The following is a 288,358-nucleotide window of genomic DNA, read 5'->3' on the forward strand; positions in this document are numbered from 1 at the left end:
CTTAGTGCTATGGTCTAGTTTTACATCGGTCAAAGGTTGGACTCGATGATCTCAGAGGTCTTTTCCATTCTAGGCCCAGCGCTGAGCGTCGCGAGGGCCCGCCTCTCAGGCCGTGGGAGCGGGGCAGGCCGGGTGCTGTAGGCGCCATACCGTCGCCTCCCATGGTGGCAGGGGCGGTGCCATCTCTCCCCGCCTCCGGCCGGGGCCGCCCGCATCCCGCCCTCCGTCCCTCCCCCTGGGCCGGCCGAAAGGGCGTCGCCGCCGCCGCCATCGCCATGGCCGGTTGTTGTCAGTGCCTGGGTTATGGCGACGGCGGTAATGAATTCTCCGGGTGGCCGAGGGAAGAAGAAGGGCTCAGCCGGCTCCAGTTTTGCGCCTCCGACCGCCCGCCTCTCCCTCCTCGCCGCCCGGGCCGGCGCCCCCCGTCGCCGGCGGGGGCGGGGGCGGCCGGCGTCCCCGCACAAGCGGTACTACTTCTCGTACCCGCTCTTCGCCGCCTTCGCCCTGCTCCGCTTCGTCGCGTTCCAGCTCGGGCTGCTCTCGCCTGGCTCTGCGAGCGCCTCTCCCGCGGCGCCCTCATGGCCGCCAAGGGCAGCAGGGCCGGGGCCGGCGACGCGCCCGAGCCCGGCGGGGCGCCCGAGACGGTGCGGGCGTGCCACAAGCGGGCCTTCGAGTGCATCTCCATGGCGCTGCGCATCGACGAGACAGGTGAGCGGCCGCCCCGGGGTGCGGGAGGGCGGGCAGGGCCTTCCCGCTCTGTGCCGTGGAACCGCTTTCAGCTAAGAACAAGCAAAACCCGCTCATGAGAGAAATGCGGGCTGTGGTGGTATGTGCGAGCCGTGCTGTGCCCGCATGCGGTGGCGGTGCTTTGGTCCCCAGCCGGGTCCGGCCCTGCCGCAGCCCGCAGGTGCGCGTTGGATCACAAAGCTGCAGCTCGGGCTCGTTCCCCACGCAGTATAAGTGCTTGTATTTCTCCCCAATAACTTAAGAGCTTTTGCTGCGGAAGTCTGGGTGAGGCGATTAAAAATTGCGGGCGGTTGTGTGGCTGTAACTAGGCTTTACCAAGCCAGCCGGACAACAAAAGCACCAAGGACAATAATAAGGGTGCATCCTTTAATGCACTGCCTGACAAATGAGTGCTGAAGCCAGACTTCAGGTTACTTGGTCCTCAGAATGCCCATTTGGAGTGGTCTGACTTTTAAGGAAATAAATACTTGTATTTTGGCAGTTTCTTGAAAAATGTTTTTCTTAAACTGTTTGACATACATTTTCTTAAAAACCCTAAAAACCGACCACTGTGTGATGAGGAGACATTAAGGAGGATGTTTAGGGTTCAGTTAAATAAAATACAGGAATAAGGATTTTTTTTTTTTTTTTTTGGTAGAGCATTAAAAAAACCCAACCAACCAAAACACTTGATACTGCATTTAATTTAATCATTTGTTCTAAATGCAGCAGCATGATTCTGTCAACATGCTAAAGGTAGGCCTTGGTGGCATGCTGTGCTGGTTTTTAAAATTCTCTGGAAAAGTCAGAATGCTGTATTCTAACCTTTCAGTTGAGCCTTAATGAAACTTCTATCCTAGAGGAGGAGATTAAAAATATAAGAGTAGGCCATCAATAGAAGCTGCATGCTGAGAGCACCATAAAAGCGTGGGATGTGTCCTCCTTTGCGTTGACAATTTGGGAGTGGCAGTGGTAAGCTCTAGGAGAGAAAAAAACCTGCACCATGTGCAGCAAGGTTAGTTCAGCACAGATGTACAGCAAGAGAGCACTGAGGGTCATAGGAGCAAAGCATGAAAGGAGGTGAGGTAGCTGACAGCTTTGGTATTGCTGATGATTGCTCTGTGAGGAGTAGCAGTCTTACTTTATCAGGCACCTGTTCCACTGTTGTGACCTTTAACTCTTGGTGGTTTGGAGGGTGAGCCCTTAAATACCGATTTTAATCATGGGCTTGCTGTGTAGATGCCTTTAGGGTGATTATACGTGAATTAGCTGTGCAGGTCAGACATTTAGTAAGGTGATCTTTGCTTCTAGTATGAGCAGTTGCACAACTGTTACAGCCCTGTAACTGCAATGTACATTCCACTGAGAAAGAACTCCCTTTCCTTTAATACATAGATTTGTTATTTGCTTATCTGATTTTACCAGAATACTTCTCTTTGAAAATTTTCTGGTCTGTAAACAGGCTTCTTACAGCTTCAAAGAGAAAACTGTATGTTAGACATAGTGCGTGAAATGGGTGGAATTTCTGAATTGTCTAATAGCCTATTAGTTATGTGGCATTTTTGCTGTTGTGGAAGCTATCCATACTTCAGTAATTTTGATAGCACTTCTGGTAGCTTTTTATGCTTCTAAATTATCAGAGCAATTACTCTTGTTTTGGTACTTTCTCAATTAAGCTTAATATCTTTTCCTAGAACTAAGAAGGCACATGTGGTGTGTTGACCCCTGCAAGCAGTTAAGCATCTACACAGCTGCTTGTTTATTCCTCTCAGTGGGACAAGGGAGAGCATAGGAGGAGCAAAAGTGAGGAAAAAATAAAGTGGGAAATCTTTCCAAGCAATGATTGCCTTGGAAGATAGCCCCCATCCAGTTATTCATCTACCCAGGTTTATATTGATGAGCATTGTATTGTGTGATGCAAAATATTGCATTGGCTAGTTTGGGTCAGTTGTCCTGCTAGTGTCCTCTCCCAACATACTGTGCACCCTCAGCCTACTCACTGGGGATCTAGATGGGAAAAAGGAAACCTTGAGGTTGTGCTGTTCAGCAATACCCAAAACATTTCTGTGTTATCAACTGTTTTAGTCACAAATCCAAAACACAGTGCCCTTGGGGCTGTTTGAAGAAAATGAGCTCCATTCTGCCAGAGCCAATATAGCAGATCAGCAACTTCCAAAGAACGTGACGTTTATTGTATTTTTAATGTCATAATCACTGAGAACTAATCAACCATTCTGTGTGGAGTTGGAGCACAACCGTTGCAAACAGGTGTCATATAGTGCTTTTAAAACATTCTCCAGTTAAAAGCTGGAAGTGAAATTTTAATGATGACCTTGGTGTGTTTACAGCTGCCCCTAAGAATAACAAAGCAATTCAGGCAATAGCTGAGGTGGCTGGGATGATCTCAAACCAGATTTTTATTTAGTTGTAATCAGTATTAGATTTACTATTTACACTGCAGTTGAAACTGTTTCTGTGGGTGGTGGGGAGAAGAAGCTTAAAAAGTCTTAAAGAGAGGATTGAAGTCACTCACCTTGGATGATTTAATTTATCTGGCTTTGTCCTTAACAGTCAGGGTATATGAGGCTGGTGAAGAAAGGGCAGTAATAAAATGACTCCCAAGGTGTGTGGTGTTCATGACTATAGGCAGGTGCACTGTGGTTTGTGTTGGTAAGAAGAGCAAAGCATGAAATTACCTGCGCAGGGGAGCTTGACAAATGTTATTATTAAGAGATTTTTTAATCTGAAGAGGAGCAAGAGAAAAGTCTGAAGAGGATTGTAGAAATGTTTTGAAATATTTTTACTGACACTGAAATTTGCTAAAAAATAGGTTTGGGACTGAAGTTCTCAAAAGATTTGAGTGTAGAAGCACACAGTCACTTGTAACTGGCACTTAGGAATAGTTTTGTGAAACATTATGTCATCTGAAACTAAGGTAATGATATCTGAAGTTTCATTGTAGGCATTTTTTGGTTTTTTCTGCCACTAGCTGCTTGTTAATGCTGACCAGGTTTTAAGTTCTAATACCTAATCTGTTGTATTCCTCTGTGGAAATGCATGCTTAGTGTAATATAACTAGGTTGCAAAAGTATTTTTCCATATGCAGGCAAATATATTTTTAATGCAGAGTATTTATAGAAAGGGAGCAATATGAAATAGATATTTATAGGTCTTCAGTGGTTTACTTGCAGTTATAGTGGCACATACCTTAGGTCAAGCATGTTCATGGCTGTTTGCTGTAATATCCTTTCGGGACGTGGTTGGTACAGAGGTGTGCTCTAACTCTACTTGCATTGTGCTTCATGTGGAAGTTGACACACACCTGTAATACAGCAGTTTCATAATAGCACAAACAAAGAAATACCCCCATGACAGAGGAGCTGCACTGTACAAAAGTTAACCAGAGAAGTGTCTCTCATCTCTCTAGTGTAAAGTCTTAGACTTCTTGAGTTTCTGCTTCCAGTGTTATTTTGGTATTGGCTATCACTGGAGGATTAAGAGGCGCATTTCTAGTTCATGTTCCAGAAGTAAAAACTGTTAATTTCATCACTTCTGTTGTGAGTGAATATGTGTAGGTGAGCTTTTCTATCTCTTTTTCTCTTTTTTTTTTTTTTTTTTTTGGGTGGGGATGATTTATTTCTCTAAGGCAGATGTAGAATTATTCTCAAAACAGGCAAAAGTGATTTGAGGCTGGTGTAGTACCTGTTTTTAAGAGAAAAGCTTATTTGATACTTAAGTAGATATAAAGTTGACAGTGTCCCTTTAAGACTTTCTTTAAATCACAGGATTTTGTTCAAATATCTCTTCCTCCCTCTTACTTGTTTTATGCAGCATTATATAGAACCATTCCTAAACTTTAATTTGTTCAAGAAAATAATGGGCTCACTTCCTTTTTAAGCAGGACAAAAGGAACAAGCTGTTGAATGGTATAAGAAAGGAATTGAAGAACTGGAAAAAGGAATAGCTGTCTTAGTAATTGGTCAAGGTAAGCCAGTTTTGAGTTTTGTGGAACTGATTTTGGTTTATGGCTTCTTTGAAGTGAGAAATCAGTATTACTAAGTATGGTAGGGGCTAGGAACAGTCTGGTGTATGAGTTAATTCATAAGGGTCTTTCTTATTCCTGTTTTAGCTGTAGGTGAACACTGGTCCATTTCTCTTTTCCACCTTAATATTCTGGTCTATATCACATGCAAATATTGCTCTAAATATTTTCAGACTCTGCAAAATCATAAGGAGTTCATGAACACTGTTAAGTCAAACACGTGATTTCTTATATAATGGGAATGCCAAAATACTGAGTTCTGATTTGATTTGCTGAAGTTGACAGTTCATGTTCTCACTTATGCAGAATTTTATATTCCCTTCAGTATAACATGAAAAAAAACACCCCAATTTGGAATGGCCTGACGTTGTGTTTCTGAATAACTTAGGCCAAAATAACTGAGCATTTCCAACAAAGGAAGAAAGCCATCTCTCTATGTGGAAACATTTTAACCTGTAGTGTAGAAGCAGGTATGTACTATAGAAATACAGGTGTAGTGAAGGACTTGCTGAGAATTTCTGTCCTCAAAATAATATTGTAGTTGTAATAATAACAACCTAAATCACCTGCCCCAACCCCAGATCTGTAAGTGCTTTTGCAGACTTGTATTTTGTTCCTCAGCTGTGTTTAGAAGTATATGGTGATCTTACTTAGGGGGCAATACCAGTAGCATTTGATAGAACCTTGCACAATTAAAAAAAAAAAACCTTGACTTGAACAGATAATATTTCTTAGGAAGTGGTGGTGTTAATTTCTAATTCTGTGTGTTTTAAAATGTAAAGGGACACGGTCAACTGAATTTAGATCTGTTAATTTTGCCAAAGTGAATTCTTTCAAATTGTACTTGCCTCTCAGTCACTTTTCAAGCTTTTTAAAAACCTTTTTTTATTTGACTTCTGTTCAGAAAAATGCAGAGACAAGGGGCATATTAGGTCAGCATGAAATGTTAGACAATATGCAAAGCAGTGTTTGGGTTCCCATCACTCTATAAGCACTATTGTAAAGCAGATAGTGTCAACTAACTTTAAATTCTTGATTAAATAGGAAGCTTTAGTATTTTTCTTGTTAGTTTCGTAATGAAGTTCCATAGGGGAGGGGATAAATAAGGGGTGGGAGGAGGAGGGAAGGCTGGGTATCAGTATTTTAGCACTTAAAGTTAATTTATGGAATTATGTTTTAACATGGATTTTTCTTTGTAAGGTGATCAGTGTGAACGGGCTCGACGTCTCCAATCTAAAATGATGACAAATTTGGCAATGGCCAAGGATCGGTTGCAGCTTTTAGGTACCAGTTACAATTCATGACTTTGGAAAGTTTGTAATTATTTGCACGACTTCATTTAATGCATTCTTTTAAAATATTACTTTGATTTTTAAAGGGAAGGAGTCATTATCTTTGTAGGGTTTCTTTAGTTTGATTTTTAGTTGAGAGTAAGTGCTGTTGATGGATTTTGAAAATGGAATTTCATGACCCACTTTCAGGTATAAAGTAACTGAGAAGTCTTTATATCATAGCACACTTGACTCATAAAGTGAGGAGGTCTTGATTAACTCCTGATGGAGTTTGTTCAGCATTTTTCTGTTAGAACTGTAGTGAAATGATGATATATTGCTGATCATGAGTGCCAAGTGTGCTGGCTGTAACTACTTCATGTTCCATTGATTTTGCTGTCACGTACATTAACAATTTTCCTTAGTATTGGTAAATAATAATGATGATGATAATAATTCTTTAGCATCATGTAGACCATAAGGTTGTGAAATTCTAATTTTCTTGCTTTTTTTTTTTTTTTTTCTAGTAGTGTTCTATTAAGGTCACTTTTTTTCAGAAGCATAGTGTTGTATAGCTTTAGCATTATTAAAATTAAGTGTTGTATACAGGCTCTTAACAGCGTAAAGATCCTCCCATCAAAAAACAGACCCACGGCTCTGTGTAGTGCATCCTCTAAATTTAAAACTTTGAAAATGCTTTCAGTTCAGTCAGTAAAATTAAAATAAATATATATTCTTTAATTGCTCTTTAAGGGTAAACTAACAAATGTACTTGATTTTAACTTGCATATCCCAGCTTTAATCTAACGCTCTCTTGTGTGGAGTTTTACTAACTCATTCTTCTAGGAGCATATAGAGAAGACAGGAAAACTTGGGCTCTTTTCTCCTCTTACACTTTGTGGTTCTGTGGTCCTAACTGGTGATTGGCAGGGAAGTTGTGACAACCACAAGAAAGTGAGCTCCTTTTGTTTCCCTTGCGTTCCTAATGTCTGTAGTACTTTTTGAAAAAAATTGAAGGGGGCAGGAAGTGAAAGAGGCATCTGTCTTCTATGCTTTGTTATGGGTGTTTCTCGGTACAGCTTTAGTATATGGAGAAAAGGTATTTTCCATTCACTAGGGTTAAAGGCTGACTTCTAGAGCTAATACAAACTAGGGAGCAATGGAGTGGAAGTGATTACATGCTAACAATTTTTGAGAAGGTATGGCTTGTTGCAGACATCCTAGTTGCAAGTAACTAGAATTTCTTTCTAGAAAAAATTTGCTGTTACCTCAAAGCTTGAAGTAACAGTGTTTGTATTTTGTGGGTAGTGCTTCATCCTTGCTTGTATTACTGTAGTAGCACTTGCAATGTTGATAAGTTGCTTATTTGCTGTGATGTGATTGAAAAGAAACAAAGGGAAAATTTCACAAAAAAACCCTAAAGTTGAAGTATACTTATCCTTATCTCTACTACCAGAATGTGTGATCACTTTGTTTGCTTCAGAGTGCAGATTGAAACATAAACAGATAGAATAGTGTTTGTTATGTAAGATGTAAAATAATATTTTATTTTTAAATTACCAGTTTCGTACTTTGTTTTGCCTAGGTTCTTGTTAGTTTTTACTGAGGGTGTGCTTCATACAATGTACCTAAAAGTGAAATTTGGATAAAAAGGAGCAAATGAAGTCGTGCCCTTTAGGAAGACAAAAGATGTGTTTTGGAGAGATATTTCAATGGCTTTAAATCACTGCAAGTTTGATCATTAGGGTTCTATTTGAGTAGTATTTTTATGCCATCTAACCAACTTTGAAGTATTGACAGCATTTTTTTTTTATTTTCTGTAATTTTACCTGGCTTTTGTAGAAATTTAAGGTAATCTAGAGTTGAATTCCATGTGCCATTCTAAACACACTTTTAGCCTGTTACTTATAGTAACAGATATTTGGAAGTTTTTAAGGGATGTAAAGATCCTTTTGTAGTTGAATTAAGCATGAGGCTCTTGAAGCTATTACAGTTTAATGAAGTGGTGTTTCCTATGAATTGAACTCTTAAGAGTGTTGTCTGCTAGCTCTGTGGAACTTCTCCATTTCTTAAGGCAGAATAGGCAAGTGCTTTATTGCATTAACTGAAAGGATAAAACAAATTTAAACTAGACAATAATACCAAGTATTTCATCTTGCTTGCTAGACAGAGATGTGATTGCAGGCTGCCTAACTCAAATACCATCCAGTCAGGCAGGTTACATTGGTAGTACATAGAAAACATAAATTAAATCAGTCTGATTACAACTGTCCTTTGAAAGTGCTCAGTATTTTGTTGTTGTTTTTTCTTTTTTTTTTTTTTGAAGTGTTGGTACATCAGTGTAAGTTTGTTTCATGACCCCACCAATGGGGGTGTTTGACACCACTGATGAGAGTGTGATGTCTGATCACACCCATGTGTTACCACTGTGTCATCACACCACTGATGCCTTTTAATGTTGGAACAGGATGGAGCTACCCACCTTCAATGATGGGTTTTCTGTTTTGAGCCCTGTTTTCCTCTTGCGTGTAAATTATGCTTAAAGCTGTACTGTGACACAGTCTGGAAGCTGAAGTGATTGCTGGTGTGTTTCAGGTCACCTCAAGGGGTCTTGATCACTTTGGCAGTCCGTTGACAATACTGGGTTGTGCTGGCTGTCAGGGGACTTGAAAGTTCTTCCATTTGATTTGGTGGCAGCCCCCCATTTTTGACATGGTTTAGGGTGTGTTAGTTGTATGGTTAAACCTTGCTTTGATGGTCTTCACAGACCTGGTCTCTCCTGGATGACTGAGCACCCATGTTAGAGTCATTAAATTTGATGTATTTAGAATGACAGGAGGGTATTTGTTTTCTGCAGTCTATACACAGAACTTGGCAGCTTGTTGTTCCTAAAGATAGATGGCTGCAATGGCCAGTGCAACACTCTTCAGTTCTAATGCTATTTATGTGTTTTACCTATCTGTGTTCTCTCATTTCAGTGAGCCTTTCTGTAGGGGGACAGATTTCTTTCATGACAAGTGTCTTCCTGTGTATTATGTGTAGCTCCAGTATTTTGATTGAAGGGTGTATGTGGCACATAATTCAGGTATCGTTCATCACTCTCCTCTTTGGAGGGTATTAATATTCCTCTATTCTGCACGTATAGATACGGTTTTCAATGGACACCTTTTGGAATATTTCACTTTCTTGGAGGAGATGGTACTTTTTGCTTCAGGCTTATGTTACAGGGTAACATGTTTTTAGTAGAAATTGGAGAACTCAAGCTTTCCTGTTGCTTCAATAAGACAGTGGTTGCAGTGCTGTTTGTTTTGTAGGTTTACGTCAGCGTTGTATCACCAAGGTGAAATAATGAATGAGAATCTGTAAACTTTTTGTCAGTGTCTGGAAAAATAGGGAGAAAGCATTTCAATGAGAGGTGATGGTATCCTATAATTCCCTGGAATAATATTTAAAAGTTCAATTTCTTTTTGATATTCCAGAGGATCCTACAGCTATACTGTCTCTAAAGAAGTGATATGTTTGCTTCTGGAAATTTTATGTGCAATACTAATATGACATGTTCATAGGTAATGTGATGAGAGGACTCTGTGAATTGAAACTGGACAACAATTGGATTACATTTTTTCTTTTTTCTTTGGTTGGAGTTCTGTAGTTCCTGAATATGTGGAACTAGCTAAGCATTGATAATTGTAGTAGAACCCCAGTGTCAAATTGTAGCATTGAAGCAAAGGGCTTTTCCTGAATTCCTACACAAACCAATTCATGTTGTTATGGTCACTCACTAGAAAGTCTTTTTTGTTAAGCTCAGAAATGTTCTCCAAAACTCAGCTGATTGTCTAATATCGTAAAAGTCTATTAATATTCATTTTGTTTCCTAAGCTTCTGTGTGTTCTTTCCATTTGGGTTGCATGCATGGGCAGGGAGTAGACCGTTCTGCTGCCTCCTTTGGTAAGGCTGCGTCCACTGAAGTAGTGCACTCTCTGCAGTCAGTCACCGTTCTAGAGAGGAAAGCTTATGAGGGTAACTTCTTGGAAGCTGTAGAGCTTGTGGTTGTTTGTAGGCTGTTCTTGTGTGACATTTTTTTTGTTTTACTCTACCTGACTTTTCAAAGCTTTCAGTTTAGAATGAAGTAAACCTTGTATACACATACTAATCTTGAACTTTAGCTTTTCATATTTGCCTGTAACTACCAAGTTTTCATTCTAAACCACATCTTGTTCAACCTAAATGTTATTAAGCCATCACTTTAACTATGAGGTGTTAGGATACTATTCAGGAAAGCTAAGCCATGAGTGATCAGGAGCAGGAACAAGAAAGGAACGAAGCAGAAAGACTAGAGAAAGATCTGTAACAGGTAAAGAAGCCTAAGGAAGGCAGTGCTCGTGCGTGTTGGTTGTACCATCTGCAGGCTCTGAATGGCAGTTCTTCCTCCAGTCAGGGTATTTATGATCTTAATTGTGTACATTTTCAGTAGAATTCGTCTGCTTTTGAAATATGTGCTTTCATATTACCAGAGGACATCTCTTCTCTACTTGGCATCTCTTTTCCTGCTGCTTCTTGGTACTGTTATCTCTTGCGGGGCAAGCAGAAGAAAAAAAAATCGGGGAGGGAATGAGAGAACTTGGCAGTGTATGCCTTGCATCCTTATAGACTGTGGTTTGTTTTTAAAACAAGAGGGGTGTGTGTGAAATAAAGGTGGGAGAGGCAATAAAGGGCCCCAGAAGTACAGCCTAGAGGTTTTTAACTGCAGTGTTAAAGCAGGAGTGGTATCTGGGCTGCAGAGAACAAGTAGCTCTTAATTCTTTTTTTGTGTTTGCAGCCTTACACCTCTTTGACTTATGGTTTGTCTGTTTTCATTACTTCTCAGAGTTAATTTCTTCCTCCTTAATCTTTAGATTTATAAATATGGTATTCAGGTGTTTCTGAAGTTAATCTTCCTAAAGAACACAGTTTGCATGACAACTTTATTGACTTAATTTCAAGGCAATTAAATATCTATATAGAGATCTTAAAAGACATCATTGTAATAGATATATATGGTGTTCTGCTTTAAGCTTGAAGGTTTCTGTAAAGTGTTAACTGGCTGTTCCTACTTAAGTGAAACATTCATGCAGAGAAGTGAGGACTCCTTGCAGCTGGTCAAAAGTAACACCTTGAGGAGGACTTTCAGAAATGGGTTATCAACATAAATATTTAGTAAATTAAATTGAGTTAATCCTGAACATTGTTTTTGAGAAATAACTGCAATCACTAGACTGGAAAGATTGTTGTAATAAACTCAGCCATAGATGGTGAGTTTTAAAGCTGTTTTCACTCATGCTCATACTAACAGAATTTTCTTACACATTTGTTGAATGTGTAAAATAGATAGAAATATTCCTTTTATCTTTAACTATAACAAAGTCAAACTTGACATTTCTGTGTTCAACATACATAAATTTTCTTGGTTCATTTTTGGTTTTTGTTTGTTTATTTTGTCCTTTTTCCTCCCTCCCCCTCTGTCTACTATGTAGAGAAGCTGCAGGCAGTTTTGCAAATGTCCAAGCCGCAAATGGAGGTCTATAATGACAGTACTAACCTGGCATGCCGCAATGGACATCTCCAGTCAGGTGGGTTTGGTTTTACCAGCGCCTATTGAAGGGATGTCTCTCACTTTCTGGTGTATTACAAGGCAAAATAATGCAATGTTATATTCTGGCCCCACCAGCTTTAAAATAGAATTATTTATATTTCTGTTTTTAAAGACTTTGTGTAAAATTCATTCCATCCTTTCCATGGCTCTGACAACACTGTTTTATTTTGTAGTATTCAGTTTTCTCTTATGATGACTGTCCTGCAATTCAAGTCTATTTATTAAGGCAACATTTTAGAAAATATTTCTCATGTTATAGTCTTCAAGGAATTACATTAAAGCTGTTTTAGAAAGTGTCAAAGTCAATGTCAGATATATAGGTTATATGTTGTGCCTATATTAATTAGCTCTTCCTTTATGATATTGTGAATGTGCATTTGCATTAAGCAACTTTAAATTTCAGGGGGTTTTTACATCAAGAAAGTCATATGCAATTGAAATGATGGGGGAATGACAGCAGCTCTTGCATTTTGTCAAAGAACATTGTTTTAATCCTTTCCCAGAAGACTGAACCAAACTTACTAAAATAGCAGAAGTAAACTTTTTTGTCCATACACAAGGTGTAAAGTTATGGCGAGGTTTGTGAATTGTCTTTGGGGAATGTTTTAAGCCAGCAGTAAGCTGTTGTCACAAGAGTGATCTCAAATGATAATTTGTACAGTAGACTACAATGAAGTTAAATAAAACACAGAGCTAACAAGCGCTGGAATTCATAGAGCTTGTCTACTGGGTAAGAACAGTATTCAGTTTTTAAATTAAGTAAACTGAAACAGTGTAAACTACATGCTTTTCTTCTGTTTGTTTTTTGGGGTTTTTTAAGATCCATTTCTAGTTTTGAAGTCATCTTACTGTTTGGTTTTATTCTTTCTGAAGTATAACAAGTTGAAGTAGTGGAACTGTTTCATGTTAGGTACCTTTACATTACTGATTTTTGTTTTAACTGTGTTTGTCAAAAAAGTGTAGTTATGTAGATTGACCTTGAGAACACTCTGTCTTAAATGAGTCAGTACAACTCCTGGTTTTTTATCAGACTGGCTAGACACACTGTGAACAAATACATACATATACACACAAAAGTTGACAACATGTTCTATTTAATATGAACAGCTTTTTCTTTACACTCTTTTCTAAATATTTGCTTGTACTTTGTCTCGATGTATCTCAGAATAGAATACTGCAGAAGGTTAGACTGAACTTTCAGTCTTAAAAATTGTAATATACTTAAATCTCTTATTAACAAAGCATAGAAGATCCACTGGCATCTACTGGAAAGGGAGAAATGTTTTGCCAGCTCTGTGGCAGGTGTTTGTATTCACAGAAGTTGTTGTAGCAGAAGGTGGTCGCTATTGGTAAACTTGTGCAACATGGTATTAGCCCATTTACGTGTTTGGAGTCATACTCGGGTGATTTAGAGAAGATGATCCACTTCAGCCAGACTGTGGAGGAAACAGCTGCAAAGGGCTGTGCCCTTCTGGGAATGCATTTTTCTGAGAGTGTTCCCGCTTTCTGAAAAGGAGTGTGGGATAAGAAAGAATGTTCATTTACCAGACTCAGTGGAATCTGAGGAGAGACAGAAGGACTGAAGAGCATGTCACTAAAAAAATCAGGTACCAGGTGTCTACTGATTACTTTGAACAAGACTTCAAGAGGCTTGTTCCATTTCTACTTGCATTTCCATCTGCCAAAGGTAAACTTGAGATTTATAGTTTGTGGAAGTCAGAGGATTACCCAAAATACTGAATGATTGCAGCTGTGGGATGCCTGATACAGTACAATGAAAGGCTATTAACAAGCATCTGAATTTCTTAAATGGCTGGTGCCTATGCTCTTGTGCTTACTTTCTCTGTCTCTCTATTTGGGGTGTGGGGCAACGGCATATTTTTTGTAAGAACATACTAGTAATACACTTTTTCTTAAAAGCAGTGTAAAAAGGTGGTTTTGCTTCAATCTGCTGATCATCTTGCTGTTGTTCTTCTTTTATACATGTAAAATAGTATTTTCATATGGACAGCTCTAATAATTTAAAAATACAAAGTAGATGACCAAAATCGTAGAAAACTACAAAATCAGTTTGCAGGCTACTTCAGATAAGAGAACTGCTGTTACTGAGAAGGGAGAGGTACTTCAGAGGTATTGAGCCACAGGGCTCTGGCATAAGCTTGGTTTTCTATATGTGGAAAGTATTACCTGCACTGTTGCCTGATCAGGTTGGGCTTTTTAAAAGTTCAGGATTTTATGAAGTATGAGTCATAGTCATTCTTACTTTTAATAGGAACAAAGTGTATTTTTGCCCATCATTTGGTATAAAATTACATTGTTTTCTTTGATTTGCTTTAAAGGCCAGAGTCTTTACAGATGTTTTTGCTTCATAATTTTGTATAAGATTCTGTTCTCACAGCTATATTGCACATTTTTTATATTTCCAAAGTGTTACTGATTTGAGATTCTTCGTTCTCTCAAAATGCTATTTGTGTCAGCCTTCCTGACCAATTTACTTGATTCTAACACAAATTACTACCTATCCCTGTCTTCAACATTTGTGGTTTCCAAACTTACATGAATAGCTAGAGATTTTTCTTGAAAGTTTATCTTCCAGATTTATGCTGAGGTTTTTCAAGACCTCGTTGCAGTGGTATCACCTGCCCTTCAGTTGCAGGGGGCTGTGCAGTAACTTGTCTAAAGAGTAATAACAAGTAGCCTTGACCCAAACCTTTATTTTGAAATAATGTTAATTTAATATTCATCATTCTTCTTCTCATAGCAGTCTTAAATTAGATGTAAAACAATTTACCTGTAGTTTTTCCCCTCAGATGTACTTGCTTTCCTTTGCACTGTGGACTGTTGTTTTTTGTTTTTGAACAAGCTAGGGAAGGAGATTATGCCAGTCTTGCCAAAGGCAGAGTTTGAATTTTATGAACTCATTTACTAGTCATACAATATTTAGAGTATTACAGTAATTCTGGTGTACCATTTTATGTGTAAATCTCAGCATGATGGATGGCCAGAGAAAGCATTAAATTTCTCTTAATTACCTTGACATGAATACTGGGCAGTTAGCTAGTATTTTCTCTCAGTTTTCACAGGCAGGGAGTTGCTGGCCTGTCTTTAATAGTAGACATATATTGGCAATGTTTGTCATGCTGCAAAAGTTCTACTGTTAATACTGATGTTTTCCAAGGAGTTCCCCTAGTAGAAGAACAAGTAGCAGTAAGATTGTTTTTAACAGCATAATTTGACAAAAGCAGATCTTTGACTGATGTGTCTCTGTCAGTTCAGAAAGGAGAACAGCTGTAATTCCTGGCCTGTGTAACTGTGCTACCATTTAAAACATGCAGCGGGTCCTTCTTAGTTGCTGGAGCTTTCTGTAAAGTAAGCTTCTATTACTTGAATCTACTTATTTAAAAAATCTGAATTGAATTTTTGAAGAATTGCAATTTTGGGGGCTATTATGAATGCTGATCCCAAATAATGATCAGTCTTGCAATTGCTGCAAGTTTTAAGCAGCAATTTAAAGTTTTTTGGTTTTGTTGGTTTTTTTTAAATGCAACTACATACATAAAGTTACAGATAATTCTAGACAGGTAGATTTTTTTTTTTTTCCCCAACTTGGTGTCCACAGACCACATACAATAACTTGTTTTAGTCCCTTTATATTATTTATCAGTAGGCATATGTAGGGAATTTCTGAGGAATATTCACTCATGATTTTTAAGATGTCACAACTAAAGGCTGGAAATTGTTCTGAAATACTGGAATCGCTGCTATTACTTTGAATTAAAATGTTCTTTGGGATGCTTAAGAAGTTAGAGGCTAGTAGAAGCTTGTTTATTTACATGTGTTTTAATCTGGTTTAAATGCAGAAAAGAAAATATAATGGGTTTGCTTCTTAGAAATATAAAGGATGTTGTTATATTAAATAAATGAGCTACAGCTGCATATTTTTAAGATTGTTTTTGCATTTCCAGGTATTTAGTATAATCAAGCTTCTCTTAGATTTGTTCAAACATATTTGTACTTTATCTTTAAAACCAGTTTAATATAGTAAGTGTATATATTATATAATAACTTGTGACATTTCTCTCTTTAAGGGAGTCTGAAATTGAGTGCCTCTGTCTGAAACTTATCACAATTTAACCAACAGAAAACCCCAAACAAAATTTTACTACTTGCTTGTTTGTAATTTGTGTTGTGTGTGTGTTTGGGTGGCAGATTGAAATTGCAGGGATGCTTTCAGGACCAGACAGCTATTGTGTCTGTGTAATCCAGTGGTGTTAGCCTGGAGCTATAAAGTAAATTATTTTGTCCAGAATTAGAGAGTAAAATCAAACTGATTAAGCATCTATTACTATCCTATAAGTATATTTGAAGCAGACAATTGAACTTGTTCAGTGTTTCAAATACACTTGAAAAAATTCCGTGGTGTCTCTTTGTGATTAGAGCATATTTTAGGCACTTCCTTATTGCTTTAAACAGAACAGTGAAACATTTGGCAAAAGGCTGCTGGAGATATTGTGAGGGTTTTGAGGTCACTTGCTATGTATTTCCAGTCTTTCAGTAGGTGACAAATAAAAATGGGTAAAAAATGTGTTTGGGGGGTTTTGCATTTGTTACAGCAAAATACATATCTTGCATAATAGAGCTGTCTGACAAGTGATGTTCACTTAAACACCTTGTGCTTTAGAAATAGGTTAACTTCAGATAAACTGTAATTCTGAACAGTTTGTTAACATTTTTATTTGTTACTTCAATGAAAATTTGTATATAAAGTGAAATTTCCCTCTGGAATTAACACTCAACAAACAGCTATGTTCAGGAGCTGTTCATCAGTGCTTCTTTATGTGCTGCCCATCAGGACTGACAACAAAATGTGTAAACTTACTGGTCTTGAATCCTGGAGGCGCCGTTAGAGTAAATCGTAGTTTGTATTAAAACCTTGTTTCTTTTCCCTTCTTTCCCTGCTTCTGTTTCCAGCTTCCTGAAATACTCCTTACCTGTGCAATTTTATGACCCTCAAAATTGCAATATCTGTGTGTTGTTCTCAATGTGTGGGGGTAGTTCTGGTAGAGTGAGATAATTGAGCAGCATGTTAGGGTGAAGGACATGGAGAAAAACTAATTTAGGTTTTTGAAGCCTTCCCATGTTGACTTCAAGCCAGCTGTGCAAATGAGGTTGAGGTGGGCTAAAAAAACCCCACCCAAACTGAGTGCCACCTTTTGATTAAATTGGACCAGTCAAAGTGCTGAGTAGCTAGATGTTTTAATAGATTCATATACTGCTTTTTGAACTTGAAAGTTACTAACTCTGCCTAATTTTAAAGAGTTTTTGATGTCTAAATTCCTGTGCAGGAATGACTAAGTAACTGTATCCAGCTCTGGAACTGTGTGTGATTTAGTCAGTAGCCAGTTTTGGTGGTTTTTCTTGTTTTGTTTTTTCGTTTGTTCGTTTGTTTTTAACAAGAAACATTACAGGTAAATGTACTTAATTATATTCTTCAAATTGCCTTGTTTTTTGCATATTGATACATCAGCATTGTTTATTGTGACCACTGCAGAGTTTCTGTAACTCTAAAAAGGGCTGGATTTGTGGCTGAAGAAAGGCTTTAGAAGCTTTTTCACTGGGTTGTTAAGGATACCTGCAGGCTGTGTAGAGATTTGCTCCTGTTAGAATGTTTAAAGAGGCTGAGAGCGTAGTAACTATTAATTAATCCTTCCATGATACTGTTTGACTCAAGTATCCTTTGAATTTTTTAAACACAACATTTAGAATTACAAGGCTTTTTACTAAAAGTATTTTTCATTGAACTGCAATGTTCTAAGTTAAAAATTCTTCATAGAGTCACTAATTTCCTTAAAAATCAGAGCTCTTTGGCCTGTTCCTTAAGATTAGCAGGTCAAATTGAGTAGCAAGTTTCTACAATCCTAGTGAAGACACTTGTAGTGAAATCTATCTTGAGTTTCCTTACCTCTGATGCCCTTATTTCTCTTACCTAATAAAAAACCACCTTAATCCTTTTGAAAAGATATAGAATAAGACAGTATTTACAGTTTCTGTCACAGATGACGGTACTGTACTAGACAGTTTCCAGTAGTGTATTCCCACCACAAAAAATACTGTGATCTAAAGCTATGCTCTAATCATTAACCAGCCTGATCAACCTGCTTACTTGCTGTATCACATTCGTATCTCTTAATCTCTGATTTGATGTTTTACACTTGGCCATTTCTGTGCCAAGGAAGTTTATTTTATCATGTATGTCATACAGAGAGCGTAGACATCAAGTGCTATTTTGTTTACTCTGGATCAAAATGGCTTTTTGTAGTTTGATGACCTGTGGCAAATATTTCAAGTTTGTGTGTCACCTAATTTGAGACTTTCCTGCTTCATCATAGAGGTGAATAAGTAGTGTGAGTGGAATGTCTGGTGATGTTTCAATGTATTTTAAGACTTAATTTTTAATGTAGGAAGGTAAACTGCTTCAGAGCTGTCCATTCAGAATTTACTTACCTCTTGAGATTCCTAAAGTGAAAGCAAGTTGAAAGAAAAAGCATCTGACAGTCACTTGCAGGTATAACTATTGTAATTTTTCCAGATTAAAATGCCTTGGTGAAGCTTCTGTGTGGAAGGTGCTAGATAATGTTAGCTAGCATCCAATTGACTAGCCTGCTAATGTCACTTAGAGAATGAACACTGAATCTAAAGGCTTGAAATTTGGGGGTTATTATGATGATTGTTTTCAAGAGTTCTTGGGAAAGAAGGCAGCAGAACACAAGCCAGAAGACTTTGCTTCATAAGGAATAGATAGTGTTCTTCCCTTGATAACAGGACTGTTATGTCTGGCTTTTCTAAGATGGCTTACTAGGGTTCATTTTGAGAGCTCCTAAAAATTAGAATTTTAACTGTAGGTGGAAGCAGCAGTCAGTATCCCCTTAAAAACACTAAACCTCTTTAGAAATGTACGTTATTCTGCTCTAATACTGTATTATATGTTTCAACAATTCTATCTTGTAGTTGCAGTTGATGGTAAAAGTATGACTGCTGCCACTGTTCTTATGCCACTGGTTTTCTTTATAGAAAGTGGAGCAGTTCCAAAAAAGAAGGACCCCTTAACACACACAAGTAATTCCCTTCCTCGTTCAAAGACTGTTGCAAAAACCGGATCCACAGGCCTTTCAGGTCACCACAGAACGCCCAGCTACAGTGGGATATCATCATCTTCTGTGTCTAGACCAGCATCTAATCCTACACCTTCAACTCACAAGGTATGGTGAGGATAAATGTGGAAGTATACACTTGAAAAGTCAGTGTAAATTCCAGAACAAGCTTTGGATTTAATGCCTTAATTGCAGTGGTGTAGCAGCAGAAAGTTTTTTGAAAAAACTGAAACTCCCAAGTTTTTGGCCAAATCTCTTGAGCTAGGCTGCAGAGTGGATTTTAGAAATTGGAGGGCATCAGGTGGGTGCATGGGCAAATGAATTTTTAGTATAATCCCAGTAATAAATAGTACTTGTTTTTAAAATTGCCTGGGAAACGGAGTGAAAGTTATCTAGATGAAAAATAAATGTTACTTGCAGTATGTAAAAGATGGAGGGGAAAAAACCTCTTACTCCAGAACTAGAAGATTTTTTCCCCCACATGTTCTTCACTTCAAAGCATGAATGCACGCACAGGTTGTATTGCAACCACATTGAAAAGCAAATTATGGTTAGGCTGTGACTGAAACACAGAAGTCAGTCCTATACCATGAATACAGAAAAATACAGCATTTTTGTTGACCCATCTTTTCCCCTACCATCCTTATTCACAGTAAAGTAGAATGAAGAGCAGAATGGAGTGAACATGAATTCATGAATTATATCAGCAACATTGTAGCTGATATAATATGAAGGCTTTTAAGTGGCCTGTTACAAAGTATGACAGCAGTAGGAATTCTTGCTTATAGGTGTTCAGAACCTGAGATGGTTTGTGATGCTTATTTCCAGAGTATGCTGGGGGAAAATATTATAGTTAAATAAATTAATTATCAAACAAAAAAACCCCAAACCAAAGACCCTTCACCACTGGAGCCTAAGATATTCTACTTGTGCCTGACTAATGATAGTATGATTTGTGGCAAAATACAGCATTAGAATATTGGGTATTAACATGCTGTTTTACTGAGCAGATGAAATGTAGATTTTATTTTGTTCAACACTATACTTATAAAGTATTAATCTGGGGGTTTTGGTTTTTTTTTTCTTCCCCCCTCTCCAGGCTGCTCCTAAAAATAGCAGAACAAATAAACCTTCTACTCCTACCACTGCTCCTCGAAAAAAGAAAGACACAAAGATATTTAGAAATGTGGACAGTAATCTTGCTAATCTTATCTTAAATGAAGTTGTTGACAGGTAAGTATGAAGAAAAGTAGGCTTTTCAGTCCAGTAAATCAGTTTTTCATTCAGTACAATCTTGGTCCACTTGGAATGAAATTAGTGCTTCTACTTTGTTGTGGGTTTTTTTGAGGATCGTTTTGGATGGGGGTTTTTTTATTGTTACTTTGGCAAAAGGATGAAAATTCAAATCAGAAATGCTTGTGTTTTAAAATACTTAACAACATAAGTTGTAGCTTTTCTCAAAAGGGTTCTGTATAAATAGTCAAATGCATGAAATTAGTCAGCTGCAGCTGAAAAAGAGTATCTCATTGTTAGACTAATTAGTATTCCATTTCTTTGTTAGTGGGCCAGCTGTCAAATTTGATGATATCGCAGGGCAGGAACTGGCTAAACAAGCTTTGCAAGAAATTGTTATCCTTCCCTCTCTTAGACCTGAGGTAAGCAACTGGGTATTGTTGTCAATCTGTGACAGGATCAAAGAAATGTACTGTGCCTCACACATGAAGTGATGATTCTTGAATCCTGTTTTTACTGATTATGATTGCTAAGTGTAGCTGTGTGGTGATAGCCGACTTGGAAAAAGAGAATACAGGATTTATGTGTTAAAATACTACCGTGAAATTCTTGTCTTCTGGTTAATCAATGTTGCAGAAAGTGACTGGAGCAAGAGCTTTAAAAAAAAAAGAAACCCCCCAAAACCCCAGTCCTCAAACCAAATCAGCAAACCACAAACCCCTAAAAAAACCAAACAAAACCAAAACCACAGCAGCCCCACAATCCCATAAAAAAAAACAAACAGCAAAAGCAAACAAACAAAATTTCTCACTGTTTGTCAGGCTGACTATTCCAGATAGCTATAGCTGTGTGTCCAGCCCTATATGGCCATGTAAAGGACAAAGCCCAGAACTGGAAGAGTGAAATGGAAGAGCTTTGTATAGGTAAATTAGGTTGTGACACTATCTGATTGGAAAAATGTTACTGTTATTTTGGTCATCCTCTCTGTGAGGATGTTGGTTAAACACTCTGAATAGTTTATTCACAGATGGAGAGGACGCAAAGAAGTGGGGTGAACAAGCAAATACACTGAGGTATACGACATTTGAGGGCAGATTTCCTCTTTACTTGACTGTATGGAAATTGATCGTTAAGGCTTTTATTTATCAAAGATGGTACCTCAGCTACTGTGACTGCCTAGATTCAGGCCTAGTCTGTATACTACTGGAATTTTCTGAGCTACTTGTAAGAAAAAGTTAAATTGGTCATTTTCTAAAGCTGAACCTACTAAAAGTTGCAGTGCTTTTGAGGAAATAGCATGCAATGATTTCCTGCAGTGCACTCATGAGATTCCCACCTGGAGTACTGTGTCCAGTTCTGGGGTCTCCAGCACAGGAAGGGCGTGGACTTGCTGGAGCAAGTCCAGAGGAGGAACACCTAGATGATGAGAAGGCTGGAGCACCTCTCCTATAAGGAAAAGCTAAGAGAATCAGGGTTGTTAAGCTTGGGGGGGAAGAGAGGGCTCCAGGCTTGACCCTATTACATTATTTCAGTACCTGAAGGAGACCTACAGGAAAACTGGTGAGGAACTGTTTACATGGGCAAGTAGTGACAGGACAAGGGAAAATAGCTTCAAACTGAGAGTAGGTTTAGATTTGGATATTAGGAAGAAGTTATTCACTGTGAGGATGGTGAGGCACTAGAACAGGTTGCCCGGAGAAGTTGTAGATGCCCCATCCTGGAGTTGTCCAAAGCCAGATTGGAAGCTGCTTTGAGCAGTAGTGGAAAATGCCCCTGCCAGTGGCAGGGAAGTTGGAAGTAGATGATCTTCAAAGTCCATTCCAACCCAGCCCAATCTATAATTCTGTGATTATTGAAGAAAAATTACTGTTTGAACTTTGTTTGCTTGTGGGTCTCATTTGTCACATGGACAGGTGACTGGAGTTGCTCTGTGGTTTTCCTCTTAATGCAGCTACTGGTTTTGAAGCAGTATAGGGAAGAAACCTTCTAAACCTGGCATAGCATCACAGAAATATGAGGTGTAAGGAAAACAAAGCTGTAGCAACAAATGTGTGTGCTCAGATGTTGTTAGGCAGAAGGAAGATGTCATTATAGCATCTCTGTTACTACAGTGCAGTAGTATGTCAGGAGTGTTGTTCGTGATACTAACACAAGGAGCTGGGTTGGAGCTTGGAGTAGCTGGGACTCTTTTCTGGTAACGTGGTATCTTCAGTAAGGTTGTCTCATGTTACTGTAGCTAGCAATGGGCCTGACCTTGGTGTGGGTTGAGATGTAATAAGGACAGAGAATCCATGAATTTTTAACCTTTCCTTGGAAGTAGAGAGGGTTGGTTTTATTCCTTGTAAATGAACACACTAGATGTGGCAACTATAGGGGGATACTTAGTAAATTAACACTAGTTCAGTTTTAATCTTAATGAGTTTTGAACTCAAATTCATATTTAACAAGCCAATTAGTGGTATTTTTGTAGGAGAGCAAAAGTTGATGTACCTAAACAGGAAACACTGCAACTGTTTCAGTGGTCAGATGCTAATGAAATGGTAGCAGTTAGTTCAGACCATGTTTAGTATAATTAGTCTGTTAACAAAAACTTGAAAAGCTTAGTGTGTCTTAGTGATAAATGGCAATTGCAGGTGAACTGTAGGTGATGATCAAGGTGAGGAAGAGTTATAGATTTGATCTGGGCTGTGTGAAAATGGTGGAACTCCCCAAGAATTATTTCGGACAAAAGAAGTCAGACAAAAAAAATGCACATGGTGGTATGCAGCATGGAAAGCAGAAACACTGGAGTGTTCACTTAATGAATAGCCGGGTAACTACTTCTAGTGATTAGAGTCAAGACAAACAAAATGTTGTGGATGATGAAATAATAGAGTAAACATGTGTTGGTCGGTCATGACAGAAATAGAACACTGATAATGGATCTATTTGTTGTCATGGATATTGTGGAAAGAAATGCCTGCTGACAGTGCTGTTTACACATGGGATGTATATGAGATACCCTCCTATTGCTTTTGCTTGTTTATTGGAATTACTGGAAGCTGGAAGGGAGGGGTGAGTGTGAGACCAAAAGAGAAACTCTGGAACTTTTGAGGGAAAGTGCTAGAGAAAACAGGCAAGAGTAATAACTAAAAGTTATGTGTTCTGTGAGAATTTGTAGACTTGATGTGATGCTACATATGGTGGGGGCAATTTTATAGAGAAGGAAAGATGAATCTAGTGCAAAGTGAGAGAGAGGAGATGACTATCAGTAGCATAGAGAGAGTAGGTGGTTGTTAAGTAATATTTTAAATCATTTCGTTGGAAGCTTGTCTTCTCAGGTTTCATTTAATAAGGAAAGATGAAGGAGTTCTTCCATATGGAGTTAGTAGGAACACTACTTAGCTCTCCTACTATACACCTGCATTACTCCCTTTTTAACTGGAATTGATGCTTTAAACTCGATAGGCTAGTCTGTCTTGTGGAAAGTGTTTTAAACTGCTTTCACAGTGCATCCACGTGCAGAACAGTTACAAAGTAATTTAGCTGCTGTGTGGGAAACAATAGTGGTGTGCATTAGGTCAAGTTAGTAAGGGAGTGTAGTTCTCTCAAAGCCTGTACTGTTGTGGTACTGCTACTGTAAGTGCTAGCCAGTCAGCCCTTCCTCAGTCTTAAACCATTCTCTTGCAGAGGTGAAGCAGCATTTTATTCAAGTCTTTGAAGATAACTTATGATGATGGCCTTTTCAGTTATTTACAGGTCTGAGAGCTCCTGCTCGTGGTTTACTGCTGTTCGGCCCGCCAGGAAATGGGAAGACAATGTTGGTGAGAAAATTACTTCATGCTTGAGTTGATGGGCTTAAAATGTAACCACAAGGGGTGGCTTTCAGTTTGGGGCTTGGAGTAGTAAACTGTACATTCTTACAGAATATGTATTATGGTGTCATTTTATATATAAAAATGCAAAATTGCTCTTAACCCTGGGTTTTATGGAGGGTATTGCTAAACTGTTCTCTCTTTAGTTATTTTCACTATGACAAGTAATATTTCAAAAGTTAAACCAGCAAGTCCAGGTTTCATTTTCAGAGAGACCAAAAGGAAGTGGGTTAATTGTTTTGTACAGCAGTGATTAATCAGAAATTATCTGCTCTCCACTGAAACATACTAGAAGTACATTTTGGAAAGGGGGAGCTAGCACAGTAGCAAAAAAGGGGATTGTCTCACTTGCACACGGCTGTGCAAAGAGCGTAAGGGCTGTGGAACTGCTTGGCTGCAGGTTGTTTTCTCAGCCTGTGCTAGGTCCAGGGAGCTGGAGCAACACGACTGCCCATCAGCCAGGGATCGAGTGTCCTGGTGCAGCTGAGCCAGGCACATCGTCCTGCATCACATGGTGTGGCTGCAGCTGCACACTCTCTGCTAACACTGAAGCTGGATCAGCTCTGAAGTGCAGGAGTGTGAATGTTGAGCAGCTCATGTAGGCTCATCTGTTATGTTTGACATACTGGAACATAATTCCTAATCACTAAAATTAGACTCTATAACCAGGGAATCACCATTTCTTGAGTATGGTGAAACTGTTAAAGAAGAGGGGCAGTCTGAATGAGCATTCCAGCTGATTATTTTTCCTAGCTTTCCTCTGAAAACAGCTTTTGCATAGATAAAGGAAGGGAAAAACCACCATAATTCCAACTGATACCTTAAATTACCACCCTAAATTAGTTAAAACTGGCTTAGATGTCTATTCAGGATGAATTGAAAGGAAATGGAGACCTTTATTCTTCAGAAGGCAAGTTGTGGTTGGCTATGGAGCTAATGGGAGTAGAGAAGTCTATGGGAGTCTGAAAATTTCTCTTTTGGTTTGACTGCATATCCATTCTCATTTGTAAATGGCCTGGACAGAAGTTTTCTGTACCATTTACAAGGTGCTCCCTTTGAACAAATAGGGGTTTTCAAAATCAGCAATCAGGACATGAGTGTTCACTACAGATGCAGAGAACTATCTTCAATACAATGTTTTAAAAAGTACTTTTGCTTTTCCCCCTCTATTAGGCCAAAGCAGTTGCTGCAGAATCAAATGCTACTTTCTTTAACATCAGCGCAGCGAGCCTGACTTCAAAATATGTAAGTAATGGCTGTAAATTGTATTGATTTGAAAGCACCCATGCTGTAATTGGGGCTTAAGAAAGCCAGAGACTTCTGATGAGTCCTTGGCGAACTGTTAGCCTATAGTGAACATAGTTTTTAAAAAGTGACTTGTGAAGTAAAGAAATTTTGTTTTGCGCCTGTGATCAATCAATGTCAAAGGTTTTTGCAGCTCAGCGATGACACTGACAGTAATGCAGATGAGTGGTTGTGGGGTTTTTCATCTTTAAAAAGTGAATGAGTTGGGTCCCAGCTCTCTTTCACTGTGGTAATTTAGGCACCAAAATCTCTTGACAATTAACTCAGTTGTGATTATAATAGAAGTTGTAATGTTTCTTTTAAGATGTAAACAATAGCACTGTATGTACTGAACCAGTGATAATCTGAATATGTATAAATGGACTGAGTGTGGTTGATTACCAGCTAGGTTTTCTGTAGGTCCTTCTGTTAGTTGTCTTGTAAAAATTTTTAACCCACTCCAAAACCAGTTTATTGTTATTTTAGGTGGGTGAAGGGGAGAAACTGGTGCGTGCTCTATTTGCAGTAGCCAGAGAACTTCAGCCTTCTATAATTTTTATTGGTAAGACTGTAAATGTTAACTTTTATTTATTTTCTTAAATAATTTTGCTTACTAGAGATTAGTAAGTAATTAACTATTGGAATAGTTGGGTAAACTTCTTTTGGGTAATTCTGCAGATATGACCTGCTGGCCAATCAGTAGTTCATATAAAGCATGTTAAATTACTGTTACGTTATTTAATTGGTGGTAATAGTGGGAAGAGGTGCTCTCAAAAAGAAAAATACTGTACTGCCTTTACAGAGTAAGTCCATTAAACATCAAATATGCAAATGGGTTTGCTTGTCCTGAGTAGCAGTTTTCATCAGAAAGATTTATATATATATATTTTTTTTTCCCTCTCATCTGTGCTTGGCATTACCTCTTCAAAAGCCAACACATAACACAAGTTTTTAAACTTTCCTAAGATCTGTCTGGCTCCTAAGGAATAAAGATCTGGTCTTTCTTAATGGAGCCCTCTATTAGCAAAGGAACTTGGGCAAATACAAAGACTATGATGTGGTATGCTTAATTAAGATGTATTTCTTTGTTTTTTAGATGAAGTTGATAGCCTTTTATGTGAAAGACGAGAAGGTGAACATGACGCTAGCAGGCGTCTAAAAACAGAATTTTTAATAGAATTCGATGGTGTAAGTATTTAGTCTTGGTATTGCTTAATTTAGCTAAATTGCTAATATAGTGGGTGCCAGTACAACCTATAGGTGAATTACAAAGGATTTGGCTGCTGGGGCTTAGCTCAGCCTCCCTCCCACCTCACTGTCATCAGCAAACAGCTTTTTTTGGTTGTTCTGAATTTTCTACCTGCTTACTGTAATATTCTGGAAAATGCAGTCTGGACTGAAAGGTAGCAATCTGGAGATGAGCTGTAATAATGTGTTAGAAGATTATGGACAGAGAAGAAAGGATAACAGATGGCAATAGTAAAGGAGCTGTGAGGACAAATGTTCTTACAGGGCAAGAGGGACATTTGAGGGTCAGGGAGAGTTGAATCCATGTTTGCAATTGCATGATTTGATGAATCACTTCTCTTTATTCTAGCAAAGTAAAACAAGATTAAATGGCTTTTAAGTAGTTTTTGGTTTCAAAGGAATATGTCACAAGCATGCACTGTCAGGGGGTGAGACTTGAGGGATGAGGATTTCAAACAGACTAGTTCAGATGATATATATATGTACACACATATCTCATGTATACACAACTCTGACACATCAGAAAGATTAATTTCTGTGTTAGTACAACTTCCATTGAACTATAACTTTTTTCTTGGCATCATAAGCTAGAGAAGGCAGAATACAGTAAGAAGTATTTAATGGCATGAATGCAATACCTGGGAAGAGGAACTGGGTTTCATAGTGGAGCATGCGCACAAATGAGTATCAGGATATTTTTCTGTCACAGCACTGTTCTTGTATTGAATAATTTTAGTTTATGTTCCATTAGCACAGTGGAATATTGCTACAGTGGTGAAGCAACAGTAGTGAGGTACAGGAGGAGCAGATAACAATATGGAGAGACAGCAAGGTTGGGAGAAACTCCAAAATGGATGAATTAGGACAAATAATGCAATGTGACAGTGATATGCAGAAATTGTTACACACACATGCAGAGTTTTCCCTTAAAATAAAAGGGAAAAATAAGCATAATGCAAGGTTTGCTGACTTAATATTTAAGGTGTAACTATGTCATACAATATTTTTGGGGAACCTTTTGAACATGGTAAGGTAGCAGTGAACTTAAATCTGTGAAGAATTGGACAATAAGTGAATAATAATGTCTCTGATAGCCCAGTGTTTTCTCTGAAGTTTGGAAGGTCTAAGTCTCCATATTCTTGGGTATAAAATCAACTGAGTGAATTGGGAAGGAAATTGCTGTGTCTTTCTGCTATTATGATTATTTTGTAGCATATTTTGATTACTGGATTCCTGTGAGGCCTGTGTTAGATGGATCTCTGATCTGATTTTGTGGTTCTGGTTATATTTTAGTTTAAAGTTTTGTTTCTCACCCTGTAGGCTTCAAAACAATGTTTGGTGTTAAAACCCCAAAAAGTCTCTGGCTTTTTCAATATAATTATCTCCTGATGACTAAACTTACGAGTGCCTTTTATAGTTTTATAGTCTCAGTTTTCTCCAGCAAGACTTTTTTTTTCTTAACCTTTTCCTACTTTGACTTTACATTTATCTGAGGAATATTTTGAATCTACCTTAATGAGGAGGAAAAAAGCATTTATAGTGAGATCCCATCAGTGGGCTGAATACATGGCAAGTCTCTAACTGGTTTTGTTGTGTTTCTACTTAATGTAGACTGTGTAAACTGAAAGCTGTCTTGCCTTCCTACATTATATAGGTGCAGTCTTCTGGAGAGGACAGAATACTTGTGATGGGGGCAACAAATAGGCCTCAGGAGCTTGATGATGCTGTTCTCAGGTATCAAAATGTCTCTTTTTCTGAATATATAGTAAGATGATATTCACTAAGAACAGGTTTTGCTTAGTATCTTGGTGAAGCTTTGTAATAAATAAAAGCTGTTCAGCAAGGTTAAATTATTTAACCTCCCTAAGAGGGGCTTTACTCTTCTCTTTTGGGATGTGTCTGCACAACCACGATGGTCTTGGAATTGTCTGAAACAGCAGTACCTGTTGAGATCAAGTCGGTGTTTTTTAAATTTCTTGCATCTGTTGCTTTTTTGTTATTTGGATCTTAATGGCAGAATAAAGGAGAAAATTTAAACAGTATTCCAGATTGACCAAAAATCCAGTATTTCTTCGCTGTGAATATTGGACTTTTGACGTCCTATGCAACTGCAGATCTTGCTGTAGATTTGCCTTAGGACTTTTTTGCTAGAAGTATTCATACTTTATTCTCATTTCATTCTTGATTGAGGAAAATAGATATGTCAGCACTGCCTGAAGAAATTACTCCCAAAGACTTTTTTGTGTAAAAATTAAGAGATGCCTCATTTTGTTGCTGGTAGTCAGTGGTGTTTCTACCTTTAGGGTGTTTCCCCTCTGGGACAAGTCTTGTAACTTGAGATAAGAGTAAGGTGACACCAGTGGATTGTACATATTGTTTGGTTGGTTGTTGGTGTTTTTTTCAAAATCTGTAGTTCTGCTTCCTAGAATTTGATGATGGAAGTGAAATTTTGTCACTTAACCATACCAAATGTTAGATTTGTATGTGCTAAATAGTTATAGAACAGTGTGAACAATGTATGTATGTTTGGGTTTTTTCCAGACGATTCACCAAACGGGTATATGTGTCTTTACCAAACGAGGAAGTAAGTGCTGTTTTCCACTCATATTTTTAAGACACTTACATTCTTAACTTGCCCTCGTGGGTGATTACAGTTCTGTGAAATAACTTCTGGCCCAGCTTGACCATATACGCTGTGCATTAGTTCTGGGAACTATTTTAAGTTTTTGCCTTTTTTTTCCACTCATGCTAGTAGCAAATCTGATGGTAGCTACTCAGTATGTCTTGACTAGTGAGGTGTCGCTTACGTACTAGCAGACATGGGCAAGTCTGAAGTAGGACTTGCAGGAGCATGTTTGTTTAGCTGAAGGACAGTGTTTTATTGCAAAAGATAAAAGTAATTTTCTTAATGTTTTCCAGTTCAACAGGAGATCAGGATTTTTCATGAGGATTCTAATGGCTTCTTCTTGATACTAGTAATTAGGCCCTTGGTCTTGTTGTTATCCAATTCCTATCTCTGCTTCTGAAGAGATGATATTGTACAGTCTATTTGCACAAGCACTATAGGCAAGTTTAAACTGGTGAAGCACAAAAGCCAAACTGACAAAAGCGTAGTTCTGTTCTTGCAACACAATTTTAAGTGTTCCATGAAAATGAGTTTTACATCTGATAATTTTATCTTTTTCAGACAAGATTGATTTTGCTAAAAAATCTTCTAAGCAAGCAAGGAAGTCCATTAACCCAAAAAGAGTTGGCTCAACTAGCTAGGTAAGTATTTTGTAGCTATACTAAATAAATATATTCCTCTACTGCATTCATTCAGCCTGTTTAATTCATTCAAAATGTAACTAACGTAAATCATCCGACAGTGACAACATGAATTGCATGCATTTGGGGAAGATGGTTTCCTGTCAGGCTGTATGAAAGTGTTTTTATATGTGCATATATATATATATATATATGTGTGTGTGTGTAGGATACACCCAGTCAGGTTTCTGTTGAAACATGCTCATCAGCTCTTTCCTTTGAGGAGGACAGAGGGGGGGGGAGGCTTCTTTCCACCCATCCCTCAAGCAGTCCAGCTCTCCTCCCTGATCCAAAAAGGTAGCACCAGTTTTGCACTTGGTGTTCATTTCAAATAAAAAGCAAGTTCTCTTTGCTGGTGCCTCACTAGGCTTGTTGAATGTATTACCAACATAGCAGACAAGCACTGGATAATTTTAGATTCTTTTCACTTTCATATTTGATTGGGAAAATGTGGGTTAATTTTTCCCTCCTGTTATGAAACGGAGTTGTTTTATGTTTTTCATCATTAAGATTGAGACAGTACTGCTGTTAGTCACCTAAATCTAATAATGGGTGTGAAGGAAGTTAGACTAAAAAGCAGGTAGGGCAGGAAGGAGTGAAAACAGAGCATGAGATAACAAAGATATGCAGGTAGATGTACTTCAGTCTGTTTCTCTTTGTGGTAGTACACCAGACATTAGTAGAGTCTTGGATGTAGCATTTGTCAGCCTCTTAGTAATATTGCAGAAGCTGATGTGTAATCCAGCTGAATATATTCTCTCTGTACTTGAAGGCTGTTAGCTCAGGCCACTTTTAGGCTGCAGTAATAGCTAACTGGAGGAAAAACACAGTCAGTGTCTTGTATTCTAGACTGCAAATATAAGAACCAAATTACAAATGCAACTTGAGTACACCTATTTTAAAGGGTTTAGAGAAAATGTAAAAGTTGAGCATCCTGCCTGCTTTGTTTTCCGTTTTTCTTTGTTTTGAAAGAGAGAAGTATTTAACCTCCATTATGATTTTGTGTTCCTTTGCTCCTCTGCAACTTTTTCTGTAAAATATGACAGACTTCATGATCTCCAGAAGACTAAGCTCTTGTTACTGCAGCTAGCCACTGCTCTGCAAGGGTGGGGTTTTTGTTTTTAAATTTTCCTACTGTACTACTTATTTTTTCTTATGTTGGCATTTTGTATTGGTGGCTTCCTGGTTCAGTGGAGGCCTTTATTCTTCAAAGTATTTAATTGGTTCACTTGGATATTAAGTCTAATTCTGGAAAAGCTCCCACAGAGACTGGCTTCTTGGTTTGATTTTTTTTTTTTTTCTTTTTACTCCCTCTCTTGTAGTTCTGAGGATTTGGATGATTTGCCAGGTTTATTAAAATAACAAACAAACCCTAGTGGATAGCAGAATTTACCTTCCTTTCAGTTCCCTTTGTATCATATTAAACCCGTGGTACTGGGTTCTCTCATTGTACTGATCAGATTGAATGAGTACAGGACAGTTGAGGTTTTGGTGTTACAGTAATCTGATAAATGCCCATCAACTGCTGGTACAGAATTCTCGTAACAGTAAATGTGCTTGAGATCAGTTTTCATCTACAAATTCTAGTTGCTACCTTTTTTTTTTTTCTAGAATGTTATTTAGGACTTGAATATCTGTACTTCAAATTTAATCGTGAAAAATCACTTGCAGTGAAATGCAGATCACTTAGAGTGAACTTCTGATTTATTAAACTTGCAAAATAACATTGAAGTAATACTTCTGATTAAGTAACATTTTGATTATCTGCAATTAAATTGGTGTGGTTTGAAGCAGGTTTTTGGTTTTTTCCCTTCCTCCTTGACCCCACTTTTTCCTTTGACAAAGAATGACAGATGGATACTCTGGAAGTGACCTAACTGCATTAGCGAAGGATGCAGCCCTAGGCCCCATTCGAGGTAAGCTGCAGAGATTTTTATTCAGGTTTTGACATTAGAGATACATTTTCTTACATCTTTCTAATCCTCAAACCTCTGAAATGAAACTTTTTACATTGGATTTTAGTCTGTTCTTCATAATAGCATCTTTGTAAGATTTACTTACACAAAACCCTTCAGTATCTCACCATGTGAAACAGAAAATTTTTGTGTTGTAGGAGAAAAGCAGTGTGAAGTGTTTCTCAGTGATTTGTGGGGTTTTTAACTAGTGTATCTTTCTGAGGCTGGTGTCAGTTCTGTTGTAGCTAAATTATTACTTGAATAGCAATTGCTGATTGCATTACTTGTTTTTATAAAGTGGTCAAATCTCTTTCAAGTCTAAAGGAAGGAAAACTGAAAAAGAAGCAATTTTGTGGGGTTTTTCTAGATACAGTTTGAATGGTATGGCTTTTTATATTTTTAACTCCTAATGTTGAAGTGTGATTCAGATGAGAACTGTGAATGAAATAGAGTTTTACTTATATTTGTTCTCTCTCTGACATTTTCAACTTGGAAAAAACCACTGTTGTAATGTGAATATTTTTTTCCAATACCTCCTCTCTTTGTTCTGTTTAACTAGCTAGTTATGTGTCCAGTAGCCACATCTGAAGGAACTGGTCTTGTTTAGTGGAGATTAGTACTGGGATTTTTGTGTAGAAAAGATTGTGAGGACTTGGTATTAGTTTTCTGTTTGTAGACATACTTGTTGAATTTGTAAAGCACGTCTTTCACAATCCTGTGTAATAACTGGGAAACAGAACTGCGTTAAATGGCTCTCATAAGAGACATCATGTCTCCTAAGAATTTGAATATATTTATTTAGAGTGGTGGAATTAGTAGTGTATGCATTTAGGTATGGAGGCTTTACTTTGCTGACAACTCACTTCACACGCAAGTCCATCTCAAGAAGAGACCGTGTAACATTGTGCAACATACTTCTTTTACTTGCTCCTGCTGTATTCCATATAAAACAATATATTTTTGAAAAAAAAGTTGTATATCATCCTTGCCAACCCTACCTAGTTTCTTTGCTTCTTTTTCTTGTACTCTCGTAGCAAAATGTTTACTGTTACATGTTGATACCATAAGAGCAAGTAAAAAAAAAGAAAAAAAAAAAAGGTGAATGATACAAGAATGTTTAGATCCCATGACTGTGGCATAGGACAAGAAGCACTTTGATACACCCTGTCTGATTTTATTTCTGTGTTCTTGGCTGACTGTACTTTCTGTTTCCTGAAATTCAGTAGGGAGGTTGTGGATACCGGAAGTAATATGGGGGAAGGTAGCTCTGTTGGCTTGTGTGCTGTTTTCCATACTTTGGGAAGAAGGAGTAATTCTGCTACCACTTTGTACTGTGTGTGCAGTAACTGAGTGTGGGAGCAGCCTGGTTGAGGAGCTGATAAATGGGGAAGAAGGAGGCAAAAACATCGTGTACCTTTCTATACAGGAGACTGTGTTGAGGCAGAAAGGTATAATTTTTAGCTGCAGGGGTTTTTTTCTTCCAGAATAGAAGTACTTTTAACATGTTTTAGTTGTCAGAAGTGATGAAAATTTTCTTAGGAAACTCACTGATCTGTCTTTACTTTTACAGAATTAAAACCAGAACAAGTGAAGAACATGTCTGCCAGTGAGGTAAGCTGTTCTAGCAGCTGTATTTTCCCCTTTGAATAGAATGCATGCTCACTAGAAACTTTTTAAGGTCCCTTTTTTATGTGTAGTATCATACAAAATAGGATAATTTTGGGGGGTATTATCCTTTTTAATCACTGCTTCATTAAGGAAAATTCTTTAGAAATAGAGATTGAAAAGATCTGTCCTCAGATGTCTGAGGTTTGTGGGTGGTTTGAAAGTTGGCTTTCAGGCTTCAGAGCACTTCATTTTCTGTTAGTCAGTCTGTTGTTCTTCGTTTCAGCTGACTGTCCTATCTTTTCCTTCACACTGAACTGCAATATTTGTTACCTATCTGAGGATGTCAGAGGCCTGGCTTTTATTTTCTCACGGTGTTACTTCCAAAGAACATTCCCAGGAGTATTACGTGAAATTACTTCTACCCCCTCCACCCCATCTTTACCTAAAACAGATTTGTGCATGTATATGTATAATACTTACATTCATTCATGTGGACCATCATAAAGAAAAAAATTAAGCTCCTCACCACAAACTGCAGCTGTAAACATCAAAAAGAAAAGGAAGTGATTGGTCCTGTGTACAAAAGTTTCTGTTCAGGTGTGTGTGCAAACCAGGGTTACACAGGGGAAGATGAAGCAAAACTTAATTTGACTTAATTTGTCAGTTGCTTTTTGTGTTTAGCCTGAGGTCGTGGCTAAGGCTATGATAAGCTGGAAGGATTTTTTGCAGAAGGATAACAGCATCTGTGGTCATTTGTTGTGATGTCCTCATATGCACCACCTACTGAAACAGGAAGTAATGACACGGTCTCACGAGCTATTAAATAACAAGGCAGACATTACTATTAGCAAGTGTTAGTATATTAAAAATGGTAAATACTGGTGGTCTTAAATTACAAGACTCTTGCATCAGGTCATACACCCCAGTTTGGAAGGGACCTTGAAAGATCACCTGGTCCATCCTTTTGTGGGAAAGGGAACTTAGATGAGATTATTTAGCACCCTGCCCAGTCATATCTTCAAAACCTTCAGCAATGGAGACTACCCCATCCTTGAGGGGGTTGTTGCAGTGAATGACTGTGCTCACTGTAAAATAATTTCATCCTTACATCAAGATGCACTCATAGAATGCGTTTTGTTAAAAGTGAATACTCAAGTACTTCTTGAATAAATCAAAGTACATAAACCACTTGTGACCCTGATGTCTTTCGTTTTCTGTTTAGATGAGAAATATCAAACTATCAGATTTCACAGAATCTTTGAAGAAGATAAAGCGCAGTTTGAGCCCTCAGACCCTGGAAGCGTACATTCGCTGGAACAAGGACTTTGGAGACACCACAGTGTGAGACACTACTGGAAGTGAAACAGTGCTGCCTGGGCAGCAGTTGGTGCAGACGACTGGGAAGCAGCCAGAGTTTACAGGACTTTACAGATATTTAAGTATCTGCATTAAAACTTGAGATTAAGAGAAAATTATACAATGTGAAATGTGTTCATCAAAGCCTCCTTGCCATTTAGTGAGGATTTATACACTGTAAGTAAGAGCACAATAGGACTTGACATAAGATTCCTAGCAATCTGATTCTGGTTTGAACATTAATATATGTGTATTGTTTCAGCTACAAGGCTCTGATGATATTTGATCATTGGAAGACCTTTCCCTATGTTGTGTGTGTGTTTTTTTGTTTTTAATTTTGCCATGACATTGATGAACAATGAACTTGGAACAATGATGTTCAATTGGAGGTTTGTAAACTTCAGTTCATTTTTTTGACTTTTTTATCCTTAATGTGCCAAATAAAACAATTTCCCTGTGCAGAATGGAAGAACAGCATTGGGGAATTACGATTATTAAAATGCTAAAAGCAGCTGGTCTGTTATTATTTGTCTTTTTGTTTTGTTGTAATGTGACTGAAATGTTCACAGGACAGGTTTAAAGAAGACCTTTGATAGCAGAACAGCAAAAAACCCCAACTTTATGAAACCAATCCAAACTGCCTTTTAAAAGAAAAATTGCTAAATAAAAGAATAGACTGAGATATTCATTTACTGGCAGTATTTTCTCTTAATGCATTTTGTAACGCTTCCATTGGTAGAATGTTAGCTCATGCTTACAGTGTACAACTTGAGCTCAGATGATGTTTGAGAGAGTAAGTGATGCTAATTGTCAAGTTTCAGAAATGACGTGTTTCTACTCTGTATCTTGGTCTGTTTATGATAATTGAAAGTAAGATTTCCATTGTGATAATTTTTTTAATCTTCACATGTAAGCATTCAAATACGAGGCTACATGTTTAATACATGCCACACATTAATGTTTTTATAGCTTTCATATGTTTTGGTTTATATATTAAAGTATGAAACACTCAACTGATCTGCTTTTTTAAGAAGAAACTGCATCTTTGTACAAATACTTGTTTTTATTATATAAATGACAAGCTATTAAAAAAACCAAAATCTTAAATGATAGCCTTTAAATACCATAATAAAGGAAAGCATTTTTGCCTTTACTTCTAAAGGCCCAACATCTTGTTTACAAATTCTATATGGATTAAACACAGATGTTTGCAAGGCAGAACACTAGTTCCTTGTTAAAGCAGGTTTGTGGGTTGTTGGGTTTTTTTTTTTTTGGTTGGTTTGGATTTTTTTTTTACAACTCTCCCAACTTAGTGATACTGCAAAAATGTATATTGTTTACTGTTGTTTTAATGAAAATGAGTTGTAAGTGTTGCTTGCTTTTGGTCTTAACAGAGAATTTGTTTTTAGTTTTTCATTTAACTTATTTTTTGGAACTACTTAACTGAAAGTTGACTATAAATAATATATTATGTGTATATATGAAAAAAACCAACCCTAGCTGATAGATGGAGCTGTAGGTATAGTACTCTGAGAGGACTGTGCTCACTGTGTGGTGTTGAGTACTAAATAGCAGAAACTCTGTCAAACCTTTGAGATGCACATATGCAATATGTTTGGGATTCTTCTTTTTTTTTTTTTTTTTTTCAACTAGAGATGCTTTTAACTGATCTTAAGATTAAAAGCAATCAAATAAGAGAAGATTGTGTTCCACTAGTATGCCTTTTGAAATAGTCTAACCAAACCACTTCTAGCCTTCTAAGGGTAGGACTCTCTCAAATGTATGTCTTATGTAAATGAAACATGTGACTTTGGTTCCCCTGATTCACTTTTCTGGAGAAATGCTAAAGGATTTCAGATTCTTAAATCTCATGTCTTGCTTTGCCTTAGTTCTGCCTTCAGTAGACCATCTCTCTTGTTGGAGATTCCTGGCTGACTTGATCCATATTTGTAATATTCTTCATAGTGCTAAGCATGACTATTACTGTTGTATTAGCATCTGCCAAGTAGCTACAGCTGAGAAAGGGTCTTGGTTTTATTCATAAAGCTTTGGTAAACTTTCCTCGAGATCCTTGGCAAATGAGAACTTTGACGATAATGCTTCTGGTTTTGAGTGTTCCTAAATGATTGTTATAAAACTCTTTGGTTTTGTCCACTTAATTTTAAGGAATATACTAGTTACTTATTTCAAATACATAGTCATTGGCATGGAGATAGGTACCTGAAATGTTGAGATAGAAGTCCCCATCTGCTACAGTAGCCCCCGTATGCATCACAAAGAGTCAGAATCACCAGCTGCTACACAGAAAGAAAAGGGACCAGCCCTTTCCCTTGTTTGTACAACCAGTTCAGGTCAAGAGAGTCTGTGATTGGTACAGCTGTCTTTTGGTCTTCTGTTATGCCTGATTGTTTTCTGCTTAATGGATGAACGACAGCCCTATAAATTAGTGCTGGAACACAGTAAAAAGAAGAAAATTTTGTTCTGCAACATAATTTTGCCCCACAGCTGCTGGATTATTAGCCCATGGCCAGGTGCTGTTCAGTTCATAGATCTCCTTTAAATGTCTTATGCTATTTTCTGAATAGTGTCTTTTATGAATAATTCTGTTCCCTTTAAGGCATTCTCTTGCATCTTCTCATTTTACATGTACTAAGTCCCAGTCCCAGTGATTCCATCTCTGTGCTGGATTAACTGTGTACAAGAGCAGATCTGGGGAAAAACAACCACAACAGTGGAAAAAAACCACCAAACCCTCCCCTCCTCCTGCTCAAAAAACTCCCAACAACCTCAAATTACCTGTATTTCCCAAGTCTATAGTACTTATATAGAACTTTACAACTATATTTTCCATAAAATCAAGTTATGTTCTAATACAATGTTTTGAATCAAGATAAACAGGACAGTGCTTTTAACCTTTGCAAAGACTGCCATTTCATTAGCTCTCTGAACTGGTTTTTTCCTTTCTTTTTCTTTTTTTCTTTTCTTCCCCCCCTCCCCCCTTTTTTATGTGAATCTGCTCACCACTAGTGAATGGGTGACTTGACCCACTTTTTTGACATGATTAGTAAGCAGCTTGTCTGGCTCTCTGCAAGTGTGTTTTGCTGGTTTTCAAGTGTAGAAGTTACTGGAGGGAGAAAATAAAACCAACCCAAACCCCTTGTGTTTTTCTAACAACCTTTTTCATATATCTTTCTGTTTTTATTAAGCAGGTTCTTCCTTTTTATTAAGCAGGAGCCACACTTTTTGTCTTTCAACATACTGGATGAACAATGTCTTTGCAGGCAGCAGGCTCTTACTTCTGGTGGTGTAACAGGAGGGTGGTATAACAGGAGGTAGATTGCTCTTTCTCCTTAAAATGAGGATTTGTTACGTGTTATGATGTTCCCTTTACTAATGTTGACTTTTCTGTAGACTACAGCAAACCTGTGCAGGTTCTCTGCATATGCTAAGACAACACCAACACAGAATATAAAAGATAAGCCTTAAACTAGGGTATTTATGCACAAGTAAGTTTCTCTGTCCTGTTAATTTCTTAGACTTTACAGAGTTTAGTGTATTAGAAATAGGCATTGTGCCCCTGAGATGTCTTACTGACTCAAAGCCAGTCGCTAATAGAGTTCTGTTGAATATGGCCCTGCAACTTTATGTAGATAACAAATGTGATAATAACACTTTAAAATTAGTAAGAATGGGATCTCTAAACTGAGAAGGAATGTTGTCACTGCACTAATTAGAGGCTATTGCTGGTTTTACTGTTACATTCTCTCAAATGTTTTTAAAATGACAGTTTTTATACATATTACTCAATTAACCTTACCTTCTGGTGTAGAATAAATAGTATTTTTTTCTATTCTAAACAACTGGGTTTTAGCACTGCTTGGCAGTGCTGTGAAGTCCCTCTTGTGAAATTTAAGTACTTTGTACTGGGAATACTGAAGTGAGATATGCTGGCAAATTGAACTGAGACATCTGTTCTGCAACTGGAAAGCAGTGTTCTCCTTAGGGTTTCCTTAATCACCTATGGTGAGACTTCGTGCCCTAGATTTTCATAGTGCTTTCCTAGCCAAGACATGGATAATGCATAGTTGTGCCTAGGACGTGCTTCTCTAGCTTTTCCAGCGCTTTCGTGATGCTTCTGCATGTGGCAGCTTTGGGAGGTGGCCAGTGCTACTGTATCTGATGAGATTTTCATTCCTTCTCTCTGGCAGCCTCAAGCTTTTGTGATGCTTTAAGTTGTTGGGGTTTCTACCAAAAATCGAAATGAAGAGTAGCAAGCAGGTAGTGAATGCAACTAGTTATTTCAGCCCTTGTGCTAATTAGAGGCAGTTTTACATTAGTTTCTCTTGAGCTGCTATTTAGTGTTGAATATTTTACTGACCTGTGTGAATTTTCATGCTTAGGATGATCTGCAGACATCCTAAGAGATGACCAATTTATGAGCTATTTTCTTTTAGAATTTTTTAATTGAATTATAATTTTCAGTATTTTTTCTTTTAGTTAGGGTAATTATAATGCCACAGGATGAGGAAGTTAAGCTGTCACTTCCTGCAAATACAAAATCATCTTGTAAAATATGGGGAAATGTGTATTCTGTTTTTCCTGCTTCTTGTGTAAATTGTTAACTGTCTTAGAGTGGAAACTTCTTACCTTGTCAATAACTACCTCCTGAGTTCAGCAATAATTGGCAAGGTACACACTCCTTCAGTGGATTCAATATACTGGCTCAACTCTGCAGATTCTTCAGAGTCTGATGTTTTGATGTGAAAATGCTTGACATTACTTCTGGAAACTATGGTGATGAACTTTGTTTTGCTGTAAGACTTTCCTTGCCTTCATAAGATAAACTTCTTAAAATCCTTTCTTCAGAGAAGTGGCTTTGAGGATAAAAGGTCAGCGTTCTTTGTAGTTGGTTAACACAGGCCTATTTGTCAAAGATGTGGGGGTGTGGCCTCTCAGTTCCGCAGGGTTTTCTCCCATTAGAAGTGGGGAAGAAAGTACTTTATCTAATAGTCGCACACCTGTCAAAGGGACTGGAAGTACAGAAACTGTTTTTGCCACATGATTCAAATTTTTAGTCATTTGAAGGGCTAGTCAGTATTTTTCAGAAATCTATTAAAGTAATGAAAACCAAAGGTGGAGACAAAACACCATACCCCACCCCCATAAAATATATTGGGCAACTCCAGTCTGGGATGGGATTAATTTTTGTATTTTGTTGTTTTGAAGCACTTTTGTTTCATTGTTCTTTTAAGAATGTTTTCTGAAATGTTAAACACCATTTTACTAATAAGCAATGTAAAAAAGCATGACAAGCAGTCACATAGCTTTAGCTCACAATAAAATGTTTTGTTTGTCCTGTTCTTACTGTTTTCTTGTCTGTTTATCAGATAAAATGTCCAAAACGAAAAGCCTTTTCATTAAACTTGAAGCCTATTAAATTGCTGCTGGTTTAAAAAAAATTTAAAAACATCAGGTGTTGTATACCAGATGATGGAACAATAAATATGTAAATAAATCAGTTTCTAAAGAACATAACTCAAGTTCTTAAAACTAATGTAAACAGAAGTGCTACTTCCTAAATAAATGTGCTTAAACTGAAAGTGTGTGCTTATCCTAGTCTTGCTAGATCATGGTGAAAACCAGGAGGTTTCACTTAACTAGTTCTGGTGGTCATGGTGAAGTCCTGAAAAATTTGGAGCCAATTTCCTTGGCTTCAAAATGGCACCTTTTCTTTTGCTTGGGGGAGAGTGCTGCTGTTAATTCTGAGTTAACAATCTAAATTCTTTACTTATCTCCATCTCCTTACCATTTGTAATTTCTTTGTCTTGAGGCTGCATCTGTACTGCTTACAACTACTGGGGTGTTCTGTTCCTACAGTTGCATCCTGAAGATAAGATTAATCAAACTTTTTTTTTAAAGGATCATTTTAATATTACATATCTGGCAGCACTAGGGGTCTCTCAAAAAGGAGCCATGACCACTGCCTTCCACACATCATCATATCAATCACTGCTAAAACCAACCAGATAAAAATCAATACAGCAATGAGGAGAAAACCCCAAGATTTTGGACTGAAGCATATGTGCTATTCCTGCTTCTGTCAAGGAGTGATTCCTTAGGATAGAAATACATCATTGTTGTCTGCCAAGGTCTCTCTCTTTGGCTGAAATACTACTGCTTGGAGGTAGATTTTGAACCACTAAAATAATTTCTGTTGGTAATTCTGTGTATAGGTTACAGACATTCAAATATTTTATTCTTGCAGAGGGGGATAATCAAATAAATTAAAATTAGTGAAGAAGGAAGAGCATGAAAAAAATATCCCACCATTCGCTATTTTGAAATCTACAGCTATTTTGGTTTTGGCAGCATATCCTGAAGTGTCTTGGACTCATTAAATTCTTCCCATTCCAGCCAAGGGGGGAGACAAGACTGCATGCCTAGTGTTATATGCAGGCATATCTCAGATGGAAATCTATTTATTTCTGTATTTTAGTGCTCTAATATAGCCAGAGAAAAGTGAGAAAAAAGTAAAGTTGGTTTGTTTGTTTGTGGGGGATTTTGTTTGGATTTTTGTTGGGTTTTTTTGTTTGTTTCCAATCCTGCCATCTTTCTGCAAATTTCCAAATATGGCGTGAACTTGTGAAATCCAGCGTGTTTCCTACAAGGGTTCAAATGGCTCTGGAAAAGACAGTTACGCAACTTTCTCTAAGTAATTTTTTATTCAGTGTGTCATGATAAAACAGAAAATACGTGTAGTAGTGAAGGCAAAAAAATATAGTTTAACTAAAATCCATCTCTCAACACTTATGGGATTATTCCAGGTGCTGTGTTGTAGCTATATTAAAAAAAACCACCTTTTTTTTCAGAATATCATCCTACAAACAACCTATTGAGCAAAGTGTGTTGTTTTTACCACATAGTTTTGAAAATTCCACTTTCTTGGCAAGTATATGCTGTAAGAACAATATGTTCTGTTGAAGTCTGTAACTTCTGTTACTTTCAAATCTCATTTTAGCAATTTCTAAAAGGCCTCAAATTTGCCTCAGTTGTAAGACATCCTTGAAGACTGTTAGTTTTGTTATGTGCAGAATGCTAGTACCAGCTGTGCTATTGTAGAATCTGTCTTCTGTGAAGACACTTTTACAAGTGCAGTTACTAATAACTAACTATTGGCCTCTTCTGGGAAGAAATACCCTGTGACATCAAATAATCAAAAAGCCTGATACTATGTCAATAATGAAGTAACCAAACAACTTTGTGGAGCAAATTATACAGTGATTCACCTGAGGTCTGATTTCCTAGTTAAATTTGAATGGAGGCAGCAGCTGCAGTTTGCATTCTCTTGCCTGTCATCCAGATTCTATAAAGTGCAGATCTATTTTCTGCAAATAGTTTCCAAAACTTCTTCCATACACTGGAAAAAAATTTACTGATTACAGCCAAGAGCTTAGAATGAGGCCTGAGACATTAAATATATCTATGGAATAAAATTACCTGATCAGTCTGCTAGATATTCTTAATTAATGATACTGTGTCCTCTAAGGACCAGATACACAAAAAATCTGGAAAATAAAAATTGTTTTATCTTTTTTTATCAATAATAAAATCACATGCTCTGCAAATGTACAGGAACAGGAGACAATACACACTTAAAACTTATCTGTGAAGCACACTTAACTGGGAAGCAGATTAAAGACTGGCTTGTTCCTGGTTTAATTTGATGTACAGGCCTCTCTCTCACAGTCAGGTAAGTGTTTTGGTATGTTTTACAGAACAGGCGAGATGCAAATAACATTTTTAACCAGTTTAACTATGGGTACTGGAGAACTGAATAGACTCTTAAAAGAACAAAGATAAGACAGTGTTACAGAAGGTTGCTTCAAGTATCTTTCTATGCACAATAATCTGTCTTAATAACATATCTCACTTCAATTTTGATTCCTCTTTTCCACTTACTTTGCAAATAATAATAAGTAATAAATAAGCTGTCTTGTGACTAAATCTTTTGGTACATTCAATCCCATGCAGGTGCTTTGCAACACAATTTTTCTTAAGAGAGAGCTGTCCGAGCTTCCAAGATGACTTCTGTTCTGTACTTCGTTGTACTTTCCACGCAGGTGGTCCTGCCGTACACATTCCTTCTGACAGGAACTTCTGGGCACAGTGAAGCGATCTGCTGGCCACCCACACCAGGGGATTGCTGTCACCCCGCAGCCCTCGTGTCCCGGTGTTCCAGAGCCTCAGTAGCAGTAATCTCTAGCAGAATCCTCTCTCCAAGTTTGCTTTGGATAGCAGCAGACTCTGGGATGAGGTTAGACTGCGTGCAGATCCCTCCTCTGGACTGTAATGCTTCCAATGCTTATCATATTCGGAGCAACGGGAGCAGCTCTAAGAATCTCAGCACACAACAAAGTGATTAATTTTCAACATAAACCCTGTAGTTTGGAGAGCTGCTGTCCTTTGAGGGTTTTGCTAAAGAAATGCCTTTTGAAGGCTGTGTCCTGAGTGCCCTTAATGCCGAGCACCGCGGCAGGGCGAGGGCTGGCGGTGGGGACGCCAGCGCGAACTCCGGTGCATTCCTGTACGGAGGAATGCTCGTACTGGAAGCAAACCCATCCTTGTAGAATTGCTGTAGTGGAGCATCGTGACAGACTATAACAGGCCTAGGACTACGACAGTCCTAAGCTGTGCCATGGGAGGTTTAGGTTGAATAGTAGGAAGAATTTTTTCACAGAAGGGGTAGTTAGACATTGGAATGGGCTGCCCGGGGGGGTGGTGGAGTCACCATCCCTGGAGGTTTTTAAGGAAAGACTGGACGTGGCACTCAGTGCTATGTTCTAGTTGACATGGTGGTGTTTGGTCATAGGTTGGATTCTGATACTGTGATGGTGACCACCCGTCGGAGCTCTTTCCTTGGATTCTCGCAGGCAGCGAGCAGACAAACGGCGCGGTGGGGCGGCAGACAAGACCCTCCCGTCCTAAAGCGGGCCGCCAGCTCAGCGTGCCGCCGGCTGGGGGGGAACGAAGGGCGGGCGGGCTGTGCCGCACATCCCGCGGGAACGGCACGGAGCCGCAGCCAGCTCCCGGCGGGCGCCGCTTCCGCCACGTGTCCCGCCGGGCCCGCTCGTTGCCGCGGCGACAGGAACCTCTCCCGCCCCTTCCGGCCTCGCATGGCGCCGTCTCTTCCGCTGCGGGGAGTAATATGGTGAGTGGCCCTTGCTGGGGGCAAGCAGGGAAGGAGGAAGGGAAGTCGTACGTGGAATACGGGGTGAGGAGGCTGCTGGAAGTGCCCGTTCCCCGGCCGGGGCAGCGGCGCCGCGGGGCATCCGGGCTGGTGCGGCCCTTAGCGGGCCCGGGGGAGCGCGGGGCGCCGCTGCCCGTGCGCTGTTTCCTCCTCCGAGCTTTCCGCCCTCCCCTGGAGCGCGGTCACCGGGGGCTGTCGGGGCCGCGGGCGGCCGGCACCGCGGGCAGGGCCCGGGTGGGAGCCGGGGCCGTGGGGGGCTCCTGTGCTGGAGGTGCGTCTCGAACGAGGTCGTCGGGCTGCCGTCTGAGCCTCGAAGTTCTCTTTCAGCGGCACATCAGGGAGCTGGGACTCGCCTCAGGACAAACAGGTTATAGTGCCCTTGCTCCCCGGTGTCGGGGCTGTCACTCTGAGGCTCGCTTCCCAAAGATCTTTTGGGAGCGACCGCCATGTGTGCGTGTTCATCTGGGCGGCGAAATGTTCCCTTTTCATGCTGAGCCCCGCTAAAGTGACATCGGTATCGATAACAGGTGCTGTCACCTGTTGGCGCAGACAGCGCCGCTCGCTGCAGAAACGCGTCTTGTACAGCGCTTTTAGCTCCTCCACACGGGGACCCTCCGGGGCTGAGGTGTGGGGCAGCCGCCGTGCCCAGCACTGAGCTCTCGGCAGAACTGTAGGATCTAGGGACGCTTTAATGGCAAGGTGCAACACGTGCTGAGTTGGAGCTTGCTTCCAGGGGTGGGCTGTGGCCTGCGTGAGTTTGCACGAGGTCCCCTGTGGCACGGAATACATAGCTCTGATGCACGGCATCCTTTGTAAACAAGGAGGTGTGGCACGGTGCGGCTGGGCGATGGACACCGTGCCAGCAGTGTGGGAAAGCGGTGCGTGTACAGGCGACACGGAGGGCTACGAAGATACGAAGAGTCTGGAGGAGAAGACGTATGAGAAGCGGCTGAGGGCACCTGGTCTGTTCAGCCTGGAGGAGAGGAGACTGAGGGCAGACCTCATTGCAGTCACAACTTCCTTGTGAGGGGAAGAGGAGGGGCAGGCACTGATCTCTGCTCTCTGGTTACCAGTGACAGGACCAGAGAGAATGGCCTGAAGTGGTGCCAGGGGAGGTTTAGGGCGGATATTAGGAACAGGTTCTTCACCCAGAGGGTGGTTGGGCACTGGAACAGGCTCCCCAGGGAAACAGTCACAGCACCAGCCTGACAGAGCTCAAGAAGCACTTGGACAATGTTCTCAGGTACATGGTGTGACTCTTGGGCTGTCCTGTGCAGGGCTGGGAGTTGGACTTCTATGGTCTTTGTGGGTCCTTTCCAACTCAGGACAGTCTATATTTCTTTGTGATTCTGTAACACAGCAGCTTTCATAAGCTGGCAGTCCACTGCCTGTTAGAAAAGCTTTCCAAGGTGTTCTGGCATCCTGCATGTGTCTGTTGAGGATTAAAACAATCATGTAATGATTAGCTAGTAAAGAAGAGAGTAAATGCCAATGTTTTGTCCCAGAAGAGTGAAACTTGGGATCTGTAGTAGTGCTTAAATTTTAATTCATGGCACACTTGTATTTCTCAGATAATATGAAATGCAGCTGTGTTGACAAAATGTCTGAAAGTTAATTGAATTTATTTTGGTGAAGAGCCCATTAGTACGTCTTTTTGCCTTCTGCTGGCAGCTAAGGTGTGATAGCTTAAAATCAAGCCTTACTTAATCCAGCCCCCAAATGCTGCAGATGACAGACCATCATTACAAGTTCACAAGTTACTGTTGCAAATCAGAAGGGCTTTTCATGTGGAAAGTTTACTTCTTTGTGGGGAGAGCAGGAGGGAGGACGACCAGCTAGAAGCTTGGACCCTCTGGGGAAGGGGAGCCAGGTGGCATGGTGGATGAATTTCTCTGGTAGTCTGCTCCCTGTCACGCTTCCAGGAGCACCATGCCCCTCTCTCCCATCTCCACACCAGGACAGAGCTCATCTGCAGGTCTCTGTAAGGTAGGGGAGGGAGCACCTGCACTGACCACAGCTACTGGGTGCATTTAGGTTAAGTCAGAGCCAACATTGTTGGTATGTCTTGTTTTGTTACTGGCCCTGTGGCCACCACATCGCCAGCATTGTTTTTACTTCTGTGGTGGGCTCTCCTTTATAATCTGTGAACAATATTTTCCTGTTTAAGGAATCCATTGCCTTTGGGTGGGAAGTGTGCTTTGATAAACAAATATATTTGTGTTTTCAAACTGTCTGGAGTAGTTTCATCTAAATAAAAGTTAAAACCCACTCTTTAAATGATACTTTAGTATCTTTTCCAGTAAACCTGAGTTCTGGATTATGTTTAAATGAAGCTTGATTCTAAGTAATTTGTCATTTTCTAATATAATAACCATGTGAAATGGTTACCAAAATACTGAGTTTAAAGTTTATGTGGTATTTCTAATTAACAAAAAATTCACCTGCGTCTTTGATATAATTATGAAAATAGTTCATAGATGAAGATTTCCTTTATGCTAATTTAAATTATGGTTTAAGTAAAGTTTTTAATTAAACTATTTTTTTTTTAAGGGGACAATACACCTGTTCCGCAAATCACAGAGATCATTGGTTGGAAAGTTAACACATGAATTTAGGTTGGTTGCAGCAGACAGAAGGGTAAGTATTGCTTAAAAAAAAATCATCATCATAATAAAAATACATTAACTGGGATAAGTTAAAATACAGTATTAAGTATATTGTGAAAATTTTTCTTTGGATTTTTCTAGCTGTGCTTAAAATAAAAATCTATCTCTGCAGCTATATTCCTTCCTGTGTATTGTTCCTGTCAATTAGTGTTCTCCAGAATTATACTTGTAAATGATGGGTTCAGTAGAACTGTAAACTGAGTATTTGCAGATGTTTTTGGGACCAAAGTTTCAGCACAAAAAAGGAACCCACTAATACAAGGTTGCACAAGTTGGTCTTCAGAAGTCAGGTGCTGTGTGCTGTAATAAAATGCAAATATTATAGATGGGTGGGGTTTTTTTTAGACCAAAAAGGTATTTTAAGCATGGTGGCATTCATAAATGAGTTCTAAAATAATCTGTAAAGTTTAAAATAGAATAAGGGCTTGTTGTTCTGAAATGAGTGGTGAATTTTTGGGAGGGAGGAGAAGCAAGATCTGTTTGCATGACCAAATACTGCAATATTGTTTTTTAAGACCAGATTGATATATTTTTGTCTTGTAAATTTTGGAAGGTGTAAAGAACATATTTATTCTCATCAACAGTCCTGGAAGATTTTACTGTTTGGTGCTATAAATTTAATATGTATTGGCCTCCTGCTCATGTGGTGCAGCTCTACAAACAGCATAGGTAGGTGGCTCTCATGTACTGAAACTACAACAAACTACCGTGTGTTTCTTAGCTTGTGAAGTTCCAGCTGACTGAAAAAGCCAAGTCCAGCACTTAATGGAGCTAGAGGTTAGGTTCAGAAAGTGCTTCCTTTTGCTTTGCCACAGTCAGCTTAGAAGCATTTTTCACAGACAAGTTTGGATGGGTGAAAGTCCTTCAAAGTTTGCACAGTTTTTCAGTCCTGCTGGTCATTTGCTTTCTGCAGTAGCTTCTTAATCTTTAAGACTGAAAACCAGTAGACTTTTGAGTTACTAGTCCTCAAACCTGTTCCTTGTATAAGTGGAACCAGTGACTGATACAGAGACCCTCACTTGGAGTTGAATGAGGATGTTTGTAGCGTGGCAAAAGGCTTAAGACTTCTTTGATTCCAAGGAATACTCAGCAGTAGCCAAAACCCTGGAGTGGTACAACACCTGTGTAGTTGCCACGGCAAAGCACAGCACTGTGAGGGCTGCTGTGGGGAAATGAACTACAGATCAGCCAGACCCAATGCAGTTTTGTATGCCTTCTGCTTTTGGATAGGGGCTTTGATGTGCTTCCCATCATCTGTACTGAGAATAGAATGCTTTTTTAGTTTTTAATTTTTTATGCAGGTTTTCTTGCAGTTTCAGGATAGGTTAGAGATGCAAAAAAAATTCTGTTCAACCTACTTTCCACTGCTATAATGCACATGAGAGATCTCTAGCTTTGGTAAGTGATGTGTCTCTGAAAGATCTCCTGACTTTTAAGTACTTAAATTCCTAGTCGCAGCTTAGTCACAAATGTGATACCTTTTGTATCTGGGCTTTATTACATGCTTTAGTTGAACTAGGATTGCCTTAATCAACCTGCTTATGATGTTAAATACATTGGTGTCTTTAGAATATTCACAGAGACTTGTTCTATCAGCAGAGGCAGTTTGTGTAGGTAGAAGACTGAAAAGAGCTGCACAAAAGGGGCTTAGAATACAAGTGAGTTTTGCATTAAAAAATTAAATATTAAGTTTTAATATTTACTTTTCTTTACAGCTTTAACTGCTTACACATATTTGACAATCTTTGATCTTTTCAGGTGAGTTTTTTTCCCATTTTGTCTTACTGTTTATTTTGTCGGTATATTTCTATGCATTTAAAATTTACTTACAGGTTCAAAGACCTGTAACTTAAATCATCAGGATAGAAACAGTAACTGGTTTAAATATAGTTTAAACGAATATAAAATTGCACACAATAAATAGATGGTAAAACCCACCATAGCTATATTGAGAATGACCAGTAACTGATCAGTTCAGTCATGGATTTCTCTGTGCAGATGCGTGACAACATAAAACAATATAGCATAAAACTGTTGTCTGGTTGTTCTCTCAGAACATTTTCCTAATGCCATAGTCACTGATTGTGAAGTAACCCTCAGTTTTAATATCAGGAAACCAGAAGCATGTAATTCTATTTCGTAAGCTGGATACCAAGCACTCTGCACATAAGCTCATTAGATATTTTCAGTATTTTTCTTGTTTCCTAACAAAATTATATTGAAACAACTTTTAGTATGATAGTTCTGAATGCTTTTGGTAATATTGATAATACAGACATGAAATATATTCAGTTCTTATCTCAGATACAGAATGGTTGCACTGGTTGGGAGGTAAAATGCATATATTTTAAAAATATTAGCCTACATTATTTTCCTTGCTATCTCACTATCTTATAAAAGGTATGGATCAGCTTTCTGAGTTATAATATGTCCACTACGTACCATAACTTACCTGACTTACAGTAAAACATTTATAAATAACATCAGCAAACATGCAGAAACAAAAATGACTTTTTGGTATAGGCACAAAAAAGAATTGATCTGTGACTATTAGAATTGTGATTTGACTTTAATGAATCTCATATTTCTCTTAGAATTTTGTATCTACTGAGTTTTTGTTGTCTTGACTCAAAATACCTTTTTCACCTTGGGGAAATTGAGGAAAGTGTTGATGTGGTATTTCCTATTTGTATAGATTTTTTTTTTTCTTTTTCAGTTTTAGGAGAAGGTAGAACACCCCTGGCACTCATATTGTAGGTTAATTAGGGGTTAGACTAGAAGATTATTCTAACTCACAGCAATCTCTTTCAAGAGTTTTGATTTGCTGTAAGGGAGAACAATGCTCAGTAATTCTGCTGCAAAAATCAGTTTCTGCTTCCTTTCTTTTTGTCATTTTCCAGGTGGTATATAATAGTCTTACTGAGTATATGAATTTACTGTTTTGTATATGAACAGTATTACTTCCTTTGCTTTTACTTTTATTCTACACAGCTGACGATCAAGTTGTTAGGATGTGATTGTTCATCAGTTGTAGGGATGATTTCTTGATCCAGTGTGATTTAACATTGTTAATTACAAAAGGAGTGCATGAAAGCACAGATGGCACCGAATCCATGTGGATTCCAATAGAAAAAATTGTTCAAAGGGTTCAATAGAGGAAAAATAGGCAAAGAAAACTATACTCATCCTTGAAACATTCTGACTACTACCATGGAGATTCCAAAATACTTGGAATTCTAGATGTTCAATATGAGAGAAAAATTTGGACAGAAGATAGCAAGAGAGACCTGTGGCTGTCAGTGAATGGCCAGCTAGATAAGAGCCTGTGTAGGTGAACACAGCCAAAGAAAGTAAATCTGTTTTGGCCATATATGTAGAGAAATTACACTGTGTGAAAGAAAGGCAATACTTGGGCCTGAGACTTATTCTAGAATCCTAAATCTAGTTCATGGTATATCTCTAAAGGAACACTTTAATGGAGAGATTTCTTTGCTTTTTCTTTCACTCTTCTGTCTTACTTATCAGCTTCCTTCTCATTTAAATGGCCTTTCTCAGGTTACAGCATTTCTAGGCAAGTTCAAAAAGCACATGAGTATTTAGAACATCACTGTGACAGTGATGGAGTTTGAGTTCAGCATAAGACGTGGTTGTATTCGTTTGTTTGAGTTCTGGTGGCTCAAGTGTGTATTTGTAGATCATGCAGTTGGTAAAGGGTGCAGTTATTTATCATAGTCTAATTCTCCCCCTCTTTTCAGTTTGGTAACATGTCTAATAAGCTACTGGGTAATGATGAAGAAACCCAGCCCAGTCTATTCATTTGGGTAAGTACTAATAACAAGATGTAGTGTTTGATAATACAATATTTCATTGCCTGGATCCCTGAACAGCCATCAGTAATAATCTCTATGTGAAAGAGCCTAAAAATGAGGAGGGCGAAGACATATTGTAAAGAACAGTTACAGAGGAGGGGGTGGACAGGAAGAAGAACTAAGAAATGCTTAATTTTAAGGTGTCTCTGATGAATGGAATGTTAAAAGAAACTGAAAATAATGCCTATTCCATAAAACTTCCAGTTTCTTCCCATCTGTCTGCTGTTGAAGGAACTGGAAAGAGTAGGTGTATTCTGCTGGTTCTTGCACAGAAAAGATTCTTTTTGATGCGTTGTTCAATGTTCAGTGTTTCTAAACTTAATTCTCAAATTTCAGGTTTGAAAGGTTTGAAGTTCTAGCTGTATTTGCATCTACAGTTCTGGCACAGCTTGGTGCTCTTTTTATACTGAAAGAAAGGTAGGGTTATATACGGTTTTCTTTAATTTTTTAACATATGAGGATATCATCTAGATCAACCAAAAGCACATGCATTCTACAAGTGCTGTATGTAGAGAGATACTTTAGAAAAAACTTAAGATTTAAAAAAAAAAGTATTGCTAAACCTTACTGCTTGCTTGCGTTTATTACACTACATGTTGGCTTTAGATGTAAAGATGGGAATTGATAAGTGTACTTAAAAAGCTCTCTAGGAAAAGATTTAATGGTTTGAAGAATATTTTTTCCAAAAAGTTGGGTAATTAATGCATTTCCTTATGCATCTTGATTTTTTTTTTCTTCTCTTATTTTTGGAAGTCAAAGCAGCTTCATAATATATCAAGGATCTGAATGTTTAAAGCATCAACTTCTTCACTCCCTCAAAATTTGCTCAAGTATTAATTTGCCATACCATCTATGCGTGAAGCATTTGTATTTTGAGAGGTTAGCCTAAAACATTATTTTAGTTTTTAAAGATGAAGAGGCTTTTGTTAACTAACATCTGGAATTTAAAACTGGGGCAGTGTATCTTCCCTCTTTCTATTCAATGGCTCTATTTTCTGTATAAAGGGCTATGTTAACAACTTAGCAACTTCATACTATAAGGTCAGTGTGTTGAACTGACAGTACACTGGAATGAATGAACCTCTGTCAAAATCTCCAAGTTTTCCAACATCAGTCTTAGGAAATTCCACAAACTTAGCAGGTTTTTCTGTTACAGCTGAAGCTCATTTGTTAACTCACTGGTGGGTGAAAAAAGATCTATATCTCCACCACAGTATGCAATGTCTACTTTATTTGACCTTGCTTAGTGTGAGGCTGTAAGTCAGGAATTTCAGACTTAGTTTGTTGTGTTTGCCAACACTGGTGGTGGTGCCAGAAGCAATATTTTTTTTCATGTTCATTTACAAGCATATTTTTATCATGTAGGCAGTATTCATGGTAGCTAGCGCATATGTGGCACAGTTTGGAAATATTTGGGATATCTAAATTACATCTCCTTCGATTCAGTGTTAAATGCTTTCATTGCTTATAAAAGTTGTTGTTTTCTTAAGCAATCCATTTTTTTGCAGCACTGTATCTATCAGTTTTTGTTTATGAATGGCAGCTAATTCTACAGAGCTGTAAAAATAATCTTCAGGTATCAAGGCTTTACTGTATGAATATAACTCAAATGTTCAATTATTTTTGTAGTGCGGAGCGGTTTCTGGAACAGCCTGAGATACACACGTAAGAAATGATTTTGGCATGTAAAATGTGTTCTTGTCCTTTTGTGTTTCTAGTTCTTAATCTAACATATATTAGTTATGCAAGTACTTCCAGTACCAAATTGCTTTTGGTGCCTTGGCATTTGTTTCAAATGATGTGCAAGCTATACTGCAAACAGTTCTTTTCAAGGTACAATTGAAATTTAATGCTCATGCTCTCTCAAATAGTGATTTAACTATATATTGCTGCTTTTCCTAGATCAGTTCCTTTTGTTTCTTGCGGCCTCTAGGAAGGCCTGGTGTGTGGGGGGGAAGGATGCTGTGGTCATAAGCAAACTGAAAGTGTTGCAGAGATGGTGAAGACTATAAAGAACATGGGGAAGGGAAGAGAAGGTTTTATGGGGCAGAAGAATGGGACCTGGAATGTATGTGGAAGTAGTTGTAGAAGAAGGCTGGGGGTGTATGGCATAATTCCATAGAAAGCTAAGCTTCTTAGCTGTGCTGCTGAAGGGACAATGTATTTATATTTTCAAAGGACAGGTACATATGTGTGTGCATATGTGCAATCAGTTAAGAGCTGTTACTCAACATTATGAGCATTATGTGATAACAATAATGTACGAAGTTCAGTGATCTTGTATAACCCTTACAATGATAATACACTGTTGGTTATTAAGTATTACACAAGTTTATCCTGCTTGTTTTCAGCCTCAGTGAATGAAACCAAGCAAAGTATTTTGATACTGTTATTGGTAGTTACAGTTACTTGATTACATGTTCTGTGATGATAGGAAATTAAGACACCTTTTTTCCCCTCCCTAGGGGACGACTGCTGGTTGGTACTTTCGTGGCTCTCTTTTTCAACTTATTTACAATGCTTTCCATTAAGAATAAGCCTTTTGCTTATGTCTCTGAAGGTATGTGATAAATTAGACTATAACAAGAATTGAGAAAAAGATGTTAACGTTCCTATTTTTATCAACGTATAACTTGTCTGGTAATTTTCTTAATAAGAGTGGGTAACAATAACAATAGTGGGTATATATTACTGTTACCTCTGTTAATGTAACTTTGTGCAGTAGAATTGCCATCTGATTTTCAACTCCAGTTTGCTTATAAGGCTCTGAGTAGTATGTAGTCATTAATATGATAAATCAAGTACCATTTTAATGCTGCAGTATCTTTTATTTTCAATCTTTTGAATTCAACCAGTGAAGATCATGTGACAGATACCAGAACTTTCAAGACATTTTATGGATGTATTAATGGATTAAAAATAAGTTAATGCAATAGTTCTTTTTAAAAGCTCTTTTGCCTTTTTCATTGTGAAGTAGGTTTGCAGTCATTCCCGCAATAGTAAATTGTCCTGTTATAATTGTCCTGTAAATTGTCCATAGTTATAAATATATATTATCCATTATATAAAAGATAATGGTTATAACCTCCAATTATATTTGTCTTTAATCAGATTATTATGAGAGTGGATGTTGTACTTGCTGCCTGGAAAAGACAGACTTTGGGCTTTTTTCAAGTGCCAGGGTATCTGTTGAGATATATTTACTCACAGTGTATTTATTGGATTCTTCCCTTAAAATAAAACTTATGTTGACTTTAAAATGTAGTAACTTTAAAATGGTACTTAAAATTGTGGTAACTTTATTACCTTCCTTTTTTTGCAGCTGCCAGCACAAGTTGGCTTCAGGAGCATGTTGCAGATCTTAGTAGAAGGTAAAGCTTTAAATTGTTTTTCAGAATCATTAGCTTCTGGAAGGCAATGTTGGTTTTGTGTGTATAATAACAATTTGGAGGGGTATTGAGGCATAAACTTGTATTAGAACTTTTAGAATAGCTGTACCTACTGTAGGTCTCCTGTATGAACTCCGGAGCAAACACTGTCTCCCATAGTTCCCAGATACAACAATCTAACAGAAATATGTCTTCCTGGGTATCTTTTCTTTTGAGTGTATGTGTTAAATGGATTATGTGTAATTCTCTTTGGATGAGAACAGGAAAACCAGCATTATCCTGTACATACTTGAACTGCATTTTGCAACATGCATTACTGAGTGATATATTTTGTAATAATTTATGTTTATTACATATGTTTATCTGTGGGCTGGACAAATGTTTCAGATGGTTGAGTTTAAATGTCATATATGAAACAGGTTACTCACTGAACCATAGCTATGGAAATTCCTCACCGGTCCAGCAGGAAACTGGAAAGTCTGTGTCTTTCAGGGCTATGAGCAGTGTTGCTCGTTCATCTTGTCTGCTAACTGTCTTGCTTGTATTGGATATCTGAATACAAGATAACACTGTTTGCAAATAGTTTTGTCAGGTGTCAGGAAAGTTTATTTTAATCCATACATGTTCTTCCAAGTATCTGTCAATATCGAAAGAAGAACCAAGTTCTTCTTCTTAAACCAAGTTGTAAAACATGTTAAGTATGCTTCAAAGCCCATCTGTTTCTGTGTCTTGTGATCTTTTTACAGCTAAGGAAAGCAGAGAATGCTGACTTGATAATAGAAGAATTGATTTTGTGTGGGTATAAGATGTTACATCATCAGAACCAAAATCTGCAAAATATTTTTGGAAGACTAATAATTAGGTTGCCCAAGTTTTAGTGTAAAGAAAAAAAAAAGGTGCATACCAATCACAGACAGTAGCACAGTTTTCCTTTTGTCAGTGTGGAAACACAGTGTTATGGGCAAGGACACTGATGGATAACTTGAGGAGGTCCCAAATCAAGAGTACTATAATTTCTACTGGGTTTCGAGATAATCTGTATACAGTGTATATAATACAAAAAAAAAAAAAAAAGAATTAGTATGGATACAGCTATTTCAGATGTGTTATGTGAAGCAGTGCTGATTAAAAAATACCTGCACCTGTATATAATTATGTTGATTAAAATTCTTACAGGAGCAGGCCAGCACATGATGTCTAAACATAGGTTGGCTTTAACCATAGCAACAAAACATTTCGTGTTGTCTTTGCCTTTCAGTTTTCCAGGACATGACATGCACTTGTATTCACTGGGAAGCACACAAACTCCTCTTGACAGGAGATAGCTATAAATAAATAATTTTCCCAGCATTCCCTCATGCATTTTTTTGGTCTCCTCTTATGTAGCTGGTCTTCTTCCTCCTTTCAGACTTCATGAATTAATTAGCTTTGGCTTTGGGACACTTTTGCACACCAAGGTGGCAGATGGATTGAAGACTGGTGATATGCAAATCCCTCACTACATATATCTATGTAATACCAACATTGAACCCATAAAGTACTTGTGTTGCATACAGCTGATACAGCTGTATTGTAGACCTGTGTTACCTGAAAAAAATACTTGAGTAATTTTTGCTGACAGCAGCCTTTGAGCAGAATTAGTGGGGCCTTTACAGTACTCATCCTATGCTATGGCAGCAGCATATGTTAGAAGTCAAATGGTAATTGTGGTTGTAGTTTTGGTGTTTCGAAGTAATGATGAAGAGCTGGCTGACAGCTGTTTTTTCTGTTTTGTTGCAGTATTTGTGGAATCATCCCAGGATTGAGTAGCATCTTTCTGCCACGGATGAACCCTTTTGTCTTGATTGATATTGCTGGAGCTCTGGCTCTTTGCATTACATATATGCTCATCGAAATCAAGTATGTATAGTTGTTGTTTTAAAACAGTAACTCTTTTTGTATCCAGTCTATCTCAAAATACATTTTTTACATGAAAGGAATGATCTCATCTAGAGCTGCATGTTGTATGAATAGCTTTGCAACTCTACAAATGCATCTGTCTGTTCTCCAAGATGAATGAGTTCAAATGAGATTAGTTTGTGTAAAATTCTGTAAGTGTATATAATTTAAAAGAATGAAAAAAGAATCAAAAGTTCTTCTGCCTTTCAAATATGTAAATAACCAGTGTTTCTTTAAAATTGCTCTTTCTCCCTAGCAATTATTTTGCTGTGGACACAGCCTCTGCTATAGCAATTGCTTTGATGACATTTGGTACCATGTATCCCATGAGTGTCTACAGTGGGAAAGTACTACTCCAGGTAAGGCAGCGTCACACATCAACAGATTTTGTGTTTTCGGTTTTGTTAAACGTCCTCATTAAAAAAAGAATCCCTTAAGATCTGTTTTAAGCTTGCAAATAGGAAGTGTTCCAATGGGAATTTGTGATGTGCTAGAAGAATGTTAAGGGTAGTGCAAATATGCATCACAAAGTCGTAAGAATTTAATGAAAGTGCCATTGGTCTCCTGTGTGGGTAGACCAGACTTAAAGGCTCTCTTACTTAAACAGGGCCAGTTAATCTTTATTATATCTTTTGTCTTTTCTTTTCCTCTTCTTTTTGAAGACAACCCCACCTCATGTGATTGGCCAGTTAGATAAACTTCTTAGGGAGGTAAGTCAATGTATAATACATAGCATACAGTGTGCACAGCTAATAAGCATTTAGGAATGTGAAGAATTTTCTGAGTAGTCGAAGAAGTTCGTTTAAATTATTTTTAAATTTTTTTTTTTTTTATCTGCATGTAGAAAATAGGAATCTTGCTTTCCAAGATGAATAGCATCATTTAGGTATCTGGAACAAATCTGTTTAAGTAGTGCAGGTTGTTTTTATTTAAATTTGAGCTACCATTGAAGTGGTTTACAAATGTGAGTTGAAGGAGGAAAAGGAGTACACGCAGCTGTTGAATTACAGCATATCAAGTTGAGAACATACTCCAATATGGCTGCAAGAGTTACTTGAAATAAGTTCCTTAAACCTTTTTTGATGGATTTGGATGTTTAAGGGTAGCAAAAGTGCAGTAGATAAGCATTAGTGACATTAACACATACCATCTGTTCTGTGTATGGAGCTTTTATTTCACTACTGAAAATTATTTGTTATTCAGTTATGTATAAAAGTACATTTCTAAAGAGATTTGAAACTTCTGATTTATTTTCATACTTGTGTGAAATGTTTATGTAAAATTAGGTTTCAACTTTGGATGGAGTGTTGGAAGTTCGAAATGAACATTTCTGGACATTAGGTTTTGGCACTTTGGTAAGTTATGTCTTTATTTTTCTAACCTTTAAAAAAAAGTTGTCAGATACTACTTTAATTTTTAAAATTTAAATAATGTAAGATATTTCTTCTGAAATATTAATTATAAAAAATTTTGATGGAGTCAGTACTCAGTTCTTGTGCTTTATTGCAAAACTTCTCTTCCCCTGTCCTTTAAATTTTTAAAGCTTTGTTACTGGTTAATGTTACTAATGTATACTGCAGTTCTGGCTTAAAGAATGCATTTTTGCAACTGTAGGATTTCTCTTGTGTTTTGGGAATGAAGGGAATCAAAAACAATAGAAAAGATGTTTTTCAAAATGGTGTGTTAGTGAAAATTGTCTAGGAAGAGAGAAGAAAACTGTAACCCTTAATGCACCAAAGGTCTACAGTAGACAGTAGAATCATATGTTTTCAGCATTGCTAGGGGAGAAGGTAGAACAAAATATCTAAAGTTATGTACCAATAATTCTGTAAGCTGAAAGAAATGAAGGGGTGTTTTTTGTGATACAGAATGATCACCCAGAACTTGGTTACTCCTACGTTGATGTAGGTATGTTGTGACAGCTGGAAAACGAAGACTCTTAGAATATTTCTTTACTGATTTCTTCCAGTATGCTACCCTTCCTGAAACAACGAAGAAGGCAGTAGTTCTCATTTTCTGATGTAAAAATAGCTTTCAGTTTACTCTTCTGCCGCTTATGCCTAAATTTGGCGTATGAGGTCTGTCTGCGCCTTGTTCTTCTTTTGAGCCATTTTCCCCCCCAGCTGTTGCCTTTCCTCCCATCACATGTTGTATTGTATAGTTTGGTTCTAAGACTCACTTTTCCTGAATGATGATCTTGATATGTTCATAAGAGAGCAACACATTAGGAAAGATCAAAATGTGTCCTGTAATAATGTTCTTAATTTAGTCAGTAGTCTCCACTGCAAAAGGTCGTTGTATAATTCTCTGCAGAATAACTTACCTCTTCTTAAATGCATATGGGGAATCTTGACTGGAGTAACAATTAACAGCCAACTTGTTTTTATCACTTCCTAGGCTGGATCAGTCCATGTCCGAATTCGGAGAGATGCGAATGAACAAATGGTACTTGCCCATGTCACTAACAGATTATACACATTGGTCTCTACCTTGACTGTTCAGATTTTCAAAGATGACTGGATCAGACCTACCTTATCATCTGTGCCTATTGCAAACAATATTCTGAACCTTTCGGATCATCACATTATTCCAATGCCATCTTTGAAAGCTGCTGATAATTTGAACCCTGTTACATCCACTCCAGCTAAGCCCAGCAGCCCACCACCAGAATTTTCTTTTAACACACCAGGCAAAAATGTGAGTCCAGTCATCCTTTTAAACACTCAGACAAAGCCCTATGGATTGGGCTTTAATCATGGATCTGCACCCTACAGCAGTGTACTCAATCAAGGACTTGGAATACCAGGAATGGGAGCAGCTCAAGGATTCAGAACTGGTTTTGCAAATGTCCCAAGCAGATATGGAACAAACGCTCGTGGTCAGCCCCGACCATAATAAACACCATTATTTATTGTACTTAAGGGTATTGACTTAATTCTTTTATTACCCAATTTTTACAAACATTTGGAATGTCAAATCATTCTAAATGGCTGGGAACAAGTGCATTGTTCATATTCATGAAGTGGTTAAATAGCAGTTTTTTCTTCGCATCAGCAGTAGCCTGTGTAATGCCACACATATTTTCCAGACTTAAAATACTTTACAAGTAGTTTTTATAGGGTATCTATTTCTACTCATCTTTTTTATCTCCTTTTCTTTGTTTATCCAAGAATGTATTGAGATGCAGCACAACTCCATTAGAGAATAAAATTGTGACCAGCTTACATTTTTTTTCTAATGAGAATTAGTTACTGAGTGCTGAAGAGCTGAGAGAATAGGAAATGGCAGAAATACAAGTCCCAATTTTCAGAGATGTTTGATTGCTGTATTAAACCATGTTTGGGCCAAATCACAGTTAGTTTTTGGTTGCAAAAATCCATCAGTTTTCATGTTGTGGCCATTGTGAAGACAATCCGGCCTTTCAGATTGTGATTAATTTTGTGATACCATGTTTTTACATTTTTATTGACTCTTTTATAGAAATTCAGATGGTTCAGCAACCATTTCTAGTTGTAACTATTCCATACTCATCTCTGATATTTCTTACTTTTTGGTTTAACTGCAGAATTATTTAGCAATATACTGGGAAATAAAATACTTAAAACTTAAGATTTTACAAGCACCTCTTTTTTACAGTTAACCCTATTTAGGATACAGAACAGATGGCTATTGTTTCTGAAGCCAGTATTTCATTTTTGACTATGGAGAGTATTCTATGATTTGATTGTGACTTTGTATTTTCCTCTTTGTATTTTTTCTGTAGTTCCAGGGGGAAAAGTAATTTATTTGTATTCCTGGTTTATATCCAGAGTACAGGTCAGTGATCGCTGACAGTTCATGGTCACTGCTGGAGTGCTTAACCTTTGGCGCACACTTGGAATGAGACCACTTAACTTGTCTCTGCTTTTGCATTACTGTTCTGCTGTACACTGAGGTGTCCGTATTTCTCCAGGGCCTTTCTCAGAGAGCTCTTCTCTCTCATTGCTGTCTTTTCTTCCTCTGCTCTGCTAACAGGGAAAGGCCTTTTAGAAATACTTCAGTTTTTTTTCTGTTCCCCTGTGCAGTATCTATGTTACAATTGCTCCTCTGCTCATTCTTCTGCATCTCTTGGCCGTCTAGGAATGGGTTGCCCATTCCTGTGGTTTCACTTGCAACTCAGGGTGCTGTATATTGGCTTCCACCTTGTTCATCTGTGTGCTAAGTCAGTGTCTCCATTTCTGCGAGGTGGTTACAAGGAGCTGTAGTATCTCAGGGATTCCAAGGATACTATGTTACCTGAAGAGAATGGCTTTGATAAAGAGATCTTTCTCATGTAGATCTGAGTGGAGAAAACAGCCTTCCTTTGAATTTTAAAGATCTGTGGCCTCTTCACTGGCTGAGGATTTCTTTTTCTGCATAAGGACACTGCATTCCTCTTTTTTTTTCTTTTTTTTTTCCCCTCTCCATGACCTGTGTTTCTTGAGCCAGTGCTTGGAGGAGGTAGTCATTCTTGCAAAAGCAAGGTGACATTCTGCATGTATCTTGTGGGGATGTTTTAGGCTGAGGGTAGTGTCCAGACTGCCACTGGGACACTGTCCATGTAAGCTACAAGTAGGGAATCTAGTTCTGTACTTCATTTGCAGCGAGAGTGAAAATTTCACTGCTCTGTAAGAAAACGTAATGACCTGGGAAACTTTCATTTAAAGATTAGAATGAAGAGACAACAATTGGCTCTGTTTCTATGAGGTCAGTATTAACTCAGTAATCACCTCTGGTTCATTATCCTGTCTTTCTGTGAGTGTGTTACATGTGCCATTGCTGCATGGAAATTCACTGAAGTACAGAACACTTGAACAGATTCTCTGTATCTCTTGGGTGCTGAACTAGACTGCACTTTCTACAGCATCTGCAACACCTTAGAGCCAGCAGAATGTTTACAATATACTACTCTTGTGTGGCCTGTTTAAGAATTGTTCCTTACTCCAGTTTCATAATCAAACACATGCCCTTTTTCTGATACTTTCAATACATTGTATTATATTGAATGCATGCTTACTTGTTTTCAGTAGAAAATTAAATCTCCATTTTATTAAAAAATGAAGCTGATCTTTGATTTGAAATGAGAAGGGAGGGTGAGAATCCCAGAATTCTGAGTGCAATATAATCACTTTAACAAAAATATTTTTTGAGTGATTGTTTACAATATATATCATATGTGCAGATGATAAATATTCTTTTAGATATTAGAACAGCTTTTTAGCTGCTTTATTGTTATGAATATATTAAGAATATTTGTTTAATCAGCACAGAGTAAAATGTCTCCTTTTATATGAGGAAAATAAAATCAGTGTAATTCTTAAATGACAAGGAGAAAGTGGTAATTTGTGTACAAGATTTTATAGTTATCTTTCTATATGTATTGTTTAAGGGATGCTCTGGGGTGATACTTCAGTCTCAATGAGCAGGTATGTCAAACTTCAGAACTGTTTTGCTGGGTCTACTACCAGTGTAGACTGGGTCCTTGGAATAATTCTACAGAAAGTGTTTTTTATACATTTTGTCTTTTCTAACTGTGTTTTGCTATTAAGTGGTCACAGTCTAAATGTTTATTTGATATGTAGTGAATAAGAATTGCTAATTTATATAATCTTCATTCCTAATGCTAGGAATGCTGTCCCAGCTAGAGAAGAAAGAGCACTGGGACTCACTGTCATCTCTGTCTGCCAGAGGATTTGGCATTGTTACTCCCTTGAGCTGTTCCAGCTGTGATTGCACAGGATCACAATCACTTGTAGGTAAATGCATCCAGCTTTAGAGAGTTTGAGGGGCACGTACCATTATTTGGCTTCATATTCTTTCAAGGAGAAACTGCCTTGTTCTGATACAGAAGGAGCCAGAGCACCTGTTACAGGAGAAATAACTACCATAATACAGGGTTTTTATCAGCTTTACATGTTAAGTGATGGCTCTTGAGTTGTGTTTTGCACTCCCTTTACCCAGGTGGTAACCACAGACACCTTTGGCACACAAAGCCAGTGACAGCCTTTTGTGGGTGGTAAATTGATTTTTGTTCCCTTCCCCTTGACTGAGATGTGACAAGTCCATCTCAAGGAGAGAACCTGGGCAGCAATTCTGCTGATTAGACTAGCTGAAGTCCTCTATTGATTCCTAAGCCTTGCTGCCACCATCCAACAGGGAAGGAGAAACTATCTGGGCATAGGTTCTTCAACATAAAGCCTCTCTCTGAATTCTGAAGTGATTATCTGTCATGTACTTGTCCAGATCCTATGGATCTGGATATTTATTCATATTCAGTGTTGGAACTGAGAGTAGAAGAGATACCAGTCCTGGTGTCTTCACTTATATTTTTTGTTTTCTGAGTATTTTGTCATATAGCTTTGACTTTGTCCTACCTGCTTGTTCTCTTCTGCCTTAGAAGCAATGAGAACCCACCTTGTACCATGTCTGCTTTACTGATTACTTCTTGTGCTTTTGAGAGCTTAGATTCTTGGATTCACATGGTTACTGGCTTGATGTAAGTTTTCCTTCCAGCAATTATTTTTTAAATGAATGATGGATCATATAAATTGTTAAGATGATGACCCTTCCCTCTTTAAGTAAACCTTTCCAGGGCTTGCATCCAGTTAGGAGATGGCCATCTTTTCCTGCACCAAAAAAACCCCCAAACCCAAAACCCAAGGGGGAAGAAAAAAGAAGGCAAGCCTTTTCGTGTTTTCTTCACATTTTGAGAAATACTGACTCATATTACAGCAACCTGTATCTCATTTCTTTGGTTTGAGTAAACATAACTCAAGAGCTGCATGCTCAGACAGTAAAAAGTTAGTGACAAAATTGACATGATTCGGTGTACTACATGGTTAAATCATGGTTTCACCTAAGTCTTAATAGAGACTTTTAAAAAACCAGGCTTTTCCCAGTTATAACAACCCTCTCATCCAGCATTTCGCAGTGAAGCATGTTTTAAGTTAACTTTCAAATTCTCAAAGACGCAGAGTAGCAGTCCACACTGCAAATGTGCGCTGCATTTTTCAGAGGTCCTGCAAAGTATGAAGTACCACAAGAGTTCACCAAAACAAACCAGTCACACGAATTCATGTTTAATACTTCTATATTTAGCCATTCTGTTACCTTTCTTTGCCACTTAGGAGGCTGCTCAAAGTATTCAAACTTCAGAAGATTTAATGTAGTTGTTTAGAGTATTTTCTCATGGGCTGAAGTAGAGGAGAATATGATTGCAAAGAGTTCAAGAAGCTTTGATATATTTACACTGATGTACAGTAATACCTGAAAATAAAGACATCTGTCTAATTTTTTAGAATTTTCATTGTATTCTATTTCAGAAGTTGCAGGTAAGACAAATGTTTCTCACCAATGTTGAAGCGGTAGGAAAACACAAAAGGCTTTTGTTTCATTTTGAGCTACCAAAATCAGATTGAATTGAATTTTCAGGCTATCCTGTAACAGTAAAGTTTTACAAATTTTCATTGCTGTAAATACGTATTTCTGTTACAACTTCATAATGTGGATGTTAATATTGTCTTATGCTCCAAAATGTTTGCTTTAGGAAAATGGTAAAATACAGGCCAAATCTGACACGCCTACAACCCCATAGCTTACCTCCTTTTTAAATCTCTTTGCTCAGGGTAGAACTTTGTAGGGAAGAAGGGTGGAGCAGTAAAATACTGACTTCTTTTTCTCTCAGTTAATCTTCTACCAGCTCGATATTTTTATTTTTTTCTTAAAATGTTCTCCTTTTCTCACCAGTGGAAACCATAATTCTGTCAGTAGCTTTTGAATACTGTTCTTCTGGCTTTCATTGATCTCATTCCAGGCTTTCTTTTTGCCAGTGTTACACTAACTCTATTGAATAATTCCAGTAAGGAATGTAAAAGCACAGGGTTGTTAAACTGGTATCTTTTTGGTGCCTAAACTGTTGTCTTGCTTTTAATAACATTTTATTTTTGATAGCACTTTGCCTTTAAAATTGTATTTAGATAAACTATAGTTTCTAAAGTGAACACTTTCCTTGTATGATTATTTCTGTTGTAGTCTGTATTGAAAACAGCAGGTGGGTGGTGTTTCGGAGGTTTTTTTGGGTCAAATTGCGAATGATTCTCACGTGACTGAATGGTGTGCACTGGGGTACTGCTCCCACACACCACCTGATCTTCTGTTTGTGTCTCCTGTGTTGCAGTCAGAGCCCAAGGAAACCCCCACATACCTTCCTGTTGGCATCACCCCCCACCACCCTCCTCCATCAAGAAGTACCCAACAAATGACAGGGACAAAACTGTATTTGGATTATTGCTCTGTTTTCTGGTGGTCAGCATGAGAAGAACCCTTGCAGCCGTCTTTGTAGGGGAAGGAGAGGGATCAGAGAGGATTAAAAATCACATCTATGTGTCAGCAGCTCTAGCAACTCACATCAGCATGAGGTGGTTTATTTCAACCCAAAGCAGAAGTCTGCTATAGTGTGATTTTTGCCTCTTTTGATAACATGGTGTAAATTTCCATAGCTGAACACTGCAGAGGTTGGTCACACCTTGTAAAAACTGTATCATACAATTAAATCATGAGGCATTCCCTCCTGGGATCATAATATGGGACAAAAACCAATTATAACAATCTGGAAAAATTCTGGGGCTTTTTTTATTCAGAGATAAGACATGGAAAGATCAAATTCTTTCCAGGCTGAACTAGTTCTTATTTAATGGTATCTCTTTTGGCTACATGGACCATTGGGCCAGGGACAGCTGAATCAATAGTCAGTCTAGCAAGAACTATCATATTTTTCTTCACCTTGGTACTCTCCAATGCAATTAAATAGCAAATGTGAAGGTGGGCAAACAGTGTTGTGAATGGAGTACAATTTGTTGATGCTTTGTCTGTCACAGGTTGAGATATTCCAGTACAAACACTTGAAGGATTTTGTTGAGATTGTCGACAGTGGCTTTGTCAAGGTTTTCTTCTGTGTCCTCCATGGTATGCCATACTGCAGGAAAAGGGGATGGAATCAGATGCAGGACTGGAACCCCTATAAAAAGGAAAGTGAAATTTGGAGAAGAAATATTGGAGAAGTTCTGTTAAGCCAGCTGATACTGCACCATTTAGCAATAGAGTCAGGTAACTACTCAGTAAGCTTGCTTTATAGGGTGTGTCACTGCAGCTTCCTTTTACCTTCTTTTATTTTGATGCTTGTGGCTGCATTCCATCATTAAAGAGTGTGTTGTGTAACATTGCCACCTTCCTTTCCTTTGAATACTTTTCCCTCTATTATTTTTTTTTTCCTAAGTAATCTGTAGCTACTTGTTGGGGGTTTTTTTTTGAGATTCTTTGCATTGTGTGTTTAGGAGCTAGAGAAGGACAGAGAAATCACTGCAGCTTCTTGAACTGAAAACTGATTACCATGTTTTTATGAAAGTGTTAAGATTAAACATTTTTGAAGCATTTTTTTTCTTCTCTACATAAATGGTAAAATATGGTGTCTTATTTTTACTCTGTAAAATACTGCCAGTGTTACCCTGAGATAGAGGAACTTCCACTTGAAAGGACTGTATCACTGTGTATATATATGTGTGTATATATATATACACATCAAGCCACCTATATGTATTGCAACTTTTAGATAAAAGAGGAATTAAATCAGTCTTCTGCTTTCTGATTGCTTTTGGGGAGGAGCATTGGTTTTTTTCTCAGCTGCTTTCCTGTTTTACTGCTTTTTGTTTCTCATTTTTCAGCTGCATACCACTAAGGAATCAATTTTTTTCATTAGGTGTTATGTGATTAGAAAAGGTTTTGAAGTGTAATCACTGTTTTCCCCTATCAGCTTCTCCTGTGTTGCATTTTTGTATCCCATGACTTAGGATGGTTGTATTGGATTTGTTGGACCTGGGCCCTACCTTGGTGTGAAAAATGAAAGATTTGTGGAGTTGAAAGGCCCTTGAGCAGGACGCAGTAAGCAGAGCTCAGTGAAGAGGGACCTTGCTTAGAAGTGGAGAGGTGCAGCTGCCCTTGTGTCGCTTCCAGAGCTGTGCACATTCTGCATTACTCAGTAGTTAACAGACCATAAGCAGTGGTAAAATTAGGGGCTGGATATAAAGATACCTCCCTCCTTTCCTAGGGAAACACCCTCTTCATTGAACTAGTGGTGCATTCCTTTCTGGTTCACCCTTCTCTAGCAATATGACTCTTGTGGTCCTTGCTGTACTGTAGAAAACTTCAATCAGAAGAGTTCACTAATCTACCCTTATTTGGCCCACCTTAGTTTTGAAGGTGCTCTGCTGAGTGGAGCAGGGTCACTTAATTTTGTAGGACACTACTACAGACAGATATTTCCATTCTCTCTGTACCATTGAAGCTCCAGCAAAATGATGATAGGTATGTTTTATTGCAGCTTTTGTTCAAGTATGCTTTTTAAAGCTGTAAAGTTGGATTTGGAAGCCTCAAGCTGGGGCAAATAAGCTTGAAAAACAGGAGCATATGCACTTGCTCATTCACTAAATAATGCATTTCTTACTGAATATATACTTCAAAATATAAGAATCTCTGGTACCTCTCAATAAAAATGGAACGTGATCATCTTCAACCAAGCCTCGATGTAGAGTACTCTGGAAATACTGACTTTCAACAGGGTGGTTCTTCAGCAGATTCATGTTGTGTAGCTCTTGCTCTGTAATGCACAATGAAAGGGATTATTACAATTTTTGGACAATGAGGCATGTTAGCAGGTTTGAATTATTTTTCCTCTCACATGGAAGCTTTTTCCATCAAAGAAGAAAAAGGCAGTGGTGACTAGACAGTCACTGTTGTATTTGTTTAATACTTGGAAGACCTCAAGATTGGTGCTATTACCATCATTTTACGGAAGCTAGAGCTACAAGAGAAGTGAAGCAGTTGCCAAGAGTCACAGAGTGACAATTAGTAATAGAATCTCTTTTGTTGCTTCCAAATGTCTGAGAGTCTTCCTCAGTTGTTTTATTAATTAAATATCAAAATCTTCATACAGGTTTAAGATGAACCGAATTTCACATTTACATTTTCAAATATTATTACTGTAAATCAGAAAGTTAATCTAAAAATCTGATTTACAGGACTTAATACATGCAGAAACTACTAGGTTTTGAAATTCATTCAAAGCCCATATCCTTCTGCTTACCAATTGCCTGAAGCCTCTGAAACCATCGAATTGTGTTTGGAAAATAATTGGGGAAGACTGGGTTTGGTGCCCCAATTAAATCCAGTAGTACAAACAGGTCCTACAGAAGAAAGGATCTTTAGTACAGAGCGCTTTCCTACAACACCAGCAGCAGCAATGAAACCTCTTGGTTTCCTGTGTAGGTCATGAGCAGCTCTTTGCTTGCTCTGGCCAAAGATCTGGCTTTTCTACCATGATGCCTGAGAAGAATTCACTAGCAGAACCTGATTCCAATCTGATACATTTTTTGCTGTCTTTCCAAGGAGGGAAAAGACAGGCTATTTCCCTGTTCTTCAAGCTGAAGCAGGCTGCATAGCTTAGTTTGCCATTTGTGTGTTATATCTCTTTAAGAGAAAAACTACGGTAGGTGGGGAGAAAGAAGAGGAAATGGCTTCTTCCCCTGAGAACAACGAAGTCTGTCAAGGGAAAGACATTTTATGAGTCACAAGAAGCAGTGACAGAACAGAAGTGCCTCAGCAGTAAACAGGGAAAGTAGAAGGGAACAGACAACCAGAATGTTAGCAGGAATCAAAGGAAAACAGACGTTGCTGTAGCTTAGTACTGAGCTAGGCGAAATCTGTTCATAGGCCAATACTGTTTGTGCTCTTTCCTTGTCACATTGAATTATCTTTTCTTGAAGAAGGTGGGTATCCTAGTTTATATTCTAGTAAATTTGTGTAATTTGATTTTTCTATGACTCCTCCTCATACTTGCATGCAGCAGGTGTAATCACCTGAAAAGCTCTTGCAAATTCTCTGTTGTATTTCATAATGTTTCCAGAAGCCTCCCTCTTCCTTTAACTTGAGTGGGGTCATGGTTTCTTGGGAATTTGGCCAGTTACCTACTAAGTAAATACTTTAAAAAATGCCATTTACTATTGTTCATTAAGGAGGTGAAAGCCACTTACTATGCCCTGCAGCTGGTTTGTGGTTGTTGAACCAGGTGGATGTGGAGTAGATACCATTTTCTGAGCTAAGTGTTGAGATCCATAGAGGGAATCGGAAGGGGACCACCGGACAAAGGCCTCTTCACCATCAAAAAAAATGAGCTGAAGTGAAAGGTCTGGTCTTGATGCTGAGCTGGTCTGTTGGAGAAAGTTAAAAGTAAAGTAACTGATTCTGGCCAGAACATTAAATAAAGGGCAAATACTGTAGTCATATAAGTAACATGAATAGGGGTGTATTTTCAAGGTTCCCTATGCAAACCTTCCTTTGGCTGTTATTACAGTGTAATAGTGGTAGTGATCAGTCAAGGTAATTGTTATTTATCTAACACAATGACACATTCTCCAGTCTTGTATCATTTTGGTTCTGGATAAAAGTTTCATTTCTGACTTTGGAAGACATGAGCTGAGTGTTGAGACAGGTCTGCAAAACAGGTAGCAGCAACATTATCTCAAATAATGAGGAGACATGTCAGTAACAACACCTGATGGGAGTGCTAATATTATTATTTGATTGCACCACAAGGATTAATATAATTGCTACAGCTGTGCATCAGTGGAGGTGAATTACATGTTTGTCAAGTTGATGGTTCTTTGAGACCTTTTTTTTCATTCAGGGGAACTTGCAATCACTGAGGCAACTTTACCCTAAACCAAAGCAAAGAGAGTGGGTAGATATGTCTTTCCATTTCAACAACCAAAAATGTAACAGCACTAAAACCTGAGAGTATATCACAAGAAAGACATCTGTATGAAATTTCTTCCCAGTGTAGAAGGAGTCTGCTATCTGAAGCCTTGTTTGAACTGTCAGCATTTCCTAATAATCTACAGCATGGCGCATCCCAGTCTGGTTCCACTAAATGAACAGTTTTGGGAACTGTGGTCTTGACAGTTGCTATAAATATTTCAACCCTTCTATGAATTAACACTACTTCAAGTAAAATTGCACGATGTGGTTAAAAAGGTGGGGTTGCTGGCAGCAGTCATGTCCTGTATGGGCTACAACTCCCAAGCAGCTGGAGCTGATCCAACATAAACAGTAGTGAAAAGCTTCTATAAAATGTCGCTCACGCAGGCAAGATGGTATTGATTGTGCTCACAGTGGGGTATCGATTTCTCTAATGGCAGTGGTTTGCTACCCTTTGTCCTTTGCACATGACAGAGCTCTGGGAGCAGCAGTCAATTTGCATTACATTCTGGAGGAACTGTATCAATGCCATTTGAGTTTTAGAAAGTAGTATTTGTGTTATTATTGCTATTACTGCTTAACACATTTTAATAATGTAGAGAGATGTCTTTGCCCATTAATTTTAGACTTACTCTATATAATTGGACAAACATCAAGATAAAAATCACAGCTTCAAGTCAAAGTATAAATGGATTTGGCTGAAAACATAACAAACTCTGTTGTGCTACCATAAGAAAAGCAAAAATATCATAGCTAATGTATTAAGCAGATGGATCCCAAAGTATATTTTGTTAACAGACTGTACAAATGGTGGCCTGCGCAAAGTAATTAATTGCCTTTTTGTCAAGTGCTGTCATCTTAAATGATAAAACAATTTTCATTCTAAAATGATGTATTAGTAGTAAAAAATGTCAGTCTTTAAAGTCAGTGTGCAGGTTGTTTCATAAATAATCACCAGGAAAACTGATCATAAATTAAGCTTCTGAGTGAAAGCATATATATTACAGGAGTGTTTTGTTCTGTGATTAGAAATATTGGCATATTCTTAATCTTCTCATTCTTAAACATTCACATGTCAGAAGGCACCAAATCAGTTTCTGGAAACTACTGTTGACAAGTAATCTTAATACCTGAGCTGAGTATACTCCTAACACTTTACAATGTGTCTCTCACCTTTGAGAGACCTTTTCCTGTGAAAGCTCTTTAAGTGTATGAGAATTATTTTTCTGTAAAATAGTGAATACTGAACCAGTAGATGGCACTCGTGAATCCGTAATCCTACAAATTCGTAATCCTACAAGCTTTGAGAGTTTGTAGGCTCAACAGATTTTTGTGCCTAGCAATTGCAGCCCTTTGAAGCAGATTTTTGTGGCATAGGAAACACAGACTGATAACATTATACTTCTTTCATAAATAAACTATTCAAATTGGTAAAAAAAGATAAGAAACAAAACTTGAAATCCTTATGGGATGGGAGGGCCTGAGTGTGACTCTTCTGCACAACAATTAGTTCATGTGTGTCCCAAAGCAGAATACAACTGAGGGATTTCTGCAGGATTCAGAATGCAACAAAAATTTTTCAATGACACTAGATGTTACTGGATATGATAGGAACTTCTGAGTAGGGTTCTGTGCCTTTTAGATAGAAAGTAGCATTATATCTTTCCAGATCTATGAAACAGCTATTATTCGTGTATCATTTATTTTTGTATAGTCTATGTTTATATAGATAACTTTTAGATATCCCCCCTTTTTATAAGAAATTTTACTGTGATAATGTACTTTATAGAGTAGTAGATACTGATCTCTGTTTTTGGAGTCAGTGGGAGATTTACTACAGGCACAGCAATCAGAGAACCCAGCATGCAGACTATGGAAAAGAATGTGGAAATGCCCTGAGGCCTGTTGCTGTTGGAAAAGCAAATTAAAATGAAACAAAAAAACTACCTTGATTAACTGAAGCTTGTTATCCAGGGAACGTGCCAGCTCCAATATCATAGCACAAGGCACGGCTGAATCAGTTGCTCCTACAAACACTCTATCCTGCCACTGTTGTCCAAAGAATTTTGAGTCGTAGTGGCACGCAAGTACGAGATGGCGTTTTGCAGAGGGGTCCAGAGTGCTGATAATATTTGAAAAGGTTTTATATCCATATGGTGTGTATCTCTGAAATGTATCTTCTTCAATTTCCCAACCAGCCTTTAATGTTTGAAGACGGTGCTTGATATGCTGCAATTATAAAAAACAATCAGAGTAATATTTCTTGCTGCAGAAGATGTTGCAGACGAATTGTAATTAGCTAATTAATAGTGGCTCTTATTTCTGTAAGTTCATTGTATTTTAAAGGATAAACTTCATAGCAAAAAATGTAATTTCACCGTATAACTTTGCTACCTGAGCCATTGACTGACTCATTTGCTTTTTATTTCTCCCTTTTGACCCTTGTCTTTGGAGTGTGAAGGTGTTTCGAATGATTGCCAATTATTATGACACATTAAGATCTTGATCTCTGAAGTTTTCAGGCCAATGTCTTTTTGAGGTGTAACTAGAGCAGATTTAATGTTAACATCTTCAAATCTTAACTCAGATGTGGCCTTAAATGTAAAGTCAGAATTGACTGCAGAGACCTTGTTGTGGCTGTTTAGACAATTACCACACAGAGATGCCACAGCAGTATAAGGAAAAAAAAAAAAAAAGTGGTTTGATTTGGTTGGTTGGTGTGAGGTGGTTGGGCTTTTTAGCTTCTGTGAGAAATCTGCTTTTCAAGTGACATAAATTGTTTACAAGGCCATAAGAGATAGGTAGATTCCTTTAAATTAAAGAAAGAATTAAGCATTTCAGAACAGTGTTTTTAAAAAGAAATTCTGTAAGTGTAGCTCACTTAAAGATAAGAATTAAGACTATCTATAAAAGAAATCATTCAAGTTATCTTCCTACCTAAAGACAACACCTCTAACAGTCCCAGGTATACTTCGACCAGAGTTCTGGCTAACTCATACTAGAGGGACATCTCTGTTTCTCTGTTGAGCAACTTATTTTTATGGGTCCCTCGAGTGCTTCTTCAAGGCAGATTCCTCTCTCTTTAAGTAAACATTAGGAAAAGCCTCTGAGGGGAAAATAGACTTTGACAACTTGTTCTGCTCTTAGTGAAGTCAGTAAGAATATTGCCATAGATTTAGTGCTAGAACAAACTTCCATTTTGTTTGTGGACACCCTCTGGAAGCTTTTACAACACTGTATGGACTATCAGCTATCAGTAGGCAGAAAAAGGATGTCTGTCAAGGATTAAGGGGACTGTATAAACCTGGATGGAGTTCCCAGTAACCTTTTCCTTTAAAGGAGTCTGATGCTTTTTGTGTCTCAACAAAGAAGTGTCATCCATTTCAAACTCTGTTATTGCGTTTTGACAATAGGGTACTCTTCTTTTTTTCCTTTGGTGGGGGGTCTAATTTAATACACGCTGTTACCTTGTAACAGAATGATCCTATTTTGAACATGATCTGTGGTCTTCTAGCCTAGGATCAGCTGGTTTTTTGTTTTTCTTCCTTTTCCCCCTTTCATTTGGCTGCCTTCCAGGGTATCACTAGAGAAACCACAAGACTAAATCTATAGAGACATGTGCACGCACACACACACACAAAGTGTAAAAAAGCTGCATTTTCCCAGTCTACAAATTGCAGAGTGGCAAATAAATTTATTGTAGTTAGAGCTGTCTTAGAGCTGCTGAGTCACTGCCTGAAGGGTAGACGAAGGCTAGTGAGATGATGTGAATGTCTTCTAGTGAACTCAGCTGTACCATTGTCTGTCTCCCGCTCGGCTAATGTAATCCAGAACCAGCGTGGACACTGTCCTGAAGATGCCCACACTGTGAATGCAGAGCAGAGGTGCTGAGAGGGCAGCAACCCAGGTGTGTGGTAACTTCTTGTGGCTCAAAGACAATGTGTGCTGGAGCCTTTACTGCCTTGGAGCCAGCTGCAGTCTGGGTTTGTTAGTCCAGCACTAGGACACTGCTGTGCTTGGGCCAGCAGAGCTGACGTGGTTCGTGGACCAGGGCTGCACTTCGTCATGCTGACCATTTCATCTGCCTGCCCCTTTGGCCCCTGTGATCCCCTTTTGTGTTGATACACCCATCTGAAGCAACACTCCAGGGCACTGTAACAGCACAGGACAGGGCCTCTCCAGAAAATGTGGCAGGGGTATCATTTATTTCATCCCATGCATGGTCTCGGGTTTGAACCAGTGACCAAAAACCTGTTCATGTGAGGGAAAGGAGAACCACTGTGTTGTACTTTGGGTACCAAACTTGGGGCAAGCTTTTTAATTTAAAACACTTTAAAGAAAAGAACGATTTTTAAAGAAAAGATTTCTTTTTAATCATGCTATGCAGCCCTGGAAAATAATGTCAGCTAATGTGCAATCTGTGTCATGTAGGCACTATGCAGTCTAGACCTGAACAATGATAGACTTCATCCTACTGAATGAAAGGAATGTGACTGTCTCTTCAGTGGGGGTCACCAAAGGCATTACCAGAATATAAATAATAATGATAATAATATATAATAAAGATGTTCTTAGAGGTTTTGAGGAAGTGCAGTCTTACCTGTTGCACAATGTAATTTCCTGGTGATCCCGGGTATCTTTCTATCAGGATAGGGCGCAAATCATTCTCCCACATTTCAGAAACATCTGTGTTGGCCACAACTTTTTGAATGGCATCAGAACCTAAAATTCTTGGTTGGTGAGAATACTGTAGAAGGTAGAGAGAAGAAAGACCACTATAACTATTACTAGACCTTTTTGACCACAGTTTTCTTCAGAATGACAATAAAAGTGGTATATTGTGCTACTTTGATTTACTCCCAACAAAAAGTAATTTAAAAAACCCTTTTCACTCAGAAATGATTGGCTTCTCTATCTTTCATTTCCATGCAAAATATGCTAGTGTTAAAAGCATGGGAGAAAGTTTTACCTACCAGCTAGCTGTAAAACCTCAACCTATGAATGGGTTCTCTGTTTCCTAATATCTTAATTCTACATGTCATGTCTACAACCACGCCACCTTCAACTGAGGTTTCTATTGAGACAAACACCAGAAGCTTTGTTTCTAGTAGTAATAATACTTAGCTTTATGCTGTGTCTATATTTTAAGATGCAGTACTGCAAAGAAATGCCTAAGGTAACTCACTCCCAGAGGGAGCAAACCGTGTCATTGTGGCCTCTGCCCTCAGTGGCAGAGTGTGACTGCACTGAGTGCTGTGGCTCATTTGGGGCTAGCTGGGGCATTCGTCAGCTGGGTGACACGTGGGTTAACCTCAGAACCGACAGCTTGTCTCCTGTGACAACCACTAGTACGTGGGCTACCTCCCGAGTGACTTCCTTTCTGTTGCCCAAACGCAGGCCTTTGGGGCTGACACAGAATGCTTGAGACATCCTTATGTAGCTGGCAAATGCACATCTTTGATGTGCAAGAGTCCTGCAGTGCTCTGGAGTGGTAGCTGAATGCCAGGTGGGATTCCCAAGGACATCTCAAATGCCCCTTTATACACCAGGTTTGAACCTATCCAATCTCTAGCAATGGCCTTCTCAGAAACTTCCTGACCCACTACTGTTTTTATAGATTCCTATTTAAGGCACTATCATATCCATTCCTCATTTATATCACAGGGTCTTCCCTCTACTCCTGTCTTTCTCCTAACGAAGAATACTGCTCTGTTAGTTGTTCTTTGACTGGAACTGCCTTACATGACTGATCAGACTTGCTGTCTTTCAGTGTACCTTGTCTGTGTCATCCTTTCTGAGATGAGCAAAAGGAGAGAAACTGGAACATGAGCACACCGTAGTTTATCCTGTAGGACAACGGTATTTTTTATTATTTTTCTTTCTTCAAACTGTTTAACTGTTTAACTTGCTTTTGGGCTGCTCCTGCACCAAACTGACATTTTCATAAATATCTGTAGACTAACCCTATCATTGTATGTGTTTACAAAACATAATTCATTCTCCTTTTCTAGTCCTGTGTGTCATTTCACATGTCTTTGAAATAACACCTAAAACCCATTACTTGGCCAGAATGTGAACTGACCTCGAGAGTCAGATGTCTTATTACCTGTTATCTTATTACCCTACTTGATGAATATTGTTTAAAAAATGGGGGTTGCCTCACTTTTTGACTTCTTTTCTACTTTGTTTGTGTTTGTACAAGCAACTACGAGCACAAGCATTTTCTAGATGTCACTGTAAACATTTACTTCTACCCTTCTCTTGTTTCCTAGCTGTTTATCTCCATGTGAACCTTTCCTCTAAATTCTCCTTAAGTTTACTAGTGAAATTAAGCAGAGGGGTGACACAAAGACACTGAATCTTATTGTGCCAATTTTAATACAGTGTTTAAAACTGAATTTTAAGACTGTAAGGGCACCAAAATTTAGGATGGGCAGTTTACATTTTTAATGCTAGCAAATTTAGATATAAATTAAAGACAAATTGCATTTCATCTGATATAAAAATGAACTTTTGAAAGTTTGGAAACTGTACTCTGTAAGTTGCAAAACAGTCTGTTAAAATACTAGAAGATTAATATGGTGGAACTTAGACCAGTGTAGAAGAGACACAGACAAGAGAAAATGTTGTCAGGGAGCTGTTTGGTTTAGGGGGAGCAGGCTGTAAGGGGAGAGAGGAAAGCTAAAGCCATGTACTTCAGAAGAGTGTAGGAGGACAATTTAATTAAGGAAGTTCAGAAAATATGTCTGCAGTTGAACAAGTGAAGAACATGCCTGGTAATTGGGGTCATCGAATCACTTTGCAAAGAAACATTATTAAAGTAAAAATGAATGAAAATACTTCAAAGGAGAGGAATCAATTTCCACTTCTATTAACAGAGATATCTTCAAATTTGGGAAGTGAGAGGAATTACAAAAGTGGTTATGAAATAAAAGAGAAGCAAAATAAGTTTTGTAAGTGACTCACACTTGACAGTGTTGGTCAATCCCTATTTTGCCACAACAGGGAGGCACGACAATGCATTCATGACAGGGTTGTCACTAAGCCTGTTGTACTAAGCTGTATAAAACTCAAGACTCCAAGTTCTACAAGTAGCCCAGGCTTACCTGTAGGACTTTGAATTTCTGGCTCACACATCCCTCCAGGGAGAAAGAACAAAAGTTGTTGAAGGACAAGAATTTGATGAGAAAGAGGAAGTTGTTCTTGCTTAGTGTGTGCACAGGCGGAGGCGCTCAGATGCGATGGTTCTGTGGTTGGATGGCACTACTGACAGCACTGGCCAGGAGATTGACTGGTCAGAATGGAACAAACTAAGGAGTGAAGTGCTGGGGCTCAAGGGGGCCAAAAGAAGGAGCACTGGGGCTATATGGTTGTTCACTGACCAGTGTGACTAAAGATTTAGCCCCACGTGTTCTTATGCATATACTGTATATGTACACATACATGTATTGTGTGTGATACAGATGTATCATGTTACAGATGTATAGTCTATACATGAGCTGTATATATATTATATACTGATCTCTACACACATATATATGTATGTATTGTAAGATACAATTAATAGAACTGACTGACAGAGTATCTCATTAAAAAACAAACAAGCCAACATTTCCTTGAATGGGGGGTGAATAAAATGAAGGGGAAAGGGAATGACTAAGGGGAAGCATGTGGAAAGGTGTGAGAGAAGCTTCATTTTACCAGTTTGTCCTGGACTCTGATCTATTGGTGAAGAGAATGGGGCACTGGATTAGTGGAATTCAGTTGCTTCTTGTTGAACTTTGAGTTCAGCTCTTCTACAAACACTTGGTAAGGGCCCTAGAAGTATATTTTCTGTTTGGAAATTCCTGAAATGTTTAGTTGAATGTGATTTGCAGTTTTATGCTCTCCTATGTTTCAAATGGTTTAGTTCTTTATGAAGAAAACTATGTTAATGTTTCATAATGAACCACTAAGAGCTGCTACATAGAGAAATCTGTGGTTTAGGGCTTACCGCTCCTGAATTAAATCTTTTCTTGAGGATCCTCTTTTCAGTAGTTCATGCACCACTTTAAATTATACACAATATAGTATGGGTCTACAACATATTAGAGCATTATATCCTTTCAAAACAGTTCTGTATCGGCTATCAGCACCGTGCCTACTTATTTTTCCTAGATACATGTGCATGCTGCTGGAAGAGCTATTTGTCTTCTCAAACTGAGTCACTGTCCTCTGACTCACCATAATCACAATGGAAGTTGGAGTACAGTCGAATGTTATAAGGAATATAATTTCAGATTTTGATCCGTTTTGTCCTGTTTGGATTTCCCCTTAAATTCACTAACTGCCCCTGACAAAGTTTATCCTCTTGCTGCCCGGTTCCAGGCGGTGCGAGACGACAAACATGTGAAGATTTGTTCTCTGCAGCCACCAAGCTCGGGCTAAGAGGGAAGCCATGCCACCCACCCTCACCTGCGGGACCGCGCCAAAGGTGATCCCAGCCGGAATTCGCGTTGGCGGCCAGGGCAGGAGGGATGAGGCTGTCCCCCCGCCCAGCCGCTGCCCCCTGCCCGCCGGGAAGGCGCTGCACCGCGCACCAAGGGAGAGGCAAGAAGCGCCTGGGGAAGGCAATCGCGACCCACCTTCTCCAGGGTCCACTGTGCTCCGGCGTCCCTCCCGAGCGCCGGGGGCAGGCAGGCGGCGAAGCACAGCGCCCCGAGCATTCGGGCAGCGACCCCCGCCATCCCCTCCCTCCGCCTCGCCGAGTGCCGGGGATGCAAGGAGAGAGCCGGGGCTGTGCCGGCGGAGGTGGAGGCGGAGGAGGGACGGACGGAGGCACGGAGGGAGAGAGGGAGGGAGGAGGCTGCCGCAGGAGCGGCGCTGGCTGCTGGAGCCGCAGCGCTGCCAGTCTCTGTGGCAGCCGCGTTCCCCCCGAGCTGAGCTCGTCCCCGGCAGCACGTCAGCAGTGCCAAGGGCTGCCTGCCGCCCCCCGGCCCCCTCCCCTCTCCCTCCTCCCCCGGCCGCCGGGCCGCGACGGCGGCGCAGGCACTCGTGATTCCCGCCGTGGGAAAAGCCGGAGCTGCGGCTTTCCCCTGAAAGCTGGTTTTGTGTTCCGAGGGGCAGCTCCGGGATGGGCTGCGGCTCGGGGCCCCGCGTGATCCGTCCGCGTTCGGACACCGGTGGGAGCTCCGGGCGCTGGGATCAGGGAGGGCTCTGCGGCGGGGCCCGGGCTCCCTGCTGGGAAGCGGCCGGGAGCAGCGCTCGTGGCTGATGGAAGCTCGGAACGGGTATTCCTGAAGGATGTGACGGCAAAGACCTACAGAATTGCAAAGTGGCTTAGTTTATTATTTTATACATTCTTCTTATGATCCTTTTTAGGCCTAAAACAACAATACTTTCTAAAATGAAAATCCACTCTCCAGGCGTTTTAAATTCTGTAATTATACTATCAACTAACAATGAAGCTGAGGTGGTGAGACGGTGTTTTGCAGTACACCAATTTAAATTATTAAACCAAAGAGACAAGTTTCTGAGCTCCTGATCTATTCTTTAGGTCATTTGACATCAGCGTTCTTGCTCTAGGATGTTGTAGAAAACATCTCACTATTCTGCATCACACATACTTCATCTAAAGTCTCCGATTTTTATATATTTCTTAAAGTTCAGGCTTAATGCCAAATTAAAAGAAAAAAAAAGAAGAAAGGAAGAAGGGAAGCAGCAGTAGTAATCATTTTGCAGCTTATCAGCCTTGTACTGGAAAGCCACATCCTAGTAACTATAGCTTTGCAAGTATTCAAAGTGTCCGCAAGGGTGATGTGAGAGAAACAGAGCAATTTGTGATTTGCAGATTGTTGACCCAGATTTCGCAGATTTCCTAGAAAAGCTGGTGGATCTGCCATCCAGCACAGAGATGGCATCTCTGGTGGTGATAGCTTTACTACAGATGCAGTGTCCTTCTAGCTGATACTGAGACATATGCGGCTGTATCCATTTTTTTTCATATATGGGAAAACAAAGAGTTAATTTAAATTGGTGCCTCTTTTTTTTCAGTCATGAAAGTCCACACACTGCTTTGTTAGGAAATTGTTCCAAACTCACAGCCAAGTCATTGGTTCATAGGGAGAAATGGGCAATCTTTTGATTACCAAGAAAAATCACTGTGGTTGACAGATTTTAGACAAAAGCCCTAGCATGTCAGAGATCAAGTAATGGGAAATTAGTCTAAATCCAGCTACTAAGATGATGGTGATCCCAGCAGAACTACACAACGGAACAAAAATCTGTTGCCCCTCCATGAGATTTCCTGTGGTTGACTATACAATCCAGATGCTGGACAGATTTTCTGGGTGATGTGTCAGGGTTCTCACACAATTTAGCAGAAAAGAAAATAAATACAATAGCTACAGGAGAAATCTGACAAGGATATAAACTTGAGTCAGGACTAGCTAACACTGCTTTTCCCTAAGGGATTGTGGTTGCTCTGATGGTTACAATTATTTGATAGATTACAAATTTGGCAAGTGTAAAGTCAGATTTAATATCACCTACATGGGAAACACACATAAAAATGTAAGTGCTGGACCAGATGTGTAGAGAGATTAAATAGGATTTTTTAAGGGCATTACTTTCAAAATTTGGAGTGGAGATGTCCCCTCCCGTAACCACCCCAGGAAGTTCTATGTCTATAAAGAAGACTGAGAGAAGAAAAAAAGAATCCATGTAACAGAAATCAGAACACTTCACAGCTGAAAACAGAAGTATGTAACTATTTTAAATATGCACACTTTAAAAAAAAAATAGTCAAAGGTGATGGACATTTTATTTATCCAGGAATTTATAAAGGAAAAATGTGTTGTTTAGTCCTGCTTCATACCACCTAATAGAAAATGTGTCAACAAATTGCTTAGTGGTCAGCTGTACTATTATATACATCTTAAATATTTGGATTATTACTCTGAAAAATCAAATAGATGTAACCAGATGTCATCTAGAGGGGGGAAAAAAAAGGGTAGTTTATTTAGTAAGGGTAGTTTAGTTAGGGAGAAAAGCCTAGGCAATCTGTGACAGTATGATATGTACATGATCCCTTCCTGTGCCCAGGAAGTGACAGTTGGTGTGACAGTGCCATCTACTGAAGTCCCGATGGACAGTCGATGGAGGCACCGCTGTCAAAACCTTTTCCTTCTGCTGGCCCTCCAACATGTCAGCATTTCAGCCAAACCATCCCTGGGAAGCTGAGGCCGTGTGCTCCGTCATTGCCTTGGCTGTGAACTGGAGAAATGCGCTGCCCAGTGCTGCGGGTTTAATGCTCGCCAGTTTTCTCCAGAAGGGGAACTGCTGCACCTTCCAGCGTTCTAAAGACAGTTTTAATGCTCGGCTCTTCTGACTGGCAGGCCCGCGGCAGGGAGAGCAGAGGAAGTGTGGTTTGATGCGGTTTGAATCCACATAATAAAAAGTCATTTCCAATGCAGAAGGTTGGATGGGGCTCAGAGCAACCCAGACTAGTGGAGGGTGTCCCTGCCCACAGCAGGGGTTGGGAACTTGATGGTCTCTAAGGTCCCTTCCAATCCAAGCCACTCTAAGATTCTATAATTTGAGCCTGAGCTATGGCTGATTTGCCAACAGCAGGAAGGCAGCAGATGCAGTCTGAGATTCCCAGAGTTCAGCAGCCTGGGCTGCTGCAGACTCAGAAATCCATAAGCAGCTCTCAGAGCCCAGAGGGAAAGGGTGGTGGGGCTGATGGTCACAGAGAAGCACAGGGGCCTGCAGGTGCCCAGTGCTCACGTGCATCTTGTGGGCTTGAGCTGCTGCTGTTCATCTCGGTTAACTCATCCACTGCTCGTCTCCGGGGGGCTTGGAACAGCCCTTATCAGGCTGTGGAAGCACCCCACTTGGTGATTCAAGTTGAAGAGACTCTGTTTCCATGTGCTGATGCTTTCACAGACAAAGCTTTAATAAGTGCAAAAGTGTGAAATTTCTTAGGTTTACCTTAAACACTTACTTAGGAAAATAACTTTATTTTGGAGCCAGTACAGTAGAATTATATATACTATATGAATGAGGCTACCCATCTAGCAGATGCAAGGATCTGTGAGATCATTCCTTAAACTAGTGGGGGGGTAAGTGAATTCCAAAACTCAATTACCTATCATTTATAATAAAAAGGTATATTTTGTTTAATAAAAAAAAGTTACAAATATGTGTTTATACCAAGGTAAATTTTCATTCCATGTTTTTTAAGTTTATACTAAACTTTTCATTGGTTTGTTGGAGGTAGATTTTGGGACAAAGTTCAGCTAAGGGCTCAAACCAAGATGATGAGGTAATTCAGAGACATACCCACATTTCAGGATTTTATCCAAACCAAACCTGAAATCCTACCTTTTTTTCAGTTCCCTTATGGGAGAGGTTGAGTTGAGAGAGTGAGAGAGAAAAGGGACAGTGAACTGAAAAAAGAAAAAAAAAAAGCAAAAGCATTTGTATATTTTGTCCATAGAGATATTGCTTCCTCTTTTTGCAGACATTTGTTGCAGATCTTGCAGATCCTAGAAGAGGGCCTTTGCTATGCAACATCAGTGTCAAAGCAGTGAAAAATAATCATGGCAGCATGTGCTTATGGAATTTCTCAGGCAAATGCACCAGTAAAGTCTCCCACGATATTGCCTTGAATATGAAAATATTCAAAACATTAGATTGGCGAACAGAAATGAAAATATTATGTATCCATTTTCAGATACGAAATATCCGAATGTTAGAGATATTATTTTCAAACTGGAAAAACTTGATGAATTTTTAGAGTTATGAAACAGTTCCAAATGTTCTTTGTTTCTATAGACCTTGTGGTCCATACAGAAAACCAGTTTCTTGTTTATAAAAGCAAATAAATACAATGAAAGTTACCCATTTCCTGGTATCTTGTAGATGTAAGAGAGAGCGATTTGTAAAGCATAGCTGGGTTCAGCAGGCAAAGCTGAGCTGTGAAAACAAGCTAACCATCTGAGGGAACGATGTGGGCTCAGAAAAAAAATGAAGAACATTGACGAAATCTGCATGAAATCACTAATTATGCTAGTCATAAAAACAACAAACCAGAATGCTTGCCCTGTCAGTCACTGCAGCCAGGGCTAATGCTATCATGCAGAGTCAGCTGTGCATATGCACAGATCTATGTGCTGCTCCATACACAGATACTGAATGCAGAGCTGCTTTCAGATGTGTTTTACACATCTTTACAACAGAGATCTTTACAAACAGGACATGCTTTGGATGCTTCAGCGATATTTATTTAATAGAAAGTAACACCAAACAAGTACTTACAGCAGTTTGGTTTATTTTGGCTGATGCTGTCCGGTGTTCTGTAATAAATTGATTTTAACTAATCCATCTGCTGTTCTGATTTATGAAAAAGCAGCTATTACAGCTTAGGGCAGCAAATTAAATGGCACCAACCCTATTGGATGGTATAAAGCTGAGCTTCTTTACAAAGAAATATAATCGTTGCCCAATGACTGTGGTAATACCTTATGTCCATCTGGTGTCGTCCATAAACAGCTGTTTTAAGGGCTGCTAGTCAAAATGTGAGAAGCTTGCTGCACTTTTAAATAGAGTAGAGTATGACTCCTTGCTGTGCTAAGCATCAGAAATCATGTTTATGGAGGCAAGCTCTGTGTTTACAGTGGTGGCGTGTGGGAGTCCCACTTTAGAGGAAAAAGGAAACGAAGATTGCTCAGTTATCTGGTGCAGAGCGTTGGCAAGAACATCCTCTATTCATGGAATAGCCTTCATTAAAAAGTCCCAGGGTGGTTTTTGGCATTCAAAACCAGTTAAAAGCAGAATCAACCATTAACTGCTACATTTTTAGTTTAAAGTACTTCCAGATTTTGACAAGAAGCTGCAGGCTAATTATTTATCAAATAAAATGGCTCCAGTCAGCGCAGAGAGCTCGTTACACTATCAGCTGCACTATGTAAAGGTTTGATGCAAAACAGGGTGAAGAAAGCGGAAGGACTCCCCTCAGCTTCAGTGGGTTTTGGGCCAGGCCTCAGGAGCGCAAGATGAAGGAAATGAGAAACGTACGTTACAAACAGAGCTATAAATGACAAGGCACTAATCTGCTTCTCCATCTGTGTCTCGCTGAGCTGAGGATTAGAAGCCTTTGAATCTGATAGTTTGCCTTTTCAAGGTGTTTTCGGTCTGGTATATAACTTAAACTTCAGCAACTTCCTATGGTAATGGATATCATTTTAAGACTTGTACACAGAAATTGAATCCAAATTCAAGAAGGAAGATTATGGGTTGTCTTTCAACAGGGAGCTTTAGGGCTGGAGGGAGGTTACAGAGGCAGTTTTGCCTTGCACCCATTTTATTTGCTACTTCAGCTCACTGGTTTTTTGCTAAATATCTTGCATGCAGAGATTTGCTGCTGATGCCAAGAATGGCATCATTAACGCAGGGCAGAAGATGGGATTTAGGTGAATCAGAGCGTTAGAAGGGGGGGCTGAAACGCAGCAGGAGACGGACAGAGCCATGGTGAAAAGGGCCTGGAGGACTTCTGATTTCTTGCTGAGCCGCACGCACATCCGTGGGGGCTAGCGGGAGGCGCGCGGGGACGCTGAAAGCCATTTCCAGCTCCCAGGTCAGCGCGGCCACGGAAAAGACCAGCGCGATGCTGTGACACACTAGGTCAAGTATTTCCTGTGCAGCGATGGAGGGCCTGCCCGGCCCAGGGGACATCCCCGCGGGGCTGCGCCACCCCCGTCCCGGCAAGGTGAACCGGGAGCGGTGCGGATGGAGAGACGGGCTGCGGCTGCCCCGGCCGGCCGGAGCGGGAAGGAAGGCGCGGGGCGCGCCCCGAGGTACCGCGGGCAGGGCGGGGGGGCTGCCCAAACCCGCGGCCGGCGCTGGCACCGCAGCCGGCGGGTGCGAGCTGGCGCGGACCCAGGGCTTGGCACGGCTGGAGAGGCGAGGCCAGGGCGTCGGCGGGGCGGCAGCCGCAGCTCGGAGCGCAGGGCTCCGCTGCCGTGGCCGTCCCGTTCCGTCCCGTTTTGTCCCGTCCCGCTGTAGCGGCTCGGGGCAGCGCCCGCCACGGCCAAGGAAAACTAACGGAAACTCTTTCTGGGAGCCCTGCGCGTGCGCCGCCGCGCGCTCCGAGCCCCCCGCCCGCGCGGGGCACGCCGGGGCTCGTGGTTCGCCCAGGCTGGGCGGCCCGCAGCAGAACGCGGCTGCGGAACTACAGCTCCCGGCAGCCCCCGCGGCACAGCCCTGTCCCGTCCCGGGCGGCTCTGGTGTGTGTGCGGGGAGCCGCGGGGCTGGAGATGCGCGAGCGGCCGTTCCGGCCCGGGGCAGCGGGGCCGCAGGTGAGCGCGGCGGGGCCGGGGGCGCCGCCGCCGCCGCCGCCGCTTTGGGCAGGAGCCGCCGCGGGGTCGCGGTGTGTGTGCGTGGGGTGGTGTGTGTGTGTGTGTACGGGGGTCGGGGCCGCCGCCGCCACCGCGCCGGGGAAGGGCGGGGGCGGACTCGAAAAGTTCCTGCCGCGGCGGCGGGAGCGGCCGCCGGCCCGGCACGGGCCGTGGCCCCGGGGCAGCGCCCGCCGGCGCCCGCGGGGGAAAGCGCCGCGGCCGCAGCTCCGCCCTGGGTGCCCCGGGGTGGGGGTGACGGGCCGAGGCCACATCATCTCCGGAGATGGTGCCGGCGGGGGCGGGTCGCGCAGCGGGGATTTAAACCTGGGAGGGACGGGCGCGACGGGACGGGCGGCTGCCAGCTCCAGCCCGGACGGGGCTGCGTGACCCGCGGCAGGCAGGACGCGTCCCGCCGGTCCCGCCCGGGAGCCGTGGCGGGGAGCTGCCGTCCTCCCGGCGGGAACGGCCCCCGCGGGGGTAAGAACTGCGGCTGCAGCCGCTGGGAGCGGGGCTCGACGTCCGCGTCTCGCCTCGCAGCGGGAGGGGAGGGCGGGTTAAAATGCCAGGTGTTGGAGAAGCTGCCCGAGAGCCGCTTGGTTCGGGGGCAGCAGGAACGGGAGGGACAGCGCTTCTGGGCGAGCGCAGGCTGCGAGCTGGGCAGCAGGGGAAAAAAGCACAGTGCCCCTGTGCCTCTCTGCTTTTGGAGGTGTAGGGTTTTCTTTGCGTAAATAAAAATGCAGAATTGTAGACTGCATGTAAATTTCAACATACGCTTATTTTATATGATGTTCGGAAGAATTCTATCCTCGCTACAAAGTGAGCAGTTTCTATGGCTTTCCTTTCATAGAAAGATCCATTCTTTCCTACTAAGTTGCAAAAATAAACTTCTTCAAAGGCTTGTATGCAAAAGGCTTTGTCAATGCACAAGCATCGTGCTTTTGGTAAATATAATTACCGTTCTAATTAGGCAGTTGTAGGTGAGCTTTCACAGGGTGTTTTCACTGTCTAAATTAAACTTGCTTAGTAGACTCATTAGTCCTTTCACATCAAGGAAAACTAACATCATAAGGCTTTTCTGTTCTCTGTTATATTGGTTACGCATTGTTTTTTGTAATTCAAATCCACCCCTAAGGCTTCGTATTTGCTGTCTCTGGTGTCTGTGAGAGGTGAGGCAGAGGAAAGCAGTATGTAGAAAACAGGAACAAGTCATCTTCAAGCAAACGTGAAAGCACTGTGAAGCTCCTTTCTTGGGAAAGGTGCTTAAATGCTACTGTTGCCGTCCTTACTCTTCCTATTTATTACTTTCATCTGTATCGCGTTTAGCGTGTTCTTTAAAGGCAGAAGTTTCTTTTCAGGTGTTGTTGCTAAATGCCCAGCAAGTCCTGTGTATTTGAAGACAAAAGGTTCTAGATACCTGTGCTGAAAATCCACAAGGTATCAATTTGTTCTCTCTTCCAGAGCCCCTGTTAGGAATTTTTATTGCAGTACCAAGAGCTTCTTTTCCTTCCAGTACTGCAATTTGTGTACCTCTCTTTCTTTATCTACCTTTCAGAATGCAATGACAGTGGAGTTTTGAGCTATCACACTGGTAAATACCAGGAGTGCATAGTGTATTAAATGGACTGTTTTAGCAATTCTCAGCCTTATTTCTGGGAAGGACAGCTTCAACTGTGTGCAGTAAGATGTGGCACTTCTCTTCTGAAATTTCATTGCAAGAGTAATACTCTTTCTTAGTTTTTTTTTTTTTTTTTTACATAAGAGAAGGAAAAATATGTGAGCTTACTGATTTTGGTATCCTATATGGATCAATGCTCCTTAAAAACTGTTAGTAATATGTAGTATCTAGGTATTTGGACCACTTTTGCATTCATGGAAAACTTTTCCTGTGGCAGAAGTTGCATGGGGAATCTAGAAATTATTCTTTTCAAACATTCAGCTGCTTGTAAAATGGCTGAAATATTGGATCAGGTAGCAAGTATCTTGAGCCCATGCTCATGAAATTATTTATTTTCAAAGGTTGTAGCAGACTTGCTTTTTTAATCAGATGTGTGAATATTAAATGACTCAATTTTTTTTCCAAAGAAACTGATGCTCAATGGTATGCTCTGCATATCTTCCTATCGTTAGTGTTTGTGCAAGCCATTCTTCAGTTTTCTTGAATAACAGTATTGAAATGATATCTTGAGTACATGCTGGTGCATAGAGTTTGAGTTTTTATCTTGTATTTTTTTTTGACATTTCTATGCATTTAATGAATTTCCTTCCCTACCCACCAGCTTTTCAATATAGATGTACAGAGCAGAGCTGTGTTCTACTGCTCCCTCCCCCTACCTTTTTCGGTTTTTTCCTCTTAAGTGCCAAGTGCTTTGCTCTACTAAACTATCGTTAATTAGAAGTTGTGGTAACATATTGGTCAGTTCTAGATCTGATTTTTCTCGTGTATTATACAGTGGGAAAACAGTTGGGTTCAACTGACAAGTACAAAATGCCTCTAATGTAATGTATTTGAGTAAAAGGAGTTGGTATCCCACTGCGTAAAAGTAGAGTGGTTATGACATGGGTATGCAAGTTTATACATTTCATGTGAAATAACAACTTTATCTTTTCCCCTACAGGCAGAGTACAACATTTCAAAATGCTGGAGATTATCTGGGTGATGCTAGAGATTACATTTAATGTGATTGTGTCTTCAGACATTCTGCTCCTCCATTTCATGAGCTAAAATATTTTATAAAAATGAAATCAGGTATCTTCATTGATCTTCAAGTTCACTTTGTCCTGTGAATTCAGAGAAGACTTTCTGAAGGAGGAATAGACTCATCACATACGTGGACTTCTGTTGTTGCTCAAGGATACACTTTTTTTTTTTATCATAAAATGCCTCTGCATGAAGATGATTCTTCATTTAAGATATGATCTGTGTAATTAGGTGAATGAGGATACTTTTAATGAATTATCAACATCTATTTCCGTCTGTTTCTCCAGCTTTTGTTTTTTAATAAAAATGAAGGACAAGTATAAAACAGCAGAGCTGATGTGTTTCTGTGAGGCCTTTATGTAAGCCTCTGTGTCTGGATGTGGTGCTAAAGGACAGGCAATCTGCTTTTGATCAGCTGATTGTAACTGCAGAAAGAGAACCTTTAATTTAAAGTAGCTTGCAGCTGTAATTATTTTACTCTTTGGCTTGCACCGAATGAAAGGGAAATTTAAATTTTACTGGTCAGGAGCATTTTACTGAACTAAGAAAGGGAAAACTTACATTATCCTTGTTTTCGTTTCAAACCAAGAACTGGTAACGTATTTTTCTTAGAATTTGACTACTAGGGAGATCTCGGCAGCATAAAGCAAGTCAGATGTCAGCAAACGACTCTTCTCCCCCATCCTTACAGAAGTTTTCCCCACCGACGTGTCATGCTGCTGCACCACAGACCCCAACTTTGTCTTCAAGTCCCCAGTCGGGGCTCTCCAGTCGACTCTCCAATGGCAGTTTCAGTACGCAGAGCCTCACCAACTCCCGAGGCTCCATGCATGGGATCTCATTCCTTCTGCAGATTGGTCTCACTCGAGAGACTGTCACCATTGAAGCTCAGGACCTGTCCCTCTCTGCTGTTAAGGACCTCGTGTGCTCAATAGTTTACCAGAAGGTATGGTATGATGGTGCCATGTTCTGCTGATGGCAGCCATTGTTTGGTAACAGGCTCTTTAGTAATAGCAGCTGAGATATGCCAAGAGTTTGGTACAGTGACAAAGATCTATGTTAGGTATTTGCAGTGTGGCACAAAGAAATTTTGGTAACTCTCAAGGGAGAAACTTTTAATTCAAAAGGATTAAACCCTCTTACTTTCTCGCTTGTGAAAGCTAGTAAAAGAAGATGTAGTTTTACATTTTCTGCAAGAATGACTTTTCACAATATGGACAGATTTTCCCTTTCAGCGGTTGTCTCTGATTCCTTAGGATTTTACTAGCTTATGCTTACTACTTTTGAGGAATATTCTTGGATCTGTATAGCCAGCCATAGTGAAAGGACCAGTTTTAGCTACAGACCTGCATTGCAGGGCTGCAGACGTGGTACGAGCTTTTCTTTTTGTTTCTAGTTAATAATTAAAAATCCCACCATTATTAGACAGCTAATAATGTGCTAGTATTGTTTTTCTGTATACTGAATACATGTGTTGCTCTTATATATCAAGATAATTTGTGTTAAGAGAGGGTTGACCAAGAAATAAAAGAGCCTTAGCGTACTTTTCCACTGTGTCTTGGCTATCCTGTTGCAAATTCTGTCTCTCTAGGGAGGAAATAACACTGATCTTGCTAGTTTTGCTTCCAAATTTTATCTTCATTTAGGTTAGGAAGGTTAGATCCTAGTAAGCAGCCTGAAAAAAAATAAGGAGTATTTAATAAAATAAGAAATAATTGGTCTTTTCCATCAAGGTCAGGTGTGGTGAGGGAATTGAAGGCAAGTATTTTGTAGGGAATTACCTTCATGTCTTTCATTGTTGTAATTGGTATTTATTGTTGGTTAGTTTTATTATTTGATTCTTTTTCACCTGATAGCCTGAAAAAAGTAAGCACATGATATGTTATTTGCATATGCTTGTGTATCTTTTTTCCCATCTCATAACTTACTGCATCTTTCATATTTTTACAAACTAGTTGCCAAGCAAGCCAATTTCATAATAACTTCCAAAATGTAGTTCAGCATGTTAGTTCCCTTCTGAAGAGATGAGTTATTTGGCTCAATTTCTACTTTTCATGTACCATGCATGTTAGGTGTGCCTTTATGCAGCCATTTTAGGGGCTGCTTTTTCTTTCTGTATCGGCTCCTTCTCTTTACATCTACATATTTCCTGTCTTCTATCTTAAAGATGAAAACAAGTACATTCACACTTATTTTTCTTTTTTCCTTTCTGTTTTTTTGGCAGGCTCAGCTAAAAGTTTAGGTTGAGGTCTTCTTATAGCTCAAACATCTTACATGCTGAGCCTAATCTACTGCAAAACTGATGAGGATTTCACAATTAGTTTTCCTTTTTGTCTGGCTTTGCTGCAGCTCTCCTGTAGCTGATGCTACCAGTAAGTGACTGCTCAGTGAAAACATGTTTGCAGGCAGCAAACTGATCAGGAAACAACCTCAAGTGTGGTGGATTCATCTTTCATAAGTAGTTTTGCAGCCAGTACACGAGTGGCAATATTCTCCCTGTACTCTCTATTTGCCAGCAATGTGTCCTGCCTTGACTTTCTTTCCCTTAGATCTGGTGACTGTTGCAAGACTGTTAAATATTCTAGGATTAATATATACCTAATGTAAAAATTGCAAACTGCGCTCTTATCTGTCGTCATGCGAATGGTTGCCTGTTTTTTCCAGTTGAAGGCTTTGAAGCTTACCTGGGGACTTGAACCACCTGCCTGTGTTTGAGGTTACAATTATGGTATCAAAAATGTTGGTTAGGACTCTGCTTTTTTGTGTTTTCTGCTTCAGACGGTGTTCAATGTAGCTTGTTCAGGTTTTGCAGAAGCGTAATTTGAAGCAGCATCAGCAGAACTGAAACTAAAGAGGCATGTGTCCGCAAGGAGAGTGAGATGAGTAATGCAAATATTTGGTGTGTCTCTTAGCTCTATTACAGACGTTCTAAACATCAGGAGATGTTTTTTAAGTGTTCTTCTTCAGTTTTTTTTCAAGTTTAAAGTTAAGCTTAAACTTAACTGTGAGCACTGTGTTAGGGTTATTGTGTATTGGAATGCTTAATAGCCATCTTCAGAAAACCCAAACTTTAGACTTTATGGGGATGCTTCAAAAAAATTTCTTGCTTATGGTCTCCCGTACATTCATGGTCTTCTCTGTTCATTCCTTATCTAGGTTGCTATGTATTAAAGTATCAGACATACAGTTCTCAGGGGCAAGCTGAAGAGGAACCTAAGCATGGGCATATATGGCTGCTGGAACAGAGGGACAGTGTTTAGAAGCAGAAAAAACTCATAGCAGGTAGACAGTGTGTGTCCTTGCACAATGATCAGGTGTTACAGACTCAAGTTCTTAATACTGTTCTGTGTTGGAATACTGTTTCTTCATTCCTCACGAGAGGACATGAAGTAGAACAAAGGGATTACTGATTTAAAACTAGAAACTCACATGTGGTGATGTTCTACTGCCTGCAGACTGAGAATTATGTAGTACAGCATGCTATAAATGCCATATTCTATCTTAGTTAATTTTATTCTCGTTAATAGCTACATATGAAGAACATTTGATTACTGTAGTATTACTTGTGTAGAATCAGTACCTGCAAGATTTCTCGTAACTTTTTCAGTAAGCTTACGAATCTTTGCTTTCATGTTTCTGCAACTTCTCTATCTTTTTTGGTCCACAGACCTGTCCTTCATCGTTTTCACTTTCAGTCATACTCAGCGTTCTCCTTCTTTATATATCTGATGGCTTTGTTACGTTTTGCTCTGAAATAGACCAACTGTTCCCCTACCTTAGAATGTCTGCCTGAAATTCTCATGATCCTTCAACCGTTGCATTCTTTTTGATTGAGAACTGATACAGTATTTACCCATGCAATCTGTTTCTTACTCTTCCCGCCTAGTTTTTCTACTTGACTGAACTCACCCAAAGTCACCATTTAGCAAAATCATAGGGGTATTTCTTATGTCTTGCTGGCTGGATTTGTCTTCTGTATTTTCATCACATTACAAGGATCATATTGCAGTCCATCCATAGTACAAATGGATCTCTACAACTCTTGCAGTAACAACTTGAGCGTAATAAATAAGTAACAGTACTGCAACCAATGTTCTGGGTTTTTCTCCGGGTTAAGCTTGTAATAGTTCATGGTGTATTTTCTTCCTGCTCTGCCTTCTTGTCTTGTCAACTGTTTTCTTCATATGAGCTTAATAATGCAGAGACTTAGCAAGAGTTGAGACATGAGAAGCAAATGTGCTTGTGAGAGGGTGGGAGCTGGGGAGTTACTGGGGGTGCAGAGGTGTTATATGTGGGGCAGATTAGCATTTCCAGTGTGGTAATAGGTTTGTATGCTGGAAAACCTAGCCAAGCAGTAGTCCAAGTATGTCTGTGTTGAGGCATCTGGTGGGGGAAAGATCTCCTGCAACATGTTTGTAGCTGATTGTCTGTGTGATAATGTGATTTGGCACATGATTCTAAAGAGTGGGAGTGAATCGCTGGGTAGGGATGCAGGATAATAGAATGGATGACTTCAGTGAACGAAGAGACTTTCCAATGGTGTTTTGGACCATTAGACTTTGAAAATAACTTCCAGTGGTTTGAAGCATTTGTTTTGAGTTATGATGGGTCATGAGATATTGGACCTTGAAACAATATCCGCCTACACTTTTCCCTCGTGTGAATTTTTGGCGACTAGTCCAGAACTTTGTAAAGTAACTCCTGGAACTTGAAGTAAAGGGATTTTTCAGTTACTGCCAAGATAGAAAGAAGCCTCAGTTGTGTTTCGCTCAGCAATACTGAGTGCTGTATTTTGGTTGAGTTCTTCTGGATCAAAAAGACGATGTAATGCACTGTCAATTAAAGCTAGATATGCTGTAATACTTACAGTATGAGCATGCTAGATAACACCATTGATTTTTCCTCAGTGTTACTGCAATTATGCACTAGTTGTGTTACTTGTGCTAGTACCACCCAAGTATTAAGAATTGCATATATTCTTGATATAAGTTGATGATATTGGTATACCAGAGATTAATTTTGGCACAGTCTAGTGCATACGTAGACTTCCCACAAGTGATTTCCTGTCGCGAGATGCTCTTTTGGAATTGTTAAGACTGGGAACAATCATCTTTTTGCTTTTAGGAAACTTAGTAATACTGGGATTAGCAGTTTATGTGTTCTGAGTAACTGTGCAGATACTTTAGGCTTTTATGCAGGGAAGTAATAGCTGTATAATCCCATAAGATAAAACAGGCTTTAAAAAATTCTGCTTTGAGTTTTGTTTTCAAGTTTACATTATGAGCTCTTAACACTTCAAAGGAACTGGGTACTGTTCTTCCTCACAGCTTCATGTAACTGAGCATAAGGAAAGCTATAAAAGCTGTACTTTGCTGCGGTACAAGAGAGAAGAATTTGGTAGTGTACAACTTGAACATAGTTCAACTATTGAACATAGTTTAAGCTTTGCGTAAAAATTCTGTTAAAAGATACCACTTGAAATAAAACCCCTGTTAATTGATGAGGTTATTCTTGGCTAGCAGTCTGCACATAGCCTTCTGGCCAAGGTGCTAGCAAGGAATGCTGTATTCCCAAATGGACTGGGGAGCGGAAGGGAGAGCAGGGCGCCGCACGCCTGTAAGGAGCCAAGCTGCTTGGTTGGAGCTGATTGCTCCCCCCGTCGAGGCGCGGCCGAGCCTCAGACAGGGCTCTGCTGGGCCACCTGCAGCTCATCAGAGCCGGCCGTGCGGAGGGCAGCCAGCCAGAGCTTCCATGGCTTGGGTGCACAGGGCTGGAGTGGGGGCAGAGGAGAGGAATCTGAGCCGGAGTGTGTGGAAGGGAGTTAGGAGGCAGGCATCTTTCTTTCCAAAAGAGCAGGGTCTGTTCTTTTGGAACTGGGAACTTTTTTTTTTTTTGGCATGGAATTGGGGGAAGTGTGCAAAGAAAGAGCAGGATTTGTTCATCTAACTTGAAAAGTTTTGTTAGGGATGGTTGAATCTGGAGGCTGCTGCAGCTCTGTCCCCATGTGCAGCCACGGACAGCAAGACTGACCACGTATTCCCAATAGGCACTAACATTTGGATACAGGTGTGCAACACAATATATGTGTACACACAGATCCAAACAGCTGAACAGCGTGTCTTGTCTGTAAGCACCAGTGGTGCTGTACCCTTCTTTGGTGGTTCAGGATGGAGGTCTGGTAGTGGGGAAAGTGCAGACACATACCCACTCACCCACCAATAGGAAAAATAGCAACAACAAAAAAAAGTGGATGCCTCCAGCAGCCGGCTTCAAGCACTCTCTTGTAGCAGCTGCTGGATCTTGGTCTTTCCAGGTGCTGACACCTGGATATTCAAGCTCATGATTTCACTTACTCGGCCTCTCCAGTCACTGACATTACAGGGTCCTCTTGCTCTTATTGCTGGCACTCAGACCCCCCATACACACACATGGGCTCAGAATGAGAGAAAATCATTCAGGAAAATAGGTAGAAATTGAACTTAATGAAAACGGCGGACGGGTGGTGCTGATGCGGCACAGGACATGATCAGACAATTGTTCTGACCAACCCCTGTGTACAGGTGACCAGCCTCTTTTATCTTCTTATCCCTCGATTTTTCCCCACGTTTATTCCTCCCTGAATCACCTCTTTTGCCTTTGTTTCCTTCCGTAAACATTCCATAGGTATTGTACCATTCTAATTTCCCAGCATTTTATAATCTGTACCATACCACTGGACACCAAAAGGTGTTCTAGTGTTGACTTAACCTGATCAGTGTATGTGTGGAAACTGGGTCTAAGGATATCCTGGGAGACCCCTGGGAGGGTCTGGGCAGGGGATCCTTTCCCTGGAGTTCTTAATTTGGGTTCCCACCTGCTGTTCTTTCTCTGTGCTCCTCTGGCTTGTGGAGATGGGCCTTCCTTTGAAGGGCCTGGGAGTGCCTGGGCAGGGTGTTGTGTGGGCTGCCCCCACCTGCATTTTTCCTCTGTGCTTCTTTGTGGATGTGTAGACAAGCACCTCATAGTCAGGACAGGTAAAGGAGATACTGCGAGGTTCCTCAGCTACTGCCTGTCTCTCTTACGGATTCAGGAAAACCTCCTAGCAACTGAAGTTCTCTATACCCATGAAAAGGCTATCTCTGTTCTCATGCTTTTAGTTTTTGGAATTACTATTACAGAAATGGAGATCAGGCATGCACAATGCCTAGAAAAATGTGTCCTGGTGAAGTCTTGTCACATACTATAGAAACTGTATACAGAGCCTGTGTTTAGTGAGAGAATTCTTGTACTCCATACTAGTGTAGATTACTCTCTTGTTAGTCCTGGGCTTACGATTCTGCATCTTAGTTTAGAAGCCACTGATAAAGCTCATGCCCGTAAATAGAAGAATTACCTTTTAAGGTTAAATGTTACAGTTACAAAACCACAGACAATCTTTCACAGTCACTTTTATGTGTATGTGTTTTTGTTTTGGAAGAATAGGCAGTAGATCATGTCATGACAATATGAGAAGCATTCATGATACACAGTTTAAAAGGTCAATTTAATTAATGTAGAACCAAATGAGGGTATTGATGTCAACAGTTCTAACAATCTGTAATAGATGATTTTGCTTTTTTAAAAATATTTGTACTCTGTAAAAATTAATTTTGCCTTTGTGTGGAATTTATTTGAAAACCAAAATATTAATTATAGGTATTATAATGTTATTTACAAACTTTGGAATTAATGTTGATGCTGCTTTCTCAGGAATGTAATGTCTCGTATTTTTAATGTTTATACTTGCTGCCACAGAGGACTTGAGTGTTCATCTGTAACCTTAGTTTATTGTGTCAGCTAAAGCTTTTTAGGAACGAAAACTAATGTAGTATGTTTAAAACATTTTTATAAATCCAAGATTTGTACATGAGAATGGGTAAATGGTGCATAGGCAGAATATATTTGGTTGTAGCAATTAAGATAAGTGCTGCTTGGCAGGTGATTATGTGACCTCTGGTTACTGAGGTGGGGGATTATGTGTAGGGATGTTCTGGCAGCTGCATGACAGGGTTATGGTCTTAAAGAGTGGAAAAAAACCTAAAAGAGAAACAAAGACATATCTTTATCAAAAGAAGGAGACTCAAACCTGTGGAATATGTTAGAGGCTTCCTTAAAATCTGTGGCTCATAGGTGGTTCTGTGAACTTAATACAAAGAGACAATAGTTCACGTGGTTCCCTGAGTCATGAGTTGTCCCTCCTGGCAGCTGAAATTAATATTGGTGTTAATAAAAAGTGTCATGTGTGTCTGCAGGCAGATATATACTGTTTTAATGTTGATTTTATATCCCTTTTGTTAGAATTAAGTTCTTCAGCAGTATAATGCAATTGATAGAAGTTATCTTAACAGTGTATCAGGGATTAAAACCTCACAGCACTTATTTTAATAATGTAAATATATCTTGTTTTCTTGTCAGTCAAAGCACAGTGGGATTTTGGGTTGGAGCTTAAAGTAGGTTTATGATGTGTTTCAGGTATGAAGAAATGTCAGTTCCCTTGGAAGAATTACTAGTGTGCTGTATCTTTGCATGTTCTGAGTATAAAGTCAAGTCCTGTCCATACTTGCAGAGATACTGAGACACATATTTGGGCAGAACAGCTAATTCTCAAGCTTTATATTTTCTTTCTTATTACAAGTTATCTTTGGGCAACTGGAAAAATGCAATTTTCAGAACATTCATGGATATTTGCTATTTAGCAAGATGAATCGGCAGATGAGTATACTGAAATATAGTATAAGACAGGAATTCTTGAATTCTTCCAGATGATTTAAGGGATCTTAAGCAATAGCATTTTATTGTATAAAGGTTTAAGCAATATCTGGTTTAGGGGAATATGATGCTACTGTAATCTCTGTACCATCATGGCTACTGTACAGAGTACAAGAGAGTTTCAAATTTATGTAGGAAGCCTGGGAGTGAGTTGAGAGCCAGAGGAAGCAGCCGGCTGCTTTGGCATCAGCCCAGTAAATCAGTTTCTTGCTGTGGACTAAGTATCTACATGCCAATATAAATTTGTCAGCTCTGTCTTTTGCTTTTGCAAAGGCTAAATTGCACAAATTCTGCCTCTCCTTTTGACTGTCCAAGGTAGATAGCATGCTTTGTGGAGCATGGACTTTTTCAGTATTATGTGTCATGTAATTGTGTAGTGTGTACACACCAAAACAGAGAAGACCAACTTGATATTTCAGATAAAATTGCTGCTGAAAAGAGGACATGATTTTTTCTCTGAATGGGAAGAGAGTGTGAAAATGGGCATGATGGATACCTTCATTATGTTTTTGATTTGGTAGAACAAATCTTTGATTATTTTAGTTAGGAAAAATTAATATACCACAAGCTTCATGCAGTTTAGATACTTACTGACTGTGTAACATGTAAATTACTAAGCTGTTATTTCATTAATTAAAAGTTTCTTCTGAGCTTTTCCATATTTTTTCCCACATTCTTCCTGTTTTCTTTGCGTGTGTGTTCCCACCTCAAGTTTGAATTCTGGTTTAAACCAAAAGGTCAAAGGAGCCACTTGAGTGCTACTCATTCCTCTCCAGGGTCTGTTGCTGCTCTTTTTCCCCATGAACTGTTTACTTTTAAGCTTTTCATTCTAAGAAGTTTTCATTTTAAGAAGTTTTACTCATACTTAACAGTGTTTTGAGGAGTAGGGAAAATACAGAATGAGAAAGCTTTTTTCAGTGAAATGTCATGGAAAAACAGCAGGCTATTTAGTGTATCTGTTTCCTGTATGGATTTTCAGTATTATATTCTGTGTCCTTGTGGGGATTTAAGTTTTCCTTTTCACAGAATCACAGAAAATGGTTAAGGTTGGAAGGGATCACCGGAGGTCATAGAGTCCAACTTGCCTGCTCAAGCAGTGTCCTCTGGAGCATGTTACTCAGGATTTCTCGTATCTGTAGATCTAAACTGTTGTAGAACAGTGGCATGGAGCCTCTTAACTGGCTTGCTCCTCAAGAAAAATGTGGCAGGTGTTGCTGGAGTGTCTCAAGCTAAATACCTGCCTGACTAGAATACCTGAGAAGTAAGGGTTATAGGTGCTGGTATCCAAGTCAAAGGCCTGTATTGGCTTTCACTTGCCAGACTGATTATGCAGGTCTGAGAGATTAAAAACCCAAAGAAACAAAAATCTTAACAGTTTTTTTTTTCACCTTTAAAAAAAAAGTAGAAATTTTCAGAAAATGCTTTGTTTCCTCAAAAATAGGCAGATTAATTTTGTTACCATGAAACATTTACAACACTTGAGTTCTGTAGCTGTTATTAAAATCATTGATGTATAGGATTATCAAATAGCATGTATTAATTTAGAGTTTGATGTCTGTTGCAGTTCCCAGAGTGTGGTTTCTTTGGCATGTATGACAAAATTCTCCTGTTCCGTCATGACCTGAACTCAGATAATATTTTGCAACGAATTACATCAGCAGAAGAGATACACGAGGGAGATCTTGTTGAGGTTGTACTCTCTGGTAGGTATTATTGTAACAGTGGAACAACTCTTTATTCAGTAGATTAAAAGAAAATAGGACTTCATGGAGCATTATTTTCATGCCTGCCTTGAGCTTTTTCACTTCAATCTCATATACTTTGGGGTAGAGGATTTCAAGAAAATCCAGGTGTCATTGATGCTTCAGTACTCACTTTTGTTATTTTTTCATTTTTCTGTTTTAATCTTCTTCAGGTTTATTATGATAAACAAATCTGCATTATACAAATGAAAACTTATAAGTATAATAATATCAGTTTTTAATTTTTATAATTGTTTAAGATGAAATGCAGGTAGGATTCAGAATTTGTTCTTCCAACTGTTGTGGGTTTTCTTTTGCTTTTATCTGTCTTTTTGTTCTGTAGCTTTTGCTATTGGTGGCTTATGCTGTCATAAGACTTTCAAAATGTAGTTGCTGAATCATGCCTATAAAAACAGACTCTTAAAGGTTATCGAAGTTCTTAAAAATGATTTCTTTACACAATATAGTCCTTAGAGTGGTGGTTATTAACCAATAACGAGGACAAAATAACTCCAGCCCTGATTGTCATTGTATGTGTTTAATCATTATTTTGTCAAATTCAATCAAAAGTCAGCTGTAGTTAAACTATAAATTAAAGCTGGACTAGTATTGAGCAGTTTTTTAAGTCTTTGAGGGTAAAGTGACAAACTGAGGCTACGTTTTAGGAAGAGAGACCCTTGACTGTCATGGGCTTAGATTTGTAAACTTGATCAGTAAAGTATGAATTTGATAGCTGTAAGGCTGAGTCCTTGGCTGCATTTCAGGGTGCGTCCAGGATGTTCAGTAATTGATCATCTTAGTTCGAGCTTTTCATTGCTTCTGGTGAATTGCATATTTGGAAAATTTGTTGTGTCTGTTGGCAATCTCTGACAGTTTCCTTAGATAGACAGACCACCAGAAACTGAGGCGTTTTGGAGACATGTCAGTGTCTTTCAGTAGGTTTTTAAAAATAAGAATCTGAATAGGAAGAGTTAGTACATATTTGGTCAAAAAATAGTAGCTGTCAGGGCAAGATAATGATGTAAAATACCTTTTTTTTTTTTTTTCCTGCCTTCAAAGAAACAGGACAAAAATAATTTAAATATATCTGTGCTTGTTTAAGGAAAAGAATATTTCAATTTTCTGTGAAAACTTTATCCACAGTATCACAGTTTTGATACACCAAGAGTTTAATCTAATAAACTTTTACAGTAAAAGTCCTTTAGAAGATAAAAATCTAACTTATAGAGCTGTCTTTTTTTAGAAAATTTTGTAGGTTACAAAACAGCTTGAAAATTAAGTTGCTCTTTCAAAGCTTTATTGTTGCTTTTAGCAAGGCTTATTGTACCTGCCTTCAACTTAGTGAGGTTTTCAACAGTGTGATTCATACTACTGATTAGTTGTGGCCATTAGCCTACAGAGTCCAATGCATATTTTTCCTCAATAAAAATGTTTACTGAAAACCATGTAGTCTTCTAAATGAATATTTAAATGATATACACTAAAATGATGTTTTCTAAACAGCTTGTTAGCATTCTTTGAATTAGCCATTTTTAAAACATGTTCTTTTCATAAATCTTTGTTGATCCTGTGGCAAGAACCATAACTTACTGCAATTTTTTAAAAGCTTTGGCTACAGTCGAAGATTTCCAGATTCGTCCTCATGCACTTTATGTGCATTCCTACAAGGCTCCTACTTTTTGTGACTACTGTGGAGAGATGCTTTGGGGTTTGGTACGACAAGGATTAAAATGTGAAGGTAAGTCTATGATGTTTAATGTATTTGTGTGTGTGTATAGCTATATAAGATGAGGAAGAAGAAATTGTATCGTGTTTGGTATGTTAGCAAGTAAGTGCTAAATGTAGTATTTCATAGTTGGAAGGGTTTGTGCATTGAAAACCCGAGTTCTGATCTTGGCATTAATGCAAACCGTGTGTGACCTTGGACTAATGACTTAAGAAGTGTTGTTGTTTCCCACTTCGAAAAAAAATAGCTAGCTTACAACCTTGTGTTCTTTGCACAAGCAACTCATAGTTTGGAGACACTCCCAAAGGGGAATCCCTTTCCTTATGGCTTTCATCCAGCTGGCTGTGGAGCACTCTGCAGCCTGCTGTCAGGTACTGACGCTGCCTTCTCACTGAATTCTTCTTGTGCTTCAAAGTGAGGGAGTGATGAAAGCCTCCTGATGGTGGGAGATCAGCTGCTTCCAAGTCTTGGGCCTTGTTGCTAGAACTGGGCTTACTGGAGAAAAAGCTGTTTCTGTGAATCACATCAAGAACACTAAAATAAGAGAATTTGGCACAACAGTCTGTTTCTGCCTTTGCCATTTTCCTGGATCATCTTTTCAAAACTGCTTTATCAAAATATTAGTACTCTTTTTGTTACTTTGAATGTTGGGAGCTTTTTTGAATTAAACAAACTACTCTTCCAGGTTGTGGGTTAAACTACCATAAGCGATGTGCCTTCAAGATTCCAAATAACTGCAGTGGAGTGAGAAAGAGGCGCCTGTCTAACGTGTCCTTACCAGGAGCAGGGCTTTCAGTTCCAAGACCAGCACAAGCTGAACACACATCCTCTGCCTCTGAAGAAGTATGTAATGTGAAAGGAGAAACAATTTCTGTTTATAAATTCTTTAACCTCTGGGGAACTAAATAGTGTTTTAAGTGGCTCAAGATGAGTATGTAGGAGTCAAGCTTAACCATTATGATTGGTTTTAGTGAATTTTAAAATCTGATGATTCTTAGACTGTGACACCTACTGCTTATTATTATTGTGAAAGATGAAACAGGAAATAAATTATAAATTTTATATATAATTTTGTTATTAACTTTTCACTCATGGTTATATGAATGAACTCTTGGCTTCAGAATAATGAAACATCTTGCCTTCTTAGTAATACAGATTCATTCTGTAATTGTTGTATTAGCATAGAATAATTACTTGGCCAAAGCAGTACAAATTGTAAGCTTTTATGCTGGGGAAGAGTGTTCCTGATCTGCTGTTAAGCTTTTCACAAAGTTAATCCAAAAAAACCCAAACCCTGTCAAGGAGTGTGTAGGGGGTACAGGGCTTACAGTAAAAACCGACATCCACAGTAGTTCCTTGTTATGATGATTGCTGAGAGGTTGTCAGTTATCTAACAAATATCAATTATCAAGTATATCCCAAGTATATTGGGATCATAAGACAGAACAGGCAGTGATTAGATCCATTTGTTTGTGCCTTAGTCTTTTCTAATTATCTGTTACTTTACACTACAACTATTACCACAGTTTAAAATGCAAATCGTATAGTCTAGTTCAAGAATGTAATTTTTTTAGCTAGAAGCTATAAAAGCCTAGTCTTGAGTAATGAAAAATATTTATTTTGATGTTTGACTACTGGTAAGATCTATTCGGTGAACATAGAATTGTAACCATTTATCACAGATTAACTTTATGATTTCTATGTGCATGTTTAGTACCTTTTGATACCTCTTTGTTTTACTCAATGCCTTTTCTGTTTTAATTGCTAAAGTTTTTCTTCTAACTTAATTTCAAAGAATTTTTTTGAGGGGGATTAATTTTCAAAATAATTTTTTGATTTTCTAAATATTTTTGCCTAATTTTGTAAGCTATCCAGGCATGCCATACCTCGCTTTTAAAAACTGATAGTTTGAGGTAGTGATTGGAATTTGGTTTGCCTACGTCCAGTGGTTTCCATTTTACCCTCTCTATGGAGGTCTGTATGTGCTGTCTGAACCTTGTCAGGTTACTTAAAAAATAAATGTCTTGAGTGAATTTTTAGCATTTTATCATCTGTGGAAATAAAGATTCATACATAACTTCCAGCTCTCTGTAAGGCTTTTCCATCTTGTGTTTTCATGGTTTTGTTTTGCTCTACCAGAATGTCCTCTTAAAGCTTCTTGGTCAGGTTGCTTTCTTGTCTGGTCACTTTCTCAGCCAACAGCTGCTTTACAGCCCCACTGACTTTTTTTCATCCACCAAGACCTCCAGGTCCTTCCCAGCCGGGCTGATCTTGATCCCCAGCCTGTGCTGATACTGTGGGGTGCCCCATCCCAGGTGCAGCACCAGCACTTGGCCTTGTTGAACCATATAAGTTTTGAATGGACCTAGTTCTCAAGCTTATCCAGGTCCCTCTGGATGGCATCATGTCCCTGCAGTGTGGCAGCTGCACCACTCAGCTGGGTGACATACACAAACTTGCTGAGGGTGCACTTGCTCCCACTGTCTGTCATTGGGGAAGATGTTTGATAGCACCAGTCCCAGTATCAGCCCTGAGGGACACCACTTGTCACTGATGTCTATCAGGACACTGAACCATTGACCACTACTCTCTGAATGTGAGCATCCAACCAATTCCTTATCCTCCTAAAAGTCCAGCCATTGAATCCATCTCTCTACTTTAGAGTGAAGGATATTATGGAGGACCATGTCAAAGGCTTTACAGAATTCCAGATAAATGACATCTGTAGCCCTTTTGTTGTCCACTGATGGAGTCACTCCATCATACAAGGCCACTGGCTGTCCTGAATCACCTCCCTGTCCTTCATGTGCTTTAGCACAGCTTCTAGTAGGATCTCTGTGATCTTCCCAGGCACAGAGGGGAGGCTGACAGGTCAGTAGCTCCCAGGGTTGTCCATTCTATCCTTTTTAAAAACGATGCAGTGTTTGCCTTTTTCCAGTTACATGGTATTTCACCTGACTGCTGTGACTTTTCAAAGCACTCATGGCAGTAAAACTGTTCTGGTGCAAATTATGTATTCCTTCTTTATTCCAGCGTTGCTGCCCAGAACCTAGTAAGAGGATTCCCTCTTGGAGTGGCCGCCCCATCTGGATGGATAAGATGGTGCTTTGCAGAGTGAAGGTCCCACACACCTTTGCTGTTCACTCTTACACTCGTCCCACCATCTGCCAGTATTGCAAACGGCTGCTTAAGGGCCTTTTTCGCCAAGGAATGCAGTGTAAAGGTAAACATTTAATTTTCTGTTGTAGCAGTACATTTTAGTAAAGGTCTTGTATTTAGAACTGATTGCAACTTAGGTGGCTGTATACTGCAGAATAGGGCAGTGTAATTTTTGAAAAATTCCATAATTTTCAGAAGTTCACAGCAGCCATCATTTTCATTGTAGTGGGCTGTGCATTGCACATTTTTCTGAAAAATAAGATTTAATTGTGTAGATGGAGGACACTGTAATTCTAGAAGGATAATTATGAATTAATAAAAATGGGAAATATTTCCTTTTGTTCAATATCTAACCACTAAAGAATCTGTGCATTTTCATTGTGTTATTCTAGTACAGGATATTGGTTATTACCTTTTGGAGATATTTTATACAGCTAGGTGCCTGTGCTGAACTTGCATGGTTTTTATGTAGAATATGTTAACATGCATGGCTTCAGTTCTCAGACTCCTCTGTGTGGTTCCTAGGGCATAATTATTGTGATCTCCTTCTGGCTTTTTATTGCCAGTTAGTGCAGATCTGTCAGCTTTGTTGCAGGAAACAAAAGTCTAGTGATGAACCATGAACATTAATATGGAAAGGAGTTTCCATTTCTCTCATGTGAGTTTGTCAAACAGGAGTATCAAAGGTCAGCTTTTTGAGAGAGGTCGCTTAATACATTTTCAGTTTGTTTTATTAGAGGAGAGAAAAAATTGTAAGCTTACATCTGTGTTAACTTTTTTTGACTAGTAATGCTGCTCTCTCATGTTAGTAAGGAAGTAATTTTATCTTTCATTTCTGTTGTTATTTGCAGTCTCTGTAGTCTGTTTGAAGTCTGCATCCTGAACTGGTTTTGATATTTTTTCCAGTCAGTGTGTCTCTTGGATACACATGATACAAAAATAATGAAGCCTGAAAAAGATGCCTTGCAGTTTTAACATAGAGATGCTGCTGGCCATATACAATTGCTGTGACTATATCCAGCTGAACAAATGGGGCTACCACATCAGTTTCAGGGAATTGAATGACACTGGATAAAAATATTATTGTATGCATATTGTAAGCATTTATGTAAGGAAAACAGGCCTAGAGAAATGCTCTGTGTATGTGCAGGACAGAAATAAGTGTCTTAATAGGCCTCCAGTATGATCCTATACTTATTTTTAATACATCAGGAATTGATATCAAGCAGTTAAAATATTTTCCTACTGCCTTCTCCTACAGATTCTTAAGGTTTCCCACCGACTTCCTCGTGCACATTCCCAAAGCTTGGGGTCTCTTAGCGGTTTTATGTTTCGGAGTACCCATAAGAGCCCTGGATTTCTTGATTTAATTCAGGTTGCTGTTTGGGCTCTGAGGATGCATCTCTTTGAGATGCTAAGGCTGTATTTGTGGTAATAAATTAAATGTGCCCAGAAACATTCCCGGACACAGAGGTCAGCTGGGACAGAATGACCCATGTTCATGAACAAGTTTTCGTAGCATCCCAGCCTGGGTGGCTCTGTGCAGACTGCCTGTTTGGACCAATTTCATAGGATGCTCTGGTTTATGAGTTAGACCTTGGAACTGTTTGGGATTTTGCTGATGCTGTGGGCCAAAAGCATGCTAGGAGATGTTTGTAGCTATTTACTGGACTAGAGAACTGCATTGCACTATCCAAGAATGTTTCTGAATGTAGTTTAAGTTATTAGGATAGATTCAATCTTCTGGTTTCCTGACAGAATTTGAAATGTGTCTGTTTCTTCCAGCCTCCTTTACAGTAGTAAAGTAATTGTATTCCATAATATGGACTGAAGCCATGGCTGTAAAAAAGGCAGTTTGTGGGTCTCCTAGGGTGCATCCTTTTAGGCACTCAGAAGCTGAGCAGTATTGTATTCTGCTCCAGAATCTGGCTCCTCTGATACTAAAAATGGAGAGATATTGATTCTTCTCTTGTCTGGACCTAAAAGGAAAACACATTGAGCTTGCTTTGGATAGCAAAAAGAGGCAAATTATCAATATGAAAACAGTTGTGGGGGCAGTAGGGAGTTTTGAAATTCATGGTGTTGATAGAGTTGAAAATCACAGGGATGCTACTAATAAAGGAAATTCCTGTTACTACCAGTAATGCTGTATGCTGGACTTTGCCCAGTAGCCTGCATCTGATACCTCGGGTGCAGAAATGGCACGCATCCAGGTGAGATTCCATCTCCACGTCAGGTCAAACCTGGACATAATGTTATTCTGTCTGCCCCGTGTCAGCAAGAAATGGAGCTTGAGTAGTCAGCCAAATCTGTAACCTAAATGAGAGGGGAACAGGACTTTGGGATTTACTGCAGAACATATTTGCTCTGATGTAGTTGTGTGATTGTAGAGGCTTCTGATGTCTGTAAGTCTTAGCTGGCAGATGGGGAAAAATGTTAGAGATGAGACATTTAAATCATATAGCAATGGAAAAAAGGATGTGGAACAAATGAAAGAATGGGAAAAATTACATCATGATGGAAAAAGTAGCTACAGAAAAAGCTAGAGAAGTAGCAAACTATTTTGTACTGGAAGGGGAAGTACTGACATAATAAACTGTGGTGGGACAAATCACCATGTGACATCAGGACGAGATTGTTAATTTCCTCCTGGAGGTGACCTCATTGGTGCTGTCCTCAGTTCCATGCAAATGTATGAATCTGAACTGAGGTTTGTGTTGGAAGCAGTGAGTGATAAATTTTAGTGTCTGGGTGGGAGTGAGGTTCTGCTATCACGGGCTTATTTATCTGCCATTTTAGATTGCAGATTCAACTGCCACAAACGCTGTGCACCTAAAGTACCTCGAGACTGTCTTGGAGAGGTGATTTTCAATGGAGGTAAGATGAGAAACATGCTTTCAAATACTGAGAGATCTTTTGAGGCTGAACAAGATGCATTAGTATTTAGTTCCCTCATCTTTGAATATTTGACGTACTTTTATTTATCTTGTCGGTTTTTTCACTGAGGTTAGTGAAAATGAAAAAGATTCACTGTAAAACTTACACTCTGGTGACTTAAATTTTACTTAATCAGTCTTGGCACGTTCACTATGCTTTGCTTGGGATTGCTCAATGGAAATGAAACATCAAGAAGCCACTCAAATGTACAAAATTTGAGGATCTGTTGTGATCAGTCTGCTCATTGTTCACCATAAAATACATACTTTAAAACGTTAATATCTGAAGACACGTACCATTTTTTATGACTTTCTCATATCCATGATTTTTACTGGCCAGAGTTAGCCCAGATGCTTGAGATAAAAGAAAAAGGAGAAAAACCCCAAGCCAAACCAAAAGAAAGAACTCCACTCTAATTTCTGGAAACCTCAATGAAGTTGGACTGCTTTCTGAATAGACCTTACAGAACTGAAAGAGAAGTGTGTGGAACACTTTGTGGAAGAATGTTTAGAGTATTTTTATAAGTTTTAGACCAGTGTTAAGCTGATGAATTTTGGGATAGATGAGCAGATGGGGATTAAAAAATGGTTGAATGGGTGGGCCTAGAGAGTGGTTATCAATGGCAAGTAACTCATGGTGTACCCCAGGGGCCAACAAAGGGTCCAGCCCTGTTGAACATCTTCATTAATGATCTTGATGGGGCAGAGTGTACCCTCAGCAGGTTTGCAGGTGACTGGGAGGACTGGCTGATATGACAGAGGGCTTGTGCTGCTATCCAGACTGGAGAAATGAACTCAGGGCATTGTTGGATCAGGTGACCTTCAAAAATCTCCTCCAATGTCAACCATTCTGTGATTGTGTTGCCTTGATCCTTGTCACACATTGTTTAGTGAAACAAAATTGGTGACATGCAGCAGGTCACATCAAACTGTACAACTTGATTCAGAGGCTTGGGCAACAGCTGTGTATTAGCCAGTGGGTCTGTTGCCATTGCACAATGTATCCCATCCATTCATGCCTGCCTTCTCCAGCTCCCAGGCTCTGTCCTGGATCTTGATGTTGGTGGCTGTGAACAGCAGTGTGCAACATGGTTGCAGCCTGGTTTTACTGCCCTTGTGATGCTAAGGTGCTAAAAGGCCTCATAGTTTGGGAGCTATGGTTTCATATAATTCTTCTGAGGACATAAGGAGCAATTTATTTTTTGTTCTTTCTCTCACTTTTAATTGAGCTCACCCCAGGTAAAAACAAACACACAAACAACCCCCCACAGACCAGCAAACAAAAAACAACCATAAAAAGGCTACAGATTAAGATATTTTTATATCTTAATTCTTAGTTTTCCACAGTGCCAGTTGTACAGTTTTTGAAAACACTAAACTTCTGCCTGCAAAAAATCAGATGTGAATAAGATCTGTTCTGCTTTTCTCCCTTCAATTCCACAGCCCACCTTTTCTTTCTTACTTTCCTTATTATAGACTACAAGAGCAGCAAGAGCAGAGTTGGGTTTCTGTTAATGGAGAATTAAATTTGCACAGGAATAATTCTCTGGGTCATCTCTAGCCATTGAAAGGTTACTTTGTCCTGATGACTCGTGTAAAAAAAATTGCTTAATGAGATTTAGGTTTAGACTTTAAGCTTTTCACTCTGTTTCTTTCAGTGTGGTTTGTGTTTTAGTTGGGTCTCTCTTGCCTTGGCATTTAGCAAAACAAAATTGATAATGTTCATTAGCATACTCTGCATCTTATAGCAAAAATGTGAAGATTTTGTATGTTGTGATTGTACTTTAATGGTTACTTCCGTAAATGTGAACTGAAAAAAAATTGATGGGTTTTGGAAGATTTTATTTTATTTTTTTAAGTTGTGTGTTTGAAATAATGTCTGACTTGTGTTGTTTCCAGAACCTGCTAGTCCAGGCCAGGACTTAGATATGCCAATGGAAGTTGATAGCAGTGAAATGAACAGTGATGGTAGTCGAGTTCTAGATGATGCTGAAGAGCCCTCCCCTCCAGAGGACAAAATCTTTTTTATGGATCCATCTGACCTTGACGCAGACAAAGATGAGGAAGCTGTCAAAACAATCAGGTAAGTTATAAGGTGGATTTCTTTGCTCAGGATATACTTTGCTCAATATTGTGAGCAAAACATTTCCAGTTAGCCCAGTTTTATTGCTGAAAGTGTATTTTCCCTTTGTGTGGGGCTTTTTTTTTTTTTTTTTTTTTTTTTTTTATTTTAGCTTGAAAATACTTTGTAAAGTTCACCTGCCTCAAGAAAATCTGAAACATAGATTAAAGGAATATAGTCTCTTCTAATTGGAAAATGTGTTATGCTATGACTTTTATTGAAGAAATACAACTAGATTATCAAAGCAGGATAAAACTTACAGTTTAACAAGGCTAATGTATGGTTAAGGTCTCTGTGACTTGAGCCTAATTTAGTTACTGTTATATATGTGTGGATTTAAAAGGTATTAGTTGAGATATTTTAATATTGGCATCACAGCCTACATGCATGTTAGGCAATAGTTTGTTTTATTTATCTTGAAAGTGATTTTTCTGAAATCTTTTATCCAGTAACTGTTAACATAGTTCCTTAAATCAAATTTGATCTTTTTATTTTATCTATTATTTTGAGTAGTGTCATCCCAATTTTCTTAGTCATTCTTAATAAGATAAGTGCGGTTGTGTTCAGTCAAGCTAAATGTCACCGTAGCTCAGGGCTTAATAGCAAATTTGTGAGGGAGAGCATATAATGATACCTCCCAACTATCAGTGATTTATAGCTCAAGGATCTCCTGAAAGGGAAGTAACATCCACCTTTAAGTAGGATTTTTCCATTTATTTCTAATTGGATTTGAAGCAATTCAGGTTTTCGGCATGACAGCATCCTGTAGCCAATTCTATGGTGTAACTGCGTGCCATGTTAAAGCATCCTTACGTTTTTGTTTTGAAACTACCTCATGTTGTTGTGTGTTTACAAATGTGTCTGTTAGTGCTGCATGTAGAGCTCTGGTGTTAGGCAGGCACCTCAGTGGTTGGTTTCATCTTCAGTGCTATTAAAACCTGTATGTTTAATTAGTGGCTGTCTCAGAATATTAGAGATTATGAAACCCTTGTCTGAAGGACAGTTAATATACCTGAGCATTGATAGAATTTTCTAGTGCAGTTGTGATTTGAATTAACACACCCCTGTTTGTATTTTCATAACTTTAAAGTTTGCTTTGATAGGGACCTTCACTAACAACAATATTAAGAAGCAGTTTAATCAACTTACAAGAAGAAATGATGGTTATGCTGATGTTAATTATATTTCTATGGTGTCAAATAGCATAAAAGATCAGCAGTCTCAGCAAATTGTTTTGAGAGGGTGATTTCTGTAAGTGTCCTCACTCCAGTGTGTTTCTTCTCTGTTCCTTAGAATAATTTGAGTACTGCAATACTTGCCTTAGGAGAGCTATTAGGAGCTCTGATGCCTTATTAATTTCATCAATCAACTAAATCTGTATGGGAAGAAAAGGTGTCTGTTCCTGAAAATTATGGGCTAAGTGTGTAAAATGGATATAATTGCAGTACTGTTGTATTTTAACTTGTTACAGATTAAACTCTTGTATCTTCTTTTTAGTCCCTCAACAAGCAATAATATTCCTCTCATGCGAGTTGTACAGTCAATCAAACACACAAAGAGGAAGAGCAGTACAATGGTGAAAGAAGGATGGATGGTCCACTATACTAGTAGAGACAACCTGGTCAGTTACTTTAATTTCTTCCTAAATTATTTCTCTAAAATAGTGTATTTTATTTCTGATTTACAGTACCATTTGAAAGAACTTAGCTGTGATGTCCATTATAAAGAAATCTGGTTCAAGGGAGAAACTCTATTTTATTCAAAATACTTCATGTGGTGATTGAATAGTACTTTTCCTGCTCCCCTTTAAGAAGGAAAAGCATCTCTACATTGTCTCAAATGAATTGCATGTGTAGTATTTCAGCTTTCTTGAGAAGGTAACTTGTAATAATTCGCTTGTGTCTTCTTTCTCTTGAGTAGTTGAACTAAATGCTTGTGTCTCTTTTTCTATTCTACTACATGAAAAGGTGGAAATCTTAAAATTATGGGTAACAACAACATGGTTGACAGTATTATTCTAATGATCTAGATGTTTGTAAATAGTTAGGTGTAGATATGGGTAGCCAGTGCTACCAATAATGAGCTCTTAATTGAGTAGGCAAGCTACTTGATTTTGTGTATTGAGGAGGAAGACAGGGAAAAATAACAGGGTTCCTTAGTATTGTCTGATGGGAGGAAGTGAATCCTCTTGGTTTTTGGTAGATGAATGAAAAGGATGAAGTTATGAAGTTCCCAGATTTCATGGAGAACATTATGGCACATTGAGACTGTCCATGAAAGGCAGCAGAAATACTTTTGCATTCTTTGTCTCTGTGGCATCTGATTGAAGGAGACAGAGATTTAGAGAAGCAAAGTTATTCAAGTTCTGCTGAAATCAAGTTAAGGGGTGGTAATAGTCAGCTCAGGTTACTGTAATATTTCACTTTTTGTGATTGGCAGCTAAACTGACTGCTGTAAATGGTCTTTCTGAAACTGTCTTAAAAACCACTTCTTTAAGGTTCAGTTTTCTAATACCTGGATGTATTTATCACAATCCAAAATAAGTATCTGGCATATTTTAGATGTGGTTATAGCCAAGACTATGTAAAAGTTACGACTATCATCAGCTGGCTCTGGAAAAACTAAGGCCAGGTAGCAGAAAAATGTGAATAGTTCTAGCAGAACTGTTCAGGGCAGGCCTGGTATTCAGCTCTGACTTAAACTTTCAGTACAACCAGTATGTTTTTCCATGGACTTTTTTTTTGAACTTCCCCTTAGAACAGTGATCTGATGGAACACCTTTGCTTAGTTTGATTTTCTTCATCTGTCAGTATGGCTGCTACCTTGATGACATCAACTGAAAAAGGCCAGTCATCTGACCCAAAGCAAGGTACCTCCAGCCAAACAAGATCTCACAGGGCTTCCTAATGGGAGGAGACTTCCGTATTGGGCATTACAACATCAGCAATTTCCCTTGACCCTTCCGTTCTCAGCAGTGTCAGGCTGTTTCCTATTCCTGAAACAACTGGGCTTCCTATCAGTTCCAGACAGGTTCATTTTAACAGCAGGATCTGTATGCTTCTTGTGCTCCCTGGATAACAAGATATTTCACCCTTTATAATGAGAAGTTTCTGTGTCATCATCTCTACTCTTTTTCTGACCGTGGTCCCATCCTTTCTCAGAGTAGGGTATGGGGCAGATTTTGAATCCCTGAGTAAGTTACCAGCCTGTTCCTTAATTCCTCTCCTCCAAAGTCTTTCCTGATTCATGATTTAATAAAGAGCATATATATGTCCGAAGGACGGGTTTACCCTTTTGGTTTCACCCATTGTCCCAGTGCTGTCTGGTAATTCTTTTTAGTTAAATCCATTCATGAGCCAGCTTTGTCTAACTCCTATAGGTAGTCTTAGCTTCCTCCTGAGTGAACTGATTTAAGCTCTGCCTAAATATGAAAAAAACCACAACCTTTGCTTTTAATATGACAAAGTTTATAAAACATAAATGTAATAGAATAATATTTCAAACTTTTTCATCCTAACTTAGAGTCAAGGGTCTTGGATTTTTGTCCCAGAAGAATGGAAGTGGTTTTCTAACTATATGAGCATGGTGCAAGCAAAGTATCTTAGATTCACAGAGCCGTATTAACTTTCTAAAAGCGTCTTAGTTTTGAGGAATATTCTTCTGCTTAAATTACAAGCCAGTTATATGCAACAGTTAATCCATGTTACTTTTTGTTGGGGAAGATTTCTTGTTGGTGGATACTTCCAGCAAATGGCTATTGAGTCTGTCTTGGGTTTTTTTTCCCCCCACAAGGTACTTTTTCCATTTGAATCTTATAATGTGTTTGTGTTGCCACTGTGTGCTTTTGACCACCTAGGTTCTGTATTGACAAAAGAATTAAGGACTTGTTAGGCTTGCTCAGTGCTTGAACCTGTGCAGTGTTGGTATGAGGGCACAGAGGGAGAAAGCATGACTCCCACAGTTGTTACTGAATTTAAATAACTCAGATTTTGTGAGAATATGCACCTGCAGTAAAACATGTCTAGTAACTGTTTTTTCCTGTATGAGGTAACTCCCGTTGTCACTGCTTTTACTGCAAGGTAAGTGATATTTTTGCTAGCTTGTGGAAGTAATTTTTGAGCTTCTTCTTTAACAAAGTCTTTATTCCCAAAGTTTATTTTTTCATTTCTGTAGTCTAAGATGCAACTGTAGATTAATTGAATGATTATCATAGTAATTTAAAGCATTTCTTATTTAAATAATGAGATAGCAGAAAACATGAGAGGTTTATTCCTTATGTAATTGTACTATGCATTTTTTAGAGAAAAAGACATTACTGGAGACTGGACAGCAAATGCCTCACACTATTTCAAAATGAATCTGGAACAAAGTATTACAAGGTAATTAATGATGAATAATAATTATGTTGATTTATTCAGTGCTTTATAGATATGAAATCTACTTGTGAGCTGTTTATGTATTATCTCCATTTTCCCATCTCTTTTTGAATCAAAACTGTGACCAGGTTAATTGTTGCCCAAAGCCTGTAAGTGAGAAGGACCAAGACTAACTCTGAGAAGTTGCTTGCAGCTCCTGCTCTAGCTTGCAGCTCCTGCTCTAATTCCCTTGAGTATGTCTCTCCTTACATTTTGCATGTACTGTTCTCCAGAATTATTTGGCATATTAAGCTTTCCTCAAAATTACCAGAGAATTTCTTTGGCCACCAGTTGAATGAAGGCTTGGATTTTTGTGTTCTCTGAGTAGTGACTGAAAGTTTGCATGCTTATGTGTTTTATTTCAAGGTTCCTCAAATCAAATTATTCCCTACTGTGCAATTGAAAGTTTCAAGCAAGATTTACAGGAAAATTTACCGTGTAGCCTGATGTTTATATAAATGAAGCTTAGTGTATTGTTCATGTAGTATTGTGTTCAGTGGTGGAATATTCAGAAAATGCAGAATATTCAGAATTTGTAAACAGGACTTTTCCCTTTCTTGTCTTATACCTTTAGGTGGGGGTCCAAATCTTGCAGCTTCTTCCTTTATAACATCTCTAAGATCAAGCCTTTTCTCTGTACACCCAGCTAAACTTGCCCAGATCCTTTTCATCCCTATCTTGACCAATGCAGTCTCTTCTCAGACCTCTCTGATACTTGTATTGCCCTGTGCATTCAAAACACAGCTGGTAAAATATGTTCCTTGCTTGTTGCTCTGTTACGTCAGTGCTTTTAGTCCTTTGACTTGCCCCTTCGCATCCGTTGTTTTAACTGCTTAGATCTGATTGTTTGTCTTTGCTGTTGGAGTAATTCACAGTTTTTGCCTTTACATTTATTTACTCTTCATCTCAATCAGCTGCTGTCTCTTGTCCCTCTAATGCCAGCCTGGTGTTCACCTGCTTGTTCACTGCTCTTGCAAGTGACATGCACCTGCATGCCTTCCCATGGATGTGAAATGTCCTCCAGCTAGCATGAACTTGAAACCATTTCTTCCTTCAGATCTGTTCTGTAATACTCTTGTACCATGGTCTTAAACTGACCAGGTAGAGGATAATATCTGTATGCAGATAATATCAGATAATATCTGTATGAAAGAGGATCTTTACCCAGAACTATTCCGATGCACAAAGCAGTGCTTATTGACTAGCTTGTATAACTGCATCCTCTCCTTAATGTTACTGTCTCACTTTTTCCCCCTCATGCTCTTCTCTGCCTAAGCTGTATAAACTGCAAGGGGAAGATGGTCATTCTGTTGTGCATTGTTTACACATGCAATGGGCGTGTGTCTCATGATGAATATAAATGTAGTGTGAGGAGAAAATGTAGTTGTATGGAGACAGCTGTGGTGGGCCTGAAAGTCTGTCTAGGCTTGTATATAGAAATTCAGAAAACTGGGTGGGCAGTGATCATGCACAGTTTAAATTTATTTATGAAGCTTGGTGTCTTGGTTTTGTTTTTTTTGATTGATTTGATTTGGTTTCTTTGCAACGCTTGAAGTTATGAGTGTTAGTTTTTAAAAATACTATGTGCATTTTCATTTTTTAATCTTTAATATCTTTCTTCAGGAGATTCCACTTTCAGAAATTCTCCAGGTGACTCAGCCTCGAGATTTTTCAAACGTGGTGCAGGGCAGCAACCCCTACTGTTTTGAGATCATCACTGACACGATGGTGTACTTTGTTGGCGAGAACAATGGCAGCACTCATCACAGTCCAGTTCTTGCTGCCTCCGGAGTTGGACTTGACGTAGCTCAGGGCTGGGAGAAAGCCATTCGCCAGGCCTTGATGCCAGTCACTCCTCAAGCTAGCGTTTGCACTGCTGCAGGACAAGGAAAAGATCACAGTAAGCAGGCAGACAAGGCACTATTCATATGCTGAAGCTGCTGATGGTAGTGATTCCTTTTGGAAAAGTGCTTATTTAGAGTGAAGTATTGTCTGTTGATTATCTGCTGAATTGGGTCCATAATTTTCCATGAGTCTCTAAAAAGTGACCCTCAGGTTTGTGGAGGGTAGGCAAATCCTTTAATCTGTTGTAGCAAAAAGTAGTAAAAAACCGGATTTACAATATGAATGCAGAAGGCAGAGTTTTATTGTAGGAGCACTAAGAGCACACACATGGATGTAAAAAGGGAGCATAGATTAGATATTTCTAATATACATAACTAATTAAATATATTCAGATTGTTTACATACACTTGGAAGGAACTGAATTTGGATGCCTTTTGATGTTAGCATCTATATATATATGTATATTGTAAAAATTCTGTGAGATGTCAGTGGCTAAGGAGAAGAAAAGGAGTTAGTGTTGCAATGTAAATACCATCAGTGATGGAAGAAACTTTTCTGAGCTGTGCATAGTTATAAGAAGTACCCTAGTCTTCGTTTTATGCACCTGCCCTCCCTTTTTTCCTCTGGCATAGGATCACACTCATTATCAAGGCTCCACTAAACTTACATATTGTGTTCTTTCTTTTCAGACATCTCCTTGTTCCTTGCAACAACATTCATTCTCATTCTGTACTGAGATTTATGCTTTCACTCTTTAGTTTCCTTTCGAATTCCTACTCTTTAATCTCCTTGTAGTAAAATTTTCTTTTGCAGGAGATTCTGAGATCAGTTTCTCTGTCTCTGATATCTGGCTACTCTGTACCAGCAGCAGTTAAGAACATGTAGGAGCTAGTCTGAGGTAAAGGCACTTTCTGGAAATGCAGCAATGGTCTAAAATAGTAAATTATGAAATGCCAGTACTGGTACTGGTATTCAATTACAGTGAAGAAACATATCTGTAGGATGGTGCCGCATACCTGGCTTTATACATACATAAAATGCCACTTTTGAAATGGAATTTTTAGTTTCATATATATATATATACATACACACACACGCTTCCTTCATTTTCTAGCTCCTAAGGCTTACTGTTGCTGACAGACTTGCAAAGACAGTTGATTTTTCCAAAACAAGTATTTTTTCAGATATAAAAAATAACATTTCATTGACACTGGTAGGGATTACAACTACAGCAGTAAATGCCGAGGGGAAGTATTTTAGTATGTTTAGGATTGTAGGAGTATAAGAAACTACTGTGAGTCAGGGAGTGGCATTCACATATTTTTAGACAACTCAGGTTGGTTTTAAAACTCTCAGAAGACCAAAAAATGTCTGTTCATCCCTCTTCTTCCTACACTTTGTGAATCATGAAATGTATCTCCAGAGCCTTTAAGGTAATTCGATTTTAGTTAAAAAAAGAAGTCCCCAAAGTCTCAAATACATACTTTTAAATGAAAAGACCAAAAGGAGGAGGGAGACATTGCTAGTGCTTGAAATACTTGCAGCAGCAGGGAATTTGTAGCGTCAGTGTCCACAAGACACTATCTAGTTATTTTATTCCACATTCTTGCCAGAGGTAGTTAGAAATGAGGATGTTCTTCCAGTCTGAGCCATAGCAAAGAATCCTGTGTAACCATGGTAAAATGAGAGAGAAAGTAAGCTGTTTACCTGGTGTAGATTATGTATTGAGTTGTGGCATTACTAATTTCTTAGGAAGTCACTACTTCTTAGAAGTGACTACTTCTCAGCACTTTTGCACATTTCAGACGCTAGAAAAATGGATTTATTTGGAAGGAATAACTCACTCCTTACCTCTCAGTTATTTTGTGTTCTGTAGCCATCTGTGGAGAAGGGTTCAGTGTGTTCTGTAAAACACTTTCAAAAACTGTATCTTCGTTTTCTAGTTACCTTGCTGCAGTTTTTGTTGACGTTAGGGATTTTTTGTCTGACTTCTTTATTGTTTTCTGTTGTTTTCTGTACGGTTACTTCGATACAGACCTGGCTATAGTCAATAATCAGTATGCATAAACATGTTCATATTTCAGATGCAGAATTCAGAGTGTCTTTGAGAATTAGCATCTGTTCCTATCTTGTCTGTAAATTCCGTCTTTGAGATAAAGCACAGGTGGCAAAAATGAAATACAGATGTCTTCTTTTTTATCTAAAATTGTGTTTTTAAAGTGCAAGGCCCTTCTTAGGATGATAAAGGCTCTTTTCAAAGTGCTAGTAAATCTATAATGTCTTTTCTATCTACCTAGTGTATAATTCATTCTTTTTTTCTTTAAGTTATAATAATATCACAGAATTGCTGGGGTTGGAAGGGACCTCTGGAGATCATCCAGTCCAACCCCACTGACAGTTCAGAGTCACACAGAGCAGGTTACACAGGAGCACATCCAGGTGGGCCTAGAATGTCTCCAGAGAGAGAGACCCCAACATCAAGTGATAGGTGTCTGTTAGTCTAAGATGCTTTACTTTGGTCTTGGAATTCAAAGGAGAAGGGTGTTTTCTACCTTCCTTGGTATATCTCTTCTTGCCTATGCATCAGTGTTTTCCTGTAATGAAAAATTCATGTCAATGGCTGCTTCAGACTGAAGAATTCTAATTCTTTATCTGATACTTTTACTTGGAAATTATACTTCCTGAATGTGCCCTTATATTCCAAGGATTGATATGCTTTTGTAGTTTATCCATGAAACAAAGATTTTTTTAATATTATGGGCTTTATTGTTTTTTTATTTATCAGTTCTTCTGTTACTTGCTTTCTTTGATATGTTTCCTTTTCTTATGCATTAATTCTGTATATCTTAGTGCCACGGAAGATAAGAAGCCACATTCATTTGGCTATGAGGGATCTACCCGCTCCTCTTGCCTGTATTTTTCTTTATTGCTACCAGAAATCATTATTCTTTAATGAACTATGATACAATTGCTATTGCTTTTGGTTTTCCAGCTGTCTATTGTATACACACTTGTATTGTTCTACTATTTTTGTTATCAGGGATAGGAGAAAAAAAGACAAGCAATCCCAGCAAAACTCCCAGAGTTATTTATCTAATCAATCTGTAAAATGAGTTTCAGGTTACCAAGGTTCTGCAGAACAACAGTAAAAATCATTTCACCAATACTGGGTTAGAAGTCAGTAAGGGGTTTTTGTTGATTTGCATTTTTTCTCATCTTTTTACTAGAAAAAGCCTGCCCTTTCTATTTACTTACTTGGCTTTATCTTCTTTATTGCAGAAGAGTTGTCTCTAAGCATCTCTGTTTCAAATTGCCAGGTCCAGGAGAATGTGGTGAGTCATGTGCATTGTATTATAGTGATATTTATTTATCTGAGTATTATAAAGTAGTTGATAGTAACAGTGTCTGGATGAGAAAGCAACACCAGAGCACTGTAGGTAAAGAAGTCCATGTTATAAGCAGGAAGTAACTTACTTACCTACCATGGCTGTTAGTTTTTATGAATGTATGTCCCTGCTTACGGTGCAGCTCATTGGATCCTCTTCAGAAAAAGCTTGTTGTGTTTTCCCACTCCATTCAGTGTAATGATGGTACCTTTTACAGAGTTTGATTAATGCCAAATATAATTACAGCCTAGCCAGTAATAACTAATTCCATCCTGAACATTTTAACGACTCCTGATATTTGTGATTTCTTTTTCTCATGCATTAGGATATCAGCTCTGTGTACCAAATATTTGCTGATGAGGTGCTGGGTTCTGGTCAGTTTGGAATTGTATATGGAGGTAAATTGCATTGTGTTCCATTATGCATTTATTAAGGTAGAATGTCTCCTTGATAAAATTACCCTTTTCATGTTTACTTAGCTGCATCTAGAATGTCTAGGTGAAGTTCATCTTGTTAAAAGTTTTATTTTGCTGCACGTCTCTGCAGTTTTACATACAGTATTTCTTAAAATTCTTGCATTTACAGTTTTGCATTGGCATCATAATCATTTTAGACTATGCATTGTATTTTGACCACTGTTAAATACAAAGCAATCCAATTTGGCCATGTTTAATGATTTTTTTTATATTGCAAATTCTAACACTGTTGTTTGTGTTACACAGTATTAGAAGTCATATATTTGCTGTCAGTTATACTTGTTTTGAATGACACCTGAGAGATGTGGCCAAAAACAATTAGAAAAACATATAGTTTATGGTTTGACAGTATGGATGCAAACATAGTATTGATGTATTTTATGCAAACAAATTTCTGTCAGCAGGGTAAAGTAGAAAGAGGTATTCTTTGTCAAGAGTCTTAGTCCTAGGTTTCAAGTCTAGTATTTTAAAACCTTCTGTTACAGCATATAACTTGTTTTTAGTATGTAATCACAAAAAAAGAAGAAATACTAGAAATGCATATGAACTCTGTTTCTATCTCTCTCTTTTTTGTTTTTAATTTTGTTTATTTCTCAAGTGTTGAGAAAGCCACAGACCATAAATCTGGAAAGAAAGAAAAAGTCATAAGTAATGATTTACAAGTGGTAATCTTTCTGTTTCTGTCATGTTTTCTTTCTAATCAGGAAGTATTGTAGCTATGATTTTTCTGTGTGTCAATTGTGTAGTAAGATACTTTATTACTTCTAAACTGCTTGGTGGAAATACAGTTTGGTCTGGTTTTACATCACTCTTGAAAGAGGTCAGGTTTTTTGCTCCTCTGTATTTCTTAAAGCAGAGTGCGAATCAAAGTGTGCTCCCTCTCTTATGAATAGAAATGAACAAATGCAGACACTTATTTTAATGGTTGGCTTTTATTTTTCCTAAATTGCCTTGTAAATAAATCTCAGCTTGGTATTTTGCATGATTCAGTGCTTACAAGTGCTTGTAAGCATAATAAAAAATTATAAAAAACTTTTATAATTTTTTTTTTTTACTGAATGAGGGCTTAAAATATATAGGATATGCATACTTCTTAAGATAAAATCACAAGCTGAAAGAGTATGAAAAGACAATGTAAAAGACTGTGGTTTTGCTGCCTCTGCACACTGCTTAATTTTTGCTAGTATTTGGGGAGATTAGCTCTGGTAACTTCTGATACTGGCTTATCCCCACCTGTGTAGTCTTACTGAAATAATGGTGACAGTTAACGGTAGAATTAAGTTGCTTTCATTGTTGTGGGGTTTGGATTGGGTTTTTCTTTTATGTTGTATTTTTTGTGTCCCCTATTCTTGAGAAACATTTCCAAATTGTAAATCAAAAGTTATAAGATATAGATATCCCACTCCTGCATCAGTGAGAACAGTTTCCCTCTGCTTTTCCTGTTTTGATTAGTTTGAAAGATCTGAAAAAGGGAGACAGAAAAAGCTATTTTTGACATTTTCTTACTGATGTAAAACTTGCACTAAAAACTGGCTGGTTGTGTTTTGTTTAATAAAAGGAATTTTCAAGCTGCTTTTCTGTTACTCTTCATGGACAATTTTTAGCTGTAGTCTAGCTTCCGTAGTTAGGTGTTTTGTTAGATGAGTTGGTTTACTTATCATTCCTTAGCAGTCTAGTAGCATTTGCATAGTGTTTTGCATCTAGTTTGTAATTGATTGTATTTCTGCTACATTTCAGTATAATTTCCTTCATCTGGTGGAGATAAGCCCTTTAGTCATGATGGTGTCAAAGGCAGGTGCAGTAGTTGCTTGGCAGAGCAGCCTGTGGAGCAGTTCCTGTGCCCTGCCTAAGCCCTGGCCACCAGTGCTGACCACAGAGCAGCAGGGGAGGCTGGCTGGTGGCTACTGAGGTGTACCTGGGCTCCCCACAGCAGTGCTGGTAGACCCTTCTGTGCCACTTGCACTGTAGCTGTGTGTGTTGTCCCTTTTCCTCAAATGGCATCCAAACCCTTCGCTGAGCAGATAATGACACTTTTCTTTGGTGTAGACTTACTGTTCTGTAGTACTTCAGTATTAAATGTCTTAGGTTTCCAAGGTCTTGCAGTGTGTGTGTGTGATCCTATTAACCTCTCTGATGTGACTGAAAGAAACCAGTTCAGCAGCTGTGAAGAAGCTGGGGAAGCATTAACAGCTCCTCACCTAGCCCTTGATACAGCCTCCCTGCATATTGCAAAATGCTTCTCATGCAGCTGATGCAGGTTGCAGCAAGAAATAATATGTGGTGTTGTCAGCATGGTGTTTTTCTTACCACCATCTTTTAGAGCTTTTTCATCACAGCAAACTGCCCAGGGTGTGAAATGTGTTGCTGTTCTTTGGGGCACCTAATTACTCTCATGTTCCCGTAGAGTATTAGGTGTGTAATTTCCTGTGCATGTAGAGCCCGTGAAACCACTGGAGTGGGTTTTTAGATCTGTCTTCACTTTGGCCTTGAATTGTTGTTTTTACAGGAGAAGCAATATGCTATGGAGTAGTTATTACTTGCTCATGTGCAAATCCCTTGCATGAGCAAAACCTTCACCCAATACATCTAATGTCTGTGTGTGTACCTGACAGCAGAGTGGTAACTGGTTTAAATTTAAACTACAGAATTCCTGTGGAGGCTGATCACTTCTTTTACTCCTATACTATTTGCAATTCTAGATATAAATATGGTAATATTGTACACTTGACAGAATATACTTGTTTCCCCAAAAATGAATTTCTGCTGTAATATTTTATAGCTATGAATTGCTTCTACCTCTTGATGGCTCACACTGACTTTCTGTTTAGGAAAACACAGGAAGACTGGAAGAGATGTGGCTATCAAAGTCATTGACAAGATGAGGTTTCCAACTAAACAGGAAAGTCAGCTTCGTAATGAAGTAGCCATTCTCCAGGTATGAAAGCGTTTTTGGATCATGCTGGAGTTTTGTCTTAAATAAACCATTAAGGAGTTTTTGTATTGTGTGTAAGTGCTCTGAATTGATTTTTAAATTTACGTCTGTGATTTCTGAGTACTGTTGTAAGAGGGAATCTTAGAAGAGCAGGAATTCCTGACTACTTGATAGAGTTGATAACTTGGGGTGATACCTACCCCCCCTGTAGGGGATACACCAAACGTAGGTACTTTGGCTCCATGTTGTCTCCCTCAGTATTATTTTCTGCTGTTTTCCACTACTGGCTCCTCAGTCTTTGAGTATTATTCTTATACTTGGTAGCTTGAGTACAGAACATGCATCAGCTGTGAAATTAATCATTATAGCTAATTTGTATCAAACCAATTATCCTTAGTAGTTGGCATATTTCATGGTTTGACATTTATTTCAAGCTTGTTTCTTCCCACAGATTTTTTTTTTCACCTCTAACTCTCCACCTAACTGTGCTTTGATTTGTGGGCAACGTTTCTGTGAAATTCAAGATGTACCTATGCTACTTTATTTTAGAATTTGCATCATCCTGGGATCGTGAACCTGGAATGTATGTTTGAAACCCCAGAACGGGTCTTTGTTGTGATGGAAAAGCTGCATGGAGATATGCTAGAGATGATTCTTTCCAGTGAGAAAAGTCGACTTCCAGAACGAATAACTAAGTTCATGGTAACTCAGGTGGGCATTCAGTTCCTCTGCTTTTAGAGGAAAGGCTAGATATGGGTTTTGTAATTAGGAGAATTTGGAGAAGAGGTTTTCTGTATTGTTATTTGAAGAGACAATGTAGAGAGCTGCACATCTAATGAAAGTTGAATAAACAAGAAAAGAACTTTGAATGTTAATTATGTTAATTTTTTTGACCCTTCTTTCCCAAGACATAACATTATGGACATCTAAAGATGAATGTCAAAACAGTAAGCATTTGAAAAGACAGAGGTGGGGGGGGAAGGGTGGGGAAAATAAACCCCATTGTTTTCAAGTCTTGGCAGGCTGGAAAAAACAGTGCTTGCACAGTATACATGGGTTAGTTCTTGAGGACTATGTTGATAAAAATTGCTGTATTGGTTAGTGTGCGTGTCTTTTGACACTTCTGATCTGCTTGAATGTGTTCTGAAAATGTTCTTTCATTTTGTAGATACTTGTTGCTTTGAGGAATTTACACTTCAAGAATATTGTGCACTGTGATTTAAAACCAGAAAATGTACTACTAGCATCAGCAGAACCATTCCCTCAAGTGAGTGAAGATTAAACAATACTTTTTATTACTATTCATTGGGGCTTTTTTTTAAAGCAATATCGACGTTGCTGCTTAAAAAGTGACCTCTTGTGGGATTTTCAGCTGACTTACTCTAGAATTACTTGAACTGCATGTTTTGTAGTTGTCTTCTTTTTTTCCCTTCTCCCATTAAGTGCCTTTAGTGCATTGCTCTTTCTTATACCCTGAGGAGGGCTTATTGACTTGGGGTTATGTGTTGGACTTGATCTGAATCCTTTTATGTCCACAAGTGCCTGCTGTGTTCAAGCCAAGGAACTGTTGCAGAACCATGAAGATTTGAGCATCGGTGCATGTGCCAGCTGTAAATGCTTTTGACCGGGATATTCTCTCAAGAGCTGGCTGGGTCTGAGTTCAAGCTAAAACTCAGTGTTTGATTTCTGTGTACTGAAGCCTCCAGCTTCTGGAATACAATTATGAGGGATGTGATTTGGCTGGGATTCATGTGCATTTTAAATTTTGGTTCTGTACCTTGTGAGAGTGAGGATTCCCCTCTGAAAATGAGCTGGGTTTGGAATCAAGATCTTATGTCCGTATTTGCACACTTGTGGCCACGTGATACACAAACTGCCTCAGACCCAAGTCTGTGCAAGGCCAGTTCAGGTCTTCATCTGAAGCATGGCTGACCTGCATGTTGCAAACCCAGCAAACTAAAACCTTAACTGACTGGCGTACATGGGGTCTTGTGTCTGCTTTAAGTGATGGCAGAAAGGGTGTGAAGTCAAGCAGAGATTTCTCAGTTTAAAAATGTGTTGTTGCTTCTGCAGGTGAAGCTGTGTGATTTTGGCTTTGCACGCATCATTGGTGAGAAGTCTTTCCGGCGCTCTGTGGTGGGGACTCCTGCGTACCTCGCCCCTGAAGTGCTCAGGAGCAAAGGCTACAACCGCTCCCTAGACATGTGGTCAGTAGGAGTTATTGTCTATGTGAGCCTCAGTGGTACATTCCCATTTAATGAAGATGAGGATATCAATGACCAGATTCAAAATGCAGCATTTATGTACCCACCAAACCCTTGGAAGGAAATTTCTAGTGAAGGTAAAGAAATTAATTTTCTCTATTAGAATGTCTGTGTATGTAGATAACACATTCAAATGCTTAAACCTCAAGGTTCATTTAGAAAGGAGTGTGAAAATTATTGATAGTTTGAGTTTAGTAGACTATGCCAAAGTGGATAAATAAGAGCTAAGTATATCTGTGAAAGATAAACTGTGAAATATAATGCTTTAGCTAATTTTCAGGGCAGGAGAGTCAGGAGATTTAGCAAGAAAAATGAATTTCATGCATGACAAATGGGATGGGTAATCTGACACTTCCCAGAAGTCCCAAGGAAAAGTTAACTAATGTGTGGGTATTTCCTGAATGCTGGCTTATTTTAGCCAAACTATAATCACAGAAACGGTTCAAAGTTGAATCTGGAATTTTAGTTTTGTACATTAGCAAGCATGGATTTAAATGTCAGGTCTGAACAACCCAGAAGTTTACAAGGCTGGTCTCTAGAGCTCTCCACTGCCAGCTTTGGTTATATGTTGTTACCATGTTTGGTTAATACATGATTAACACACGGGTAGATGTGGAAGGACGTATACAAAAGTATACAATAGTGGGAGTACCCACGTCGTTGTGGAACACAGGCTTATGCGCAAGCTTTTTAGGCACATCTGAAAATCACTAAAATCAGTAGGGAAAAAGATTAATGAATAACACAGTATAAAGCTTTTAGTGTTTCCATCAAAAGTAGGGGGAACTTACCCCACCCCTATTTTGTAGCCTCATTTAACATAAGCAAAGCTAAATATAAAATTCAAGAGCTTGGTTAAATTTAAAGTTCAGTGTAGAATACACTCGCACATAGAAAATAAATTTCTACTGTAGCATGTGAATGATGATAGAGGTGATTAATATTTAAAAAACATAATTTTTGTTCTTCTTTGTCAGCCATTGATTTAATAAACAATTTGCTTCAAGTGAAGATGAGAAAACGATTCAGTGTTGACAAATCCCTTAGTCACCCATGGTTACAGGTAAACTTTTTCACTGTGTTTATTAAGGGTGAATAATTTTTTTGGCTGAAATCCTTCAGAGGCTTATGAAAACTGCAGCTATCACATTCTGTTAACAAGCATTCATGAAGGCTTGAGTATTTCTGGTTATAGCTTTTCATTTGATGTGCTCCAGGATTCTGCCCATCTGTTAATGGCTTCTTTCCTCAAGGGAAACTTGTCTTACTGTCTTCCCACCTTTTCCCTTCTGTCTGACAGCAGTATGGGTTTGCTGTTCTGGTTTCCCCCCTGACTGTGGGCAGTGATGAATGCATGGAGCCCTGTGAAATCAGCACAAACACTGTTTGTTCAGTGCTGAAGTAGACACACAACCTGGTGTGTGCCATAACTTGTAGTTGGTTTAGAACAGGTTTGTTTGGAATGGAGTTTATATGATGCTTTGATAACCTTAGATACTAGCCTATTTAATTTTGAACTATTCTTTGTGGACAGTGTTGGGGCAATTTGTGGGAGGGTGTTTGTGTTTGGTTTTCTTTTTTTTTCCTTTTTTTTTTAACAGATCTTGTTGGTTTTATCTTGTGGCTATTCACACTAAAAATGGAGAGAAACTGCAGAATTTGTCTGTGGAAATGTAGTGCTGCTGTTTCTTAAAACTGCTTCCTTAAATCTCTTTTACTCCTTAGGATTACCAGACTTGGCTTGACCTCAGAGAATTTGAAACGCGCATTGGAGAGCGTTACATTACCCACGAGAGCGACGATGCACGCTGGAAAGAACACGCTTACGAACACAACCTCGAGTACCCACAGCACTTCATTATGGCTCCTAATCCAGATGACATGGAAGAAGACCCTTGATTTGTTCATTATGCTAAATTGCAGCAAAGGAGGATACTCCAGGCAGAAACTGAAGATAAGTTTTGAAGCAGCTATTGCTCTTTCCAAATGCTGTACACATAGTTTGGTGTGTAAAGCCCAGAGGATCCTACATTGCCATGGCAACAGACTGTCATCTGACAAGCTTTTCTCCATCCCTGACTTTAACTATGAGTAGTTACTGGACAGTGGGATAAGCCCTGTTGGGGAACATTTCACCGAGCTGGGTGGCTACAGAGCCGTTACAGAGATGTAGTGTGTACAGATTGAATAGTTTGTGTTTTTCAAGGGTTTTTGTTTTTTTCATAGCCTACACAGTAAGAGTTTTGTAGTAGTTTTCTAATCTCTTTTTACTAGGCCATAGAGGACTGTTTTCTGTTACTTAGATACATCTCCTGTTTCTTAAACTGTGGATGGTGAAGAGACTCTGTAAAGAAATCAGTACAGATTACCTTGGCTAAAGCAAAACAGGGTGGTTTAGTTGAATACAGCTTCACAGATGAAGGAATAATTTGCTGCTGTTAAGACAGTTAAGTATGTGTGTCCTGGCCCTAACTGAACTTTTTCCAGATACCAACAACAACAAAAAAAGAAAACCCCATAACTTCTTACATTCCTCTTGAAATGCTGGCTGACAATCTAAGGAGATGACAATCAAAACTGTGCTAGGCCTTTATTTTGTCTGTTAAAAAAAGCAATAAGCCACAACAGCGCACTGCTGTGAAAGGCTGGCATGTCATTGATACACGCCAAAGGCATTTTGCCTTAAAACTACACAAGTAATGCACAGAGAGCACACAAGAGTTGATGTAGCATATCCTTTTCACTCTGGAAAACCAGCTTCTAGCAGAAGGATGTGGAAAAATAGGGAAAAATACATGCAGCTTTCTTCTGTCATTTTGAGTAATAAGATTTTTAAATTTTTAATATTTTCTAATTTTTTTAAGGTTCCCTGGGCTTACATCAGGAGTAGTTTGTAGCCTGCTAGCTTATATGTTAACTCTGCTCAAAACCTAGAAGTAACAGTGGATACCACATCACCTGTTGCTTCTGCCAGGGCAGCTGGATTGTAGGAGAAAGGACTTTGCCTTCCCACGTTAACCTGCAGCCCCTCCCATCCTGTTTACTGTGGTCAGAACTATTTGATCTGAATGAAGAGTCCAAAACCAACTCCTAACTTAGTTTTCTCTGTGCCTCAGTTGAAGGATTCCCAACCGCTAATCAAACTTGTGGCACAATAGAGAGGAATCAGCCGTGTTCTTTGGAAAGAATTCCCTTGGACAGTTCAAGTTCATGGTATTTTAAAGAAGTTTGAGGCCATGAATTCTTCCAAATGGAAGGATTTTGGTTTTGGTCCTATAGTAAAAAATGAAAAAGGTGAAATCCTTTTTTTGTGGGATAACAGCGTTGTGTTGCTGGAGGGTGCTGGAAGGCTGTATGCATCCCTGGTGTGCCAAGCTGCTTAACTGGAGCTTAGTTGGAAATATTTCTACAATACTGATACAGGCTTGAACTGCAAAGGCAGTGAGAGGCTTTGGGATATCTCCTCTCTCCTACAAAGATTTTCTTTTTTGTTTGTATGTAGATAAGTAGCTTTTCCTACTGTTGTTATTCAGGTAAGGAAACAGGTGAGCAGCTTTTTAAGTTGTTAGATATATTTAAAATGTTACATGGTTAGTTCAGGGCTGGCAGCTGCTTGCAGTAGCAGTGACCGGGCAGTGGTCAGTGGCAGTTGCAGAAGGATTGCCCACAGGCAGGTTTGGGTCTTTAACCCATCTTTTCTTTTCCATTGCCCTTTATCCATGTGCCGCTGCGTTTTGTAGGTGTCTGTGTTGGCAAAGGTTGAGCTCTGGCTTCTTAACCCTGTTAAGGGAGGGTTTCAGGACTGATTCTTGAGAGAGGCACTGCTTTTCATCTCTGGAACCAGAGCGTGACGGTCACCTCTGACACTGGTAGTTTGGTATCTGCCCACTCTTGGCAAGGGAAGTAGTGCTGTGTTTCAACTTCACTGCTCAAGTGACCACATTTCAGTGAAGCCATTGCTATATTCCATCCTACCTGTACTAATGTAGATGCAGTTTGGTTTTAAACTTCAGATTTTATACTTGACCTGTCACTTCAGGTTTACCTGTGGGTTTGTTGTTTCTGGTGTTCGTGTTTGTGAGGAAATAAAGCAGCTCAGTCACTTGAAAAAGCACAACAGGAATAGAGAAAGGAGGGGACAGTAATGAAGTAGAAGGCCTGGCTTTTGTCTCTCCCCATGAGGTCTGCTCTGCTTCAAAATATTATGTGAGCTATTTATTCTTCAAGTTGTATTAAAATAAAAATAATGCTGTTGGCCTTTGGAGGAGATTGCCTGGTGATATATGCAGACTTATGGGGCCAGACAATAGAAGCCACAAGCAACTAACTAGTAGTCAAGAAACCAAAAAAAATCAGACTTACATTATGAGTAAAGTTCCTAGAGTAGTAAAAATAGCTGAGTTTTTTATTCCCTTTACTGCAGACTTTGACAGCAGTAGGTTACAGTGTTTAATGCCCTTACCCCTAGATGAATTAAGTTGCGTTCATTCAAGCAATAGTGCTATGGTGATGCTAGAAAAAAGCTCATGTAAAATTTATAGCCTCAAAATGACACTGTCAAGTACTTTTATATTTTTATACATCCCATTGTTTGTAAATATCCTCTGATAAGCTTGAAAATAAAATTTATTTCCCTATCAGACTCGTTCTTTTTATTTACATGAATTCTCTCTCCTATCAAATGTTCCTAGGAGTAAATGGTTCTATACTTTCTTGTTTGTGGATCTGTCAGATGTGTCCTGCTGTGGAAATTCTGCTGGCAGGAACTCCTTTTACATGCATCCTGTCACTATTCTCTTTATAAAAATATCTTCAGAGATGTCAAGGCATCTTGATTTTATTCAAGTACCAAAGCTTGAATACATTTAAAGACTCCTTAGTGCATCTGTTTGTTACTGACAAGTTTTGATTCCACTAGTAAATATTTCACTCAGTTCTATCATAAGACCCCCAAACCATTGTTCATTCTGCTCTGCTCTGTGTGTGCTTGTTTTTGTACGTGCAGTGTTTTATTTCCACTCAAACTGCTTTGAGCAGGTCAGTCAAGAGGTTTAGTGTGCTGCACCAGACCTACTCTGAAACAGCCATCACACATTTTACAATAGTATCTGAAATTACTTTAGTAACAGTTCATTAAATCCAGCAACAGGTGGTAGGGGAGACTTTGATTCTGGCTTATCCTTCTTGTCAGGATGTACAAGTCTCTGGTGAGGCAGCAGGGCAAAAAAATTAAAACAGTCCCCCATCTTCTCGGGATTCATCAGCATATCATAGCTGTGAAGTAACTGCTCACGAGTTGCTGTGTCACCTGAATTCTGCAAGAGCACCTGGAAAAAAAAAATGCACGTTGTAGTCCTTCCTGGATTCCTATAAATTCCTGCATACCTGCAATCCCTTCTTGCATCCTTTTCACTTAATCTAACAGTGCTGTGATGGTTGGTAGAATTGGTGAGATCACTGGTGGTGGTCCACAGCCCATACATTGATGCAAGTTTTGCATTAAATGCTCCTAAATATAATATGATCAGTTTCAGGGATCTGGAGTAACTTACATCTACAGAAGCAGCTTTCTATCTCGCACCTACATGTTATTTTGAACAACTTCATTTTAAAACCAAAGATTTTTACAAAAGCTCTTGTGCTGTCTAAGAGTATTGCCTGTGGATTGGAAGAGTTCCTGTGCCTGTGAGCACTCTGTACCTGCAGTCGGAGGTCAATGCCCATGTTCTTTAAAAACTCCCGCTGTTTGATGGGGCCTAACGTAGCTGTTCTTCCCTGTGCCATCTTTCGAAGATAGCTGAAATCAACATCTGCTGTCAGGTCTGCTGTACCTGGAGCCCTCAGCACATTGTGAAGTTTGTGATTCCGGAAACCCTGAAAATGAAATTGGAAGATTACAGTCAGCTGTAGTCTAGCCATCACAGCTGGGGCCAGCAAAAACTAAGTTGTGCATTTGAGGGGTGAGAATAGCAAATTATACATGGAAAATTTGACATAAATGTAGCAAGAGCTCAGATTACCCTTTCCATCTGACAGAAACCCCTCTGGGTACTGATTAAACAGGAATTATTCAGTTTTATGCAGTTTTTGCTATTATGTCCACCCATGAACTTTGTCTTACAAGAACCTGATGATCAAAGATAACAGAGTCTTTTGGCTTATTGCTACAGGGCAAACACCTTACCCGGAAAGTGTCAGTTTTGGTTCCATCGTGGCCATAATCTGCAACCAGAGCAGCCCCACCATCCTTCTCTATCCGAGAGGCAAGCCTCTGAACAATGACACCAGCCTCAGGACACACTTCCACGTGGTCTCTTGTTTCTTCTGGCTAGTGCAGAGTTCAAAGACCAGAACACCTGTATTAGCAGACAAGCACAGGGCAAGTATCCCTCACACTTGATGTCTTGGGGCTGTTGCTTTGCTGGGACACACAGGTATAGGAGGTGCATTCTAGGCTATCTGTACTAGCTTGAGCTAGTTTTTGCAATCACTCATTCTCAATTAGGATTTTCTGAGTGCTGGATTTCAGTCATCTCTTCGATAACCTGTAGTCAAGTGAAAATTTTTCTACCGAGAATATCTGTATTAGGTGAAACTTCCTTACTGTGGTACTGAAAGAACAAAAACAGTGCTTCAGCTGTGTACACCCTTCAGAGAGGCCTTCCTGTGTGAGACTTTGTAGCTGGGTTTAATCTCCCGTACTTAATTTTGTAGCTTTGAGTATCCAGTGAACTTCAGGAAGAAACCAATCACAGCCACGTCCCACTGAAGGTCAGCCTGGCACAGAAGCAGGCAGCTGCCGTGAGTACCCTGCAGCAGGCTGAGAGCCTGGCTGGGGCAGGGCCACTCTCTGGATGGTGATGCCACACACACAGTGCAGAACTCTGCCTGTCACTTGCTGCCTCAATTTGCTCTCTGAGACATTTTGTGTGTTCAAGCTCCTATTTTGCAAAGTTTGATACACGTGGTAATTTCTATGCTGTAGTTTCACAGCATATGAAATTAAATGCTTGTGGAAATTTTAAGCTCCATTTATAGACTGAGAGCCTTCCTCTTGCTGACAGGGTAACTGAGAAGTGCTAAATGTACTTGAAAGAGTCAGTAAAGGTGTAAGGACGACCTGTAGTAGGCATAACCTCACCTGAATAAAGTTTTGTGTCGCAGGGGTCCTGGATGGTGACAGGACAAACCGCAGCTGGTCAGGAACTTCTGGATCAATATCGACCAACACCTCACGCCAGCCTTTCTCCGTTCGCTGTTTAACGAGCCCAGAGTACTCGTTTAACTCTCCAACAGGTACCACAGTACCTCCTTTTTTTGGTTGAACTAACATGTCAAGCCTTTTCACAAATGTTTTAGGAACACAATACATTATTAACAACTATGACTCATTCCTATTTAATTCCAGTAACTGCCTTTGAAAAAGCTTGTGGTGAAGTCTCAGCTGCAGAGCCAACAAATGTAGGTTTCATTATTCTTAAAAGGAATGAGTGATGCTCTGAAGAAAGATGCTGCCTCTTCTATTGACAGGGCAACATTTGACTTATCCAAAGAATAGATTTCATTCTAGCAGTAATTTTCATAAACTAATTAGCTTCTTCTGAATCATAATTAGCCTCTATTTTGCTACTCTCATTAGTATTCAAATGAAAGCCCTTCAGTCTTTTGTTATTAGTATTACAGAAAATCATGTGGAAATTAAAAGCTGCATTAATGTAGCATAAGAAATTAAAAAATCCCAAAACCTTGAGATTTCTCTCAGCAGAAAGAAATCTTTAGCTTTCTTCAAGTTTTTCCATTCAAGAACAATTACTAATTTTACAGTTATCAGCTGAATTAAGCCTTATTTGTCCAAATTCAGTTAGAATTATTTCATCACCAGAGACAGGGCATGTGTCTGGCTTGGCACCTTAATTCTGTTCTTCCTCAAAGAGAAAAGGTGTTTAAGCAGATGGTCACAATTACAATAATAATCTTGCTATACCTGAAACTTATGTATTGGCAGGGCATCAAAGAACTCATGTGCTAGGTAAAAGCTGTAACCTGTGGGAAGGTAAAAAAAGAATGCATTAAATTATTAACGCTTCCAGAGCAGCTTCCAGTTTAAAATATTTTTATGCTTTTTAATGAATTAAACTAGTTAATGTGGTTGTGAAAAAATTATAATTACTTCCAGCTTGGACACATCAAAGGCACCATTCCTACAGCTAGCTCTAGCTTCCAGTCCATGAATTTTAGATCACTATCTCATGAAAGGAGATTCAGGCAAAGCCAGTGAAAGTTTTTTTTTCCCCAGAAAAGAAAAAGTCAGAATATAGGAAATTGGGTAGCTATCCCCAAATGAAGGTAGGCAGAATAGGTAGCAGTGATGAAAATGAACCAACATCCTGCCTCAGACTCACGCAAGTAAGAACAAATAAGTATATGACTACTTTTCTGTCCAGTGTGAAGGCTTGCAGAGATGCCCTCTGCTATCAAAAGCTGTCAGTGAGGGAAGAGCACCATCCCTTTAACGAGGCATTCAAGCTCCTTACCTGGTGGCACATCTTGAATGTCTCTGTACCAAAAAATGGGAATTCCAGTCTTGCTAACGCCTTTCATGTAAGCAGACTTGTCCTCAGCGTTTGGCTGTACCTTCCCTCCTGTCAGCATCATTGCTTGGATCTCACTGAGTTTGGGGCTCACTTCTACCAGATGAACAGAGACATCACATTTACTAAGAACAGAGGCGAGCTGATTGAAGACCTATAAAGGCAGATGAATTCTATTAGGCACAGTCTTGTGCTGTGTACATTAAAGGTTTAAGTACTAACCTCTCTTCTCACTATTTACAGTCAAGATAAAAGGTTTAGTTGGCTTTAATAACAAAACAATCTCAGTGAGAGAGACTGCATTTTGCTCCTTTGGTAGGAAGTGGGATTTTCTTCATAAATCTTAATAAAAGCTGCTATGTTTCTAGTAAAATTGCAAAACCCAGCACACATTTCATGGCTCTAAGGGCAACAATATGAAATGCTAATTTGGAATAGTAGTAGCAGGTCCTCTAAGACCTGCAGAAGGTCTATCATTGGGAGAGAAATGGTTCGGTTTTCCCAGGCACCTTAAACAAATGTTTGATATCCCACATTTACTTTTTTCATTAACATATGTAAATAGAATAAAAGTTCTTATGTGGTGCTAAATCCCATTAGCAATCTGTTTATGAGTCAGCAGCATTTTAATTAAGACAGCCATGCAAGCATGACTGAGCACAAAGGGTTAACTCAAAAGAAATAAGCCCCTGAAATCCCCAAAGGAATTAACTCAATTTCATTCCTGTGTTATTGTCCTCCCAGCTTCTGTTCCTTGCACTAAGGATCCATCCCAGTTGCACATAGCAACACCTTCCTAGATGGTTTTCAGTTTGGATAATGTTTTCCTACACAGAAATAATTAAGAAGGGAATATTCCTGCCCTCCCCTTCTATCCAGTGGTGTTTGGAAGGTCACGGGTGTGTCTGCACAGCGTGCACACGCTGGCCCCTGTTCTGCTTTCACCTGAGAGCCCTGGTCCCAGAAACTCATCTATTCTGATTAGAGTCTGAGCTGCCAACCTGACTGAAGTGATCGGGTTACTAGGGAAAGGTAAACCCTGACAGCAAAACACCATCCCTTCAGATTTCACTGTGGCTATGGTGATGCCATGAAGATTTTTGCCTTTTCTTTTATACCCCTGTTATACCTTTTTACAACTTCTGTATTCCTAGTGCTTTTTGCCTACATTCTTGGACTTGTTTGTCAAGCTAAGAGACCAAACATTTTAGAAGCTTCGTAGCTAGGGATCAGTGTGCCCCAGACCCCAAGGTCCTCTCCAGAACACATTCTGTAAACCAAGATAGAACCATCCAGGGGAAGGCTCCTTGGGGAGGGGGGCTCACTTGAGCCTCTCATTGGGGAATCTTTGATAGATATGCTAATTAGAAAAGCCTATAATGTTATACCCAATGTTGGGGGGGGAGACAGAGATAGACTTGGCGGGGTGCATCTCGATGCATATGACCTGGACGTGTACACCTAAGGATCCTTAAAATAAATACCAAGGTAAAATCCCTTTTCCCCTTCTAACCGTGTATGACTCTTGATTTTAAGACCAGGAAAAGGCATCAATGGACTAAAGCCAGAAACAAAGAATGTGAGTAGTTTTCACCTACCCGCAATATGTCGTCGGTAAGGGTGCCCCTCCCTGGGCCCAGCTCCACCAGCTGGAAGGTGTTTGGTTTGCCCATGGCCATCCATTCACTAATGTACCATATTCCTATTAACTGTCAGTGAGAAACAACACAGAGGTTACAGCAGTAACTTCAGCACTTGTGGAAAATCGTATCTGCCTTCTGTCTGATAATAACTAAGGTAACATGGTGACACTCTGTCTCCATATTTTAAAATTAAGAATTATGATACATAACTTCACATTCTTAAGTATTAAAACTGTTGACCGATTGCTGTCAGCCCAACAGAAGCAACTCTCCATCAGTAAATGTGGGGACTCTGTTCTGGCTGGAGCAAGAACTTTTACTTAAGGCTCAAATGCAGATCAGTGCTGAAGTGCCTCTGGACAACTGTTCTTCCTGACAATGAATTTACCAAAGCATCACTGAGAACAGAATTTAGCCACTCTTCACTGCTGGAAATGATACACAAACCAGAATGAGCCAGATCAAACTCTGGAGATTTTTTTTGAGGGGAGTTTTCACACTGGAAAACCACCATAACTCTTTTTATTTATAAGCAAGTTCTGTATTAAAGTGTTACTAAGCACAGATGGTGTTTCAGACTACACACATGAAAGGGCTTTCAGAAAAACAAAACACTCCTTCCTCCCTCAAAATCAGTTTTTCCCTCGGAAAATAACTTGAATCTTATCATTGCTACTCAAGTATTTTGACATTGGTAAGGTATCTGAACACTGGCATGGAAATCACAGAATCCTAGAATAGGTAAGGTTGGGAGGCACCACACTGGGCCATTTGGACCAACCTCCCTGCTCAATCAGAGTCATCCCAGAGCACATGGCACAGGATTGTGTTCAGATGGTTCTTTAATGTCTCTGGTGAGGGAGACTCCACAACCTCTCTGGGCAATCTGTACCAGTGCGTGGACACCTGCCCAGTAAAGAAGTTCTTCCTCATGTTCAGGTGGAGCTTCCTGTGCATCAGTTTCTGCCCATTGCCTCCTGTCCTATTGCTGGGCACCACTGAGCACAGCCTGGCTCCATCCTCTTGGCACCTCCCTTCAGATACTCACAGACATTGATGCAGGTCCCTCTCAGTGTCTCTTCCTGAGGCTGGACAGGCCCAGCTCCTCAGCCTTTCCTCATAAGAGAGATGCTCCAGTCCCTTAATCATCTTTGTTACCCTCCACTGGAGCTGCTCCAGGAGCTCCACGTCTCTCTTGTCCTAGGAGCCCAGAGCTTGGACACAGCACTCCAGATGTGCCTCACCAGGGACCTGAGCAGAGGGCAGGCATCACCTCCCTTGACCTGCTTGCCACATGCTCTTCCTGCTGCACCCCAGGAGTCCATTGGCCTTCTTGGCCACAAGGGCTCACTGCTGGCTCATGGACAGCTTGTTGTCCACCAGGATCCTAGCCAGCCCCCCGTAGATAAAGTGAAAAAAAAAAAATTACTTAAGATGCAAGGAACTGCATTACCTCTCCGAACACCTGACTTATTTCAGGCGAGGTGATGAAGTCCCCGCTCTCGCCGACGCCGCCCCCGCGGCGGGTTGTAGTAACCCTGCGGGAGGGAAGCGGGCACAGGGGCCGGGAGCGCGGGTGAGCGGCGGGGCGAGGCACGGCCCCCCCGCCGGCCCGGCCCGCGCCCCGGGCGCACCTGGCCGGGGTTTGTGAGTGCCTCCCGCATGTACTCGGCCACCGTGACCGGCCCGCTGGCCCGCAGCTTGCGCGCCAGGTGCCGCAGCATCGTCCCGTCCCCGTCGGCGCCTCCGCCTCGCCCCCCGCGCCCGAGCAGAGCCGCCGCCACCGCCGCCGGAGCTGTGGGGAGAGAGGGGGAGAGAGGGGGAGAAGGAGGGAGAGAGGGGAGAGAGGGGCTCAGGGCGGGCGGCCCCGCGAGGAGCGGCAGGGAAAGGGGGGAGAGCGGCGCTCACCCTGGGAGGGGCGGCGGGACGGGGGAGCCGCCGGCGGCCCGCCAGCAGCGCGCGGCGCGCGAGCAGCAGCACCATGGCAGCGGCTCCCGCTGCGGCTCCCGCTCTCCCGCTTCTCTCGCTCCTCCTCCTCCTCGTCCTCCTGCTCCGTCCTCTCCGCCCCGTGCCCGCCGCCTGCGTGAGGCCGGGCCACCGGCCGGACGCGCGTCACGCGGTGCGCGGAATCCTTCCGGCGGGCGGCGATGGCGGCGACGCTCTGGGATTTCGGCGTGAGGGACCGCAGGAAGGCGGGCGGCGACAGCGGCGAGGAGGAGGGCGACGACGACGGTGAGGAGAAGGAGAAGGCGGAGATGCGGGAGCGTTCACGCTGGACGAGGTGCTGCGCCTCGGCGGCACCAAGGTAAGGGAGCGGGCGGGAGGGAGCGGGAGCACGTGGGCGGCCGGGAGCCCCATCCCGGGACGGGCCCTTGGGGCGCGAGGTGTGCGGGGTCCCACTCAGGTGTTGGCAATAAGTCCTTTGCTTAGGGGGTGGTGAGGCTCTGGGACAGATTGCCCAGAGAACTTGTGGATGCCCCATCCCTGGGGGTGTCCAAGGCCAGGCTGCATGGGACTCTGAGCAGTCTGGTATAGGGGAAGGTGCCCCTGCCCATGGCAGGGGGGTTGGAACTAGATGGTCTTTAAGGTCCCTCCCAACCCAAACCATTCTGGGATTCAATGGGGAACCCTTGGGAGTGTTGGCAGATCTTGCACCAGATCTGCCCGTGACAGCTGTGCCCTGCCTCCGCAGCAAGATTACCTCATGCTGTGTGCCGTGGACGAGGAGGGCGAGCTGGTGGACGGCGGCAAGAAGGACACAATCGATGACCTGAAGGAAGGAGAGCTGGAGGCGTTCGTCAGCTCCCTGGGGCTCAGCAAGTATGCGAAGAGTTGCCTGGTGGTGGAGGGGGATGAGGATGATGGCGGCGGCAAGGAGAAAGAGAAGCCTCCAAAGAAAGAGAAAAGCAAGAAGGAAACTAATCCTCCTTCGCTAGAGGGGAAGAAAGAGAAAAAAGGAAAGGAAAAGGCAAGCGGTGTGAAAGACAGCAAAAAGAAGCAGGCTGGAGGTGATCAGGGCCAACAGCCTTCAACAAAGAAAGAAAGGCTGGAAGAAGATTTTGAATTTCATGCTAGGCAAGCAATACTGATCAAACCGGGGGGCAAATGGTATGATCTAGAATACACCAATGAATTTTCTCCAGAGCCACAGAATCAGGCACTTTTGTCCAAGTATAAGGCCCTGGCCCAAAAGCTGTATGAACGTGAGACAGACCTGTTTAAGAATAAGACAGACTATCAGAAGGGGGCCTCCTCGGCGTGGATTAAAACTGTTGTGTCCTCGGGTACCTTGGCTGACAGGATGGCAGCGATGACCCTTCTCATCCAGGACAGTGCTGTCCACAGTCTCCAGTTTGTTGAGAACTTGATAAATCTCATAAAGAAAAAGGGCAGCAGGCAGCAGAGCCTTATGGCTTTAGATACTTTCAAGGAGCTTCTCATTACAGATATCTTACCAGACAATCGAAAATTATGGTCTTTCTCGCAGCGACCGCTTAACAACATCGTGCAGATGTCGAGTGGCAACAAGGATTCAAGAGACAGGCGGTTGATACTTTGGTACTTTGAGCATCACCTGAAGCTGCAGATAGCAGAGTTTGTGCAGGCATTGGAAACAATGAGCCATGATTGTCTGACAGCCACGAAATCCCGAGCGCTGGCAGTTTCCCACGAGCTTCTTTGTAACAAGCCGGAGCAGGAGAAAGCTCTGCTGATTCTGCTGGTGAATAAACTGGGTGACCCTCAGAACAAGATCGCCACCAAAGCCTCGTATCTTTTAGAGACGTTACTTCACAAGCATCCAAATATGAAGGGAGTAGTGTGCAGTGAGGTGGAGAGGCTTTTGTACCGCTCAAACATCAATGTGAAAACTCAATATTATGCCATCTGCTTCCTAAATCAGATAGTCCTCAGTCATGAAGAAAGTGCATTGGCTAACAAGCTGATAACTTTGTACTTCTGCTTTTTCCGAAACTGTATTAAGAAAAAAGATGTTGAATCCAAAATGCTCAGTGCTCTTCTTTGCGGGGTAAACAGAGCTTACCCTTATGCTGAGACTGGTGATGAGAAAGTGAAAGAGCAAATGAACACCTTGTTCAAAGTTCTTCATCTTGTGAACTTCAGTACCAGTGTCCAGGCCCTGATGCTGCTGTTTCAAGTGATGGACTCTCAGCAGACTGTATCGGATAGGTACTATGCAGCGCTGTACAAGTAAGTGTCAGGTTTGCATGTTTATGTACGTTTCATTTTAAGAGGTAGTCACCATTAATTTAACATCATAGAAACACTTATTTTGCTTTTAAGATCTGGCTAGTTTTGTGTCTCATTGGCTAAAATTTCTGATGTTTTGTATGAGCTGGAAGAAAATGCATGTGATTTCTTTGATTTAACATGAGGATAAAATAAATGATAGTGATAGGTTCTGAGAATGCAGCATGCATTTTGCCACTTTTCTGGTGGCTTGTATTAATTCCAGATGTTATTTGAAACTAATTGATAACTGTTTCTTCTGAAATCACTTTTACAGGTACTAGCCTGCAAAGTAATTAGGCCTGTAAATTAGGCCTGTAAATAGCCTAAGATCTTGTTTCCTTTTTTTTCTTATTTTGAGGAGGGGGAATATTGTGTTAACAAATTCTTTAGATGATTTAATTTGTGTAGCTGGAAAGCCTTGTGTTATAAAAATACTACTTTTTGTTTTGTCCCCAGCTGATTGTTTAGACTCTTTATAGGATCCTTACAGGCTTCTGTTTAGTTAAATAAGGGGAAGTTACTGATTTTTTAAAAAGGGAATTCAGGTTCCCTGAGAATGTGCAATGTGTTTAAGGTCTTACCATGCCTGGCAGCCTGGAAAAAATTGGAGCAGAAAATGAACTTGCCAGTACAAATGTCTGATCTGATTGTGAAGTGTGCTGATGTCTAACCATTTTCTTCCTATTTTTTTTAAACATACGAACAAATCAGATTAGTTTCTCAACATTGAACATCTCGAATTTTGAAACTGTTTTCAGTTGAACTCAGTTTCTTTATATTTTCTTACAATATTTTGTTTACTGAGGCAGCTTTTTTTTTTTTTAATCTTCAGTGTCTCATATATTCCAGAAATACTACACAGCTCTTGACAGTTCAGGGTTGATCTTAATGGTTTTGAGTAGAGGGGAGCAAACTGTCTTTAGTCTTCTAGATGGCAATCTGAAAAATGTAGATAATGGTTGTTAATAGCACTTGTTCTCCTGTGTGCATTATGACAATCAGCAATATTTTCTCCTGTGTGTCCTGCAGGAAGCTTCTAGATCCTGCTTTAGCAACATGCTCAAAGCCATCCATGTTTCTAAATCTTGTCTATAAGTCTCTGAAGGCAGATGTAGTGCTACGGCGCGTGAAGGCCTTTGTGAAGAGGCTACTTCAAGTCACCTGTGGACAAATGCCACCCTTCATTTGTGGAACCCTGTACCTTCTGTCTGAGCTCCTGAAAGTAAAACCAGAGTTAAGGGTCCAGTTACAGGATCACGTGGTATAAGATGGTTTCTTTATCTCATTGCTTTTTCAATAAGAGCTGTTTTCATAAGCACTTTTCCCTAACTTGTTTATTAGTAACCATTTGCTAAGATGTTTCTTGAGGTGGGGAGGGACCATTACATTTGTGTGTTCTAAGCAGTAAAGTTCAATTTTAAGTGCCGTATCAAGGACAAAAATCTCTATTTCTTAAACATCAGCCATCATTTGTTTAGATTTTTATAAGTAGCTCAAGAACTTTATGTGCATTTTTCTAAAAAATCAGAGTAAATCTGGAAAGTAAAAGCTGTTCGCTAACGTTTTTTGTTTTTTAGGAGTCAGATGATGAAGAGTGCTTTAAGGATCAAGAAGAGGCTGAAGAGGATGAGGAAAAATTTGTGGATGCCGACAAAGAAGTAGAAGATGAAAAGAGAAGTACAATGGAAAGTTCTGCTAAAACAAACAATTCAAATTCAACAGCCTCGTGGGTGCATCATCTGAATATGGGAGGTAAATCGGCAAGAAAATATATAATTTGACAGCTAAGGGTCCATAACAGTGACATGTTGATCAAGAGTTTTGTAAGATTAAGTGATTAAATCATTATTTTAGTTTTTAGATGAAGTTTGGTTGAAAGCAACCAGTCAGCTCAATTTATCTGTTACCTCAGCAGTGATGAAAAAACTCTATGACTAGTGTGTTTCACTTCATGCAGTTTGTAATAAACACATTATTCGTGCCTTAGCGGTTAACAGGCTTGGAATTCTTTGCCTCCACGTTCAAACATCTTCCGAGCAGTGTAGCCAAGGTTAGGATGTGTAGCTGCTCTGTCGCTTGTGAAGCCTGCTAGAACAGTTTGTCCATCTTTGAACTTGTGCCCAGGTTCACTCCTCCCTGAAGGCCCTCGGGAACAGGCCAGGGGTTTCCAGGGCCTTCCTTGGAAGCAGGTAGGAACTCAGCCTGTGCGCCTGATCATGCACTGTGAAGGGCAGCTGAATACAGCCTTTTCCTGCTGCCAGATGAACCCCTGGTATTGGATCCCGCTCTTTGGGTCTCCTGTCGGATTATTTACTTAAGAGAGATGGGGCTATGCAATTACACAGGATTTATTGTTTAAAATAAGAAATAAGACAACAGTCTCGAGGCGTGAGATTTGCAATAAATCATAATAATGGCGTATAGTCACAAAATTCAGGGTTCCATGGCCATTTGTAACTTTCTAATCCAATAGGCACTTAAAATGAAACTTTGTTTTGGCTTTACGACCTCCACCTGTGGTACTTCTCACTGCAGTGCAGCTGTGTCTTGACCAATAACTTGTCAGGTCACGTACACGCAGATACTTCTATTATAACATCTAAATTCTTAACTTAAACTATAAAATCACATTATTATACTTAAAACCCTTCACCATAACACCCAACACATACTTTTACTTGTAACTATAGAAAAATAGGTTTGTGATTCTCTTGCTTAAGGTCTATAAACCTCTGTCAATTATGCGAGACCTAGTTTCTTCCAGGGTTGTAAATCAAACCCACCACTAACTGCAGAAGTTTTTACTCCTCTGTTTCCCACACCTGGCTTGTCCAGCTGGGAGTGATGGGCAGCATTACTGTCATGGGGAAATGAGAATAATACTCTTGTAAAGTTGCCTGAGAAAATTTAAGTTGTTTTGCTCCCGTCCACCCCTCAGGCAGGAAGAGTGGAACTTCCTATGATCCTATGCACCGAAGTCCTTTATACTGTGGTGCTGAAAGTACAAGCCTTTGGGAACTGAAGAAGGTAGGATATTCTCGCACTGCTGTTGCTGTGTTTATTAGTGTGGCCCTTGTACGAAGAGAGAAAAAGAACTTGGTTATTCTTGAAGTAGCTACTTGAGTAACAAGAGAAAGGTTAAAGCTGACACGTTGTTCAGCTTTAAGCTTGTATATGTTCCATACAATACTGATGTTCTTGAGTAGGGAATAGGAATTTTTTAAGTGAAGATTTGGACAATAATAATATTTTTTGACTATTGGATTTTAGCTTTGATGATTGAAGCTTTCTAGCGTTGACTTAAAATTGTAAGTGAAAATGTGTTTAATGCAGAAAAAAGATTAGAACTTGAAGTTCTTCAGTTGTTGAAGTGCAGAGCACATCAGCCTTGCACTACTATGTGTATGTCTGTTATTTGGTGAGTCATGGAGTGATCTTAAAACATACTTTTTAATTAGAAATAAATTACTCATGTTTTTCAGCTTTCTGAACATTTTCATCCATCTGTGGCCTTGTTTGCAAAAACAATACTAGAAGTAAGTGCTTTTGCTTGTTTGTTGCTTTGAAGTTTGATACTTTGTGTTAGGTGTCTTTTGCCATTTGAAAAAAATACATTATTAAGTCTCCTTGCACTTTGTGGGTAACTAGCAGCTCTGCAGAACTCTATCATATACTCAAATGCCAAGCTTTGCATGGAATTGCAGCATTATATGTAAAGGAGACTGCTCTCAAAAATTTTAACTTTGTAGAAGTGTAGGTATTATGGGATTCTTAAAGCTTTATTAAGAGGTTTTTTGTATCTTTTTATTTATTTATTTAAAACATGGGGAGCCCTACTACAGGGGCAAATTCTTTTAAAAATACTGTTGTAGTACCATGCCAAAAGTGCTCAAACCTATACAAATATGTATTTTAAATATTTATTTTTCATTTGAATATATGGTATTGAAATGATGCTGAGTATTAATTGCTGTTAGCACAGTACATTGCAAGGCAGTTTATCACTGAAACAAAGTGGAGGAGGTGTGTTTTAGTTAGAAAATATTGAAATTGCAAAAGGAAAAACCTGGTCAGGGTTATGTGGTTTAGTATCCCCAAGTCCTTATCTTTATAAAGTATGTTTTAATATTGTTCTTGAGCTGACTGAGTCCTCTGTGTTTAGATGGTGTCTTCCTAAAATGAAGACCTTAATGGTTTTTGGCTTTTTCCATCTTTCAGGGAAATCACATTCAGTACTCTGGTGACCCTTTGCAGGATTTCACGTTAATGAGATTCTTGGATCGCTTTGTGTACAGAAATCCCAAACTCAGTAAAGGCAAAGGTAGGCACTTCCCTGTACCATGTGATCTTGGTTATGGGTGCTGTCCAAATTCTCATTCTCTCCGACTGGCCTTGTCAAGTATCTGGGGTGCATGTGGTGGAACAGAGGAGTGGCATCAGTCTTCAAGGCTGCAAGAGAGATGTCTGCAACCCAGAACCAGCCAACAGTCACATCCCCTCACACCTGCAGTGCGGAACTGCTGACTTTGCAGGAATAAGCAAGGGATAGGGAGATGTAAAGACTGCAGAATGGCTGAGGCTGGAAGGGACCTCTGAAGTCATGGGCTCAAGCAGAGACACCTGGAGCAGACTGTCCAGATGACTTTGGAGTGTCTCCAAGAGTGGAGACTCCACTGCCTCTCTGTGCAACCTGTGCCAGCACACAGTTGCCCTCACAGTGCAGAAGTGTTTCCTGATGTTCAGATGGAGTCTCCTTCATCAACTTAGTGACCCATCCCTTGATTCTCTCCAGTATGCACGTGTCTGACTGGGGAGCCCAGACCTGGGCACAGGGCTCCAACTGTGGTTGAACAAGTGCCAGGAATTCCATCAGCCTTCTTTGCTGCAGGGGCACAGTGCTGGCTCATGGTGAACTATGTGTCCACTTGGACTACCAGGGTGTTTTTAGCCAAGCTGCTTTCCAGCTGGGCAGCCCCCATTGTGTACTGGTACCTGGGGTTGCTCCTCCGTTAGTGCAGGACTGTGCACTTGCCCTTATTGAACTGCAGGAGGTTTCTGTCAGCCCTTTTCTCCAGCCTCTTAAGGTCATTATGGATGGCAGCACAACCCACTGGTCTGTCAGCCACTCCTAACAGTTCTCTATCAATAGTCATAAAATAAATATTCCTCTCTGATTTATATTCTGATACAGAAAACACCAGCAGTGTGGTAATGCAGCCAAAGAAGAAGCAGTTTATGAAGGATATGCAGAACCTTGCAGGTAAGTCAGCCCCTTAATTCAGTTAAGATTATGATGACTAAAAAATCCTTGGTTGATTGATGTAGATGTGTCATCTGCACTATCTGTGCTGTTTGTCTTAGCGATAAAAGAAAGTGCCATCCATCAGGAGTGCAGTGGTGGTGCCTGATCTTCAGGATCAGACCTCATCTTCTTGTAAGGATGTATGGAATCTCCACAGATGGAACTTTGGATCCACTGAATCATTTTAAGAAAAAATGACATAGAGAAAGTCAGTTACTCTATAGCCATTTTTATTCTGTTTATTATGATTGAAAAATGGCTTACATACCAGAAAAATGGATCTATATAATTATTTAAATCACATTAAGCTCTTTCACTGAATGGTATTACTCCATACAATGCTACAGCTGCAGCTGTTGTTAGGAAGAGTGTAAGGTATCTTTAGCACTGTTATTTTGCTAATAGTCTTCCTGCCTCCAGGAATAAGCTGCCTTTTGTCCAGTCCCACTATTTCCAACAGTCAAGAGCAGGGTTTGGTGTAAGAACCAGCAGTTAAAAAACCAGGGCAAACTATCAGTAAAACATGCTGCTTGAGGACAGAAGAGGTACCATCTTCTGCAGTAGAGTCTCTGTAGCATTCCCAGGGATGTGCTTTCCTGCCAGCTTTGGGTCTGTTGTGTTGCAGAGAGGTTTTAGTTACGCAGATTAGTAAGTACTGATGTACTTTTATGGCTGGTTTTATGGCTGGTAAAGCTTAAAATAGGAGTTTTAGCCTATAGAGTTTGTCACATTCTTTAGTTTATTCTGAGTTGAAGGAGCAGACTGAGGATTTAGGAGAGAATTTGGGGAATTTAAGTGTTTTACAAATGAAACATGATACAAAAATATGGATATATTAATACAGCTACAAAAGTCTGCAGCTGTTGCATGTAGCTGATCTCTGATGAAGTGTAGGGAGCTGAGATTGCAAATCCTCTGGTACCTTCTGCTATTCATTTGAAGAGTCCTCTGAGTAGGCTGATCTGGTTTCAGAAACTTGGACCCATTGTCACTTAGAAGTGATTATAATTTGTACCTACTGAGGTAATCTGTAGCCTTTCTTCTTTTGATTTACTTGTGAGGAGGAGGGAAGGGGAATGTGAGAGGGTAAAAAGCTCCTCCACGGGGAACCTGGTCATTCATTACCCTAGTTGATCTGCTGTTGCAGTGTCATGTTTTGCCTCAGTTCCTCAGAAATGGAGGCAGGTTGAGGCTTGATCCCTTCCTCAGTGTGCTCAGCTGGTGCATGGTCCTGCTCTGCAGCTCCTGACAAGCATTTCTACTGCCAGGGAATGCTGGGCAGAAGTGATTTCAGTGTTTTAGTGCGTGACAGCAGGTTCATCTTACTCCCTACTTCTTTTCCCGTTATTGTTTTAAATGTATTCCTGCTGCGGTGATTGCAACCCCCTGCCTTGCTGATACATAACTGAGAACCTGGTTAGAGCTGTGCCATTTGAGTGTTTCCATAGGGTCTTCTCCATACTTCACACTGGAGTACACTATATACACTGTTAGTTTGAAGAGGTTTTCAGAAAAGCTCCCCATTATTGAATGGATGACACCCTGTGTTTGCTTCTGTCTGTGTGTGCTGCTTAACCTCTGAAAAGAATAACCATTATTTCAACTTGAGGTAAAATCAGTTCTTTTTTTTTGTTTTTGCAGTCAACAGTAAGGAATTCCGGGCCAAAGATGAAAGCAAAATCCCAGTGGATGAAGTGTTCTTTCACAGGTAGTGGAATACTTGTGAACATTCATTTTAGGTGTTGGTATTTTAGTGCAATGCCATTAAAACCCACTGCATTTTGTAAGTAATCTCTGGTATTTCAAGTATTTGCGAATTTTGATTAATTTGAGTGACTTAAGATGATAGTGCTTTTCTTGGACATAATTTTAACGTTTGTCAAAAGCACTTAGGAAAGAATATCACCAATGAACAAAGGCAATCGGGGCTTGTAGTCCAAAATTAAGTAAGTTGACATTACAATAAAGAAGCCTTAAGTAATGGGTAATGGTGAATATCTTGTGGGTTGTAATTCTTATGCATTAGAGGTATATATAATGAAAGCTGGAATATAGCTGGTTTATGTTATTAGCATCAAAGCTTATTAGAATGGAACAAAGCAAAAAAAGTCAGAGGAGCTATTTTACAGAGTATTTAATTTTTTGTTACTCATAGTTCTTTCTGTTTCTTTGAATTTCCTTTCAGATTATGATGTAAAAATGCAGTTGTAGTACTAAAATTGAAGTGATATGCATTTAGCAAAGATTTGTTTTTATTAGATCAAAATACTGGTTACCTGTGTCTTCTTAGGAAATTAGTATTTGAATTAACTTCATTTATTTTAAATTAATTGCTACTATAATATTGAGGAATATAATACTAATAAATAAATAAAATAGTAGTGTTAGTTTTGAGATTAAAGAAAAGCATCTTAAAAACATACCCCTGTCTGAAAAGTTAGCAGTATTGTTACATTGAAGATGGCTGAAACTGAGATTACACATTTAAAGTCTTCTGTAAAAAGTACTCTTTTTTATATGGTCAAAATTGCTTTCTTTGTTTGGTGATTCTTTAACATGAAATGAAGGTGAAAATGGCTGACAGAAGATAAAACTAAGGCCCAAAAGAAGAGTGCTATGGGACAAAATTTAATAAAACTTGATGGGTGAATATCTTTTATATTTTTTTCCCAATTGTATTCAAGTTGAACTTGATCCTTTCTTCCTTCTCAGTCTAAGGCAGATTTTTACATCTTTCTTGTGCCCTTTTATAAATTCATTGTGTTAAAAATAACTTCTGGCATGTTTGGCCAATGGAATGTTATTGTTTTAAATATTACAGTAGTGTCTGATTCTTTGAAAAACAAAGGAAATACAAATCTCTTGATTTTAGGTATGTTTGAAACCATCACTTACAGTTTTCAACTGGCAACATACATGGGAAACAATTTGCAGGTTGTGTCTGAGAGCAATATATTATTTCAGATTTTATTCAAAGTTCGATAAGAAGAGAGAGAAACAAAAGCGTCTGGATGATGAAGAAAGCGTGGAAGATGTGGATGATGATGAATTTGAAAGAGCATTGGGTAAGGCTGTGTTCTTCCTTGCAGTAACTATCCCAGTATTCCTTGCTTTTTCAACTTATTAATGTATCCTTTTTATAGTTCATATTGTGTAAAATAACCAGATAGAGGAATATGGGAGTGGGAGACAACTGGCTTTCCAGTTGCCCTTTATGCTCCTGCAGACAGCAGTTCCTGCTACCCACCGTGTGAGCCAGCTGGGTGGCCACTTCTCAAGGGAGTTCTTGCTCCCACCACTGCAGTAGTCAGCTCATTTGAATGGCTGGAAGTTGTATGATTTTGAACTTACACCCATGAATGGCAGTTCATGCCCTTTTGTTCTTTTCCTAATGTAGTCTGAGTAACCTTTCCTAACAGCATGTAACATTTGCCTCTGTTTTTTCTTCACTGCTTGGCCTTTTTCAATCTTGCTTACAGTTTCTCTCGTCGTTTCTAACATCTTTCATGAGGTTATGAGTTCAGTAAGGTCGTTGGCAAACTTCTGCAGTAATCTTAGCTCTTCTGTAGTATGTACTTTGCTTTGGAATGAGTGTATTATTTGTTCCAGAATTTAAATTTGTTAGTGTACCAGGAAATGTCTATTCTTTTATTATTTCAAAATCTACTTATACGTATTTTTTAAACAACCCAGTTAGCTCTATAACTATTTTCTACAGTATTTCAAGATAATTCTGAATTCTTGTATCAGGGTCCTTACTTAGTGACTCAATTAATATGGTCTTAGTTATGACAAGAATCTGTTACTAATTGTGTTTGTCTTTTATTGTTAGTATCTCTAATGAGAATTTGCTTCATAAATTCAGAAGCTTAAAATAATGACCCTGTATCTAAAGATTAGATATTTTGCAATGCTAGAATCATAGAGTGGCTTGGGTTGGAAGAGACCTTAAAGATCATCTTGTTCCACCCCCACTACATGGGCAGGGACACCTTCCACTAGACCAGGTTGCTGAAAGCCCCATCCAACTTGGCACTGAACACTTCCAGGGATGGGGCATCCACAGCTTCTCCGGGCAACCTGTTCTAGTGCCTTACTACCCTCACAGTAAAGAATTTTTTCCTAATACATAATCTAAACTCTCTTTCAGTTTGAAGCCATTCCCCCTTGTCCTCTCACTTCATGCCCTTGGAAAAAAGTCTCTCTCAGCTCTCTTGTAGCATCCTGTAGGTACTGCAAGGCTGCAATAAGGTCACCCTGAAGCCTTCTCCTCTCCAGGCTGAACAACTTCAATGCTAGGAGAGGTGCTCAATCCCTCTGGTCATCTTTGTGGCCCTCTTCTGGACTTGCTCCAACAGGTCCATGTACTTACTGGATGCAATGACTTCATATGTCTTGTAGTAACAACATTTGTCTTTCTCCCTAGATACATTTGAAGCTGCTGATAATGCCATTGTTGGCCAGGATGACCTTGATTTTGCTGGGTAAGACTTCAGATTGGTTCTTATTCCTCTTGTCTTAATATCTTACATAGAGTTTTACTCTCTGAAACTAGATAGACCTTTTTCAGAAAGGCTCAGAATATCACCTTGCAAAAAAGGCAGTATCAGTTTTACACTGAGTAATGCTGGTTTTCTGCGTGTCCCATAACGGATCGTGATGACCTTGTGATGCTTATAGTCCTTACATGAGACCTGTAGGGACCCAGTAAGCAGTGTAAAGTCTTGTTTTTCATTGTCTCAGGTTTCTATTCGAGAATTACCAAGTACAAAAGGAAGCACTGCTGCCATAAGGACTGGTTGTAACTGGACCTAACACAGTTAATAAGCTTTGTGAAATCCAGAGTCAGAGAGCTCAGTTCTCCTGAAGTCAGAAGTTTCAATAATCATAGAATCATTTAGGTGGGAAAGGACCTTTAAGATCATCGAGTCCAATTGTAAATAATGAAGTAGCCTCTATTTTACTCAAAGTATCTATAATGCAGTGTTTGAATTTGCACAGAGACTTTTTCCCTTGAGGTGACGGGAGAGTTAAAGACTAAACTCCTAGTGAAACCTGAAGCATTTTTGTGATCTTGACTGGTGTTTAACAGAGCAGTTTGTGTGTTTTACAGAAAAGACTTTCTGAAAAGGAACAAAGACACAGAGGAGATAAAATACTGAAGCTGACATTTTGGCTAATTTCAAAATAGGATTCTGTCCAGAAGTTCTTAAAATAGTTGACTTTTATAATACAGCTCCCTATACTAATGTTGAAGACGTGGCTCAGTGTATAATACATATATTTTAGGTTATAGCCTACATTTGCAGTAGTTTGCAATGACACTGAACTTTCCTAACATAGTGTTTGCCAGTAGATAGATGTCATCTAGATGCAAACAGTGCTTTTCCAGATGAAGTGCTAAGCTTGTTACATCTTCTTTTAGTAATATAAAAAAAAATGCCAAAGGCGGCAAGAAAGGCCAGAGTGGTGAGGGATCTGGTGCTGACTGGGAGGATTCTGATGATGAAGATGACTTCAGTGATCTGGATGATGAGGAAGTCTCCTTGGGAAGTATGGAGGATGACTTTGAAGAGGATATGGATGAAGAGGGAGGTGTATTTATGGATGTGTCTGAAGATGATAACGACCTAGGTAAAGTGCCATTTATTACTAAAAAACACAGAGAAAAGGCTTTAAAAATAGGTCATCTAATATGTAACTACATATGCAAATTCCAATTTAGCTATCTAGGTGGGAAGCTTGGCTTTTAAACAAAGAAATGACAAGTCCTTCTCTGTACAATGAAGTCTTAAGGGAAGCATTTCCTGGCACAGTCTCCTAGGTGAGAGTGGGAATTAGGCATCTGGGTGTAAGAACTTCCAAATGAGAAATGTTTCTTTCATTCTGAAAACACTGGCATAGCAAAAGTAGCTTTATACACAAATAACTGGCTGCAGTAGGCATTAATACTTAAAGAGCTCAAAGAGAAAACTAAAAAAAATGGTAATTGGTAATTTTTTTGTTTCTTTAATGTTGATTTCTTTTAGATGAAGTAACTTTTACTTCAATTGCAGTCTCACAAGTAACAGCTTACTCTTATAATACAGATATGCACTCAAGTTTTTATTACTACTGTAGTAGTAACTGATTTTTGCACCTGCATGGTGCTACTTGTTCAACTGAAAAGCACAGTTTACACAGAATACAAAGCATGTGGCTGGAAAAACACAGATTAATGGACTACTTAAATGAGTAACTAAAGGTCACAGGAAGATGACCGAGGGTAAAAGAGGTAAACTGTTCATACAGTTGTTAACACAATCTTTCATGAGATTATTAATTCACCAAACTTACCACACAGACATTCAAGGTTTACCTAATGCCTGCTTCTAGCTTTTGTATTTTATGTGTCCTAGTATCATTCCCTTCTGGTGCTGTGGAAAAAAGCATAAAGAACAGCACACCACAGACCAATTTTTAATTGTCTAGCTTGAAGAAATACTAGATTTGCTTGTGTGCACTGCCTTTTAAAGACCTGGACCAATATGGCAAATATGCCTAAAAAGGAATTTTAGTCTCTGCTGCACTTTAAATACATGTACATGGTGTGAGAGTTGGAGACTGATGTATTTGGGTTTTTTTTTCTATCAGACCCAAACAATGACAAGCAACTGAAATCTGTCAGTAAAAAGGGCAAGAAAAAGAAAGATACGACTTTTGCGGGATCACTGGAAGGTAAGAAAACACTGACATGAAAGCGTAATACAAATAAAAGAGTCCAAAGAACTTTGGAATCAGAGATTTACTACAGTAGATTATCACATTTTGGATCTAGGTTCAGATTTAAATAAACCATAAATGAAAAGGAGGTTGTCCCCCAACCAGCATAATTCAGAGTAACAATCTGCTGTTGAAGAGCTGAGAGTTGAAGGAGGAATTTTGAAGTAGGGTGGAGTTGTACTGGTGGTTTGTGCATCTGTTACTCACACCTGGTGCACAGAGTTGTCCTATTTAATACTTGCTTGGAGACTTTTTTCCTTTTCTTTTAGGGAAGGTGGGTAACAAAGGTTCCCAACGTAGCTAATTCAGATGACCTCATGAAGAAAAGTTTTAAAAATTTAAAACATGGTAAAACTTTGTTTTAGTGTCTTTGGGGACTTGAAGTTCTGTCTCATAAGAATACTACTCTTTGTTTGAAGGATCCAGCCGAGGAAAGAAGAGGAAACTCCAAGATGCTGGTATACTGGCATCTGCAGAAGAGGTGAGTTTGATCAGTGCTTAACAAAAAGTGATCAAGCATTTTACCTGTTGCTTTGTAACAGAATACCAACATTTCTCTCTTTATTTAAAGTTTGGCTATCTGCTGGATGAAAACGCCGGGTCTAAGTTTGACAATATTGGAATGAACGCCATGGCCAACAGAGACAATGCAAGTAAGTACATGCTGCAGGTAGCTGACAGTCATAGTGCTGTAATTTACTTCTTTCCCTTCAGGTTCTGTACCCGAAAAGATGAACCACCTTTAACTGGAATACAGGGTCAGAAACCACACAGCAGGGACAGTAGCTCAACGTCAGTAAGATGTGACAGTTTTCTCCAGTGACGTGAGATGCCCAGCGCTAAATATGAACTGGGAGTAGTGGAGTGAGTAAGGCTTCAGAAAAGAGGGAGAGGCTGTCCTTGGCCCTTTCACACTGTAAGCAGGGACAGGCAGGATGCTCTTTGCCAAGCCTTCGTGTGAATTCCGCTCAGGTAAAGTGCCCTTGATTCCTTGGGAAGGGAAGGCAAGGCATAAGGCATGGCTGTCTTTCCCTACCTACTGGACTGTCTCCTTGCAGTATCAGTGAAGCAGAAAATAGTTTCCCCAGAATAATTCTCATGAATCGTGTATATGCTGGTTGACTAAAGCTTGTAAAGCTTTTACAAGTCTTGCTGGTGTCACTTGAAAAATGTTAGGAGCACTCAAACACTGCTTCTAACACAAGCGTGTCTGGCATTAATAAAATACACAGCAATGCCTAGAACTCTGAGATGGTAGGGTTTGTTTTGTGAAATGAAAAAACCCACAGCTTTCTCAAAAAAAAAAAGGCAGTTTGCACTTTATTAACATTTATAAATACAGCAGTCAACTTTTAACTTTAACATGATTCATCTGTATGCCACATCATGGTCAGAGGTATCCATCGGCTCCTTATTTCTCACCTTGCCTCCTACAGATGTCAAACAGATCCAGTGGGAAATAGAGCGTGACAAGTGGCTTCACAACAGGGATGTGAAAAGCATCATCAAAAAGAAGAAACAGTTCAGGCACAGAGGGCTGAAAAACAAGTACAAAGGCAAGAAAGTGAGAAGATGAACTGGACTTTTTGATGTGGAGATTTTAAAAACAAATATTCTTAAATAGTTTTTTATTTAATCACACATCTTTCTTACTTCAGTTCTTGCTGCTTAACCATGTCATTTGGTCATTCTCCCTTATGCCATGAATTCCAGACCACTCATTGGATTTGTAATAAACTGAAAAATAGGAAAATCCATGTCAGCTCTAAGTTAGACATATCTAAAGAGCAGCCACTTTGTGGCTAGTTTTATTTAGTGTATAGCCCTCCAGTTCTGAGGTCTCTATCCAACAGTCTGACATTCTATCCATGCCTTAACAATAAAAACTTCAACAGTGTCTCCTGGGGAAAGTTTTAAGCAATAATAAGATCGGTTTTATACATTAAGATGCAACAGAAGCTTCAGCCATCCTTCTGAAGCCAACGACTACAAACCCACCTTCCAGAACTGATGGAAACCTCTTCTGCATTGTGTATCTGAAATCTGACAAGAAAGATAAAGTTACTTTCCCAGCATATATTAAGATGAATAATTAAATACACTATTTTTCTAACTACATCTGTTTTATCGAAATTTGTTTGAGCTCTTTATTTACAGCCACCATTAAATAATGTGAGAGGAATTTATTTTTTTAAAATAATTCCAGAGACTGTACTCAGGTTACTCATCCGTGCAGCCCCATCATCACAGCGTTTTCTGAGCTTCCTCACAATTGTGATAACCAAGTCCAAGCTACAGATTCACATGAAGCTGCATGCCTCTCACAGACTGACATGCAAATAAAACCAGGGAAAACTGCTTTGTTTCCTTGTGCAGATTTAGATGTTCACTGAATTGTTCTGTGGGCTGCTCTAACAACCCAATAGAAAATCACAACAGGTTTATGCTATTTTAATTATTTCAGCAGCTCATAAAAGGATCTTACCCACTCCAGTACTAGCACAAAGAAAGCAGTAAAAGCCTCACTCTGAGCTCACTGAGCTGCTAGATTAGCTCACTGCACCTTACAGAACTGCAGTTGAAAAAAATATGCAAATGCATGTAAGAACTAGGACCTAGAACTGAAAGAGAGGAGAAAAAAACCCCAAAGATGAATGCCCAGCACCAAGTTACAACAATAGGCTGAAAATATCTGTTCTCCATATTTTTTTGTTATATGTATTTTCTGATAAAAATGCAAAGACAGCTGAAATTTAACAGTCTGGCATCACCTGGATCTTGGAAAACAAATGCAAATCGATGTAGAGTAGGTGAAGCTCAGCTTGAACTTGGCATGAAGACCACACCACTGCCAAAATGGGTGGACTCTTGCCCTCCCAGCAAAAGCAGCAGCTGCTTTTTGGCTCGCCCTGACCCTGCAGAGCCCTGCACGCAAAGTAAGGCTGCTGCCCTGCAGAGCAAACTTCCTTGTAGTAACCAAACCGGTGGTTTGCTTATTATTTCTGTGTTACCTGGGCACGGAGTTGTAAGTCTAAGACACCTGAGGGACCGAAGCTAAATAATCCGGAAGGCGACGCTGGCCGCCTCCAGCAGCCGGGTCTGTCCTCGGCCTGAGCAATGTCGAATCAGAGGCTGCGAGACCCAGACACAGCCGGGACCTCCCTTCAAGGGCTCAACACCAGACGCCTGAAACAGGACTGATCAATTCCTGCCTCATTTGCGGACAGCCTCTCTTTTAAATCCTTACCTGGCCCGCTGCTGTTACTACAAAAACATGCAAGAGTCGGCTTTGCTCCTGGTGTGGTCGCGTGCTGCCTCCCGAAGGATTGCTCGCGGGCTTGGGTTTGTAAAACTACAGTAGCAGCTCGTTCTTCAGAGGTATATCCTCGGGGGTGCGCCCAACAAGCCACCCCTGCGTACCCGCACTCACCCAAGCCGAACTCCTGACGCCAACAAGGCAGGATTTCCTTACAAAACCCGGGCGGTGCGCGGTGCTCCGCGGGCACCGCCGGCGGCCCCCGCGCGGAGGAGCCTCCCCTCTCCTGCCCGCCCCCCAGCCCCATCAGGACGCGGCCCCCGCCCGCCCCGCCGCACCTTGGCTGCGGTCCATGGCGCGGTAGAGCAGGAGGGCGCCGAGCAGCCCCGCCGCCTCCAGCAGCAGCAGCCCCCTCACGACGCGCCGCGCCATGGCCGAGGCCCGGCGCCTTCCGCCGCCCGCAGCAACGCGCAGGCGCCGGCGCACCAGGGGCGGCCGCACGGCCCCGGCCCGGCCCGGCCCGGCCCAGCCGCTGAGGCGGCCCGGCGGCCGGTGTTGCAAAATACGAATTGTGTAAAAATGTTCTCAAGAAAGGATGGGCTTTGGTCTTTGCATACTTTCCGGCCTGGTCAACGAGAGAAGAGATTAATCCGTGAGGCAGATAGCGGCTAACAGGCGAGCACTAAGTGATGCCCAGGTGTTAGAAATACAAATCACTTGTCAATAGAATTTATTTCTTAAGGTCTTGGGCCCGATATGCTTCAGTAATCTCAGACCTAGGGAGAGGTTAGTAATGCCAGGCGAGAAGGATGTACTACTGATAGTGGACATAAAGAATGCAGCATTTATGGGCCACAAAGACATCCAGCAGAAATAACCATTCTAAGGAAGAAACTGATAATGCCACCTCTGCTCTGACTGGGTAAAAAATAATTTATGGCAGGGGCAGATTGTGACCACCGACTCATGGCCAAGAACCCAAGAAAACCACCAACCCAAAAGAAGAGAAAGACTGAGCACGTGGGCTGATTAGCATGAGAAGCAAGAGAATCCTTAACCAACAGAAGATAGAAGACTAATTAATGAGGGGACTATGTCACTTGCAGCCAATGGACACTAATTCCTTTGTTTGCTAAATTGTATAAGTAGTAAAAACTTTTGATAGTTGGCATGCTTGATTTGTGGAATACCTCAGAGCACCCAGGCTTGTGCAACTCTGAAATAAATAATCAGTGTGTCTCCCAAGTGTCAGGAAAATTAATCCACAATGCCAGAGGTTTATGTCCAAAAAGGAGACAGAGGAGTCCTGTAACTTTATTCAAATAAAAGCCATAGGCATTTCCATGGGGTCTCTCAAATTGTTGGGGGATGCAGCCCTATTTTTATCCTAAGTTCCTGGCCACAACTCCCTCTTCTTTTTCCCCGTTGGCTGAGGTACTCGGAAGGTACAGACTTCCTGAATCACCTGCTCTATGCCCCCCTCTAATATGCACCCCCCTTTTGTTATATAAAAGAAAGAAACACCTATTCATAATTATATTAAGTCTTTGTTCTTTTTCTCTAGGTTCAGGAATTTAACTCTGCCGTGGCTGAGAAACAGTCTGTATTGATTAGTAACATTTTCTGGAACTAAAAGTTTCTTCTGTTACTTCCCTATCTATAAGTTCCTAGTCCTATCTGCAGGCAGATTGACATGGTCTGTTTGTAAAGACACATTCATCTTATTCATTTTCATTGTCTTCTATTATTCATATTGCTCTTAATTCAAATTATGGGAATGACTTTATTGCCAAAATAAAAACTCTTTAGATTTTCCTTAATAGGGACTTAATTTTCTTTGTAAGATGCTTCCCCCCTCCCCCCCCCCCACTAGTGTTTTGTAAGATTAGATATAATATTTTTGCTGTTCATTCTTAAAGGGTGATTCATTTTCCAATTCTCTTTTTCCCTGGTGGCTGAGTTTGCAAGTATTGCTTGCACTCAGCAGGATTTCTTAGTGAAGTAATTCCTGCTCTGAGGATTTTAAGTGAACAGGATCAACCCAAGCAGCAAAAGCTTAGGGTTGTTGGGGAAAACGTGAATCCAGGAAAGGAACTGATTGCATTATCATTGTAGTAGTTGCGGCTCTATCCAGAGATGGTCCTAGGTCAGGGTCTCATTCAGCACATAGAATTTGCATTGGTTGGCAAATTCTGATCTGGAAATAAACTATGGTGTATTCAGGGGCTTAAAAAGTACTCCTGTAGTGCTTAGGGTGAATTTATAGCAGCTGTTAGACAGAACACTGAACTGTGATAGGCCAAATAAAAAAGGAAGGAGCAGGCACAAAATGTGAAATGTGCATCTTTGTTTTAAGGAGCCCATAATTTCTTTGGGTTTGGGTCCAGACTCCTGCTGGCCCCTACACAGAGGCTGTTTGTCATGTCTTGGCACTTGCTTTTATTTCTCACGGAATTTGGATGAGTTTAGTTGTGGAGACATGATACTGGTTTTCTCTGCAGTTTAGTAACTCAGTAAACCTCTCCTGCTCAGGGCAAAGGATGAGTAGATAAAAAAAGAAAAGAAATCTCACACTGTTGAGATCGGACAGTTTGTGGTTGCTCAGCAGGGGAAAATTTAACTAAAGACCCCTGCTAGTTGTTCAGTAGGAAAGGGGGTACACAGCTCCCCACAGTTTGCTGAGGAATGCAGCACCTTGTTACCTGGCAGGCACTCTGGTGGAAAAGCCTGTATGGAAGGTTTCACAGAAGAAATGGGAAAGCAGGAGGGAGAGAAAATGATGCATTGGTGCAGTGCAGCATGGTTACAATCTGCAGGTAAATATTTTGGAATTTTTTTCCCATTTGGATGTTTACTTTTACATTTTAAAACTTTGCTAAATAGATTTCTTGCCCTAATTTCCTATAGCTTGCAAATCATGGTGAAAAATGGCAAGACAAGTGGAAAAAGAATGAAAAGGAAAGATGACCTGCCCCAGTCTGAAAGTAGAAATTGCTGGGCTCCTAATGCCCCTTGATGTGACACTCGGACCCACTAAGCCATAGTGTCACCAGGCAGAAATAAAAATTTCTCTGCAGGTCTCTTTCCCTCTTGAGCCACGGGGCTCTGGTATCTGGCTTCCAACTTCTCGGGTGTTTTACATGCAGGGCTCAAACTCTTTGGCATTAGCCGTGCTTAGATGGTCATGAACATGCTTGATGAAGGAACTCGTATTGAGGCCATTCAAAAGCTTTGTTTCTTAAAGCTGTAATATTATCCTCATTCTTTTTAGTTATTAAGTATTATGAAGGTTAAATGACAGTAAAGTCTCACTATACTTAAGGTTTCCCCCAACTCAGGTGTGTGTAGTAGAGAGAAAAACTGATGCAAAGGACTACTATGAAGTAGGGATTAAAGACAGTGGAGCTTTAGGAATCAGCAGTTCCCAGGTATGGCTCATATGGTTGAGAAGCGAGTAGGGAATTTAGAGATTAGGAATTTTAGGTTTCTCAATTGTAGCTTTTTGTTAAAATGAAATTTGCCTTTGTGCACATCTAGGCAGATGTGAGCATGGATTTGTACATAAATGGGAGAGTGTTATAAATGATATCCATCATACAACGTCTTATACAGAACCATGATGTTAGGTAGTATATAAATGATACATGTATTATAAGACATTGTATAATGTGTACGTGTTATACATACATTACTGTATAAATGACATATATCAGCTGCTTCCACCCAAGCATCCTGAGGCCCTTTATATAAAATAGGGTGGAATTTATTCCTTTCTGGGAATAACTTTCCACAAAAAGCACGAGGTTAAAGCTGTTTGCACTGTGTTTTCCATGTTAGTGCATCTGGCAGCTGGATTCACAGGGGACTCACTACAGGAGGCAGTGGCAGCTCCACAGCTCCATCTCGGTGAGTCCTGTGGGAAGCCTTCCAGGCGCTTCCCCACAAGGACATGGTGAGGGTGCTGTGGGTCAAGGTGAACACACTGGTCCTTTGCTCTGTCCTGACAGCCATCGGTAGAGCAGCACTGGGGCAAATGTGAGTCCTGGAAGCCTTGGGGAATCTGGCTCCACAGTGCAGCTTCAGGAGCTGGCCACAGGCTCATGCTGGAATGGGATGCATCATGGGGGAGGCTGTACTACAAGATGCCTTCCAAAGGGTGAGGGGTGGGGAGGGATGCAGGTGTCTGGCGTAAGAGCTCTTCTAGCACTTGTTCTGGCACGTGCTTTACGGAGACAGCTGCAGGCACAGCTGAGGACATGCACTGGCAGTGACATTGAATAAGTGACTCCACTTTGCCCTTGATCCAGGGCAGCAGAGGCAGACACTTCCCTCAGCAGAATGAGCAGAGTTTCTTGTTAATTCCTTCCTTCTCCTACCCAGAATCTTCCCGTGAGTCTCTCTGTAAAAGACAGGAAAGCTCCCTTTATTATCTATCACTGACTAAGTTATGAATATATTAAAAAAATATTGAATGAATTGTTGAGTCAGTTGTGCCTCCAGTTATTAGTGAGTCACATTTAAGCAGCTGCTGAGGATGTCATTAATGGAAAACATTATTTTGTTTATAATCATTTTAGTCCCCTGGTGTTGTCTTTTGATGACTATTATGCTGAATTAAGCTTCGTAGTGAGAAGGCTCTGTCATCCTATTTAAACCTCTGATATTTTTTTTGTTCTCTGGGTTTCTTGGTGCAGGTATGAAATGGCTTATCTAGATTTTAAGTGATTTGATATTTACAACTATCCAGAGTATACATGTAAGCACAGAACTAATTTTATTGAATGTGGAGATCCAAGTAAATATCAGGTTAGTGAAAAGAAACTGTCAAACCATTTAAAACTGTCAAACCATTTAAAACTGTTTTTTTCTCTCTTCTGCACTCCTGCACAAAAATTATTAAAATGAAGTCATGCAGCAAGTAAGATTATTTCTCCTGAGAGGGGAAAGAAAATAATTTTTGATGACTAATGCCTTTTGATTAGGGGCTCTTTCACACAGGCAACTCTCACAAATCATTGCTGCACCCTTGTAAAAAAACCTGTTCTCTCTTCTGGTTCTATTTAATTCTGAAGAGGATAAACTAGATTCCACTTATAAGGATTTTGTTAACACATCTGAATTTTGATTGCCTCCCCAAGTCTATTTTCAAGGAAAAAGGTAAGGTGGGTTTTTTCTTTTTCCAAGAACAAGCGTCATCTCTCTGACAGTATCAGTGTGCAAGACTAGTTCTGGGTCAATGTCCTTTGTTTGCACCCAAGGAGGTGGCACTGAGGGAAAACACTTGGAGACAGTGGGAGTCTCATGATGCTTGGGCTCTCTTAGCACCCCTTACAATTTACAGTAGCCTCAGGGGTGTTGGAGTTGACACAAGCAAGGACATCTGTGGAGCTCTTGCAGTGCTCTGAAATTGCTGGAGTGTCACGATTTCCTTTTTTATGCAACTCTTTTCTATGCGCAACCCTGCTGGGAATGAATGTGGCAGCAGTGTCTCTGGGACATTGGCTGTCTCCTTGCAAAGAGTCATGGGGTTAAAACTTCAGTGTTTCTGGTACTTGGTCATTGAACAGTGGCAGATACTTAGCACTTCCAAGATGTATCACAGATGAAACGAATAATTGGTTGAGGGATAGAGAATTTTTCCATGTATTATTGTTATTTTTTCCTGCATGAGGCAGGAAAACATATAACTTATCTGGCAAAAATATTTAATGTGTATAATGTGTTTTCAGAAGTGTTTATGCTTCTCTGAGGATTACAGTCTCTTAAGGATTTCAAGAAAATTGTTGCCGTACTTTGAAAAATGAGAGATGATTGTAACAGCTGTGGTTTTCTAAAGGCGCTTTTCCTGGCAGGAGGTTGGCAAATGGTTCCTTACTATTTCCCGGGTCCTAGGTAGTTATGGGATGGTATTCAATGACTATTTTACAATCTTTCCAGTTACTTCTTTCTACAATTGCATCCTGATATAAAAAAACCTTATAGGTGGTGATAAGGTCCTTATTATGATCATGTTGTAATTTTGTTCTGAATGTCTTTATCAATAAAATATTATATAGCTCCCAGTGTGTTATTGGTTGCGGAATGTTTGGTTATACTCCCACTTTGGTTGCCAGGGTAGATCAGTGATCTAAAATTGTTGACCTCTTTCTCCCACTCCAGTTAGTAGTGTTGTTTTGAAACCCTAAAGATACAGCTGTTTCATTTTTCCATTTCCATAACAATGTGTCAAGCGTCCCCAGTTACAGCTCCGGGGATGAGTTCTTCTCAGGATTCATGACAGATCTGTATTGTTACGGATACTGATTGTAGCTGAAAAAGCAACAGAAAACATTGAATGGGGCTAGTGGGAAAACAACTGAATGGGGCCAGTGGGAATACAGCTGTGCCGTAATTAATTTCCTGATGGCCATACGTCACGATAAAGGAGGCAGCTGAATGCCAGAAGGGGAGAATGTCCAAAAGATGCTTTGCTTCCGGGTATTTTGCTCTTCCAATAAAGGGTGAGGGAATTGCATGGCAGCTGGACAATGGCATTGGATCAACATTCTGCCACTTAGCGCTGGAGGAAATGCTGCAGGTTCAAAGTGTTAATGAAATGGCTGTTTGTTTCTTTACTGTTTCTCCACATTAGGCCAAAGACCTCCTTAGCAACCCATATTTTAGATTTAGGCTGATGTCAGGCTTTGTCTGTTAAGAGATGTTTACATGACAGTGTCGTCAGAGAAGGGAAACACACAGTGAGACTCATGTTTACGTGTGGAAACTTTACCTACAAAAGTTCAGAGGAAGCCTCTGTCATTCTCTGGTACAGACAGTACCGTGGAAAGGGCAGGCTGTTCTTTTTTTCTGCACTGATGTAACTGACAGGCAACAGAAGGCAATCCTTCAGTTGTACAGAAAAAAAGTACCCAGTTAGAAACAAAGGTCACACCAATGCTTTTTTCTCTTCTTTACAGTTGGCTGGGGATCCTGTTTTGATCCTGTGCTCACCTGGAACTAACACACTGAGGATAAGAATACTATGGTCGTAATATATGAAGACCTGAAAGGGGTAAAGCAGATGCTGTTTACTGACAGCCAAAACACATCTGAGCCCATTCCTTGAAATCTGCTGAAATTAAGAGGAAATGGCACAGGTTTTTGAAAGAACAAAATCAAGTCGATTTTAGTGACAAGTTGAGTCTGGCTATACAAAAGCAGAGCTCCAGAAAACAGAAATGTAACACAGAAAACAGTGAATTAAATTAGTAGATGATGGCAATGGACATCCCATGTGGGTAACTCCCTTTTTTAGAGGAAGCATATTGCATGTCTCACTTTCACTGTACTGCTTTCAGAACCTGACTGCCAGTGTAAAGCAAATAGCTGAATTCTTTGGATTGTCCCCAACAGCTGAGCAGATCCAGGCCATTGCAGAAAGGGACACTTTCCAGCCAGTGAGTGTTAAAGCTCAGGAGACTCATGGTGCTGTTGGCTCATTCTTTTCCATAAAGGTAAATTTGTTTGTGTTTTGCCAGAGTGGTGAATAGGAGCTCTTTGTCTTGGGCAGACAGGAATTTGGATCAATAGATGATTAATATTTATGTATCATTTTCAAGGCTGGGTGTTGTTTAAGAAACACCTATTGTGCTTCAGGAATCTGTCAACTGATTTCACCCCAAGGGGCAATACCAGTCAGTAAAGCCCTGTATAATATGATTAGCAGAACTGCTCTACAGGTAGCACACCCTCTGTTGTGGTATGCACTAAGCATCAGCTAAAACAAAGAAGAGTTTTATTATGGCTTCTGTGACTACTGGGGATTGCCTGTAGACTGAGTGCCTCCACAAATCTTGGGTTTTCTAAATAACCCTTGGGACTGCCTATGGACCACAGCCAGCTCATGGAATCCAGACACTCCACAGATTGATCTGTGCCTTTTAGCCATGGATGAGGCTAGAACCTCAGACAACCTCCAACTGTGGGCTCTCCAAAATTTAGATTAAAGGTAGAATGCAGCTTAGAGCAGTGTCTGGTTGCAGCACACAAAGCTTGTGCAGTTAAAAGCCACACTTTTGAGCTTTCTGGGTTGGTTTTACAGCTGCTGGTCACCTTTTCTAGTCTTCTGCAGCTGTACAAGGCACATGCCAGAGCCCTGAAGGCAGACCAGTAACTTCCTGTGGTTGCTTTATGTTCACATTCTATTGAAGACACCAAACATAAAGCAAATGTAAGTGTGTATTCTTCTGTCAGATATTTTTTCTTAAAGGAGAAAAGAAGTACTATTCTGAAATATGATAAGAGAGAAAAGTTAGTCTTTTGTTTTAAATTATACTCTTTGGTCCTTAGAGTCAGGGGTAATAATTTCCTCTTCTTTATATTCAAGGTATTTTTGGAGACTGGAAGAATGTTTTCGCTGAAGCTCAGAACCAGAAATTGGCTGCCAAATTCATGGTGTGCTTACAAGTAACTAAGCTAGGGGTGAAGTTTAAATATGATGTGTATTGCAAGGCCTGAACATCCTTTACAGAAAAAACCCACTAATGTTCAGGCTTTTTCATTCACTTCCATGAAATAAAACAGAAGCCAGGACAACATCCACCTAAAAAATTTTGAATATCCATGCAATTTGCAAACCTGTTTCTACTGGCTTACTTTACACAATTTACCTTGCCTGTGCAGTTAGTATCATTGGGGCCACTGGGCTCTCTTAAACGACCTGTAGAGCTTTGGCATTCTCTGTTTCTAAGACTGATTTTTAGCTTTGATTTCTTTTTCCCAGTAGAATGTGGTTTACCCACTGCTTTTCCTATCCCACATTGTTCCCCCTGTTCCTTGCCCCTAGCCCTGGCCACTCCCTCAGGCTCTCCCTATAGGTTCCTGTACCCCAACCCTGCCCATGTACCGCCCCTGAGCCCCTGACAAAACCCCCTGTGCCCGGATCACGGGGTCTCTCTGCCTCGGGGGGTCCCTGGGACAAGCTGTAACCATTAAAAGTGCTCTGAAGCCCTCATGGGGAGACCCTTCTGGCCTCCTTCGCCGTCACTGTGTTGTAGAGCTGAGAGCTGCCGGAGCAAAACCGCGGAGCCGTCCCAAATGGACAGCGGGAGGGCGGCAATGGTCACACTGCCCTAAGCAGCTCTGCTGAGCTCTCAGGGAAAGCTGCAGCTTGCTAAACCAAACCTAGCACTACGACAGTAGAATCCTGTGTGGAATATATATGCAGTAATTAAACCTGCTGAAATAATTGGAAATATATTCAGTAGGTTGGAAGTGATTTTCCAAGAGGTTTTTTAAAGCACTTTTGAAATGTCATTTTGATTCTTAATTTCTAAGTTCATGGGATTCATATATAATTTTAATTTCTAAATTCATAGTGTAAAATGAAGTTCCAGAAAGTCTTGTAGTTGCATTTTGCTCCTTTCTGTGTGCTGATCAAGGTAAGAAAAAAGTAAAGGAACTCAATGGTGAAAATCTTCTCTCTGTTTCAGCGGTATTGTTTTTTTTCCTTTGATAGTGTGAGATCGCTGGAAATGGAGGTTTGGTTCTGTTAAAAATGATGTGGTGGGGTGGCAGGGAAGAAATCTAGACCTAATGTCACTGGAGAAAGGGAGAATTTGTACCTTCTTCAAAGACTTCAGCACATTCAGGATGAAAAAGAACTGTGAGGTGCTTTGAGATGGTGGCATTGGAGGTCAAATCCAGTAGCCCGCAAAGATTGCAGCTATTGACAGCAGCTAAACCAAAAAAAAAGAAAAATTAAGTTCCTCATTGTGGAAACTCACCATATATTCTTTCCATCATAAATATAGGAAGCAATTTTGTATATGTATTTTGCATTTCTATATGTTATACTCTCTGTATATTTTAGCTTTTATGTTTTTTATTATGGTACTCTGCAGTAAAACTTGGAATGGTATTTTTGACACACAACCTTTAAGGAATACGTTGGATCATTTCTAAATAAGTGGGTATTTTCCATTCTCTCACCACAGTTTTGATATTGCCTTTTTTTCTGTATTTATAATCTGCTTCACACTTACCATTTTCTAGCAGTTGTAGGTATTTTTGATGCCTACATTTATGGTAACTGGTAAATGCTGTTCTATTAGTACTTCTGTCACCTCAGTTTTCCTTATGAGCTATTCAGTAACAATCATAAGGCAGGAAAGTATATCTAAATGGTATTGAAAAAGAAATTGGAGGTCTTCTCTTGGAAAAGAAAAGAATAACTGTATCTTTTCTATGGAGACGATAGCTCCCTTGTGTGTGTTCAGGGTGTCAATAACCCAACCAAGAAGGAAAAGAATTCTGGTACTGAATTATAATAACAGTAAAATGGGATCAAAGCAAACAGAGCTGAGCTCAATTTTCTTATTTGCAAAATGTGAGCATTTTATATTGCAGCATTATGCAGTACATTAATTGGAAAGATAATTAATGTTGAATTACAATAGAAGTGCTGTAAAAGCACAGGGCACATATGACATCTACAGGAACATCAAATAATTTTTTCTGGGGGCAGGCTGACTGTTATAAAGGATGCCAAATGGATTTATAATGAAAAGGGACATGAAATACAACAATCACAATCTTTTTATGACAACAGATGCCTGGACTTGTATTCTAATGTGGGATTTTTTTGTTAAAGTCCAAACATTGATCTGAATTTTGGCTGAAGGACCTTTGGTGGGGATTAGCACCTTCTGTTTTACTTGTAACACACTGCAGAGCTTGGCAGTGTACACTGGAAGTGTCAAAATGAGAGTGGTCAGGGATTGTTACAGATGTTAATATTGTCAGGATTGATGCAGAGGAGAGAAACAAAGAACAGCAACATTCTGAACGAGAGCACACTGTATCAGTGCTGTGTGAGTGCATTGCTAGAGCACTCTGCTAAATGTCATTTACCTTCAGGTGTTTATGGTCTTAGATGCTATTGTCCTGTATTGCTATTGCACTTTGCAATGCATGTCAGTTGGATACTATGAAGTATTAGCCAATAAAATATTCAGTTTGCATCTGAACGAAATGTTTTTCATATGATTATTTGGCTTCTGCAAAAACTTTAGAGGCTTGGGGAAGACAGAAAGTTAGTCTTTGACTTTGCTCAAAATGTGATGCAGTCAGGAGCACTCAGGAAATGAAAGAGGGCTGGGAAGCTGGTATTTTGGGAGGCTTGTGTATTTGTGAATAATTTAAGTTTATTGACATATGCTTGTGGGGTCTCCAGTGAGTTCCCTCCTATTTTATATTTTACAAACCTGTGAAGCCATTTTAATTGGTAGAACACTCATTAACATTGCCCCAACAGGTAAATAATTCATAGTTGCATTATTGTGTACTTCTGATATATCCATAGGCAATATATTTATATTCGGAGGAAAAACCGAAATACTAATCTTAGGCATTAGACATACATCCCAATAAATGGAAAAAAAAAACCCCAACAAACAACCAAAAATAGAACACTTATAATCTTCTGTCTTTCTCATTTATTTCTCACAGAGAGCTATTGGAACAACCTTTGTAGATGTGGTGAGACCTCGTGGAGGCTGGGCTTCCGTGCACCTCCATCCCTCCAAAACTGGGTGAGTGCCTGGCGGTGTCATGTCAGGTGTGAACCCAGGGCCCTCACCATGCTGAGAGGATGCTGCACTGGGAAACCCCCTCTCCCATCACCTTGGGAGCAGCGGGAAAACTCCATGGCTGCCACAGCCCACTGCCTTGGGGCTCTCCTGCTGCAGGAGCTTTCTCTCTTGGCCTATCCAGTGCTACATGGCTGGCTTTTAAAGGTGAGAGGAGTTCTTCTCCCATGTCTGAAAAACGTTGCTTAACTCTTGGAGCTGGGGCAAACACAGTTGGGAGTCTGTTCCCCTCCTGGTGGCCAAGGGTGCCAGCCTGCCTGGGGTGAGCAATGGTTGCATGGTGGTGAAAAGCACAGTAGGTTCCCCATTCTGTCTGAATTCCAAACTCCTAAGGATTTTTCTAGTGGTAACACAGGACTGTGTTCTTACCAGAGAGAGAAAAGAAATGGTGTGGGGGCATGTGGGGAAATGGGACCACATAAAAACAGGAGGGTACAAAAGGGACATCAGCTCTGAAGGCTGTATGTGTTTGATGAGTGTGTTCCCCATGTGGCTGGAGATCATAATTTGGAGCGGAAAGCCTCAGGAAAGTCACCTGCACAATGGTGCCAGTGGGAAGCGTCTGTGCTCTGTGGAGTCTCAGCAGAGCAACAAATGTGTTGGAGCACTGGGGTTTGCTCAAGTCCTTGTTGTACATAAAGCACAGTATTCATGGTCAGGAGTAAACAGGGCTGTAAACAATCTTCTGTTCTTAGCAAATCCAAATGTCTCTGTGGCACTTAATTGCTTTTGCAGGCCATTTTATGCCTCTCCAGCCCCTGTGCCCTGACTGTTGCCATTTTAACTCAGCAATCTGAAGCACAAGAGACAGACAGTGTATTTTATACATGAGTGATTTCACAGTTTCTGGACAGCAGAGGACAGGCCCTCCAGGTCTGTTGTGTGTTGCATTTTTCACTGTCCATGTTTTGAACGGATTGTGATTTGAGGGCCATACAAGTGCTTTGTCCACAAATGAATTGTTTGCTGGAAGCCCAAGGGCACCGAAAGAGAAGAAAAACACATTAAGATAGATAACTATGCAATGAGTAGAATAAGTATCATTATTGACTGCTGTAAATATAAAGCTGTTTGCTGGCATGGCAGACCCTCCAGGGTAACAGAAGTAGCCTGAGTTTGCTTCAGAAGAAAAACTGGTCAAAGCCCAGCATTAAATCAAAGTCATTGAGGATCGGAGGAAGAAACAATCCGTAGCTCAGGTACAGCTATTCTTTCAGAAGATGTGGAGGCTTCCAGGACTGAATCCTGCTTGCTGCCTCTGTACCCCACCCATGGCAGCATATCACTGCCCTGGCAGGTCCCACTGCACCCCAAAGCTGCCCCGCTGTCCCCTGAGGCACTGCGAGGCATAGTGTCTCAGGCACAGGAGCTACTGAGGTGCTACAGCAGTTTTATGGGGAACTTAAAGAGACAGAAGGAGTTTGAAAAGAAACACCTTGAATGTTTGCTGGGTGTTTTGCACATAGACGTGAACAAGCTAGCCAGGCAGGAGTCAGCTCCATTCTGGGAGTCATGATTACTGCAGTTCTGAGGACTCATATCAGCAAGGGCCAGCTCCTCTGAGCGACACTGATGCTCAGCAGTGTGACCAAGAGGAAAGCAGAGTTCCACACCATGGATGCAATAGGTGTGAGTAATCCAGTTTACCAACTCTAAGCCAATTTGTGAAATGTTAGTGTATCCCGAGGTGAACAGGGTGGGTAAGTGCATGGCTCATGGGTGTACCTGGGAGTGGCTGCAGTATTGGTGCACTGGAAGAGTGAAGCAGTGAATGAGTTTGTTTGGGGATGGTCTGGAAAATGGCGCTTGTTATTTGCACATTAAATATTGATACCTGCACTCAGTAATCTTTATAATGGCAAAACTGAGTGCAGTTTGATTGTGTTCTGGGGTGATTATATATAAATCACCTTGTTTTAGAAATAGTTGTTTAGAATTAAATGCAATGTTATATTGCTGGGGTTCACAGAACTTGCTAACTTATATGAACACAATAGCTGGCATTTAATTGTGTGTAGCTAATCCAAAGCTATGCAACATTTTATAAGGATAATTGGTAAGTTGTCATGTAGGTGGTTTCTCTAAATGGGTTCATAACATTTAGAAGGACAAAAGAAATTGCAAATAAATAATAGGTTATTAGAAATAAATGGGTATGCAATTATTCATAGTATCACAAATGGACAATTCAGCTTACAATGGAATTCTCAGAACACTACAGCGACAGTATTCGCATAAAATAACCTCTGAAATTTGTAGATGGCTTTATTTCCCATTTAGAATGCCTTGTGTAATTATTATACTAGTTCCCTTTTGAAGAAATCCATTATAATGTTAATTATGTTAATTCTGATGCTGTGAATAATTGGCCATATATTCAGTAAAATTGTTTGTGCTTTTGGCCCCTTAAATATGAGTGAACCGTCTTATGGGGATATGTGCTTGATGTCTTTGGGGCCATCTTTTTCTAATTTTTGCATAAGAGTGTAATAAAATCAATGTTCTATTTAGGAACTGGTTTGAAGCTGGGGAGGAAGTTTGGACCTATATTTACCTTTGGAGAGCATAGCTGGATGTTGGGGATTGTTACAGCAAAAAAACCCTTATTTTTTCCTTCTGTGGACCATAAATGTTACCTGAAATTAAATAGAAGAAAAGAGCAGTGCCACATTCTGTTCTCAGATGAATACTCTCCTTAGAATCAGCTGCTGCTGTGGCACTGGCACCAGTGTATTGGAGATGAGTTTGACCTCTTAAGTGCTCTCCCCTGTATCCTGGAAAATGCTCCACGTCTCTTTCTATTGAGGGGAACAGGAGGGAATTAACTTTGTGCTGTTTTGTTGTGCCATGTGAACACAGTTGTGTTGCTGAGGGGCTGGCACTGGTTTAGTCAGTAAGTAATCGTTTTGTGCCATCTGTTTGATTACCAGGTTCAGTCAAGAGTAGTATATGAAAAGACCTATCAAAATGCCCTTCAGCAAAATATGGCATGATCCTGCCCTGCAAATGTCAGATTACTGTTTGTATTGTGACAACCCATTTCTCTGTGCAGATGAAAAAGTAAAAGCCCATTATCTTTTTGCAGCATTACAGGAGAGAGATGCTGAACGATGGCGAAAATCCTGAGGGACAGTGAAGTCTCTCTAGTTGTATGCAATTTCATCACTTCTACTCTCAAGGCAATAGTCCTGAGAATGAAGCCATCAACATCTAGGTACTGCCAGTGGTTACAGGATATGAGGAACATACTGGACTTTTCGTTTTGTTCTTTTCATTGCTTTCCTTAAAATACAGTCTCAGGTTCCTTCAGGTAGATCCCCAGGGGATTTCAGTGTCTCAATGCCCTGAGGTCAGACATTGATGCATCCCCTTTTTTGCTCTTCCCCACCCCACAAAACAAAAAAAGCAGCAGGGACCAGTCCTCTCTCTTTGTTTCAACAAAGTGATGATGTCCCCTTCTTAAGCTTATGGAACAACCTTATAGCGAGATCTTATTCCTAACTTTAACTCCTTCTGCAGATGGAGGGATCAAACCTGTGTCTCCCAAGACAGAACAAAAGTGCCAAGTTGTGGACTCCTGTTGAAACTATGGCACAGTCAAAATTAATCAGGCAAGACAGAGAGACTGTGACTGACTGGGCCAACATACATGCTAGTGGGAGATGGGAGCTGAGGGACTAAACTGGAGAAGGAGGGAAGGAAATTACTGGTCTCTTGCACTCTGCAGTAGTACATTCATTAATCACTGAACTCTGCATTGTGCTGTATTTCTCGAGTGGAAATGGCTGCTGCTGCTGTGCCTGGTGTGGACAGCAATCCTATGGGTGCACGTCAGAGGTGCATGATGTGAGGTCAGAGGTCCTCAAGGAGACTGGGGAATATCCATCTGCTGATTCTGGCATGGGAGAATTAAAATATATGGACATACAGGCATGAAAACAATGTGATTCTCAGATCAAGTGGAAATTTCTGCTCACAGAGTAACATTCATTTGGGCAGACTCTTGCCCGTCTGTCTTATACTTTGCTGGATATGGGAGCAGTACCCTGTCTCCATCATTTCCATGTATCTCAGTACTAGGAACAGGACTGCTGGGAGATAAATGTAAAGAAAAGAGGCTGGAGCAATTTGAAAAAAAGCAATATCTGACAGGTGAATGATGGTAAAAGGTATCTGAGGATTGCTAAAAAATTCTGTACAACCCACAGTTCTGCTTGTACCTCTTTGTCCAACTGTTCTGTAGCTTTTAGCCTCTGGGGTGGCTTGCCTACGTTGTATCCTAATCCTTGTCTGATGATGTCCATTCTGGCATGTGCAAGAAAGCACAGCATGGGTTTTGTGACTGCCTTGTCCCACTTGTTCTGTGCCAATATGGACACACCTAAAGCAGCACAGAAAAGATAGGAAAATCATAGAATCATAAAGCCATAGAATTGTAGAATGGTTTGGGTTGGAATGGACCTTGAAGATCATGTATTTCCAAACCCCCTGCCATGGGAAGGGGATGCTTTCAGCTAGACCAGGTTGCACATAGTTCCATCCCACTCGGTCTTGGACACTGCCAGGGATGGTGCATCCACCACTGCACTGGGCAACCTGTGCAGTGCCTCACCACTCTCACAGTAACAAAGTTTTCCCCTAATATCTAATCTAAATCTACTGTCTTTCAGTTTGAACCCGTTCCCCCTTGTCCTGTCAGTTCATGCTCTTGTAAATCGTCTTGCCCCATCTTTCCTGTAAATTCCCTTCAGGGACTGGAAAGCTGCAATTAGGTTGCTCTGAAGCCTTCTCTGCTCCAGGCTGAACAATCCCAATTCTCTCAGCCTTCTCTCATAGGGAAAGTGCTCTGTCCTCTGATCAACTTGGTGGCTCTCCTCTGGACTCGGATATCCAACAGGTCAATGTCCTTCCCGTGTTGTGGACAAGAAGTGGTTTGTTTGCTTCTGATGGTACTTTGCCACTGGTGCCCAGATGGAGAATGGGTGGGTTCATCTCCAGTTTGCAGTATAATTTCTAGCCTGTGCTGTCTCTGCAACTCTTCTGGACAGAAGAGATAAAAGAACTCCAAAATTTGCCAGCATTACGTGGAAATCTGGGAACATCAGTCATTTCTCAGCTTCTGAAGTGTCATTTTTTCCCCACTGTTTTTTTCCAGGGAATCTATTCAACAGCACAAACCATGCTCACCTCTGATCCTCTAGGGAAGGCCTGCTGAAGAGGTGACCCCCCCGTGCTGCAACCCGCAGGTGTGAAAGATTTGTTAATCACCTCAGGCCAGTTACTTCAGGAGGGATAACTGAAGGGATTAGCAAGATGGAGAAAAGGAAAAGGAGACAGTGGGCAAGAAGAAAAAGTGTCAGGTATCAGCAAGTTAAAAATGTAGTAAAAAAAGTTGGGGCTATCAGCATTTTTTCACCAATCTCTTCATGCTGCAGAGGAGTTCCTCCCACTCTAAGTTGCATGTTGTTCCAAGGCTGCATGTATATTCAAGGTATGTGGGTGTGCTAATATAGTTACTATCGTTTTTACACAAACCTATGTTAAAAAACAATTTTTGCAGTCTTGTAAACTTCTCATTATCAGTTGTATTAATCCCCAAACAAAGCTGAAACTGCTGTAGTTACTGTTTATTGACCAGCTAAATAACAGTTATCTCCAGCACAGAGTTTACTGACTTTTTTTTTTTGTGTGTAACTGCTAATAAAACTTGATAACATTTTACTTGTAGGGAGATTTTTGTTGATGTTGAAAGACTGGTGCTAAGAATTAGCCAATTATATTACACAACTTTCCACTACAAATTCTAATTCTGCTTGAACAGAAGGATGCACTCTGAACCTAGTTTCTCCTATGGTATTCGTTTTGAATCAAAAGTAACTGATTTTTGTCTTTTCCTGATAAATGCTTCTATTGATTTTTCTACTGCTTAAGCTCCCGTTTTAAGGAAAACACTTATTTAAATCAATCCCTATTCAGACAAACATTAGAGAACAGGCTTAATTGCAGCTCCTCCGTAGGCCTGATGGGTGTTCTCCCTGCTCCATAAGAATGTTCCTATTATGAGGATGTTTGGGTTAGGTCCATTAGTCATGGCCTCCTTCATCCGCCAACCTCCTTGATCTCAAATGGTGATAAAATATTGCCTCCAGATAAATGACTGTTCTAAGGTGGGTGAGCTCCAAAGTCCTTCAGGAGATTGTTGCACAGACTGCCCCTTGAAAGCTTGAAACTGCTTTTTCTCCTTTTCACCTTTGTTCTGGGCTCCTTTGTCCTTGTGGGCTGGCAGTTTCAGGATGGAAGCAGTCACTACATGTTACCGGAAATATAATCCCCCAGATCCCTAATCAGGAAAAGTTCAAATGCTCATTGCCTTAAAACATGAGTATATACCCTTATATTTGGGATTGGTCTGTCCTGTTTTTGATAATGTGACCAGCTGAGAAATGCAGATGCAGAGTTTTAACCATGCTCACTTTAAGAAGGGGTGTTCGTAGTTAGGATACGGATTCAGGCACCAGTTGGTCGAGACCAGCTCTGCCAGTGCATGGTATTGCTAGGCTGAGAACTTCTCTTACCTGGTAAACAGAGACAGTTAGTAAAATAACACATGTTTTAGTGCAAGCATCTTCCATATGGAGCATCGCAGAACGTTCATGAGGGTGAATGGAGGGGAAGAGAACCCAGCTCCACAGGCTGAGGCCCATCCACAACGGCAGAGTGCTTGGCACAGTGGCTATGGGCTTCTTCTCAGACCTTTAGGTGAAACTAAAATGTAACTAAAAAGAAGCAAAGAGTTCATTCTCTCATCCTTCTTCAACTGGATTATTCTAAAACATTTTCCTCCAGTCTGCTGTACAAAATGCCGAGATGCTGTACCAAATGCCTGACCTTCTGTGAGGATTTTCATACATAACCACAGTGGAAAGCAAAAATGTGTGCCCTACAGTCATCCCTGCATTAGCTACTCATCAAATAAGTTTGACTTATACCGATCTTTTTACTGAAGACCCTGCATAGCTTTTTTCTGTTGCTTGTAATCTAATACTTCATGAGACTTAATGTTTAGGGTGACAGAAACTGTGGATACAAAAATGCTGCTAGCACGGATTTTCTTGCTATTTTCTAAGTCCATGAGAGACTTTTTCTCTCTCACAAAAGATAGCCGCAGAGTTCTGTAAACAATGAAACACCTGCAGCCTTGAGAAGCATTGTTTATACTATAGTAGAAAAATATTTTGACAATGGATGTTTTAGGATTTTAGCCAATCACCCCCAAGGGGTGGATGATCCTTTGTCCAATTAGACTATGAAGAAAAAAGTCTATAAAAGAGTTTGTAAAATAATTAAATAAATCAATCTTGCTGCACAATTCCTGCCTGCTGGATCTTCTCTCCTCCTCCCTACAGCTGTGGGACACGGTGATATATCCTAGGGCATTTTAATAGAAACTTATATTTCTGCTGTTTATCTTCAGAAGATATTTTTTGCTGTCCTTCAGAAACATAGGAATTGCCCCTACATGGTTACACCTGGCATTAGGTTACTCTAGGTTTTGGGGAATTTACAAGACCCATGGGAGATCTTCATCCTGATGGAAGTTTCAGTCTTACCCATAACAGTTTATTGAGCTAAAGATCAGATGTATGGTACTTAAAAAATTCTGATATAGTTATGTTTCTTTCTATAGTTGATATAATTCTAATTATTCTTCCTTGAGTCAGGTATGGGTGGTTCTTCCCTTCAGATCGCTTATGCAATTGCTTTGTAAGTTTGTAAAAGTATTTGCTGTTGCTGTGGTTTAAAGGGTCAGCTATTTCTTGGAGTTCAAATGTAGTTTTGACATAACCTTCGTGTATACTGCCAAATGTCAAGGATTATGAAAACCTTGTTTTGTCACAGGCGTGGAGGGAGGTACATTTTTTTGGAACAAGATAAAGATCCTAAGAACAGTTCATTTTCTGGAAAAATGTAGAAGGCTTGCTGACCTTTTGAAACTAAGTGTAACTGAACTCTAGTGTTTATTGATCTGCACAAAACCCCCTCCCAAATACGACAAATTGCTTTGTGAAGTACTCCTGGCTTCTGGCATGAGGTGAAGTATTGAGCAGTAGAAAGTGTTTTGATTATGCATTTAAAAAATGGGAAATGTGTGAATATACATTTATATGGATTCTGTGGGTTATAATGAACTCTCAGAGAGTGCTAATGCCAGGCTGCAAACTTCATTTTGATTGCAGGGTCAGTCGTTGCCTTCTTCCTCTCTGTTTATCTCTAGTGTGGTCTGTAATTTGAAGACACTGAAGGGCTGCCAGTAGGAGGCTGTCAAATTCAGAGTTGTTTCCCTGTATGTACAATGCTGAGCAAGCTGAAGTAGGTGGTGTATCTTCTACATCAGTGCATTATATGACTGAGCTCTCAGAGATGTCTGACTCAAAAGAATAACACCTCTATTTGTGGTACAGTGAAAAGGTGTAGGAGGTTGAATTTGGACTGTTTTTCTCCTTAAATGATAGTCAAGGTTTAGGGATTCATATTAAAGTCCAATATTTCTAGGCAGTTCACAATGACCTATAAAAGGAGTTTTTTACATTTTTAAAAGGTACTGAGAGGAAGAGCCACAAAACCCACAGTGGGCCCTTGTAAAATTGTTGGCCTCATGACTTTGTTAAGCGGTGTTCCTGATCCAAGTAGTTGGCAGCATGTTTTCCTGTATGTTTTCTTGAACATATCTTGACAACATGTTTGCTTTCTGCCAGCATTCTGTGGAAAAGCCACTTTATTGCATGCTGCCAGAGGTCTTAAAATGAGTGACCGCCCTTCTCAGTTGTGCTTACATCTGTGCCGGGTGACTTCTCCAAACAAGAGTAGGTCACGGCTTATGGGTCCACAGCACAGGAGGTAGACAGTGTGTTTCATGCTAACACAAAATATTCTTGGGTAGCACTGAAGAGTTGCACACCCAGGCAGCCTCTGGGCATTTCTCTGTGTGGCATCATTCCCTGCTGTGCTGTTTTTGCAGTACTCCTCAAAAGCTTTGTGTGGTTGTGCAAGAACAGTGCATGTACTGCATGAGCAGTTGTAACTTATGCCCAGTCTGTTCTTGAAGGAGTTTTCTTTGTGTCAGCACAGTTTTATTGTGACTTTGAAGTTGCCTGTTATGGAATGTGCTCACTATCTTAAATGTTTATGGAAACCTTCAAATGGGTCTGAGCTTCAATAACATTGTAAGATGCTTTCAACAGAAAAAGCAGTACAGACTTTCTCTCCTTTTCCCTTATCTATTTTTTTTTTATAGCTGCATGATTTTATTTAGAGAACTTTAGTAGCACTAGTATTGGAAACACTTTCAGTTGAGATCACTCAGGGTTTTCGCGATAATTTCCAGCACTGGAACTTCAGAAGGTCACTGGGGTGCAGCTTGGCAGATAGATGGCCAGTTCCCTAGCCCTACACCACATAACCTCAGACAACTTCAGGCTTGCATAGAGATCCTAATAAATTTATTTTGTAAATTAAAATCATGTACCCGTGTTGCAGCCCTCTTAGAATAGGCTATTTCAGTTGCAAGGTATCTACAACAAGCATCTAGTCCAACTGCCTGAGCAATACAGGGCTGGGCAAGTTAAAGCACCTTATTAAGGGCATTTTCCAAATGCTTTTTAAATGCAGGCTTGGGACATCAGCCACCTCTCTAGGAAGCCTGTTACAGTGTTTGGCCACCCTCTCAGCAAAGAAATGCTTGCAAATGTCCAGTCTAAATCTCCCCTGGCACAGCTTTGAACCATTCCCATGTTTCCTATCACTGGATACGAAGCAGAAGAGCTCAGCACCTCCCTCTCCCCTCCTCAGGAAGCTGTGGAGAGCAGTGAGGTCACCCCTCAGCTTCCTTTGCTCCAAACTAGACAAGCCCAAAGCCCTCAGCTGCTCCTCATGGGACATTCCTTCTGGTCCTTTCACTGGCTTTGCTGTCCTCTGGGTGCATTCAAGGACCTCCACATCCTTCTTAAAATTGTGGGGCCCAGAACTGCCCAAGTATTCAAGGTGAGGCTGCACCAGTGCTGAATTCAGTGGGACAATCACCTTTTCTGACTGGCTGATGATGCCTTTTTGAGGCACCCCAGGATGCAGTTTGCCCTCCTGGCTGCCAGGGCACACCCTGCTGACTCAGACTGAGCTGCTGCCAGCCAGCAGCCCCAGGTGACCAGTGGCCAGCCAGGTGTAGCCCCAATCAGTACAGCCCTCTGAGCTCTGCCTTCAGCCAGTTCTTCACCCAGCACACCCTGAACCCGCTCACCCCACAGCTGGACAGCTTCTCCAGAGAGATGCTGTGAGGGGCAGTATCAAAAGCCTCCCCAGAATGCAGAAAAATTGCATCTACCATCTTCCCTTCATCCACTGAGCAGGTGACCTTATCATAGGAAGGTGTCAGATGAGTTAAATGAGACTTTCCTTTGTGACCCCATGTTAATTGTGCCTGATTTTACATTGTTCTTCAAATTACTTTAATAGTACCCAGTAGAATCTTCTCCATAATTTTTCCAGGTACTGATACTAACAGGTCTGTAGTTCCCTGGGTCTTCCTTCATATCCTTCTTTGTAGACTAGAATAACATTGGCCAGCTTCAGTCAGCAGGGACCTCTCCAGACTCCCAAGACCTTTGGTACCTGATTGAGAGAGGTCCTGCCATAACTTCACTAGCTCCTCAGGTACTCTGGGATGAATTCCATCAGGCCCCAAGGACTTGTGAACATTCAGCTGATACAGCTGGTCCCTTACAGTTTCAGTGTCCACAAATCAAAAGTCTCTATTCTCACACTCATGGTCCTCCTGCTCAGGAAGGAGGCTTATCTCAACTTTCCAAATGTGTGTGTTTGTAACTGCAGTGGAATATTCTGACCATATTCTTGCTAAAAAGCAAAATATTCATACACACATATATCTATATCTATTTCTTTCTTTTTTTTAAAGTATCTTGAGAACCCCTCTGTGTGGAATCTTTTACACATGAATCATGCAAAGACTTGTGTGGTGTTATAGAACACTCCGCCACCACCTGCTTGATAGAATTGAATTACAGAATCTTATCTTGTAATTTGGAGAGTGAAAAATCATTAGATACAACTAGACAAGTCTCCTACTCTTATCTTATGAAAAGTTTAAAAATTCATTATTTTCAGATAAATAGGATCCCTCTTGTGAGTAATAAGCTAGAAAGGTGGGCTAGAGGCTATCTTTCATCTGCAGTAATCTCAGTGACTAATACAGAAAGTGATGGATAGTAATGAAAATATCTGCTTTGAGTTGTCTTTAAAATTGAACCAGATAAACAACATGTCATCAATTTGCAGTCATTACTCTTTTCTAAGAAAGAAATTTTAGAATTGCGTCACGGCTATAGCCTCAGACTCTGTGCTGTGCATCATTTAATAAAAACTAGGTCCATTGAGCAAAAGTGGTATCATTAGCTAAAGTTACTGCAAGAAGAGGAGCTAAGGGCTACTTCAGACTTGGATGTGGAATCTGTCTTCAATGACAGATTCGTTTTCCTGCTTGTTTGAATTAATAGTGAGATATGGAAGACTGAAAACTGGTTTTTAGCAGTATTTCCTTTCTTGTACATGTCAAAATCTGTCCAACATACTGGGATCCAAGTCTCATTTTAATCAACTGTATTTCCTTGATTGTTATAAGTCAAACTTGTTTTCTCCTTAGCTGTCATGTGATTCTTGAAGTCACCTTTATTAGTAATTTTTTGCTTTGGTATTTTGCAGTGCCTGTAGCCTTTATGCCTAATTTTCCTTGGGGAAGATTTATGAGTAAGTTGAGGAGAGACAGGTCCTAGGGAACATAGTATTTGCTCAGAACCAATGTTAGAAAAGTTTGTTTCCTTTTGGAAGTGGAATTTAGTTGGTTTTTTTTTTTTTTAAATTACTGATGTACCAGCACTTGTTCCATGATTGAGCATATCAGCGGATGCTTAACTGACCAATGTGAGCCTGTTTTACACTCAAAGATTAGCATGGATGAACCATAAATGCCATTCACTTGATTTTCACCCGTGATTTTTTCTTGGATGGTCAAGCAATCCAGTGAATAGCAAAGAAATGCCCTTTGAGATTTGAGGAGCCCTGCCCTTTGAGCACTTTTCCATACATATGTGGGTAACCTTTCTCCACAGATCCATTTGCTCAGAAGAGCTATCAGGATAACCTTTTCTTCCACAGATCTGTCTGCTCAGGAGAACTATCAGCATAACCTTTTCTTTGTTGCAAAGAGTGAGTTTGATGTCTGTTTAACTCAGGAAAACCTGCTTTTCCCTGCACCAATAGTGTTATGCAGGGAGGCCGGTTGACGTTTTAAACCTTCCAATGCAGCAGGCAGAGCTCAGAGGGAGGGGATGAGCCACAAGAACGGGATTCAGATGACGTTTATGGTAATTCTGATTCTCCTATGTGACCTTAAGCAAATTGTTTCTTCTTTTGCACTTTAATTTTCTCTGAGCTGCAGGCAGATTGTTTCTTGTTCAGAGGCACTTAGCACCACAGTCCAGCTTTATTCGTGCTTTCATCCTTTATGCAAAGCCTCTGCATGGGCCTTGGGAAGCTCGTGTAACTCATTGGGTGAGCTAACCTGCAGCTCCTGAGCTGTTTCTGTCAAGCCAGGGCAGCTCTATCTGGTTAAACACTGTATGCCTGCAGGTTTTCAGGTTTGATCCAAACCCCTATGGGTCTCTTTTCACTTCCAGTGAGCTTTGGAGCGGGAATTCAATGCTTCATGGGATGTTTTCAGCTTGGGAAGCATACACTCATTCCTGGTGCTTCAGTACATTTTTATGCTCCTGACTAATTCCTATTTACAGGTTTTGCATTCTAATGATTTATAAATTTGTAAAATGAAGGTAGAATTATTTAGATTTCCTGGGGAATGCAGTTCTAGGCACACCTGGTCTAATTAGAGGTTTAATTTCTCTCCTGAGTTAAAGTCTAAATCCTTTTAACTCTCCGGAGAGACAGAGAATAAAAATGGTTGTGAAGTATTGAGCAGAGCCAATTACAGAAAGCAAAGGGTATTACTAGATGGCCATAAAACCTGCAAAGCGCTGCAACAGATACAGAATAAGATGGCTCAGAAGTTTTCTATCAATCTATCTCCACAGCAGGCTTGTTAGAGCAAGAGGAGCAATTTTGAGGCATGCATCTTTGCAGATGTGGCTGTAGATTAATACCTTTTGCATGTGAATGGTTTTCTTTTCCTGTTGCTGCAGGGTTGTCCCAGTTTCATCTCCCTCTGAGTGTTCCTCACTCAGGACCGTGGTTACTGTATTAGTAGTCCCACAGAGTTTAGGAACCTCCCTTGCATCTCAAGGCTCATTGTATGGAAAGATGGTAGGAGCAAGAGCAAGTGCAAGTTGGAATTTATATGCTTGACATTTGATTTAGGATAAACTCAGGTCCTTGAATCTTAAACTATGACCCAAAGAGTTTTGTTTAGATAATGTTTAGACCCTAGAGGTTTCTAATTTATGCAGGGGCATCTTTGCTTGATTGAAGTTCCCCAAGTGTCTTCACTCTGCACATGTTAGGGATGATAAATTTCTTGGCAAGTGAAGCACCTCGGGTATTAAATAATGTCTGAACTCTCTGCAGGCACAGGAATGAAAGTTCTCTTCTGCCTCTGGCTTGTGGGCTGCTTGATTCTGCAAGTGCTCATGGAGTTGGTCTATGGTAGAAGATACCTTACAAAATACAGTTTTGTGTGACTGATTTCTTTTTAATTACACCTGGAGAAGGGGTAATTTTGCTGTTTAACCTGGTGTTTAAGCTTTAAAGTTCTGTCTGGAGCATCTGTGTTTGTGGTTTAGTGGTTAAGGTATGTATCTGGGAGAAGGCAGACTTCAGTTCCAGTCTTTATTTTCTGGTTGCGTTTTAGTAAGGGTTGAATCCAAAATATGGGCTTGGTTTGTCTGAAAAATCAACTTGAAAGAAAGAACCCACTCAGCTGTAAGAATAAAAAAGGGAGAAAATAATAATTAAAATGCAGTTGAAAAACAGTTCTACTGAGTTCTGTGCTTAGGAACAGAAAGCTGTAAGAAACATTGTAGTCAATCTCTGTTGTATATTTGAATTAGGCCCTCAGCCAATAGCACTTACTAGTTTTCTGAATCTTTCTCTTACAACATCGAAGTTGAACTAAAAATGCTATCAACAGAACAGTATTCAAACAGAGAAGCATAAAAATATGTAAAGGAGGATAATTCATTAAGTCTGTCCTAAATAACATCTTTCTCCAGGTCAAGAAGCTGGACGATCATTATCTCATCAGCTCATGATCCATGTTTGGATAAAATTTTTCATGGCAAATATATGCTTAAAATGGAGAGAGAAACACATAAATATCTGCGGCTGTTGCTGTGCTGTCTTCTTCAGAGTGCTTGGCTTTTGCAGGCAGTGTGCATTTTCTCAGGTGATAATTACAGATCTCTTCAGTACATCTTTCTTAAAAAGGCAGATAGACGGTGATTTTTTTCCCCACAGGTTATTTTGCTCTTGATTTGTATTGATTTATTTCTTAAGAATATTTGTGCTCTCACTGTAAGTACTCAGATTATGAGAGGGGAGGGTAGCAAATTAGGAGCCTCATAGGAGGACCTGTATGCACACACAACTGGCCCTATAAATGGATTTTCTGCCGAGTGTTTACAAAAAGCTCATTAGTTACTCATGACATTTTGGTGTGATGCTTCCTCAAAAGGATGAAAAATTAGACCTTGTCTCCTGAAATACGTAGGAAAGTGCTAAATGTGACAGTAATTGCCTTGTCGAATAGTCGAGACGAACGAGACATCAGGTGAACAGCTTTTCATTGTTTTATCTATATCATTGTACTATTGTGTACACTTAATGCCTTTCTGTCTTGAGTCATTTTGTTTTGATGATTTGGACTTGCAACTCATTTGTTTCTTTTGAGAATCTGGCCTTTCTAATTCTGACTCCTTCCAGCATATTTTGAACCATGTCTGAAGAACAATAGTAAAACCTAACTGCTTTATTTCACTTCAGTTTTTGAATTATTTTCATGATTTTTTTTCTTCCTGATTTTTATTATTTTTATTGAAAGAAAATGCAATGGTGCCAGCAACCCAGGGTTTGACAGGGGGCAGTGCCTAGGGCCAGTAAGTTGGTGATTCCTTTTGTTTTCTCCCTCTGAAGTTATCTAAATCTGCTGTTTGCACAGGCACAGCAGAGTTTTAGATTAACAGCAAATTTTTTGACTGGCCTCTCTTGAGTCTCCAAAACTCCATCGATCTTTCCCATTGACCACCATCTAAGCCAGACATAGGAAGACCTGGGGGTAAAAATCATTGTGAGAATCTACCTTTTAAAATATCCTGTGATGCTGGTACACAGCCAGGACACACAAATATTGCCTCTCAGACTGCCTGCTGCCGACACTGCCAAATATTTCAAAGCTCTCCATGTTGAATGGATTTGGGTGTGTTTTCATCCTTAAAGGTTTTCCCTGGCTGTATTTCTTCACTTGGTGTTTGTTTTTATTGTTGCCCACTGCTCTCCCCATCCCCCTTTTTAATGTCTTGGGTATCTGTGTTATTCCTGTTGTGGGAAAACTGCTCCCTAGCCAAGGTTAATCATAATTAATGATTATCTGCTGAGCTTTCAAATCTGAATATGGAATAAGCATTGGAGCAAGTTTTCTCTTTTCCAGTAGTTACCCTCTTCTTCGATAGAAGAATAGTTTCTTCTATTATCCCTCTCTTTATAGATCACCAGTGACTTAGACCCTTAAGTAGGGTAAACAAAATCTGTTTTGGTCAATGGATTAGGAGCCAACATTTTGTTTGTATCTGTTTACGCTGAATATATAGATATATATGGGACAAACTTTTTTTGGGGTACAAAGTTTTTGCAGGGCCTGTTGCAATAGGAGAGGGGGTAATGGTTTTAAACTAAAAGAGGGTTGATTTAGATTAGACACAAAGAAATTTTTTGTGATGAGTAGGGTGGTGAAACACTGGAACAGGTTGCCCAGAGAGGTGGTAGGTGCCTCATCCATGCTTGGAAACATTCAAAGTTGAGTTACATGGAGTTCTGAGCAATCTGGTCTAGTTGAAGATACTGTTGCTCACTGCGCGGGCGTTGGACTAAATGGCCCTTAATGGTTCTTCCAACCCAAACTATTCTATAATTTTATGGTATATATAGAAAAGATGTCTCTCGAACACTCTTGCAAAAGAGTTTGACTGACTTTTTCCGTCCAGGACGGAGTTTCTGATGTGAGGTTCCCTGGTGATTCAGGATAAGGCCAGAAGATTTAAGCACAACGGGTGGGACCTCTCGCGTGCAACATCTGGAGATGATCACTAGATGGCAACGTTACACAGCCAAAAGGGCCGTCTCGTCTTCCTGTGGCAAGGTTTTTATTTATTTCTTGTAATCAGTAGATGAGACGGTCTTTTTCGTTCAGATTATACAGCCAGGGTAAAGAGTTTCATGAGCCTGTAGGATGAAGTAAGTTATCATCGCAGATTACACAACCATCTCAGAAAATAAATAACTATTTAGAGAGCTCTTGTTAATCGTTCTCAGGTTGTCTAAGGACATATGCTGCTATACTAACTGGTCCTTAGGGTAGTGGCTTGAATTTTAGATAAAGATCCTTAAAGCATAAAAGCCCAAACTGAAGGATTATTACTGCTTTGTTTCTTCACGAAAATATGCTTTTGAAGTTGCAATGATCTCTGACAGCCCTAAGGTTATGCTGAGGTATTGACCTTTTGCACTGCTGCAGTTTTGCCCATTCTGTCATTGATGGATGATTTTTCACATGACTGTTTTAGAGCCAAGTGTGGTCTAGGTTCTGTACAGGTAAACAAATAAAGCATGAGCAGCATGCACCTCAGGCTTATACTCAAACTCTGACCTGATAATGTGATACAATGCATGTGCCAGAATGAGTAAACATTGTCTTACAGCGCAGGTCTTGTGCTGAGAGCAGGCAAAGCAAAGGGTTTCCTGAAAGTTGTGAGATGGGGAGGTGAGAGGGCAGTCATGCACTGACATCTCTTCGTTGTGAAGTTCTGGGTGCTTTTGGTCAGAGGTACTGGTGCACATCATAGATTATGAAAAAAAAAGGCCAAAATCTGTCCTTAAAATTTCTTCAGCTCCTACCAAAGCAGTTTCCAGAGATGAAGATATAGAATATCTTTGGAGTGCATAGATATACTATTACAGAGGTAGAGTTCAGAAATCATTAAAGTCAGGAAATGCTATTTCTTAATTAAAACAGATCAAAATGATATTCATTACTTGTGGGTTAAAGAAATACATTCCTTTAAATACAGTATGAACACTGAATGTTAACCAGAATAACAGACTTCAGTTATAGCAGAAGAGAAACAATTTTCTGTTGATACAGTAGCAGATGAACATTATAAAATAGTATCTTTCTTGAGGAGAGAGACTCCAGATTCACCATTTCACACAAGAATTTCTTTTACATATTGGAGAGTGCAGACTGGGGAAAGACTACATACATATGTATCAGTGTGTATGTAGCCATAACATCCTACTATCAAAAGTAAGTGTAGGATGTTTCTGTTAAGCCATTCCCACTGAAGACAGGGAAGAGTTAATAAGAATCAATGTTCTGGAGAAGTTAATGTCTGATCCTGAGAAATCTCTATATCTTATCTCTCTCTCTCTTCTCTCTCTATATGTATCATCTATATCTGATAGTTCTAGTCACAATAAACTTGTTCAGGGAAAATAAACTTGGAGTAGGACAGGTGTCAGCACAGCCCCAGGTCTATTGAGCCATAAAGTACAAGAAGAGACTTCAAGAAATTTTCTTGTTGGACCAGCAAAATAAGGGTTGGGAGAGCGTTTAGGGGTGACAATGACAGGGGAAAAAGGGGAGGGAAAAGCTAAAGAGCCATGGTAGCAAAAGAACAAGTGGATGTACATTAGGTATCCATTCTAGATGGAAAGTATGCCTTGCCCTCAGAACAGGGATGTCTACATGAATTTCTGACAGACACAGTGTGGGCAAGATAAACCTAACTGATGATTTCTAGAATGAATTATATGGCTTGGTTGATTGGGGGAAGACTCATCTCCTCAGCTGTTTTCTTTCCTTGAACGCACATACAACTAAAATGCCCAGTTGATGCCCAGTGAATCATCATGCAACAGTGGACTCTAAACCACCTCCTTTGGGAGCATTTACTTGTAGCAGTAGTCTGAGTCTTGATATGGGGATTTCAAAAGCTGAACTCTTCCCCTGCTGATGTTGGAAAGGACTAATTTTTCCTCTTATCTCTGCCAAGCTGAAGATCTTTGGTCAGTAGTAGAAGCCTTCTTTTTTTTTTTTTTTTTTTTTTTTTTTTTTTGGCATTAAGATGAAAACAGTAAGATTTTTAAATCTCCATTCACTTTTCTTCTGTTTCCTTGCTGTTCCCGTGGTCTGGGGCAGATAGAAACTGATCTGAAATGTATGGGAGGGAATGTGGAACACCAGGATGTTATATCTCCCTCAGGTCTTCAGGTGTGTGTTGCCGTGTGTTTTCTCACCTGTAGACCTGCAGTGACAATGTTTGGTGTTGTCTGCTTCACAGCCTGTGTAGCACAAGATGATAATCACAGAATTGGTAGTTTTGGAAGGGGTCTGTCAAATGGCTGCTGTGGTGCTACCTTTCCAATGCTCTGGTCCTGAACACCACAACAAGGAGAGATTCCAAGGAGATCAGCCAGCTGATCTGTCCCTCCTTGTCCCATCAGGGTGAAGGGTGGAAGGAGAAGGGGACACATGGTAATATATTCACAGATTTTTAATATAACTAACATAGACACTGGAAATTCCAGGCATGTTGAGACATGAATTGAGCTTCTTTCTTCTTTCCTTTCACAGGAATATGTGCAAAGCACACAGTTTTGTAAAGACATCCACAAGGAGGAGCCCGGTGCTCGCCAAGGACAGATCTATCCCTGTCCTGTTTTTTGCTGCCACATCCACTGAGGGTAGCCTTGTCTTGAAGCATAATTAGTTCTGAGGCAGAATTTTATCAGCATAGTCTTTGGGGAGTGGTAGCATGTAAACACTTATTAAAATGTTATTTTGGGGTCATAATTCTGTCATGAGCCAAACTTGACAGATGCAGATAGAAGAAAAGGTTATCTCTCCACAGGGACCATTTGTGTTTCCTTTTGATGATTCAAATGGTGCATTTCCTTCAGTCTGTGGAATCATACAAGGATAGAGAACATTTTCATATTTAGAGCAAGAAAGCTTACAGCCTTTTACCCTGGGAAGGATGTGGACAGTATTGATCTTACAAGTAAAATCTTCCTTCTAGTAGCTTCAGAAACAAGAGTAATGGACATTAATTGACAGGGACATCAGGTCTGTTTTTTTTCTTTTTTATCCCTTCCTTCCTGGAAACTACCACTCAGCTTCTTTTAAGTTAAGGTATTAGGAGGGGCAAAAGAAATGTGTTTTCAGCTCTGTGATCTTCCATAGGCTTGCTGTGTGACTGGATGGATTTCTTCATCTCTGTATCTTTGTTTTCTTTGGAGAGAATGATAGAGTGGTTTGGGTTGGAAGGGACCTTAAAGATCATCTAGTTGCAACTCTCCTGCCATGGGCCACAACACCTTCTGCTAAACCAGGTGGCTTAAAGCCCCATCCAACCCAGCCATGACACTTCTAGGGATGGGATGTGCACTCCCCTGGGCAATCTGTTGCAGTGCCTCACCACCCTCACAGTAAAGAGTTCTTTCACCTCTTTCACTTTAAAGCCATTCCACCTTGTCCTATCACTACATGCCCTTTTAAAATGTGCGTCACCAGTTCTCTTGTAGGGTCCCTTTAGGAACTGGAAGATGCTATAAGGTCTTCCCAGAGCCTTCTCTTCTCCAAGGTGAACAGCCTCAACTTTCTCAGCTTGTCTTCAGGAGTGGTGTTCCAGCCCTCTGATCATCTTCATGGGCTTTGGACTCACTCCAGCAGGTCCAGTCCTTCTTACGTTGGGGGTCCCAGATCTGGATGCAGCTCTCCAGGTGGGGTGTCACCAGAGTGGAGTAGAAGGGCAGAATCAGCCCCCCTGGCCTGCTGTCCTCAGTGCTTTGGATGCAGCCCAGGATTCCATTGGCTTTCTGGGCTGCAAGTGCACATTTCTGGTTCATGTCAAGCTTCTTGTCCAGCAGCACCCCTGAGTCCTTCTCCTCGGAGCTGCACTCATTCCATTCTTCACCCAGCCTGTATTTGTGCTTGGGATTGCCTTGACCCAGGTGCAGGACCTTGAACTTGCTCTTGTTGAACTTCATGAAGTTTTCACAGGTCCACTTCTGAAGCCTGTCAAGGTCTCTCTGGAAGGAGCACAGTTCTCATTGCTTTCTGTTGTGAAAATGACACCTTTCTGTGGGAAGGTCTCAGATACTGCCTCACGTGAGAGGGTATGGTTACATAGGGGCTGTCTAAGAGAATGTCCCAGGGTGCCTTAACCTTTTTTTCAATTTTTCTAGTTGGGGTGTGACTCTGTTTAGATTATAGCCACAAACCTACTAGTGAAGGCAGATCAGTGATGGGTTTGGGGCTCTCTGCCACTGACTGATGGATGCAGCCCCCTTCCTAGTGGGGGGAATATTGTGTCACGCTGTTGTCTTGTGCAGTGTGCGCTTCCTTGGGCAGTAATGCATGGGCAGGTGGCAGGATTACGGACATCTAACTTCGTGTCTTCTCCTTTCCAGTTCATCTGTTCTTGTGACATGGTTGGCAAAATTTCCCCAGACTTCAATGGGACTAGGAACAAGCATTTAGAATATGTTAAAATTTAAAAAAAATTTTTTTTTAGAATGAATTGCATTTGAAACATGAGTAGGAATTTAAGTGCAACCTTCTAAAATCACCTACCATTACCTTTGCTAGCTGAATGCACAAATACCCTTCAAAAGCAGGATACCAACGTGTTCTTAAATTCTTACTTTTATCTTGCTGCTGCACATTGCTGAATCAAATGCCCCAAGGTAGTTGACTTCACTTAGAAGCCTCATTCTCATCTCACCTCACAGAATTTTTATTCTGGGGCAGCCCCAGTACCCACATTTGGATCTTGCCTGTGTAGTTTTTCCAGCAGTGTGCCTACCCTGCTAAAAGTGGTGCTTCTCCTAGTTTAGAGGGATGGCTGAACTAGCTGCAGGAAACCATAACATTCAGAGGACCTGCTGGTACCTGTTGTCATTTCTGGACACAATCTGCCTCTGAGGGAAGGATATGCAACTGTTCTCTGTTAGTGTGTGCAAACAGCACCTAACACTTTGATTTGTACTTACTGAAAACTGTTCTGTTCCTCGGTGCTCATTAGCAGTGAAATTGATAACATCATCTGATTGTCCCAGCATGATCTGGGGCTTCAGTGACTGATTAAATGCAGAGGCAAATTTGAGACATTAAATTAGTTACAGAAGTGATTTCTTGCAAGTGGACTGTGGAAAGTAGTACTGATTGCTATTGCACAGTGAGCCACAGGGGTCTTTGTCCTTCACCTCTATCGATGCTTAAATGTTTTGTGACATTTTGTTTCCTTCATGGCTCTGTAATGAAGAGGGATTAGGTTGTGGTCATGGAAAGGAGCAGCGTGAGGGTAAGTGTCAAGAGATTTGTGTTGTGGCTTGGCTGTTTCAGTTGGACTCCCTGCTCGTGTGGAGGTGAGCATCCTTGTCTCTGCTCTCCATCTACAGAATTAAGCTAATGTGACTCTGCAGCTGCCTGGGGACATCAAGAGGCTCGATGTTAAAAGCTGATAATGACCACCAGCAAGTGAGCCTCTGGAGGGGGATTATACTAAACAGATTTTGCAGCTTAGTAGAAAAAACCACAATCCTTTCTGTTCTTCAAGAGAGGTAGGACTTGGGAGCTGGTGGCTCAGCGTTATAGAGACTTTTGAGTGTCTAAGAAATGCAGAGGTGGGTTGGAAGGCTCTCTCCACCTTTGCACACCCAGAAGTGAAGAGTGCTTGGAAGCCCAGGAATAGAGTGCAGGCACATCTGTAAGGCTTTGAGAAGAAGGAAGATGACTGATTTTTGCATCAAAAATTTACAGAAATGGCTGGCCTGGGATTCCTCTGAGTGAGAGAGTAGCCTACTTTGTATTTCTCGAATTTAGGGAAAGGACGTTCCTGTTTCCTGTTGGCATAACCTTGCTAAAGGTTACAAAACAATTCTTTCTCAAGCTGATTGACCTGCTGAAACATGTCTCCAAACCTCAACCACTTGCAACCTTTCTTGTCACAAAAGCCATGCTGGTATTTGTTAAGTGCATCTTGGATCCTCGTTCTGGCAGTGCTGTATTAAACCAGAGACTGTTCCTGTGCAGAAGCTGAGGGAATGGTTGACATCAATAATTGAAGCATTTAAAATTAACCACTAAGATTAAATGTTGTATTAGTGATTCAGAGATCCCTGTCTAGTAATGAAATGAAACAGAAAAGAAATTACCCAGAAACTATTTTAGCTCTTTTAAGGATAAATAAAGGACTTCTGTTGTGGTGTCAGTTTCACTGGTGTCAGTTTTTGCTGGGGCACTGTTACTGGTGAGGGAAAGGATCCCCCCATCCTCCTCTGTGGTGTGCAAGCAGCTGAGCAGTGATACTAAGCATAGTATTTGTGCCATGCTTTAATACCTGGAAGCCTATTGTGGCAATGAATTTAGCTTCCCTCTTCATCGTCCCTTCCCCCAGTCTCTCACTTTCACCAGTGCTGGTATTACTTTCAAGGCTTGGTTCTGCTTTGCTGTAGCATCTGCAGCACTTGTCAGCCATGTGCAGAGAGTGCAGGGGACCAGCTCCTCTGGATCTGAGGTTTTTTGCGCAATTTGAAGTGCTTGTGCTCTTTGCAAGTACAATTCACTTTGTTTCCCTCTGGAAAAACTCAAAAAACAGGGTAAGATAGCATCTTGTAGCGTTCTTGTCATGTTTCCTTAGCGACATCCCTGCCATCTTGTCCACATGAATAACAAAGCCAGATCTGCAGTTTTGTCTTGAGAGGTAATAAAAATGAACTTCAGCTGCCTTTGTTCTGGTGTATATAAATTGTTAGCCCTACCGTATGCTCGAAACTCAGAATTTGTTTTCTGTTTTCTGGCTATTGGTGGTGCTGATGTATGAGGGAAATGCTGTAGTCTGCATTTTGCAAGCAGTGTTGACAGTGTGAAGCAGAAACTAATACAAATATGGCTATTAAAGTATATAATAAATTAGGCAATGCTGACATGGATGTGATAAGATACAAATAGGTAACATCGAATTGTTGTGCTTACTAGGGCAGTTTCTCCAGAGGCATAATCAAGTAGTGATTCTTACTTTTTGCTCTTGTCTTCCCTCCCTCCTGCATATTTTTCTCTTTTCTCCAACTTACTTTTTTTGCATGCATCTTCCTGACATGTCAGCCTTGAAGTCTAAAGACCAGCTTTTTGAGGGGGGATTATTTCTTTAGAGAGAAGGACTAACAGTAGAAATTGGACATAACTTACTGTTTTCTGAGGCAGATGGCACAGACCCAAAATAACCTTACTGACTTACACATGCCAAGCACAAATACTGCTCAAAGTCCCATCTCCAGTTTTTGAGAGTAGAGGCTACTCCTGCAGACACTTGTCCCTTGGGGGGCATTTGACATGAAGCATGATAGTGGGATGTGAGGTTTTGGCAACTGAAGTACACTTGGGAGAGGTTTGTTTGAAACCTCTGTGTTTATTTTGAAGGAATTTTTGAAGATGTGTTTTTTTTGCATTTGGGAAGGGGGATGGGACAGAGGGCTCAGGTTAGGCTGTCCTACAGCCAGCTCACCCCTGCCAACCTGCAGCTGCCATGTGCTCAGAAGGAAGTGCTGTAACCCTTGGTGCTATGAGATAAAAGTGGTGCTGTACTTCAGTTTGATTACCCTTTCTGGAGTTCATAAGGCTCCTGTCATTGATTGCTTGGTGTGAGCGTTAGGGTTTTAGTGTAGTGAAGGTCACCCATCTGTGACTTTGCCTTTACTACCTAACTGTAAGTGACACCCCCTTCCCCCAGCTCGCTTTTAAATTAAAAAAGAAAGGTTACAATTTGAAGCCTGAGATTTTTTTTTTTAAATGAAGAGAAGTCATGTCTTTCCTCTAAGGAAACACCTGGAAAATTAACATTTTATGGTGTGCCAAATTAGTTCCTTTGAAACTACAAGGTGAAAAGGTTGTTAAGTCAGACATTCATAGAGGATTTCTTCAGCTCAGTGAAATACCTGCATGGCCAGCAACAACCTATTCCCTCTACAAGTAGCTCTGAAGACAAGATCAACATTTTGCTTATATTGATCACTTCTCCCCGCTCACAAGACTTATTCAGGACTGATTTAAAAACCCTTAATACCACCAGTAAAATAAAGCCTTGTAATGTTTGAATGAACTACAAGTGGAAGAAAGATTCAGCACTACATGTGAAGGCTCTGAGGCCAAATTTAGCCTTGATGTTACTATTCTGGAGTTTTGTTCCCAGTTAGGATGATCTTGTGTGTATCTGCATTATCTGTGTATGGTTTTTTTGCATGTAGTCTTTTCTAAATAGGAGATACCCATTCACTAAATGTTTACGCTAGCTCAGCTGTAAGGAAAGTTTGGGACCAGGAAATAATTTAAAACCCTGGATCTTTCATTTTGGTAAAATCCATCCAGGAGGTCAGCAGCCCATATGTTAGTTATGCATGGCTCTCACCCAGGAACCACAAGCAGGAAATAAATAAAAAAGGGGTAACTTTTTCAGTTGTCTTGTGCCAAGCTCCCTGAACATCCTCCTGACTAATTACAGTTGGTATGTAAGAAAAACACAAGCTACTTTTAGGAGTTTTTGTAGTCTAAGGGGGGAGATGGGAGAGAAGCTAGAGCAAGATGCCGAAACATTTTCTACTGAGACACCATCACCTTGGTCAATCTTTGTCTGATTAATGATTTAAATATTTAAGCAAAATAGAACATTCTTGACAAGAACTGTAGTTTGTATTAAACAGATCAGTAGGCAAGGCAGCTGCCTAGGACCAAAGTTCAATTAATGACTCTGTATGGGGATTTGCCACACTCTGGTCTTCAAGTGCTGTTATAATTTCACATAGCTAGAAGACAAGATGCCGTGCTGATTAAGTTTGTTCTGCTTCATTTTTTTACCTGTTAAGAAAAACTTTGCATGCTGAGTAAAAAAATAGATTATTCAATAAGTGTGCCATCTTTCAGTGCCCTTATACTTCAGCCAGGAATTGGAGCTACTAAATGCTTGGCAGTGATGGGGCCCATCAGCTTCTGTGTTGTCTGATTTGGGAGATTTATATTCAGTCATTTGAAATCCCACAGTGATGAAACTTAATATCCAGGTTGTCAGGCTAAATGCATGACCTTTTTTTAATATGATATGTTTCCGATCTGTTAAGCTGGTTCTGGAGTCATAAAGTGACAGAGGACTGCTAATTTTTTTGAACCTTAATTTATTTAAATGCTGAGCCTAAGCCTGAAATCAGCTTGATGCTTAAAGTGAACATGTACAAATGGTTATTTTGGCTTCTGAAGGTACCATGCCAGATGGTTTGGCCAGGTAAGGCTCCTCGCCTCATAATAAAGCTGTTGAATGAAGTGACCTGGCTTTCCACATCTGTGGAGTACCACAGACTTGAGCAAGAGCTGGGTGGCTGTCTTGAGCAGCACAAACCTGGTGTGGTGGTGATGGGGGCAAGGGTGGGGGGCACAGAACTGTAGGATGGCTGCAGGCAGAGCCCAGACCCTGCTGGGGTACCTGGGGCTACCTTACTGTCCAGCAGAAATTCCAACTTCACATTCCCATCTCTGGCAGTGGACACTGCAAGGGAGAAAGCAGCCTCCCTGGGGAGATGTTTGAACAGCTGTCTGGTTTAGATAGGAACTTAACCAGTGTGCTCTAAATGTCAGCTAAGGCACGTGGTATAGTGTTCCTGGGGAAGAGTGCTTTTTAGGACCTCTCCCTCCAAATTCAGCCTGGTACTAATGAAGCATTTGTGGTACTTGTTTTTGGAATTAGTCCTGGGTCTCTCAGAAATGCTGCAGAAAGACCATGGGGTTTTTCACTGTTTAGGGTAGTAACTGGGTTTTCTCAGTGTCCTGGGGGTATGGTATCGCTGTAACAAGGGATGTTTCTTAGAGAGCAAACAGCACCTAAATTCACAGGGATATCTCTGAATGGCTTGTTGTCACTTTTGGTCTCAGACACTCAACAGGATCCTCAGCCCTGAATTTTGAACCTGGCCTTCCCTTGGTATACAGTGTGCCTGTAGGTGTTAAACTGCAGCGAAATATGTGCATTAAAAATTACTTTTTTTCATTAAAGGCAGTCTAGTACTCTAAAATTACCATGGGGAGAAAAAGTTCTATAGTCATATTATAGAATTTCAGGGGATTCTTCTTATTTTTATTGGAGGGGGAGGGGAAAGCCCTGTAACATTTGCAATGGGACATAAATGTCAGCTTTCCTCTAATGAAGAGTCCTGCAGGTTGATTGCTTTCCACTTTTGAAATCATGACAGAACTAAGCCCAAAGAAAAAGAATAGTGTGTTTTGTCCCTGTCCTATACTGTCTCAGAGACACCCACAGAGAAATTGGTAGAAAGTATCTCTTGATTGTGAAAGATGGATGGGTCCAAGGCAAGAGCTTAGTCACCAGATTTCCAGTTTAGTAGGAATTTTTGCCTCTGGGTTTGAGATGTTTACAATAGGTTTTAGCTTGAAGTGCAAAATTGTGGTTGTAGGGAAATATGGCATTTTTCCTCCTGAAAAGAAATGTATAAGGAGGTATGTGAAATAGATGTACTCTTTTCATTGTCTAAGCAAGTCAATGGAAAAGTCCAGTTCCTGGGTAACCAAACATCAGGACTTTTAGTACAGTCTGAATGCCAACAAGTTTTTAGGGGAAGCTGTGTTCTGTGGTATTTTATCTTCAGCAGAAGATTAGAAGCAAGCTCCAAGCCTTGCTACCCTGTGCTGTGTATTTTAGTGCAAACTGGAAAAGCTGATCTGTTTGAATCTCAATACCTCCCTCTCAGCTCTGCTAATTGAGTAGTTTGTATGCATCCTCTAAAGGTGAAAGTATAAACTTGGTGGAGGGAGAATTTTTGTGTGTTTCTAGATATTTTCATTTTTTAAAAATGCTCTTATGTTGCTTTATTGCCATAGAAAATACCTACAGCACCTGCAATCTGTGCAAAGGGCTTTACTATCTCACTAATAATCTGAATGTTTTCATTTTTAAGGCTAAATCTTGTTCCTAACTTCAAATTGATCATTCCCTAGTGTTTGACAGCATTCTACCCTCTGGTTTCTGAATGTTATTTTAGGAATGTCAGAAATGTGGTCAATGATCTTGCTAGTTTAAAGTTGCATAAGAAAAAGTCACAACAGAAATAAGTTTTCTCTGCAGTCTGAAAGGAGACTGGTACTCTGATCAGGCCGAAAATTGTATGAGATCTGGCCTTAGTACTTCCACTCTACATTAGTGTGAAATCTGGACTCTTGATTGCACTCTTGTGGTGCTTCAGGTCCATCTGTAAGGGGTAAAGGAGTCCTCCTCAAGATGAATTTAGTGATTCATCCTGTGAAATCCAGTTTCTGCTACTAATCAGTATTTTATGACCCGGAGAAAGTTTCAAGCTACTTTGAATGATGACTGTTGTGATGGGGAGGACAGTGGTTTTCACTTCCCATGTGGTTAGTGGTTAATTCATCCTCTGGGTTTTGATTAACTTCAGTAAGTAGGGATATTGGGATTTCAAATCTTCCTATAAATAGGTGACTTTGTTAATGCAGTGTTTCTGGAAATTAATATTCTATAGGAACATTAGTAAACATAATAAAGAGAGGATGGGAAAGTGACTGTCTCTATGGAGGCACATTTCATCCAGAAATCTGTAGCATTTGTAAAGTCTAAACTTTATAAGAAGAAGCTAAGTCAGCTCCTTTGTAGTGTACTCCCTTCTTTTTATTTGCTCTCTCTCAATTTTAACAAATCATGTCCCAGTCGTGTGCTTTAGTTCCTACTGTAGGCACCCTGTAAGTTTTACCGAGTGCCCAAGTCTTGTGTGAGTGACCAAGCAGCACATTCTGTCTCCGTGGGGTATATTTTTAGTGTGGTATTCAGGGGAAGAAGGTGCAATTAGAACTAACCCATTAACTGTAATAGCTCTTTATGTACTGCACTGACTGCAGACCCCTGTGAGGGTCAAGGCATTGCCCATTAGCCTACATCTGTCCAGAAACAAGGTTCTCTTTGATCTCTCTAAGTCTAATCTAATTTGTAAGTATTAGATTAGTAAAAAAAAGAATTTTTGAGTAAAATTGGACAGCACAGTCTAAAAGAGATAAATGGAAACTCTGCAAAATGGCCCTGAATTTGATATTGTAATTGTTGGAAGATATGTTTTTGTTTAGACTGCATTTTCTGCTGTAAAGTGACTTAAGCCTTGTCAGCCAAGCTGGTATAGCTCAAGACCTGTTGGGTACTAACAATTCTTTTTGGGTAATAAAAGAAATGTGTTCTGAAACAGCATATGTGCTTTGACTTGGGGACAGGCATTTTATAGGGGAATATCAGAGTCTTTTATTCATGTCCATTCTAGTAAGAATGTTGATGGAATAAAATGAAGGCTGCTTTAGACTGAGCTGGAAAAACCGCCTTGGATTCTTGTGAAGATGGTGGGGAAATGCAGCATGCCTTAGTCTCAGTCACTTGGCAGTCAGGCGTTTTTATCCTCTTCTAGAGGAAGTTTTGCATTATCAAAATCATAGGGCATCTAAGGAATATTATTTAAAGATTATCTGCAGAGATAGTTTTCCTTTCCTTCTGTTTTTCTCTGAGCATACAGCCATCTGAAGTTGATTGCAGCATGTCTGTTAGGGAGTTATACTTCTTGGATCCATGGAGGGTGAACTGCTCAATAGGGCTCAAAAAGGGTAAATAGGGCAAATACATCAAAACTTGTTATCAGTAGGGATTTACATAAAAGTAAGTTCACTTTTTCTGCAGCTCTCTTGCAACAGACTAGACGAAGAACTATCAAGAACCCCATGAAGAAATAGGTCAAAAATTTTTTTTAAAACCTTTACAGAGTAAGCGAATGCATGCACGGCTGTGTTAAGTCTCATTTCTGAACTGGTTTCTGTTGATGAAAACCATACCTCTTTAATCAGACAGAATTTTTAAGCATATCATAAAGAACTGGGTGACATAGTTTGCTTTTAAGACATCAGAAGCACGAGGCATTCCTTATCCCATATTTGCCTACTGGGAAGCTTATACAACATTTCTCTGCAGAATTTGATACAGCATAGTTGAACCAGAGGAGTCATCAGATGTGTTTATTCCTACAATCCATCCTAAATGCAGACTGCCCACTTGAAACTAGTTCTTGTTTTCAAGGTACAAAAAGAAGTACTTTTATTCAACACTTTCCAGTGCATCAGGAAAAAGAATTTGAACTTTGTTTCATTGTATAATTGAATACAATAACTTGGTGCTAAAAAGTACAAATATGAGAGACAATCCTACTCTCACTGACTGAAGCTGAATTTTGTTCCATTTGAGAAGTGAAATTGCACTACTACAGCTGTGGTAGAACAAGCAGCAGTTTCGGACAGCCTGGAACCACAGAAACCAGAAATGATATGCAAATTATGCAGTGCACGAAACAACCTTACAGTATCTTCTTTATATATTCCTGGCAGGTCTATTCTTCATGGTATGGTAAAGTCCTAATGGAGCCTTCTTTAAAGCTCCAGTCCTACAAAAGAAAAAGCTAGGATTGTCTTAAGAGAAAGGGAGAGCAACCCTGCTGAGCTGAAACTTGCTGGTATCCCATTGCATCAGATCTTGTTGGTGTGTGGTCTTTTTCCTATCAACAAGCATCTGTGGTTTTTTTTTTTTTTTTGTTGTTGTTGTTCTGTACAACAAAATAGACTGTAGGGAGTGGTTTCTCTCTGACCTTTATTGAGAACTATGCATATGAATTCCTGGATTTTTCTGCCTAATGCTATTATCATCCCTCCACTGACTGGAATTGTGAGCACAGTGAGACTTTATGAAGCAATAGGGTAATAGGACAAATCTAGCCCTGGATTAGTTTCACCCACTATATTCTTTTTCTGTGTCCTCTTTACACATTTTGTCTACTTCAGCTGGTATTATAGTCATGTCTCCTACTCCAAAGCCTTCATTTTGGTTAACAGCCTTTTCACTGTTACCATAGAGTTCCATTACCTTTGTTTCTGTTTACAGTGTGAATAGATGTCCATCATTACATTGTCCATCGTGACATGCATCAGTAACACAATAAATTGTCTAGGGAACCAGTCAGCTTCTAAGAAGAAATGTGCTGTGGCTGCTAATGCATCCAAGGAAAAAGAGTTTTATCCGGGGTGGAAACTTTAGTGAAGGACACAGCAGCCAGCACAGTGGATTTGGAAATACAAAGCCTGTGAGGGACAAGGAAAACAAGAGTAATGGGAACCTCTGGTTTCCTTCTTGTTGACCAGGTGAAGGTAGTAAGATGTGATGAAGAAACCAAGTGTTGATGAACTCATTGATATCTGGTTCATGGAGCAATTGATCACCAGGCCTGCAAGGGGGGTGAGTGGCTTTGCGCCAAGTGATGTGTAGACCTGGAATCCTACAAATACTGTTATGAAGACTATAATATACTTTGGTTCAGCATCCTTGTTAGAGCAAGAGAAGCCAAAAAATTCATCATAGATGTCCCCAGTGGGGAGAAGGGTAGTAAGGAAAAAATGAGAAAATGTTATCAATAAGCTGACATGAACACTATTTAAGGACCCGTTAGAAGAGTCTGCAGGAAGTTTTGCCCAAAACAGAGATTATCAGAGGTAAGAAGAATCTGCCAGAAGCTGAAAATATGTTCAAAGAAAGAAAAATAATATCAAATTAAAAAGTCATGCTCCTGTAGGTTATATATAAAGCCCAGAAATGTACTCAAATTTTTGAGTTTGCCCTATCAACTACAGTAACTATCACGTTTCTTTGAATGCATCAGGAGCATGACACCTGCTTGGATATGTGTAGGAGTAATAGGCAATTGAGATGTAACAGGGATACTCCAACTTGTTAAGGCAAATGAAAGGAAATTTCATTAATTCTGTGAATTGTTGTCCCCTGTGGAATAACCTGGGGAAATTTCCCATGCCACAAGCTTTCCTGTGGGTTACCATTGAAAAAGTCTTTCTGAAACTGAAGTGACTCTAGAAGGCTATAGAAGAAATAGTCAAAATGAACATTAACAAATCACCATAACTAGACTGTGCTCATCCAGAAGCTTCAGAGAACTGCAGCTTGCAGCACTGCATGACTGCTAGCTTAGAGCTGCCTTTATTCCAGGAGGTGATAAATGTGATGCCCAGCTTCAAGAGGTTTTCGGGGTGGTTTGTGGAATTCTGGGCCTGTAAGGCTGACGTAAGTACTTGGTACAGCATAGAAACTATAATAAAAAGAAGGATTAGAGGATATCTGCATAAGTGTCTTGTGCTTGGTAAGAGTTAAGTTGCACATCTGCCTTGCAAATATATTGCTGTTCTCTGTAGGAGTCAACAAGGTTGTAGATGATGTGTGGTATAGTCACTTTGTCAGAGACCTTAGTAAAAACCAGCTTCCTTGTTGGAGGGTTTTAGGAAAGCTAAGCAGTTATGACACCACAAGGACAGTTCTGGTATGGATAGATAATTTGGCTAAAAGTTGGAGACCAAGGTCAACAGTCAGTCTTTGGAGTTGAAGATCACACAGGAATGTGTAGTGGGACCTCTGTACTCTTGGCTCTGCTCACATACGGCTTGGAGAGAAGCTGCTGGAGATATCATGTTATAATAGTGGGGGTGGCAAATGGGAAGTCTGTCTGGAGGACTGCAGAAGGACCTCATAAGACTGACTGGCTAAGAAAATGTCAGATGAAACTCAGTTTAAATAATGATAAATTGATCCATGTGGAGAACAAACAATCTAGTTTGCATAAAAGATGAGTAGTGAGCCGAGCTCACACTGAGAATTGGGGTATCTGGGGTGTGAGGGCCTGGAGCTTTAGTGGATAATTCTGTGAAAATGTCAATTTACTTACTAGCGGTTAAAAATGCAAATCAGATGTTGGGGTTTATAAGGAAAGGGAAACAGAACAAAACATGACATTGTTTATAAATGTGTGGTTTGCCTGCCTCTGAATAATGTGTGGAGGTTTAATCTCTGTATTTAAAAATAATGTAATAGAACTGGAAAGGTTTGGAGAAGGATAGCAAGGGTGATCAAAGGCACAAAAAGTCTTTTGTAGGAGGCTGTGACTGAGCTGGGACTCAGTTTGGAAAGAGACAGCTGAGTAGTCTCTGATAAAGAGGCATGTAGAGGGTTGAATATTCTCTCTGTGTTCCAATTCAAGAACTGCTGAGCATCAAATGAAGCTAATAGGAGAAAGGCTTAAAGAAAAAAAAGTTGCATCTTCATGCAGAGGGTATCGGACATGGAAATTTTTGTTAAAGGGTGTTGTGAACACATTTATGTTAGTTTTATGGAAATTGGATAAGATAAGAGAAAGCTGGTGCTGGGGGCTACTAACTACACAGAAAATAACAGCAGCTCATATCCCTGAGCTAAACCAACAGGAGACTGGAACAAAGTTAAGAATGCCATGCTTATTTTGTCCTTGATCTTCTCTAACTATGGCTCCTGCTGAATACAAGTTATGCCAGGCAGTGCTGAACTTCTAGTCAGATGTAGTACAGCCACTCTTCTGTGACGGAGCAGATCAGGGTCTCTGTTTCAAGCAGCACCATGACCTGGTCACAAGACCAGGGAGCTGCAGCAGCTCTGGTGACCACTGTGCAAAGTGCAAAAGATGAGCAGGTTCTGTAGCCCTCAGGCACTTTGCTGGCCTTTCACCCCAGTGCAGGATGGCTTCCAATTGTTAGTAGTGAGTTTTCCAGTGTTTTGCAAGTGCTTCTCACAAATGTTCAGAGTGATGTGTAGCACAACTACTGAAAAACAGCTTATATAGATTTCACTGGGGCGGGCGGAGGGGTTGAGATTGGTGCTCTCTACTGCATATATTGCAACCTGGGTGTTGCCCTGCAACTTGCTCTCCAGTCTCCAAACAGAGTGAGAGTGTTCAGTGTGCTGCATAATGCTTTTGCAAGGTTTCTTTTTCTTTCTGTATTGCTGAGACTTGATTGTTTTTTTGCGTTACCATTTATTTTCATGCATAGCCTTCCAGAGCCTCTTTGAATCTCACCAGAGTCAGGGAGAATCTTTTCCTTGACCTCCCCAGCTTTGGAGTCAGTCCAGCAGTGTGCTGTGTTCTGTGCTGTACTCTGCTTTCTATTAACTCCAGGGATGCAGTCTTGGAGCACCAATTTTCCACAGCTTGCACCTGAAAGTCTTGATAGCTGAATGTGTTGGAGACACAGGAAGCTGTGCAGTGGGAAAACGTGAAATTTGTGTTTTTCCTGTAAATCATTGTAACTGGCATGTATTTCCACTTCTGATTTCTGGGCATGGATCCAGGAAAAGAACAGACTGAAGAGTATGTTCATTTATTCTTTTCCCTTTCTGCAAAGAAAAACAAATACAGAGCTTGTGCCTATTGGAAATTAAACATCAGCATGTTCCTTTTAAGCACTTTCTATTAAAGTGAGATGCAAAAGTTTATGTGGAATGCTCAACCTGGATTTGAATATGTGCTGAGTTGTCACAGACTGTGAATGTCAGAGATTTGGACAAAATGGCATCCTGAAAGAGGGCATCAAGGCATGGTCCCATGTTTTAGCATCACTCTGATCCACTTAGGTAACATCTGATAACTGCACATCATGACTTGTTGAGGCCAGGCTGCTGCTGTGGAGATGTGAGCTATCATGTTCATGTGGCTGAAGCCTGTAGCCAGTCTGTCTTACTGTGTTTGCTCTATTTTATTTTGTATTGTTTTTGACTCATACTTGTCCAGCAGGTGCTGCAGCATGGCTGGGGGGCTGTTCAGATGCTCAGCAGGGGCATCTGACAGCCTTGTCTTTGTGGATGGTGTGAATCTGCAGAATCACAGCTTTTTGTAAGCTTATGACACTGGGCTAGGACTGCAGTGTGAGTGATATGGAGTGATTTTTGTGAGCTGCCAGGCACCAGGAACACACACATACTCCTTTGTCTTTTAGTTGGACTTCTTCCCCCCCCACCCTCCCCCGCCCCAAAAAAAAAAAAGCTTGACTGACCTGCTCTCATTGTCCCTTGAATATTAGTGCTCTGACACTCAGCAGAACTGCTGCAGTTGGTCTGCTTGGTCATGGCTGTTGTCTGCACTTTGTGTAAGAGGCTGCTGAAGCCCAGCTGCTGTGAGAGGCTTCTCAGAGATGTTGTTTGTACTTGAATCTTCTGTTGTCAGCCTGATAGTCACTTCATCCTGGAAAACTGTGGCTGGATCTGCAAGATGCAGTTGCTAGGAGCTTACCTGTGTATTGTTCATTCAAAAGCAGATTCTGTCAGCACTTGTAACAAAACTGTATCTGTATTCCTGGTCTTGAGCAGAGCTGCAGGTGTGACTGGCTTCAGGAAAACTGAGAGGAAGCTACCTAGTGGAAAAAAGGATGCTTGCCAATGAAAACAAAAATCTACGAAAGCATTCCATGTTACCATCACAGAAATAGAGGGCATGAGTGAGGGGACCCCCAAAGTAGCTAAAAATGGCAAATAAAACAATTATAGCAGGAAGAGGAAAAGTAATAATGTTTGGCAGAAAAATCAGATGTGTGCATGAAATTACTCACAAGATGGATATTAAAGGCTGGGAGCAGGCACCCATTTTTGAAAGTCTTGTCTTTGGACTTCATTTCTTCTTCAGACTTTTCTTGTGGCTGTATATTTTCTATGGTTTTAGCAGAAGAATGGATGTTTTTCATCCAGCGTATGTTCCTGTCTGGACTGCTCTATCTGAAATCTGCAGACGGTTTTCCTGCCCTCGTGGGAGCCTCTGGCTAATGGGGGGACTGTGTACAGCCCTTCTGTTCATTCTTTCAGGGAGGACCGAAATGTTAATTAGATAGCACTTTGCAATGGAAAGGAAGCAAAACACACCTGCCTCTCGAGCCCTTGATATTAGCCAGATTGCTTTTTACTGGTACATCCTGCTGCCGAATATGACTTGTGCTTGCCAGTTCATGTTCTTAAGAGTGAATATTCCTTTCAGACACTGAGCTGAAATAGTGTGCTTTGACACAACAGAGCCCCTTTTGTTGAACTGCTTAATAGGAACTAAATATTACCAGGTTCCTGTGTTAATGAACAGTTTCTAAGTCTTTGTACTAGCAATAAAGAGTGTTAAATTAATAAGGACCTTTCCCGGTCAGTTAAAGGAGGTCTGCACTAAGCCCAGTGGCCATTCCTACACCATATTTTTATGTGACTTTCAGGAGGGACATGAGACCAAATTAATGAACTAGACTGTTGACCTGTTGCAGAATGTAGAGACTGTTTTTCTGGTAACTAGGGTAGTAGTTAACAGATGAAACGCCAATGTCTGTCCATGCATTGAAGAATGCTCCAACGCACACTTGCTGTTTGTATTAATGCTTTATTGCTCTTTCTGATTCACAGATCGGTGCAAGAGCAGAGATCTTACTGCTAATGTTGACCTGTCTCTTTCTACAGTGGTCCTGAGGCTGTGTATTAGGGGGTAGATGGGGCTTTTGGGCAGGTTGTTGTGCCTGACCTCAGTACAGACACTGCTCATGCCTGGTTCACTGAAGCTTCAGGTACCCTGCAGGAGCTGCACTTGAAGGAAGGCTTCATGCCAAGGCAGGGGCTTACTGCTGCATGCTTCCTTCCATGCTTTCCCAGAACACTGGAGAAGCTAAATGAGCATGTGCTTTCTCTTTCTTTCCCTGCAGCGGTGCAAGGCATGGACAGAAAAAGAGAGGTGCAGGATAGTTCTTTAGCTTTGTGTTTTCTGCTGGAACTTGATCCAGAACAATTGATGCTTACTGTACTTGAGCACCAGAGTAGTTATTTACTGCTAGCTTACCTCTATGCTTACAGCAAATAACCACCAGCCTGCAGTGCAATTCCCTCCTGTGGTGCCTCTGGAGCAGCTCAGAACTGCACTCCCTTTTGTTAAGGATGCAGCACAGCCCTAAATATAAATTGTTTTGGTCAGCTCTTCTACGGCTTTGTGCAGTAAAGAGAAATGTGGAGGTGCGCTATGCAGGTGTCTGTGGAGTCAGCTAAAGAGAGGTTTTGGAAAAAACAGGCTTATGAAAGCTCAGAAACAGTGCCACCTGATAACTAAGCAGAACTAAATATTTCTTACATGATATAAGAAATATGTCTGAGAAATATTTTGGAGAGTGTTTTAAAGTATTCATTATGTTTCCCAAGATAGACTGCGAAGAAATGGAATTATTTGTGATTAAACAAATGGATCTCTTATTGGTAGACATTTTCTTTCTCTAGAAACTGATGAATATAACATCATGCTAGCTTTTGTAAATGTCATATGAAATAGATGAGGAGCGTGACTTGGAGAAACGCTGTAATCAATCACAAGGTGACACAATTCTCTCTTCTTGGTTGATCATCTTCCCAGAAAGCAATTTGAGGAGGGAAAGATTACAAGTATAAAGAAAACAAACCCAAATCTCCCTTCCCTTTGTTAAGGTGGATTAAGTGGGTCAGCAACCATCATTTTCCTGGAAAAGAGAAACCAGAGGCTAAAGTGTGGTCTAGACTTTACTAAAAGCTTTTTAGTTATTTGAATAAATGGGAACTGTAATAGTGTGTAAATGGCCCATTCTGTAAGCTGCTGGTTGAAGTCAAGCGGAAACAAAGTCATTATAGGTAAAGATGCAAAATGGGAGGGTGCTGTTAAACCAAAATGTAAGATGACACCTTGAGGTCAGGCCAGATGATGATTATAATAATAATAATAATAATAATAATTCAATGAAATTCTTTTATAGCACCCAAACTCTGTTCATGCTTCCAGGAATGGCTCTGTTGATACTGAGGATACCTCAGTTACATGTAGCTGTGCTTTTCATCCTCCAGTCATTTCTGTTATACCCTTACTGCAGTTTCATATCGTTCAGGTAGGTGGTCCCCCTCTCCTCATGGTTCACAGCTGCCTGCTGAGGGTCAGAGCTTTCAAGGTGCTTGCACAAATAAGGGAACCACAGATGTGCCACCTATATGCCCTTTTGCAGGCTGTGTGCTCCGTGTTCTGCTCAGAGAGGAGAAACAATGCTGCTGTGCAATGGGTGGCCTTATTTTAGATGTAGCCTATGGTGAGCTTTTCAGCTTGACATTTCAAGGGTAAAACAGCAAGCTTCTGCTTAAAGATTTGGGAAGATACAACACGTGGGCTTGCACTCCATAGTGGATGATGTGACTACAGCAACTTGCCTTCACTTGCTTGGGTGTGAAGTGGGTCAGTATTAGTGACAGCCCAGCAGCTCCTCTGCTAATTGGTATCCTGAGGTCACTGACTGCCGGTGAGGCAGTTCACCTTCTCACACAAGAAAAGCATTTTGGGCAGCCACTCTACAAAAGTTCTTAGCGTGGAAACTTCAGTGACACGTGAATTTTGCAGTCAGAAATCACATGCTAAATGTGACAAAAAAGAAGAGACTGTATTTAAAGCATTGCCTTTAAGAGAAAGAAATTAAAATTCCTTATCCCTTTGATAGCTAAAATTTCAGAATTTTAGGTGGTAATTTTTAGAAACTCTCTTTAAGCAAAAGAAGATAAAATCATTCACGTGTGAGCCTGTGAATGTCAGAACCTGGCTTTTAAAAAGAGACATAAACAGCATGAGGTTCATTGTGCTTGCTGTGGTGGATCTTCAACAGGTGAGTCTGCTGCTGCTCAGCTGACCTGTGGAGCATGGGAGCAGCAAACCCATGGGAGCACTGCCTCTGAGCTGGCTCCAGAATGGCCAGTTTTCGCCTTACAGTGTGGTTCTGCTTGCAGCCTTGAGCTTTAACAATTCCTATTTCTGTGGGAGGGCTGCAACATGCACTTTTTTTGGTTTCCCATCTTCTCCTTCTCTACAGACACCTACAGAAGCCTTCTCCTGGATGGAGGGATTGGAAAGCTGCTGCTATTAAGATAGGTACATTTGTATGCAGTTTGATTTGCTGACCTGATCGTCAGTGAGGTTCCTTGGATGATCTTTTCCCTGTGCTTCTGCATCAGGCACTTGGGCTGATGTAACACATCTCTGACTGCTTTAAGCACACAACAGTGTCGGGTCAACAAAAAAGTCAGAAAACATCTCTAAGTAAGGAAAATTTCAGTGAATGTTATTTTCTTAACTCTGGCTGCCGACAGTGTTGTTGGGGGCTCACTCTGTGTTCTGCTGTCACTTGCAATATGCTCAGATGTGTAAGGATCTTCATGTTCTGTAATGATCCAAGACCTTCTGTATCCCTCTCCACTGATCTGAAAAATAAGCAATTTCAGAGGAGTTGTCATCAAAGCTAAAAAAAGCTTCTGAACAGTAGTGTTTCTTTTTTTTTTTAAAGCCTACCTAACCCCTCTGTCTGAAGCACTGGAAATGTGTGAGTTCAGTAGGCAACTTCAAACAATATCACACACAATTGTGAGCTCTTCTACAATGGCCCTTCTTTTGAAAAAAGTTTTTCTTTTATTTTCTGGTTCAGATAACAACGTGGGCATATGGAAGTGTAAAGGATAATGGCTGGAAAGGTTTCTAAATTTTAGATACCCAGAGAGATTTGGAGTGAAAGAGTTTTGCTGAAGCTGGAAAACGGGAAATGAAATGGAGATGTGGCTAGACCATTTTCACTAGAAGCTATGAAACAATCTTGGTTTTCATGACAAGTCTTCAAATCACCTCTTAAGCCCATGGGCAAAAATGACCAGAAGGCACATGCCCGAGATGCACATTTGATTTTTGGCTATGAGTTCTTCAGTAAATACAAGAAACAATCAATATCAGGGAGAACTTAAAACTTCTTTTATGCTTGATATCAAAATAGTAGGCTTTTTATATGGATTAGCATTGCTCTTGGAGAGTGTTCTGGGTCAGTATGGTCCAGGAAACATTAATTATGTCATATAACTAAACGTCATAAGCGCCAGGACTTTTTTTTAGGAAGAAATTCTTTTCTGTGAGGGTGTTGAGTCATTGGAACAGGTTGCCCAGAGAAGCTGTGGGTGCCCCATCCCTGGAACTGTTCAAGGTCAGGTTGGATGGGGCTCTGAGCAACCTGACCTAGTGAAAGGTGTCCCTGCCCATGGCAGGGAAGTTGGAACAAGATGACCTTTAAGGTCTCTTCCAACCCAAAGCACTCTATTATTTTGTGGAAAGGGCAACTGGGTCTCCTTTTGGCACTTGGAGGAAGAGAGGTGTCAGTAGAGTAAAAAAATGGGAAAACACAGAGTGAAGGGGAGGAATTGGTTTAGGGGAAGAGGAAAGTACAATGGAGGAGTCACCCCTGGGTTGAGAAGAAGGATAAGGATGAGGAGACAGGAGATGACATCAGTACTCTACTGAATCTGCAATGAATATGGCACATCATGCACAGTGAGAAACCAGGCTGGCCAGATTGAAATACTTTCCTTTTGTTCTCCGTGCCTGTGTGGTTACTGTCACTAAGCGTCAGTGTAACCACTGCTTCATTCCCTGGATCAGCCTTTTGTTTGCAGGATACACCTGCCTAGCACTACTGAAGATGGTCTACCTACTGGTTTTCTCCCTGAGAGATGGAACAGGTTGAGGCTTGCTCCTGAAAGTGAGGAAAAATATCCCTCTAAACATATGTGTCTGAGCTTGACCTCTCAACTGAAGGCATGTTGGCATGGAAAAGCTGTTATCATGTTTTTGGGGCATTTTACCTTCACTAACTTTCTGGTGGTAATATGGGAAATTATAGCAATCTAACTGTACTAACTCATTAAAACCCAGAAGAAGTGGCTCATGAGAACAACACAGAAGCATAGCTAGTGGTCAGTGATGTGGAGCATGAGCATAAAGTATCTCAGAAAAAAAACTTCCCCAACTTTTATTTCTATAAATAGGAGTCAGAAATATGTAGCAAGAGGAAATATATTTTCAGCCAGACTCCAGATAAGGTACAGGAAAAGAATTTAGCTTCAGAGATGGTTGCTCCATCCTGCCACTGGAGAGCACAAACCATTGGTAAGGATTAGATACTGGGCTACCTAGTGCCCAGACAAAAAATATTATGGGTGAATAAAAGAATACCTCATTTTTATGAGGTTCGAAAGCAGTAAATACATTTTAAAACCTCAGAAGATGGTTCGGATAAAGCAGATGCTGATTAAAGAAGAATCGAACTGACTTCTCTCTGACACAGAAACATTACCCAGTTATACCATAAACAATTTTCTAGCTGGTGCAGCTTCCTCCTAGCATGTACTTCTGCTTGGTGTAACTTCTGTAATTACAGAGGAGGTTTTCTTTCAACACATTAGAGTAATTTATCTGTATGAATGTTCGTCATGACTGATGTTTAGAGAAGCATTCATGTGCCTTCACTTAACTACTGGGTTTAGTTGCTGCATGTTTCCTGACCCAGTTCCTCCTCATTATCTGGTTTTCTTTTCTGTATGTTCCAATATTCATTTACTTCTTTGTGGAGTGTGAGACATGAACATAATTTTTTTCTTAGGATGCTTATTTCCAAGATCCCTTTTATTCATATAAATATGAATAGAGGAGAGCGCCTCTCCTCTTCTTTTGATAAAGTTCTAAATTTCTCAGCATCCCCAAATCTCTGTTACCCATACTCCCCTTGGATAAGTATCGGTTTACTGCATCAAAAAAAGCCCTTTAGCTGTGACTTTTCCTACCACTGTCATAATGCTCTAATTAATTTCTCTACAGACTCATTTCTTTTACCTGCAAAGTCTTCCTCGTTGTCTGTATCATTGTGATCTGCTTGCCTGCTGGACCATCCTCTGACTGCACTAGGAAGGCAGCGTTACCTACTCAGAAATATATTACATACTCACGTATACATAAAGTGTAGCATTACATATGCAGAACTGCTGCCTATGTGGCATTCATCTTCTCTGAACTTCTGCTATACAGCTTTTTCCTCTGAAGTCCTTCAAGTTCCTTTCCAGTTTCTCTGATTTTGATTTTCCTCCTAGTTTGCTTTAAAAACACTTCCAATAGTCCTGCTTTTCACTTTTAAATTTTCATTCTAAATTCCTGAGTGCCTTGACTCTCATCTTATCTCCTGACCAGGTTCTGGAGATCCTGTAGTTTTTCTGATTCGTACCTGGTGTTCTACAGATTTGTTTTTTTATTGATGGTACTTTCTGTGCTCATGATTTCACCTTCAAAGATTTTGGTTGGTTACATTCACCTGCTTTCCTTTTGTTGCACACACTACCAGTAAAAATGACTCTGGATTCCTCTGCACTTTGACTATGTTATTATCATATAATCTCAGTAGTGCAGCAACAAGAACTTCTCTCTTATTTGGAGCTTCATCTACTGAGTGCTGCCTTTCCATAACTCTAGCTCATCTGTTTGCGCCTCATCTCAATTATCTTTTCTCGCTCACCTCCTTTCCTCCCGCCTTAGCCTATGATCATAGCTTATGATCTTATCTCTCTAATTAGCTTTTAATCTTGTAAATCCTTTTGAGATAAAAATTGTCAGATTGTATTTATAACTCTCTTCCAATACATTGCTATATAACATTTGTAGCATCTTTACTCCTGCAAAACAGCAAAGCTCAACGTATAGACACACCTGAAGTGCAGCTGTATCCAAGCTGAAAGACCATGGATGTTAAACAGCCTACCATTACCATTCATGCAGTAAGCATGAATGCAATGTCTAATACCCACTTGACACCAGAGAAGGCATTTAAGTGCAAAGTATATACATACACACAGTGGAACTGTTAAATTCCCCAAAAGTGCCAGGAGGTACAATACTGTCCCTGTATATACCTCTTCCGTGCTTTGAAGTGATAACATTTCTTGTTATGAGTTTGAAGGGATAAAACCTTTGGACTGTAAAATGAGAAAAATTGATCTGATAAAAAGTTAAACATAGGTTTAGAAGACAGTTCTTAGATTAAATTAGATGCAGAACATAAAGCTAAACTTTAATGATGCTTCTTCATGTGCTAATCAGTCCCATACTGGTCATCTGAGGATACTGATGAGAGATGAAAAACAGAAGAATTAAAGAACAATTTGGAAGAATAAAAGCATTAAGGAAGGAAACCCTGTATTATTCAAGGTTTAGGCCCTCATCCTGCAAGGTTTTATAAAATTGCAGACTGACTTAATTCAGCAACACTGAAGATAATAACAGTGCTTAAAAATAAGCATATACAAAAATTTTGCAGGTCCAGGGCTGATTGAAATAGGCTGTGAACATATAATTTTAGGATAGAAAAGGGAGAATTTAAAGGGTAGCCAGACATCTTGAAGTATATTTTGTACATATGCATTCTACACTTCTGTCCTTGTCGGCATTTCGATCTCATTAACAAACAGTGAAACTGTTTTTATGAACACAAAATGCAGCTGGGTTCTGCTCTGATGATTTTTACTTCTCAAACAAAGACAGTGGATAGAGAAGGTGGATGAATGCTAAATTATCTAAGCTTGAAAACTCAGGACCCTGCAGGATATTTGCCTCCAAAATGAAAATATGCTTCACCTCTCCTTTTGTGGAAGGCACTTGGATACCATGACAAGATAAACTCAAAAGAGTAGGTAAGAAATAGGGGCAAAGGGACTTAAACAGGCCGTTTTCAAAGCCAGGACACTGGTACCACTGCTGTTATTCTTAAAATTCTTTCAGTCTCTCTATAGATGGGTCAAAAATTACTGCATTCCACCGTTATTTTTTCCTTTGAAGACTGTGGGACTGTCTCACACCTAAGTAAATTGCTTCCATGCAAACTTTCTCCCTGAGGGAAGCTGCCCTCCAGTTTTCTTCCAGTTATTTCTGTTTTGCAGAAGGAAGGACTTCCCATTTAGAAAGGTCCAGTGTGTGGTTTCCATTTCTTTCAAGCAGCTGCCAGTGTGCTCTTGCTTAATTAATATAAAAGTGAACCTTTCATCTTAGAAACATGCTATTGAGACCCCCAAATTTTTTTATATGATCAAAATTTGTATATTTGAAGAACAAAATACTTGAAAATCTGTGCAGGCAAAGAGCACAGCTAAGATAGTCAACAGCACAGGGTTACAAATATTCACCAGGAGGGATCTGAGGTGGAAGCACTTGATAAACAATGAATGAAGTGAGACACAGTAAATAGAAACAGCACCTGGAGATGTGCATGGCTAAGGAATCACAAAAAAGAAACCAGTGTATGTGATGAATTTTAACACACCATTCTCAGATTACTGGCTTTAAAAAAAATAACTACATTTTTGTTTATGATGTTTTCATATTACAAATTATATCCAATCTGAGAATACTCAGATTTTGTAGGATTACACTCCGCCAGGTATGCATTTAGGATTCCACTGATAAGGATCATTTTTTAAAGTAATGATGAGTTGAAATCCTGTGTTGTTGAACAGGCTTATTTCTTATTGAAGCTAGCAGAAACTGCAAGTTTTCAGAACCTGTTTGTGCAGCCAGTCCTAAGATCATATTTGGTTTTCTTTGGTCTGAACATGTGATAATCCCCAGAGAAATCGACTGTATAAGAATGGATGGCTGTTAAGAAAAAGGTGCAGAAGGCTACACACAAAGCAGGCAGAAATGTAAGGACTTGAATGGAAAGAGAAATGAGGACTGGTAGGGAAGGAATAGAAATTATTCCAAACATATAAAAACATCAATAAAAAGAGGTTATGAGACCAGAAAAGTGTGTGGGGACTGAGGCCATAGTTCAGCTAAGATACCTGTCCTTAGAATTTACAGTTACAATAAACAACCCATGCTGCACAAGAAAAAAGAGGAAAAAGGAATTTTAATGCAAAACCCCCCTGTTTGTATGTGAATAAACTGAGTTTGTTGAATGTGGAGGGATCATAACTGGCATTTGTTTTTTGGGCTTTGGCTACTGGCTGCTTCTCATGTGACATCTAATTGTCTGAGGGGCTGATCTTCACCCTCTTAGCTGTCTGCTCTGCTTTTCTGATTGCTGGAAGGTCACCACTTGGCTTGTGTTTGAGGTATGTTTTAGGGATGCATGTGTTTAGAAACAGTTTAGGAATTACTCTTTCTCTAGCCACCAAGACTCAGTACAGTCTCAGGTAGAAAAGTATGAGGAGCTATGCCAGAAAGGCCTTCTCTCTACAATTTATTGATTTTTATTGTTTAGACAAGAGAACAAGCAAAGAAGTGTCATTGGTAGGCTTGGATTTAAAAGCCCTGAAATTTCTGAAAGTGAAGGGAGGTCTGCAGAAAACTCAGGTGAATAGGCTTGTATTTCTTCTCTAGATAAACAATCCAATGAAGATGCTTTCATGCTGTGCATCTAAAGGCTGCTTTAAAACTAGCAAGGTAGGAAATAATCTTCTTGTCCACAGTATGACACTTGTATCTCCTATAGCACTAGCTTGGCTGATAAAGGAAGAAAATACCTTCTTAAAACAAAAAGAAGATTGAGTTTATATCTAATTGTCTCATTTACATTTATGGGTAATTTTTGATAGTTTTGTCTGAAATGCTTTCCACCAGAAATAACAAAATCCTCATTGTTTTAATTTTGAGACTTACTTCTCATTCACCCTTTCAGGTGGCCTGAGGCAAAGTGATTAGGTTTTGGGAATTTTTGTGGGAAACAAAAGAAGTTTTGATTTTTGATAGCAAGTTGAACTTCTGCATGGAGCAATTTACTGGAAATAATGTTTCTGCTCTTTTTGTTGTTGAAGTTTCAATGCTGAAGGGCATTTTCTGGCCAAAGTTTCTGCCTGTTGAAATGGAGCATACAGTACTTCAGCCACCATTTCCCTCACAGGAGTGAGAGCTTTGGGTGATGATGACGTGGTCCTGTTTTCATGCAGTCTTAGAGGCCTTTGGCCCAGCTCTCATCAGGTGTAAATTCTTGTCATTCAACCTAGTACATGTCTAACCAAAACAAATATATTGATAAAAACCCCATGCTGCTTTAAGAAAATCCTGTCATGTTATAGAATCATAGAATCATTTAGGTTGGAAAAGACCAGACAATTCTAGACTTTTTTGTTTAGTTTTGTTTTTTAACTCAAATTTCCTCTTTTTCTTGTGTCTGAACTTTTCCCATGGCTCCTCATTATGTTTTCTCATAGCAGTTCCTACTTGTTGAAGTTTGTGCTTTATCCCTATTGCAGAGTTATGGAAAGCACTCACCTTCTGGCTAGAAAACTGCAGGTCTTGTATATTTAATCAAGCAGAGAACAGTCTAAGGCAGTGATAATCACTTTCAACCTACGTTTAGCAGCTGAGGATTCTCCATTTTGTGAGTGTGCAATTGTCATCACAGCTGACCTACAGTGAGATAAACTCAAAGGAGAGACAAGAGTCATGCAAAGTAGTTTGTCTTGATGTTAGAACAAGATGGCAAAGTCTGTTAGTGTGGTTAAGAATGACCCATTAGGAGTTTCCAGGATGACTGCTGAGAAAGGTATTTTCTCCATATACTCCAGAGAGGTTTTGCTTAGAACCAACATTTTCTTTTAGGCTGCCATCACTTTATCAGGATGACTGTTTTCCAAAGGCCTAATCTCTCAAGGTTTTGAAGTGGCTTTGAGAGTTGAAAATTGTGAGCTCATCTCAGTGTTACTCAACATTTTATAGGATTGGATACTGGATGCATAAAATGGACATTGAATCACCTGCATTCCCCTTTAAGAATTCTAGATTTCAGGAATTTTGAAGAATCACATTCAGAAAATTAAGACCACTGTGAAGCCTAACATTTGGAAATATTGTCTGCTTTTAAAATCCCGAAGTTGTTTACGGACATAACTGCTAAGTGTTGTGATTGCTGCAAATTTATTCATCAGAACTACCCTTGATATGCTTGAGAGCATCGGTGTTTAAAGCTATTTGGAGAATGTGGGAAAGCATCTGGGAGACAACTGCTAGATTTAGAGCTATTTGTGGTGCCAGGGGATCACATACATTTTAAGGGAATCTTAAATCTTTGAATCTTTCATGAGTATAATGTGTGTATGTATGAGACACAGGATGCTTACCGCTTCCCCTTAGCACACCACCAAATACTTGGTTCTCTTATGCTCAATACTTAATGAGGATGAGAAATACAAAAAGCCAAGTTGACTGCAAGGAAAACACTTCATTTAGTGGGAACATTGCTCATGGTAATTTTATTTGCTTCTCTGTGAATTCCATTCTATTCTGAAATAATAATCCTATAGAGCCATAGGTCATTCTGGGGAAAAAACCCTCATACATTTGATTGATATGTTTTATACAGACAGCTGGGTAAGATGAGACAAAGTAAAAAAAAGAAAACAAAGAAAGGATAAAAGTGACCAAATGTGGAGATGAAAATTTCTGTCCTATTCCCTTTCAATTAACTGCTTTACAAACTTCCAGGGCAAGGCTGTTCTTGTTTAATGTTTCATGATAAACAATTTTCAGCAACAGAAAGACAGCAGTGGAAAAGACTCAAAAGTGACTGGGAAGTCACTGCTTACATAGAAACCCTGACCAAGGCAGTGGAAGTGAGCTCTACAGGCTGTAGGTTATGCACTTACATGCTGGAGCTGATTTTATCTAAGAATGTCACTTTTGATAAATAGTGCCCATTGTATATTGGGAAAAATCATGATAGTTGGGGGAAATGGAAGGCAGTGAGCATCAGAGAGGAAAAAAAGAATATTGAAAAGAAACTTTAATTATGTTGGATTCAGTTTTTGAGATGGAAAATAGCGACGTTATCTATCAGATAGTCGACCATCCATCATTCGTGTTCATCCATCCTCACCACTGGAACATTTGAAATGCATGGTCAAAGTGCCAAAGAGACACAGATACAAATATGAAGAAAGTGGGTTATATATCTTTAGCTCAGTGCTAAGAGTAGCTAAAACAAAAGGCTTCTTATTACTTCCAGTTAGTATTGTACTACTCCTTTAACTTGCCCAAACTTTATGTCTCAGAGTAGAGCTGGACTTCCACTTCAGACAGAGAAATGTACATAAAAAAGGTTTAGAACTTTGCAGGTTTTAGATATTAGTCATTGACCCCAGATTTGAAAACAAGCTCAACACTGCTCAGTGATTTAGTGTTAATTACAAATTTTTAAATTGCCATGCTTTAGCTTGAGATTGGTGGGAGTTTGGACAAAGTTTCCAAATGGAAAACACAATCCTAGTATTTAATGTTTAATTTTTTTTTTCCCAAACCCAAGATGATGGGTGGCAGTCATGAATATATGGGAATGAGCTACTTTGCAAAGAATCACATTAGCCAGTGGTGCATCCCCTCCCAGAAAGATTTTAGCAGCCATTAAGACATAAATTTCATGTACTGTGCTCTGATGAGCACAAGAAACAACTGCAGATACTACTGATTGTTATAAACAGAGAATACAGATTAGGAATATTTAGATTTGAATAACTAATCAGCACATAGATGATGTAGGAAGAAAAAGCCTTTTATTTCAAAGTGCAAAATATGTAGGAACTGTGACTAAAAGGTTTTATCAAACATTTGAAACGAAAGGTTGGTAAAAATAGCTGAGTGATACACCCAGTTTAAGCATGGCTCTGGTGAGTGATTAAAAACATTGCTCTGAACTATAGCATTTTTAATTGTCACAATGCTGCTACTGTGGATCTGCTGATAATTACTGTTCTGTAAAATTGTCAGACAGGAGCAGAAGTGAAAAACAAGAGAGGGAGACTGAATAGCACAGACAAACCACTTAGAAGTAACCTGGTTATTAACCTTCAAAAAGTTGTCAGAAAAAAGGTAATGATTCCATTATATTTTATGAGTAAAGAATGACTACAGGCATTAATTGTTCTTTGGATATAGAGAATGAGTAATTTGTTGACTGTGAAAATAAATGAGATAATTCACTGATTAGAACTGATGCTATCCACAGTAAAAAACCTAGCAGTGCAAATGTATTAGCATGTCTTTTGTCACTGGAGTGGCACAAGCAGTACACAAATATTTGGATGTCAGTCCTGGGATTGTGATGAGGCATTGGCATCACAACTTTCAGGTTCAGACTTGTGTTCTTCGGGTAAAAGGTCCTGACGAAATACGGAGCATTGGAGATGTGCTCCAGATAGACTGTTACATTTCAGATTCCAAACCAGAAAGCAACAAGCGTTCATTACATAGTAGATATTATAGCATTAGATTGCATTTTATTGGCAGAGCAGCCTCATAGTTAGTGCTAATTTTTAACACCTCTAAGGGTTTGAGCTTTGTTTTGTAAAATAAATAGGTCAGGAGAGATGAATCAGCTCACAGAGATCATACAAAGGTTGGCATCAGAACTCGGGTTTTACAGGTTAATCTGTGCTTATTTTGCAGTCTCAGATAAACAAAATTGTATTAACAGTATGGGAAATTACTACTACTATTTGCTGATATTCCAAGCCACAGTATTTTTTATCCCTCTGGAAAAAATCAGAAGGTCATTTAGAACAAGCCTAGTCACACAGCCACCATTAAAAAATCCACAAGAGAAAGAGGCTGGTTTGTTCTGCATTGTTATTTTCTGCTAAGTGACTTGGTACTTTGCTTCCTTATAAGAGTCACCGCATTTTTAGATATTTTGATGCTGCTTTTTTCAGTTAAATGACCTCAGCACTTCATCACTGCATTTCTCAAAGAGGTCAGGACTGACAAAAAGGTGTTTTGTTGTAAGTGCTTTGCAGAAGTAGTGGAAATGCAAAAAAACCCCAAATGGGTTCATTGACGGTATTAGTGCATCTGTTTCAAGTACAAATTGTTTATAATCCATCTGTGCCACTAGTGTCAAGGAATTATTTGTTTCATAAGAACTACTTTAAGGACATGTTATTGGGAAGTTCCTGAGTGGAAAGTCAGAAGATAAAAATTTAATGGAAATGTAAACATGACTGACTGGGTGAACCTTTTTTGTTTTTTTAAATTTTCTTTCAGTGGTGTTGAAAGAATGGGCTTGCTTGACTTTATGGTACAGTTTTTCTGAAATCTGAAGAATTCCTTTTGCTCTGATGGAAGCGGGAAAAAAAATTATGATATACCATTAAACAGAAGGGCAAAATTTTCTTCTGTTGCCCCCAGATAAAGATGGGAGCAAGAACCTTTCCTGATGTGCTAGGTATCTGTACTTGTGGAAGTCCGCCAGAGTGACTGCAATCACCCTGTCAAGCAATCAGTTCCCACTCGTACAAAGTTGAAGTTTACTAGTGATGTATAGCAAAATGTCTGAATTAATGCCTGTAAGAGCCATCCAGTGACATGATGCCACTTAGGAACTCTTCTTACTTTAGTTGTTAGCTTAAAATATCGATTTTGCTGTGCTTAGGTGATAAATTTGTAATTTCAAATTTACAGGGATGAGCTTCCTGTTTTGTAGCTAACAATGGCCTTGTGGTATTTTTTTACTGTCCACAGATGCAATAAAGAAAAAATTTAAAAGGGGAAGAAAAAAAATAGTCTACCTTCCCTAGGAACCAGTGAGGTTTCTTTTCACAGGAGTGAAGCCCTAATTATTTCCAGTCATGTCAAAGGGAATTTTGCTCAGTTATCTTTCAGCACATATTAAGATTCTTGTTTCTAAAGTGTTTCTGTTGGATCACATTAGGCTGATTAGATGGCAGTGAAGCTCATTGCTCTTTTTGAGCTCTGGTACCATATTTTTTTCTCCTTTCTTCACGCTCCTTAGTGTCGCATTAACCATTTTCTAATTTTTGATGGTTCATCTCAGAGTGCCCTGAAGAAAATATTGACCAAACTGTAGGTACTATAGATAATTTAAGGAACTTGAACTTGGTGATTAAAACTGCATGGCTTCTTACATGAAATGATAGAAAAAGGCTTGCTACAGTAATTTTGGAAAATATGGTTAATGCTCCTGGATCTCTTGAGAACAGGGAAGAGAAGTGACCAAAGAGAGAGCTTGAGAACCCTGTGAGGGCTTGGGCAGAGGACTGAGAATTGGCTGAGGAGAGAAAACTTGAACAGAGGTAGCTGAGAGTCAGGCCAGCTGGGAGGGATAAAGACCTTGAAGCTGAAGAGGCACCAGGCAGTAACAAAAGTACCCAGGGAGGGTGTGTTTGGATCCAGTTTATCACTGTTTTCCTCTTCTGTCAGAGATGCAGAGAGAGAGAAGAGCTGCACTGCTGTTTTTTTCTATCATAATCACAAAGACTTCTGGTTACAGCCTCTGCTTCCTTACATCTCTGAGAAATGCTCTAGCTTCACTAGACGTATTATTGACTGAACATATCGGCTGGGGGACCTGCATTTCTCCTCATTCATCTCACGATGCATAAAATGATGGGAACATGTTTTTTTTTCTTGCATGGGATCTTTCTTTTTGATGGGGCATTGGGTAAGAATGATGACACTCTGAGATGTAGTGTAACTATTCTGGGAGGGCAAGAAATTTGTTTCTTGCAGTGAGCTGAGTTGTAGGTACCCTAGCAAACTACAGTGCTGGTGGGCCCTTACAGCAGTGGGGGCCCTTGCATGGGCCCTGGTGAATGGGAGAGACCTTGCAGGAAAGAAAATCTCCTAGAATCTCTCCCTGATATGTGACTGAGGGCTGTTTCCAGACTGTACTCCAGATAAATGGTTCTTCATGTGTTTTACTGCTTAGTGCATTTAAGGACTGTGTTTCCCTGATCCACTTGTGTTGAACAGACCACTGAACATCTCTTTACTGGTAACACCTGACAGATGTCTGAACTTTGTTACTGCAATAAACCCAGAAACCTGCATGAGGGACTTCTGGACCTCCCCTCTCAATGGCACCTATGAGATACTCTATAAAAGGACCAGCTGCCAGTCTGTCAGAGAAGAAAAGCTGTAGCTTGGAGCTACAACAATTAATTCCCTTTCTAGCTTATAACTAGATTGCAGATGTATTGCAAGAAAGCCCAGACTAGAATCACTCTCAGAAGATTAGGTTATTAGGAGGGAAGTCAGAGTGTGCATGGCCAGGGACAGGCAAGTTTGTGTTCTGTGCTTTACAGCCCTATATATCACAACATTAAAAAAGAAAAAAAAAAAAAAAAAAAAAAGGAAGACTCATTTGACTGGCTGATAAAATACTAATCTCCCAGTGAGGAAGCAGACCTGTTTTTTTTTAATGACATAAAGCCCTACCTCAACCAACTTTTAAAAAACTATTTTATTTTTAAAGTAAGCTTTCAAAATTGCCCTGTTAAAAAAGCAAAGGAAAGAATGCCGAGGCTCATTTTTTTTTCCTTTTTCCAGTTTATCATTAAGATAAAGGCAATTTCTGTTTTCATTGAAATGAAGGGAACATTGACAGCTTTCAACAAAGGGGCAGGCTTGGATAAAAACTTAAGTCGTAAAACCTGAAAGCATGGAAGAATTGTACTTCAAAATCTAGCTTTTCAATTTTAATTAACAGTTAATTAAGCTGATAATTAAACAGGTCCTTGTCACACTATGCAAGGCAAAGAGATGATATTAAAGCTGCTATAATAAATTTTAAGAAAAGATGTCTGAATCTCACAGTATGTAACCTTAACCTTCAGAATGTTAGCACAGCTTTTGTTGCACAGGCAGACATTTTCATTTTGAAAGTGGCCACAGCTGAAAGGTTAAAAACTGTGGGGAAAGCTTCTCCCTGACGCTAAGAAACATCTGTTCTCACAAGATAGAATTTAGTGCATTGCTGGAAGAGATTTGACATTTCTGGCAAACAGTGACCTAGCTCAAATAAAGGAGAGGGCACAATAATCTGAATAGACGGAAATTTTTTGTGACTCTCCTCAGCGGTGTGGCTCTGTAGGAAGAGAAGGGGAAAAAACCCATCTCCTTAGAGCCACATCACCATCAGAAGATATCCTTAGCTGAGACAATTCCTCCCAGAGGGGCCTTGTTACTAATTACATTCCTTATGCAGGAATCTCAGATTTAGAGAAACTGGATTACCACTGAGTATTTTGTTTGATTCAAGTAAAGAGTCAATTTGTTCAAGTGGATAAACCAGCAAATACTCAAAAGGAAGACTTGTGAAAGAAATTTGTCCTTGTGAATATGACTGACATGTAATTTATGGTGGTGACTGTTCACTTTGGTATTTGTTTCCAGTGCTGTGGCATGCCTTGTCAATGCTAAGAACGGGATTAGTACTTTAGGACTACAACACTCACAAATGGATGGGCAGTCAAGTCCTAAAAGGATGAAAAGTCAGACAAGCTATGATTTGGGTCAAAATAATGATGACAAAACCTTAATTTCCAAGACAACTCCTCTCCTCCCCCTCCTCCTTCTCCCCACCCACCCCCTCAGTATTTATACACGTGGTTTCAACCAAAAGAGGTGAGAGCTGAGATCTAATATGAACTGAATAGGCTACAATTTCTGTTTAATTTCAGATGAGCCACTGAAAGCATGGTGAAGTAATCTATGATTTGAAAGTTCTTATCCCAGAAGAACACAGTAGTTTTTTTTCCTTTAAACTTGCATTTTGTGCTCAGACACTTGATCATTCAAGTCATTTGAGTGTCTGCGTGCCTCTCTGATCTGGATGAGGCAGATGTTTGGTGATTGCTGTAGTGGTATATCTGTTCTTCAGTGAAAATATTTCCTTTGATTTGTGGTGCAGTAAATAGCTTATCAATGCCTGGCACAAAACGCTTATCTTTATCTCTTTGTAGATGTGTGTCCCCTCTAAGCCTAATGGATATTTCAAATCAGTGATTGCTAACTTAGTTTCACAAAATAAACTGAATATCATAACAAAAAATGATTGCTGCTAGCCAGGATATTACAGCATTACTCACCTCTACTTTCTGATGTTTTAATGCCACTTTCAATGATAGATAATTAGAAATGGCAGAAGGCAATGCATTGCAGCCAACAGAGTGGCTGTGGTCTTCTGATACCAATATTAGCGGCTGTGCTCAGACCATTAATATCAGTATTTGTTCACAGCTCCATGGTGGTAAGGCAGTCAAGGCATTACCTGTTCTTTTTTTAAAGTGACAAATGTAGGTTTTCAGATCTTTCTGTGGAACACTGACTTGTCAAAGATGACTGCTATACCTGAGAACTGTGCAATGTACTCTTTGCAATAGTTTTCTTCTTTTCAGTAATAATGTTCTATAAGAAACTGAAACTGGAATTTCCCTGGATTTGAACGTTTCAATTGATTATAAGCTCTGCTTGAGGGGTTGTACATGAAATTTCTCATGTGTTGATTTGCTGGAGTATAATTAAAAAATGTTACCTAATTACTCTTTTTTTTTTCCAGCTGGATATCTATCAGTCTGTTGTGTATCCAGTTACCAGTTTTCATAGACTTTCAAGAGTTTATGAATCTTTGATATGTCTTTGATGATCTCAAATGTCCTTGAAAAATATCATGGGGAAGACACTAGGCAAAAATGTAAAAAATGTCTAAAATTCTTGGAAACCAGACATAAAAGACTGCATCATGGCAAGGTCTCACCCCAGGTCTCTCTAACTTCTGTATCTTCTCTTTCACAGAGAATAATGTAAATGTTTATCTAAGCTTTTGTTTCTTTGCGGGTTGGTTTGTTTGTTTGTATGTTTGTTTTTTCCTCAGTAAAAGGATGTGTATTGTGATGGGTCACAGCAGTGGCAGCAGCAAGCCAGAACATTTCCTTTCTGGGCATCTGCAGAGAGAGGGCAGTCTTCCAAACTTGTAAGCAGCACCTTCCAAGCATCTACTGCAAGATTGTGTATGCCTGTTGTGACAGATGTTGCATACACGCAGTGATGAAACAGTACCTTTATTATGTAGTGTCTCAGCAGCTATGTAGCCATTTCCTAGGCAGTCATATGCTTAGGGACCAAATAGGCAAACTGATTTGTGACAAAATTATTAAAATGAAAAGCTAAGCTTTAAAGCTTATTTAGCTAATGGTTTACAGTGCCTGGAGGTGGTTAATCAGGATTTGGCAGAATGTTAAATAATCTTAATTTCCTTCTGTGTTTTTTGTTTGGGAACTGTTATGTATGCCCTGTTGTCAGCAGATAAGCTGTATTTTCTGCGTTAGTTGGGGAGGCATTTTGACCTGTCTTATTGGATAGTTCAGAGGTGTAAGATATTTTTTTCTTTTTTCCTTTTCCTTTTCTGGCAGTCTTGAGAAGCAACACTTTGATTCTCCTGTATAAAATAATCAAAGATTTTATATTCTCACAAGCGAGATGCTTGCAGATTCTTAGCACCATGAGGGTAACTTCTGTCTGCTTTGTGATTTTACTTCATCTATTGGGCTGTTTTATTTTATATTCTGTTATGCTTCTGTTTCAGAGTAGCTTATCTATAATACAGTAGCATTTAGCTTTTCACTCTTCTTTCACATATAGTCATTTGGGAAGCATCTTCTGTGTTGCACTTTTGAAAGTACATGCTGTGGAAGTTTGTAGGAAGTCTTTTGCCCAGCAATCAGTACACCTTCCTTCCAAAGTTTAATTAAAGTATTTGATCTTCTGTGTATGAAGCTTTGCTTCCCCAGAAAAGTTTCAGACTCTATGAGCGTGAATTGTGATCCATTATTGGATACTAATTCTTCTGGGCTCCACTCTGCGGGAGAGGGTGGACAGGAAAGTAATTACAGTAGCAAGTGTTACTTGTGACGTAAATGCTGTTTCTGGACATTTATTGAAGCGGTCTCTCAGGATGATGGCAAAGCAGAAGTCAATGGTGCATGAACAAATAGGTCTTTGATATCAGTAGCAAACCTTCCCTACAATGAATCACATAAAGGGACAGGCTGCAATGGTGATGCCAAGTCTCTGCTGCTTTGCCAGGAGACTGATGATAGGGGTCCTATAGTTGCTCTTTTGTTCTGACAATCCCTTGACATGAATTGTAACCCAGGTGGAGAAATTATCACTGTATATTTGTAAATTCTCTAGAATAACTAATCACTGACCAACTTGAACCACAGCTTTCTGATGGGGAAGGGTTACGGAGTAGTTGAAACGGTAGATAGGCAGAGGTGAGTAAGGGGGTGTGGAACTAGCAAATCTTGTGGGCAAGATGCTGTGTCATTTTTGTAGGACTGGCTCTATTAAACTAGGAATACTTAATGGCTCTTTATAAATTACAGCACTAAGCCATAAATCTGTGACCTTAAAGTATATGCTTTGCTCTATCTAACAATGAATGCTCTTCTCAGTTTCTTCAAGTGTTCTGGGTTCAAATGCAATGATGTTTTGAGTGTCCTACAGATTTTTGCAAGTTTTGCTAGAGCCCATATGCGTAACTGGAGGCAGTGGCAGTCACAATAGTGTGCAATAATGTAAATACCTGGCTGTTTGCAAATCAGCATTTTTCTGCCTTCTGTCTTTGCAGTTCCACAAAATTTTGCTCTAAACAATTGTGTAGCAGATGCACAGTTAGGGAAAAAACATACCATGTTGTACAAATTAAGCCAGAACATATTCATGATCATGGTGGGGTTGAAACTTTTGTAATTGTATTTGTTCATTCTGAATTTTACTCTTGCTGGGGGCATTATAGGCAAAACCAAGAGAATTCTGCCAACAGGAAGTGGCAACTGACAAAGCTCAGTTTCTACCTCACCTTGCTAAGTTGCTGTAATACAGCACAAAGGCAAAGCTAAGGCTGTACTACGGGCCTTAAGAAACCTTTCCCAATAAAACACCATTATTTTGATGTCAGACTTTAGACTGATTATTGAGAAACATGGCTGTCATTCTTTAAAGAGCTTTGGGCATAGAATTAAGTCTGTAGCATACCCATTTGAAGTGGAGAAATCCATCAAGTGAGCTAATTGCTGTGTAGCTCTGTCAGCTCTTGTACGACAGCATGTAGCAGTACACAGTATACCAGGGTAAATGATGTCTTTGTGCATTTTGCAAATATGACCTCTGATTTTTTTAATGTAAATATTTCTGTTGTATGAATCCCACAGAAGACCAGAGTTTGTTTCTGTGAACAAACCCTTTACATGGCAATGTTTTCTCCAGTACTGTCTGTTATAGTCACTGACATCAGTCTGCTAGTGTAGCATAAAGTGCTGCTAGAATATTACAGCAAATAGGTATTTCTCTGTTTCCCATAACTATGAACAGTATGAAATACAGCAAGTGTAGTATCTGGGTAAAAATCACATTCTTGTACAGTAAACCAAGTATAGAAATTGGTTCCCCAGATTACTCAGTGCATATAGTGGAGGGTCAGCAAGTGACAAACCTCTAAAGCATTGCAAGTAAGTGAATTCAGGTAATCAAGAGACCACGGAACTGCTCCTTGACATTAATTAATCACTTGTGTCTGTCCTTCTGATGTAGCAGAAATAGAAGTTCCTAACACAATGTACATTGTAATTATGTACAAAGTTAAGAGGCACGCCTGGAGCAGTAACTTTATTTACCTGTTTTTACAGGAAGAAGCACACCATATTCCAGCAAAATGCTCAATTTTTCTGCAGTGTTTATACCCAAATTTCTCTGCATTATATCCAGGGTCATATCCAATGTGTTGTGCAGACTAGAGCAACAAACCGATTTTCCTTGCAAGTATTGCAGTTTGCAGAACCCGTGGTTTGATTTTTGCACTGTTGTAATTTTCCACAGACTTCTTTACCCCATCTTCTGTCTGGCTGCCTAGTTTGAGCAACACCTCATATCCCATAGCCTGTCAATTTTGTGTTATTGCTGACTCAATCTGAGTACCAATGATTTTAGACTCCTGTGGCTAAATAATTTTCAATACAAATTGTAATTTCAAGCTAAATTTTGAAGTATTTAATCTTCCATGCTTTCAAGCTTGTATGCTACAGTGATATTAGCAATGCAACAGCCTAGTTTTGCTAATTTACTCACTTCATCCTTATGCTGATGTAACTTATTGTACCCAGGTGTAATATTTGCCCTGCAAATGAAATGCCCTTAAATGTACATGTATGTATCCTGTGCATGTATGTTATATCTACATATCATCACCAGAAGGAAATACACACAGGATATACTGAGCTTTGGCTTCAAAAGTTCAAGAGTTTAAGCATGTTAGAGCATGTTTTGCTTCCTCAGAAAGATGACCGCCATTAATTTAATTACATTGCTTTCCAAAATTCCAACTCCAAGAGTAGAAAGGAATTGCAGGTTCTCTGAATTTGCAGAAATGGTCCAGTGAAGTGGATGGACAGAGAAAACCCAGGTGGTCCAGAGACTCACACAAAAAGATAGTCTACAAAACTCTGTTTCTCAATCCCTTCTCACATCTGAGCACTATCACTTAATGCTTCAGCAGGTCTGAAGTATCCCATAATAACTAGAATTACACATAGTCCTGTTCTGAGATTCCTCCTCCTTGCTTCAAGACAAAGTTAGACTGAAAGCTTGCTGTTGGAAATAAACTCCATTGACAACAGTTTACTCGCATCTTTAAAATCAGAGTGAGGGGAAGAGAAGAAGCCAATGCAAAGAAATATGTTAATATTAAAAATAAATGTGGTCTCTACTTGATTATTAGGCTTTTAGTTTTGGAAAAAAATACTTCCTAAGTTAGTTTATCAAAGATATTTGTCAACTTGCATCTAAAATGTTTCTCAAATGCATTAGTAGATCCAGTGCAATTTTGTGAGCAACTTTCCATTTCATGAAGATGAAAGATACCTTCATCTTACGGAATATATACAAAGAGAGATTCTTATCTATGTTTCACCTGAATGTCATCATTATAATAATTGTTATTTACTAAGACTTGGAGACAAAAGAATGCTATAAATCTATTCTGAAGAAAAATCAACTTGCTAAGTTGAAGAACTGTATTGATCACAATTCTTTACACTTTTACTCTGTAGAAGGAAAGGGTGGGGGGAATGTGTTTTTAAGATTTTACGGCTCATTAGTCTGCTCCGATTTTGATTGGTAACAAATTCAACTAATTTCTCTTAAGTCAAGTGTGTTTTGCCTGTGAGGGAAATTGGTGAGTGATCTCTCCCTGCCCTTATCTCAACTCATGAGCTTTTAGTTTTATTTTCTCTGCTCTGTCCTGCTGAGGAGGGGGAATGGTGGAAAGGCTTCACTGGGAACCTGGTGTCCAGTCAAACCACTGCACCATGATATTTTTGATCTGGCTGAAATCTTTTTCCACAGTGTTTAAACCTGACAATTCCACACTGGCTGTAAGAGCCGTAATGCTAGAAAGGTAGGGATGGGTCAGCCTTGTTCCAATGCCTCTGTGTTTGGGGATCCTGACCAGAAGCCAGACAAAACACTGCTGTACACTTATTGTTTCCAACATCACAATAACCACCTTAAACAAGCAAAGTCTGTTAGCACTTTGGTATCTTTCACAAACTCAACCTCCTTTTTATACCTGAATAGAACGATGCGTGTAGAAGAAACTTAAAAAGCAGCTCCACTGACCATGCCATTTTCTAAAGAAAGCCACATACTTTGCATATTCCTATAAAGCCTACATAGTGGTTTGTTTCATGTTGCATTGGGTAAGGTATTCTGTGGATTAAACTTTGACTCGCTTTTATATCACTTCTGCAGTAACTGCTTTATCATGGTTATATTGTTACCATTAAAATTGAACCTCAGGTAAAAAAAGAAATAAAAATCTCATAACTCTATACAATTTTTCTACCTAATAAATCTGGTGATTGTGGCTTTATGTTTTCTACCTCAGCTAATACAAAGTCAGTTCCTGTTTTCCAGTAATACAGACTGAGATAATGCATTCTCAGTCAAAAGCAAACTATCTCATGGGTCCTCCTGCCCATAAATAATTTTTCAGTGCAAGTAGAGATTAAGGGTGGCAACTAGTATTTGGATTTTTCTGCCTGTAATATACAGAGAATGAATAAAATCAACACTTCCTACCATGAAGACTCTTGTTCAGAAGTGGATAAAGGGCTGGAGACAGAACAGGAAGGTGCAGTGTCCTGAATGTCGTAGTGTGGACAGGCTGCTTTCCAGTTGAAAATGCCAGAGCAATGGTTACTGAGTCTTTTGTCAGGCTCTGGATATACTCAGTGCATCCTTCAGGTGAACATCTGACCTTGGTGAGATTGGTTTCCTTTTCATAAATAAGCCTTATCAAATAAGAAAGCTCTTATCCTACAGCTGTGCAATGCTTCAGAATACAAGGACTAGGAAAAATTCAGTCAGAACTGCTTACTGAGACCTGTGCAGAATTTGTAGTGAAGAACTCAAGCCTCCCTTTGTTATCTAGCTAAAAACCTACCCAACAATTTCAAGCTGAAAGATCTCATCTTTGGAGGAACTGTTCCTACTCCCATTGAAATCTATGAAGCTTTTTGTAGAGACTTCATTGAAAACAGAATTTCTCTCTCTCTCCCTTTTCCACTAATTTGTCAACACTGAAAAAGCTGTGTATTCATGCTAATTGACAGCAGAATTTTGCCAAAAAGCTGTGAAAAGCAATGAGTGGGTTGTAAAAAAGAAGCACCATAAGTGCTAAATGTGGTTAATCTCAAAAAGTGTCTGAGAAAAGCGAAAACAATTACCATTAATAGCTTATTTTAGAAGCTCATTAACTTACAATAAATTAATTTGGAACTCCTTAATAAACCAAGGTAGGGAAGTCATGTAATCAGTAAGGTTTTGCTCTGTTCTTACTTGTATCTTTGAAAATAACAGTGCTCGCTCTACTGCCATGAATTAAATGATAATAGCCAAATCAGGAGCACCCCCTTGTTCAGTTGGCAACAATTTAATTTGTATGAAGTGCCTCAGGAATGTGATGGGGTTAACCTGGCTTATGTCACCTGAGTACCGAGTCCAAAAGAATTTTGGTTAAACTGATACTGGCTGTTGCAGAACTGATGAAACGTTGACCATTTAGAGTTACCTGACAAGTGATTCTCCTGTCCAGCCACTTCTGATGTTTTCATATATATTGCTATGCAAGGACTCACCCTTAAGAGAAAATAATCTGATCAGGGAGTCCAAACTATCAAAGTTTAGAAGTAGATGAAATGGTAAGAATTGATTAAATTTGTTTTTTACTACTTCATTTCCACCTTACCATTCCAAACTGCTTCAGATGGGAATTATCTCCAGGGAATTTTGGCATTGCTTTGAAGAACAATATTATACCATTGAAAAAAAATGGAAAACATCAAGAAATGAACTGCAGCAGTGTTTAATTCTGAACACAGATAATGACCAAAATACCTCTAGATATGGTTTATTAAGGTCATTGAAGAAAAATCACCAACCAAAGATAGCTGTTTTTTAAGTCAGTGGGGTTTAAAAATGTGCTTGGCAGAAGTTAAGGTCTCAGAGAGATAAGTAACATATCCATTTTCTAAGGAGCAATTTCCCCTGAGCTGAATTTAGGATAATATGTCAGTGAGCACTTTCTTGCTCAGATCTGCTGCCTCCAAAGTTTCTGTGCAAGCCCTGTGCTGGTCCTGTGTGACTGCAGACCCCAGAGCACACTTCACTATGGGCTTGCTCTTGCTTAGCATGTTTTTGTAGTAATGGATGGATTAAACATAAGGATGGAAGCAATCTGCAGGGTATTTATTGACAGAGGTAATCTAGAAAGATTATGTTACTTCCTCTGATGGCTGCTTAATTTTTGCCTTTACAGATGATGGTCTTTGATGAGGGTGGTGTACAGTGTTCAGAGGGACTTTCTGAATCTGTTGCTCAACATCAGCTGCAGAATGATGAAGTCTGTGAAGCTGTAATGTTTTCCCAGTTTTTGTGTTTCCACAGGAGATACTGTGTTGTCACGTTCTTTCTCTAGTAATTTTCCATCTTCTACTTCCCAGTTCTTACTTCATTTTACTCTGTCCTTGAGCAGAACTAAACCATTAAACAGTACTGAAAGTTATTAATTCATTACTGTATAATTCTCATACATGTTTCTGTGCTATGCTACCATTCCTTCGCTATGATTTTACAATGCAGTACTGAAAAAAGTCTTACACTACTGAGGCCTTATTATGCTTCAAAATCAATTTTGGAAATCTCAGTTATAAAATAAAAAATACTTAAAGCTGAACTATGGTAAAAAATCAACAATAAAAATACTTCTTCAACAGTCTGCAAATAGAAAATAGTGGAGTTCTGTGTTTTTAATGTATCAAGTCAGTTAACTTCCTTTTTAACTTGCAAGGTCCAGTCACTTTTTCTTTTCAAGCACACTTACTCAAACACAGCTGTGTGTATTGCTCTTTTGTGCTCCACTAAAACCAGGCAAGCAATTCTGAGGTGGAAAATTTAGCTAGCAACATGTAATATTATTGTATACATGCTAGTACTACTGGAAAATGAAAAATAATAATCATAGCTTTCATTAATAATTGATTTATAGGAAGCTATGGTGTTTTAACCATAAAGTTGTAGTAGGAACAAGAAGCATGACACTGGTCTGTTAATATTACAGTTTGAAATTATTCCTTATTCATGTATAATTTCTTCAAGTCTTATGATGTGACATATCATGCATCCTAATCCAGCAATTGCAACAAACCTGTACATTTCAAAAAAACTGATTCTGAGTCTCTGACAGGAAAAATCTGTTTCTGCAGTTTAAAAATGTATGTCATGGTGTATGTGGAATTGTCTGCAGGCTGAGCCCATTTTGTCGTTTGAACAACAATAGGATTGCAAGATCCTGGTGCAGCTAAAGTTTTATTCACTGGTCCTTTACTTCTCACTCAGGGGTGGTGTGCAAGACACTTTTATTATGTGTTGTGGTGCATCTTGCACAGCAATGCAGTATTGTGCATAGTGTAATTTGCACGTTCCAAGAAACAATTCTCTAACAACTGGTACTGCTTGATATTGTTCAGTGAAATTTGTTCCCAGACTCTTAGAAGAATCACTTGATTTCAGGATTGGCATGGAAACATTGCAGTATAACACAGTTCTAACTATATCTGCAAAGATTTTGTGTGCTTGTGATGTCTGTACTGTGATACAACAACAACAACAACAACAACAAATCAAAGACAGTGAGTTAAAAAGCTTTTTCTGTGAAGAGAAATGGCAGCTTTAATTTTTAATGGACATATGTTTAAAGGGCACAGCATGTGAAATAGTCAGTTATAACTATGTTGGTTCACCAAAGTGTTGTTTCCAAGGTCACAGCTTGTTTTTCATTAAATACCTACAAAAAAGGTATGTTGCTACATTCCATCTTTCTTTTTTTCTCTTCTGTAAAGATAAGGGGGAAGTTTTAATTTCCCAAATTATACATTTCAAAGTGTATATACAGTGCAGGCAAATAATATATTTTGCTTCTTTTTAGTCATCTAAATTTAAGACTGACTGATGTAGAATTTAACTGTTTGGAAGAAAAATTCTTTGTTTAGTGTGGAGTAATATGTTAGACTAAAAGGAGAGTATTTTTCTTCCAATGTATTTATAGAACAGAAAAAAACCCCTACGTGACCTCAATTTCAGGCTTTTTAAAATGTTAATGTAGTAGATATGTATGACATAGCTCTTACAATCTTTAAAAGAGGAGTTATTAAAATTAAATTAGAAATCCAGATGAATAGTATTTGGATAAAATGAGAAACCCTTCTAATGGATTTTTGTGAAATTTTAATGAATTAAAGAGTTTATAAAGAGCTAGTTCTTTAGAAAAGTCAAAAGCTGAAATAAGACAGAATTACCTTCATGTGCTTGATTTTAAATGCAGAACAATGAAATACATACATTTTGTATTTAATATATTAAAAGGAGTGTCATTATCAACAGAGTCAGATGTGATATCATAAGTCATTAAAAGGCTGAAAGGGAAATTGCCTAACCTTGGATTTTAAACATGGGGATAAAATTATGCTGTGATGCTGCAGAAACTCAAACTCATTCCAGAAAGGCACAACAATGAATAAATGCCTTGACCAAGATATTAATACATGCTGTGGGATAAACTAAGGTATAAGCTTTAAATATAGATCAATAATTATAAAATGTAATGCATTTTTATAGACAAAAATCATTTACTTCAACATTCTCTAGTAATTTTTAATTTTTTTTTTACACTAAAAAAATTTTATCAAAGTCTTGATATATTTGCAAATCAATACTTCAGGGATATTAGGAAAAAAAGAATTCACAGATGCCTCACAGGACTTATTTCAGCACTAGGATTCATCCACAGCTTTACCATTACAGCCTACTAGAAGTGTCCAGCTCTTAATGAAGGAGGACTTGAATCTTCAGATAAAAAATTGGTTGCATGGTGTCTCCTCATCGCCCTGGGTAAAGATCCTGAATAAGAAATATCTTAAAACTAAGGGCACTGGAATTGCTGGAGAAGTGTTATGATACTTCCTGAACAATGTCTTATATGCAAGCTTGGGCAGAGTGTGAATGAGAGATAAATCAGTATCTGTCAGTTAAGGCTGGTGAGCAAATTGATAAGTTCTCCCGTCATGATCTTCAGTTTTGGAAAGCTTCCATTAACTTGGGAAGACTACTGATTGTCTATTGATCCTATTGATTGGACATTTACATCTCTAAGGGATGCATAAAATGAAAGTTCTGTTATGAATAGTCAATATACTCGTGGTGTCTGTGTGCTTGTGTTGATCTTCTCAGTGGAGAGGAAAGGTTGATACGACTTGAAGTGTTTCGCACTTGGCATAACAGCAACTGTGCAATGAAATATTAATTTTTGTCCTTTTCCTTTATTTTCTTAATGTTTTTGCTTTAACAAACTTAGTTGTTTTTTCTATTCAGTGGAAAAATCTCATTTCTACAGCCCCTTGAATCCTTAGGATTGGAGAAGACAAACAAAATCTTTGCTCAGATAGCATGTGGTCCATGACATTTCCCAGTGTTTCATATGCACCTGACCATAGCCGGCCTTGCCCCATGGAAAGATGGTTCTTCCAGTTGTGGGTGTCCTACCTACATCATGGTTTCCTTGGGAAGCAAAGGTGTGCAGTGAATCTGCAAGTCAATGTGTTTGTGAGAAGTGCCTGGACAAGGACTAAACTAACTGCAAGCAATTGTGCTGTCTTTATAGATGAACCAAAGTACATAAAACTGGGCATTAGTTTTTTTTCATGAGCCCTAATGTCTTAATGTACATTTTATATGCCCTAAACTGATGATGTGTTGAAAATATCTATAGGTTAAACAAACCTAAATATGCTTTTCCAACAGCTGCCACTTAATGGTATATTCTAACTGGTACTTCATCATCATTTTGAGATTCACACTTTTATGAATGCAGAGCTAGAAGGCAATACTGACTTACATTCATGCTGTGGTGAAAACTAATCTTATTACTGTGGTTTAAGACATCATCACCTTTGTAGGATATAATCAGTTGTAATGAGACTTAGCATGATCCATATGTGAGCTGAAGCTCTGGTGACATGCAAGTGAAGGTGTGTATTGTGTCTGGTACCAGGTGCACATGTAAAGGAATCTCTTGCACAAAAAAGGACTTAGTAAGGGCTTTGTGGGTGTGTTAGACTGTATCCTGTGTGACTGGAGAAAGGGACATTGCATTGCTGTCTGCTCAAATACTCTGCACTTATTCTTCAGAACTGGAGCCCACTAGCTAGACCGTTTTTTCTAAAAGATTTGGATGAATGCACTCTACTTCAGAAAAGGTGACTCTGTATCACCCTCCACATACAAATTGTTATTTCTGATTTGTCTTCTCTTTTTAGGTGAAATAAACCTCTTCTAGCTGTTAATCTCCAGCAGAAATCACAATCAGTTAATTTTGAATAAGAAACAGGAACTTCCTAAGATGAGCCCACTAAGATTTTTTTCTCTCTTGTATGTTCGTTCTCTCTAATAAAATTCAGAATATAAATCTCCTTGGAGGAGTATATTGCTTAAACTAATCTCTTCCCTCTAAGGGTATTACCACCCTGCCAGTGTGTACACTAGGGATCCTCCCCAGTACTTCCTGGGTGTGCTGTGGGAAAAGAGACTGTGACAGGAACAGGAAAGTCTTAAGAGCTGTGTTTCAAAACCAGCTGATTATTAGCTTCCTGCATGGTCCCTCACTGGCTTCCATGTCACTCAGGACCCCCTGATGAGACACAGGTTTATGCTTCATTTCTCCCATGCTTTTTCTGTTTTTTTTTTTCTTCTTAAATTCTAAACTCTTGGTTTCTTACAATATGACTATCCAGTGTGTAGATACTGAGCTGCTGGAGGAGCATCTTGATAGTATTTTGACTGAGGTAATTGAAACTCTGCTGTTATAAGTGCATATTTATTTGCTGCGCTGGATTGGGACTTAATAATATTTTTCATTATAAGGAGGCTTCTCTTGTTCCCACTGAAACATTAACTTTACTATTAGTTTTGAAGGTTAGAAAGGACCTTTGGGAAAATGTACTTTGTGTACAGTGCAGGGCATGTTGTTTCATCCATATTGTCAACAGCACATTTTGGAACGCATTGAAACATGATATACGAGATTGAAATGATCTATAAAATAGGTTGCTTTGTTAAAAATCTGTTAAAATAATTTATTACCTCTGTCTACATCCTGCCATGCCTTTTTGCAAAAGATTAAACCAAGCCCTCTCCTTAACAGCTCTGTTCTAAACTCCTCTCTGTGCAAATACTGTGTCTTCATGCAAGACTGTGATCTCATCATGCTTCTAAATTTCCCAGAGAAAAATGAAATGTTCAAAGCTTCTGTCAGTTGTTCACTTTTCAAAAAAGTTTTTACAGTCTTTGAATCATTCTTTTGTGTCTTGCCAGAGTCTAAAATTCTTTATCAACCTCTAACTTAAAACTGGAAATACAGACTGGACATAATGTCTCAACAGCATGAGCTTGGTTGAACCAGCAAGAATAATGCTGTAATTAACTTAGTAAATGCTTAGGCTTAAGAATCAGACATCCTAAAAGACTGAACTGTACCTGATTTTCTCAGTGTGGACTGTATGCCTTTGTTATCAGTCAGTGTTGGTAATATCTTTTGTTACTGGAATTCTCCATGCAGAAACATTAAATCATTCTGGTGTTAAATAAAAAAAAAATCAATGCTTTTTTGAAACTGTGCACCTAAATTACTTACCTTCTCCCACACCTTTAGCTACCTGTGCTTCTGCCTTTCTCTATCAAAGGTAATTCCTTTTGGAAAGTATTCAGGAGCAATGAATAACTGGACGAGGTACTTGCAAATTGCTGTTTAACTTAGCAGAAAACAAGGTGAAGAAAAAAGACTAGAAACAGTGTCAGGAGTGTTTAAGAGAGGCTGAACCTCAGACATCAGCCTGCAGAGAAGCAGATCAAACCCTCACAGGAATTGTGCACTAGCAGGCACTTAAGTAGCTGGGTGTGCTAGGGAAGGGGTTTTCACAAGTATTTAATGTTAGGTGCTGTTGTAGACAAACAGACATTTATAGATTTGATCCAGGGTAACAGTTCTTCTTCCCCTCTGAAAGCACATTTATTTCCACTGTTGGCTGCTATCTTTAAAACCATGCATTAATTTCAAGCTCTGTCTGATTGCTTAGTAGGTCATGAACCCAGACCAACAGGGTTTCCTACCAATGCAAGGTACACTCTAAGTTTTACCTGAACCTATGCTGCTAGGTTTGATCCTACATTTGTGACCATAACTGCAATGTGTACTGATGAGCTATTGAATAAATCCTTCCTGCATTCTTTAATGATTTGTGTATCTTGCAAACCAGAACTGGCCGTCTGTTAAAAGTGGACAGTATAGTGAAATAGGTTGGTACAAATGTTGACTGCAGAACATACCCTTTAAAGACTATGATAGCTGTATTCATGTTACTACAAGAGTTTTTTTCTTTACCCAGGCCAGTGAAATGAGCAGGTTTATTCAAGAAGGAAGGCACTATTTGAAGGTTGTGACCTTGGACCATGTATTCTGAACAGTTAGGTTTTCTTTCAAGGGTTGTTATTACACAAGCATAACACTATTATTTCCACTGAACTACCAGTATAAGTCGTGTGAAAACCAGCTCTGCTACTTCCTAATTACACTTTAAAATTTATTTCCTTTAACACCTTCACAAATGAAAACACTGCAAATTTTAATTAAATTGTATTCCACTGTTTTGTAAGGCATGAATATGCCTGAAATTGGAAGTTAGCAAGAGCAGTATTTCATAGTGAGCAGAAAAATCTGTGTCCTGATCACCTTTGTCAATATAAATCAGAAACATAAACAGTGAAAGAATACCATCTGACCCCTCTGTATATAAAAAAAAAACCAGAACCAAACCCACAATGAAACCCAGCAGAACTACTCTGCATGAATTTTTGTGTACTTTTATGTATTAGCTACTGCTATGCAAGTGCCGCTTTTCTAACTGCCATGCTGTGATAGCTTTTGGAAGACAGAGAACCTCTCCTCAAAGAGGATTTATAGCTCCAGAGAGTTGCTAGATAGATTTTGAATGCTCATCATAAGAAACAATTTTTTTTCTTCCCTACACCAATGCACTAAATTATCACAAAACACTTGGTTACATTGATTGCCAACTGATTTTAAAGAAGCACTTCATTGTGCTCAGGCTATTGAGTTTCTGAGAGCAGTGCAGAAGTGAGAGAATCCAAAGGATATCTCACAATCACATGAAATTAGCTGACTTTGTGATTGCAATTGAAACAACGTACTGCAAGCAGGGTTAATATAAAGAATTAGAGATAAGTAGAAATAAACATCAGAAAGTAACATAAATCACACAAAAGCTGTCTTCTCTATGAAGTACTTTTCATCCAACTGCCATCAGAAAAACAGTCCACTCATGCTCAGATTTATTCTTCTTTGCTATACTGACTTCTGTCTCTGGCAGTTTCCAGTTTTTTTCCCCACCAGCCTTTCCTACTTGTCTAAAAGTAAATTTTTTTCCTTGCTATTTTTTGTGTGCGTCTGCATCAGAATCAGTTCTTAGAAGGGTCAACCACATCTGTTAGCAGCACTAGAGGAATCAACTGAGGTGAAGTAAGAAACGATGTCAGTCAATTCCTCCATCAAAGGTTAAAGAGCAGTTGACAGGGTTTTCCTGGGTGCATCTCATCTTCTAGTCGAAGTGGTGCACAAGTGGATTGTGAGGACATTTTATACTGGTGTAAGATTGGAGAATGTCATTTAGCCTGGGCAAGCCTGGTACTGCTCCCACATGTTGAGCTTACAGAAGTGGCCAGAGTGTGTGAGTTGTTCAGTGCAGTCACTCACAGCTCCCAGGATTGTGCATGGATGTGTTGGCATGCTGAGGATGTGCAGGAGGCACTGTGCTTGCCATGTACCTGCTGCCCAGGCACTCGGACCTTTGCAGGAAATCCTGCATCTGTTCACATCCCCTTTCCCTTCTCCATGCTCACTGGATTTATTGCACAAATACAGATCATGTTCTGTATTAGAAATGCCCTGGCAATGTTGGTTTGCTGTGCTCAAAGCCCGCAGTATGTGCATACCCACTTCTAGCTGGGGATTGGAGACTGAAGTGTTCAAGTCTGACCAGGATCCATTCTGACTTCTGCAGTGACTTCTTAACCTGTGACTTGCTTGCTCATCACTGTGTCTGAAGCTGACCCCTTCATCTTTCAAGTTTTCCAGCAAGTTCAGTTCTTTGGGTTTACTTTTAGCAGTTCAGGTTCCTATGTGATGGCAACGTGGTTATCTTTTGTCCAGTGACTTACAGGAAGGCTCCAGATACCTGACACCCTAGTAAAAGAAGTTGATATTCCCTGGTTAAAATGTTTAGGAATAGAAATAGTGCCATATGATTGAAGTTTCTTTTAATGAACAGTTGTGAGAACAGTTTGATAAAGGCTGGAAATACATTGGGTATTCATGAGTAACAGTTCTTTCTCAGAAATGAGCTTTGATTTCTGAATACAGGACAAAGAAAAAGTGATAAATGGAAGAGATAATTTTGTTTGCTGCTAATAATTTATCAGCTCTAATCAGGGTGAAACCTATCCATTAAAATGTATGTGCAAATGTGATGATAGTATTAGGAGTGCCTCATTATTGTTAATTCATTTAGTACTCAGTGTAATAGCACTAATCATAATTAGCTTCTCTGGTATTAATAGGGTTGTCACACAATACGTACTGTATTTGTATGAGAATTCCACTCTAGATTCTCATTAATTAGAACACCATAAAAATGCCAGTACTTTAATTTTCCCTATATTAAATACTGTGAAGAAGCTTCCAAGTTTTTCCTATTAGAATTTATCAAAATACTGCTGCTACATTAATTTCAGCCAGAAATAATAGTTTGTAATCACCTATTTATCACTAATTCATTTACTGCTTAAAAGTCTTTCATTCTTCAGGGGATTACTGTTGCTAATGTACAGAGGAGGAGGGTAAATACCTCGTGTCTTCTGAATAGGTTTCTCTGCCAATCTTTGCAAAATACTCAGTGTCAGGGTCCTGCATGGCTGGTGTCCCCCTGGGTTGGGTGGGGGGGGACCAGATGCTGTGGGGACTCTGTCAGGGCCAGGCTGGGCAGCCGGGTGGTTGCTCTCCCACGGTCCCAGCCAGGAGCAGGGCAGTCAGGGACTCTGGGCACCTGCCTGACAATGGTGCTGGGCTGGTGGAGCCTGCACGTGGGCCTGCAGGTGGGGGCCCCTGTCGGGCCCCATGGTGCCCATGGCAGGCACACTTGTGGTTGTGGTACTGTAGGGACCGTGGGACTGGTGGGGACCAAGGGGTAGAGGCTTGGATTAAAGCAGCTCCTGAGGGAAGGAGGTCTTCCTGCAGCACTCTCTGGAGCCCCTCCAGAAGCAGCAGGAGGAAGGGGCAGCCTTCTGGTTGGCCCTGAACACAGGCAGCCAAGCCTCCAGAAGGGGAGTGATCTCAGGGCCCTTCCCTAGGTGTTTCTGTTTGGAAATAAAGAATGCAGGCAGTGTATGGCTGTATCAGTAGTTCTAGGGCTCTATAAGCTTCCCCTCTGCAGAGAGTTACTCTGAACTTTCTGGCAGCCTTTTTTCTGCCTCCTGTTTGCACCTAAGCCCCTGTCTTGCTGTGCTGCTTTTACGAATCCTTTTGGTTGACTTATAGAAATCTTTCATCAGAGCACAGACACGGAGAAATTCTTGATTTCCTTGACCTCTGGTCATAGGCTTCAGCCTTTTGCATGCGAAAACTGATGGCTGCAAGATGGAAATGCTCTCTGCCACCCTAGGTTATGAGAGTGGGTGGTTCTCACTTTACCAGAGGGACTATGGATCTGAAAGTAAAATACTGAGTAGCCTGTGGCCAGAAACCAAGCTACTTCATGGGAGGATATTAGGTTAAGAGTGGGATATTTAAACCTGGTGTGGTAGAGGCAGCTGGAGTTGTACCTTGATTGGTGACTTGAGGGACTGGAATGCAATGCCTGGTTTGAGCTGGTATTATTGGTACAGGAATTTGTAGCTCTACACTGTACCAGAAGAGTTTAATGTCTATACTTTCCTAATCTACAAATATCCTGTGGTGTGTTTTAATAGGTCTGATATTTTATATCATAGAAGCACATAAATTGAGTAAAAACTTTATAACATCTTTGTTTTCAGACTGAGAGCTTTGGGATCTGTGAACCATCACAGGGTTAATTAAAATTCATGTTTCCTTTATATTTTCTTGCTGCCTCATTTGCATGCAGGGTATGTCCTGAGCAGGTTTATTTTGATAGATTGTTATCCACAATAAATTGAAATACCTACCACAGTGCTCTCTGTAAGATAAGAAAAAATTACTTGAGTTATACTCCTAAATCCTAGCTGACTGTGCCATTAGATTGATTCATGCTGTAGCTTTCCACCTTCATTTAAACATTGCTGAAATGAGCCTGAAGCTTAATAATTTTTACCATATCTCTGACAAAATATTGGAAATTGTTAATTGATTGTGCATATTAAAATATTTATACAGCAGCAAAATCATCATTCTTATCACTGATACACACTCTGGTCCAAAATCCATCCATCAGTTCAGTCATGTTTTATTCTGCTTTGTTTTCTTCTCTCAGAGGGCAGTTTGTGACATGCTTGTGTTATGTCTGTGTGTGGTATAACGGGATGAATATGCTTTTGATGCCAGCACTATTAAGGTAGCTGTTTATTCAGGTTAAAATAATACCAAAGGGCTGAATAGATCTCAGGTCTCACAATCAGGTTCCAAACTTCAATACAATGAGAGATGAAAAAGTGTGTCTGTGGACATTGTTCAGGTGATAACTATTGTTCTGAATATAGACAGGAATGTACAAGAATAAAGGAATCTTGATCTCACTAAGTATGTCCATAATAGATCTATGAAATTAGGATTTAATTTTTAGTACTTTTCTTTAAGAAGGTTCAGTTTGTCAAGGGATAAAACATTCAGATAGCAAAGGAGAAATGTGCAGCCAAAGCTTACATATATGTTTAAATATGGCAGAAATATAATCTACCACTTGAAGTCAAATCCTTAGCTAGAGATGGTAAAACTTGTCTTCCAGTGGTGGAAAAAGCCTTCCAGGAATTGAAAGCAGTACAACGTGATTCAGGTAATCTAAGATAGGAACTGTCTCCTGGAACATCCCTTCTCCCTCTTGCTGCTGCAGAGCTCATGCAACAGTGTGACAAAAGATGTTGTACTTTGCCTCTTGCAATGTCAAGTACAATTTTTACCAAGCCTAGAGCCTTTCCCTACTGGTGTTGAGATGCAAAAAAAGAGAGAATTTCATAGAATCATAGAATATTTTGGACTGGAAGGGACCTTTAAAATCACATATTCAAACTCCCCCTGAAATGAGCAGGGACACCTTCAAGTAGATGAGGTGGCTCAGAGTCCCATCCAACCTGGTCTTGAAAACTTGCAGGCATGGGGCACCCACCAATTCTCTGGGCAACTTGTTCCAGTGTTTCACCACAATCATTATAAAAACTCCTTACATCTAGTCCAAATCTAAGGGTGTTTGCTTTCTATTCTTTTTTTCCCTTGTCCCAGTAACAAAATACATTTGTCTGCCTGGCAGGTCCCTACATTTCTTTGTGAATTCCACGGTCACCACAGGTCTGTTGAGAAAAACCCTTACAGAAGATTGCATAGCAAACAGATGCTGGTTTAGAATTTACTTTCTGATGCTACTTGAACTTTTGAAGAGGTGCCACCAAGCTTGGGTAGGCCTGATTGTCTTTACATATTTTTCCTTCTATAAACTTCATGCAGCTTTTATTTACTTATTAAATTGTGGTTTTGGATCCAAATAAGGGTGCCTGATGGTTTATTCATTTCCACCCTATTAGCTGGTCTAAAGGAGATGCAACCTCTGCTGATTAGCCTTGCTTATTATGTACTTCTACTGCCATGGATACACAAATCAATCTCGCAAGAGATTTTAGCCATGAAAATCTGCTTTGCTCTTGTAGGGTGTCCTACTTATCTATGCACCCTTATCAAAACTCTAAGTGACTTTTTTTTCTTCCTTGTTGATGAAAACTGTGATGTTGAATTTGGTTTTTCATGCATAATCTAGCCCAGTGTCTATCTGCCTGGACACTAGTAAATGCATTTGTTTTGCTGAAGATTTCTATGACCAGCTCTTAGTAAAAGTGAAGTGATGTTGAGAGGCATCACTTGATTATTTCATAATACAAATGTTAAAAGATGCTATCAAGTATTGTGAGCCTGTTATGTACTCAACTACTTTACAGAGTTAAAATTCAGGGCTGGATTTTGTGTCTTCTCACAAATCTTTTTGTTTTCTGAGACAGTATGATCTTAATAGGGAGGTCAGGACGCATTTCTGGTATAGTCAGCTCATGAGGTAGCTGCAATAGCTTTGCACCAGATTTGCAATAGATTTCAGGCACTAGTGAAATTTTCCCATGCCTGTGGAATTGGCCAGCCATATCCAACTATGTGAACAGATTTTAAGAGCGGTGGAGGAGTGAGTACAGCTTTATAAACAGAGCCTGCAAAATCTTGGCTTCCCCAGAAAATGCAAGCTGGGAGGTGGTGTGGTAACAATGCATTATTATTTTAGCAGACATTATAGTTCTCTCTCTCCTCCTGTTTGACCTTAAAGACCCTGTTGTTGCTAGAAGAAAGAGAGGATGATTTCAAACTTTCAAAGCAGTGAGTTTTCTACTGGGTGGTGGAGCAATAATGGAAAACATGTTGTGATGGATCTTAATAAACTTAATAGCAGAAGATACACAACAGCAGGAAATGAGACTCAGAAGCTCTGGAGGTCCTTTCAGGTGTTGTATTTCTGTGAGAACTTAATCGTCTTCTGTGTGAATCATTCCATACTTGCCACCCCAAGGAGTAGGTTACACTGCATTATCTCTTCCTGTGATTAAAATTTCTTAATACTCTCCTCAACCTCATACAGGAAGGTCTATTTGCCTAATACTTTGCTCACCTTCATAAGCAAATTAGCTGGGAGTAAAAGGGGAAGGAAAGGAGAGGGAGGAATCTGATCTGGCCCCATTTACTTGCCATTACAATTACTCAGACTGTTTTGACTTACTATAATGGAATGTTATTTTAAAATCCATGTTTGCAGGTAAAAGTTATTTTCACTTACATTTTTTAGGTCTTGTTAAAATCTAGAATTATTTTCTTTTTAATTCTGTCCTTTTCTCTCCTTTCCTCTCTCTAGTCCTCAATACCAAAGTGCAAAAACACAGAACACCCTGACTCCTTAAGCTGCATGTTGCTGACACAAGTAAAGGTTAACCTGATAACTCAGGGATATTTTGGGGAAAAAAATACAGAAACATAGATCAAGATCTATTTCTTCTCAAAACTTGCAGAGCTAAAATCTCATTTCTGAGGAGAGTCATAAAATCTGTACTTTCCTGAGACAGGTTGCTCCTTTGGACCATTACTGACATTGGCTTCCCAGGAAAGTAAATGGCATTGTATAGAAAAGAAGGTCATTCACTCTTTTTCTGGAGGAAGAAAAAAGGAAAGTGTAAGAATTTCAAGCAGTTTATAATGTGAAAATAAAAAGAAGAATGTCCCCTTCATTGTCCCCTGTCCTCTCCACAGACAGGGCTCTGTGGGTTAGGGACCAAAGCCTGGAAGCCTTCGCCTGCAAGCATTCTCCTGTGAAAATTTGAGAGCCTAGGTCAAATCCTGGCCATATTGAAATCAGTGAGAAGTTTTGGCACTGACATCAATGAGGCTAAGATTTTATCAATTTTATTTTACAGTTAGTCTGTGCTCATAAAGTGCAAGGTATGTACTTTTTGCTATGGCTGCACATGAAAGACTTATTTATGTACCTATTGAAAAAAAGTGTACAATTTCTCAGTTAATATGCCAGAGGCTTTGTTGATGGGATATGAGCTAAAGGAATAAATTATTAAGAGATTACTGGCACAGGGCTACTACAAGGAAAAAATATGTATAGTTAGGACCAGATGTCAAACTGGAGTTTCAAAATTAATATTCTGTATTTAGGATGGCTATGGAAGCTGAGAGGCTCAAGCAAAGTGCAAACCTTTCAGGGGAGATAAAAACTCAGGCCTCACAACTGAAAACTGGAGACTCTTCTCTCAGGAGAGGCTTTCTATCTGTGAAATGGAGATAACAACATTCCCCTTCTTTCCTTTATTTGTTAGTATCCTCTGGCCAGAGACTATTAGTAAGAATGAATTTACATAGTCCACATTACATAGATTTATTTGTGTGAATTTACAATAGAATAGAAGAATTCACTGATATCGATCAAGACAGAAGTTCTCTTTATTTCCCAAAGAAAAATGAAAGTGACTATTTCTAAAGTACAGTAAATTGATCAGATGTTTTTTAGTATCTTACGGTGCTTCACCCAGCATTTTAATGAAAGAATAGGATATTTCTCATCAAAGTGTCAAACTCATAGAATTTAGAGAAGTGAATTGCTGTTGTTATGGGAACAAAGGTCCAGCAGACTGCTTCAGTTGAATTATTTTGGAACAGAACTGTCTTTCATGGATTCTGCACATATGGGAAACCAGCCTGGCCCCAGCAAGGCCTGTTGCCAGGAGCACAGGCTTCCCTAATGATGGTGTTTGTTCCTTTGACACACTCTTTATCATCTATGGTCTTTCAGTCATTCCTTCTTCAGAGTTCTGTTATTTCCTGTGTTTCTGCTTTAATGTCACATCCTGTCTTTTCTTTCCATAATATGGCCTCCAAAATCGGAGATTTTCTTGAAATGAAAACATGTCCTGAATGTTGACAGATGTTATCTGTCCCTCTCCCTAAGTTGTGCATACACACAAGGACAGAATGAGAGGAAGATGGAACTAAAATCACAATTCCTTACTTGGGAAAATTTTCATTGTTAAAGCTAAAAAGACAGCCCTCTTATCTGCTTATGCTGATGGATCCCACGTTATCAGTTCTAGAAGACAAAAAACCATTTATTAATATACCAGTACTAATCCAAATATGAACCCAATGGTGCTCTTGGAAAAAACCCCCAAATCCTTATACAAACTTTTGTGCCAAGCATGTCCTGCCCTAGAGTCAGTCAATTAAATTTTGTTCTGATTATGTAATCTTTATAATTTAGTATCTTTGCCTGAGACTGGGATTTTGACTTAATAACTGGTTTCTCTACCCAGGCAGAGCACTTCAGCTCCTTAGCTTGATTATGCTGTTGAATTAATCTATTAAATGTACTTGATTTCTGATTATACCAAAGTTTGAAAATTGGTAATGTCTTCTCGGTTCCCCACTCAGGCAGCACCTAAATGGAGTGGCCAGAATGTTAAAACTGAGTAGTAGTCAGAAGCTCCTAAGGGGCAATTCTTTTTTGTAAAGGAAAAGAGGCAGTTTCTCTTTAATTGTGACAGCAACGCTCTTTTCCTCAAATGCCAACATCTAACATTGGGAGGAGACCAAAAATAATGGGGCTACCATGCAGTAAATAACTGTGTGTGATATTACAGTTTTACAGAGGAAGAAATACTTTTCTTTTGCTTCACTAGGCTTTTGCTTTATGACACAATAAAGTCCTCTGGCAAATAAATGGCAGGACCTCAGCCCAAGGGAGTGGTGATGCTTCTCAGAAGAGTTTTTCAGGGCTTGTTTATTGCCTTATAAACTCAAAGCCAAATTAAGTTGCTATAATGTTACATTTTGCATATGAATTATACCTCCCCTGTCTATTTGCAGTTATGCATAATTCTTACTGCCTGGATTTCTTTCCCTTCTCTCTGTTCCCCTTCACATTTTTACCTGTATATATTATGCTAGATGGGTCTCCTAGCCCAAAATGTATGGGAAGCCTCACTGCTGCAAACTCTAGGTATTTATGAGTCAGGTACCAAAATCCTAAGATGCCAAACAAAATCAGTGCATGCTGGATATGCCTTAAGGGATCTGAGCTGATATCTCATATCTGGAACGATTTCCAGCTTTGTGGACTTACATATATGCTCTGTGGAAAAGAAGAAAAGAATAGACATTAAGAATCTCAAGTGCCTTTAGGGGTTCAGGCTTCAAATATGCTGTGAGAGTTGGGAACACCGAACATGTCTTATTCATTCCTGACAAGGACTCATTTCAGCCACAGAAGACTACCAGAATGAAGAGTCAGCCTTGCTGCAAAGTTTTCTGTAGGGAAGCTAGAAACCAGGCTAGTGAACAAATGGAATGGATCATTCAGATGTGCTCTCCTATCTGAATTTTGCAAATCCATGCAGATCTCTCTCCCTGTCACTGCCTCTGCCACTGCCTACAGGATACTTAACAAACGCAAGGAACAAGAAAGTAGACAGAATTATTTCAGACTGTCCATAATTGCAACAAGAGGTAATGAGACTGTATGATAATTTAGGCTGGGAGGAACCCGAGGAAGGTCTCCTGTCCCCTTCACTCCATTCAAGGCAGAGTCAGACCAGGGTGTTCAGGAGCATCTCCATTGTCTCCAAGGATGCAGGCTGCACAGCCTTATATGTACTTTGGCCCTTTTTTGTTTCAATGTATGTCCTTTGCCTGCCATCCTCCTGCAATACATCTCTGGAAGGAGTCTTGGTTCTGTCTTCTTGATAACTCATAGATATGGAAAGGCTGATGTTAGGAGATGAAATTGAGCAAAGGGAAATTTAAGTCCACTTTCTTTATTTTTCTTTTTATCAGTGAGGGATGTGAAGCTCCAGACCCCATTGCCAGATTAATTTAAAATTACAGAGAATATAATGTAAGAAATAACTTTTCCTGGAAACTAAAAAGGAGGAGACAATTTCTTTTGTCCTTCATATTATATGTTCCAGTTAATATTTTAGAGAGTGTGGGCTGATAGAATTACAGACTGTGAAGATTAGAAGCACTTCTTTATCCATGCCAGATCAATCCTTAATTTCTTCTGGTCAATAGTCTGCAATTATGTTAATGCTATTATTTATGAAGATTTTGTTAAGGGAACTCTTATGAACTGTGGAATACTGATCTTCATATTCTATTTTGTTAACAAATTCTTTGACATGAGATGAAATGCAAATGCTTTCATCCCCTCTGCTACTCAGCTCTCCCTGTTGTGCTTCAATCTTCCATGCACTTACAGTTGAGACACAATGCTCATTTTTTCCATTGTTGATGACGATATACAGTAAATAAGGACAAAGTAGGTGATCCATGTATCATATTATGAATCTTGTGCATTCATTGGCTTGTTTTATTGCATTTATGTTGAAGTGCTGTTAGCAAAGGGGCTCAGTGGCAAGCGAGTCACCATGCTTTTGCCAGGTGTTTGTATCAGCTGAGCTCAATTGAGCATTAAGTAAAACAGGTGTATGTGTGTGCACACAAAGTGGTGAGTGATAACCAGAGTCCTATTGCTCTTCCTTTCCCTTTTTTCAGCTTAAACAAGGCTACCTTTGAAAAAGGACCGATATGAGCTTTGTCAGTGCTGGAGCCTGAGTGGAATCTTGTAGGGGCCGGTAGGTTGTGCTCCTTAGCGGATCCATGGGCTTTAGAGAGCTGATGGCTTGGGCCTTGCTGAGGAACTCTGGAGAGCCTGAGATGGGGTTGAAGGCTGCTGAGCTCGACTGTCTGCATTTTGCTGATGAAAAGATGGATTCTGCTGAGAAGATGGGAAGTGTGGAGCAGGACTCTGCTGTCGTTGCAGCTCATGGCAGAACTCACCAACTGCAGGAGCAACGCCTGAGGTTATGCTGGGTAAGTGCTCACAGTGTTGTGTGACTGCTGATGAAGCTCAGCAGGGTTAATGGCACTTGAAAGTCATATGCCTGGTCAGCTCTTTAAAAGTGTCAAAATAGAAGCCAGTGAAATGACCCCCTGGGATGCAAATTTTATTCTACTTACAGGAGCTCTACTTTAACTGCAAGGCCTGAGTCTTGTCCCGTGAGTGCAATGCAAAAATACTCAAAGTGAAGACCAAGAGATCTGAGACTTCATTCATAAACAGTATTTCTCATAGTAAAGACTTAAAAACTCAACCTCTAAGTCCTTCTGTGCTATCACACCATGAAAAATATCCCAAGTTGTGCAGATTGAAAAGTCTTTAAAGGTAATGTAGTTGTTATTTTGGGGTCTACTTATAATTTTGTGAGTGACTGAAATTATCTCTGTTTGTACTGCAATTTTTGGCATAGTTCCATTTTCTATGTGTTAATGGTCAGGCTCTCATATGTGGATAACATAAAGGAGTAGTTTCTTTTATTGTAAAATTTTTAAACTTTATTCTTAATTAACTAGTAATTAAAAACATTCTGTGATTGTTTTGCAAGACTGCTATGGTCAAGTATATTACAATTCACATTCTTACCCTGTGTCAATTAGCAATTTAGCAATGAAAATCCTAATTAATTTACTAGCCCTACAGTATGTTGTCTTTCTACCAGAGATCCATGTTTAAATGTTCCTTGGAGATTGGCCTTGTCAAAGAGCATAATTGAAGAATAAAGCTTACTGTATTCTTTCTTGAAAGCAGACTAATTTATATACCATATAAATATTACTTTCTTTGCTTTAAGTGTTCTTCTGTCAAGTGATGCAAAAAGATCTGCCTTATCAAAACTGTGTCTTTTTTGTTTGGTGTCCCCCCCCCAGTAATTAGGGTTCCCACCCTGGATGGGACTGAACTGTGCTGAGTCTGAATTTGGTCTATGGGGATTTGAATGTTGATGTTCTGTAATGGCATGTTTAGAAGTATGTGAGATGGATTTTTTTTTCCCCCCTCCACTGAGCCCAAAGCAGAATTGAAGAACAAATGTAGTTCTCCTTCCAGTGTTTCAGGGCTTGTGTCTGGGTCGGTAGAGAGTGGCTGTCATTTTTAAACAATAGTTTTTAGTATAAAATACAGAGATCTGACTGTTAACACTTCTCCCATGTGCTTTAACCTTTATCTGTTATAAAACCTAAAGCCCCTTTTTAGCCATTGATCTTAACAATTAAACCTTTCAGTTATTGCATCTGAATGACTGATCATGATCAAGTGCAGTGAGGGAAGCTGTAGCTGCTCTCAGTCTGTTAGCACAGCTGCTATTAAATATATTTAACTTTTAGATGCAGGGAGTCAGAAATCCATGGCTGATCCCTTTGTTTTCACCTCAGTGAATCCTAAAGATCAGCGTTTGCAGTGAATACGTGTTAATCCACTGCTGCCAGCTGGTAAAGCATCCATGAATAATGGGAGATTATAAGCAACTCGCCCTTTTCCTGAGAGCATTTATCTATGCTCATTCAGAGACAGTGCCAGTTAGGGCTGGCACAGTTGTCCTTCGTAATGAAACTCTTGACCTGGGAAAACTATCCAGAGAGCTTTAGAAAGATGATCCCTGACAGTATGCAAGTCACTGTAGCTTTCTGCAATTTGTGTGTGTGACTGCTCTAGCTCTGACTTCCCAACCATAAATTCATACAAGTGGTTGTATGGCCAAAGAAATTACCCGATGTTTGCCTAATGCCCTGTGTACTTAGTGTTTTGTACAGCAGGGCTCTAGGAATCACAGCACATCAGCTTCAGAGGTTGCTCAGCCTCTGAAGTCTGTTTGCTCTCCCTCCATCACATTAGCACTGTAATATCATTAGTCATACTGTATGCACACCTATCCAGCTCGTGGGAGACTGCCATGCTGTCACAGGAGATTAGCAGCTGGTTAAAGGACTGTTTAGTTAACTAATACACGAAGGGGAAAATAGAGCTCTGTGTTTATGAGGAAGGGGAATTTCACGTCCCTTATTAATATAGTGAAATGGTGTATTGATAATGACAAACTGTGAGGGCTAATAAGCAGGAAATAATAAGCATAAGCAAACGCCATTAAGAGTAATGACAATCTAATTAGTGTTTTAAACAGTTGTTTCTAAATATGCATATAAAGTATGCATATTTATAGATATTTACAATTTTTCATTGAACACCATTACATACCTCCTTCCTCCCCCTGCCCCTCCAAGTTTAATATAATCCTATGCTAGAAAAGATATAAGCACACATGTGCAGAGTAAGAATAAATATTGATGTGAAAATATCTTTAAGTATTGTGCCATATTAATGAAATGTAACTCTGTTCTGTATCTTGGCTGTTGGTTGGAGAAATGGGAATTGGAGTATTTAGTTGTTAATAAATTGCAAAACTGGAACAATGTGTTGCATGAAAATGGAATCTGGCATTATAGGAAAGTTGACGCTTCTGTACAACAAGAAATAAATTATTCTCTGCTGCAATCGGTAGGGGTTTCCTGTTGCTAGGATTTTCTCCAAGGAGACCAATCTCAACATTGTAGCACTGAAATGCAAACTGAGTGGATGCATCTGTTGTGTCATGAGGTGAACAGCTACAAAACCAGTAGTTTGTGCTGAAGCATGTACTCCAGAGGAACAATGTAGAGAAAAATTGTCTTCTCAATTTCTTAATTCAAATATGACAGTTTACTTTCAGTTAGTTTAGTAATCTTTAGCTGTTGCTTTCCTTGTAGCTCCAACTACCAAAAATAGAGGAAAAAGATGGTGGTGCAATGTAGGTATTCTGAGAGGAAAAAAGAGAAATAAAACTTGTATAGTTTCCCAGACATTTCTAAAACTATTCAAGCCAAAAGTTTGTCAGTATTTCATGCTGACTTTTTTCATTAGCATTTCTATTCCTGTTCACTTGTCTGCAAGGATTAAGCTTCTCAGGGAAAGTGTTGTATGGCTGAAATACTTTGCTGGTGCTTGTGACATTTAGTCATTCCTCCATTTACTACAGCAGTATCTTGTTCCTTTAATAACCATCAGTTTTGGACTATCTAGTTTGTGATTGCATGACTGTAAATGTATTTGAATTCTCAAGAAGCTATTGGCAAAATTTTCCCCTTAAAGGATAAGCAATTTCACAGGGCTCTTGGTTTCTGTGAAGTCCAGCTTTCAGTAAGCAGTAGGAGTAGGTTTTCTTGTGCAACAGAAATATTGCTTACTGCAGTACTCCTGCTTATAGTGCTCCGGACACGTGCTGCCCTTTGAAATACAAATGTACTCACACTTTGATATACTTGCTGTACTTTTTCGTCCTTCATCAAAATGGTTTGACAGAATTTTGATGAGATTGTTTGTTTGACAGGATAGTGCTATTCTTTTGATGTACAGTGCTTTACTGAGATTATGGCTGAGCTTGTATTCTGATATATTTATCTTTGAAATAAGTTTGTAAGACATTCTTAAGTGAGAAAATGCTGATAAGATCACAACAGTGAAGCATTTTGGTAAATTGATGGTATTTTTACAATTAAGCGTAATCATGGTCCATCAGTCCTTTGGAATAAGAAAAGGCATAAACTGGGAAATAGTACATAAAAAGGAAACTGAAAAAGATACAGATCGCAGCTATGTTTGAGCAGTGGTCTAGAGTTAATCACATTAATAGCTCCAGGAAACCATCTGAGGACCTCATACAATGAACAGGCCAATGTGTCAGCTAACCAGTAGCAGCCTTATGAGGTACTTCCTATTTCATTGAAGGATAGTGGCAAACTAGGCTTTGAAAGCTGGTAATTCAACTAAACCAAAACTGATGGGTTGTACAGAACAGTTCTGTTTATTCCTCATCTACTTTTTGTGGAGGATAGTGCAGAATGAACACATGCATTTTATGTAAGCAATATACTAATTTTAGGGCTGATGAAAGTGCATGTCCAGTTTGTCCTTTGGGAGAAGCTTCTGAAGGTTTGCAGTGCTTAACTGTTATTTTTGCCTTGATGTTCACTTTAGTAATGAACACAGCAGGAGCTTTGGTAAAGCTGACAGGAAAAAAGGGAAAGTCACAGATCAGGAAAATGCTTCTTAAAGAATTTCTGGAGAATCTGAGCATATTCAAATCAACAGACAGATGAAATTTAACATGGTGTGCTCAGTGAACTGGTTAATTGGATCCATTTTCAGTTAATTTGGAGAACTCATAGAGGACAGGTGAGGTTTCAAAAGGACAAATATACTTGCCCGAAAGAAAAAGGGGACATGGGAATCATGGCCCAGTGAGTTTAATTGCAAGACTTTAATTGTTCTAGAAAATCTACTAAATAGGGATGCAAGTTTTGCCAGTATCTGGAGAGAAGAAAATAGTTGTGGAGAGCTGTAAAACTTTAGGTTTAAGGCAGATAAATTCTCCATTTAGAGGCTTGTTGGAAGCTTTTACTGACATTGAATTTTGCAGTAAAAATCCTTCTTGCCTCCCTATCTCCCAAGTCATACATGGGAATCTTCAGTCCCCTGGGCCAGATGCTACTTGCTGCGAATAAATAGCATTAATATCCTATTACAAGCCTTTACAAATGATGGAGTTTGTTTTAATTGGCTGATTATGCAAATTGAACTAAATCTGTGTGTATTGAAAAAGACTTGGGTTAGCTGAGCTGTGGAAAGAAATTAGATCCAGGCAGGGTTTTGGGACCACCTACTCAAATACTGCTGTGGAAAGACCAAGAACTAGCAGTTACCACTGCTATTAACTAAGCAGAAGAGTAAATTTGTGTACACTGGAGACAGTTTTTTCATAGAAGGTGAATTGCAGAGAATTCCAAATAGTGGAGGGTAAGGGTCTAAAGGCAGAAAAGAGAAACAACAGAAACCTCAATAGTGTGTGTTATGGCAAATAAGACCAGGCAAGACAGAAAACTGAAACCCACAACAAATGCTATCATGTTGTTGTAGTTTCTGAGCACTAGGCCAGCGTGTACAGCAAGGACAAAGGAGATGGTGTTCTCAGTGCCAGAGCATTTCTGCACTCTCATCTGTCGCTCTGATAAAGGTGATGAACAAGCTGCCAGCCTGAATGCAATTAATCTGGACCTATGTTAATTCCTTTTAATTGGGGCACAACTCCCTGCGCTAGAAATAGTGATGTCAGCACTGAAGGAAGAGCCCTGGACACTGGAACAGATAGGAAAATGAGCAATTCATTTTCCCCCCAAAGCATGAAATAAAACAATGTCTTAGAAAAGTCTGACAGATCTGAGATTGAAGAGGTATGTTGGCCATTTTCAGCAAGAGAGTATGTAAAATAAACTTACAGATGAAGAACAGATTGGAAGATATGCAAGAAGTTGCAATTATAGCAGCAGAAAAAATGTCTTTAACCATTATTAGGTTTAAAAAAAAGTCATGCACTTTGCCTTGTGAGAAGAAGGGACCTGAAGAAGAGTTGGAGCATAAAAGGGTAATGGTGAAGTTTTCAACTGATGGTACTGTGATGAAAGATGATAGATGAAAGAACCCAGCTGTCCCATAATTTATGCCCTTAGGAAAGTTCTTGTGCCTTCAGGCAGATAAGAAGTGGAGCTTGGCTCTGTGTTATGAAGGCAGTGAATTTGACTTCTCATAGGACTAATGTTAAAAAAACTTTCTCTGAAAACAAGGGAGCTGACTCAGAAGGTTAAGTTTTTTAATCCACTTTCTCAAAAGTGCTGGAATTTATGCATTTAAAATATTATTGCAGTACTTCTGTTTATTATTAGATGTCAGCAATATACAAAAGTTGTAATTTCTAAAGTGTATGTAGAGTTTTCCATGAGATGGGCTATTCTTGGCGCAAAGAACTTTTGAGATAAATAGCCTTATTTGAAAAACTTAATACTTGCTGATAATTCTGGCTGAGTATGTACCCCATGGGGTTGTTTGGCTGTTATGCTGCTTAATTATCTTATTGACTGTAAACTTAGAAATAATTTTTCAACTTTTTTCCAGTTGTTTTTCTTAGCCTATGGGCAGACCATGGATCCTGTGTTGCTTGGGACTGTTGCAAAGATTTGCAACAGTGAGGGTGTTTATCTGCTGCTTCATTGCTCACCTGCTGTACTTTGGTGATAGCTCAGAGATGTTGGGAGGTGTGGGGAGCCAATGTTGTACAAGGTGATTTAGGTGCAAAAAGTCTTGAAGGCTGTGTTTGGCAAAGAATCTAAAAGACACAGCACAGATGAGAGGAAGTTGAAAGCTGGGAAGTTCAAATGTAAGACTTCAATAAAGAATGGTGTGAACTTCAGTAAAGTTTTCAAAACAGCCTAATTTTGTTTGGGGTCTAAATACACATGTGCTCATAACTCTACGTATAGGGTCCCTGTGTGGTCAGAAATGAATATACGATACAACACACATCCCTGAAGTAGGAGAGATTACCATTCAGGTCTCTATAGAAGAAGCTAGACAGCATGATGCTGGGAAATATACTACATGAAAAGCAGGACAAATTGTCCATTTAAATCATTAAGCTTAGTGATGAGCTATGTTCTTATAAATTGACAAATAATTGAAAGAGGTGAATGTTCAGTGCTGCAGGCAAGCATGTGTGCTCCTGTTACAGATAATAGCAGGTACATCCTGGATCTACTGATGCATAATCTTGAAATTGAAGGTTTTTGAATAGCATTACCTGAGTTATATAACCTCCCAATATGTGCACAACCAGCAGCACCGTGGGCTGGGTGCTTGTGAAGGTTGCTGCGGGCCCAGGGACTGAGGCAGTGCAGTGCCACTGCTACAAACATGAGGGATATCAGCACCCTGATGTTACCCTGGCAGCAGCACCTTTCTGCTGCCCTGAGGGAATCCCCCTCTCCACCTCCTGACATTCTGGGGGCTATGCCTCTCTGAATGACATGGAGTGCTTTAGAGCAAGGCTGGATTAATTGGAACTGAAGAGGCATTTCTGGATGTCCTTCAGATATTGTTTCATTGCTGAGTGAAATGACTTGGGTTGAAGAGCATCTAGGAGGCATTTTATGACATACATACCTCTACTAAAGACGATTACATTATCTGCTTCCTTTCTCTAATGGGTTGTGCAATATCTCGAAGTAACCTGGATGGCATTTAATTGGATTTTTGTGAATAAAATGCAAGTGAAATTATGTAGGTGAGAGATTTGAAAGTTCTTAGCCAAAATGTTTGTCTCTGAAGTTCCATATTTAAAGATTTCTACAGGAAACCTTAAACTTTCCATGCTGGAAACACCAAAGTGTGTCTTGAAAGCAAAAGGCTCTATCGATATAGACCAGCATAGAAAAATACAGTGCCTCACTCACAATTGGAAGACTCTTGAGGATGGCAGGCGTGAGCCTGCTAGATGAGAAAGCCTGCAGAGGAGAATACTGCTGAAAGAACATTGAAAGTACTGCTGTTTAAATAGGAGAGTGTTATCACTTGTTTATGTAGGTTGGAGGGGAAACAAAAAAGGACTACAAATAATATCTTTAATTATCCCATACTCAAATGTCCTGTTGTGCATGTATGCTATCAATAAATTGATGATACTGCCATAATAGACAAGGTTTCTAAACATCTATAGTCAATAACAAAAATGCATACTGAGCTGCTGGTTGCATGTCAGAAAATTTGTTGCTACTTCAAACTAGCTATGAGAGTAGACAGAGATTTGGTTTTAAATCTGTTTCATAATTTATGACCTTTTCTGAGAGGGGAAGAAGAAATCTTTGGGATAAAGAAAAACAGAGTTTAAAAATTCTGTAAAAAGTATGAAAATCATGGTGTCTTTAATGATTGTAAAAATTTTCACAGTTTAAATCCTCTTTCTTGCTAAGCTTTATCTCCCACACACAAACTCCTCATGAGGTTCTGCACTCCCAGTTGATTCTGCAATGCAGCACTTGGAGGCCTCCAGGCAGAGAAAGCAGCTGTCTGTCAGGTAGACTGATGTTAAAAAGCAAGGAGATGCAGAAGATGAAGCATAAGATTGATATGCTTATGGTAAAAGCTGCAGCCAAGCTCACGATTTTGAATTTTGTAAGACGATAAGGAGGTGGGGAACTGCCTCTGGCAAAGTAGCTTGAGTCTCTGTGCTGGTTGTGGTGTTGCATGTACTGTGTCTAAAAATCAACCAGCACCTCAGAAATCATGAGGTTAACAATATACTTGTATGTGTTTTGTACAATGTTTTTTATAATTGTGTTGGTAGCCACAACTCCCTGTGAATATCCCTGTGGGTAACAGAGGCAGCTACTGGTGGGATAATGAGGAGCAGGAGGAAAATCCTCCTAAACTGTCAGTTTTGACTAATTTCCAAAAGAGCCATCAGTGGCTGATCCTTCCAGTAGCCAGTGGCTGGGCTGGGCCTAAGAAGTCAATTTGAGGTATCTATGGTGTTTGGTTTCAGAAGGTTGCCTTGGAAATTTGAATTTAAATGTGAAATCTAACCCTTCAGTCTTCCTGAGGGTCTTGGAGGGAAGCTGAGTGCACAGCCTGGTGGGATGTGGTTGTTCAGGCTTTTTTCTAGAAGAGCTAGAGTAAGAGCACCCAAAGGTAGGAAGAATTCCTACTGTTAAGTCTAACTTAGGTTGTGTTTAAATTTGTTTTACTTGTGGTCTTTTGTTTACTTGCAACTTGCAGCAGCAAGTGAATTTTTGTCTTGCAGAATAAATGTTTGCTGTTTTGTTACCAAGCACGCTCTTACTTATATGGACCTAGTGAGTTCATTTGAAATGTAAGATCTTAGAGTTTTCTGCTCTCATGGCTGCATTGCATCAAGAAAAAAAGCAGATGTGTCCAGTCTGTGTGAAGCAGACTGTGAAAGGGACAGTATACTAACTGGTGGGCAGATGTCTTTTTTCTAGGTGGGAATTCCCTCTAGCTGGCTCAAATCAGCCCTCTATCTTCAAAGAGCAGATGGTAGAGAGGCATCTCAGGGTGAGGATACAGCCAGAGTAATTGCAGTGTCTTTTTACAATGTAACAGAGTTTCTAGAATGAAAGAAGATACAAAACCTTTCGAGTTGCTGTTTGGTTGCAGGAGCTGTCCACATGAGGTGTTTGTCTTGCTCCCAAAATGAAAGGGATTGAAAGGTGAGTCTCCTAACAGTCTGTCTACTTGGATTCAGGAAAGTGTTTCCCTTCCCTTAGTAATCAGAAGTTGGTGTACATTGCAGCAATAACTGCTGTTCCCTTGGTTTCTGCTTCTCTTCATTCCCCATGGCAAAGGCACTTCATCTTACTCTACAAATTACAGCTTTTCAGTAAAATGCTGCTCTGCACTGGAAGGAGAGAGTAGGGTCAAACCTGTTGATATGCTGCTGTTGCAAGAGGGCTCTCAATACAGGAACTCTTCTGCAACCCAGCTTTCTTGGGGTGTGCACCAGGATGGGGTGGCGCCCACAGTGGAACAGAAGAAATGTGATTCAGTCATATACACAGGATCTTCACTCAGGCAAACACCTTGGCTGCTCTGAGAAGGGAGCTGAATCTTGAGGGACTGTAAGAGAGTTTCACATAAATAACTGACTTGGCAAACCAAACTGAATCACCTGTGAGCTGTTCTGTTCCTATACAGAAAGAGGTCCCTCAATACCTGCTAATTGGTACAGACTCTACAAAGTGAGTTAAAATCACACCCTGGAACTTGAACAAGTCAGAGTAAAAAAGTTCACTGCTGGTGTTCCTGTATTCTTCTCAAGGTAAACATATGAGTTAAATTCTTAGCGTAGTAGAATTATAGGGCATTCCACATCAGGACAGAGCTATATGAGTCCTGGCAGGGCAATCACAGAGGCTGAATTTCTAAAGAAAAGCCCCCTATGTGATTCCTGGCAGGGCAATCACAGTGTTTGAAATCTCCAGCCGTGAAAAACTGCATAATACAAAACTATCAAAACAAATGATATTCCCAGCATGAAAAACATAAAGGGGGCACAGAGGCTTAAATTGTATTAGTAAAACCTTGCTGTAATTGGCCTTTGGCATGAAAGAAAGAAGCTGCCATTCAGTTCTTTGGCAAGGGCAAAACTTTTAAAGTTAAATTACTAAGAATAATAACCTTCCTTTCTAGGATTAAACTGCAGATTAGAGCATTGCCCATTTAGAAGTTTACTTGAAAGGGGTATCTCTGAGTATGTCTGAACTCCCTGACAAAAATAAGGGTGTCACAGCGGAGGATATGGGGAAAGAGAGACAAAAGGTGGTATCCATTTCCTCAGGAGCTTACTGGGAGATACTGATGTGGCCTCAGAAACTGCCAACAAGGCATTTTGGTTGCATGCAAGGTCCAAGTCTGTCAGGATGATGGTTATGTTCAGAAAGAGATTGTATAGGCAGAAAACTATTGAAGTGCCCACCTGGAGCTCAAAGAAGAGGCTTGTGTAGGAAGTGACCTGACAGTTGTTTAACTTGATTAAAAGCTTTCTGTTTCCTCTTTCTTTAAGTGAGGTGCCAGCAAAATTGCGGGAAGACACCTCCCTTGCTAGTGATGTGTCACTGTTGCATAGTAGTCCCTGTCAATCCCTGTTTTAGTAACTGTGATGGAACTTGGTAGCTGTATGAGATCTTGTTCTTGTCAATGTTTGTGACTCATCTGTGTGTTGTAACTCTCCTTCACCACAAACTCAGAGTCTGTAGAATCCCTTTTGCAGCCCTTGGTAGTACTGCACCCATAAAGACACTCATCTGTGAGTAAAGGGTTTGTGCTGGGAGACACAAACAAGGGGGCAGTGGAGTTGTGCAGGCTTGTCTGAGAATGTTGCTTGTGTACTTCACACCATTTGGCCACGTGGGACTGCTGCTGTGAGAACTGTTCATGCTACACCTTGTGCATGACACTGCTTGGTAGTAGCACAGGCTCATTCTGACTGGATGCTTTCCCTGTCACTTGTGCTTCTCTGCCTGCTTGTTGTATCCTGGGATGTGTGACTGCAGACCTTATTTATGTGCATGACTCATCACCACAGGCCCCAACGTGATTGTTATCAAATACAGCATAAGTAGGGAGGAATGGTCAAGAATGGTTTCTGTTTCATGAAACAATGGATTCCTGATGAGTATGACAATTGCAGGGAGAGAGCTCAAAAGGATCAGCTTGCAGCAAATGAAGATTTTAAATACTTTCATTAAGCCTAGAAGTCAGCATCCTTGCTATTTTTCTGAAGACAGGCAGGTCAGTAGAATGAGCTGGCATACTGTATGGAGACCTTCTGACCTCAATTTAGGAGCATTGGGTCTTCCAAACCAGATCTTCTTTTCTTTTCAGGACTCAGTCAAAATAAGACTTTATTTATCGCTTAATGAGAGTTAAATTTGTACTGCTCCCTGGTGCCCTTAAGATTCACCGGCAGTAATTCCATGTCCTTTCATACATAGTGGGTGAATGAATAATGAATGCTGGTGTTCCATGACAAAGAATAGAATGACATTGCCTTAAAGCAAAATTAAGACTGCATTGCACCTGCCTCAGGCTCTCTAGGCAGAGAGGGAGGCTGTAGCGTTTTTCAACTCTAGAGATGAGGAAGTGTCGTTTTAGAAAGCACTGGTAGGCCTGGAGCCATCTAACAGGTTTGAGTGAAATTTCCATGTGCTGCCAGATGAAGAAATGAAGTAATCAATCCAGAAGTGTCTGCTTCTATAATTTCAGAGTTGCACCAGCTGCCTGGGATTAAATCCTCATAATCTCTTCACTACAGGGCTGATTTATTTTTTTCATCATGAACCCTTTACACTGGGAATAAAGATTTGCACTGGACATTAGGGAAAGTTTTCACTTGGAAGATGTTCTTGCTATGTTCATTCTCAAAAGTGGCTAATGTGGGGCACTTTACCGAGATTATTTTCAAAAATGCTTAGTTTTTCTTTTTATCCAAGAGAGAATTTTCAGCAATATAAGGAAAACTATGGAGGATGATAATCTCTAGTAGGTGCACGCCAAGGTGCTATTGCTATCTATTTCCTAATTCTCTGCATGTTTCAAGAAAATGATAGTCAACTCCTATATCTTGCTTTCTCCCAGCAAAGGGTCTGGGTGGCTTTATGCCCAGGGGGAGGGCAGATCTCTCTCCCACCAAATGCCTCCTCCCTCATGTCATACTGAGTGAAGCTTGTAACAGAATTAGAGGCAGTGTCCTTACTAACACTGCTTGTAGTTGACCCCTTTTCTATCCCTCTCCACACTGCCTGTGAAGCTGTTGACTCAACAGAGAAAAGCATTCCTCTTGCCTTTCCCCAGAAGTGGTGGGGTTTTTTTATGCTGGAGAAACTTTCTACTGCAAGTAAAAGACACCAAGGTCTTTTCAGAGGTGTTGTTGTTGTTGGGTTTTTTTGGGTTTTGTTTTGGTTTTTTTTTTTAGTTTCAACAACAAAGTATAAAGATAGATGCATTTAAAACTTTCAGTGTAGCTTTAGTTTGCTGTTTAAGCAAAAAAGAAAATGAGAAATTAACTGTGAGGGAAATAAAAAAGACAAAGATATGATGAGGGAAATAGAATAGATGAGAGATCTTAATTTTCTTCTTCCTTTTATGTAACTTATGTTAAGTTTGTGAGTGATACTGAGCCATGAAAGTGGTTCCCATCTACCTTGTGGTTTTCTTTTTTTAGTATCTGTGGTCAGCTGGCTCATGCTCTGAAGTGACATTTTGGTAAACTGGACTGGGTTTGAAGAAGAGCTTACTACCTCCCTAGTCTGCTTGTTGTAGAGCTGAGCTTGTGCTAGCAATGCAATATGCAATTGGTAATGGAGTGGAACATCTGATCAGATTGTGAATTGCAGTAATGGTCCAACTGGTCCAGTGAGAGGAACAGAATGCATTTTATTTCTGCAACTGGTTTTGTAGGCAGTTTTTCACAGATCTTACAGCTTGATACACTGCTTAAAGAGACTATGTAGTCTGTCATGGCGTCAAATGAGGGCAAAGCCCTAAAAAGTAGCCAGCCAGAAAACTAAATGAAGAACATACATAGTTGGATGAGAAAATAGCAGACTGGTGGAGTGTTGTTAGAAGGAAATCTGGAAGACATTAGGCTGTGATGCAGAAGCAGAAAGTTTCTATCTTTTGGTGAATATTTGGCATGTCTTCAGTCCATCCCACTGCTTCCATCTTAGCCAGCTGCATGAGAACTCCCTGTGGGTGGCAGAAGGCCACCAGCAATATTGTTGTGCTCTCAGAATGAGAGCTGAATGAATATAATCAGCTGTAATTCTAGCATTGGGCTGCTTCGTGTATGGGAGTACTCTTGTGTAGTAGGAGAGATTGCCTGAAGCATGGAATGGAGATAACACTATTGCCTGGTGGTGACTGTTTTCACTTGTCTTTTGAAGTGTTCCTTGATGCAGGAGAACAGTTTCTTAGTGTAATTCAAAGCAAGCAGCATAATTGGAGTGCTTGGTGTTTTGCTTGAAGGGTCTGAGTGAAAGCTGACATTGCTCTGCCTGAGTGCAGACTTCTGTGCAGGTGATGGCACTGTGCAACTTTTTTGTGTGTTAGTTTTGTTTGGGTTGCCTTTTTTTTTTTTTTTTTAAGTTCAGGGGAGCCCAGTGTTTTATAACAGACTTCATTCAGTAGATGAGCTCTGGGCAAGACAATTGTCTGTAGTGTTGTTGAGATAGAGAGGCCATGTGGTTAGCTCTCTGTGGTTGTGGCAAAGCAGAACTATTTATTCCTAAGCTGTTTAAGAAAAACAATTGCTCAGAACCAATTCCAGCATTTTCCTTAGTAGCTTGTCTTATTGTCTGTTTGTTGTGGTTGTGAGAAGTTCCCAGTTCTTAAACTCAAATTACCCTGGTGCTTTTAAGGCCTCTGTTTCTTTTGCAAATCTTGTGTTTAATGGCTGAAGTTGCTTTAATATTCTTTAGAACATCATCTGACATATTTATACAATGTGCTTGTTTCTGTTTGGTTGTCTTATTACCATAGATGATTTTATTAAACAAATGTCAGCTCAGTTGTTACCATAAACTTTCTCATTAAAACCCCCCAGGAACATAAAGACCTCTGAGATGCATCCCTTTCTTGAATTCACCCACCTTCCTCTAAGTAAATTTGCTTGTAGAGATTATTTTCTGTGGAAACCCTTTTCTCCAAAGAAAGGCTACCTGGCAGATTCAGGTCCTCAGTGAGAAGGTAAAATGGGTAAATAGATACCAGTCCTGGACAAAGCCTGTATGTGACAGAGTTTTGTGTCTGTTGCAGCCTGTTTTAGGAAAATGGAGAATTACTGAGGGTTCAGAAAATTCCTAGTTTCAAATGTACCTCATCAGTCTGTGTGAGCACCAGCTCTCTGTTACAATGATAACTGGATGCTGCTTGTTGCTTACCTGTGCATGAATCTCTTTGAAGCAAGTAACTCGATCTCTTGCATTTTCTGTAATCCTCTGCCTTTAATCTTGTTCTTGCATTGTGTTCCTTACATGCAGAAGCAAGGGGCTCTTTATGTTCCTAATGGAAATACAACTTTTTAGTCAGAATTTAAGGATTATGAAAATTAATAGTTTCTGCAGTGAACGCAGTTCCTGTCTCTGCTAGCAGTATCCCCTCCTTACTAAGCTGTCCCTATTTTGTCAACAGAAATTGTCTACTCGGTGTTTCATTTCAGTAGGAAATTAGCTGTATGGGGAAGACACAAGGGTTATAAAAGGTTTAGGAAGACCCTGCTTATCTACCCCCATTATATTTTTTGTGGGGAAACGCAAAAGGTGGAAAAAGCTTTTAGGTGTGAGAAAAAAGCAGGTTTCAGGAATAAAGCAGAAGACTAGCGATCAGCTTTGGCTGCAAAAACTTGAAGATACAATTATACAGCAAGCAAGGACATAAAACCAATGGTTAGAGTTTCAAGGTTTGGCTAAGTTTTGAAGTTGAAAAAAAATATCCTTGGCAAGATAGATAAGTTTAAGCTTAATAATAGAATATTGTGTATTATTATTTAAAGCATAATAAGCAAGTATTGTATACAACAGATGTACGAGTGCTGTTGTAGATTAGTTAAAACAGTTGTCTGTAACTTTTAGAAGCATGCCATTAGCTGAGAAGCTTTAAGAATGCCATGTAACCAGGAACTCTTTGGATGTCTGTGACAGCGTGAGCTTTGTACCATCTCTGTCTCAACTCTGTATGTGAGACTGATAACGGAATAAAATAATAAAAAAGCTCCTAGAATGCCTGTCCAGGCTCCCCATCCTGTTTGTCGACGAAAACACCGACATTTTTCACTCGTTATGTGGCTAGTTATGTGGAGAACCAGGTTAATCTCTGTCCTGTTGCTAGGTTGTGCTGTGACCTTGGGTAAGTCAGCTCAACTCTGTTTTTTGTTCCCTATCAGAGGTGAAAAAACCCCACCAAACAAAACTCCTGCCTCAATAGTGGCCCTTATCAGTCTCAGGCTGTAAGTGCATGGGCTCTGAAGCATTTCCTGTAATAACAGTATCTAAATTAACACTACCTTTTGAAAATCATCCCTCAAGAGAAATCATACATTTAAAAGGCACCTATTTTTCTCTTTTACCTACTGTCTTTGGAGAGAAATGAGTGTTACCTCTAGGTGTTTCGAGAAATATTTTTGAGAACCCAAAATCTGAGATTTATGAGCTTTGTTGTTATAACAATTAGCTAGGCCAGGGTGTGCATTAGTAGGCTGCTAGTGCTGCTCTTCGATGGATGGAAGCACTCAACCTTCTGCTTTGGTCCTCAGAATGCCTTTGAAAGCATGTGCCAATAGCCTATTGATGCACAGCCTGTTGTGACTTATTGTTATGTTCAATGCACAGACGACTATTGCAAAGGTAGGTTATTTGTTAGCATGATTTTCCAGACTGCTGCTTGAAGAATTTTAACAGCATCCACTAAACTCCCTAAAGTATAGTTCAGAATGAATAAAATTCTGCTTGATGATGTTTACAAGAGTCTCTGTACCCACTGCTGATGAGTCATAGAAAACAGCATATTCCTTTGACTCCTGACTATGTGCGTGACATGCACAATCATTAGCTGTACTTTACAATTGACAAGTTGGTTGCTTTTGCTTTAATCTGTATCCTGATTCAGATGTCTTCATTTTGTAAGGAAAATAAAGACACACTTAGCCTCTCTAGCTGCTGTCTTGCAGCCGCAGCACCTCAGAGCTTGCCAGCTGAATACATTGCCCTCCTCTTTTTTTCTTGACCTGTTGTTTCCTCTCCTTCCTCTTAAGAACTTCTGCAGTGACCATTACTACCAAAGTCTCATTACTTTCTCTTCCTTTGTTTAATGGGTGTTCAGTCATTTCCCACTGTATCTGCCCTTCAAATGGCTGGTTCATTTGCTTTTCACTCTTCTCATTATGGCTTGCAGAGCATGACAGCTGAGTATCTCTGGGGCCTTATTCCAGCTTGAACATTAAGTCATAAAAACAATACTTTTGTGCATGTCTGAAAAGACTATGATGTGCAGTAGCTTTGCTGTGGTAGCTAACCTTATCCAGCACAGTGTTTCCATTTAAAACAAACAAAATAAATTATAACACCAGAAACCTTCAAGTTAATTGGAAGTTTCTTTGTTTTTAAGACTGACTGAATGTTGATTGTCCAAGACATTAGAAATTGGCTTGGACATGGTTTATGTTTTGGGGTTACTGGTCAAGAATGCAAATACGTGTCTTCAAATTTTTGCTGTCCCACCTCTAAGCATTCAGAATTTAGCTGAAGGCAGTATATTAAAGGCAAATATTGCAGCATTAAAATCACTGAAACCCAAATGCTAAGATTTTTTTTTTTCCCATCCCAGCTCTGTTCCGGATTACCTAAATAAACTGCACTCTGCTGAATTGGCAATTTCTGTTAAGCACCTAGAAGATGATTAATGTGTTGTGAATAATGTCATGATAGCTGGCTGAAGGGCGTCTCTTCCTCATGAATAACAACAATGTGGTAATGTGCCAGAATCAAGAATATTAACTTCATAGCAAGCTTTATCAATGTTAACTCACTGAAAGCAGGCAATATGTCTGACTTGCTAGCTTCCAGCTTTTAATTAAGGCAATTAAACAAAATGTGTTCTATTCTTTTTCCATTTATTTATAGATTTAATTACCAGTAGTTAATTAGGCTGCAATTCTATAAATATATACTACTGACCTCATGGTTCCAAGTGGGAATTATATTTTTGCTTAAGATTTATTCTTGGTAAATAAAGTAATTTTTCAGTGTTGCTCTATATCTTGTGCTTTGCAATATCATGGAACCAAACTCTTAATCATCCTCAGTGTGTCCTCAATGTTAATGAATATAGTTATATTTATTTAGGTATTTATAATTTCTCAGTGTTGTGGTTTAACCCTGGCCAGCAACTAAGCACCTCACAGCTGTTCATTCCTTACCCCCTGGTGGGATGGGGAGAGAATGAGAAGATTAATAGTGAGAATTCGTGTGTTGAGATAAAAAAAGTTTAATAGGTAAAGCAAAACCCTTAGACTTTTAGAATAGATTAATTAGATTTACAATATCCAGCCTGTGGTGTGTGCCCACCACTGATCTACTCATAGTTGCAAACCTGTAAGGATAGGTTCCTTTAAGCGTGCTTTTAAAACCTGGTATGTTATTAAATTAAGGGTTATATGTATACTTAAACATATTTGAGCAGGAAGAGCAGCACTGATGGATAAGTATCTTGTCATGAGTAGGTGTGATAGGTGAAAGAGGTATTTTAAGACAACTTTAAGTTTTTGGCTGTGGATGGGATGTATTGCAGCCTGTCTCCTGTTAAACTCTTTGAGGCTTTGTCCAGGAAGACAAGTGGTGTGTCACACCAGAAAGTGTGGTGTGACATTGTCATGTCTCCAAAGACTGCTGTAGTTTACACTCCGGTGTAACTGTCCCTAGGGCACTTCATGACTGCTCAGAGAATTAAGAATATAATTTAATTGGGCAAAAAGGAAAACGAGGCAAGAGTGAGGATTTAGGGCACTGAGGTGCTTGCCCTGTAGAGCAGCCCAGAAAGCCTTCTTTTAAAAGAAAAAGAAAGAACAATAGGGTGACACAGTGTTCCATACAAAATCTGAAAATGTTTTGCAGAATGAGCCTTCAGTACAGCTATATACTTCACCCTAATGCATCTGACTTTCCCAATAACCTTTTGAAATTCTTCATGCATATTTAAAGACAATTTTAGAAGCATTTAGTGTTAAGTTTTAGTGTGTAAAAAAAAAAAAAAAATTTCTACTGACTTCTGTGGGGCCATGAAAATAAAATCAAAAATGAATGTTGTTAAACACCTGTCCTTTAGTAAGCTTACTAAAATACACTTTCCTTCTGAGCCACAGATGTACTTACTTAGACTTAATTCTCATCTTCTACTAATCTGCTGTGTCTGCTTCCCATAATGAAGATAAGGAGCGATCTATAGCCTTTCTAAATTTCTGTGGGAAACAGTGATTGGAATCTTATCCTTCATACAGCTTTTAGGAGAATACTAGAGTTTGGGAAAGTATGTTAAATTGAGATATGTTTTCTTCCTGTTATTAGGAATTTAATTAAATTATTTCTCAGAGTTCAATGGCTCCTAAAACTGCCTATAAAATATAATTGATTTTAGATTTTCATAATGTATAGACTCCAAAATTGAGACAACAGGGAATAGTATTTCCATTCCAATATGGACAGAGCATTCCTTCTGCTCTGTTGAAAGTATTCAGAGGGGAAAAGAGCAGGAAAAACATGTCTGAGAAATTACATTGATTTTTGGAGATAAGGTTGAACCGTGTTAGTCTGTGAACTGTGCCACACAGAGCAAAGATTAGCACTTGCTTGAAAGCTCTTCATGCAAGGGATGAAAAGACTAGAGAAAAAATAACACAGTGGCAAAAGGAAGCACAAGATAACTCAAGGTGAAAACCTGCTGTCTGAGAAGGCTAAGCCTAAACAATGCCAGCTTTAAAAAGAATTATACAGAAGCAGATGCATTTGATGTATCATACATCTAAGCTGGTGCTTAGAAATGGAAGGGATAGATTTCTGTAACACTTACCTTAATTTGAAAATTGATCACTGAACAATAGCATATCATCACTTTTTTTTATTGGCAGACAACATGAACAGAGGTAAGAGGAGAATTCAAGTATAATCTGGTCTTGATGTGTGGCTTTTTTTTCCCAACTCTTACTGGCTTCATCAAAAACTGAAGGAAATTCCTGCCTTTCAAAGCTGTCTTTAATTAGCTCAACCAATGTGACACCCATGTTGCTGCAATCTTTTTGGAATAAAAAGTTATAGAATATTTCTACCATTTAGTCTTTATAAATGACTGAAACTGTTAGTATAAAATCCAAAAATCTAGTATGTTTTGGTATCAGCACTCAATGACATAACTTATTTGGGATTTCAGTAGATAAGGTCTGTATATGACAGGATTTTAAAATAAAGGCTTATACAATTATTTTAACCTAAATACTTAAATGATATTTGACTGTAGGCTAACCAGATGTGAATGTGGCAGGGCAGATAGCCAAGCTGTTAAAAAACTGAGCCTACACACTCTGTCCAGGTAGATTGGAATCTATGCTAAATATTCCACTTTTTTAGTAGACAACGAGTTGAGGAGGTTTGGAGTTGTGAGCATGTGGAAGCTTCCTACCTTTGATGGCAGCTGATGGGCCAGGACTAAAGAAGGAGACAAGCCTGACCTGAACAAAAGGGTATTTTTCTGTAAAGTGTATAAAAGGACTGCTGCCCAAGGCAAAATAGAGAGGACCAGAGCAAGTGATTCCAGGACTAATATCCAGATACAGTAGTCTCTGTGGAAGTCAGTATGTGAATGTTTGCTTGGTGAGCTCAAGGAACAGGATACCATATGCAGCTATAGAGAAAGCTGGACTCTGGATGGGAATTTGTAGTGCTGAAGGCAAAGAAAAGACAGGTCAAAGCTTTAGTCTAAGCAAAAATGAAAAGAATCACACTCTAAGAAAAATATTCTCCTGTGTGGTTTAGGAGTGATGTTTAACTTGTGCAAAACATGGAAAATGAGGAGTCTTTTATTCTAGAACTTTAAGATACTATGTTACAGTTTAGTATTACCAGCTGTGGATACCTATCTTGAATTTCATTTGGCAATCTAAAAAATAGTCTTTGATGTCCAAATCAGATGTCACTCTTGGCCTTCTTTCCTTCTGCAAGGCATGTGTTTGGTTGGGTTTTTTTTTTATTTTTTGAGTTAAATCTACTCAAAGGGCACAACATATTTTTTGTCTTCTTCAGGGAAAATGTATTTCTGGTCTGAATCCAATCTGGAAGCTGAATCCAAGCTTCAGCTTCCAGACATGATGTTTTACTGTACTTTTCTTGTCTGTGGTAAAGGGCCATCTATTGTCAGAAATTACCTCATGGTGTAGGTACTGACAGATCTTGATTGAGTAACCTTTTGTTCTGCTTTTTGGTACATATTTTGCATTGAACTCTGTTGTCTGTTTTTCATGATTCTGTTTTTTCCCTTCTTTAAACTCTGACTTTTGTTGGTATGCCAAAGTGGAGATACCACAAATGGGCAGACTAAGTGCATAAAATAGTGTCAAAGGGAATTTTTTCTAATATTCTTACTTATGCCATCTGCAAAGGCAGATCTGTCACCACTATTTAGTGTCTTTGTACTTACATTCTATGAATGCATTGCCATTAAATTTCCTTGCTGGGCACTGGTGTCCTTTTTTTTTCTTTTCTTTTTTTAAGTTTTTTTTTCTTTCTTTCCCTCCTGACTGCAGGCTATGTTTGACCTTTGTGGAAGAAAGATGAAGTCTGCCCATTAGCTTGATTTACTGTACACGGTGATTTACATAGTTTTTCCATAATACTGTTTCAGGCCATTACATTTGCCCATACTAAATGGTAAAATTTACTGGGCCTGCAGTAATGACATTTGCATTAGTATAAAGTGGAAACTAAAATATTTTTTAATTAGAGGAAAAAGAAATACAATCCCTAAATTACATCCTGCTTCAATCTCTTATACCTCATTATGAGACACAAAGTACAACATTTGATCTGGACATCTTCCCTGAGTGCAGTATGAAAGGTAATTTGGAATTGAGGGCTAGTTTTCTCTGGAAAACACCAAATTGCTGACAGCTGATTAAATACTGAGTACTTCCATGATACTGGCAACTTTTAATGCAGTGCTGACAGGACATCCTGCCTTTAAGTAGCTGAAATGTCTTAAATAATCCCTGGTCAAACCTGAGAGATACTGTGACAATTCCTATTTGTATTGGCAGCCTTGTTCCAAACTGAAGCTATCAGGCATTGATTTATTTCGATCTGTGGCCATTTGCCACCTCTTGAACAGCACACAAGGCTGGCTTGTCTGTGGTCACCCAAGGATTGACCCACAGATAGATGCTATATTCTCATCTCCCAGAGACCCGAAAATGGAAGGTTTGCATGATGCCAATAAGGAATCTGATTTCAGTGCTTTGTCTCTTATCTTGTGACTAAGCTAAAACATAGAGAAGGCAGCAGGAAAATTTTTCATGTGAGCCTCGGGACAGTCAAAGCCAGATCTTCAGGCACGGGCTGAGCAAAGAACATCAGACTGTTGCCCCTTCTGTTACTGAGAGTTCTGCTCACCTGCCCTGGAGACCTGATTTCTAGGCCTTTATGACTGGTGAGACCTAAAACTCTCTCATATTAAAACAATAAATCAGTAAAGAGGGGAAAGGGTGTATTCCACCTATTACCAAGGAAAAAGTAGGAAGCATTTATCTATTGCCCTTGTTGAAGGGATGATGTAGCTCTGCTCCCTACTCTAATAATACCTTTGCAAAAGGTTTAAGAGCTTCTGTAACCTCTGTACAAATAAGTGTGGACAGAATGTGATCTCTAATGGTAGAATGTGACCTCTAATATCTGCCCAAATAAGCATGGCCAGAATATGACCTACAATCACACATGTATTTGAAGCTGGAAGAGACATTGGTCTTACATGGCTTCTTCAGGCATCAGATTCAATGGATACTTGTTCATTGCTTATTCCATTCAAGGTATCAGGGCAATTATCATCAGTCATGCAGTTTTTTTTTCCTGTATTTTTTCAATATCCAAGAGGTAGTTGGCATCTGTGGTGAGTGCTAGTGATTTGTGTAGTACTGCTAATCACATGATGATCTTGTCTTCCTAGCAGAGGCTTAAGTTCCTCTGACCTGGTTGCCCTTCACAGTCCCACCTTTTAGCCTGTAAGAATATCAAGGTAATTTCTTTTTTAGCTAATTTTAGGTAATTTTTTCAGCTTGGAGGCTTTGTCAGATGGCCAGCAATTGTTCATGCAGGGAGGAATGTTCCCTGTTTAGCCAATTGTAGACATTAAAGTGAAAGTGCATTTTCTTTGAATTGCTCTAAATGTTTCTTCATCACAGTGGATATTTGTATTTCATGCACTGAATATGTGGAGCTGAATTCTCTGCAAGAGGTGCTTAAAACACTTACTGTTGCCACAAGCATCTCAGTGACTAAGCTGCTGTCAGGGAAGGCTGTTAAACCATATGAGGCCTGGCACTTGGGCTTCCTGGAAATCAAATCAGGAGCTCTATCTGTGCAGCAGTAAATTGCAGTCTTTACCTTGGTGACCTCAAAATTGTCCCAAGATTTTTAAAATGTGTTTAGTCAAGTGTATTTTAAATGATGGCATTAATCTCACCTGAAATTACTGAATTTGCTTATGCATCTTCAATCTATTCTTCATTACTTCAGTGGTTAGCAATTGCCCACATCCTTTTCAAGAAAGGGAAATATTTGACTTGGGGTGGGAAAGGAGGACCATGCTGAGAACTGTTGCTGGATTCCTGGGACAGTTTGTGGAGTTTGTTTGTTTGTGGGCTTTTTATCTTTTAATTTTTTTTTTTCTAGGAGATGAGATGCCATGAAAACAAATAGGCCATTGCAAATCCCATATTCCTAGAGCTTTTCTGATTCTAATATAATTACCCTTGAAGCACACTTTTAGTAAGGCTAGTACACTTGCAAGAAACAGTTTCAAATTATAATATTTTGGGCAGAATGCATTTTATTTATTGAGAGCCTTTTTTACCACAAAAGATTTGGCAATGCAGGATTGCTTTATGAATATGTGGTTGCTTCTCCAAATCACTTTTTTCTTTTGCAGGGGTGAGGGGGAACCCTAAACTAAAGAATTCTCTACCCCCCAAAAAATTCTTTTAATTTTGTTGCTTTTAGTTGAAACATTTAGGTTTTGTTTTTTATTTTTTTGACTGCCACCTCAGATAATGAGCTGAATCCAGTGACACTTTGGCAGAACACAACACTACCTTAGCTTGGGCAAAGCTGTGAAAGAACTGTTGAAGTGGCACGTTATGCATTGCAGTGTCTCATGGGGAGAAACACTGTGGTTCAAGGACAGGACATGTTCTTCTCGGCCTCTTTAAGGAGAGCAAGTCTCCAGCAGGGACTTGGGATTGGGAACCTGCTGTGTAGGAGGGCCCTAATTTGATTTACTCTAGGCCTTGGACATTTTCACTTGACAAGCAGGTTGAAACGTGTCTTCTGTTCGTGCAGTGTGTACTGCAATATCTGTCCTGTGCCATGGCAAAAAGGGGTTTGGGTTACTCTAAATCATATGATTACTGCTCTGGTCTGTCTGTCTCAAGTGCCTCATGTGGCAATATGGGATGAATAGCCTTCACAGGTACCTCCTGGATGGTCAGGATGCCACAGCTCCAGTGCTCACGCTTGAGGTTCTCTTTTCTCTCCCATTCCAAACATAAGGTGTGTACCCTTGCCACTTGGGATATGTCTACAGTTCAGGCTTTCTGAGATAGCTTTCATTAGATTCATGTACAATTTATACACATCTCCTTACACTGGGCTGCTTTGCAAAAAGTAGTATATGTTGTGCTCTTAGTTATATGTACACAAACTAAACTTAAATGTGGCTGTCTTTGAGTGATCAAGAGGGGAACAGCTGCCTTTGCTTTAGGAAGATATTATATTTTGTAATAATGAGGATATTCCTGATATTTGAATTAAATTTTCTGAACTCAAACTCTTACTGAATAGTTTCACTGTAGTGATGTCCTCTTTGTGTAGCCCAGCTGTAATTGCCATGATTTCATAAGCATGGCCCATACTGGTTTTTGAGGAGCAGTGATTTAAGAACATATGTTTTTAGGAAACTCACCAAAATTTGGAATGGATAATGGTAAGGGAGTAAGCTGCTAAAAAAGAGACTCTGTAGTCCTCTGCTATTCTTTTATCTTTATACAATGTGCTATTACTGCATTTTGGGATTTTTTTCCCCTCCTCTCTATAATACTCTCAAAAATCAGACTAAGTGTGGCTTTTTGTAAATGACAATAATTAAGGTGCATGTTGGCATGGCATTGTGGATTGCAAAAGGTACATTGTATTTCAGATAAAAAAATTGTGAATAGTTCTTGTCAGAGTCAGCCTTGCTGAAGAGCTGCTTCACATCTGAGGACCTGACTCCAAAAGCAATGAGTAAGTGTTAGTAGCTATTTGTCTGAAACAGAATGGAAAAGAAAATGCAAATGAAAGACCACTTCTATCTTCTTGGAAACAGCTGAAAGCAATGCAGATGGATAATCACCAAAAGCTATACCAGATATAGGTATAATTTCTGGCTGGCAGTTCAGCTTGCCTCCTCAAGCCATTATCTTGGTAGTTTAAAACACAGGGAGTTTTATAGTGCTAACAGCTGTGTTGGTCAGGGTTTTTCGTGTGCCGCTACTTCTTAGCGAAGCATATAGAGAAGGATGTGGTTATGCTGGGCTTATAGCTAACTAGGAGAAATAACATTCAAGAGTTTGGCCATGATATACATAGCACCCTGCTACTTTTTCTCAACTACTGCTCAGTTTCAGGAATCAGATACAACATTTAATCAAGATAATTTTAAGCTGGTATGTAGAAGTTTTAACAAAATCTCATCTAGAAAAACTAGAGAAAATACTTTAGCTGATTTATTTGAAGCAGTAATGCCCAAAATGCCAGCTCACAGAGTACTTTTTTAGGCAGATGCCCTCTGTCAGACTGTCATTGAATGACTTTGTGTTTGAACAGCAACTCTAATCCATCATGCTTCACTCAGCCATCCAAGGAGAAGCATACAGAATAAAAAGCATACAAATGTTCTGAACCAGTACCTATAGGTATGTTTAAGTCTCTGTGCACCTGAATACAGAAAAGCACCTTCACTAGCGGGGAGGTCCTCATGGCAATACACATAATATAAAGGTTTTAGTAGGCGACTGTTTAAAATTACTTGCAGAGCTCACTCGTGGCATGACATTTCAGAACAGTGTAAATTGTAAGACACAGTGCTGGCACGCAGCACGTGGAATATCAGGAGGGAACCTTCTGAACTTTTTTCAGATTGACTGATTAAGATGTAAAATTTCTACAAAATAAGGAATACCTGTCCAGAATTGCTACTTTTTTTTTTACCTGAAACCTGAATTTATGATGTAGTCTTGATTCTAGAAGCTCTATCACCCAGTGCCTGTCCCTTCCCTACTAAAACACCCAATTTATTGTAAATAAGGTCTGCATGTCATAGGAAACAATGAAACATCTCAAGGTGATGTGTTTATGCATGTTACCTACTTGGTGTGCACAGGAACGTGTACGCTTGGTTTCTGTAATAGGTGCAACTAAGCTAACTCTGCCTGTAGCTGCACAGGCTCTCAGCCTCTTCATTTTTGGTCAGTTGTAGGGCAGCTTGGAGGAAGGTTGCTGTCTTTCAAGTCCAGAGATCATTTGTGGTAAAGTAGCATTCCAGAAAGTGGACAAACTGAGCTTATAATGCCAGAGCTTTAACACGGTTGAGGGAACTGACTTGCTGGCAGGCAGCGTGAGCTCCGGAACTGTCTTTGCCTTATCGTTCATTATTCTGCTTGAAAGCACTCCTCGTCTCCCTGTACCTTCTCTGGTCTTCTGCTAGGTTTTCAGAAGTTACTTTGCCCCTTGTGTCTCCTCCAACTGCTCAACAAGCTTTTTTGCCTCTTGCCTCTGGAGCTCAGGGGTTATTCAGTTGCTTTGCCTCAAACTCTCCCACTCTTGATCTGGAAGCTGACGATTAGTTTAATGCTTGACAGGCTTCAATGCCTCTGATAGGATTAGCACACCTCACCTCTCATATTTTTCATCTTGGCCAGTTTTCAGTGTTTCAGAGAAAGGTTAACCCTGTTTACCCCTCTTTGGTTGCTAGATTGTATCTGTGTGTGTGTGTTGGGATAGAGTGTGTCAGCATCCTTAGGGGTATGCATTGAGTACGTGCAATAACAAATGTGATGCAAACAAATGTAAACTGCTGTAAAGGAGAATCATCTCCTATTTTCTGGGGAGTAGCAGAAGGTTAAGGGAAATTTTAAGGAAATAGATCAAAAACTCTTCAAAGTTTTTAAGGGGTAACATGTCATTTATTAGATACCAAGTTTTAGCCAATTAAAAACTGGTGTTGTTTTTGCAATCTGGGCATCAAAATAACTGTAACAGTTAACTAAGGCTGGGTAGATGGCAGCTTAGAATGGGAGCTTGTGTAGTCTTTTTTTCTCTCTCTCTTGTAGAAAGATCAAATAACACACAGTTTTCTGAGGCATGGCAGGCTTAAAACAGAGGTCAGTGGCTGTAGGGCCAGATGTGGAATCCCAGAGCAAAATCTCTGTGTAATCTGTATTATGCAAACTGACTTAGCCATTCTGTGGTAGTTTGTAAATCGAGGTTTTTAAACATAGATTTCTGAAGAAGAAAAAATGTTCCTGCTCTGAAGTCACCCAGAAAGTAGAGCTGTGGCATTCTTTGTGTGTATATTGCTGATTTTTTTTGTTTGTTTTCCTCTAATAATCTCATGGAAATTTTATTTTATATTTGCTTTGAAATATATTTGTGTTGAGAAACATTACAAGCAGAATGGAACAACTACACGTGAACCTAAAATGTTTATATCTGAGATTTTCTGTGAGTGGGGACGATACTTGCCATGTATATTAAAAGAGGACCAGTGAGTGACCTAGAGCTTTATTTTAGGTGAAAAACTGGAGGCTGATTCCTGAGTAACAGAGAATGAACCCTCAAGGTACAGAATAAGAATAGTATCTATAATATGTTTTATGTATCTAAATAGTTAAAGGTGTGTGTTTGAAATTATAGTATCAAAAAGATCAATGGAATAATTTTATTTCAAGTTATTCCTTTCTATTTGGAAGGGATACATTTTCAGACTGAAAAATCAACCTCCTTTTCTGTCTCAGATATTAAGAAATTACATGGTATTATAAGCTGCTTTTCTCCATTTCATGTCTCTTTGGGAGGGAGTGAAATGTGCTATAAATTAGCTCTAGCTAATTTTAAATCATTGATTGTGGTGTTGATTCTCTTCAGCAAATTGCAGAGAGGAGAAAAAATGCAGTAAAGTTCTGCAGTGGCAGAAGCTGCTGAGGAGGCAACAGCTAGCTGGGCAAGATCCCCTTAGGACTGAGAAGTCTTGAACCAGGAGCACCTTCCCAGTGAAATTCCCAGGGGAAAGCAGCAGGACTTGTTGGTTCTACTGAGGTATATTAAGACAAAACAACATAAACAACCCCTTCCACTGCAAAAAAACAACCAATGAACAAAAAAAAACAAAGGTGAGGGAGGAAAAGGTTTTGTTTTGTTTTTTTTTTTTTTTCCCCTCCTAGCTGGCTTTCTTTTAGGAGGTATTTCCATTGTTTCTTTATAGAGAGATGCAGGTGATCTCTAAGTGGACTGTGCAACTTAAGGCTGTGTGCTCATGCTGATGTGGCACAGAGTCCTGCTTAGAATGGCCCTGCTTGGCCGCAAGGGCTGTCAAATCAGAGTGCTGGGTCTGTTCCACCACTGGGATCTTTGGAACTTGGCTACATGCTGCCCATGCAGCTTAACTATGGCTTTTACAGCAGAGGTATCTTTGGCCTCCTATCTTTTCACTACAGAAGCACAGAATGGTTGAGATTGTAAGAGACCTCTGGAGACAGTCTAGTCCAACCCTGTTGTTGAAGCAGGGTCAGCTACCACAGGTTGCCCAGGACATTGCCCAATTGACTTTGGAGTGTATCTGCACATGGAGATCTCCCAATCTCTATGGGCAACTTGTGTTTAACCACCCAAATGGTAGAAAAAGGGTTTTGTTCTATTCAGATAGAACTTTGTGTTTCAATCTGTGCTATCACTGATAAGAGTCTGGCTCATTTTTCTTCATTCCCTCTCATCAGTTATTTCTGTGCATTGATACGATTCTCCCACTGCTTGAAGCATTCTTTGGAACTCATTTATGTTCTCTTGTCCCTACTTAATTGCAACACTAATTCTGCATCTTTGCACAGAAAAGGTTTTGAATCTTCTTGGAGGACATTCACAGTTGGAGGCTTATTTAAATGAGATTAAAAGATTTAAAGATTTTATTTGGGATGAAAATTGATCTGTATCCTTTCCCTCTGTCCTCGATATATCCATTGAGTTCTCTTAGAGCAGAGGAAAGGCTAGCAATCTGTTGAATTCTGGCTTTTGCCCTTCTCTGTGGGAGGCAGCTTTAATTCCATGAGTTTCTTACAGAAACAAATTATCCCCAAAGGATTCAGAAAAATTGAAATTTCTAGTGTATTTTGAATCAGTTAATGGAATTCACTGAAATAGCAGATTTTGGATCCTGGCAGACTCAATTAGAATGTACAGGTTCTCAATACAGTTGGGTATCTGTCAACAATTCAGGAAATAGGCAAGTACATTCGGAGGTGTGAGATTTCTCACTTATGAAATGTATTTGGACATTGATGGACCAAAATGGCTTTGAAAACGTATAGCAAATGTGTACTTGGAAATATGATCTGAACTGACAAGAATTATTGTACCTGTCCACAAACTATCCCCAGAACATATAAATGAGTGCAAAAAAATAACAGCAAGGGAATGTTTGTTCTTTACAAATTAGCCGAATTCCTTAGTTAAAAAAAGGAAGTCTAATGTGTTGACACTTTTGTGGGGTAGTTTTAACAGTGTGCTAAGTATTTTCCTTTCAGTTCCCTTTGCTGGGCCATAACATGCCATCAGATATTTCCTGGGTAGGGACTGAAAGTAATGTCTAATTTGCCTAAATGGATCACAGCTTACTGGAAGGAAGGGACCAATATTTTACTGTATCTGTCCCCCAAGAAACTGCTTTCACCATGTTTACAGGTGTTGGGGGGGGGGTCACTGCTAAAGCAATAGAAGTCGAGGCTGGTGCTTACCCATCAGCACTGAAACACAGAGATGTCCTGTGCAAGATGACCTATTGCTTTTCAGATTCCTGCCTCAAGATCAAGTGTTTCCAGGAGAAAACTGTCCTGCAATAAAGCAGGGGTGAAAAGGTGTCTCATGCATTGGCTTTTTCCATAAATGGATATGCAGCATCATTATAGGTGCTCAGATTTATGCAGAATAGCTTTGCTAAAGGAATGGTTAAATTTCTTTCTTCTGCCTTGAGAAAGAAATCTATTTAATCTCTATAGTTTCCATCTAATCTTATCTTGGGAGGCATGGAGGAAGTAATCCTGTCCACTCATTCTTTTATAAGAATGAGAAACAGATTAAAACAGCAAGTGTCAGATTTAAGCTACCATGAAGCTACCAACTACTTGTCACGAAGTGTTGTAGAGGATGTTGTTGATCCTAAATGTTGACATGGGTTAAAAGGTAAATACATTACATAAATAGAAGAAAATCCATGATGACAAACCTTAAAATGGAATTTTAGTGCTTCTGTGATTTAGAAAGTTCTTCTAAAGCTTCAAATTTCTTCTACCTTCTTGAATCAAGTGGTTATCCAGGCAAGTATCTTTGTATACTTGTCCAATTCTTAGAGTGCCTCCTGCACATCTACTGTATATTGTCAAAGTACTGTGTTACATGTATTTTGGCCAACATCAGTTCAGCTATTGACATGTAGCTGATAGTCATTCTGTGCTCATTTTTTCATACAATTCCAAAGATGGAGAGTTGAATCCACCCATTGAAGTAAATGTCTACGTGAGAACATCCAGGTTAGCAAATTATGTTGGCTCTTACACCAAGAATTTCTCCCACAAGATACCGTAGGAAGGAGTAACACGTCAAATTCGAGTCTTGTGTTTAGGTGAGCCTGTGAACCTTATTTAATTCAAAGGGTACAAAAAGAGAGTTTTGGTTTGCTTTAGCTGGAATCAGTGCTTTACTGCTTCAGTGAATATCTGTACTGGCAGAACTCTCCAAACCCAGTGGGTTTTCATCCTCACTGATACCCTGTGGAATGGTTGATTTATTCTCATCATCTTTTTGTCTTTCTAGAAGATGAAAGTGCTCCAGGTTATCTGTTTCATAATTCCTTCTATGCCTGTGTGCTGGTTTGGCCAAATTTAGAAATATATCCTCTGAGAGAAGGCAGACCACAAGCCACCCCTCCCCCACCAGGACAGCCTGGAAGGAGAAGGGGGTATGTGTGTACAATGAAGCCACATGTTTCATTGGGCACTTTTTCTTGTGAGCTATTAGTGATGTTGGTAATTGTACATTTGATACAACTTATTGAAAATTAAAATTTTTAGGAACAGTTCTTCAGGTATGAAACATTCCTACATCTCAATAGACATTTTCTTATTGAGCATACCCTTGGGAATTTTAGATGCAGCTGAAGCTGTGGATACTTGTGAGTGTTCATTTACTGGTGTAGACTCTGCTTTCTTGATACTTAGCTTCTTTCAGATTGTGAGAGGAAAAGAAGCCCTTAAAAACCCCCAAAACTCCAAATTCCATCAACATAGTGATGTTTTTGAAAGTTTTCATGGAGCCATTCTTCTGAATGCCAATCCTGGCAGCAATAAATCATGTCCTGCTATGTTCTTGTCCACTGTAATGTGATGAAGGGTGATATATGTCAGAAATACACCATCTTTTGATTTAAAGCACCATTTCAATGTGACAACTCTTAAATAATAAAAATACGGGCATGAAGACAACCTGTTATTTTACGTGTGTATTCATACATGAGTATGCAGCCAGATGGAAAGGAGTTTTCATTGAAGGGTAACAGTAAAAATATTTTAGAGGAGAGACTATACTGCTTCCATAAATTGGAAAAGAAGAACATGGATGGTAATAGATAACATTTATGTCAAATTATTATTTTAATTCTATTTTATTAAAATATTTTAATTATTTTAGTGAAGTTTTACCTTGAGAAGATAAACAGTATTTGCCATTGTTACAGTGGGCTCTGAAAGTCTCATGCAGTCGTGTTGGAATAGTGCAAGTTAGTGCTCCTCACCTAATACACAAAAGCCTGTTCTGCACATGGTATTGGGTACTTTGTAGGTGACAAGCCAGCATTCTTCTTGAGCAATTCAATCTTTGTACCTGTCTGTCTGTCCTCCTAAGTCACTTTTTTTTTCCTGTATGTTTTTCTCTCCTTGACTCTCTTCATCTTATGTCATAGAGATGTTCTCCTCCTCTTCTCCCACAACACCTTTAAATTCTATTTAGAGTAAACATGACCATGGGTCACATACTAAGAATTTGAATCCTGAATATTCCAGATTTCTGGGACAGTCAAAATATAGAATTTGTTCTACTCTATGTTCACATGCAAGCCAAGTCATATCTTAGTCTTTCATTTTATCTCAATTTGGAAGTCCAGTCTTGGAAAAATCTCAATGTATGGCATGCCTAGTGACTACTGCAACAGGGGCCGTCTGAATGTCCCTGATGTGAAAATGGAAAAGCAAAAAGTACCACCAAGCACTTTGAATGCAGAGTTGCGTAACTGTCTGCAAGGGATGGGATACTCTGTTAAAATAGGGATAGGCATTTGTCCAATAATTCTACATATTTTGTGTGCTGTTGATAGAGTCACTTCATGATAGCTGGTGCTGTCTCTGGCTGTCAGCAGGGGACAGATTTTTCAGTGTGAAAATAGGATGTAACTGGAAAATTTAAATGGAAACTATCCTTATGACCTTTGCAGTGTGGTATTAATGTGTGTACATCAGCAGTTACTTGCTCAATGTCAAAACCACAAGGGCAAAGCAAAAATCAGTAGTTTCTCCATCACTTGTTTTTCTTCTCCTACATTCCCTGGGAACTTCGCAGGAACATGGAACTATTGCTTTTTGTAATGTGAAAAAATGAACTAATGGTACAAAAGAAAAGGATTTTTTTTCCCCTGGGCTAATTATTATTCTTTTTTTTGCAACAGATTTCAATTCATAGTAGTAATGCATAAGAGCCATTATCCATACTAATGTAGTTTCAGAGAAGTGGGTACTGAGTTGTTGTAGTTTTAAGGTAATCACTCTGATACTTTTTTTTCTGTGGAGTGGATTGTGTTGTGTGTTTTTTTACTTTTCCCCCATTTAAGTACTTTCAAATAATAAATGAAAAGGTGATGTTGCTTCCATGGCCTCCTAGTATTGGGAATGGAAGGATGGAGAGCCTGAACAATTAAAGCTCAAGAGTCTCTTTAAGAAGATTCAACAAACTCTTTGTAAGGATACAAGTCAGTTGTGGATAGTTAAAAATTGCAGAAGAGAAAGCACTGCCTTACTTTAAGAAGAGTGGAAAGTGCAAGTTTGCATTGCATTTGGGAACTTTGACTTTGTGTGTTTATAAAAATGAATGAATACCGGTCTCAGTACCAGAGAAGACTGCGGTGGACAGAGGAGTAACTTCACTGAAAACATATTTTTTTTAGACCTTCAAGAGCAAAGGGTTTTATGACTGTGCTCTTTGTAGGGCTGTAGATATGAACCCCACCTAGCAACTTTTGAACTCTTGAGCCCTCTCAAATTTTGAGACATAAAACACTAAGCTACGATGAGCTTCATAAAAACCAGATGAATACATTGGTTCCATTAGTCTTTCTCTTGCAAGGAAGGCCACAACATTAATGAATGCTACTGGATGTAAGAAATAGGGAAAAAATCATGCAGTGTCCAAATAAGAAAATAATTCTGGAGAGGTACTTGGGCCCTTTTAGACAATAGAGTATCAAATTAATAAAAATACTTTGATTATGGAACATGCTTAATTAAAAACAATTCTACTTGACAGTAATAAGATTAGAAATTAAGTGCTAGAGATCAAGAAGGAGAATCAGATTATTAAAAATACCATAATAATTTAATGTGTTTCATGAGTGAAATAAATGCACAAGTATTCTTTACTCTAAAATGGATTGTGAGGTCTTGCAGCTAATGGGGCTGAAGATGCATGGTTTGTGTTCCCTGATGACTCCCTATGTGAACATGGGGAAGTTTCTTTGTGCTTCTGAATCCTAATCTGAACTATAGAGAGGATAATTTTTGCATAGCTCACTGTGGTATTGTGATGCTAAATTAGTTATTGTTGGGAAAGCAAATTGACCTTGGAAGGAAGATTTAGTATAGCCAGAGGAGAGATGTAAAACAAAACAAAAACCCTCAAGCTGAATACAAAATGAGCTTTCCATAGAACCAGAGCTCTGAGAGGAGAGAAACTTATCAGAAAACTCAACTGTTCTAATTGTGCAGTTCTGATAAATTCAGTGTAACCCAGATTGACACTATAATTCCAGAGTAAGTTTTTGATTTATGCTTTCAAGGGCAAGAGTCTAGGAGCTGGTAGTTGCTCCATTCCAGAACTTTGTCAAATTAAGAAAAAATGTTAAAGGAGGTATATGGGTGTGTTTGAGAGCAGGGTCTTTCTACATGTCTTGGACTTTCTTCCATATGTCCAGAAGAGGGCAACAAAGCCTGGGAAAGGTCTGTAAGCATTGTTTAAAATGGAGCAGCTGAGGATTTTGGGCTTGTTTGGAGCAAAGGAGGCTGAAGGGTGACCTCACTGCTCTCCACAGCTTCCTGTGGAGCAGGGGAGGGGGAGGTGTTGAGCTCTTCTGCTTGGTATCCAGTGATAGGACACGTGGGAAGGGTTCAAAGCTGCGCCAGGAGAGGTTTAGACTGGACATTTGCAAGCATTTCTTTACTTGAGAGGGTGGTGAAACTTTAGAATAGGCTTCCTAGAGAGGTGGTCAATGTCCCAAGCCTGTCAGTATTTGAGGCATTTGGGCAATACCCTTAAAAACAGGCTTCAAGTCATGGTCAGCCTGAATTGCTCAGGCAGTTGGACTAGCTGATTGCTGTAGGTTTCTTCCAACTGAAATAGTTTATTTTTTTTTTCTTACTGTTTAACTATCATTTTAATAATCAAATTAGTATTTCATGAGCATGGATAGAGGATTTCAGAGGTTTCAGTTAGTTCCTACCAGAAAGAAACTACAATGGAGGAGTCGTAGAATGGTTTGGATTGAAAGGGACCTTAAAGACCATTCAGTTTCAACTCCCTTTCATGAACAGGGACACCTTTCACTAGACCAGGTTGCTTAAAGCCCCATCCAATATGACCTTCAACACTTGAAGGCATAGGGCATCCACAGTTTCTCTGAATAACCTGTTCCAGTGCTTCACCACCTTCACAGTGAAGAATTTTTTCATAGTACCTGATCTAAACCTACCCTTTTCAATTTGAAGCCTTTCCCCCTTGTCCCATCTCTACGTGCTCTTGTAAAAAGTCCCTTTCCAGCTCTCATGTGGGAGCTCCTTAGGTACTGATGCAAGGTCTCCCCAGAGCCTTCTCCAGGCTGAGCAACACTAACTCTCCCAGCCTTTGTCCATAGGAAAGGTGCTTTAGCTCTCTGAGGATCTTAGTGAATCTCCTCTGAACTCGTTCCAACAGGTCCATGTCCTTTCTGTGTTGGGGATTCCAGAGCTGGTGGCAGCACTGCAGATGGGGTCTGAGGAAAGCAGAGTAGAGGGGCAGAATAGTCTCCCTTGACCTGCTGGTCACTTTTAATGTAACTCAGGATATGGTTGGTTTTTTGGGCCATAGAGAAGGGGATGGTGTGCATTAAACCAACTAGGGGACCAAGCTTGTCACAGCTGCCCTCTTATACATAGCCACATTGCACCTTGGAGCAGCATTTCATCACTGAGTGGCTGAGTGCAACCAGCATTGTGGGAGCTGTTTGGAAGGATTAATGCTTTTCTTGGTGCTGCTTTACCCAAGTTAACAAAGAATATTTTGGGGACTATGTCTCTTTATAGTGGCAGTCATATATCTACCTTGACCTCTTCCTCCTTTGAGTGGTCTGGTTTCAGCTGAGGTTAGGAACCTTCCTCCTAGTAGCTGGTATTAGTGCTGTATTTTGGATTTAGTATGAGAATAATGTGGATAAAACTGATGTTTTAGTTATAGTTGCTAAGTAGTGCTTATTCTAAATTAAAGACTCCTCATTTTCCCACGCCTGCTGGTGAGAAGAAGCACAAGAAGCTGTGAGGGAGCATGGCCAAGACAGCTGACTTGAACTGGCTAAAGGGATATTCTATACAAAAGAACATAATGTTCAGTATAAAGCCTGTAGGGAGTTGGTTGGGAGGGAGCTAATTGCTGCCCAGGAGCTGTGCACCACTTGCTTTTTTTGTTTTACTCCTTTCTCTCATTTTCATTACAATTATTATTAGTTGTATTAGATTAGATTTTGTTATCTAAACCCAAGACATTTACCTTTTTCTGACTCTTGCTCCCACTCTCAGGGTGGGGAGAGAGCAAGTAGTTGTGTGATTCTTAGTTGCTGGCTGGGGTTAAATGATGACGTTCAGTTTCATATGGACAAGACAATAAATATTTCTAGAGAGAAAGAACAGTCACAGACTTCTAGATAAGATTGTGGTAAAAATTCTGTCTTAATAGCTGCATTGTTCTGTTTATTTTCAAGCTTTCATCACTTTTTTTGCTTCTGTTTTTCCTTTGTGTGGCAAATAGCTATGTTCTTCTTACAAGTGTTAAACTTCTGGTCTTGATGTTTACTTGTCATGCAAGAGCAAAGATCAATAGAACATAATGTGTGTCTTGACATGGTTATTTTTTGGGGCATGGTGGTGATTTCCACAAACCTTTGTTTCTAGGTCAGTTTATTTTGAACTTTATCCTTTCAAATCAGCAGTATATACAGGTTCTAATATTTTTTGGTCATTTTTTTTCATCTGAATGTCTCTCCTTTCGCATTCATAGGACTGCTGTGCCTTCTTTAATGAGCTTATCAGCAACTACAGAGAAATTTCCCTGGGAAGTGAATCACCACAGGACATTTCAAATATTAGCTGTCATTTGTCCTTAGAACACTTTTAAACCCTGTATTGAGTGTATGTAACAAGAGTTTGGTGTCAGTGGGATGGCAGGAATAGCCTCTCTGGGGGAAGGTAAGACCAGTTATATTCAAAATGATGCTTTTCATTGGATAGATTAGATGGTGAAAGTAAGTTCCTCTTTTTACACATGCCCATCACTACTTTGCTTCCCTGAGCTTGTAGCAATTGTCAGCTGAACAGTGAGGCATATGGTGAGAAGTTATAGTCTAGATTTACAGGAAGGATTAATAAGTTGGTTTATAAAATAGATTTATAAAATTCTAGGTTTGTGACAGCTTGTGTCCTTATGCTCTCACGTACACGAAGTGGGTCTATAAGATGTGCTAAGGACAGCCACCAACTTGGGCTCTAAATTGTTATTCTTAGATTAAGAAAGAAAGGAGGAGGTGGCAAATCCCCAAGTGGGAACAGTTAAGAGAATGTCATACACACCTCTGGTTTTTGGCCATGAGAAGCACTCAAAATGGCTGGTGAGCTGAGTGTGTGCGTATGATCTCTGGAGATGTAAAGATTTCAAGATTGTTTCACAGCTTCATGCACCTCACAGAAACCCTTGTTTAAATCCAAACTAATGCATGGCATTGGAGCTGCTTGGCTGTACCATTCATAGCGTAGCACGTGTCTGGCCAGGTTACTCTTTAGTTGCCTTGTTACTTCCCCTTTAGTCCTGCTCTGCCGGGCCCTTTCCTCCAGCATGCAAACTCATGAAAACATTTACTATCTCTTTCAACCAGCATTAGAGAGAAATTGGGGGAAACCTAACCTCAAGTCACCTTTTGGCTTAGTAATTGTGGAGATATGTTCTTTGTTTAATCCTTCAGAAGAATTGCTTTGAATGCTTAGGTGTGCATGCCACAATAAGTGTGCTGGAATAAATACATATTGAAAAAATCTGGTGAAGGCGGTTGTTTTGCTGCCTCATTCCTTCCATCACCATCTTTCTGTGTTATTATTCATTCATACTCTAATTCAGAAGACTTAGAATCCGCAAATACTTAGAGACGCTACTTTTCATTTGGATGAAGGCAAAAGTTGGTTCTGCAACTGAGGTTGTATATTCAAAGGACAAAAATGTGTCTGAATTTTAATATAGTGTAGCATCTATTCAACAAGGCAATGGTTCTGTGTTATTTGTATTGCTGGTGAAATATCAAATACATCAAAGTCTTTTCAGAACTAAAATATTAATGGGGAAAATATAACTAAATGTCTTTAGTATTAAAGAATCTTCAGAATTGTTTCAAAGCTGTGTGGTAACAGAAAGAGATGGATTGTGAGCAAGAATGAGTCAAGCAAAATTAAAGGTCTTCCTCTGTGCTCTCATTATGCCACTACCTGGATTAGGGCATAGGGATACCAGAGGGCATGAGCTGTGCACTGCTTACCCTGCTACATAGCCTGGTGGGACAAGAAGAGAAATTGGAATTGTGATGCTCAAGGCTGTCCTTGAGGCATTGTGTCTTCTGGCCTGTCCTGGTTGTGGGACTGTGGCTTGTCCATGCCACTCCTGCCCTCAGACTTATGCTTAAACAGTGCAGACAGCTGAATTTTATTTCTTTGACGTCTTAAGTCACAGCTGAGATTACTGGCTAGGAGTTCACAGATGATGGTGGTTGTGTTTTTTGTCTTTTCCCCTTAATTTCAGACACTGTATTAGCTTTTTTCCTCTTTCTCTACAAGTCCTCCATTAACTCTTCTCTAAATACACCTTAATAAGACTACAGGAAGCTTTCTGATGCTAAGAAAAGATGAATACAGCATACAAAAAGATATTAAAAAAGCTGTTGTTAGCCAAATGGTCCCAGGATATACAGTTATATACATATCAAAATTTGAAAGGCAACTTTTTTTTCAAGCTTATGTGATCAGAAGAAGAAATTCCTCAAGCTTTAGTGTATAATAAATGCAAATATGTATTCCAGACAATAAAGATCTTCTGTATGTGCTAAAGTCTGGTTTTATCAAGGATCTGATCGAGACTTCACTGCAGCTAGCGCTGTCTAGATCAAGTTCTAAGTTTCTGTTTCAGCAGTTGTGTGTATAAAATTTAAAATTTATGAATGCCTCACAGCTGAAGTTTGAACATGACTAAGAAAAGGTAAGACTCAATGTGGTCTGGAACAATAGGTTATTTTCTAAACTTTAGAAGCTTATGATATTGGTGAACTCTTCTCAACGCTGTCTTCATATTAAACGAACTATAAGCAAAGTTTTTGCAGTTCCATTTTTTTCACATAATGCAGAAGACTAAAGAGTACAGAATGTTTTATTTGTGGGAATTGTGTGTAAAGTAGCAAGACTGACCTCTTCAAAATGTTGTTACAAAAGCACTATCTCAATTGCCACTCTGTTAGAACCACGTAAGTCTGCTGTGAGTTCACCCTCATGAGAGCGTAGCCACTTAACTGTAGTTTTAAAACATCTACAGAAACTAAAAAATAAATGTGGCCTATTTATTTCCAAAAGAGAGTGGGAAAGCAGCATGAAAAGCATGGAACTGTGCACTACTGGGAAATTTACGCTGATAGAAACTTCTAGCTTATGACCTCTATGAGTAAGTTGACAGGTACTAGCAGCCAGAAGCAGTTGCACATCAGTAACCCCATCTGAACATGTAACACTGAGTTGTTTCTGAAGGAAAGAACTACAGGAAAACTAGCATGCTGTTTTCCAAGCTGCCAGTTGAATGGATTTCTTGGTATGTAAATACATTTCAGAGATGGTTGATTATTTTCATTGCATTGCAATTGTTTTAGTATGCAGTTAATATTTATGATGTCCAATTTTGTAGCATGATTTTACAGTGATTAAACTCAGTGTGCAGCTTCCAAGGGGGAAACTGAATGCAATGGGGATTAAAGGAAGTAGATGTGATGGATGTGGTCATTTGTCTGGAATCTCAGAAAGAAGTTGTGACAAGCAGAAGACAAGTCACACTAAAGATAAGATAAAGCAAGTTGGATGCTAGAAAGTACGTTGATGTAGATAAACTAGCAAAAAGAGGTGGAGGTTGGCAGCTGGAAGATAAAATGGTGTGCATGTTTGCCTTGTTGAAAAACTCAAATAATGCTAGAGAGTAAAAATGAACAGTGAAAGGGTAGGTAGAGTTGGCCCATCCAAAGCATGTCAGAAAAGTAAAGCTTTGCAGCCAGGATCGAACATAAAGTGGGCTCAGGGCTTGGTCCCTGGTGGATATTGCATTCTGCTTTAGCTACTTGATATGCTTACCCTGAAGGAAGTGGTTTAAACCTTCTGAAAACTGTCTGTCATCTGAGCATTGGGATCCAGTGCTTGAGCTCCAGTCTCTTTGGATCATTGAATAGTTACTCTGCTGCAGGGAACATGACACATCATGCAGCACTTTGTAGACATAGAAAATGAACAGCAGCCAGGGAGTCCTATGTCCTAATCACACTTTTATTCAAAGAAAGCTGACTAAAGACACAATGACTGCTATAGAATCATTAAGGCTGGAAAAGACCTTGAAGATTGAGTCAAACTATTATTAACAGCCACCACCATGCTCACCAGTAACCATATTCCCAAATGCCACACCCAGATGCATTTTCAACACTTCCAGGGGTGGCAATTCCACCACTTACTGGGGCGCCTGTTCCAATGTCTGGCCATCTTTCAGCGAAGAAATTATTTCTAACATCCAAGCTATCCAGGATGTCTATCCAGGCCATCTCCTCTGGTCCTGTCACATGTTTCCTGGGAGAAAAGACTGATACCCTCCTTTCAGGAAGTTGTGGAGAGCAGTAAGGTCCCCCTGAACCTCATTTTCTCCAGGCTAAACATCCCCAGCTCCCTCAGCTGTTCCTCATCAGACTTGTGCTCCAGACCCTTCACCAGCTCCATTGCCCTTCTCTGGACTCACTCATTTCTCAGGAGCAGGGATACCTCATTCCTTCAGAATTTGAGGACAGAACCTGTAGGGAGTGAAAGTATGTTCATAACTTGCTTTTAAAATAGAGCTGCAGGTTAGTGTTGTTTGGGGGTTTGAATTTAAAAGATAATTTATATGTCCTTATACATTTGTCAAAGGACAACGAAGGGAAACTGGTTACCAGCTTACGATGGAGGTAAAGGAAGTAAGTGGATTGTTAGCACTAGTATGTCACCTAATGCCTGAATGGGACTACTGCATGTGGAAGTAGAAGATTTGGGCATAGGTTCGCCATACTTGATCATCAGACTTGAGTTCAATTGCATGAAGTCATGCAAAGACATTGTCTTGCTGCTCCACACCAATCCAGGGAGGCTGGTCTAAAACAGCTGGATGATTATTGGATAGAGGAATTGGAAAGTGACGTTAAGAACCAAGAAAAGTCTGGTGTGAAGATAAGGGCTATTAATTCCTACAAATTTCTGTCCAAACTTGTCTTTAAACCAAATTTGACTTTTTAACATTAGATTTGTGCACTACTAAGCAACTTAGGTGAGGGTAATAGGATTCTGCTAGAAGTGAGTAACTTCTAGGAAGTTTAACAATATGGCTTTCAAAAGTAGGTTTTTTAAAAGCTTCAAAGGAACTTAAATGTTTAGGTCCCATTGAAAGTCAGTGATGGGTATCTGCCTGCCATAAAAAGTACTGCACTGAGAAATTATTCTCACGTAGTGTAGATATTGTAAAGCAAGTTCAAACATTTCTGCATGGTTACAGTTTAAAAGGTGTCTCAGCTATCCACTGCAATGATATTTTTTGCATTACTCTAAAGCTCCAAAGAGAAACAAATCCAAATGATTTCATGAAATTAATTTGAGTTGCATCTGACTGGGTCTTTGCTTCAACATTATTGAATGAGTTACGGGGAGGATACAGGAGGGGCTTGTGTCAGCTGAACATAAAATTTTAATGCATGAACTTGTGTCCTGTATCTGACAACTATTCTGGAAAGAATAGTCTTTCTCATGTGTGGGTAGCTTTGGTGTGGGTCGGACGGTCGGGACGGACGGAGACGAGAGATCTTTGAAGTCAGATCTTGGAACATGCGGTTTATTGCAAAGGGCGTGGGTACAGGGGCACTGCTTAGAGCTGCCAGCCGCAGCTCGGAGCAGGCCCAAGAGAGCAAGAGTGTAAAAGTAAGAGCAAGTAAGTAGAGTGGAGCGAGAGATAAGTAAGAGAGGAATGAGAGTGTGTGTAGAATGAGAATGGAATGGTGAAGTCCTGGTTACAATACAATAAATCATCTTCTGTACTGAATATTCTAATTGTCACTAACCAATCTAATACAAGATACAAATCCTATAGCATTTACCTACAGCCTATAAGAGTTCTTATATTACCATAGAGTGTTACATCTTAACTTCTAAAAACTACTCTTTGGACCCCTTCTGCTGAGCTAGTAGGGTCTGCTCTGACCCTTGGACCTGCCTGCAAGCAGAGGGTATTGTTCCATCAAGAGGGGATTACCTTCAGTCGGCCATACCATTGTTTTCTAGTTGTTCAGTAACTAAGACTTGGTATTTCAAAAGCGGCTTTCATTTCGATGTCGCTTATATTTTTCATATTCCCAAAATCTTTTGTCAGGCAATCATATTTATAAGGCTTTCCTGTTTCATCTTCCCCAACACTCATGAGAATTCATCTGAAGAAGGGAAACATTTAAAGAAATGAAGTTAAAGTACTCTACTGCTTTAAAATTTTTTTACACTAATTTCAGAATTCATACTTTATAGGTGCCAGTGGGAACGGCTGTACTTTCAAGCCAGTAACTTGACACTAGATATGGTCATAACCCTTGAGCTTTCACAAATTCTTCAGATTTTTGTTGTTTCTTGAACTACTCTGTTTTTCTCTGTTCCCTGCATGTCAGTTTGATTTGCAGAATGGCTTTGATGCTTGCTGGTTAAGGCAGTCATGCCAGCATTCCCTCTCGGAGATCCCATATGATCTCCCATGCTTAACTTGGAGCTTAGGTGCTGAACCAGTGCATGGGCTACATTGCCCATGGGGTCCTCAAACAAGCATTGAAGAGAGGTCATAGCACTGACTGCCTCCATCTACTACTTTTTATTTCTGTTGTGCTGAATTTCTCAGTAATACAGATGTAGCCAATGAATATTTGCATTTGGGTCCAGGTTTGCATTTCCTTCTTAGTCTGCACCTTGCACTTTGTTCTCAACCTTAATATATATAAAATATATATCCAACAGCAAGATGATGCAGCTCCAGTATTTCAGTGCTAGTTTCCAGACTGTTAGCTGAGTCTGCAGAAAAGTTAGGAGACCTAGTCTTGGTCTAGGGCTTCTGCTTAAGGTGCCTATTTTTAAATGTTGGCCAGTAGGGAAAACACTTGCAGAAACGCAGTGATGCTGAAAGTTGTCTGGTAATTGCATTTTTAAGCTGTATTCTCTTTCACTGGGCTTTCTTTAACACTGGTGCTGAGAGCTAGGATTAGTCTTTCTAATAATTTTCTGCTTCATGTAATCTACCCTTGGAATAAGATTTTTGCTTGAGGGAGGTTGCTTGAGATTTTATTTTGCTTGCTACCCTGTTCCTTAGCTGAGTCTTGAGGTCTGTGGTTCTAAGCTTCATGTTAAAGCAGATCAAGGAAGACCAGGAGGCTGCAACATTGTTGTCTTTAATCTTCTTATTCATCCCCTCATTTCCTATTGAGTGCTGTAGTCTTTCACCTGCAAAACAGACAAGAAATCCTGTGATGAAAAAGAGCATGTTAGCATTTTGAAGATCATGGTCTGACTTATTGCAAGCTTGCTCTTTGAATTTTCCAGCTAATGGTGTGAAGAGGAAAAAAACCCCCACAAACTCTTTAGGTTTAAGTGAATAAAAGACTGAGTGATATTTTCTGTCAGCTATATAATGCAGTGTGTAAGAATTACACTGACAAATGTCTTTATCTGATGCTTTTGCTAATTAGAGGGGCAGTGCATGGTTAGGTCAAGCTTGCCTTCCAGGACCAAAAAGAGCAACACAGTCCTTTAAATATCTAGACTGTGGTCAGAAGGTGTTACACCTAAAATATAATGAAGTGTGAAACATCCAGGGGAGCGGAGTGAAACCTTTCCACAATGTCAAAAACTGTATTATGAGAGACCTTTATAATGAAGATGGAAGGAGTTGAAGTTACAATCTTTACTGTTTCTGTCTTCTAATACTATTTTAGAGAGGATGCCAGCCCAGCTAGGAATTTATAGTGGAACTGTAATCCGGGGTGGTGCCTTCCTCCCATAACTCACCTAGTGCTACAGGCAATTCTGTTGGCTTGACGCTTGCTCTTGAAGTGTCTGTGCTGATTAAAACAGAATGCCCGCTTGATTTGAAGAATAATCTTTCAATAAAGCAAATGGAGCAAAAATTGGCTCTTTTGCATTCTTGAAGTTCAGCATCAACATTTTTTAAGGGAGTGAAAAATCAGCCCATGTGAAAGCTACACAGGGCAGTTGGTAGAGGTCTTAGAAGCAGAAAGTCTGTAGAAAACAGAAGCTGGGTGGAAGTTGAACTACTAACTGTTGAGGAGCCCTATTGAGGGGCCTGCTCAAGGCAGGAAAAAAAAAAAGTAAAATGTGATGTAGTAGAGCTGGAGACCTTTGCTAAAACCTGCCACTCTTCCTAAAATGCCATTAGCTGTTTTTGTGTATTGCTCAGTTTTTGCTTCTGTGTTTATATGACCCATAGAAATTGCTTGGTGTTCTGTGCAGGGTGCATCACCTGCACGTTTCCTGTAGTCTGCCTGCTCAGTGTGGTGGTGGCTCTTGCTCTAAAGGCTTCAGTGGCACTGCAGGATGTGAGGAACGGGAAGGTCTGCCTGCTTTTGAAGAAATTCTGCGTCTGGTCTATCTAGAAGGAATTGCCCAATGAATTTCAACAGTGTTTTACATTTTAAAAAGGACTGATAAATGGCTGCTGTCCTTTAGCAAAAGGGAATGGATAGAGGTTGGAATGTAGGCTAAATGTGATTAAGAAGCTTCTTGGTGTAACTGGAGTTATAGAGAGAGTTTAGGTATTGAGATGAATTTGCTCAAATTGAGTGCACTGATAGGTAGAAAAGGACAATATTTGAGTTGAGTTTATTGTAATTTCAAGAGAAAATGAGATATTTTTGCTTCCTTTTCACTAGCCACCATTTATTATATAAATTTGTTGTATTGCACAAAACGACCTTTTAATATTCTGGTAGTGGATATCCTTTTTGAAAAGTGTTTATAACTGAAATAATTTGGAAAAATAAATTTTGACTGCATAAATGTATGGATTTTGTAGTAGGGAATTTGTTTTAATGTAGTGGTTAGAACCCTGACAGAAATCTGTGGTAAAAGCTGAACAGAAGCAAGGAAGCATAATTTGCCTGACCTGAAGAACAGAAGAACTTGCATAGTTAATGCAAAAGATTAGGGACATGAAGAAAAATTAAAATAAAATTGAATTGGAAGTAAGTTGATACTACTTTCAGACACATATTTATAAATCTTGGTGACCTCATTGAGGAGTAAACAAAAATATAAAGGGATATATAATAGAAAGTTTTACCGCTGTTATGTGAGACAGAACGAATGGTATCTAATTAGCTGCATTAAATGTGTGGTACACTGAAGTGTGAGTATTCCATCAGATAAATGGAAACTTAGTAACAGCAGTGTCAAATAAGGAGTTGTTCTACTCCAATAATGGAAATCTTGAAGTAAGAAATTGGAATGGAAGAGACTTTCTTTGTACAGTAGTATTTTTCATGTAGATATCCTCCTAAAAGGGCAGCTTAATCTATTTTTTAAAAAAGAATATACTTAATACCATTGGCTTACAAGTGTCTTTCTTCCTAAATATAGAAACTAGGACTAATTAAACAGCTGACATAAAAAAAAATCTAAATACACGTGAATCTAAATACACCTGAATGCAAAAATACTAGAAAAAGTGGTTAATACAGTGTAAATGTGTAACAGAAAATTTGTGGTTGGCCTAAATGATTGTATTCCCATTGATGTCAAAGGTTGCTTGATAAAGGTTTGTTCAGCATAACTTTGGGAGTACTTGTCTCACATACCTAAAAGTGGGTAAAGGCCCAAGGGATTTAGGCAAGTAGAGTGGGATAAGGCACCATAAAAGCTTTCTGCCACATCACACATCAAGTATTATATATATGCTGTGTGTGAAAAGCTGTGTTATTTTCAGTTGGGAACTGTTGTGGCTGCTTAGCATAGTTTTCCCAAAGTGTAAGTGCAGTGGAGCTGGGAAGAACAGGTAAGAATTTGGATGGATGTAAGTAACAGTGGGAATTTGGGAAATGTTAACAGGGTGAGAAAGAGGATCATGGAGGGTCTAATGGTGGGTAGGTTGCCTGGTTGTCTGGTTCACTGGGGATTTGAAGGACTTTAGAAAAGTATGAATTGCAAGTAAAATTGGAGAATTTTGTAAATTTTTTTTGAGTTTTAGAAGACAGAGCGGAGTAGGAGTATATACATTGAGCAACTACAATTATGAAAAAGAGTGACAAAAGTTCTTACTAATGCTAAATATACCTTAAAAAGAAGACTCTTTCCAGGGCAAGAGGGAGAGAAACTCTTTTCAGTCTAGCTGTTTAATTCTTTGTAAGTCTTCTGAAACACCAATGAATGCATGAATCATATGTTTGTAGTTACCCTGTCTGGCCTACTAGGAATTGGCTCTATTAATGTCTTGCAACTGGAAAATCTGTAAAGGGTTAATAAATGGCCTGATTGCTTTCCTTGTCTGTGCTCACCAGGCCAGGAATAGCTGCTTAAAAAAAAAGTCACGAGATTGAGAAGACAGAACCAGAAGCTTGTTGTGGATATGCAGCATTAGGACAAGAGGCAACAGATTTAAATTACATCATGGGAAAGCCCACTTGGATAGTAAGAAATGTTTGTTGGCTTAGGGTTTTGTTTTATTACCAGGAGAGTGGTCAAAACACTGAAACAAGGGCCCGAAGAAATTTCCGTTCTTGGAAATTTTAAAAATTTCCTTGTCAACACTGAGTGACTTTGTCT

The 288,358-nt window shown here is 39.7% G+C and overlaps 7 protein-coding genes and 2 long non-coding RNA genes across 12 annotated transcripts; 6 read left to right on the forward strand and 3 right to left on the reverse strand.

The window, feature by feature from the left end:
• Positions 1–304: 304 nt before the first annotated feature.
• Positions 305–40,266, forward strand: SPAST (spastin). The gene is given in 19 exon segments (XM_039568722.1): positions 305–538; positions 541–708; positions 4,131–4,136; positions 4,625–4,711; positions 5,969–6,052; positions 11,553–11,648; positions 18,743–18,930; positions 19,922–20,055; positions 20,384–20,477; positions 23,784–23,858; positions 25,083–25,154; positions 25,680–25,755; positions 26,290–26,381; positions 28,096–28,175; positions 28,983–29,025; positions 29,629–29,708; positions 31,593–31,663; positions 33,273–33,313; positions 34,533–40,266. Coding segments are annotated over 19 exon segments (1,830 nt in total). The 5' UTR covers positions 305–318; the 3' UTR covers positions 34,656–40,266.
• Positions 40,267–43,796: 3,530 nt separating this feature from the next.
• On the forward strand, positions 43,797–60,852 carry SLC30A6 (solute carrier family 30 member 6). The gene is made up of 14 exons (XM_039569137.1): positions 43,797–43,874; positions 46,464–46,550; positions 47,164–47,248; positions 48,295–48,337; positions 50,335–50,400; positions 50,785–50,865; positions 52,078–52,113; positions 52,914–53,008; positions 53,771–53,819; positions 55,617–55,736; positions 56,032–56,134; positions 56,438–56,485; positions 57,062–57,130; positions 58,173–60,852. The coding sequence occupies exons 1-14, from the start codon at positions 43,872–43,874 to the stop codon at positions 58,668–58,670; spliced, it is 1,383 nt and encodes a 460-aa protein (XP_039425071.1). The 5' UTR covers positions 43,797–43,871; the 3' UTR covers positions 58,671–60,852.
• Positions 60,853–64,066: 3,214 nt separating this feature from the next.
• On the reverse strand, positions 64,067–77,536 carry QPCT (glutaminyl-peptide cyclotransferase). Its single transcript, XM_039569138.1, has 7 exons — positions 77,225–77,536; positions 73,201–73,347; positions 70,548–70,829; positions 67,877–68,053; positions 66,931–67,030; positions 66,328–66,444; positions 64,067–64,809 (listed from the first exon to the last, which is right to left on the reverse strand). The coding sequence occupies exons 1-7, from the start codon at positions 77,324–77,326 to the stop codon at positions 64,664–64,666; spliced, it is 1,071 nt and encodes a 356-aa protein (XP_039425072.1). The 5' UTR covers positions 77,327–77,536; the 3' UTR covers positions 64,067–64,663.
• LOC109143547 lies at positions 67,273–77,314 on the forward strand. The gene is made up of 3 exons (XR_002043794.3): positions 67,273–67,612; positions 74,371–74,459; positions 76,968–77,314. It is a non-coding gene; the product is annotated as an uncharacterized LOC109143547 (long non-coding RNA).
• Positions 77,537–83,354: 5,818 nt separating the features above from the next.
• PRKD3 (protein kinase D3) lies at positions 83,355–127,105 on the forward strand. 4 transcript variants are annotated; one of them, XM_039570099.1, is made up of 19 exons: positions 83,355–83,437; positions 86,593–87,621; positions 97,027–97,165; positions 98,811–98,942; positions 99,616–99,773; positions 101,964–102,153; positions 104,889–104,966; positions 106,925–107,108; positions 108,645–108,768; positions 111,449–111,526; positions 113,186–113,462; positions 116,687–116,739; positions 117,119–117,191; positions 120,098–120,204; positions 120,751–120,912; positions 121,370–121,468; positions 122,275–122,542; positions 123,443–123,528; positions 124,191–127,105. In XM_039570099.1, the coding sequence occupies exons 2-19, from the start codon at positions 87,331–87,333 to the stop codon at positions 124,362–124,364; spliced, it is 2,673 nt and encodes an 890-aa protein (XP_039426033.1). In that variant the 5' UTR covers positions 83,355–83,437; positions 86,593–87,330; the 3' UTR covers positions 124,365–127,105. The 4 variants fall into 4 exon arrangements, with proteins under 4 accessions (XP_039426033.1, XP_039426031.1, XP_039426032.1 ...); XM_039570097.1 differs by lacking the exon at positions 83,355–83,437 and adding an exon at positions 83,833–83,938; XM_039570098.1 differs by lacking the exon at positions 83,355–83,437 and adding an exon at positions 84,349–84,454.
• A 181-nt stretch (positions 127,106–127,286) lies between these two features.
• Positions 127,287–134,491, reverse strand: NDUFAF7 (NADH:ubiquinone oxidoreductase complex assembly factor 7). Its single transcript, XM_039570100.1, is given in 10 exon segments — positions 127,287–127,792; positions 128,166–128,339; positions 128,650–128,793; positions 129,607–129,720; positions 130,450–130,508; positions 131,000–131,210; positions 132,655–132,765; positions 134,153–134,224; positions 134,226–134,237; positions 134,334–134,491. Coding segments are annotated over 10 exon segments (1,200 nt in total). The 5' UTR covers positions 134,424–134,491; the 3' UTR covers positions 127,287–127,579.
• Positions 134,492–134,812: 321 nt separating this feature from the next.
• Positions 134,813–151,132, forward strand: CEBPZ (CCAAT enhancer binding protein zeta). The gene is given in 17 exon segments (XM_039570096.1): positions 134,813–134,940; positions 134,943–135,004; positions 135,392–136,908; positions 137,980–138,211; positions 138,528–138,702; positions 139,889–139,977; positions 140,433–140,486; positions 141,169–141,271; positions 142,142–142,210; positions 143,894–143,960; positions 145,217–145,317; positions 146,679–146,736; positions 147,678–147,886; positions 148,886–148,969; positions 149,434–149,495; positions 149,586–149,667; positions 150,451–151,132. Coding segments are annotated over 17 exon segments (3,198 nt in total). The 5' UTR covers positions 134,813–134,846; the 3' UTR covers positions 150,591–151,132.
• Positions 150,305–152,738, reverse strand: LOC120411806. Its single transcript, XR_005604352.1, has 4 exons — positions 152,609–152,738; positions 151,013–151,057; positions 150,668–150,751; positions 150,305–150,551 (listed from the first exon to the last, which is right to left on the reverse strand). It is a non-coding gene; the product is annotated as an uncharacterized LOC120411806 (long non-coding RNA).
• Positions 152,739–156,867: 4,129 nt separating this feature from the next.
• On the forward strand, positions 156,868–163,844 carry SULT6B1 (sulfotransferase family 6B member 1). Its single transcript, XM_039568578.1, is given in 9 exon segments — positions 156,868–157,039; positions 157,042–157,076; positions 157,343–157,436; positions 158,434–158,554; positions 159,138–159,174; positions 159,280–159,321; positions 159,608–159,744; positions 160,616–160,715; positions 163,758–163,844. Coding segments are annotated over 9 exon segments (726 nt in total). The 5' UTR covers positions 156,868–156,966.
• The last annotated feature ends 124,514 nt before the right edge of the window (positions 163,845–288,358 follow it).

Source organism: Corvus cornix, chromosome 3, assembly GCF_000738735.6.
Source record: "Corvus cornix cornix isolate S_Up_H32 chromosome 3, ASM73873v5, whole genome shotgun sequence".
Taxonomy (NCBI): Eukaryota; Metazoa; Chordata; class Aves; order Passeriformes; family Corvidae; genus Corvus; species Corvus cornix.

Bases quoted from the DNA above. Each gene is read 5' to 3' on its own strand.
- SLC30A6 (XM_039569137.1), top strand. The intron at 56,135-56,437 runs GTAAGGCAGCGT...TTCTTTTTGAAG, and splicing joins GTGGGAAAGTACTACTCCAG to ACAACCCCACCTCATGTGAT. The intron at 56,486-57,061 runs GTAAGTCAATGT...ATGTAAAATTAG, and splicing joins TAGATAAACTTCTTAGGGAG to GTTTCAACTTTGGATGGAGT.
- PRKD3 (XM_039570099.1), top strand. From the start codon at position 87,331: ATGTCAGCAAACGACTCTTCTCCCCCATCCTTACAGAAGTTTTCCCCA. The intron at 98,943-99,615 runs GTAAGTCTATGA...CTACTCTTCCAG, and splicing joins ACAAGGATTAAAATGTGAAG to GTTGTGGGTTAAACTACCAT. The intron at 122,543-123,442 runs GTAAAGAAATTA...CTTCTTTGTCAG, and splicing joins GAAGGAAATTTCTAGTGAAG to CCATTGATTTAATAAACAAT.
- QPCT (XM_039569138.1), bottom strand. From the start codon at position 77,326: ATGGCGGGGGTCGCTGCCCGAATGCTCGGGGCGCTGTGCTTCGCCGCC. The intron at 68,054-70,547 runs GTAGTTTTTTTG...TTTCTCCAACAG, and splicing joins ACAAGCTTCAGTTAATCAAG to ACCAGCTCAGCATCAAGACC. The intron at 67,031-67,876 runs GTAAGTGGCTTT...TTTCTTCTGTAG, and splicing joins CAAACCAGCTGCAGGGCATA to GACCTGTTTGTACTACTGGA.